The 238304-nt window shown below is 36.1% G+C and overlaps 41 protein-coding genes, 3 long non-coding RNA genes, 2 other non-coding genes and 3 pseudogenes across 74 annotated transcripts; 26 read left to right on the top strand and 23 right to left on the bottom strand.

Moving 5' to 3' along the window:
- Window positions 1-956: 956 nt before the first annotated feature.
- Window positions 957-8960, bottom strand: LOC111807261 (uncharacterized). Of its 2 annotated transcripts, XM_087129330.1 has the most exons (9): window positions 8666-8960; window positions 6375-6767; window positions 6062-6132; window positions 5545-5931; window positions 4503-4800; window positions 3480-4331; window positions 3001-3095; window positions 2467-2608; window positions 957-1966 (listed from the first exon to the last, which is right to left on the bottom strand). In XM_087129330.1, the coding sequence occupies exons 1-9, from the start codon at window positions 8901-8903 to the stop codon at window positions 1254-1256; spliced, it is 3189 nt and encodes a 1062-aa protein (XP_086985456.1). In that variant the 5' UTR covers window positions 8904-8960; the 3' UTR covers window positions 957-1253. The 2 variants fall into 2 exon arrangements, with proteins under 2 accessions (XP_086985456.1, XP_023548671.2); XM_023692903.2 differs by having other exon boundaries at window positions 3480-4800.
- Window positions 8961-9834: 874 nt separating this feature from the next.
- On the bottom strand, window positions 9835-13965 carry LOC111806864 (glutamine synthetase nodule isozyme). The gene is made up of 13 exons (XM_023692369.2): window positions 13808-13965; window positions 13682-13721; window positions 12880-12983; window positions 12625-12673; window positions 12413-12519; window positions 11346-11433; window positions 11094-11222; window positions 10917-10991; window positions 10782-10835; window positions 10631-10668; window positions 10347-10506; window positions 10204-10264; window positions 9835-10112 (listed from the first exon to the last, which is right to left on the bottom strand). The coding sequence occupies exons 1-13, from the start codon at window positions 13879-13881 to the stop codon at window positions 10021-10023; spliced, it is 1071 nt and encodes a 356-aa protein (XP_023548137.2). The 5' UTR covers window positions 13882-13965; the 3' UTR covers window positions 9835-10020.
- A 2214-nt stretch (window positions 13966-16179) lies between these two features.
- On the bottom strand, window positions 16180-19124 carry GH9C1 (glycosyl hydrolase 9C1). Its single transcript, XM_023692366.2, has 7 exons — window positions 18902-19124; window positions 18411-18824; window positions 17840-17926; window positions 17477-17765; window positions 16895-17401; window positions 16743-16814; window positions 16180-16656 (listed from the first exon to the last, which is right to left on the bottom strand). The coding sequence occupies exons 1-7, from the start codon at window positions 19103-19105 to the stop codon at window positions 16367-16369; spliced, it is 1863 nt and encodes a 620-aa protein (XP_023548134.2). The 5' UTR covers window positions 19106-19124; the 3' UTR covers window positions 16180-16366.
- Window positions 19125-20799: 1675 nt separating this feature from the next.
- On the bottom strand, window positions 20800-20872 carry TRNAA-AGC (transfer RNA alanine (anticodon AGC)). The gene has a single exon. It is a non-coding gene; the product is annotated as a tRNA-Ala (tRNA).
- Window positions 20873-20962: 90 nt separating this feature from the next.
- Window positions 20963-25848, top strand: LOC111806862 (photosystem II stability/assembly factor HCF136, chloroplastic). Its single transcript, XM_023692367.2, has 9 exons — window positions 20963-21344; window positions 21895-22130; window positions 22599-22729; window positions 22964-23096; window positions 23273-23395; window positions 23856-23930; window positions 24175-24290; window positions 25058-25142; window positions 25493-25848. Exons 1-8 carry the CDS (start codon window positions 21041-21043, stop codon window positions 25122-25124), a joined length of 1185 nt encoding a protein of 394 aa, XP_023548135.2. The 5' UTR covers window positions 20963-21040; the 3' UTR covers window positions 25125-25142; window positions 25493-25848.
- A 1388-nt stretch (window positions 25849-27236) lies between these two features.
- LOC111806863 (uncharacterized) lies at window positions 27237-30634 on the top strand. The gene is made up of 3 exons (XM_023692368.2): window positions 27237-27831; window positions 28121-28248; window positions 29473-30634. The coding sequence occupies exons 1-3, from the start codon at window positions 27616-27618 to the stop codon at window positions 30221-30223; spliced, it is 1095 nt and encodes a 364-aa protein (XP_023548136.2). The 5' UTR covers window positions 27237-27615; the 3' UTR covers window positions 30224-30634.
- A 255-nt stretch (window positions 30635-30889) lies between these two features.
- LOC111806865 (large ribosomal subunit protein eL42) lies at window positions 30890-32336 on the bottom strand. Its single transcript, XM_023692370.2, has 4 exons — window positions 32220-32336; window positions 31448-31627; window positions 31270-31344; window positions 30890-31127 (listed from the first exon to the last, which is right to left on the bottom strand). The coding sequence occupies exons 1-4, from the start codon at window positions 32220-32222 to the stop codon at window positions 31068-31070; spliced, it is 318 nt and encodes a 105-aa protein (XP_023548138.1). The 5' UTR covers window positions 32223-32336; the 3' UTR covers window positions 30890-31067.
- A 1364-nt stretch (window positions 32337-33700) lies between these two features.
- Window positions 33701-34713, top strand: LOC111807611 (uncharacterized). Its single transcript, XM_023693408.2, has 2 exons — window positions 33701-34036; window positions 34121-34713. The coding sequence occupies exons 1-2, from the start codon at window positions 33716-33718 to the stop codon at window positions 34670-34672; spliced, it is 873 nt and encodes a 290-aa protein (XP_023549176.2). The 5' UTR covers window positions 33701-33715; the 3' UTR covers window positions 34673-34713.
- Window positions 34714-36191: 1478 nt separating this feature from the next.
- LOC111807615 (cytochrome P450 86B1) lies at window positions 36192-38149 on the bottom strand. The gene is made up of 3 exons (XM_023693414.2): window positions 37344-38149; window positions 36753-37233; window positions 36192-36680 (listed from the first exon to the last, which is right to left on the bottom strand). The coding sequence occupies exons 1-3, from the start codon at window positions 38147-38149 to the stop codon at window positions 36279-36281; spliced, it is 1689 nt and encodes a 562-aa protein (XP_023549182.2). The 3' UTR covers window positions 36192-36278.
- A 3621-nt stretch (window positions 38150-41770) lies between these two features.
- On the top strand, window positions 41771-46796 carry LOC111807338 (serine carboxypeptidase-like 34). Its single transcript, XM_023693018.2, has 10 exons — window positions 41771-42216; window positions 43692-43802; window positions 43899-43994; window positions 44232-44324; window positions 44396-44484; window positions 44566-44868; window positions 44958-45094; window positions 45820-45912; window positions 45992-46097; window positions 46524-46796. Exons 1-10 carry the CDS (start codon window positions 41922-41924, stop codon window positions 46671-46673), a joined length of 1473 nt encoding a protein of 490 aa, XP_023548786.2. The 5' UTR covers window positions 41771-41921; the 3' UTR covers window positions 46674-46796.
- Window positions 46797-48022: 1226 nt separating this feature from the next.
- PPH (pheophytinase) lies at window positions 48023-52138 on the top strand. The gene is given in 7 exon segments (XM_023693016.2): window positions 48023-48169; window positions 48613-49293; window positions 49990-50216; window positions 50291-50482; window positions 50568-50724; window positions 51769-51975; window positions 51977-52138. Coding segments are annotated over 6 exon segments (1479 nt in total). The 5' UTR covers window positions 48023-48169; window positions 48613-48627; the 3' UTR covers window positions 52007-52138.
- A 980-nt stretch (window positions 52139-53118) lies between these two features.
- Window positions 53119-53905, bottom strand: GLYI8 (Lactoylglutathione lyase / glyoxalase I family protein). Its single transcript, XM_023693021.2, has 2 exons — window positions 53521-53905; window positions 53119-53439 (listed from the first exon to the last, which is right to left on the bottom strand). The coding sequence occupies exons 1-2, from the start codon at window positions 53884-53886 to the stop codon at window positions 53197-53199; spliced, it is 609 nt and encodes a 202-aa protein (XP_023548789.2). The 5' UTR covers window positions 53887-53905; the 3' UTR covers window positions 53119-53196.
- Window positions 53906-54324: 419 nt separating this feature from the next.
- On the top strand, window positions 54325-58127 carry LOC111807339 (uncharacterized). Its single transcript, XM_023693019.2, has 8 exons — window positions 54325-54541; window positions 55086-55199; window positions 55546-55614; window positions 55733-55752; window positions 55834-55886; window positions 55987-56017; window positions 56099-56180; window positions 57550-58127. The coding sequence occupies exons 1-8, from the start codon at window positions 54358-54360 to the stop codon at window positions 57753-57755; spliced, it is 759 nt and encodes a 252-aa protein (XP_023548787.2). The 5' UTR covers window positions 54325-54357; the 3' UTR covers window positions 57756-58127.
- A 345-nt stretch (window positions 58128-58472) lies between these two features.
- LOC111807752 (UPF0496 protein 4) lies at window positions 58473-59270 on the bottom strand. Its single transcript, XM_023693621.2, has one exon. The coding sequence runs from the start codon at window positions 59268-59270 to the stop codon at window positions 58473-58475; it is 798 nt and encodes a 265-aa protein (XP_023549389.2).
- Window positions 59271-60237: 967 nt separating this feature from the next.
- Window positions 60238-62332, top strand: LOC111807751 (serine carboxypeptidase-like 40). The gene is made up of 6 exons (XM_087129311.1): window positions 60238-60700; window positions 60793-60900; window positions 61000-61274; window positions 61346-61818; window positions 61899-62004; window positions 62114-62332. The coding sequence occupies exons 1-6, from the start codon at window positions 60307-60309 to the stop codon at window positions 62279-62281; spliced, it is 1524 nt and encodes a 507-aa protein (XP_086985437.1). The 5' UTR covers window positions 60238-60306; the 3' UTR covers window positions 62282-62332.
- A 442-nt stretch (window positions 62333-62774) lies between these two features.
- On the top strand, window positions 62775-65292 carry LOC147790026 (serine carboxypeptidase-like 40; annotated as a pseudogene). Its single transcript, XR_015423289.1, has 8 exons — window positions 62775-63180; window positions 63294-63401; window positions 63488-63623; window positions 63718-63865; window positions 64163-64196; window positions 64307-64763; window positions 64844-64949; window positions 65061-65292. The product of XR_015423289.1 is annotated as a serine carboxypeptidase-like 40 (transcript).
- A 1026-nt stretch (window positions 65293-66318) lies between these two features.
- Window positions 66319-68492, top strand: LOC111807750 (serine carboxypeptidase-like 40). The gene is made up of 6 exons (XM_087129304.1): window positions 66319-66842; window positions 66935-67042; window positions 67128-67402; window positions 67536-68008; window positions 68088-68193; window positions 68301-68492. Exons 1-6 carry the CDS (start codon window positions 66449-66451, stop codon window positions 68454-68456), a joined length of 1512 nt encoding a protein of 503 aa, XP_086985430.1. The 5' UTR covers window positions 66319-66448; the 3' UTR covers window positions 68457-68492.
- An 853-nt stretch (window positions 68493-69345) lies between these two features.
- Window positions 69346-70334, top strand: LOC111807340 (Acyl-CoA N-acyltransferases (NAT) superfamily protein). The gene has a single exon (XM_023693020.2). It carries the CDS (start codon window positions 69454-69456, stop codon window positions 70117-70119), a length of 666 nt encoding a protein of 221 aa, XP_023548788.1. The 5' UTR covers window positions 69346-69453; the 3' UTR covers window positions 70120-70334.
- A 1913-nt stretch (window positions 70335-72247) lies between these two features.
- On the bottom strand, window positions 72248-74404 carry LOC111806515 (2,3-bisphosphoglycerate-dependent phosphoglycerate mutase). The gene is made up of 3 exons (XM_023691862.2): window positions 74253-74404; window positions 74104-74156; window positions 72248-72593 (listed from the first exon to the last, which is right to left on the bottom strand). The coding sequence occupies exons 1-3, from the start codon at window positions 74341-74343 to the stop codon at window positions 72456-72458; spliced, it is 282 nt and encodes a 93-aa protein (XP_023547630.2). The 5' UTR covers window positions 74344-74404; the 3' UTR covers window positions 72248-72455.
- A 709-nt stretch (window positions 74405-75113) lies between these two features.
- LOC111807719 (large ribosomal subunit protein uL1c) lies at window positions 75114-78798 on the top strand. Its single transcript, XM_023693564.2, has 7 exons — window positions 75114-75564; window positions 76491-76670; window positions 76734-76788; window positions 77586-77713; window positions 78048-78131; window positions 78216-78341; window positions 78439-78798. Exons 1-7 carry the CDS (start codon window positions 75199-75201, stop codon window positions 78577-78579), a joined length of 1080 nt encoding a protein of 359 aa, XP_023549332.1. The 5' UTR covers window positions 75114-75198; the 3' UTR covers window positions 78580-78798.
- A 447-nt stretch (window positions 78799-79245) lies between these two features.
- Window positions 79246-94658, bottom strand: SMC5 (structural maintenance of chromosomes 5). 4 transcript variants are annotated; one of them, XM_087129041.1, is made up of 30 exons: window positions 94451-94658; window positions 91985-92162; window positions 91732-91885; window positions 91046-91119; window positions 90768-90917; window positions 90474-90578; window positions 90243-90388; window positions 89998-90109; window positions 89765-89920; window positions 89198-89319; window positions 88972-89116; window positions 88823-88888; window positions 86798-86926; window positions 86625-86723; window positions 86313-86478; window positions 86074-86219; window positions 85852-85915; window positions 85658-85782; window positions 85454-85531; window positions 85168-85240; window positions 84701-84804; window positions 83489-83605; window positions 83340-83417; window positions 81669-81768; window positions 81523-81577; window positions 80671-80719; window positions 80501-80588; window positions 80352-80424; window positions 79650-79773; window positions 79246-79565 (listed from the first exon to the last, which is right to left on the bottom strand). In XM_087129041.1, the coding sequence occupies exons 1-29, from the start codon at window positions 94492-94494 to the stop codon at window positions 79689-79691; spliced, it is 3081 nt and encodes a 1026-aa protein (XP_086985167.1). In that variant the 5' UTR covers window positions 94495-94658; the 3' UTR covers window positions 79246-79565; window positions 79650-79688. The 4 variants fall into 4 exon arrangements, with proteins under 4 accessions (XP_086985167.1, XP_023547888.2, XP_086985166.1 ...); XM_023692120.2 differs by having other exon boundaries at window positions 79650-79753; window positions 94451-94657; XM_087129040.1 differs by having other exon boundaries at window positions 79650-79753; window positions 91985-92076; window positions 94451-94657.
- Window positions 94659-96241: 1583 nt separating this feature from the next.
- On the bottom strand, window positions 96242-99940 carry LOC111806701 (putative glycosyltransferase STELLO2). Its single transcript, XM_023692116.2, has 3 exons — window positions 97979-99940; window positions 96883-97009; window positions 96242-96805 (listed from the first exon to the last, which is right to left on the bottom strand). Exons 1-3 carry the CDS (start codon window positions 99673-99675, stop codon window positions 96332-96334), a joined length of 2298 nt encoding a protein of 765 aa, XP_023547884.2. The 5' UTR covers window positions 99676-99940; the 3' UTR covers window positions 96242-96331.
- Window positions 99941-100816: 876 nt separating this feature from the next.
- Window positions 100817-106661, bottom strand: LOC111807749 (polyamine oxidase 1). The gene is made up of 10 exons (XM_087129398.1): window positions 106511-106661; window positions 106078-106330; window positions 105686-105811; window positions 105506-105567; window positions 105259-105413; window positions 103801-103944; window positions 102956-103105; window positions 101949-102203; window positions 101465-101546; window positions 100817-101359 (listed from the first exon to the last, which is right to left on the bottom strand). The coding sequence occupies exons 1-10, from the start codon at window positions 106560-106562 to the stop codon at window positions 101148-101150; spliced, it is 1491 nt and encodes a 496-aa protein (XP_086985524.1). The 5' UTR covers window positions 106563-106661; the 3' UTR covers window positions 100817-101147.
- An 8970-nt stretch (window positions 106662-115631) lies between these two features.
- TRNAR-UCU (transfer RNA arginine (anticodon UCU)) lies at window positions 115632-115704 on the bottom strand. Its single transcript has one exon. It is a non-coding gene; the product is annotated as a tRNA-Arg (tRNA).
- A 1271-nt stretch (window positions 115705-116975) lies between these two features.
- Window positions 116976-117851, top strand: LOC147790025 (uncharacterized). Its single transcript, XR_015423238.1, has 2 exons — window positions 116976-117386; window positions 117696-117851. It is a non-coding gene; the product is annotated as an uncharacterized LOC147790025 (long non-coding RNA).
- Window positions 117852-119543: 1692 nt separating this feature from the next.
- LOC111806700 (cytochrome b5 domain-containing protein RLF) lies at window positions 119544-123151 on the top strand. Of its 6 annotated transcripts, none has more exons than XM_087128810.1 (6): window positions 119544-119718; window positions 120616-120714; window positions 121016-121239; window positions 122049-122183; window positions 122643-122693; window positions 122848-123151. In XM_087128810.1, the coding sequence occupies exons 2-6, from the start codon at window positions 120695-120697 to the stop codon at window positions 122943-122945; spliced, it is 528 nt and encodes a 175-aa protein (XP_086984936.1). In that variant the 5' UTR covers window positions 119544-119718; window positions 120616-120694; the 3' UTR covers window positions 122946-123151. The 6 variants fall into 6 exon arrangements, with proteins under 6 accessions (XP_086984936.1, XP_086984935.1, XP_023547881.2 ...); XM_087128809.1 differs by having other exon boundaries at window positions 119545-119718; window positions 120613-120714; XM_023692113.2 differs by having other exon boundaries at window positions 119547-119718; window positions 120867-121239.
- A 530-nt stretch (window positions 123152-123681) lies between these two features.
- Window positions 123682-127052, bottom strand: LOC147790024 (uncharacterized). The gene is made up of 2 exons (XR_015423080.1): window positions 126910-127052; window positions 123682-124357 (listed from the first exon to the last, which is right to left on the bottom strand). It is a non-coding gene; the product is annotated as an uncharacterized LOC147790024 (long non-coding RNA).
- On the top strand, window positions 124020-128270 carry LOC111806699 (disease resistance protein RGA2). The gene is made up of 2 exons (XM_023692110.2): window positions 124020-127386; window positions 128041-128270. The coding sequence occupies exons 1-2, from the start codon at window positions 124020-124022 to the stop codon at window positions 128103-128105; spliced, it is 3432 nt and encodes a 1143-aa protein (XP_023547878.2). The 3' UTR covers window positions 128106-128270.
- Window positions 128271-129708: 1438 nt separating this feature from the next.
- On the bottom strand, window positions 129709-134639 carry LOC111806698 (protein OBERON 4). Its single transcript, XM_023692109.2, has 3 exons — window positions 134493-134639; window positions 130978-134381; window positions 129709-130487 (listed from the first exon to the last, which is right to left on the bottom strand). Exons 2-3 carry the CDS (start codon window positions 134066-134068, stop codon window positions 129928-129930), a joined length of 3651 nt encoding a protein of 1216 aa, XP_023547877.2. The 5' UTR covers window positions 134069-134381; window positions 134493-134639; the 3' UTR covers window positions 129709-129927.
- Window positions 134640-138255: 3616 nt separating this feature from the next.
- Window positions 138256-142252, top strand: LOC111806427 (cation/H(+) antiporter 28). The gene is made up of 4 exons (XM_023691738.2): window positions 138256-138769; window positions 139456-140433; window positions 140545-141135; window positions 141353-142252. Exons 1-4 carry the CDS (start codon window positions 138581-138583, stop codon window positions 141965-141967), a joined length of 2373 nt encoding a protein of 790 aa, XP_023547506.1. The 5' UTR covers window positions 138256-138580; the 3' UTR covers window positions 141968-142252.
- Window positions 142253-143025: 773 nt separating this feature from the next.
- LOC111807748 (uncharacterized) lies at window positions 143026-148599 on the top strand. Its single transcript, XM_087129382.1, has 12 exons — window positions 143026-143284; window positions 143494-143857; window positions 144345-144522; window positions 144593-144642; window positions 144902-144994; window positions 145077-145165; window positions 145582-145660; window positions 145749-145831; window positions 146327-146405; window positions 146536-147247; window positions 147313-147940; window positions 148045-148599. Exons 1-12 carry the CDS (start codon window positions 143253-143255, stop codon window positions 148184-148186), a joined length of 2529 nt encoding a protein of 842 aa, XP_086985508.1. The 5' UTR covers window positions 143026-143252; the 3' UTR covers window positions 148187-148599.
- Window positions 148600-149123: 524 nt separating this feature from the next.
- On the top strand, window positions 149124-153077 carry LOC111807674 (uncharacterized). Of its 2 annotated transcripts, none has more exons than XM_023693497.2 (3): window positions 149124-149424; window positions 149945-150303; window positions 151064-153077. In XM_023693497.2, the coding sequence occupies exons 1-3, from the start codon at window positions 149214-149216 to the stop codon at window positions 152966-152968; spliced, it is 2475 nt and encodes an 824-aa protein (XP_023549265.2). In that variant the 5' UTR covers window positions 149124-149213; the 3' UTR covers window positions 152969-153077. The 2 variants fall into 2 exon arrangements, with proteins under 2 accessions (XP_023549265.2, XP_023549266.2); XM_023693498.2 differs by having other exon boundaries at window positions 149284-149424; window positions 149896-150303.
- A 539-nt stretch (window positions 153078-153616) lies between these two features.
- On the top strand, window positions 153617-159252 carry LOC111807658 (actin-related protein 7). The gene is made up of 7 exons (XM_023693470.2): window positions 153617-153868; window positions 154272-154487; window positions 155121-155262; window positions 155988-156232; window positions 157778-157961; window positions 158440-158507; window positions 158787-159252. The coding sequence occupies exons 1-7, from the start codon at window positions 153791-153793 to the stop codon at window positions 158937-158939; spliced, it is 1086 nt and encodes a 361-aa protein (XP_023549238.1). The 5' UTR covers window positions 153617-153790; the 3' UTR covers window positions 158940-159252.
- A 1210-nt stretch (window positions 159253-160462) lies between these two features.
- Window positions 160463-164012, bottom strand: LOC111806557 (polygalacturonase QRT2). Of its 2 annotated transcripts, XM_087128771.1 has the most exons (9): window positions 163641-164012; window positions 163414-163542; window positions 162555-162722; window positions 162442-162462; window positions 162008-162215; window positions 161853-161934; window positions 161650-161758; window positions 160796-160912; window positions 160463-160705 (listed from the first exon to the last, which is right to left on the bottom strand). In XM_087128771.1, the coding sequence occupies exons 1-9, from the start codon at window positions 163929-163931 to the stop codon at window positions 160463-160465; spliced, it is 1368 nt and encodes a 455-aa protein (XP_086984897.1). In that variant the 5' UTR covers window positions 163932-164012. The 2 variants fall into 2 exon arrangements, 1 of the variants encoding a protein (XP_086984897.1); XR_015423067.1 differs by lacking the exon at window positions 160463-160705 and having other exon boundaries at window positions 161166-161758.
- LOC147790023 (uncharacterized) lies at window positions 160532-162684 on the top strand. Its single transcript, XR_015423068.1, has 2 exons — window positions 160532-160672; window positions 162461-162684. It is a non-coding gene; the product is annotated as an uncharacterized LOC147790023 (long non-coding RNA).
- Window positions 164013-167942: 3930 nt separating the features above from the next.
- On the top strand, window positions 167943-174969 carry CCD1 (carotenoid cleavage dioxygenase 1). 2 transcript variants are annotated; one of them, XM_023692055.2, is made up of 14 exons: window positions 167943-168338; window positions 169063-169133; window positions 169227-169241; window positions 169834-169945; window positions 170306-170405; window positions 170756-170818; window positions 170986-171096; window positions 171178-171362; window positions 172106-172244; window positions 172734-172851; window positions 172934-173035; window positions 173651-173902; window positions 174349-174460; window positions 174713-174969. In XM_023692055.2, the coding sequence occupies exons 1-14, from the start codon at window positions 168105-168107 to the stop codon at window positions 174740-174742; spliced, it is 1644 nt and encodes a 547-aa protein (XP_023547823.1). In that variant the 5' UTR covers window positions 167943-168104; the 3' UTR covers window positions 174743-174969. The 2 variants fall into 2 exon arrangements, with proteins under 2 accessions (XP_023547823.1, XP_086985162.1); XM_087129036.1 differs by lacking the exons at window positions 167943-168338; window positions 169063-169133; window positions 169227-169241 and adding an exon at window positions 169260-169385.
- Window positions 174970-175342: 373 nt separating this feature from the next.
- Window positions 175343-178467, bottom strand: LOC111806677 (nuclear transcription factor Y subunit A-1). 4 transcript variants are annotated; one of them, XM_087129037.1, is made up of 6 exons: window positions 178283-178444; window positions 177163-177376; window positions 176954-177069; window positions 176741-176812; window positions 176271-176432; window positions 175343-176203 (listed from the first exon to the last, which is right to left on the bottom strand). In XM_087129037.1, exons 2-6 carry the CDS (start codon window positions 177359-177361, stop codon window positions 175799-175801), a joined length of 954 nt encoding a protein of 317 aa, XP_086985163.1. In that variant the 5' UTR covers window positions 177362-177376; window positions 178283-178444; the 3' UTR covers window positions 175343-175798. The 4 variants fall into 4 exon arrangements, with proteins under 4 accessions (XP_086985163.1, XP_023547826.1, XP_023547825.1 ...); XM_023692058.2 differs by having other exon boundaries at window positions 176954-177376; window positions 178317-178467; XM_023692057.2 differs by having other exon boundaries at window positions 176954-177376.
- Window positions 178468-180861: 2394 nt separating this feature from the next.
- LOC111806593 (uncharacterized) lies at window positions 180862-184349 on the bottom strand. Of its 2 annotated transcripts, none has more exons than XM_087129093.1 (4): window positions 184013-184349; window positions 183841-183898; window positions 181569-181646; window positions 180862-181246 (listed from the first exon to the last, which is right to left on the bottom strand). In XM_087129093.1, exons 1-4 carry the CDS (start codon window positions 184041-184043, stop codon window positions 181174-181176), a joined length of 240 nt encoding a protein of 79 aa, XP_086985219.1. In that variant the 5' UTR covers window positions 184044-184349; the 3' UTR covers window positions 180862-181173. The 2 variants fall into 2 exon arrangements, with proteins under 2 accessions (XP_086985219.1, XP_086985218.1); XM_087129092.1 differs by having other exon boundaries at window positions 180862-181223; window positions 181549-181646; window positions 184013-184344.
- Window positions 184350-184454: 105 nt separating this feature from the next.
- Window positions 184455-190566, bottom strand: LOC111806768 (protein DETOXIFICATION 43). 5 transcript variants are annotated; one of them, XM_087129091.1, is made up of 13 exons: window positions 189946-190566; window positions 187927-188058; window positions 187168-187682; window positions 186879-187051; window positions 186661-186796; window positions 186472-186568; window positions 186248-186348; window positions 185974-186137; window positions 185767-185838; window positions 185574-185690; window positions 185391-185486; window positions 185186-185307; window positions 184455-184775 (listed from the first exon to the last, which is right to left on the bottom strand). In XM_087129091.1, exons 2-13 carry the CDS (start codon window positions 187956-187958, stop codon window positions 184721-184723), a joined length of 1680 nt encoding a protein of 559 aa, XP_086985217.1. In that variant the 5' UTR covers window positions 187959-188058; window positions 189946-190566; the 3' UTR covers window positions 184455-184720. The 5 variants fall into 5 exon arrangements, with proteins under 5 accessions (XP_086985217.1, XP_086985215.1, XP_023547982.1 ...); XM_087129089.1 differs by having other exon boundaries at window positions 187927-188068; window positions 189905-190565; XM_023692214.2 differs by having other exon boundaries at window positions 187927-188068; window positions 189946-190565.
- A 2706-nt stretch (window positions 190567-193272) lies between these two features.
- On the bottom strand, window positions 193273-195002 carry LOC111807747 (transcription factor MYB83). Its single transcript, XM_023693617.2, has 2 exons — window positions 194702-195002; window positions 193273-194324 (listed from the first exon to the last, which is right to left on the bottom strand). Exons 1-2 carry the CDS (start codon window positions 194962-194964, stop codon window positions 193658-193660), a joined length of 930 nt encoding a protein of 309 aa, XP_023549385.2. The 5' UTR covers window positions 194965-195002; the 3' UTR covers window positions 193273-193657.
- A 2795-nt stretch (window positions 195003-197797) lies between these two features.
- On the bottom strand, window positions 197798-202525 carry LOC111806767 (ATP synthase subunit O, mitochondrial). Its single transcript, XM_023692213.2, has 6 exons — window positions 202307-202525; window positions 199878-199928; window positions 199458-199701; window positions 199229-199341; window positions 198348-198434; window positions 197798-198261 (listed from the first exon to the last, which is right to left on the bottom strand). The coding sequence occupies exons 1-6, from the start codon at window positions 202430-202432 to the stop codon at window positions 198133-198135; spliced, it is 750 nt and encodes a 249-aa protein (XP_023547981.2). The 5' UTR covers window positions 202433-202525; the 3' UTR covers window positions 197798-198132.
- Window positions 202526-203342: 817 nt separating this feature from the next.
- Window positions 203343-206033, bottom strand: LOC111806766 (interferon-activable protein). The gene is made up of 6 exons (XM_023692212.2): window positions 205794-206033; window positions 205643-205695; window positions 205379-205434; window positions 204783-205268; window positions 203804-203984; window positions 203343-203709 (listed from the first exon to the last, which is right to left on the bottom strand). The coding sequence occupies exons 1-6, from the start codon at window positions 205936-205938 to the stop codon at window positions 203560-203562; spliced, it is 1071 nt and encodes a 356-aa protein (XP_023547980.1). The 5' UTR covers window positions 205939-206033; the 3' UTR covers window positions 203343-203559.
- Window positions 206034-214925: 8892 nt separating this feature from the next.
- LOC111806747 (zinc finger protein WIP2) lies at window positions 214926-217151 on the top strand. Its single transcript, XM_023692186.2, has 2 exons — window positions 214926-215432; window positions 216501-217151. Exons 1-2 carry the CDS (start codon window positions 215007-215009, stop codon window positions 216954-216956), a joined length of 882 nt encoding a protein of 293 aa, XP_023547954.2. The 5' UTR covers window positions 214926-215006; the 3' UTR covers window positions 216957-217151.
- Window positions 217152-217728: 577 nt separating this feature from the next.
- LOC111806748 (thylakoid lumenal 19 kDa protein, chloroplastic) lies at window positions 217729-218815 on the bottom strand. Its single transcript, XM_023692187.2, has 2 exons — window positions 218350-218815; window positions 217729-218257 (listed from the first exon to the last, which is right to left on the bottom strand). Exons 1-2 carry the CDS (start codon window positions 218783-218785, stop codon window positions 217881-217883), a joined length of 813 nt encoding a protein of 270 aa, XP_023547955.2. The 5' UTR covers window positions 218786-218815; the 3' UTR covers window positions 217729-217880.
- Window positions 218816-219139: 324 nt separating this feature from the next.
- LOC111806746 (E3 ubiquitin-protein ligase makorin) lies at window positions 219140-225492 on the top strand. Of its 6 annotated transcripts, none has more exons than XM_023692185.2 (7): window positions 219142-219399; window positions 219840-219927; window positions 220034-220818; window positions 221120-221189; window positions 224391-224479; window positions 224557-224609; window positions 225041-225492. In XM_023692185.2, the coding sequence occupies exons 1-6, from the start codon at window positions 219389-219391 to the stop codon at window positions 224591-224593; spliced, it is 1080 nt and encodes a 359-aa protein (XP_023547953.2). In that variant the 5' UTR covers window positions 219142-219388; the 3' UTR covers window positions 224594-224609; window positions 225041-225492. The 6 variants fall into 6 exon arrangements, with proteins under 6 accessions (XP_086985153.1, XP_086985154.1, XP_023547951.2 ...); XM_023692184.2 differs by having other exon boundaries at window positions 225035-225492; XM_087129027.1 differs by lacking the exons at window positions 224557-224609; window positions 225041-225492 and adding an exon at window positions 223254-223530 and having other exon boundaries at window positions 219140-219399; window positions 224391-224485.
- A 366-nt stretch (window positions 225493-225858) lies between these two features.
- Window positions 225859-226970, top strand: LOC111807746 (uncharacterized). Its single transcript, XM_023693616.2, has one exon. The coding sequence runs from the start codon at window positions 226050-226052 to the stop codon at window positions 226866-226868; it is 819 nt and encodes a 272-aa protein (XP_023549384.2). The 5' UTR covers window positions 225859-226049; the 3' UTR covers window positions 226869-226970.
- A 1011-nt stretch (window positions 226971-227981) lies between these two features.
- LOC111807505 (zinc finger A20 and AN1 domain-containing stress-associated protein 8) lies at window positions 227982-230795 on the top strand. Of its 2 annotated transcripts, none has more exons than XM_023693251.2 (3): window positions 227982-228127; window positions 228250-228364; window positions 229907-230795. In XM_023693251.2, the coding sequence occupies exon 3, from the start codon at window positions 229919-229921 to the stop codon at window positions 230438-230440; it is 522 nt and encodes a 173-aa protein (XP_023549019.2). In that variant the 5' UTR covers window positions 227982-228127; window positions 228250-228364; window positions 229907-229918; the 3' UTR covers window positions 230441-230795. The 2 variants fall into 2 exon arrangements, with proteins under 2 accessions (XP_023549019.2, XP_086985479.1); XM_087129353.1 differs by having other exon boundaries at window positions 229893-230795.
- Window positions 230796-232261: 1466 nt separating this feature from the next.
- Window positions 232262-233255, top strand: LOC111807628 (zinc finger A20 and AN1 domain-containing stress-associated protein 5 pseudogene; annotated as a pseudogene).
- A 1399-nt stretch (window positions 233256-234654) lies between these two features.
- LOC111807745 (uncharacterized) lies at window positions 234655-237667 on the top strand (annotated as a pseudogene). Its single transcript, XR_015423288.1, has 3 exons — window positions 234655-234762; window positions 236003-237164; window positions 237310-237667. The product of XR_015423288.1 is annotated as an uncharacterized LOC111807745 (transcript).
- Window positions 237668-238304: the final 637 nt, after the last annotated feature.

The raw sequence follows: 238304 nt of genomic DNA, 5'->3' as shown, positions 1-238304 counted from the left end.
GAAGACTACAAATTGATGTCTCTTAAATGAGTTTTAAATCATCATTATTGCAATTTAAGTTCACTTAAGTGTCATTATCTCTAAAACTTTGTTATTGTTTGTTTTAAGTCTTAGGGTTAATTATACGTATGAGTCCAACCATTTATAGTCCAATAAATGATTGATTGTACATATTTGTCCATTATATTGGTTGTAATTCATCTAAATTCAGGAAATAATGAAAAAACAAGAGAAAAAAAAAACCCTAAATATGTCGAAACGCTCCTATGCCAAATCCCTTCACTCTCACCATCAAAATTGGGGGATTTATGAACAGATCGCCTTCACTCTCACCATCATTCTCTTTTTTCACATCATTCCATCCCGCAAGAAAGTTCCCCTTGAACCGTCCTGGGTCCGCCCATCTCGCCGACTGGTTCGTGTAGAAGAAGTTAGACCCCCGAATTCTGAATCTCCCATTGTAGCTACTATGTCAGATGAACCCCAAAATTGTAGCTACTATGTCAGATGAACCCCAAAATTGAGGAAGTTTATGAACAGATCATTCGTTTATTCGTTTAGTGTATCATATCTATCTTGTAGCAATCGACAAGTCGTGTAAAGAAAAAGGTTTGTGATTGGTTGGGAAGTTAAAATTTTCAAATTTTAATTTTTAGATTTAGTTTATAAATATTATTCCCGCCTACAAATGTTTATTTATTTTATTTTATATATATATATATATGTGTTTTTTTTTTTTTTTTTTTTTAATAAAATGTTTTTTTAAAAATAGGCAAGGAACTTGCACTCCATTTATTGAAACATTTTTCTTCAAATAATTAAAATGTATAATATATCAAGCTATGTTTACTATCAATTTGAGTACACTTCTAAATGGTTATTAAAGACTATAGCAAAACGTTTTTTCAAAGTACGTTCAACGTATTCACGAACTCGAAAAACATAAATTACAGAAGTTAGGTTAACCTACATCTATAAACATTCATTGGTTAATAAACTTTAAGTTTCTAATAAAAATATACCTATTTAAAAATTTAAAAGCTTGATTAAGATTTTCATAATGTGTGTGTGTGTGTAAAGGGGAAAATAAAAAGGCCTTAACTTGAGGAATGTGAAGAAGGGAGAGATACCATACCTACAAACAAAAGCAATATTACAAAAATCCAGCCACACCAAATTTGGACACCATCAACATGGCTTATCCAATGGTCTCAGATGTGTGCACTGACCTGTTTAGTTAGCTCTAAAAGCTCTTATGATGCACCAAAATGTTGTTGAACTTCCGGCCAATTTAAGTAACTCGCGCCATCGTTGGATAATCTCCAAAGCCCTTCAGCAATTTCATCATACAACTGATCCCAACCCCAACTTGAATAACCCAAGAAAAACCAATATCCATTAACTGAGTGATTTCCTGACTTTATCTCTTCTATTTCATGTAATGTAGCTACCTGATCCAGGAAGTGTATGCCTGGTAGGATTTCAAGCTGCTGCTGCAGATCTTTAGGAACTTTTTGAGTTAAGGCCACGAGAGGCATTTTGCGTTTAATGAGCGGCCCCCCGAGCGACAATGGTGCTTCGTTTAACATCTCTAAACCTTCTGCCATGTCTTGAAGAGAATCCCATCTGATATACTTGTTGATTATCAGACCGTGGAAACCAACGGTTTGATCTGCCTTGACAATCAGAATCTGAGCATTATCAAAAAGTTGTGAACCAACAAGCTTGTCTGTGGCGGTTAACACGGATCCAATGCCTATATGAAGTGATGATTCCTCCTCATCATTTGTGATATGAAGATTTAAGTGACCGAATCTTGTAGCACTTTCCACTTTCCTGTCTCTCACTAGGACTTCGTGGTACTTTTCGCTTGGAATAGCATCCTTTTCTTGAAGATGAGTGGGTCTTACATCTTCAAATGACTTGCCGCGTTCAATTCTGTTGTCCGCCACTGTCCATAGAATTCCTATTTAACAAAGAACAACCAGCCATTAGATTATAGACAACATGTGGAAAATGTCTGGTTTCTTGAAAGCTCAATTCTGCATTTAAAATTACTCTTGAGGGCATCCCTAACATCATAAAGTCAAAATAATGTCATTTTCCGGTAAAGTTTTTGAGTAAAAAATTATTCCCTCGACTTCAATTGATAATCTTGAACAAGACAAATTTCTCAATCAACAGAACTGGCCACATTCAATGTGACACGGACGTGGTGCATTCAAAATGTCCTACGGCTCTTGTTCATCCAAGAGGAAATTAGTCTTCTATGTCTAAGACAAGTGTGGAAGATTTAACAAAGATCGTGGGCTAACAGGATACAAGCAAGTCATACACAGATAATCTCGGCAAACAAACAAACCCATGGATGCAGAAATCAACACCATTATGATGCAAACTGAAAGCAGAACTCGGGTGGTAAGAATAGCAATAAGGGATAATAAAAAGCCTTAGTTTGGACATTACCCTTTTGACTGATAAGATGTTGGGAATTACTTCCTTGTTCTGCCACAAATTCAATAATATCGCTTACTGCTAGATCACCTTCATACAATATAGCTTTCTTACTTGCTGCTGGAAATAACAAAAGCGCAGGATAGACTTCTCTCTGCATGCCCAAGTTTACGAAAGGTTAACTATTGAACAACGCTAAGCAAATACAAAATTAGTCACTGGCAGAGACCAATTTCCAAAATACAAAATTAAGCAATGACTTTAAATCAAAATACAAAATATCAAATCAATATAGAAGTTAAACTTCTATATTGACTTAAACTAGTTTATAAGGACATCAATGGAAGGAAGGTATCCATATGATGTTGTGAGAACATTCTTGGCAAATGGTACGTATTATTGTTGGGAATACCATGCCGTGTAATGGTTCACCAAAAATTTGGTAAAATAATCAATGAAAACACTGACTGCAGAAAAACATTAAAATTAAAGACAAAATTCTACAGGGAGGGGAAAGAAAACAGATGTCAGTCCTGAAAAGCGCACCTGATCAAATGACTTTAGAATTGAACTGCAATCGTTCAGTGTGCAGTCCATTAAGTAGATAAGCGGGAGCTTTGACAGTAGATCTGTCCGAGCTTCTGCAAAATGTAATGTGAACAAAACACTATTATTGTTGGACCATTCTAAAATTGATTCAAGCATTCAAACGGACAAATGTAAAACTCTTATTACCACTTTTTCAAAAGCATATTACCTCCAGTACCAAAAGTCAATCGATATACAACAAACTTCTTACATTAATATACTAAGATTGCAAAATAGAAAAACTTTGTAGCTAGTACGTCATGGAACCCACCGAAGAGCAATGAGCAAAATAATATTATCATGTTAAGACAAGTTGTAAGATTCCCACAAGGAAATGCAGAGGCATTTCAAACAGAATAGGAAGAAGATGAAGAAGATAAGAATGAACCACCATCAGAAGTCCTGATAATTTTGAGGACAAGCAATGAAGTACTCACCACTTAACATATTATCTTCCTTTCCACGTCCACTCGTCAGCGTGTTAGCATAACCCTGGATAGCTCGATAAACTTCAGAAACAACTACTTCACTTCTCAGGCAAAAACCACACCAACTATTGCTGAACAGAACTAACACATCCTTGCCATGTGGATCGAGAGTATTTAAAGATTCAGATTCGATGGAGCCAAGAACAAGTTCGGAGAAAGTAAGAGCTGTAACCCGAGGAGCAGAATTCACCTCATGAAAATCCAAATTAACAAATGGTGGGATAATGGCTGCCCTAGGGCTTCTGTTAACGGATTCAGACAGTTGAAATGGATGTAAGCTTCTATTGAGAAAACTGCTTAAGAAATCAGCCTGTGAAGAATAGCTTAGTAACTTCTCTGATGGAAAGACATGATGCTGCTGCAGAAGGGGATCAACGATTACCAAAGCAGGGAACTTTGATTGGCCTGTCAAAGCTTTAAGTAATCGGTGGTTACCATCAGAGAAGAAAAATGAACCTTCAAAACCTTGGATGCAGAGGTTCTCATCCCTCGATATTTCCATTGTTAAAGAAGATTTTTCTTCAACTTTAATGATTCGAGGAACATCCAATTTCTGATCGGAAGCTGATTCATCAGACTGTATAGAATCATGATGCTCATGTGTATGAATGCTAGCACTCTTCTCATTATCTTGCTGAGTAGAAGATTCCATGGTACAAGCATCTGAAGCTTCCCCACGCTCTTTGGCAGACATACACCTGCCATGAATTGACTGATCTTCATCCAGTTGAACACCAAGTGTAGTAGTGCCTTTCGGGGATGTCTCTGGTGACACTTCTAAAGGTTGAACTTCTGCCACATCTGCCAATGGATTTGCTAATTTAAGGTCAATGTCATCAGATAAGAGCTGGAAACCTAAATTCCTTGCAAGGGAGCTTAACGTAGCCTGTTTTTTCTGAAGGAGTGATAGGATCTCTTGCAATGAATTTTCTTGTAGTTCTGAAGCTAATTTATCCAAAGAGACAAGTTTACCCTCATTCACAATCATGACAGAAGACGTCTTATCCTCCAATTTAATTGACCGAGATGCTGGAGACAACTTTAGTCTAGGAGGTTCCAAGGCACTTCTCAGTGACGGGAGCTTGTTAGGAGCTTGTTCAGTGACGGGATAAGATGTGCAATACTGTTGTGCTAATTCTCTGAAATCCCCAAGAGCTGCCTTACTGTCTCTTCTAGACTCTGATGAGTTGGATGATCTATCCACGAATAGAATTATCGATGGCTTATTGACTGGCAAAAAAGGTTGCTGACCGATCCCATCTACTTCAAGCTACATGATAACAAAAACCCCCAACAAATTATGTAATTATAGAAAATAAAAATAAAAAAAGTCCTATTATTTGTTGTTTCAAGATTTAAATTCCATGTTCCTTTTAAATCTGGCAGATACCTTAGGCCTTTTTCCATTATCTAAACATAAGCTCGATTGTTGAATCCTCACGCAAATAAGAATCAGTCACCTCAAAATGCTGGCTATGTTTAAGGTCTTCTCTCTTTTCTCGCTCTTTCTCTCTTTCACCCCTTTCTTTGAATATTGTTTAAGGAGTAGGGTTTTTATTAATTTTCTAAGACAATCACAAAGAAAAAATATTGGTAGTGTACAACACTTGTAAAATAATTACTTTTAAAAAGCAGCTACAGTGTATTTTCAAGCACTTCCTGAGCCATTAGAAGGGCATTAAGAGCATCAAAAAGATCATAAAATTCATTGAGGCATGAAGAGCAACAAGAGACAAAAATAAAAATATAAAATATAAAATAACAAGGAGCTTAGTGGTGTAATTTCTACAGCATATACATGATCATCTAAAATGAAAGAAGTGTGACAGTGGTCTATTGACATATACATCATACAGAAACCAATCAACCATAAAGCAACCTTGGCCAGGTTGAGAGGCTATCTTCCACTTCCCTTTCAGCAGCAAGCAAATTAGCATGTTGTAGAGGAATGAACAACATATATGTTATGAATAAAAAATAAAAAAAAACTATGTTTGAAGACAAATTAAGTTACCTCTGAAACAATGAAATTATTCATCTGTAAATTTTCCTTAAGGTCATCATCTGCACTAAGAGTTTTTGAACATCTGGGACATCCAGCAAAATGAAGTGTTGCAAACCACGAATCCGAATTGTCAATGCCAAGAGAAGAAAGCATCGATCTATCGGAGATTAGACCAAAACCATGCTTCTCTCTCGGCAGGAAGAATTCTCTGACAACAGCCAATAAATTTGTGAAGAAAGAGCTGTACCGCATGAACTCTTCATGATTGCAAGATGATGGAAAAGATTCATTTGTACACTTCGCTTCAGAAGTATCGTTTCCTGAACTGAACTCCCCAAACCATGGAACTCCATATACTTTTTCAATACCACACATGTCTGTATTTTTGTTACGATGCTGTTTTTTTGGGAAGTAGAGGGTATAGGCAGGGGAGAAGAAAGAGGTGAGAAATTTATTGGAATAATTTTTTTTTTCTTGTGATCATCTAAAACCAATCGCATAATGGTAATTAAAAATAGCTAGCCACCTTGCCGTTATTCTTCCCTCTCAATGTTTGTATTCCATCAGTATGTTCATTAGTTGTTCCAACGAGATCATCTGCAACAAAATGTGGAGCAGATGTTCATTCTAGAAATTACAGAAAACATAATGATGAAACACCAGGAGTAGCTACCGAATGCAACCAAAGCAAATATAAAGGAACCTTTTTTCTTTTTACAAATTTTGCATACCAATTCACATTTGAAACAGAAAATAATAAAACAAATCATGCTTTGTACATTTGGAAATGAAATAGGGAATTTGAGGGTGACAAGAGGTACAGAAGTAAAATCACAGACCTGTAACATTGCCCTTTATCCCCTTGGACAGCAATTGTGTGGTCCATCCACAAAATTCCGTGAGAAGCAAGGCCTTATCAGTTGAATCAAGGAATGACTTCAATTCCTCAGGGGTATTCAAGTGCGTAAGGGGAAGTTCTTCAGGCAATAGTGACATGTATGGATAAATTGAGAATACTATATTTTGGGCTGTTAGTCTCCCTTGATACTTGTAAGATACAGAATGATGGTAGAAAATAACATTTGTCTCCTCTGACGTAGCACCAATTGCATTTACTAACATCTTCTCTGAGTTTCTGTACATGAACATCAGCTTTAATGAACTATACCTTTCTTTTCTATTTTCAATAAGATGGGCTATATCTTTCATTAGGGCTCGTGATTCACCAGACCCTGCCAACAGAATAATTGATCATGCATCAACAAATGAAACAAAAAATATATATTTGGAACACTGAAACTACATCCCTAAGATTTAGGAAATTTAAATTTTTCAATTTTCCTTCATAGGAGATAGAGAGAGGAATATTTTTTGCTTCAGGTGGCCTTAGACAGAGACCCTTTTCCTTACATTTTTGCTGTGGCAGAGGCATCTTTAGAGATTTTGAGAGAGGAGACTAAAGGGCAGAGATTTCTCATTCGCAATATGGGCATGTCACAATTATCTTTTATCCAAATGATGAGTTTTCTTTGAGATATTGGTGGCAAAGTTCTTCATATCCTCGTTGAATTCTCAGATTTATCTTTAAATCTCTCGAGAACAGCTATCATTCAGCAGAATATTTTGCAAGAAAGTTGGAGAGCTGAACAGTTTACCCTTCAACTATTTGGCTGTGCCCTGGGCTTTTCCCAAGAAAAAGCTTCTATTGGGTTCCTGTTATGGAAAAAAATCCAAGCTAAGTTGGCTAGACGGTAGAACATTCCTATTCCAAAAGGAGAGACTTCGGCCCAATCCGTTTTGGCCAGCATCTCCCTTTACCATTTCTCTGTAACACACTTGCCTACCCTGATACTAAACACCTAACTAACTCCCTCATTTACTTTCATACATCACCTACGTAAGGGGCACCAGAACTCCACATAACTTCACAATTGTATGATATTGTCAACTTTGGACATAAGCCTAAATAGCTTTATTTTTGGAACCACTCAAAAGACCTCATACTCACGGAGATAGTGTATCTTACTTATACAGTCATGATCTTGCCTTTATCTAGCAAATGCGGGTCTTTAGTTGTATTCTCAACATTACGAATATGGGATATTGTGTTGGAAGATGTGAAATAAAATACTTCACATCAACGTTAAACAGTTACACGTAACAACTGGAGTCGAAGCTCCAAATATCATCACTTCCAGAAAGCTAATTGTAAAATACTGTTTAGCTCAGTATATTCCCTCAAAGTTAGAGGTGGAAGCAGGATCATTTACAAGGGAGTTCTCAGAGAAACAATTTTATTTTTCTATAACCAATTTCCAAGCATATACACCCCAGGCCCTACAACCAGCATATCAAGAATAAGGACTGACGACTAGCTTTAATAGGAACTTTATGGATGAGGTTATGAAACGGGTATGGCGCATCTTTCTTCTTAAATAGTTCTCCTCACTTGAAAGACTGATAATAGAATCAAAATTGTTAATAGCTCATGATCCTTCTCGCATAAGAGAACGTTCAATTATCTGCTAAACAATACAAAATCCATCCCAAGAAACCTAGCCAGTGTTTGTCTGAACTTGCTCACTGAGAAACTCGCACCCTAGGTCAAGTCCAAAGAAAAGTCCACAACCTATGTTTTGTGTAATGCTCATGAAGATCAATAACATCTTTTTCCAACCTCTTGGAAAGTTTGGAGCAAGGTTTCTCAATGATTCAAAGAACAGTGGTGCTTCGCTTCCATAAATCAAAATTTACACTGTTGGTGTGTAAATCGAATACCAAACTACTCCAAGACTTCTCTTCTTGCCATTTAAATTCATTAACATCATACAATGAAGCCTCCGAACTTCAACCAATCGCTCTAGTTGAACGCGCAGATTTTAACCCGCCTCTCCGTCGCGGTAGTAAAAAACGCGGAAAAAAAAAAAAAATCGGTCCAAATGCGATAAAAATCACCATACTACCTAATCAGCTAAACATTGCATATTGTTTAAATTCAGACTACATCTGTAGAAATGGTTTCTAATGAAAACAAAAGAAAACTAAATAGTCGGTCCAAATTAGCTCAAAAGTACCCGGTGTTGATCACTTCTGCCATAAAAACAAAATCACAGAATGACAGAAAACTCACAGGGAAGTGTGACAAGAAGAAGAATATGCGGATGAAGTCTGATCTGAGAAGAAAAATTCTGCCTGGTAAGAATTTGCCATTCTCCAATTGTCTCCGATGCATTGGATTGAACAACCAACGTCGCCAAAAGTGCGGCAACGACCACCCCAAACAGCTTCCGTTTCTCATTGTTCTTAGAAAACCGGCCATCACCAAATCTATCGCACACTCGTCTTCTAGCTTCAGCAGCTGAATTCATTGTTTCATCTATGGTGCAGTGGCAGAGACTCCCAACTTTCAGTTTTGGAGACCCAAATGAAAAATAATACCCACACGAGAAATGGGTCGTGGGCCGAGTAATGCGCTGTCGATCGTATCCGTCTTGTAACGATACGACACGTCGTCTCATATATACAGGAAAAATAAATTGGTTGGGAAGTTTTTTTTTTTTTTTTTTTTTTTTTTTTTTTTTTTTTTTTTTAGATTTAAGTTTATAAATATTACTCCCACCTACAAAATTTTATTCATTTTATTATATATATTTTAATAAAATATTTTTTAAAAGTAAAAAACTGTGTATTGAAACATTTTTTTTGTTAATTAATTATTTAGAATATATATGTATAAACCCACATCTCAAAGTAAATATTGAATATAATCATTAATTAAATTTATTAAATTGTATTAGGTGTTTATTTATATCCAAATTACATGTTAATTATATTAGACATAATTATTAAAATTTGAGATTTAAATTGTTAGACATAATTATTTATTTCACTAATTAATGTTTTTCTTTTAACATATATTTCCACAATAATTAATTATTCATTGAAATTTCAAAACAAAAAAAATAACAAAAACGAAAACAAAAACAATTTTTTTAAAATAAGTTCTAATAATTATAAAATGGTTTAACACCTAGAAATCGATCATTGATCCAATTTGTGTACCTCCACAAGATAGACTTCGATTGACTATGGAGAAGACTAAATTGTTTCAAGCACCGACAGAACCAGAAGCGCTCTTTGTTTCAAAAGAAAGGAAGACGGATTATTCACATTTCATTTGATGGTCAAAGGCAAATTGAAAGGTAAGGAGTGGTAATTGATTTTATATTATTCCTAAGTTTTTATTTCTCAAACTTGTGATTATATATATATCTTAATAATGATTGAAAAAGTGAAGCCTTAAAAGAAAATAAATTATTTGATAATAGGGTATATTCGAGTTTGCTAGTTCAAAAGCAATACCCGGACACACAATCACAATGCACATAAAACAAATAGATATTTAGCCACCAATCAACTGCAATTAAAAGGCATCAAACGGAGAGACAAACTGCAGCCACAACGCCGTCGTCCGATTCAGTCTGTTTAGGGCTTCCACAGAATGGTTGTTTCGGCGATCATGGAAGTCACCACGTAAGGATCCATGTTTGAAGCTGGCCTTCGATCCTCGAAGTAGCCTGTACATAACATTTGTTGAAAAAGAAAGAAACTATAAGACCTTTTGATCGTTTGAGAAAGCAAATTGGTGTGTTTCAGAATAACACTTGCCTTTGCCGGCCTTTTCAGTGTCTCGCCCAACACGGACTGAGGCTCCTCTGTTTGCAACTCCCTGGGATTTTTCATTATTATGAGCTTATGAATACAACACAACAGTGTGCTATGACTAAAAAAGGGGCTGGACAACATAATACCCAAGAGAAGTTGTTGATATCAGCAGTCTCGTGGCGGCCTGTCAACCTCCTCTCGTTGCCTTCTCCATAGGCAGCAATGTGCTCTTTATGGCGCAAACTCAGCTTTTCGATGGCCTTCTTGATCACTTCAATACCACCGTCGTCTCTCATTGATTTGGTGCTGAGGCCGACCAAGACAACGAGGGTTTTTTTAGATGATATTGCCCACTTTGAGCATACTCAGACCATACTCAAACTCAAATTATTACAGACAGATCAAACGACAAGACAGAAGAAAACAAAACCTGTAGTTGGCGTGAGCACCAGCGCCATTCCAGTCACCCTGGTTGATAATAATCAAACAATGTATTAACCCAAATGATTCGATGTGTAAGCAGCACGCAGGGACAGGGCCAAAACAGAAGAAGTTGTCTACTAATTGAATTTAACACAAACCTGAACTGGCTTTGGGTCGAAGGTGAGAACGACTCCTGCCATTTCTGTGATCCTCTGTTTCACCATAAACCATTGTTATTAGAAAAGAGATGTCACAAAACAAGTTGGTATTTTAATATTCAAGTTAGATCATACCTCGAGGATGTATCGAGCGATCCATATCTGATCACCAGAAGCAATACCAACGGTAGGACCGACTTGGAATTCCCACTGTCCACACAATAAAGAACAAACAAAAAACATGGGAATCATTTTAAAGAAAAAAACTGGGGAATTATGTGTTGGGTTATATGATTTATGTTGGAAACGCACCTGTCCGGGCATGACTTCTCCATTGATTCCACTAATGTTGATTCCGGCATAAAGGCAGGCCTTATAGTGAGCATCCACGATGTCTCGGCCGAAGGCCTTGTCTGCTCCTGTCCCACAGTAGTAAGGACCCTGCATACCACCGATTAATTAGATAAATACTTATCTTAGAAAGTTGAGAATCAAATACTTCAATCATCATATAGACCCTGCCTATTTTCTATGATGACGATGAACAAACAGCATATAGGATACCTGTGGGCCTGGGAAGCCACCGACAGGCCAACCAAGGGGCCAGCGTGTATCCTTTTGGAGGAGAGTGTATTCCTGCTCAATTCCGAACCTGTGTTGTCACCATCAAAATACATCCAAGACGTGAATTTTACAGAATTGATGAAAATCATAAATTAGACCCATATCACATTCATTGAAAAATACTATTTAGAATAAGACATAGCAAAAAGAAAATATCATGAGAAAAGGAACGGACAAGAGACCTCAGATCAGTGGGAAAATATCATGTGCAAGAGTATTACTACACCCTACGTTCATGCTAATTGTTTTTTTCTTTTATAAAGTACCAAAGAAGTTTAATGAAGAAGTAAATTAATAGGACCTATCTATGATAGTATAGTAAATTTCTCAGTGCTGAAATGTGATAAATTAGGTTGATGGGTGCGAAAGCACGCATGGTGAAGCGCCTAAGATATAGCTTTTGCTGACATATGGACCATTGTTTTTTTGTACGCAAAATTGCGGATTGCTACCTACTACAATCATTAAACCATCGAATTCTATAGTGGCAGGGAGGAGTTCCATCCAAAAGCAGACGGTGGACATACTTTAATGAATAGTCCAATACAACATTTATCACATCCTCTTGACAAATGGCAATTCTACATATGAACAACCAACCCCACTCACGAGAAAAGACATTTTCCAAGTTCCAACTCCACGGGGGAACGGAGAGGTATCATGAATGTCTTTAAAGAAAAGAAAATTAAGAAAAGTAGTCACGGGACAATAAAGAATTATTTTAGCTTCTACTTCAAAGTCTTTGAAAATCGTGATGGGGATTTTGCTACCAGTGGACAATACGTTCACTTGGAAAATACCATTCACTAATTTGTGATAGTTTATATTAAATATGGGTCTCATTCCAAAATAGAACATATATATATATAAAGAACGTGCAACATGTATTTAAGAAAATGAGTGATCAGAATAATTTTAGTATTTTTAATCTCATTTTTATATAAGTAAACGTGGTACGGAAGATTTTACTTAGCACTAATAATACTAATACTAAGATGTCACATTACCAAGGTTCCTCGGCAACAACGTCCGGCTCGCTAAAAATCTTGGCGGCGTTGAATCTCGTGTTGGTGGGAATCGGCTCGCCAGCTGACGTATAGGCATCACACATCACCTAATAACGAAAAGACGAAATTACCCCTCAACCCGCTTTTAAAATACCAAAAAGTATTTAACAATTTACCAACAATGAGCGGGAAAAAGCGGTCGATCACTATACCAAGATGTTGTTCCCTCTTCTGAAAGGATCCTTGAAAACCGCCTGAGGTCTGTTAACAGTCAAAAAAAACTGACGCCGTTAAATGTGGAAATTTAAGATAAGAACAAAAAGAAAAAGATACTACGCTAATCGAGTGGAATATTCCAATATAATTTTGGATACTCTCGATCAGGATCGTTGATCACGATCCTGACGGAGTGAACAATTGCATGATGGTCACGTGTATATGATAATGAGGTGGGGCGTTGTACATACTGTAAGATGACTTCACTGTTGTCTCCGGTGGCTTGATTCGTACTGGAACCGTCGTAGTTCCACTTGGGGAGTTTCGCCGGATCGGTCACGGGTCCCGGAAGAGTCTGAAAGTAATTTTAAAATAAATTTTAAAAACCATTCAGAAACCGAAGAAACGATCTGTACGGACATTTTCGAACGAGTCGATTGTGCATCAAAATTTGTACGGAAAAGCTTTAAAAAAGAGCGACCTATTTCGAACTCAAATCAAACGTCGAAATGTGAAGAAAATATCCGTAATGAACTGGAAATCCTTCGCGAATAAATGCTAAAGAAAATGTCACCAGAAAACTATCCAAACGTACAGCTGATTTCAAATTCCAAGGAAAAAAATAGAGAAACGTTCGAAAACTGAAGAAATGATGTGTGCTGTAATTTCTCAAACGAATTGATACAGCAAGAACAATCTCTCGAAAAGAACTCTCAAAATATGATCGATTCAAGGAAAAATTCGAAGATAGATAATAATCGAGAGAAACATTTGAAATCTGCACCGATTATTTTCAAACGATTTGAAACAGACAGAAACCAAGCACGATCGGAGAGAGAAACATTCGAAATCTGAAGAAAATGATCTCCGCCAACAATTTTCCAAACGAGTTGAAACGTCAAAAAAAAAAAAAAACTCTCCAGATCGATTCCGAACTCTGAAACGCAAAATCGATTAAAGCAAGAAAACAGAAAACAGAGGCCAACACGATAATCATCATCAAAAACAGAATCTGATCCAAAGTCGGAAAATGCAACAAGAATCAGCGCGTACCCTAGCTTTGCTTCTCAAATCGAGTCCCGATCCTCCGATCCTGCAAGAAGAAAAACAAAAATAAAGAAAACCGGCAATAATCACAATAAAAAAAGAGATAAAGCGATTGAGAGATAGAATACTCACCATACGTATTCGGCAATGATCTTCTCGGTGGTGTCCGTGAGGTTAAGATTGATGAGATCGGAGAGGAGAGACATGGCGACGGTGGCAGAGGAAGAAAAAACTAAATAGAGAGAGTGGGAGATTGTGAGAAGAAGGATAGCAGAAATGAAGGATTAAATAGGCGAATGAACCTTCTCAAATCTTAAATTAACAAATTTAGTCCCCCAATTATTTATTTAAATTAACAAATCTTTAATTTATTTTAAATAAATCTATTAAATACAAAAATTCTAAAAAAAATGTATAAATAATTTTTAAAATTAGATAATTAAATAGATATAAAATTAAATGCAATTTTTTATTTTTTATTTGATATATCTTAATCGATATCAATATTTAAATTTTTTTATTGAATTTATCATGATTAATTTTGATATAATTATAAATTATATTTCCGAAATATCAACAATTTCTTTAAGGGTATTCATAATATCAATTCAATCGATCACTGGCCCACGCAAAATTATAGTAATGTTACCAAAATTAGAATGATTTTATTTAAATTTATTACACAATTTTATCGAAAATTTTTATTTTTACTAAATTAGAATTTAAAAAATGAAATAGTACAATATCTAAATAGTGAGAGTATTTTTATTCGAAACAGAACCTAAAAATTTAAAAAAAAAAATTATTTAATTATTATTATTATTATTATTATTATTATTATTTTAAATGTCTATAGATAGAGGCGTTGTTAGATTAGCTCTTTGGGAGAGCGAGATTTTGGGCGCTCTTTGGCCCAACGACGAGGGCGCTTTTTAGTTCGTGAATTGGAAATTGGGAGAGATTTATGGTGTGAAAAATTTTGGAGTTGTATTCGGTTATGAATCCAACTAACCCTTCGGTTCGTCCCAAAAAAATTACTTAACCCAACCCAACTCGACTCATGTACATCTCTATGTCCCACCCCATTTCTAAACTTGGGTTGGTACCAAAAAAATTACTTAACCCAACTCAATCCGACTCATGTACATCTCTACGTCCCACCCCATCTTTTGTGGATCTGTTTTTTAGGGTACCTTAAAAAAGAAGAAAAAAGAAGGAATATTTTCTCTCCCAACCCAATTCAACCCATATACGCTCCTACTATAGACCCCAGCCCACTCTGTCTCCACGGGATATGTTCTCGAGAGTACCCTAAAAAAAGAGCATCGAGGGTACCCTAAAAACAGGGAACATTTTCTCTCCCAACCCAATTCGACCCATATATGTTCTCGAGAGTACCTTAAAAAAAGAGCATCGAGGGTACCCTAAAAAACCAGGAACATTTTCTCTCCCAACCCAATTCGACCCATATACACTCCTACTACAGACTCCACCTTGTCTCCACTGGATATGTTCTTGAGAGTACCCTAAAAAATGGAACATTTCCTCTCCGAAACCCTTTGCCATTTTGGATTAAGAATATATGAATGTAAAAGCATCTCTCTGTAAGAACAACAACATAAAAGAATGTCTCTATAAGAACTTTCAAAGTGTAGACTTAAGAGTGCTCTCAGTTAGATTGTGCTATTTTTTTAAGTATTATATTATAAATTTTTATAAAATATTATTGAATTTAGTAGGATGTTTATTTGCTTTAAAATATAATTTATGTTAGAAAATAATTATAAAATATAATTGAAGGGAGAGGAAGGGCTATTATTGTAAAATGCTAAAAAAGTATGGATTAATGAATAATAATAAGGTTCCAAAATGTTTAGAAAAAAAAGAGTAATTTCAATGCGGACAGCTCACACGTAACAACTATCCATAATTAAATTTCGTGATGAAAATTATGTTAAAACCATTAATAAATATGACCATGTATAGAAAAAAAATGTCCATCAAAGGCAACTTTTACCATATATTTCCATTTAATCTTATATTATTTTTTAAATAAAAGGTTTAAATTCATGCGAGGTTTCTATACCCTTATCATAAATGTTTCGATGTCTGGCTTTGATATCATTTATAACAATTCAAGCCTATCGCTAGCTGGCTTAGCCCGTTAAGTATTGTCGTCCGCCTCAAAGTTTTAGAAAAATCAAAATCTTTAAAAATTCTCAAATTCCATTGGAAATTATGATAATATTAGTTTACTCTCTGCCATATTCACGTGATATTGCACACTTTGAGCATAAGTTTTCATAGTTTTCCTTTTCGTTTCTCAACTTCGTACCAGTAGAGACAATGTTCTTTACTTATAAACCAATAATCTTCCTCCTCGTTAACTAACGTGGGACTACTCCTTTCAATAATCCTCAACCAGTTTCGAGGTCATATGACATAGAATTGAAATCGAGAATATTACGAGACTAGCCGTTCATCCTAGCCAAAACACTTCTCCGTGAATCAAACCACACTATACCAAATCAAAAGCATCAAATCTTTACATTACAAGAAAATCTCTACATAGGAAATCTTCTCACTTTCTCACTAAAAAAACAAATTCATTTAAAAACACATCGTTACGATGAAGAACTTGTTTTAGTTGATTTTTTTTAAAGCCAATTTGGAAGGAAAATTCAGCGTTCGTTAATGGTAGCTAGAAACAGTGACCTTAGCCTGAGGACCTTCCTGGATGTAGATGAAGACACACTCAGAGCCAGGCTGAAGCAATCTCAGCCATGGCGGAAGCTCGTAAATCCCTTTTTGTTGTGTCGGAGACAGTCCCCAAATAGGGCCCGAGAGATTTTCGAGGTGCAGTTTTAGATCGGAGATTGGCTTTCCTGATGTGTTCTTGATCTTCACTTGGTGCCTGTAATAGCTCTCCTTGCTCACCATCCATGTGCTTGTTATTGTGTGGATGAACTCCACTGGAGCCCCTGCAATGAATCACAAGATCTTATTCAAGAACACGAAGAACACGAAGAACAATATTAAACTTGTTAATCCGTCTTTTTTTGCTCACCTACTGGAACAGGGGCATTTGCGTTGGGCGATTTCTCTTCAGGTTTCACTGGCGGCGGATTTCCCCGGGATCCTGTTTCGAAGGACGAAAATGAAATCAGCCAAGAAATTCACACAAACGAAACCCTAAAATCAAATCCTAATCTGAATTACCAGGAATACGGTAGCCATTAACAGAGCTCTGCAATTTGGAGAAGAGGCCAAGCAGAGGAGCACAAGCGGTGAGAGTAGGCTCTGTTTGTTCATACTCCGATCGATCGTCATCGAATCTATCGTTCTTGTCCGGACCACCAACGAGAGCGCCGTGAAGAACATTAGGGTTTCCTTGAGGGCGATGGTACCAGAAATCGAAGCCTTGAACGCAGCCGATTGGAGAGGGATCGGAGAAAATCGAAGCGATTGAAGAGCCTCTGTGGTGGAGTTTTTGGGGAAATTTCGATCCGTAGCCGATTAAATAGCTGATGGAGTTAGGGTTTTTGCCGAGGATGTAATCGGCCTGCGATTGCGCGAAGTTGAGGAGTTCTTTAGGCTCGAAGACGCCGTCGGGACAAGTGAGCTTAGCGTTGGCATCGGAGAGGTAGACGGAGTAGACCGCCATGAGGAATGCAGCGGCGGAGGCGTATTGCATATTGTTCCATTCCCGGACGTACATCAACCCACCTGCGTAATTTTCCGGCGAGAATTAGCTACTAAAACAGAACAAGTTTTTTTCCCGGCGATCGGACATTGGCTTACCGGGAGTTTTATTGATATTGAATCCATCGTTCTTTTGAAGACAAGCGCAAGCGAAATAGTCGGCTTTCGCCTGATATTGCTTCAACGTCGACTCATAAGCGGCGGCGCGTCCCTCCAACAACACCTTGGTTAGAAGAACCTGAACGCCGGCGTATTTGTTATCCCAAGAGAATTCCTTCATTGCCCATCCAGTTCCACCGAACGACACCGCTTTATCTACCGTGTATTTCAAGTAATATTCATCTCCGGTGGCTCTGAACAACCACGCCGCCGCCCACAGCAGTTCATCCTTCAATTTTGTAAATAAAACGTATGAGGAATTGAAAAACCAGAGGAAAGAGGAATTCAAATTTCATTTCTTACCCAATATCCAGATGAACTGTAGAAGTCTGCAGCACATGGGATCGAATCGTCGTATAATCCTCTAAACGTGTCTGCAAACGTGAAAAGCTGCAAGCAAACGGGAAGATCATGAGTTTACCAGAAATACTAACATGATATCAGAGTTATGCTTTTAACTTAGTCATGCCAATAGAATTTAAGTATTTAATAAAAAAAAAAAAAAAAAAGTTGTGAGCTTGGAAGATGTAGTCAAAGATGATTCAAATATCGAACAAATGATGTTCTTTGTTTGAGGGCTCTAGAGAAAGGGTCGAGTCTCGATTAAGGGCTGTTCGAGTGCTCCAAAGAAGGAGGCCTCGAGGGATGACATTGTGAGCCTCAAAGGTGTAATCAAAGGTGACTCAAATGTGGAACAAATGATGCACGTTGTTCAAGTGCTCTAGAAAAAAGTCGAGCCTCGATTAAGAGGAGGTTGTTCAAAAGCTTCAAAGAAAGAGGCTTCAAAGGAAGGCTATATTGAGAGTAGTAATCCCACGTTAGCTAATTAAAAAGAAAAATCATGATTCTCGAGCGGATGGGATAATGATCGAACCTCTTTAGCATGAACCAGCAAGAGATCGGAATAGGAAGAGTTGTAAGTTTTGAAAGCAATGGAAGCGGCGGCCAAGGCGGCGGCGGTTTCACCGGCGAGGTCGGAGCCAGGATGGGACTCATCGAGCTTGTAAGCTGTTCGGGGAGTGGACATATCCTCGGGGCGCTGCCAACAGAAGTGATCGGAGGCGCCATCGCCGACCTGTGCCCAAAGCACGTTGCGCTCAGGGTGCGCCTTGATCAAGTAATCAGTGCCCCATTTAATGGCCTTCAAAGCTTTGTCCATATGGTTCAGATCTGTAATTTCCTTCTTGAAATCAATGGCTCCCCATGAAAGAATTGTCGTCACGAACGCCATTGGCAGCCCGAACTTCACATTGTCTCCGGCGTCGTAGTACCCTCCCACTAAATTCACCTGTTAATATAAAATTAATTTAAAAAATGGCGCCATAGAAAATAAATAAAAACCAATTTTATGGCCGGAAAACTTACTCCTTGTGCAAGACCATCCTTAAGACCAGAATCCCCCCGCCACTTAACACGGCGGTCCGCCGGAAGTTTACCGGACCTTTGCGCTTCCAAATACAAGAAACTCAAATCCACAGCATCGCCGTAGTTGAACTCACCGGCGGCGGCGGCGGCTTCAAAACAGAGCACGGCGGCGACCAAAGCCAATAAGTAACCACGTGGCATCATTTTAAGACACTCGGCTTGATCGTCTGAGTTTCAATTTGTTATTTTTGCAGATTTCAAATTTTCATTTGCCTTTTATAACAAACAGAAATTGGAATTTATTTATTTATTTATTTATTTAGTGGTAGCCTTCACGTTGTTGAAGAAGAAGAAGAAGAAGAAGGGATGCTTTACGACACTGTCGGATCGAGGCCCTCACGTCGTTTCTTTGGAATTGGACTTAGTGGGGCGCAAATATGAAGTGTCGTTTCGGTCATTTTTTAATTGTGGTCTGCCATTTCATCTGGACCGTCCATTGCGCCAAGATTGTTTTGATGGAGTTTCCATCGTTGACTGTGATCTGACTTTTGGAAGCAATATTAATTTATTTATTGGGAATTTGGAATAAAATCCAAAGGCGTGTGTATATATTTATTTATTTATATTTTTTTTCCCTTTTGGTTCTTTGGATATGGAATGTTAGGCGGCTTATGTGTTATTTGATTGGGTGACAGGAGAAGACCGTGTGATTTATTAAAAAAAAAAAATTAATTAAAATAATATTTTAAGTTCTTATCTAACCAACCAAAATTAAGTACGTGTACTTCCTCAAATAATAATAATAATGAAAAGAAAAAATATCTGTTTTTTAAATTTGACAAAGATTTAATCATATTAATTCAATGTATATAATTTAACCCATGTTAAAAAATAAAAAATAAAACTCAAATATGTCATAAATGTAAAATTTTCAATTAATATATATATATATATATATATATATATATATATATATATATATATTGTAACGACCCAGATACACTGCTAGCAGATATTGTCTTCTTTGGGATGTCTACCCCCCTCAACTATCATTTGATACCAAAGAGGACAATATCTGCTAGCGGTGGATCTGGGTCGTCACAAATGGTATTAGAGCCAAACACCAAACAATGTGCTAGCCTTCTCGCTGTTTTCCGAAGGGGGTAGACACGAGGCGGTGTGCCAGTAAGGACGCTGAGCCCCAAAGGGGGTGGGTGGATTTGGAGGCGGTTCTACGTCGATTGGAGGAAGAAAAGAGTGTCAGCGAGGACGCTGGGCCCCGAAAGGAGATGGATTGTGATGTCCCACATTGGTTAGGGAGGAGAACAAACCACCATTTATAAGGGTGTGGAAACCTTCTACTAGTAGACGCGTTTTAAAACCAGCCTTGAGGGGAAGCCTCCAAGGGAGAGCTCAAATAGGACAATATCGGGTGGATTTGGGTCGTTACATGGATATATTAAGGTCAACCACCTTCTAGAAAGAAGGATTTGATTTTTAAAAAAATATATAAAATATTTTATATTGTTATGATCATTATTTTTTTAGCCAATATTAATTTCAACCTGTGGAGATTAAATAGTCTAATTTAAAATTTAAATTTTCATAATTAAGTGAATTATAAGTAATTTGTAACTATTTTTTATTTAATTTCATTTAAAATAAAGCTCAAAATCTCCTTGTTTTTGTTATATTAACCACTTTACTTTCTTATATATAAATAAGTCTTCGATAGCTATTTTTAATTAGGAGGAAAAAACTAATTTTTACCTTTAAATTTGACCATTTTTTTATGTAAATCTTATCAAAATTCACTCACTATTTTTTTAAATATAATTTCACATGTAAAACCAGCGAAACACTCTTTGACAAACAATTTGGAGAAAAATAAAATGAATTGGAGATGCAGGGTATCGATCCCCGTACCTCTCGCATGCTAAGCGAGCGCTCTACCATCTGAGCTACATCCCCATATGTTCTGTGCTTTCTTATTTTATAGATTTAGTCCTTTAAAAATGATCTATTTGCGTTTCACGACGCTTCAAAATCACCCGCGAAGCCGTTGAGAGAAATTGTTTTGGATAACGTGAGAGATAAGAGGTCGGCCAACTCTTCTCTGCTCCTTTCCTTTTCTCTACAATGGCGACTCTGCAACAACTCCTCAAACCTTCATGGTCCTCCTCTCTCTTTGCTTCCTCCTCTCCACGCCATTCCCTCTCTTCAACCACTCCCAAAGCCTCTCTTCAGAATACTTCCATCAATCGCCGCCAGTTTGTTGCTGAGACGGCGGCCACGGTCTCTCTGTCGCTTTCTCCGTTTACTGCCCCCGTACCACCGGCGAAGTCTGAAGAATCTCTATCGGAGTGGGAGAGACTTTACCTTCCTATAGATCCTGGTGTTGTCCTTCTCGACATTGCTTTTGTGCCCGATGATTTGGACCGTGGTTAGTTTCGATTGCTTTGGTTTTCTTTTTCCTGATTGTTCATTGATTAAGAAATGCACGAGAATTTTGTATTTGTTTTTCTTTTGCTCCGATTTTTTCGAGTCGCAATTTGGGAGCTCACTGCTCATTGTAATTAATTGTTGGAAACATCTGGAGTTTATGAGCATTTGTACATTGAACAGTTATTAGAACGTTTAATTGTCTGTTGTATTGTCGTCTCTTAGGACTTGAACTCTATTATAGTTAAGTTAAGCTGGTCTTGTGAAGCTTTCCAATTATTTTTATATCAGTTTCTTCATCAAGAATTTTTTTGGGGGTAGCGAGTTGGGGATTTGGTGACTACTTGAATTTGTGGAAAGAAATTTCTGATGTTCATTTTTTGTTCATATGTTCTTATCTACATTTCTGATGTTCATTTTTTGTTCATATGTTCTTATCTACATTGTTGGGGATTACGGATTTTGTAAAGGCTCCTGACTGTTGTAATTTGTAATTTCTCGTTCGCCAATAATATGCCATGAAATCATTTGACACTTACAGACCAATGCAGGCTTCCTTTTGGGGACTAGGCAAACCATTTTAGAGACGAAAGATGGTGGAAGAACATGGGCTCCACGTTCAATACCCTCGGCTGAAGAAGAAGACTTTAACTACCGGTTTAATGCTATTAGCTTCAAAGGAAAGGAAGGATGGATTGTTGGCAAGCCTGCAATTCTGTTGTACACTTCGGATGCTGGAGAAAGTTGGGAAAGGATACCTCTTAGCGCTCAGCTTCCTGGAGATATGGTAAATTACTATTTCATTATGACCATGCTTGAATTTTAGTTTGTTCTATTTTTAGACTTTCCTCAAATGCTTGGTCGGTTGAATGATACGCTTTAGCCTTTTCTTTAGCAATTGTAGTTATAATGCTCATTTCATGTCGCTAAGTAAGTTAAGACCATAGGGGCACGAACCTATTATTCACAACAATAAAAAATGCGTTGTTGGAGAGGGGAACGAAATATTAGGTTGTGGAAACCTCTCTATAACAGACGTGTTTTAAAATCTTGAGGGGAAGCCTAGAAGGAAAAACCCAAAGAGGACAATATTTGCTAGCTGTAGGCTTGAGCTGTGACATGTGCTCGTTACAAATTAAGATGGAAATTTTGGTTGTTTTAAGTATATCTACAGGTATAAATTAATCTGTTCGTTTCTGCCAGAAAGTGCTTATATTAAACTCTAAAGTGGGTAATTCTACTATAAAACCTTCAGGTCTACATTAAAGCAACTGGAGACAAAAGTGCAGAGATGGTTACTGATGAAGGTGCAATTTATGTTACATCAAACAAGGGTTATAACTGGAAGGCTGCAGTTCAGGAGACTGTTTCTGCCACTCTTAATAGGTGAGTTTCGGCAGGAGAGAATTTTCTATTCTATTAGTGTTTAAGACAAAAGCCTCGTTTAGAATTTAACCTTGAAATCATCATGGAATAATTCATAGGCTGATAACTGATAAGATTTTACTGGCTGCTTGTGACAGGGAATCATTTGGGCCACAGTTCACTAGTTTAGCTCATTAAAAGGAAAAATTCAATCCCTATTATGAAATGCTAATATGGTTTCTTTACCTTTTTCAGAACCGTTTCTAGTGGTATAAGTGGTGCAAGCTATTACACTGGAACCTTTAACACTGTCAATCGCTCTCCTGATGGGCGTTATGTAGCTGTTTCAAGTCGTGGTAACTTCTATCTCACCTGGGAGCCTGGGCAGGTTTAACTTCTGTATTTCTTTTACTCTTTGTCTCTCTACTTCTAAGTGTATTGCTTTCAACTGGTTGTGAAGGCAGTTTGCTCCTGCTAAATAAACTGTTGAGTGATGAGTTTCTTGTGGGGGCTTAATCGCCATATTTGTACGACTTAAAAACTTGGTTTTATTTGCAATGCCAGCCATTCTGGCAGCCACATAATAGAGCTATTGCAAGGAGGATTCAGAATATGGGGTGGAGAGCTGATGGTGGTCTTTGGCTTCTTGTTCGTGGAGGAGGACTTTTTCTTAGTAAAGGGACAGGGGTAAGTAAAGTTGAGGACCGTTCATTTGCGTTTCTAGTCCAGCCACCCTAATGGAAAATATGAAGAATGGTTTAGAGTTGCAATGTGGTTTGATTTTAACCTTTAGGAAGAATCTTTTCCTTTTTCTCCTACTAGTTACTCAAGCATTGAATATTTTATATGAGGTTGGAGCTTCAGGCTTTTGGCTGCATAATAACTCAATAGTGGAATCCTATAAACACGATGCTTTTTAGATATGCTTTTATTAGAAACTTTTCTTGGATGAAAACATAGTGATTGAACAGAACTAATTTTTCTTCATATTCATGATTTTCTTGAAAATAGAGTGACAAGTAAGTTTTAGACTGTCATTGTATAGGATATATCTACACTGTTACTTCCCAGAATTTCAGCTAGACCTCTCAGCCAACTCATGTTATATATTATCTGCTTGTTGAAGTCAATATGTTTAATATAACAGATCAGTGAGGAGTTTGAAGAAGTTCCAGTTCAAAGCCGAGGTTTTGGCATATTAGATGTTGGTTTTCGTTCACAGGTAATCTTTCAAGATCATTGACATGCCTATACTTTTCTGCGTCTGCATTCATACTCGAAGACTTCTGCTAATATTGTGATTAAGATAGAAATATGAAATTTCTTTGTTGTAAATTGCTAAAATTGACCTTCTTGGAGGCTGAACTTAATGAATTTCGTTGATTTGCATAAACAATTACATAAGGGAAGGGCCAGACAGAAGCCTCAATATGATTATCTAGTTTTTGATTACACGTGCTGTACAGGAAGAGGCTTGGGCAGCTGGAGGAAGTGGAGTACTTCTGAAAACTACAAATGGTGGCAGGACATGGACCCGTGATAAAGCAGCTGACAATATTGCAGCCAACCTTTACTCTGTAAAGTGAGTATGATCATACTATAAACTTGAGTTTGTTTTACAATTTTTGAAATTTGAAACTACCTCCTATTCATAGATCATCCCTTTATGAATTCTCTTTCTATGGCTGTCTCTCTCTGATTGATGAATAAAGTGTAAGAAGAAGAACCATTGTAATAGTCCAAGCTCACTGCGCGCCCACTGCTAGCAGATATTGTCCGCTTTAGCCCGTTACATATCGCCGTGAGCCTCAAGGATTTAAAACGCGTCTGTTAGGGAGATGTTTCCATACTCTTATAAGGAGTGTTTTATTCCCTTCTCCAACCGACGTGGGATCTCACAATCTACCCTTTTGGAGACCCAGCGTTCACAATATCTGATAGGGGTGAACTTGGTCTATCAGATCTATACCTTGCTTCTTCTTTAGGGTCTGAATAGATCTATACCTTGCTTCTTCTTTAGGGTCTTTCAGATCAATTTTGGGGGGTGAAAAATGTTCTTATCATGTTAAAAGCACTTTTCAGAAACTTCATAGTGCTTAGTTACATACTTGAAAACAATATTATTTTTTTAAAACACTTGAAGTGCTTTCTCACACTTGGCATTAGAATAATATCAAGTTGTGTTGCCAAGAAAAGCCCAACTCTTCCGATCAGGCTGCAAAAACAATGCAATTGTACTATAATTTTGCCAAAGAAATTTAGGGCGATGAGTTTAGTAGTGAGCATGAATTCTGTACTTTCGATTTACCTTCACAAATTTTCGATTTTAATCTATTTACATCTCCGCAGGTTTATAAACGATAAGAAAGGATTTGTGCTCGGAAATGACGGGGTGTTACTTCAATATCTTGGTTGAAGCTTGAGATTTTACTCGGTAATTAGTACATATCCCCCTTTTCCTGCTTCTCTTTGAATTTTCTTTATCATAGCCTCTTAGCCACTTGGTGTCACTGTTTAATTCTCCTACTTGGAAAAAGAAGAAAAATTATTGGCCATAATCAATTGAAATTTGGAGCACAGTGTTAAAATGTTCATTGTAATTGTGATGTGGATCTGTTTGATTATGTTTTCTATTTTCTAATATTTTTGCTTTCATTTTGAAAACACTCCTGAACTTTTGACAACAAAACAGAACTGAAAGTGGGAGTAATGTTTATAGGCTTAACTTCAAAACCAAATAATTATCAAACGGTGCCTTAACTTTTCGACACTGTTCTTACTCAGGTTACAGAATCAGATTCTATATGATGCTTGCGATCGAAATTTTGTATCATTAAATCATAGCTGCATTCTTGCTTTGGATGATGGGATGAGGTACTAATGCTACCGAGTTTCGTATCTTTCCTCGTTTTTTGCATTTCTGAAGACGCTTTCATTCGAAAGAGTCAATTTCGTATATAGTTTTCATTCTTGTTAATATTTGTAATTTAAATGTATACTTGTTCATATGCCCATTCAACAATGATGAATTTGGAAGTTGTAGATGTTTTTTTGTCTTTGATTTTTATAGAACATTACTGTACATTTCAATTCCCCAATTATAACAATGATATAAATTTAGATTTGGGGATTCCTTTGCATTTGCTCTTGATTTCAGCCATCTTTTGTCTTATGTCAATGGAACGGTTAGGATTAGATTTGATTTAGTTATTTAAATTAGATTTGATTCAGTTGTTCCGAGATTTCTCCCAATTCTTGATCTTTCCAGTTTTCTCTCTCTATTCCTGACCGGAAAGGAAAGAATATCAGGAAAAAATTAAATTTATATTCTTTCTTTTTAGTTCAAATTTGCAACTTCTCCCATATCAGGAAAAAATTAAATTTATATTCTTCCTTTTTAGTTCAAATTTGCGACTTCTCCCATCTCTCATGTTCTTACTTCAAGAAATATTGCACTATTACTTTCATCAAAGTTTACCATTTATCTTTAAAGTATATATTTTTTTAGAATTTTATATAGAAATCAAAACTTATCATTTATAGATTATCTCCAAACTTAATTTTAAAATAAAGCAGCGGAATCAATAGCCCGGACTGCAACAAGGGCTCGGTGTCATTAATAAAAAATGGTTCGGGGGATGTTACAAATTAGTCTACTATCGAAACAAGACTTCATAAGTTCAGGAACTTGAGAACATAACAAAAGATAGAGGGACTCATCCGTCTTCCGAAAAGGATGCCGCTATGTTGAAGAGACAATTATCTCATCTGCAAACATATCTGGGTGGAATTTATGACGGGGTTACCCGATATACCAACTATTTGTTTAATTGATACAAATTATGACCTAAATCATTTGTTTAATTGATACAAATTATGACCTGAATCTCGCATATATTTCACTTCCAGCGAATGATGATGTTATAGCTTCAATCCGATTAATTCTTAACAAATTAGTATTTGTAATTTCTGAGAGTCGTTCTAGCTCTATACATTCTTGATTAATAATAAGATATATAATTTTTGGGAAGTATTTTTGAAATGTGGTATCAACCATAAGAGTATTTTTTACTATTTTAAAAAGTTAAAAGTATTAATTATACTTTTAAAATTTTAAGAGTATTTTAAAAATATTTTAAAATGATTTCCATTTCCATAGAAAATAAGGGTATTTTTTTTTTTTAAGTTTATGGTATTTTTATCAATTCAATATTTATATTTTAATATAATTATAAAATATTTTTGAATAAAATAATGTTTTTACTTTTTTTAAGCATAGCCATTGCTATATATTATATAACCTTCACAAATGGCTAATTGACTATTTTAATGGTAAGTTCTCCTAAAATTTGTAATTTGCATTTTTAAAATATTTAAATAATTTAAATACTAAAAATAAATTAATTTTACAAAATTGCCAAATGTGAGGCTTGGATTGCGTTGTCCAATTTAAAACCAACATTGATTTCCAAACATATAAAAAGGGCGCGGGAAAATTTTACGCCATTGTTGAATCGCAATTCTGGTGAACACAACAAAATAATCGGATGAGTCGAAAATCTTTGTTGAATTTGATGGAAGAGTGCAATGTAAGTGCATGAAATTCGTTTGTGATTGGAGATGAACGGAGGAAAATGAGGTTAGTTTCTTTCTCTTTCCCGGAAAATTTGGGGACGACGTTGATCCAGATGAAATTTTCGAGGATTTTGCACCACATTTATCCTTGAGAAGATTATAGAATACGTTGAGCGATCTCTCGATTTCCGTTTTCTGCTAGTTTTGAAAATTCTTCCATGACGCACGCGATTATTGTTCCTCTTAAATCCTCGTTCTGTTTATTCTAGATCTCATTTTTCACCTCGTTCTGTTTATCGATGGATTTTGGATTGTGAATTTGAGAGGAGCGGATGGAAAAAGGAAGGGGAAGTTACGACGAAAATTGTGATTGCAATCTTCTTCATAGCAACGGTGGTATGAATCGGACGCAAAATAACATGGACATCGATGAACCGAGCTCTACAGATTTGTCGTCGATTTCATTGTTTTCAGGCGTCGGCTACATCGAGCACCCTGTTTCAAAGTACGATACTCTTGCCGGGATTGCCATCAAGTACGGCGTCGAGGTAATTATGCTCTGAGATTGTTTATTGTTGATTTGTTCGTTTCTTTCGTGTCTTGCTTTGTTGATTAAAGTTGATCTACATCTGACATTGGAGGACGTTGTTCACATATTCTGGATTTAAATGCAGAAAGTAATACCTAAAATAAGTAGAACTTCAAATTTTAAATTGTTTTACAAAAGATTTTTTGCTTCTCATGATTTATCATATCACGATTACCCTCAACTCCGATCACAATCTATCAGATATGTTCTATGCGTTTCGTAACAACATAATTATGTATATATATTAGGTCTCGGACATCAAGAGAATGAATGCATTGGTTACAGACCATCAAATGTTTGCTCTCAAATCTCTACAGATTCCAACTCCTGGAAAGTTCCCTTCTCCTCACTTATCCAAGGATCTTGACATTTCCAGGTTTGTTTTCTCTCTGGTTTCATACGTGAATAGTGTAAACTGCTTCATTCATTTTCGTTAGGCTGAGAGCTTTACAATTAGTGCCAATCTAATCTGATTTTCGGTAATCGTCCAAGTTTACCGCTATCAAATATTGTCCTTTTTAGACTTTTCATTTCAGGCTTCCCTTCAAGGATTTTAAAACCTGTGCTAGGGATAGGTCTCACACCCTTATAAAAAATGTTTCGTTCCCTTCTCCAAGATCTCACATTCTCCCTCTAGTACTTGTAAATCTAATATCTTGATCCCTCACTTAAAAGTTGATTCTCCTCCGGCCACTCGTTTGTCAATTTGGGCATAGTTCAACTTGATCCCCACCTAAACTGTTTCATTTTTGTTATATTGAGAGTTTCTCAATTAGTGCCAATCTAATCTGATTTCCAGTAATCGCCCAAGCCTACCGCTAGTAAATATTGTCCTCTGTAGACTTTTCACTTCAGTCTTCCTTTCAAGGTTTTGAAACGTGTGTTAGGGATAGGTCCACACCCTTCTAAAAAATGTTTCATTCCGTTCTCCAAGATCTCACATTCTCCCTCTAGTACTTGTAAATCTAATCTCTTGATCCCCACCTAAAATTTGATTCTCCTCCTGCCACTCACTCAGGTTAATCCTTGATTACGATTACATTTGTCACTCATTTGTCAATTTGAGCATAGTTCAACTTGATTCCCACCTAAACTGTTTCATTTTTGTTATATTGAGAGTTTCTCAATTAGTGCCAATCTAATCTGATTTCCAGTAATCACCCAAGTCTACCGCTATCGCTAGCAAATATTTTCCTCTTTAGACTTTTCATTTCAGGCTTCCCCTCAAAGTTTTAAAACGTGCTCTAGGAAGAGGTCCTACACTCTTATAAAGAATGTTTCGTTTCTTTCTCCAAATCTCATATTCTTCTTCTAGTACTTGTAAATCTAATCTCTTGACCCATCTAAAAATTAGTTCTCCTACCACTCACTCGAGTTGATCCTTGATTACATTTGTCACTCATTTGTCAAATCATTTGTCAATTTGGCAATTAGTAACTGGTTGATAGAGACATAACTTGGAGTACCCACCACCGAAAACAATTATATAATTAATTAGGTTGCATGATTTTGCTTTGAAGTTGGTTATTTGCTGTGTGGGGATATTCATATGCATATAATATTCCCCGTAATATCTCTGCTCATGTGTGAGCTTCTACAGGAACAGTAATTGTGAGGGAAATGCAACTCGGTTCATGTCCTTTAATCTGTTGGACTCATTCCAATCACTGAGAATCAAATCCACCAAACTCAAGGCTCCTTTGGAAGCTCATCATGCGAACATTCCAACAACCAGTGAAACCACTGCCTACAGAAAAGGGGAATTCGACCATGGGGGGACTACTACTACTACTCATCAAAACCGCCATAGAAAATCAAGAAGCTTTGCAAATGGTTTTCATTTTGAAAACGTTGAATTCACCGATATAATTTCCGCTCCGTACGGAGCAATCGACTCGACCAAAGGGAGTGAAAAACTGGTGAGGAGACGCCAGAAATCCATGGCGGACTTCTCCATTGCAGCAGATAGCGTTTTCAATAAGACTTACATCAGCAATGGTGAATGTTTTTCAATGACAACGAAGAACTTGGATGTGAGACTGGATGGGGCTTCAAGAATCAATGCTACATCAAATGGGGTTACTGAAGTGAGTAAATTGACACCCATTTCAACAGATAATGTGGGAGGAGGCTCGTTTATAGGTAGTAATGGGATGATGATTGGTGGAAGAAGATCATCAAGCACATGTAATTTGCAGGACACAGAAAAAGGTAACTCTTCCTCATCCATGTGGTCTACATCTTGGAGTTTGAAAACAGATCTTCAAGCACTCTCAACTGCAATGGTCACTAAGTCGATATTTGATGGGTTGCCAAGGTCAACAACTAGGTACAAAGCTTCAATGGATTGATAATCATCCATGTTTACTTACAGATCGATCCAGCGCTTGTGCAGCTCAATCATCTAAGCCTTGTTTATTTGTCATTTCAAGCAAGGATTTTGAACAAAAACCCAGAAATTTTGAGTAATCTATGTGAGGGAAATTCATCATGTACACCTTCATACCATTTGAAGCGTGATTGAACATCAATTTATTTAAAAACATTACTGCCACAATTAGCTCATTTAATAAGGAAGTACAAATTGCCACCTTATTAACCATAGTTCTGTCTTCTTGGTAAAAGTCATTTCTGAGGATGAGACGATTTATGTCCGACAGAAAAAGTACTTATCTACCATATCAATCTATCGAGAATTGAAAAGATTGGAAAAGAGATGTTCGGTAATTTCATTCTCCTTTTGCTCTCTCAAATTCGGAAGTAATCCCAATAATAATGAGTCGTCTTATCATCATACTCCTACATGGTGAATCCGCTAGCATGTCCCTCACCAAGAGTTCCCCGGTGACAACAGAGGAACCAACCATACAGCACTAATTTCCTCTTTTTTTTGGTGGTGCTTCCAAACACCCTCTCTATTTCAATATCATCCGTCACTCATGTCGTGTAGTATAGCAAGGCGAGAAAAACTCAAATGCGTTTGACAACTAAATGAGCATTCACTAGACAGCCAGAGATGGAATGAAAATTAGTTTGACAGCAAAACAAGTGACACATTAAACAAGATTCAACGTGTAAAAGTGTTCCCAAGTATCAGAGCAACCAAAAAAAAAAAAAAAAAAAAAAAAAAAAAAAAAAACCCACAATTTAGACTCCCTAGACAGCAAAACATGGTGAATGGCAACATTAATGCATCTAAAAAAGAGAAGTTCCCTTTCCCTTCTTGTCACCACCAATCTCAAAATGCTTGCATCTCTGCAATAGCAAACAAATATAAGGTATGCATTAATGAAAACCATATTCAAGGACAACTAAAATAAGAGATCTATCCAACCATATAGCTGATTGATATCAACAAGAGACACCAATGAATGAGAAATTTGCTTTGAATACAAACCTTAATGGCATGCTGTGACACATGCTTGCAACCCTGGCATTGCAACCTTAGAACAATCTTCTTCGTAGTTTTGGCCTGGAAGGAAAGTTAAAGCTCTGATGATTATTTATTCAAGGAAAATAAACAAATTCTGGTTTTGGGTTGAACAGATCAATGATCATGGAAAGAGATTTTTCACCTTCTTATGAAAGACGGGCTTGGTCTGTCCTCCATATCCTGATTGTTTACGATCGTAACGACGTTTCCCTTGAGCAGCAAGGCTGTCCTTACCCTTCTTATATTGGGTAACCTTGTGCAAGGTATGCTTTTTGCATTCCTTGCTCTTGCAGTAAGTCTTCTTTGTCTTGGGAACGTTCACCTGTTTAGCAGAAGAGTTGAATATCATTCAGAAAAGAAACAAAGAATTATAAGATCATACATTAGAACAACTCTACACGAAACATAAAATTACTATACAGAAATTATTGTAGAGAAGAACATATTTGGAAACAACGCGCAAAAAATGCTTGAATAGAGAAGACAATTACAAACATATTCTTGAGTGAATTTCATAGTCAATCTACAATGCCATACCTAGTCTATCGAGTCTCAACTTACTAAAACCAAATCTACAGCATTAACAATCCTAAAAACTCAACATAGCTACAAGTAAAACTCACACTGAAAGGAACAGCATAACCTTCTTACAGACAACAACGCCCTTCATAAATGCCAATAAACAACTCTAGAAGGTATTTTCAAACCAAAACAATTCCGATATTGATCAATCCATTATCCTAGAGTACAAAGAATTTTGCGAGGCTTTAGCTTCCATCGTTCGGAATCAAATAGAATATGATTATAAAACGAAGAACAACCTTCAGTCATTCCGATCACCAGACGAAGGATAGAATCATGAAATGAGTGAGAAAATCCAAACAAACAGCAAAATACGGTGGAAGGAAGATTACCATGATGGGCCCTGGACCTCACACTACCTCTATGAACAAACCCTAATCGGCAATCAAACAGAACCATAAAATTCCTCCTCTTTTATACTTGAATAACTATGGACCTTTCAGTCCGATTATGGGCCATATTTCTGATCACTTTAGCCCACGGTCTATTACAAGCCCAAATATTCGGCCCAATTAATGGGCCCAAACGTGTATGGTATGAATTTCTAGTAACTCTAGCCCATTGGTATTTTATTTAAAAAATAATAATAATAAATGTTTTTTTTTTATTATTTATTAATAAAGAGAAAAATTAGTTTATATCCCTCAAATTTAGGAGTGCAACTATTAATATGATAGAGTAATAATTACATATTTTTATGGGATCTGAGTACGAGTTTTTGCTCGATCACGATCCTTTATCCCGGCCATTGTAGCACGTCTGTAGCCCGAGACATAAGGGGCATGGCCAGAAGTTTAATTTCCCGTCGCGATTTTTTTTGTTAATTAGAGAACGAGAATTGAACCTCTAACGTCAAAAGACGGAGTAATCGTCAAATAAAAAATATTATTAAAAAAGAAAATATTTAATTAAAAAAAAAAAAGAATTGTATTAATTAAAATTAAGGGAGGATGGGTAAGGTTTAGAGTCATGGGATTCACGAAAACTTGTAGAGCTTTATTTGGAGTCACATCTCCCCTCACGTTCTCTCCACGCGCTTCAACGCTCATCCAAAATACATACTTAAATATCCTATTTCTTTCTATTAATTATTATATTATATTTTCAAACTAATTTTTTATAATATATACAAACATTATATATCATCGATCAAGAGATCGGATCTTTGAATTTTCGTCGCACACTTCAAACTATGGGATTCGAAGTATTTGATCAAATCTATATCAAATGTCGTAAATTTGAAATTCAGAAATTTAATAGTCAAAATTGAACCGTATTTCATATGTTTACTAACAACAAAACAGATATTATCCGTTTCGGCTCGTTACGTATCACCATCATGGGTAGCACACCGCCAAGTGTCTAGCTCTAATACCATTTGTAACAGAAGAAATTCATCGCTAACAAATATTATCCGCTTTGATCCGTAACGTATTTGTTATCAACCCCACCGTTTTAAAACTCGTCTCCAACTGATGTGAGATCTCACAATAACCCTTCTAAGAGGCTAGTGTCCTCGCTGACACACCACTTGGTAACTGGCTTTAATATCCTTTGTAATCGTCCTGTGTTAGAGATATTTTTTAATTTAATAAAAAAAATATGTTTATTATTACCAAAGTTTTATTTTATTTAAGAATGAAATTTTGATTAAAATTGGAATTCACGTTATTTGATAAAATAATTTAGTTAAAAAATTGAATAATTGACATGTCAGCATGTGTGGACCCCACCAAACGCCATGGCTTTTGTACAGCTACGCGCATATATGTTGAAGCGATGGTGGTCTTGAAGGGCACTCCCATGCCAAAAACCTTCTCACGCTTCCATGGCAAAATCCCCAAATTCCAAATCTAACCCTCACCCTTTCCTCTGCTGCTTTGGATTTTCCGGCAAGCACCGTCGCTTTAAGCCTCTCAAACCTGCCGCCGCTCACCGGAAAGGTCCCATTTCTTGGATGAGGTTTCACTCCAAGCAGCCGCCGCCGTCGCCGTCGGTTCAGTTCAACCTGTCTAATACGGATTCCGACCGCCTCTCCTCAAAATCTATTGCTCCGGCCGCCGCTTTTAACTCAAATGAAGATTTTACCGTCGCGATGCCGGTGGCGACAAATCGAGCCGGCGAGGAGATTGTCACGAGGCCAGAAAATGTATGTGAATTTGCTTGGAAATTTTTTTAATGTTGTCTAAAATTAAAATTTATTTAATTTTGTATTTTTTTAATTTTATTTTAGGTAAAAAATGACATCCTCCCCGAAAAAATTATTAGTAAAAGTTGCGAACAGTGGAACTCACCAAAAAAACCTAGCGCTCGAAGTGAATCACGATTCTCGTTAACTCGAAAACTCGAGTCGTTTCGATCAGGTCGGTTCCCTCAACCCGCCTCACCGACAGCGAAAAAGAATCTTAAATCCACGAACCTGCAATCACCCACCATATCACTCAACCCGCCTCGCATAAACCAGGTCAAGGAACCACTAGCGAGTATGCGGGTCGGGTTAAAGCCAAACAACGGTGAGACGAGGCAAAGGTACCAATCAATGGCGGGAATGTCAATTTTGATGATAACGTTGGTGATCATGGTAATGTGGGGAAGACTATGTGCCATTTTATGCACGGCAGCTTGGATTGTTATGGTCACGAGCTTAAGGTCAATCGTTGAAGATTATGATACACTTCAATTTTTTGAATCGAATTCATATTCCGAAGGGTTTAAGAAGAAATTAGTGGTTTTAAAAGGGTTTCTTTGCAGAAATCAGACTCAGAATGGGTCGAAGAAATTTTAGAGAAATTGACATTTTTTAATCGTTTTTAATTATGCTTGAGATGTATTATGATATAAACTTATAATGGTTATGATGTAATGTGAAATATATTCAAATTTAAAATAATTTTAGGCGAAATAAGATGCAATAATTAAATTTATTATTTATTTAAAAATATATATATATATAAATGAAACATTGGGTTAAAAATTAAAATATAATAAATTTTGGGAAATTTTTGGAATTTTTACATTTTTGTTGGGTGGAAGTTTGTTCTGACCTAATTTGACTAGCACGTGTCTTGTAATAATATTCAAGAGGTAAATTTAAAATAAATAAATAAGTAAATAAAAGAAAATAAATAAATAAAGTTTTCTAGAAGGCTTTTAATTAATTTACCACTTTTTTAATGCTTTTTGGTTGGGGAAGTTGAGCTTTCATTCCACATTTCCATTTTTTTTTTTATATATATTAAAAAAAAAGATGAGCGTATAAAAAAAAATGTAACTTATCAAATGATCAAACTGCAATGGGGAACAAGTACACTTGATATGATAAGGAATCACTATAAGGGAAATAAGATTCGGATTACGTTGTTGATCGAATATCTTAAAGACAAGAACATTGTTTGATATTCGAATCACTCCACAAGCAAGATCGATCATGTCTAGCTTGAATGATTCTTATTGATCAAATATCTCAAAGCAAGAACACTTGCTTGAGATTCGAATCACTCCACAAGCAAGATTGATCATGTCGAGCTTGAATAATTCTATATGAACCTAAATATATAGAATTGCAAAGAAACTTAGTCATTGGCTAAAGAAAGCACAAAGGCTCATTTTACTATATTTTTCAAATCCTAACATTCATACTTTATGGCCATAATTAGCCATTATGTAATTGTAATCTAAAGTAAATAAAAATTCTTAAAATACAATAACTCTGAATTACTCTAATCTAAATTGTAACCCACCCAAAATTTATAACAATCAAACTTCATTGTTTGTGGCATGAATTGAAACATCTTTCGATAATTTTGACAACGTTTTCTTCATATCTTCATTAAAATATATTGTATGATTGATGTCTTTTGGTTCATATCAACACTTGTATGCTGCGTTTGGGAAGGATGAATCACTCCCGAAAAGGAATCTATTGATTCTCTCCCAATTGGTTGGATCGTAAGTGCGATGATTTATTTCACAGGCGAGGTCTCTGGTTCAAGTCTAGGATGGCCCAACTACGCCAAGGAAAATAATAAAAGAACAGAAGAAGCATCAGTTGTCTCGGGAATTTATTATTTTCTTACGAACATTTATCTGTTATGTAATGGTGGAGCTTTGATGTAAATATGATATTTTATTTAATAAATGATATTTAAATTTAGGCTGAATTAATTTAATTAAGCTCTTAAAAATATACATTCATAATTAATCAAAGCATATAATTCCAACCCCGAATTTTCCTTTTCTTTTTTTTTTTTTTTTTTTTTTTTTTTTTTACTATTTCACCAAAATAAATATTTTTCAGCCAATCTAAAAACAAAATAATAAAAAGAAAAAAAAAAATAGAAATTATAATTATTTCAAATTATTAACACTCCCACTGAATTTCAGGGCTTCAGTCAATTTAGCTTCGTGTATTTCCGAATCTGCCCCTCGTCTCGTTTGATCAAATTGACCTTCAAGCCGTCCTTCATGTAGAAAGTTAGGGCAAGCTTCGGCTCCACCGGATGGCCCTTCAACACCGCCACCCGGTACCGGCTGATGATCGAGGCGGCGACGTATTTCATTTGATAGTACGCGAAATCCCTTCCGAGACACAGCCGAGGACCGCCGTTGAAGGCGGTGAATCGATACGCTGATTCGCTCATGAACCGACCGTCTTTCATCCATCTCTCAGGTTTGAATTCGCGACAATCTTTCCCCCAAATCGCTTCCATTCTTCCCATTGCGTATATAGCGTAGATGATTTTTGTTCCTTTCTTCAGAATCGTTCCGTCTGGGAATACATCGTCCTCCACGACCTGAATCGGACGGGTAATTGATTAGGTTTCTGAAATATTTCGAAATAGGAATGTGTATGAGTGATTAATTACCTCTTTGTGATCGACTGGAACTGATGGATATAATCTTAGGGCTTCGGAAATCGCCGCGTGCAAATACTCCATTTTCTTGATTTCCTCTGGTTTGAACACTAATGAATTGAATCGGAACTCTCTGGTTTTGGCTTCTTCTCGTTCACCGACGATTCTGTAAATTTCTGCTAGAATTTTGTCCTCCACGTCGGGATTTCGATCGAGCAACCAGAAGAACCAACTCAATGCGACGGAAGACGTGTCTCTTCCGGCGAGTATGAAATTGACGCAAATATCTCTGAGAAACTTGTCGGAGAATGGCCGCCCTTGCTCGTCTCTTAGCCTCATAAATACGGTTAATAGGTCGGATCTTTGGTTATCGGCTTGTGGTGGCGCCGTCGTGGAGAGTTCTCTCTTCCGTGTTTGAATCACGTCCTCTGCAAATTCGTCGACGGCTTGTATCGATTGCTTCAGCTTCTTCTCCACTCCCAAGTTCAGGTACCTGCTTAATGGTAAATTAATCAAGCAATTAGTTGTTTAATTACTTCTAATTATAGAGTTTTTTCTTAACAGATTGTCTGAAAAATGATTTGATTACACTATTGTAAATACCTCAAGATTTTCCATACGAACGTAGGTGTGATGAAGCGTAGAACAGTGACTTCAGTCGCATCCTCGAAGGCCTTAGCAAATGGAATCTCCGGCAAGCCGCCGCGCAAGCAGCCGGGATCCACCCCAAAGGCAATCATACACACATTGTCAAACGTCAATCTCAGAAGAACATCCTGCAAGTCCACCGCCGTCCTCCGTCCCACGAAATCCTCCAACACTGTTTCCAACCTCGAGTGCACGAGCTCCACCAGCGACTCCACCGTCATCTGTCGGAACCTCGCCGAGTGAAACTCAATGCTGGCCACCTTCCTCTGTCGTTGCCACGTCTCGTCGTCGGCCCCAAATATTCCATCACCGAGAAGGTCTCTCACCGTGTCGCGGAAGAATGGCCCTTTAGGGTAGGAAGGAAATTTGGTCTTGAGAAGGTGCTCCAAGTTTCGGGGATCAGCAGTGACTACACAATTGAGACTACTAAACCACGGTCCTCGAAATTGAAACGTACCCTTATGACGGCGGAGGAGATCAGTAATCCATTCGTAGAGATTCCCACGTGCTGCTGTGATCAGAGACGGTAACATTCCAACGATCGGCCAAACAGGCAAGCCATATCGTCGTCGTTGTCTAACGACATGGATGGCGAAGAACACGAAAAGAGCGAAAGAGATCTCCAAGATTTGGACGTCAAGGAGCGGCCAGAGCCCGAAGTTTCCATCGGAAACCAAAGCGGGCAGGGCGGAGGAGGAGGAGAGGTTGCCGGAATCCATCATAGGTTTGTGATGAAGGAATGGAATTGCATGGGAAAACATGGAGGAAGCTTTGTTGGTAAAATGGTGAGGTTAAGTTATAATAGTCATGCAATATAAGGCAACCAAAAGCATGCAAAGATGGCTTGCTTGTGTTCCACTTTGTTTTGGCTTAGTAAAATGGTTTCAATTTGGTGAGCTGAAAATGCTTAATTTTCTCTGTTGCTTTTGGGAGGAAGATGGCCTAAATAAGCTACTTTCCTTTTATAACTATGACCAACAATTAAGAAAATTATTTTTCAAAACTATTTATTATATTCTTTTTTTTTTTTTCTCGAACTTGTGACATTTCGATTAAAATTATAGTATTTTAGCGGGTTAAGCTATATTCAAATAGTCGAATCTAGTTTATTTTAAGTGGGTTTTATTTACTGTCAACTTTCCCCTGCCCGATAGTTATATGTGGTAAGCTGTTTGTTGTTGTCTTTTTGCTTTGCATATATAACACCAATTTTAATCTTTCAACATTTGCCTCTGTTTTCTAAAACTTTCTACTTGAACTGGCCAGAAGCTCGAGCATTCGCTTTGTCGTAGGCAACGCAGGAACGAATTGGCTTAACTTACTTCTTGCTGGAAGGCGAGGAACGAACTGGCTTAACTTACTTCTTGCTGGAAGGCGAGTGTCGTACAATCGTGCGATTGTGAGAAATGACCGAAAATTATTCTTTTTTTTAATAATTTGGGTGGGAGTTTGTCGATGGGAAGTCATTCTTTCTTTGGTTTTTGAGTGTCCACTTGGTTTGGAGGATGGAAGTGGGTGTGACTGATGACCTACTAATTAATTAATTAATTAATTAATTCCAAACTCTAATTTTTGTGGTTGATTTTTTATTTTTGGTTTATTTATTCACAAAATTTTGGTTCCTCGCTTTTAAATAATAAGAATATTAAATAGGTAAAAGTTTATAGTTTATTGTTTGACACGTGGCACAATAGTTTAAAAATACCATATAATTATAGAGTTATTAATGATTTCTTTTTGTTTATTACCTTTTAGAAAATAATTATTTTTTTCTTTAAGATACAAGTGTTCATCTGACTTGATAACCTAACGAACTCAGATTACCTAACTCAATCATAGTTGAGTTAGGTTAAAAAAAAAAAATCGATTTAGATTAGATTGAATTTTTACAAAACTAAAAATTAGATTCCGCTTATGTGTTAACATTTTACAGCTGAACATATGGTTACAACCCAACTCAACTTTATCTTACACTTGAAAAGGTTGAGAATATTTAACGTTTATAATCAATACGAGCCATCGATATATATTTGAATTTTATGAGATTTTAGTTATTAATTTAAAAGTACCGTGGATAAGTATGATTTTTTTAATAATAATAAAAATAAATTCAACTACCAAACTTAAAAATAGAAGGTTGAGTTGAGTTTGGTTGCAAACTCTATTCGAATTGTTCGGATCACCAATCCAACTAATCCAAAATTTCTGAAGGGTCTAAAAGATTTTTCCAACTCAACCCGAGTACATTCTAATTGTAGATACCATTCGACAAATGAAAGCTAGATGTAAAAATTAGATCATAAGTATCAAAACGATTACTTTTAAAAAATTTCAAAACTAAAAATAAAACAAATATAAAAGTCCAACAATCAAAATGGACATAAAAATTAAATTAAATGCATGTTTAAAATGATTTCAAAATAATTTTAATAATTTCAAAATTACTTAATACATAATTTAAAATTAATTTTTAAATATAATATTTGTTTTTTAAAACTTTCGCATAAGTCCAAAAGTAATAATTTTTTTTATTAAATTTAATAATATGATAGATAATATTCAATTTAAAATTTTGATGACTACCATGGATTTAACGGTTTCTATTACGTAAAAATAAAATAAATTATATGACATAAAAATATTATCCTTTCTATTAATTAAATATGTTTGTACAGTTGAGCAGTCAATATCTCCCAAACATATTTTAAATTAAAAAAAAATATTAAATTCCTCCCAATTATTTGGGTATACGACACATTAAAAAAAAACTTTTTAATTTTTTAAAATTATTAAAAAAAACTTTTAAATTTTTTAAAATTTAACGGTAGTAAAATAAATTAAAATTTTATGAATTAATTATTTATACACAATCAAAATATTTTAATCTTAATAAAAATTTGTTTCGATTGAAAAAAAATTTACCACCCTAATAATTAAATTAAGTCTAATATATATATATAATATTCTAAATTTTGTAGCCAATCAAAATATGCCACCTGTCACTATTTAGAGTCCACAAAAAACATATCCCTTATTGGGGAAGCTTCAACGGATTATAAAAAACAATAATATTATTGGTCAAAATTTTAACTTGACCATCTTTTCAAATAAATAATTATTTTTTTCGATTGGATAAATTAATAATCAAAATCTAAAATCTTTTATTTATTAATTTTTGGAAAAAATTAAATTTTTTGGAAAAAATTAAAATTTTGAGTAAGTCTCACTCGCAATTATGTATAAACATCGAAGTGTCAAATCTTTTATTTTATTCATCTTTTGGGAAAATGAAAATTTTGAGTAAGTCTGACTCCCGCTTATATATAAATCAACCGAGAAAAAAATTATCTAAAAATAAAATTATAATTTTATTTTATTTATATTTTACTCGAACAATTGTACTTCTTATAATAAGGTCATCGGTGATTTTAAATATTATATTTTTAATTGCTATATTGAAATATTATTTAAATAAAAAAGAATATAAATTCTTTAGCTAAAAATATAAAAATTAATTTATTTAAGATTAAAATTAAAGGAACGGAATTATATTTAAATTGAAATTAAAAAACAATTAAAAGCCAGCAGGGAGCACGTGTGCAATATTATTATTGCAATATAAATATATAATTTAGAGTCCTTAAAGATTTTCAACAGTTTCAGTTGCAAGCAAGCAAGAAAATAAATTGAATAATTGAAAAAGAAAAATAGCACTTAAATATTTATGTTTTTTTAAAGGAAAATAAATAATTTTGAAAAAAAATACAAAATTACGATTATGCCCTCAAATTTTTTATTATTTACTTTTAAAACAATTAAAAAATAAATCTCAATCATGACAAAAATGAAGAGAAAATGACGTGGCATGTAATATTTGGACATTTGCTGCACGAAGAGATTCTTTTTCTTTAATAAAAATATATAGAAGTTAGTATTTAATTATGGTTACTTACAAAAACTAAAATATGTAATAATAATAATAATAATAATAATAAAAGTAAAATTTTTTAACGATATATATATATATATATATATATATATATTTTACTTTTTAAGATTTAATTAAATAATTAATTTCTACATTTTTTTTTATTTTATAAAATTCCACTTTTATTATATTTCAACTAATTTGAATATTAATTAATTTTCATTTGGTTCCTGTAATTACTAGAATTTCTATAAAATAAAAAAATTAATCATTAGGATCCGTTCATCGTCGAAGGTAAAATGACTAAAATACCCTTAAAATATTTTTATAAAATAAAATAATAATAATAATAATCTGATTGGTGACATAGGAAGTCAACTGGATACATAAGAAAAAAATAAATAAATAAAAATAGAAATTAAAAAAATGGTACAAATTAGAAGGCCACTTTTACAGAATCTGCAGTCTCACGCATGGTTCTAAAAAGCCAATTCTCTTCTTTCTTCCTTTTCTCTCCCTATTTAAACCGCACCGTTCACAAAGAAAAGGAGTCGGGGTCGAGGTCGGAGTCGGTGTCGGAGACCTAGACCGACTTTTAATTTCTCATGGCGTCTACGGCGATTACTTCTTTCTTTTCGTATCTTCTTCTTCTTCTTGTTTTCTTTCTTCTTGGTTCGGTAGAAGAAAGTTTCGGTGCAAAATATAGAGTCGGACGAGAGGAACTAGCTCGACAAGAAGCGGACCGAGTCGTGGGGCTGCCGGGACAACCACAGGTGAAATTCAAGCAATATGCTGGGTATGTCACTGTCAATGAGAGTCATGGAAGAGCATTGTTTTATTGGTTCTTTGAAGCCATTGGTAATTCTCATCAAAAGCCTCTTCTTCTTTGGCTTAATGGAGGTACTACTAACCTAAAAAAACCTACATTTTTTAATTCCTTAATGTTAATTATTTGTTTTTAATTTGCATTTATTGTCGTGTTTTTTTGGTGTATTAATTCCAATTTCCTCTGATTTTTAGTTATTAAAAAAAAAATAAAAAAAAAGTCAAAGGTCGTATTTACATAATTATATTTATTTTTTAATGAAAAAAATAATTATAATTATTACTATATGCATTTAAAAAAAAAAAAATCAGTAAATACAAAGTTTTTATTTGGTCATGTAACAACCAATATTCGACAACGACCTTTCAACATTTTGAAGATTGGTTCTTTTTTCCCAATTTTATTTTATTTTTTTAAATTTTAGTTGTTATTTAGTTGTTGTTCTATAACAGGGGAATATTAGTACACGTGTCATTTAGTTTTAAATTTATATTATATCTAGTATATGTGACACCCGAGTAAAAGAGAAATATATGAATGTGTTAGATAACACGACTCCCCACAATAGTATGATATTATCCACTTTGAATATAAGCTCTCATGACTTTGCTTTGGGCTTCCAGAAGGTCTCGTACTATTGTAGAGAGTATTCATTGATTATAAACCCATGATCATTCCCTAAATTAGTCGGGACTTTCTTTCAACACCTCCCCTCGAACAAAGTACGCCTCCCCTTAATCGAGGCTCGACTCCTTCTCTTTTGGAGTCTTAGTCATTTTTGTACTATGCCTTAGAGAAGCCTTGACTCCTTTCTCTTTTGGAGTCCTTTGTTTGATATGGCTAACTTTAGGGCATGACTTTGATACCATGTTAGATGAACACGACTCCTCACAATGGTATGGTATTGTCCACTTTGAGCGTAAACTCTTGTGACTTTGCTTTAGAGAGAGTATTATTTGATTATAAACCTATGATCATTCCCTAAATTAGCCGAGACTTTCATCGAATAGAATGAACTGGGACCACATACGAATAAGAGGAATTCTAAGAATAGGATGGCTCAATCCTAGGAACCAATTATAGGTTGGGCTAAGGCTATTAGGTCATGGGTCGATAGTATAACTCGATAATAATATAATATTATATATTTCAAACATGAAGCTATATCTGCATCGAGACATTAATTGAAAGGACATGTTTAAAAATGTCAAATATCGGGATATTTTTCGTAATAAAATTATTTTTTCGCCGTAAAAGTGGGGACGGAATAGAGGGTAAAAATGGAAAATTGGTTTAGAATTGCAGAAAGGTCCCTAGGGGGTCACTATTTTCTTTTTTAGGTTTGTATTTTAGCCTCTGTTTGACAGAGGTGCAGTTGGCAATGGCTTTTCCTAACAGATGGATATGGGAAAGAAGCATATTTAGATGATGGGGAGAAAAATGTCTTTTTCAATGGGAATTTTACATTAATTTATTTTATTTTATTTTTGCAGCTAAAATAATTAAAATAAAAATAATTTGATTAATGGTTGTTTAAAATCTTAATCAGGACCCGGATGCTCGTCAGTCGGGTACGGGGCAGCCGAGGAATTGGGTCCTTTCTTTCCTCAGAAAGGAGACGAACCGAAGCTCAAGTTCAACCCGCACACGTGGAATAGAGGTTATTTTATTTTTATATATTTTTTATAACATTATTTTATTTAAAATAAATTAAAATCATACCGTTTAAAAATAATACATATTTTCATTGATTCAGTGGCGAACTTATTGTTCTTGGAATCGCCCGTTGGAGTTGGATTCTCCTATACCAACACTAGCAAAGACATCAGTGAGCTCGGCGACACGGTCACAGGTATAAATCCAGTCATTTATTTAATTTTATTAAAATATAATTTTACTTCATATATTTTTATATTCTTTATTTAATTTTGTATTTAATAGTCTAAAATTTTTAAATTTTAATTGCTATTAAAAATAAATTTTAAATGTTTAGGAATTTAAGAAATATTAATCTTATGAACCAAAATTGTAAATTAAAAATAAACAAATAAATAAATGATTGTATTCTTTTTTTTTTTTTTTTCATTAGCTAAGGATTCTTACGCATTTCTAATCAACTGGTTCCGGCGATTCCCCCAATTCAAATCCCGTGAGTTTTACATCGCCGGCGAGAGCTACGCAGGTACAGGAAATTGATTACGGATTCGAATTCCTCTTTTTAAATTACTGTTCATCATCGTTCTTCTTCATCAGGCCACTACGTTCCGCAACTTTCAGAGCTGATTTTCGAGGAGAACAAGAAAATCTCGAAGAAAAACCGCATAAACTTCAAAGGCTTCATGGTAGTTCATCTCGTTCTCAGTAAAATTGCTTGAAATTTCTCACTCGGTCTCCATTTTCTAATAGTGTACGTCGATTTGCAGATCGGAAACGCCTTGCTCGACGACGAAACTGATCAGCGCGGGATGATTGAGTACGCTTGGGATCACGCTGTAATCTCCGATCGATTGTACGGAGAAATTGTAAGAAACTGCAATTTCAGCAATACGGTTCCAACAAAGGCTTGCGGCATTTCTCTGAGCAAGTATTTCGATGTGTACAATATCATCGACATGTACAGTTTGTACTCTCCGACTTGCGTTGAAACGAATTCGAGCAGCGGCAGCGGAAGGAGGAAGCAGCGATTCGCAATCAACGGCGTTGCGCCTCAGTTATTCGCCAAATATGTGAGTTCTGAACATTATTTTACGCACTTTTTTGGTTCGGATCTGTTGAATTTGGAAATCGATCGCCGATTGGAGATGAATTTGTGCAGGAAGGATGGCATAAGAGGCCGATAGGATACGATCCTTGTTCGCCGGATTATACTGACAAATATCTGAACAGAGCGGACGTTCAGAAGGCTCTGCACGCCAATATCACCAAGATTCCATATCCTTGGACTCATTGCAAGTATGGAAACCGTTTTCACTTTTTTTATAGTATAGTTAGTGTTGCTAATGGTTGAAAAGAATCTAATGGTATGATATTGTTCACTTTGAGCATAAGTTCTGGCCTCATTTCCTAAATTAGTTGAGGTAGGACTTTCATCTAACACCTCCATTCGAACAAAATACGCCTCTCGTGGGACTTTCATCCAAAACCTTCCTTCGAACAAAGTACGCCTCCTCTTAGTCGAGGCTCGACTCCTTTTTCTCTTTGGAGTCTTAGTCATTTTTTGACTGAGCTTCGAAGTTTACAATACTTTTGTTCGACATTTGAGAATTCTATTGACATGACTAAGTTTAAAGTCAAGGCTAAGTTTAGAGCATGTACCATGTTAGATGAGCACGACTCTACACACAATGATATGATATTGTCCACTTTGACCCTAAGCTCTCATGACTTTGCTTTGCTTTGAGCTTCTCAAAAGGCCTCATACCAGATAGCATTCCTTCATTATAAACTCATGATCATTCTCTAAATTAGCCTACACACAATGATATAATATTGTCCACTTTGACCCTAAGCTCTCATGACTTTGCTTTGAGCTTCTCAAAAGGCCTCATACGAGATAACATTCCTTCATTATAAACTCATGATCATTCTCTAAATTAGCGATGTGGGACTTTCATCCAATACTTTCCACTCTGACATTTAAACGTCGCTTATTCAACAATTTCTTGGTTTATTTGTAGCGATAACATCACATTTTGGAAGGATGCACCATCTTCAATACTCCCCGTAATCAAAAAGCTCGTGGCTGGAGGCCTCCGCATATGGGTGTTTAGGTAAATCAAATCTTCAAAACCATTTGAAATTTCAATTAATTTTGATTTTAAATCATAATGATCAAGCGTTTAACGACAGTGGAGATACTGATGGAAGAATTCCGGTGACCTCAACTAGACTCACTTTGAATAAACTTGGTTTAAAGATTAAACAGGATTGGACTCCTTGGTACAGTCGTCAACAGGTACTTTCTTCTTTTAAAGTTATCATTATTAGACATGAAATTTACGACGAGCAAACTAAGCTAACTCCTATATATTTATTATCATTTAAAAATATAAATTTTAAGAAATAACCGTACTTACATGTTGAAATATAAATTATTATTCACCTTATGATAAATTTTGATGTAGTATAAAATTTGTATAACTCTACAATATATTATCTATTTTCTTATTTTCAAAAAAAAAAAAAAAAAAAAGGAAAGAATTGCATTTTATTCAACAAAGTTTTTAATTGGTGTCGGAATACACTTAAAATATTAAAAAAAATGTTTTTTTTTTTTTAAATTTAAAATCCTATAATTTGAAAACAAATAAAAAAAAACATAATTTAATAATTAAAAAGTAGTTTGAATAATTGAGACACGTGTGGTTTTTCTATTGGATAGGTTGGTGGGTGGACAATTGAGTACGAAGGGCTAACGTTTGTTACAGTGAGAGGGGCTGGCCACGAGGTTCCAGCGTTTGCACCAAAGCGAGCCCTTCAGATGATTACTCATTTCATGGCCAATCACAAGCTGCCAACTGTCCCTTTTTAGAAATTTATTTCCTTTTCCTTTTTACTTATTTCTTAAATTTTATGAGTCACAGTCTTTTGTTTTTAATTTAAACTTTAATCCACAAAATGCCGAGGGAGGGCAAATAAATTAAGTTTTTTTTTTTTTTTTTAAATCTTCCTTCATAGTTAATTATCTTGTAAATTTGAAAATAAAAAAATTATAATTTTATCTTCTATTATATCGTATAAAAATTTGTTAGAATATAAAAAAAAAATATTTGTTAATTTAAATAATATTATTATTAAATATATTTTAACGTTGACATTCTTTGAAACATCCATATTTTAATTTAAAAACTTTCGACTGAAAATAATGCTTATTGATTGTGAGATCACATCTGAGTTACTGAAAAATGAAACATTTTTTATAAGCGTGTGAAAACATCTATCTAACAAACGCGTTTTAAAATTGTTAAGTTGACGACGATACATAACAGTCAAAGCGGCGGACAATACCTGCTAGCAGTGAACTTGGCTTGTACAAATGGTATTAGAGTCAGACATCGGACGATGCACTAGTGAGGACGCTAACCCCTAAGGAAAGTGAACTATGAGATCCCACATCAGTTGGAGAGAGAACGAAACATTCCTTACAAGGACGTAGAAACCTCTCCCACAATCGTTGGATAGGAAAACAAAACATTATTTATAAAATTATGGAAATCTCCCATAACCGACGTGTTTAAAAAACAGTGAAACTGAAGACGATACCTAATAAGTCAAAATGGCAGAAAATATCTAGCACTATAGATATAAAAAAAAATTCATTAAATTATAAAAATTACTATCAACTTTCTTATTTATTTAAAAGTAAAATTAAAAAAAAAATTGAAATATTACTTTTTTTTCTTTTCATTTTTTAATTTTATTTTTATAAATATTTCAAAACTACTATTAAAATAGAAATTTACTAGATTATTAAACGCTAATCTTAATTTTGATTTAAATTTTTAAAATTGAATTATTTTTTCTATGGAAAATGAGAGATATTGTTAGAAACAAATGTGAAATGTATTTATTAGAAAGAATTAGTCAAATAATTCCACCCAATTTCCATCAAACACAAAACCATTACGCAACGGAACGTTCGGGATCCGTCGCTATTCTCACCGAAGTCAAATTATTGAAAATATGATAAATAATTAATAATTTTCTGTTCTTGTCTGATTCTTTGGCAATCCCAATTACTAATTTGATAATCGAAGTTCCAATTATTTTCCTGGTCTGCAGAGCAAGGCGAAGCGTCTAAGCATCAAATTCCCCGGAAACTCGGAGAAGACTGTGACCCATGCCACTTCCCTCTCCTAACTAGAGGTATGAGCACACAAGTAACATTGTCGATTCTTCAATTTAATCGATTTGTGTTCCTTTTCCGCTGATGGATCTGTTTTAGATGTGATTAATTCTTCATTATTCTCTATAATTTCTTGTAATTTTGCTCGGAATCTGTCGGCGAGTCGAATTTTCGCCAACACTGTAAGGAGTTCATCCTGTTGTTGAGTTTTGTTTCGTTTCGATCCTTCTGTTTCTGATAATCTTCTTGTTTTTTGGTTTCTATTTTGGAGATCTATGTATTTTGTTTATCGAGGTTGTCAGATTTTGGATTAGGTTAGTAATGTTGAAAATGACTCTAGATGTCGATAACATATGCTTTTCAAGTAGAGGGAACTTGAACACTTATGCTTTTCAATTCTCTTTGTTGCCGTGAAACTAGCTTACATCTCGTAAAGATTTATAGTGGAGAAAGCATAACCGATCTCTTATACTTCTCCTCAAGTTAAGCAACTACTAACAAATTATCCTAAATAATAACCTCTTTTGATAAGTCAATCACTTCATTCAAATTTGGGGAAGTTCATTCAACTGTTTGGGGAACTTGTTTCTGAATCGGTGTTCTTTTCTTTGGCTAATCATTGCAGGATAATTTTGTAGACATGGAGGTTCTGTCTTGCAGCTCAGTTCCAAACATTAATGTTCTGTTCTTGAGGACAAATTGTGCTGGAAAAACCTTGAATCCAAGTTTTGTAAACCTATCTGGTTTAAGCAAACGTGAAATCTTGTGTGGTAGAATCAAAGCTAGAACAAGATTTTCTCAACCAAAGGTCCTATGTAGAAGCTATGGTGGCTATGTGGTTGATGGAGAAGGAAATTCGGTAAGCATATCGGAGAGCGGTGGCGAGTCGGCGACGAAAGTTCAAATTCCTGGTTTGCCTGATGAATCCAATGGTGAATCCAGTGCTCAAATTAGTAGTTGTTTTTGGGAATGGAAACCAAAACTTAGTGTTCACTATGAAAAAGCTGGAACTGAAAATGTGAACTCTCCACCTGTGCTTTTTCTTCCTGGTTTTGGGGTTGGTTCCTTCCACTATGAGAAGCAACTTAAAGATTTGGGACGTGATTATAGGGTATGGGCCATAGATTTTCTTGGCCAGGGCATGTCATTACCAGTTGAAGATCCCACTTCATATACTAAGGAAGGAAATGAATCAAATGGGCAAGATTCTTCTTGGGGTTTTGGAGATGAGACTGAACCATGGGCATCTGAGCTTGTTTACTCTATTGATTTGTGGCAGGATCAAGTTCGCTATTTCATCGAACAGGTACCCAAAATAATCGTTAATTTGTGATAGAGGTATTCATTTGACTCGTAGGTCAGATTCATAGCTGAGCCTATACCTGGTATATTGCAAACTTCGTGTCAAAACCGTAACAACCAGACTCACCACTAATAGATATTGTTCTCTTTCGGCTCACCCTTTCCGACTTCCCCCAAGGTTTTTAAAATGCTTCTGCTAGGGACAGGTTTCCACACCTTTATAAAGAATGCTTCGTTCTTCTCTCTAACCGATGTGGGATCTCATAATTCACTCCATTTGGGGTCTAGCGTCCTTGCTGACACTCGTTCCCTTCCCCACCGATGTGGGAACTCACAAAAACAATCTAGTTGCACTAGTTTTTACATTAATCTACAAGTCAAACAAGGGCTACCGAACATATTTTCAGGCTTTTGTGAGATCTCACATTGGTCGGAGAGGAGAACAAAGCATTCCTTATAAGGGTGTGGAAACCTCTTCCAAGTAGACGCGTTTTAAAATCGTGAGGCTGATGACAATATGTAACGAACCAAAGCGGACAATATCTGCTAGCAATGAGCTTGGGCCGTTACATGCACTACACAAACAGATTTTCCAACTTTAGGCTATACAAACTAATCCGTAAAAGAAGCATCTCTTCTCATTGTGACTGCTGAAAGCTGACATTGAAAATCATATTGATATCCCAAATGATCATTGCAGGTCATTGGTGAGCCAGTCTACATTGTGGGCAATTCCCTTGGAGGGTTTGTGGCATTATACTTTGCAGCCTGCAATCCTGAACTAGTAAAGGGTGTTACGTTGCTAAATGCAACACCATTCTGGGGATTCTTTCCTAATCCTATAAGATCACCAAGATTAGCCAAAATGTTCCCTTGGAGTGGAAAGTTTCCATTACCAGACAGTGTGAGAAAGCTCACAAAATTCGTGTAAGTTCATTAATCATTCAATGAACTGTTGAATATCTTTATATCTGTTCTCTTCACACTCTGTTCGATATCAGTTGGCAGAAAATAAGTGACCCCGAGAGCATCGGAGACATCCTCAGGCAAGTCTATGCAGATCACACGACGAATGTCGACGATGTGTTTTGTCGTATCGTGGAAACAACACAGCATCCAGCTGCAGCTGCATCGTTTGCATCAATTATGTTTGCTCCTCAGGGGAAGCTATCATTTTGGGAAGCTTTATCAAGGTGGAACATAATTTTGATATTAAGATTCAAATTCTTTACCTGTCCTGTTTTGGCTTAGATTTGTTTGTTTGTTTGTTTTGCTTAGATGCCATACGAATTCAGTGCCAGTTTGTCTGATATATGGAAAAGAAGACCCATGGGTGAAACCTGTTTGGGGGCTTCAGGTGAAAAGGCGAGTGCCTGAGGCTCCATATTATGAGATTAGCCCTGCTGGCCATTGTCCCCATGATGAAGTCCCCGAGGTATACTTCTTTCTTAAATGCATGTGAGAAGTTTACAGAAGAGAAATACAAAAAAACCGCAACCGAATCCGACCCGAAAAAGAAAACGCTTTAGGGAAAGGGCATTTGGTAACTAAAGAATGAGGATCGCCTTTTCCTTGTATCTTCCTTTGTCGTTGTCGGTGGGTGTCCTTAACTCGAAGTTTATGTTCGGTCGAATTCATATTAAGACTCCGAAATTTAAAGTAGAGCTTTGTAACAATATTGTCCGCTTTGGCCCGTTACGTATCACCGTCAGCCTCACAGTTTTAAAACGCGTATGCTAGGGAGAGGTTTCCACACCCTTATAAAGAATGATTCGTTCCTCTCTATAATAGATGTGAGATCTCACAATCTACCCTATTTGGGGTCCAGCGTCCTCGCTGGCACACTGCCAAGTGTCTGACTCTGATGCCATTTGTAACAGCTCAAAACCCACCGCTAACGGATATTGTCCGCTTTAGCCCATTACGTATTGCCATTAGTCTCACGGTTTTAGAACACGTCTATTAGGGAGAGGTTTCACACCCTTATAAGAAATGTTTTATTCTCCTCTCCAATCGATGTGGGAGCTCATAATCCACCCTCTTGAGGTCCAGCGTCCTCGCTAGCACACTGCCAGTGTCTGGCTCTGATACCATTTGTAACAGTTCATGCCCACCACTAACAAATACTGGTCGCTTTGGTCCATTACATATCACTGTCAACCTCACAGTTTTAAAATGCGTATGTTAGAGAGCGTTTTTCACACCATTATAAAGAATATTTCGTTCTCCTCTCCAACCGATGTAGGATCTCACAAGCATAGCTTGCTTATTCCTCGAGCGAGCTCCAAACTAGTTAATATAAGATGCTTATGTTCGAGATATTCAGTCGTCTATTAAACAGAACCGATCTTTGAACAATGCCAAAGTTACTCGACATAAGACCTTGCTGATTTTTAATCAAAGATATCTTCTGATGAATTTTTGTGGGTTTGGGAGATTTTAGTTTGAAGAACACTGAAAGTATGGTTCGTTGTAACAGGTTGTGAACTTCTTACTACGTGGGTGGATAAAGAACTTAGAGACAGAAGGCTCAGCGGCGTTGCCTCTGGTGGGGGAACCAGACAGCAATGGAGACGGCAACGTTGTGAAGGATTTGGAGTTTGCACGAGAAGGATCAAAGAAGTCGGTGTCTGTCCGATTGTATGGAGCCACTTCTTCGGTTGTGGAACGGATAACCTCTTTATTCAAAACTGCAACAGTCAAAGCTTAACAATTAGAAAGAATGTTTGTTTTTAAGCTTTGCCTTGCGTTGTAAGAAACCCAAATCAAACTCCTTTTTTCCCATTTTGTACAGAACATGTAAGAAAGGGTTAGGAAAGAAAGGAAAAGATGATTTCTTGAACAGAAAACAGCTACACTAGTGGTTCACTCTTTTCTATTTAGCCCCACAAAAACCTCAAGAACATTAGTGTTGTCTTTGTTTCCAAATTTTCAAGGTTTTTGAATGGGAAAGGGACCAAGATGCTCGAATTGAGTTGAACGAACCAAATGATGACCTGGTGTGTAACACGAAAAACCTTTCGATTAAGATAGAGCTTCTTTTAAGAAGGATCGAGATGGACTTTGTCTTAAAAGAAGGACGAAAAATACTTACCATGAATGAACTCTTTCAAGTGAAAAAGAACCACACAATATTCTCTTTCTTCATCTCGTTGCAAGAATTACCAAAACATTTGATTCTGTGCGCACTGTTTTCTAGCCGAAAGACTTAAATCTCTCAACTCTTGATCTTCTACCAATTTTAATGTATTTGAATAAAAAAAACACTCTAGAATTGATTATGATATTAAGATCGGAGAGAAAATCGTAGTACATAGCACGAAAAATATTTTGATTCAAAAGAATGGCCGTGAATGTACGAAAAACCTTTCAATTGTTTTCGATTTAGGATAGAACAAGACAATGAATGTATTTAAATACGAAAAACAATTCATAAAAAATTGAACCGAATAGAATTCGGTAAGTTATTATAGCTATTATGATATTAAAATTCGAGATGAAATCGCAAACGATATATAACACAAAACTTTTCGATTCGAGATGACATATAATACAAAACTTTTGATTCGAGATGAGATTTAGAGTCGTCTAAATAAAACATTTTAAGAAAAATTTTCAAGTTAAATTTTATCTCTTCCACTAAAATATCTAATTTTATTTAGTAACCAGATAACTTATTAATTTTTTAAAATCTAAACAAAGAAATTTTTAAAAACTTAGTTTTAATTTACAAAATTCGATTAAAAATTCAAAAAAATTTTTTCTTTAAAAAAAGAACATTGGCAAGAAAGTAGGAAGCATTTTAGATTTTGCAGGATAAGATTATGGATGAGAAAAACAGTAAAAAACTAATTTATAATTATCCCAAAACTTCTCTCTCCATAATTCTAAATCCAAAATGTCCAAACTATTTTTGTCCATTCGATTCCAATGGAGGGTTGTGGCGACCGGCCGGAAGCCTGATCCTGCCGGATGAACCCGCCGGAACCACCTTCAGATTCTCGCAGTTGCAGATCTCGATCATGAATCCGTCAGGATCGTTGAAGAAAAGCTGTTCGATCGATTCGCCATTCTCCTCGTCCAACGTTCTCCTCATGTATTTCACTCCCAATTCCTTCAATCTCTCCTCCATGGTTTCCATATCTTCGCACTGCCACACTTCAATTTCAAGAAACAAAAACCTAAAATGTATTCAAACTTTTCTTTGCGATTTTTTAATTCAGAAACTGACCTGAAACGAGATGTGGTTGTCCAACGGATCCAGATGGTCCTTATCGCCTTGACGAACTCCATTATCTTCGTCCTCTGATTGCATCAAGTGAATCCCGACGCCGTAGTTGAACAACCAAGCGCCTTCGAAATCGAAGCTCTGCGGCCTCTCGATCAGGACAAACCCTAGGACCTTGGTGTAGAAATCGACGGAATCCTTGACGCTACTGCACACTCTGGAGACGTGATTGAGCGCCATCAATGGAAGTGGATGCTCTTCCTCCTTACTTGTACTCTCTCTCTCGGTAATTTCTTCGGATTCTCCGTCGTTGTTTTCTTGGACTTCATTGTGGACGGTGGCCTTCCGATCTGCGATCTCTTTTTCCATGTGTAGCGGCGTTGAACAGAAGCGAAGGAGTGGAGAAGAGCGTTGACGGTGGTTGGTTTAAAAGGGGAAAGAATGGCGGCGGCTAGGGCACACGTGGAGAAGGAAGGAGAGTGCCAACTGCCATGGAAGAAGAAGGAGCTGTACGTGGGAGTTCATGCGGAGAAGACGTACGGCTCATCGCTTTGCTTTGGTTTATGGAGAAATAATATTTTAAATAATTACTTTGGTTTGAGTTACCTCTCGACTTCTAAGCTCACGCGCATTTCTCTACGCGCACTCACCACGCGCTCTCGATCCCATCCGGACCAGAGTTCAGCCGACTTCCCCGTTCCTCTCTCTCTCTATAACCCAACCAAAGGTTTTTGTACCAGTTCACCGGAACCACCTAACAATCGCCGCCGGCGTATTGAAGCTCTCATCGTCTTCTTGCCGCTGTGAAATTTTCCGGCGGAGGCGGCCGTAGGTGAAGAGATGAACAGGGACGCGTCGAGCTGCAACACCTACGACTACGGCGATGCTGTCTACTGGGACTCTCGTTACCAGCAGGAGGCTGATTCTTTTGATTGGTACCAGCGTTATGCTGCTCTTCGTCCCTTCGTTCGTAAGTTCATCAGCACTTCCGCCTCTGTCCTTATGGTCGGCTGTGGTAATGCTGGTAACTCCCTTCTCCTTTCTGCCATTTTCCAGTTTCATTTTCTTTTGAGATTAGAATAGTTCTCGTGGAGGTATTGGAAGTTGAAATCGGAATGGATCTTCGATGCATTCAAATTTTGGTGGATTTTAAGTTCATCGCATTGAGAGATTTGTGCGGTTTAGTGTAAGAGAAAATTGAATCTCGGAGCTATCTTGGAATTTTGCTACTAAAAATTCATAGTCAGGAATGAACTTGAACACTTGGTTTTAGTATTCAATTGTTTTGGTGTTAATCCGGTCCGATTCTCACGGAAATTGGCTCTGAGAGAATCATTCTTGAACTGAAGTAGCTTAGTGTTTGGATAAATCAACTTATTTGAGAGATGAAAGCATGAACAGTGTCATATTTTGTTTGATGATTAATCTGCAGATTGGAAACGATACCCTGAAGAAATTGATAACTGATGCAGTGTAATAAAGAGCTTTGGCACATTAAATATGACCCAATTGTTGTCTGCTTCTTCATAAAACATTGATTTTAACCGTTGCATCTTTTGTACTTGTAGTCATGTCAGAGGATATGGTCAATGATGGATATGAAGACATAATGAATGTTGACATTTCTTCGGTGGCAGTCGACATAATGAGAAGAAAACATCAGTTCATCCCCCAGTTGAAATGTATCCTCTGAAGCTTGCAACTTAGTTAAATTATCATAAATGGTTTATTTTGATTTCAGAATAGCCCTCAAGTTGTTTATGTTGACAGCATTTTTCTTGCAGCTTAGTTAAATTACCATAAATGGTTTGTTTTGATTTCAGAGTAGCCCTCAAGTTGTTTGTGTTGACAGAATTCTTATTATGGCCATTATTATTGATAAGTTTGTTGAATTGAATCATAAATACTCAGGTATGGGTAAAGTGTAGGAGAGACGGTCCTCTCAAATGGTTGTCGTCGTCGTTGTATTCCCGTTTTTTAGCTAAATTATGTTTTTCTCCTACGAGTTCCCTTGACAAATCTGTATAGACATGGAAATGGATGTCCGAGACATGAGCTTTTTCCCAGACGAGAAATTCGATGCTGTCATTGATAAAGGTATGAGTTCTTCTTAATCTTCATTTTACACACCATCAAAGTTCCCAGTCTTTAATACTGAAGTTTGCTCTATGTGTTGATCTTTCAATGCCTCGTGGCCTCGTGGTTCTTGATATAGGGACACTTGATGCATTGATGGTATGTGAGCTTTCCATATTTCTAATGCATGTTATTCACTATTTTTTCCCGCGTTCTAATTCGTTAATTGCGTGTACATAGTGTGGCACTGATGCTTCGATTAGCGCTACTCAAATGCTGGGAGAAGTGAGTAGGTTGTGGACTTTATGAACTTCATAACATCGATCGACTAGCGTAGATTCTGGTCTTTTGGTTTTACATTTCTCCACTGATTTTTCGCTGTTAATTCTATAGGCTTCTTAAACCTGGAGGAGTCTATTTACTGGTAACCATCTTTTATCTCTCATGAGGCTTTGCTTTTTAATGTTCTGTTTGCTGTAAAATAATCAAAATTGGTTGTTTACAGATCACGTATGGGGACCCGAAAGCTAGGATGCCCTATTTGATGCGACCTTCGTACAATTGGAAGATAGCGTTGTTTATAATCCGTGAGTTCTTTATCATCCTCTCACCGAACTGATCCTTCTTGTTTTCGGGTCTCTAATTGATACAGGTCTTCTTTGGATGTTTACTTGCTTCCTGGTTTTGTTTCAGACCATATCTATGCTGAAAAACAATTTTTTTTTTTTTTTTTTTTTGAAACCTCAGTCAACTTCTGAAGATAGAAGTCCAATATTAGATTTACAAGAACTCACTCCCCGAGTGTCACACCTGTTGAAAGCTCTGAACATGAACTATGAAGGGCCTTTGTTTCAAGTTGGAAACTAATTGATTGATACGATCTCTTTGCTTACCTTTGAATCTGTAACAGTTTAAGTCCACTGCTAGTGGATATTATCTTTTTTGGACTTTCCCTTTCGGGCTTCCCCTCAAGGTTTTAAAACGGGTCTGCTAGAGAAAGGTTCCACACCCTTATAAAGAATGCTTCGTTCTCTTCTCCCCAACCGATGTGGAATCTCACAGAATCTCTTGTACCTATCCCGCTACTCTCTATGACCTTCCCTCCCCCAACACACACACAAGAAAAAATGAAACAAAACTCTTTAACGTAGGTAAATTCAAGCCATATTGCTATTACGTGTAACGGGTGTACCGTTGCTTTCTCGAGGCTGTGTTTTCACAGCCGAGAAAACTAGATCATTTATAGACCCGACTAGATAGAAGGGCATACTTCTTTGAAGTGGTTTTTATTGGAAGAAATGCTGCTACTGTTCCCTGGTTAGCTTTCCCAGCGGGTGAGCTTGAAAATTGGCTTCCTTGCTATGTGATTGGGGCTCTTGGGGGGCTCTTGGATGCGCTCCTTTCATGGATGGCATTATGTTTGCTTTTATTTTTGTTAAATATAGAAACAAGCTGATTCATAATGAAGTTGAATCTGTTGATGGCACCTCTACTTTTTCTAAAAGGTCTTAGTTTTGAATCCTCTCACCCCACAAGTGATATAGTTATGCCGATGGCTGTTTTTACATGGCCATCTGCATCAACTGAGCATCGTTCTTTTGGACTATTCCCAGTTATGTTGAAACCAAAACATCACATTCATTTTGCTTCTATTTCTTTCATTCTGGTATCATATTCTATGTTAAGGATTCTTGGGAGAGAATCCCACGTCGACTAATTAATGGGTTGATCATAGGTTTATAAGTAAGAAATACATCTTTATTGGTATGAGGCCTTTTGGAGAAACTAAAAGCAAATCCATAACATCTTATGCTCAAAGTAGACAATATCATACCATTGTGGAAGTTTGTGGTTTGTAACATTTTACGTCAAGTACTTTTATTTGTCCCTTGTTTTCAGTTCTATGGAATTTGGAAATATAGATCCTTCTCAGTTCTCATTCTTTACTTTGTACAGCAAGGCCAGGATTCCAAAGGCCGGAAGGTTGTAACACACCAGAGAAACCATATCTAGAGCCAGTGCCTCTGACCGACAACGGCTTGCTGTTGCCAAGTTTTGTCATAGAAGACCCAGATTCTCACTTCATATACGTGTGTCAAAAGATGGACGACTCGGATCTTAATAACATAGCTCCGTATCCATTGAGCGCAGATGTGTTATAGGAACAAAGAAGGTACCTTACATACCTTTTATCATTTGCATCCCATCCTATTTTACAAGCTTGAATATGATGCATTGTTGTTGTAAAATGATGTTCCTTGAAAAGAAGGATAATTAATAGACATAAAACAACAATAAAACTAATACATAATTGAGGGGATACCATGAGAGAGTCTAGATTGACAGGGGCTTCTTGCATGCAATTATGACAATGCATTGGCCATGTTCTTTGTGCCATGTTTCTTGGGTGGGAGTGCTTGTTTGAGCACCTCAAACAAGTAAACTTGGGTCACACGTAAACGCTATTGAGCATTTGAACAATAGGGATGATGCTGTTTTGATTGGATCTTTGATGCTATTCCCACTTTTTTGGATGTGTTTGTCTATTTTCCCTCTATTTTTTTTTTTTTTTTTCTCGTTTATTATACGGAAGTAAAAGATCATTTAAGATCATTCAAGTCGATGGATCATTACAACTAGATTTAAAATTAGCTTTATATATTGGATATGATAAACGACTAGATTTAGGATTAGTTTTATATAGCCAATAAGATAAACGACATTATGTTTTCGTAGCGTAGATATGTATTATTTATCATTTTTTCGCTCATAAATACAATACAGTAATTAGATAGATTTCCAATAAACACATAAGTTTAATTAAACTTGATTGAATTTTGAGGGGAAAAAAAAACTTCATAAAATCTTCACTTCAATGCTTAGGAATGTCTGAAAACATCAAGCAATCGGCTTCTTCCGTCGAGAACCTCCGAGAATCTCTCATCCACCTCCTTCCCCAATCTCTCCACCGCCTTCTCCAACCTCCCCAATCTCCTCCTCATCTCTTCCGCCGCCTCGCCGCTACCGATGATCTCCGCCGCCGCATTGTTCACCTCGCGCACCTCCTCCGGCACACTCCCCTTCCCTGAAACTACCGCCAAGATCATAGAATCCAATGCCTGAAACGCCGGAATCGCCACACCGGCTGCTAGTTTTCTCATCTCCAAATACGCCGTCGAATCTCCCTCACAACCAGAAAGCACAACCCCACAAATCCAATACCCAATTCCCTCCATTGTTGCCAAAGCTTTCTCGACCGCCCACTCCTTCCCGGAGCCACCGTTCTTCTGATCTCCCACAGTTCCTCCGATCACTAACCTTTCAAAACCCCTCATCGGAACAATCAGTTCCAGACGAGAAACCGCCATTGAAGGGGAGCTCTGAATTAAGCTCAACGCATAAGAAACAGAAACCCGAGACTCCCCCAATTGGGATAAAGAAAAACTGATGGAATTTAGAAGATCAAGCAAATTGAGACTATAATTCAAATACCCATCAACCAAGTGGGCGCCCCATTTTCCAACGGGGTGCTCCAAATTAAAAACCAATTTGGCAAACGCCTGATGCAGGATCGGCAGAGCCTGAAGAAGCTGAAGAAGCCAAGAAAACGACAACAGTTCCAAATCGGAACTCGACAATAAAAATTGATTCAAGCAAGACGACACATCGTCCTCCATAGCTTGAAGACAAGAAACGGAGGAAGAAGCTTTACATCCATGGCGGCCATGGCGATCGTGAAGCTTGGAACAGAGCTTATTGAAGGTTTGAAGCAAAAGGAGCATCTTAAGAGAGCTGAAATTTGCAGAACCCAGAAGGGCGCTTGCTGTTTTAAGCTTCAACAATGGCGGGGTGTTGAGTTTCAGAGCTTTTATAGAAGGCGACCGGAGGAAGAGGAAGACGAAGAGGAAGCTTCAATGGCGAAATCCGCGTTCTCTCTGGCTTAAAGCCCAAGACAGTGAGAAAATATTTGACCATTTTGTTTTTTTTTTTAAATTAAAATTTTAAATAATATTGCTTACGTGTCATTCTCTACTTTTTACAAATAATTTCAATATCCGAAATTCAAATAAATATTTTATAAAAATTGATTAATAATTTATTTATTTTAAAAAACATAAATAGTCATTATTTTTGTATTCACTAAAAAAAATCAATTACACATTAAAATTTTATAACAATTTAATAATAATCATATAAATATTAAATTGAGAGAGGTAATTACGATAACAATAATAAAATTTTGTGTTAATATTTTTTTAAAGTTGGAGATTCAATTTTTCTAATAAAATAACCGATTATAATTATAATCAATAGAAATATAATTAAATTAGTTTATGAGATAATTATGATTATAATAATAAAATTTTGTGTTATAATATGGTAAGATATTTATAAAATATATTTCTTAAAGTAGGAGATTTAATTCTCTGATAAAATTAATAATTATAATTTTAAATAGTGGAGATATAATTAAATTAGTTTAGGTGACATGGCGCAACGCGATTGGCAGTGACATAATAAATTAATTGGTTATTTTCAGTTTTGGGTATTTTTATCAAACCCTACGTTCAAGGTCTTCAAACCATTCTTCAAACTCCTCTATCCATTTTGGTCATTTGCTTAACTAAAAATTGTACGAATTTAGGGATTGTTCTCTTATTTAACTCCTCTCTTTTCCATTCCGATTTCATCAGAGAGTACCGGCGATCTTCAATGACAGCCGGACATTCGATTCTCCTCTGTTTCTTCGTCTTCTTCCTTGCGATTCAAATCGCCGCCAAGAATCAGAAGGAAGCTCTTGACGCTCTCTACAAGGCCAAGTTCTTCAGGAACTCAGACGCCGCCGATTCCTCCGAGTTTTTCTTCCGCAACGAAGCGGCGGATCAAAACACCGAGGTTTTGCCGACGGTTGAGATTGACGATCAGGCCGGACGGAAACAGCAGGACAAAATCGAACGGCTGCCAGGACAACCGCCTAGGGTTGAGGTATCGCAGTACGGCGGCTACGTGACGGTGAACAAAACCGCCGGCCGTGCTTTCTATTACTACTTCGTTGAATCTCCTCAAAACAAGACCTCGTTGCCGCTTCTTCTATGGCTCAACGGAGGTACGCCGGCGACCTGGATTTAAGTGATTTTTTTAAAAATATTTTTAAAGTAAAATCAGATTACACGTGTTGATAAATGATTGGCTGCGTAGGGCCTGGGTGTTCGTCTCTTGCTTTTGGAGCCATGGCTGAACTCGGTCCCTTCCGCGCTCGTAGCGACGGCAAAACCCTCTTCCACAACAGATTCTCATGGATTCACGGTACTAATTTTTTAAACATTTATAGATTTTCATGATTTTATTACTAATTATGCCTCCAAATTTTTATATTTGTTTAAAAATTTTATTTATACTTGCTAGTTGCGAATGTGTTGTTTTTGGAATCACCCGCTGGAGTGGGATTCTCGTACTCCAATACTACATCTGATTACCAAAGCAATGGAGACAAGAATACCGCAATCGACAACTATGCTTTTTTGATGAATTGGTTGGAGAGGTTCCCAGAGTATAAGGATCGAGATTTCTATATCTCTGGTGAGAGTTACGCCGGTCATTACGTCCCTCAGCTAGCTCACGTCCTTCTCTCACATAATAAGAAGGCCGGAAAGACGATCGTCAACCTCAAGGGTATTATTGTAAGTATACCTCTTTCTCTCTCGGATGGGAACATTAATTTGGACTTATCTTTTCTTATTTGTTATTTCAGATTGGAAATGCAGTGATCAACGACGAGACGGATGAAATTGGAAGGTATGATTTCTTCGCATCCCATGCACTAATTGCCGATCGAACCGCCAACGACATAAAGAAGTACTGTGACTTCTCACCGAACGTGATGGAACAGAACTCGCAGTGCATAGCGTTGTCGAATATAGCTTACTCCAACATGAGAATGATTGATGTTTACAACATCTACTATCCACTATGTTTGAACAGTAGCCTAACACATTTGCCAAAGAAAGCGTCAGTGATGAACTACGATCCTTGCAGTAATTCCTACACAAATGCGTACTTGAACCAGGCAGAGGTTCAATGGGCGATGCATGCCAACGTGACAAAGCTTACGCACGATTGGGAGCCTTGTAGTGATGTCATAAACGGGTGGTCCGATAGTCCTTCCACTATTATTCCTCAATTGCGAGAGTTCATGGACAATGGATTAAGAGTCTGGGTTTTTAGGTAATTTAATAATAATTCATACTTATTGAGAAAATGATAATAATTATCAGTATTATAATTAACTACAATATTGGTTTCAGTGGTGACACGGATGGGAGAGTACCCATTACTTCCACCAAAGACTCTATTGCCTCAATGAAGCTTCAGGTGAAGAAATCTTGGTACCCCTGGTCTGTTAATAATGAAGTACGTTCTTGTAACTCTATTTTCCTATTAAAATAAACGAGTATTTAATCTAACCTCACTTAGCTCGTTCTAATTAATCCCGATTTCGATTTTGACACTGAATTTGTAGGTTGGAGGGTACACGGAAGTGTATGAAGGCGAGTTGACATTGGCGACGGTGAGAGGAGCGGGTCATGAAGTGTCAAGCTTCCAACCAAGAAGAGCCCTTGCACTTATCACACACTTCCTTCAAGGGACTCGTCTCCCAACCGCTACTCCTCCTTCTCAATCTTTGTAACAGTTTTTCGATCTAATACTGATACTTATAATGGAGAACGTGTTCCTCGTACATTCCCGCTTGAATCTTTGCAAAAATAAATAGAAAATTTCATAGATACGGTAAATGAAAAAGAGAATATAGATGAGGACAAGAAGGCTTCCCGTACCCATACCGTGGGTATCTCTAGTTATAAACCGTCTCAACTCGACCCAGCCCAACAAAAACGCTTATACTTATACTGCAAATTTATAATTTTAAGTAGTATTATAATTATTTTTAAATAAACTTAATCAATACAAAAGTATATATATATATATATATATATATATATATATATATATATAGTATTACATGGAAACTAATTTTTCAATTTATAAGTTTCCATTTAAAGAACTTGGAAGGATAAAAAGAGTTTTGGAATTGTACGGCCGCCAGCCTGGCATCACATTTCAATTTTCAAGATATATAAAGTCCGCTCCTCCATTTTCGATTCAGAGAGTTCGAGCAATCGCCATAGCCATGGCGGCTGGACATTCAATTCTCCTCTATTTCTTCTTCGTCTCCTTCTTTGCGTTTCAAATCGCCGCCAAGAACCAACAGGAAGCCCTAGATGCTCTGTTCAAAGCGAAGTTCTTCACGAACTCAATCACCGCCGTATTCCTCCGAATTTCTCGTCCGCAACGAAGCGGCGGATCAAAACACCGACGATTTGCCGACGGTTGAGATTCACGATCACACCGGACTGAAGCAGCAGGACAAAATCGAACGGCTGCCAGGACAACCGCCTAGGGTTTCGTTATCGCAGTACGGCGGCTACGTGACGGTGAACAAAACCGCCGGCCGTGCTTTCTATTACTACTTCGTTGAATCTCCTCAAAACAAGACCTCGTCGCCGCTTCTTCTATGGCTCAATGGAGGTACGCCGGCGACCTGGATTTAACTCTTTTAATTCATCGGAAATTTTCTTAATATTATTTTATTTCTAAAATAAAATCAGATTACACGTGTTAATAAATGATTCGTTGCGTAGGGCCTGGGTGTTCGTCTCTTGCTTTTGGAGCCATGGCTGAACTCGGTCCCTTCCGCGCTCGCAGCGATGGCAAAACCCTCTTCCACAACAACTTTTCATGGATTCACAGTACGAATTTTTTAAATATTTATAGATTTTCAAGGTGAAATTATTAATTATGCCTCAAAATGTTTATATTTTAAAAAATTTGCTAGTTGCAAATGTGTTGTTTCTGGAATTGCTGGCCGAAGTGGGATTCTCGTACTCCAATACTACGTCGGATTACATAGGTAACGGAGACAAGAATACGGCAAACGACAACTAAGCGTTTTTGGTGAATTGGTTAGAGAGGTTCCCAGAGTATAAGGATCGAGATTTCTATATCTCTGGTGAGAGTTATACCGGTCACTGACAACTAAGCGTTTTTGGTGAATTGGTTAGAGAGGTTCCCAGAGTATAAGGATCGAGATTTCTATATCTCTGGTGAGAGTTATACCGGTCACTTTGTCCCTCAGCTAGCTCAGGTCATTCTCTTACACAATAAGAAAGTTGGGAAGACGATTGTCTGTCACAATTTAGTGCAACTTATTTTAGTTTGAATTAGTTATGGAATATATGATATTCGTAATCTTCCAGAATATATTAGTTAGGAAATATATCTTAGATATCGTAATCAGTTGAATTTGAATAGTAATTTTATTTTATTATCAGGATTTAGTTAGTTTATATTTTCTTACTAAATATTATTTAGTATCTTGTATCCTATTTAAAGGTCGTGAATATCAATGAAGATTGAACATTTTGATCCCAATTCTTTTTCTAATTCTTAAATCGGTATTCTTTAGTTGAGTAATAATATTTTCATATCTATGCACACTTTTGAGTGGTAGATATTGCGTCATTGTCAACCTCAAAGGTATTATTGTAAGTATACAGCTCTCAAGCTTCTTCAAAATCCTTTAAATTTGGATGCCAAGAACAAGGAAATGCATTTGAAATGGTCATTGAATTTCTGTTCTTATTGTTAATTTTAGATTGGAGATGTAGTGATCAAGCGAGAAATGGAATGTATGATTTCTTCGCATCCCATGGACTAATTGCCGATAAAACTGCAAACGACATAAAAAAGTACTGTCACTTCTGGCCAAACGTGACGGTACAGAGCCCGCAATGCTCAGCGGCATATAAAATAATGGCCACCAACACGAATGCGATCGACATTTACAATATCTATTATCCAACATGTGTGGACGGTAACCTGACACAACATCCAAGGAAAGCAACAGTGATGAACTATGATCCTTGCATTGATTACTACACATCAGTTTACTTGAATCAGGCAGATGTTCAGAGGGCGATGCATACCAACGTGACAAAGATTGCATACAAATGGGAGTCTTGTAGTAATGTCATCATGCGTTTGGTCTAGTACGTCCACTGTTATTCCTCTACTACAGGAGCTCATGGACAGCGGAGAGTATGGGTTTTTAGGTAATTTAATAATTATTATTAGTCGTTGGAAAAATGGTAATAATTATCAGTATTATAATTAACTACTATATTAGTTTGAGCGGTGATACTGACGGGAGAATACCCATTACTTCCACAAAAAATTCTATCGCCTTAATGAAGCTTCCGGTGAAAAAATCTTGGTACCCCTGGTTCGTTCATCAGGATGTACGTTCTCGTAACTCTATTTATTTTTATTAAAATAAATGAGTATTTGATTTAACTTCAATTAGATCGTCCTAATTAATCCCGATTTCGATTTTGACGTTGAATTTGTAGGTCGGAAGGTATGCCGAAGTGTACGAAGGGGAGCTGATGTTGGGGACGGTGAGAGGGGCAGGTCATCAAGTGCCAAGCTACCAACCAAAGGAGCCCTTGCGCTTATCACACACGGACTCCTCTACCAACTTTATCACCTCCACCTCCATCATAAATTTGGCGCTTCTTGTTTAGTTCTAATGCAAATATGTAATATATAATGAAATAAATAAAGGTATTACATTTCAACGTACGAGAATATGTTTTTTTTTACTCCATTGTCGGGGCATAAGCGCTCTTTTGCTACCCATATGTGAAACACGGTCTTAGTTTTCCGTGACTAAGATCGCTCCCACATCAGTAGCGTTTATGATCGGCCTACTTAACTATGTATTGATCGTAAAGGCATGACGACACAATGCCCAACCAAGAAAGTGGTTACATCTAGTATATTTGCCCTTATTCCCAACATGCTATGGTACCTTGAAATGGATAGAAGTGGGTCGGGTCTGTATTTTGAGCTCATGTAGGTGAGATTAGGTGAGAATCTCATTCTTAATAAAACTCTACTTTCAAACGAGCAAATTTAGTTTAAACATTAAAATTAAGTCTCAAAATAACTAATTTTTTTTAAATATATTTATATTAAGGGGAACTGGGATATAATCCCGTCTTTAGCCTCATTTATAGTAAAAAATGTTTTTCACTCCTCTTCCATTCTCGGATTAAATAGTAAAATGGATAGGACATTGAATCTCCTCATTTTCCGGGAAAAGTGGATAGGACATTTCTAAATGCATACTAAATCGAGTCTTAAATAACTCTGCATATATTTTCTCGATATATTCTTTAATGGAAACGTTTTTTTTTTAATTAAAATATCGGTGAATTATTTAAATTTTATTTTTAAGTAAAAATTAAAGATTATCAATAGAAATAGAAGGCAAACGAATATAATTCTGTCTTCTTTATAATTATATTAATGTAATATTTTTGAAAAAGGAAAATTAGAAATGCAATAAAATTTGAATTCGCCAGAAAAAGTTATATTTGTTGGCTTCCATTTAAAAATTGGAAGAATAAAATGGGTTTTTAAACGTAGGGCCGTCACCGTGGCACCTTATTTCCGTTTTAACATCATCCGAATTCAATCGGCGTGACATGGCGCAACATGATTGGCGGTGACACAACAAATTAATGGGTCATTTTCATTTTGAGTGTTCTTATCAAACCCAACGTTCATAACCTTCAAACCATTCTTCAAAACATCACTCTCCATTTTAGTTATCTTTTGGACTGTACAGATTCTCATCGGCCTGGATTTAGAAATTCGGAAAAATCCCCAAATTCTTCCATTATTTAACTCCGTTTTCCATTCCGATTTCATCAGAGACTACCGACGATCTTCAATGGCGGCCGGACATTCGATTCTCCTCTGTTTCTTCCTCTTCTTCTTTGCGATTCAAATCGCCGCCAAGAATCAGAAGGAAGCACTCGACGCTCTCTACAAGGCCAAGTTCTTCAGGAACTCAAACGCCGCCGATTCCTCCGGTTTTTTCGTCCGCAACGAAGTGGCGGATCAAATCACCGACGTTTTGCCGACGGTTGAGATTCACGATCAAACCGGACTGAAGCAGCAGGACAAAATCGAACGGCTGCCAGGACAACCGCCTAGGGTTTCGTTATCGCAGTACGGCGGCTATGTGACGGTGAACAAAACCGCCGGCCGTGCTTTCTATTACTACTTCGTTGAATCTCCTCGAAACAAGACCTCGTTGCCGCTTCTTCTATGGCTCAACGGAGGTACGCCGGCGACCTGGATTTAAGTGATTTTTTTAAAAATATTTTTAAAGTAAAATCAGATTACACGTGTTGATAAATGATTGGCTGCGTAGGGCCTGGGTGTTCGTCTCTTGCTTATGGAGCCATGGCTGAACTCGGTCCCTTCCGGGCTCGTAGCGACGGGAAAACCCTCTTCCAAAACGACCTCTCATGGGCTCGGGGTATTTATCGATATTCAAGATTTAATTATTAATTATGTCATTTCTTTGAAAAAAAAATCATTTATACTTTAAATTATTTTGCTAGTTGCAAACGTATTGTTTTTGGAATCACCGGCTGGAGTGGGATTCTCGTACTCCAATACTACATCTGATTACCAAATCAACGGAGACAAGAGTACGGCAATCGACAACTATGCATTTTTGGTGAATTGGTTGGAGAGGTTCCCAGAGTACAAGGACCGAGATTTTTATATCTCTGGTGAAAGCTATGCAGGTCATTACGTCCCTCAACTAGCTCACGTCATTCTCTCACACAATAAGAACGCTGGAAAGACGATCGTCAACCTCAAGGGTATTATTGTAAGTATACCTCTTTCTCTCTCCAGACTTCTTTGTGAAGAATAATTGAACTTTTTATTTTGTTTAATGATATCTCAAACAGGCTCGTTGACACAACCAACCTTGTTTTTTTTTTCTTATTTGTTGATTTTAGATTGGAAATGCAGCAATCAATGACGAGACAGATGAAATCGGAATGTACGATTTCTTTGCTACCCACGCACTAATTGCCGATAGAACTGCAAAAGACATAAAGAAGTATTGCAACTTCTCGCCGAACACGACAACACAGGATCTAAAATGCATTAAAACCATGAAAATAGTTGAGGGCAACACAAGAATGATCGACATCTACAACATCTACTATCCAATATGTGGAAACAAAAGCTTGACAGATCAACCGAAGAAGGCAACAGTAATGAAGTACGATCCATGTACCGATTACTACACGCACGCGTACTTGAATCGAGCAGAGGTTCAAAAGGCAATGCACGCCAACGTAACAAAGCTTGCATATAGGTGGACGCCTTGTAGCAATGTCATCAATAATTGGTCCGATAGTGCATCCACCGTTATTCCTCTACTGCGAGAGTTCATGGATAGTGGCTTACGAGTATGGATTTTCAGGTAATTTAATATTAATTATTAGTGGTTGAAAAAGTAGTAATAATTATTAATATTAAATTAAATAATGTATTTATTTCAGCGGTGACGTTGATGGGAGAGTACCCATCACGTCCAGCAAATACTCTATTGCCTCGATGAAGCTTCCCGTGAAGAAATCTTGGTACCCTTGGTTCGTTCAACATGAGGTACGTTCTTGTAACTATTTCTTTATTAAAATAAACGGGTATTTGATTTAACCTCGCTTAGATCGTTCTAATTAATCCCGATTTTGATTTGAACGTTGAATTTGTAGGTCGGAGGGTATGCGGAAGAGTATGAAGGGGGGTTGACATTGGCAACGATGAGAGGGGCAGGTCATGAAGTGCCAAGCTTTCAGCCAATAAGAGCCCTTGTGCTTATCACACACTTCCTTAAGGGCACTCCTCTCTCAACCTTTTCTTCTTCATAAACTTTTTTTCATATCTATTATGAAATATACACAGATGTTTTTGGTTCCGATTCATTAAGTTTATTTTAATTGATATTGAGGATTGGGTCGGGTTAGATATCATTTTGGGTTGGATTAATTTTCTTGAACCAAACCGATTCTAGTTTCGAGTTTTAGGTCATTGGCGAAAGATTTGGGCTAATCCAAACTAAAATGGGTCGAACATTATATAGAGAACAAAAGTTAAGTCTCATCTCTTTAGATGCTGACTTTGCCCCTCGCTCTTAGTCATCACCCTCACTTATGCCGCCAACCACGTTCCTTGCCCTTCCCTTGTCGTCGCCGCTAGGCGTAGATGAGATGCCCCTCGCAAACGCTAGCCATCGCCCTCACCCATGCCATTAGCCACGCTCCTTGCCCTTCCCTTGCCATTGTTGCTAGAAATAGACGAGATGCTCTTCACAGACATGGTGGCTCGCCCTGTCATCGCCATCAAACACAAGGGCCACTTATAGACACAACTCCTTGTCCTTGTCAACAACAACCGACAACCAAACCCAAAATTAGAGAGGTGGGTTGGATTGAGTTGCGAAACAATTTGGGTTCATTTAACCGACCCAATCCAATCTACAACCTTATTTAGATCAAATTTCCTATATTTTTAAAATTCTAGTATTATTTTAGTTTTTAAGCGTGTTTTTTAACATGTTAATTTTTATTAGGATAGAATAATAATAATAATAATAATAATAATAATAATAATAATAATAATAATAATAATAATAATAATAATAATAATGGGGACTAAAATGGTAATTTAACTCATTTTATGGACTAGAAGGTGTATTGGGCCCAAATGCCCACGGCCCAAAGAGCAAGTGCCCGAAGCACCCTTAGCAGCTTTCATTTGATTCTTCCCGTGTGTGCTGCTCTCTTCTTCGTCGATTTCAATCTCCGCTGCTCCGTCTTCAACCCTAACCCTAATTTTTCTCTCCGATCACCAGCCCCAGCCCCAGCCATGGTCTGCATACGCAAAGCAACCATAGACGACCTTCTGGCTATGCAAGCTTGCAACCTTTTTTGTCTTCCGGAGAACTACCAGATGAAATACTACTTCTACCACATTCTTTCCTGGCCTCAGCTTCTTTACGTCGCCGAAGATTACAACGGCCGGATCGTCGGCTACGTTTTGGCTAAAATGGAGGAAGAAAGCAACGAGTGTCATGGCCATATTACCTCCCTTGCCGTGCTTCGAACGCATCGGAAGCTCGGTTTGGCTACTAAGCTCATGAGCGCGGCTCAGAACGCCATGGAACAGGTTTATGGAGCGGAATATGTTTCCCTTCATGTGAGGAAGAGTAACAGGGCTGCTTTCAAGTTATATACCGAGACTTTGGGGTATAAGATCCATGATATTGAGGCGAAGTACTACGCGGATGGTGAGGATGCTTATGATATGAGGAAGCAGCTTAAAGGGAAGCAAATTCATGGCACTGGTCATCACCACCACCACCATCATCATCATCATCACCACCATCACCACGGGCACGGGCACGGGCACGGGCATCAACATGGTGGTGGGTGTTGTTCTGGTGGTGATTCTGGGAGTGTTGCTGAGATAAAAGCAGAGTCTAAGGCCAATGCATCGAAATCAGACTCTAAGGTTAATGAGAAATCTGGATGAGGTGGGTGGGGGCTATTTTTTGGTTTTGGTTTCTTGAGAAGTGGTATTTTTAATGGATAAATTGTTTGTGTTTTGAATTTATAAATTCTGCATTGTGGATAAACTATACTGTTTGCGAGTACTTATCCGATGCAGTTGTTGATTAATACCCTGCCTGAGAAACTACATTGGCTTTTAGTGCGCTATGAATCCTTTAGAATCTGTTTTGTGCTTTCCATCTTGATTATGTGATAGTTCTATCTGTGTTTGTGCATCTCTATAGTTAACTGGGTTCTTATAAGTTGCAGACCTCTTGTTTGTCTCTGGATTTTGGGTTGTCTTTTCCTCTCTAGTGGGCATGTTTCTGGTCGTGCCACCCAAAAGTTTTCCTAATTCTATTAGGAATTATGTGGATGGTGACAAACACTTCAATTACTGTTGGATAAGTTAAGTCTTCGGTAATTTGGATGCTTCTTGATTCTTTCTAGTATATTGTGAATCAAGATGTGTGTTATCTTTGAGAGAATTTATTTATTGGTTGGATGTATGTTTGATTCTTAATCTTATGATGAGCAGTGGAGGGTAGTGTGATGGCATAAGCAAGTAACATTCATTAACGTATTCCATTTCTATGGCAGCGGAGTGGCAAAGAGTGTTGTTTGGTAGTTCTTTAAACTTCTACATATTTGTTTGAGTGCAACAAGGGATTTGAACGTTCAAACTCAAGGGAAGAAAGTGATGCTTTTTTGTGTCATTCTGTGCCCTTACATACTCTGAAGGTTGAGAATTTTTGGGATTTGTTTTTACGAGAATCATAGTTGCTACTTTCTATTAGGTATTCAGTGAATAGTTTAGAATTTGAGAACTGGGAGATACAAATCTTGAACGTGAGATCCCACATCGGTTGGAGAGTGGAACGGAGCATTCCTAATGAGGGTGTGGAAACCTCTCCTTAGTAGACGTGTTTTAGAACCGTGAGCTTGAGATGGGCTTGGATTGTTACATGGTATAAGAGCCAGACATCGGGCAATGTGACAGCGAAGATGCTGGCCCCCAAAGGGGTGGATTGTGAGATTCCACATCAGTTGGAGAGGGGAACAAAACATTCCGTGGTGTGGAAATCTCTCATTACTAGATGCGTTTTAAAACCTTGAGGCCCATGGACTTAGAAGTGAACCCTTTTGATTCCCCCACGAAAGAAGTATATGGTTAGTTTAGTGAAATGCATGCTGTTTTGTACCATTCATCATAGTATTTGAATGATAAGATATCTCATTTGGAATCTTCCTAGTCCTTCAACTGAGTAGAGATCCCTTGACCTTCCATTATGACAAAGAAAATACTGAAATCTGTATGGCATCAGCAACCAAAACTGCCCAACACAAATACTATCTTCATTGTTCCATCACCATTAACACATTACTAATTTTCTTTTTCCCACCAAATTCATTTTTGCTTTAATTTGTTTTCCTTCCAATTGCGGTTGAATATCTTCTTATTGCCCTGTTAGCTTGATTTGCCGTTCTTTTTTGGTTTTCACCATTGTTTGCTGCTGTTCATGTTAAATCCAGTCTTTTTTTTTCCATGAGTGGTTAATTATATTATATATACTCATACACGACAGTGGTATATATAACCACACAACTCCAAATAACTCCACTGATTCTGCTCCAATATACTAATTTCAAGTTGTCCTATTGTTGCCGTTAAGAGTTACTTGTAAGTGGGAAGACACAGTTCTAAGGCCTCTACGGCGACCGAGGATTGCTCGAGTACGCACAACACGAGCTTGAACCCGCCATGTATATAATACGGGCTTGTAGTGGCAACAATCTAGCCTGCGACCAATTGAACCCACTACATTATTTGAGTACATGAATGTGCTTGATGATCCTTTGTGTTACTCAATTAATTGCATCTAATATATTTCTGTTGATGGGTTGTCTTAGATTTATCATTAGATGAACCGAGTAAAGACTGTTTACTATTTCTTGCAGTTCGATCTCTCCCATTCAATTCAATGATACCTCTTCAAATTAGATTAATCATTAGATGAATGAGCAAAGACTATTTACCATTTCTTGAAGTTCGATCACTCCCGATGACCTAAAAAGCCAATATCTTGATTTCAGAATAAGCTAATGTGGAATGAATAGAAAGCCCGGAGAAATCTTTTCATTTCTGCATATGCTAATTTTACAAAAGTAGAAACAGATTTTTATATATATTAGTAACCGATTACTGCCGACAAAATTGAGAAAAGCGTTAGAAGACATAGATGGAAAAATAAAAGGGAAAGAAAAATAACATCACAAATAATTTCACACTATTCTCACAAAATTCTAAATCCTCCTCCTTTACTTCTTTGCTGCATTATTACTATTACCAGCAGCAGCATCCGACGGCGTTTTCACAATACTCAGCTGCCCACCCTCCTTGTTGGCTAATGTAGCAGCCTTCGTCTCGTTGCAGTAATTGATGAACTTGCTCAATTCCTGTTTTTTCCCATAAAATTACATATAAATTCTCCACATGAAACGGGAAAAGTAATATAAAGCTTGTGATTCCAATACACGAACAATTATCAGCACATTCTATAGATTTCCAAGCATTTCAAGGAAGAAGAATACACCCAAACATTATAGCCATTCTATACTAATTTCGACTTTAAATCAGTAAATGTGATATCCCACATTGGTTGGGGAGGAGAATGAAACACACCCCTTTATAAGGGTGTGGAAACCTTTTCCTAGAGACGTGTTTTAACGCCTTGGGGGAAGCTCGAAAGAGAAAACCCAAAGAGGACAATATCTGCTAGCGGTGGGCCTGAACCGTTAGAGAAAAAGAACTTAGTATGATAAGAAATGAAACCTTCCATTAATATGACTAGTTTGAAAAGGGGGTGACAACCAAGGAGCTGCACAAGATTCTTCTTTTTTTTTTTCTTTATTAAGAATTAACTGCTCCCACATACTACGAAATTTAATATTCGTTCAAGGAAATTTATCCTTCCTCTTGAAAGGAATAGCCTTACACAAAGAAAGGTACAAGAGAAACAAAAGGCAAGCACAAACATGACCACAATTTTACGCTCGCTCATGGTCATCGATAGATAGGGAAAAGGGAAATATAGGTTTGACACTTTACCAAATGTCCCATTACCAGATAAAAGAAGAAAATCAAGACTACTTAGCTCCTCTCCTTTCAAAAACCCAAAAGCATTTCAAACCCAAAATTAGAAATCAATAATTTATTAAAACCCAAAATCACTCCTCTCTTTGGGCTTGCACAATGCTTTCTTTCTGTCAAACGAAAAATGGGTATCCTATCTTTGCACAAGAGATCATTCCTAAAAAAGGAGAAAAGTGCTTCTCAGCATTCATGCAATCCTTCCATAGGGATGCACAGTGTAGACAATAGTTGGTTGGATGATTTTCTAAATGTATTTATATGGTGAAAATTGCTACAGATACATATTCTTAGAGTGAAGTTGTAGAAGCTCCCTTTCCCCTTACTTAAACTTTTCAAATTTTCCTTCGCCATTAAAAGTTTCTCACAAACGGCTACCAACATAATCAAAGAGATGATACTCATCACGGCCAATGTTATGTGCATGAATACATATATGCAGCAGAAGTAGAAACAAAAATGTCTGCAGTCACATTACAATTTCAAACAAAGATCTCGCAGTAGAATCTGAAATAACTGAGAAACTAACAAGTTCAGCCAAGAGAAGAGGCCTTAAGAATCACGCACAAAATCCATTCTCGGAAATAAGAAGGCAAGAAAATTCAGAAATGTTCTCATCTAACCAAAACAATGGATGACTAATAGTTCACCCGAATTGCAAACTAACAAGGCGATGCAACATTAAGCTAGAAATTCGCATTCGAAACATTAAAAATACAAAGCATCAACAAAACAACTTATCAACATAAGTTTCTACCCTCACAGTTACTAGATTCCATATAAATTACCGGACAAGCACAAAAAGATAACACATACCCGATCTGTTTCCATCTCTTTGGTTGTCTTCGATGGCTTCACAACTCTTTTCCCTGGAAAGACAACGCCCAATGAATACGGAGGAGGAGAAATCGTAATTTTTACGCGTAAATTTAGCATAAGAAGGAGGGAAAAGAACAGAGAGATACCTTTACGAGTTTGGGGGATTTTTCCATGGCGATTGGGAGGAATTGTTTTCCTCTTCTGTTGACCTTTGAATAGGGTTGCTTTCTGCGTCATCTTCCTCCAAAATTTTTCTGCAAAGCAGGGTTAGGGTTTATGAGATAAACCTGCGCTTCTTTCTATTTATATGGTCTCCGCCAAAATTACAATCTTGACCCTTGGAACATTTCAAAATTTTCAGTAAAAATTTAATTTTTATCTAACTGTATTTTTTGCCCTTTTTTTAATTGATAATTTTTTTTCTAAATAATATAAAAAGTAATTCTATTTTTTTTTTTAAATTACAGTATAAAAAATTTCACATGGGAGAGGACGAGAAACCAATCCTTACCAGCAGCAAGCTTGGACGGTTACAAATGATACTGGAACTTGAAATTTAGTGCTTAAATTACTTTTACTCGAGTGATTCGATAAAACTATTTTTTTATTATTAATTTATCTAAAATATATTTTTTTTCTCAATTTACAAGTTTTAAATCACATAAATAATGACTTTTAAAAATTTTAAAAACTCAAATTATATCAATTTATAATAAAATTTTGATCAATTTTCCTTTTAGAAATTAATTTAGATTTTAATTTTCAACTTAAATCATATAAATGTTTAAATAATTATTTAATGATAAACTAGACATTGAATATCAACATAAAAATAATTAAAACAATGTATTTATTGTGTTAATTATATCTAAACTATAAAAATTTAATATTTATTTACTAAATATAATCATCTATTTTTGTAAGTTTAAAATTAAAATTTATCCGAAGGTAAAAAAATTTCACCGCTTTTTATTGATGACTGCACGAAACATCCAATACAGAGCCTCTCTTATCTCTTCCATTTCTATGTTGATAGACTCCCAGAAACCTCTTCTTCTTCTTTGATTGACGGACTGAGCTCTTTCTTCCTCCATGGCAATGGCCGGTTATAGCCCCACTGTGCCCTCACCCCTTGCCATGGCCCGCACTTCTTCAGTGCATCCTCTGGACCTTTCTTCCCTTTTCGCCGCCAGGCCCATTGCTGCCTCCTCCACCGCCCACATCTTCTCTTTATGCCACCCCTTAATTCTGCAGCGCAGGGGAGGGAGGTCTATCAATTGGGTCGACCTTAATTTTAGAAGAGAATCTAGGGTTCATTTGGTTGTGGCTGCTTTGGCTGCGGAAATTGAAGTGGCTGAGGTCGTGGATGAGAATGGAGAGGAGAATGATGGATTAGCTGCTTCAATTGTGCCCAAGATTAAGAGGGGAAAGGCTGCATTGCCTCTTAAGAGGGACAGGGTAAGCTTGAGCTTATGTTCATGTATTTGGCTGATTTTAATCTAGTCGACTGCCTTTTTGGATATGGTTTTGGTGTTTGTTTGGCTGTAAAAAGTTTTGTGCATGCGTTCTTAGTTTGTTATTCCTCTGTTCATTGATTCTTTACTTTATACTGTTACCATAAGGCTTATGTAAGTAGTGGAATGTTCTTCATTTTTGTTCAACCTCTGGTTACAATCTCTGTTGGATTGTTTGTTCTTCCTAGTTTCATGAACTTCTAGAAGTAATTGTTCCTATCATGTCTGTTTCCAATTATGGTTTCATTAGTTGACTGTGACCCATTTGAGGTGGAAAGAAAACTCTAGCAATTGGGCGGTCTAGTTCTGTTTCTTTATTTTGTTCTTTGTAGCATCGGCTCTTATTTTCTTCGAAGTTCTATTATGTGAGATCCCTCATCGATTGAAGAGAAGAACGAGTGCTAACAAGGACACTGGGCCCCGAAATGGAGTGTATGGTGAGACCCCACATCGATTGGAGAGAGGGACGAGTGCCAGCGAGGATGCTGGGCCTCAAAGAGGGGTGGATTGTGAGACCCCACATCAGTTGGGCCCCGAAAGGGGGTGGATTGTGAGATCCCACATCGGTTGGAGAGGGGAACGAAGCATTCTTTATAAGGGTGTGGAAACTTTTCACTAGCAGGTACGTTTTAAAAACCTTGAGGAAAAGCCCGGAAGGGAAAGCCTAAAGAGGACAATATTGCTAGCGGTGGGTTTGGGCCGTTACATATTTTGAACCCGACCGTAGATTTAAAAAGAGGTCCATAAATGATATGTGCATTACTTTTAGTACATATTGTAAGCTTTGTTCTTTCAAAATATGTATTTTCCACCTTCTCTTATTACTGTTGCATTAGCTCTAACATGAAATTGTGTTCTGAAAACATGCAGACCAGATCAAAGAGGTTCCTGGAAATTCAAAAATTGAGGGAAAGTAAAAAGGAGTATGACCTGAAAACAGCAATATCTTTGTTGAAACAAATGTCTAAGACGAAATTCGTGGAAACCGCCGAAGCCCACTTCCGATTAAACATCGATCCCAAATATAACGATCAACAGCTGAGAGCAACAGTAAGTTTCTTTTGGTTCTACTATATCTATGTCCTAAATCACCAATTTTCACTTTTTACATAGGTAAATCTTCCCAAGGGAACTGGACAGACAGTCAAGGTAGCTGTGCTTACTCAAGGTAATCACTAAATTTAACTTAAACAATATTTTCATTCAATGGTGGAAGTAACAAGAGTTTTCAACGAGTTCTCGTTTCGTTTTTTTACCTTGTGAAGAATCGTTGTTTCCTTGTTGAGAGAGCATTGTGGAAACGATATTAATAGTTTGAAGTAGCTATTGTACGAACACAGGTATTATCGTCTTCAGTGTTTGTGAATCTTATGGTTTGTGGTGGAGAATCCTCGAATTGAAAGGGAGGTTTGCTTGCTTGATTGAAAACGTGTGAGATCCCACATCGGTTGGGGAGGATAACGAAGCATTCTTTATAAGGGTGTAGAAACCTCTCTCTAGAAGACGCGTTTTAAAAACCTTGACGAGAACCCTGAAAGAGAAAGCCCAAAGAGGACAATATTTGCTAGCGGTGGGCTTGAACCGTTACAAAACGGCTTTGTTAGTGAGATTGCTTTAACTATCATGGGGTTGTTTATATGAATTCCTCTTCATAATTTATGAGCAAATCTCCTACTTTTGTTCTTGATTTAATCTTCATAGTCCTAGACTAATACTGATACGTCGGTTTTCTCCCTTGTAACTGGTTTCGAAATAATGTGAGTGAAGAGAATGAGACGAACGCTTCGAGCTATTCCTTTTTGAATTCTTTTTTCCTTCTAGATATGGATTCTCTCTATCTATTCCCATCGTTCTTGTCAGCTATGAATTTCGAGATTCAGCTTATTTTGGTCATACGCCGCGTTGCTTTTTCAACAAAATTTTTCACTCATTTCTTATTATCTTATCGCTTTGTGAATCATGTAGGTGAAAAATTCGACGAAGCGAAAAACGCAGGAGCTGATTTGGTTGGTGGTGAGGATTTGATAGAACAGATCAAAGGAGGTTTCATGGAATTCGATAAGCTAATTGCTTCACCAGATATGATGCCTAAGGTACAATTTCTTACATCTTTTTTCAATCATACTCTGTGGTGGCTTTCCAAAATGTATACGTTCCCATGTAGTATGAAATCGATCACCGAACACGTGATTCCAATTTTCTTGTATGCAACTAATAATTTTTCGTTTCATGCTTATACGAAAAGTATTCTTGGCTACTAGCTATGACCGAATTAAGCTAAGATACGGTGTTGTGTTCGTGTCATAGATATATGTGTGAATTGTTTCGGTATACACTTTCGGAGTCGGTGTGGACTTTGAGATATTTTAGTTAGTTTTGTGGCGACGACCAATTAATCTGTTAACCCCGTCCTCTCGTATGCATCAGGTTGCTAGTCTAGGTAAGCTTCTAGGACCTCGAGGACTGATGCCGAACCCAAAAGCTGGCACCGTTACGACAAATATACCTCAGGTATAGGTCAGATTCATCTATCTACACATGTATGCATCACAATTTGAGAATAAAATTGTTCATAATAGCTTTGTCCTGTTTCAGGCTATAGCAGAATTCAAGCAGGGAAAAGTCGAATTCCGAGCGGATAAAACCGGGATTGTTCACTTACCTTTCGGGAAGGCAGACTTTTCGGAAGATGACCTCCTCGTGAACTTGCTTGCTGCAATAGTATGTTCTTTCCTAATCTCGAATTCTCAAAAACTCCATTGGTTTCGAAGAAGTTATTAGTCTTCACCGTATTGATTCGTTCCCATTAATGTAACAGAAATCAGTAGAGGTAAACAAGCCAACAGGTGCTAAAGGAGTATACTGGAAGAGCGCGCATATATGCTCGTCGATGGGGCCTTCGATTCGATTAAACATAAGGGAAATGCTTGATTACAAGATCCCATCATCAAATGCTTGAAGAATTTTAGTCTACACCTGTAAATGTCTTCTTCAATTTGTTTAATATTAGCCCTCGTGGATACGCCTTTCGAATCGTCTTCAGCGGCCGAAGAATTCGTTAAGATCGTTAACAGAGTTGGTATGGTATCTCAAGAAAGAATTTGAAACTTGGAAACTGCATATTCATTTGTTTCTGAACTGGTTCAAAAGTAGCTCTGAATCAATCATTTTCACCTCATCTGATTATTGTTTATTTCTCAATTTTTTAGTTTATGTTAGCTTTTTGTTATGGAAAAATATGGTTATAGCTTTTTTTTTTTTTAATGTTAGTTCATGTTAGTTCAGGTCAATTGGATAAAAGTTCAAAATGCGTGCAAAATACAAGCGGAAACACAACCAAGGTCGGTGTGCTAGGTGTGCTTGCTAGCACACCATCACGTGTCCACCCCTTTCAGGATTTAGCTCTTTTTTGTTGGCACATCACCTGATGCTTGACTTTGATACTATTTGTAACCGTCAAAGTCCACCACTAGCAAATATCGTTCTCTTCTTTAGACTTTCCCTTTTGAGCTTTCCTTCCAGGTTTTTTTAAAACGCCTGTTAGGAGAGGTTTATACACTCTTATAAAAACGTTTTGTTCTCTTCTTCAACCGACGTAGAATCTCCCAGATATAGACTTTCTAAATACTTAAAAATATAAATATAATTATCTCAAGAACCCTGCCAATAGTTGTAGCATCCTTCGTTTGCTAAATATGATGGAAAGCTTTACAGATGAATTTAAGAAGGCATAATTCAGCTATACAAAATAAAAACATAAATAAGTCACAGTCGTTTAGGGACTAGCAGCCATTTGATAGGAGAAAGGACATAGCTAACTTCATAGAAAGGACTCTGTAATCGAACTTTGTCTTCCTCAGCGTCGCAATCCGCTAATCGTCGATCAACATCGGCTTGCTCCAACGTAGTTCATTAATGTTCCCCAGCTATCTCCATTGCTCCATGCTGCAGAACAAAAGTTTTACGAAGTGGGTTGTTGATCGTAATCGATGTTACTCGAGAAAAAAGGCAATGGGAAAAGAAGAAAACCTTTCGAGGGCTGCTCGATCCAAGGACCATTCATTATATTCAGTATACTACAGGCCCCACTATATTCCAGTTCTGGAAGTAACTTTGGAGTGAGTAGGAAGCACCTGAAATCATTATTACAAAGCTACAATTTTTGGTTCACTGAATTTATTTCAGGAGCTATATGCAGAGAGATTTCTAAGTGTTTTTTTTTTCTATAACAAAAATCTTTCTATATTCACACAACTTTTTTAATTAGTAGAAAGCGTTTAAGTTCATACAACAATGCACACACTCGATCAAGATTAACACAAAGAACAGAAGGAAGAGAATTCAAGGAGAAATATTGACTAAAGGTTTTATGGATGAGAATAAAGAAAATGAATAAATTACATTTTTCAGTTTAGTCCATATAGCTTCACTAAATCTTTACGAAATATTTATCATATATATCTCTACCAGATGTATACCATATATTTCTCTCTTTACGAAATATCTATCTTAGATATATCTACCATATATATTTCTACCAATCTTTACGAAATATCTACCATATATATCTCTACATATCTTTACTATAAATAGGCATGAAGCTCCATATCCCAACCGAAAGAACTAACTCACCATAAAAAACCATGAGGGTTGGGATAAGAACTAACTCACCATAGACTGCTCAACCAGAGTCTAAAAAACCATGAGGGTTGAAAAGTAATAGGTACTCACTGTGGTGTATTTGTTTGGCTGGCAGCTCTCACCAACTGCTGGAACATCTTCCGTTCATTTATGGGATCCATTCCTATCAAAAGACAATAGGCAAAATTATTTAACATAACTTGTTTGTGCCAGTAGAAGAAATTCGTATAGTTACTTACCTTGGTTTATCTCGTCAACTACTCTAAATGGGCAGTTGGTAAGGTCTTGAAGGGAAACAAGATACAAGATTGTCGACACCGAGCGTTCCTAGCAAATAAAAAATCAAAAGCATTATGAAACAGTTACCTCGTACTAATCAAGAAAAGAAGATTGCGACGAGCTGTAATACCCCTCCCGACTGATGATGTGCACTGAGAACCTGAAGCTGACCTGCTTGTCTGTTAATGGCATTTCAAGAAATAAGAAATGTAATAAGTAAACATAGCAACAGCATTATCATAATAGAGACTGAACAGAGGAATTGAGGTCAACAATAGACTGGAAAGTCAACTGAAAGGTAAATGCACAAAATACTCGATTTTAGCATACAACTCCTAGCAAGACAGCCACCATTCCTGAGATGCACTCAGTATACTGCCATTTAATCAAACCTAAACACAAAACCCAAGTCGAAACAAAATATCTTGTATTACGTATCATTTTCAGTTTCCCAGTGAGGTTCCTTGTTCAAAAAGGAAAACTTTATTTTTCTACTCTTCAGGAATCAGGATTGAATGCATTGCTTTTCTATTAGTTTCGTTCTCACAACTTTTGATAGGACATGTCAAACATTTGGAACAAGATGCTTCTTTTAGGTAAGATTGGTGGATAGTAACAATATCCAATAATTTGGAAGTTTATAACAATGTATTGGAATACTTGCAAAAGAACGAATTTTCAGGCAGTAAGATTGAGTCATGTTGAACCTAGAAATGAAGTGAAAAGTTGAAGACCGCCAATACTTAAATTCAGAATGATACAACAAGGTAAGACCATAATACTTGAAAATCATTCAAAAAGGATACAAAGTGATTGGTAACTATTCCGGAAGTAACAATGATTTGAAAATATATCTTAATCAACCAATGCCAGTGACATGACAGTCTCTATAATTCAGATACATTTGACCAAAAACAGTATTCAAGCACAAAAAATATACATATATTTAGATCTTAAAGTGGGTATCAAAAGCTAAGTTCACCTGAACTTCACTTTAATAAGAATCCCATATTGATCGAAGTCCATATCATGCTCATCTAAGAGGGAAAAAAACCATCGCAAGGAAATTAAGAATAAGGAAGAATAGACCCACAGGAAGTAAATTTTCAGATCAATAAAATTCAGTACCCAATAACACTTCTCCAGCAACAGCCATCTCTTGAAAATTGCGACTAAAAGTCTCATTTATCTGAGAAACAAGTTTTCTTAAAGTTGGGAGCCAATTTCCCTGCAAATAATATTTGTAATATTACCATGATAGTTCACAAATAATTAAAAAGCGTCGGGAAATATGCATATCACATGACTGCTTGCTAAACCACAAAGGAAGTAACAGAACCATAAAAACACGCTCGCTACCACCAGCACACATACAATGACAAAAAAAAGGTTCCAAAGCTATGTATGGGAGAAACGTTTTTTCTTTCATTGAATGGTGAGGAAACCCTCACATTTATACAACATATTTCTCAATCAACCTCAAGCTGGATGGTAGATACTAGTCATTACATGCTTGAAAATTAATCCACCAAGATTGGTTCAATGAAAAGCCTTAGTGAATATGTCAGAAACGAGTTGTTGGGAAGGCAAATATCTCAAATCCGTTTGTATTTGTCTCAATCTTCTTATGGATGAAGTGACGATTTATCTCAGCATGTTTCATTCGAAGATGATGTATCACATTTCTTATAATGGCTATGCAGATTGATTATCACAAGTACTTCAATAGTACCTTCAACCTTGAGTTCAGTGAGAAGGCATTTTAGCCAAATTCCTTCATAGATCCCATGGGTTAATGATCGAAACTCGGCTTCAGAACTACTTTGGGGTACAACTTATTGCTTCTTGACGAGCCAGGTTACTAAGTTTTCCCATACATAAGAACAATATCTTGACGTTGACTTGCGATCAACAGGAGATTCAACACAATCTGCATCAGTGTAAACTTCTAGAGATTGGTTTGTAGTCTTTTTGAAAGTGAGGCCCTTTCCGGGATCATGTTTGAGACATCTTAATATTCTATACACACCTTCCATATGTTCCTTAGAGGGTTTGTTCAAAAATTGACTCACCATGCTTTCGGCAAAGCTAATGTCCGGTCAATTGTGAGTCAAGTATATTAGCTTTCCGACTATTCATTGATACCTGCCTTGAATCAACTAGCTCATCTTCAGGATTAACTCCAAGTTTTGAGTTCACGTCCAAAGGTATATCACTTGTTTGCAACCATTCATCCCAGTTTCTCTTAAGAGATCTATAGTGTATTTTCATTGAGTGACATAAATCCTTTGCTAGATCTTGCTACTCCAATTGCTAGCAAGTATCCTGGATTTTCCAAGTCTTTGATCTCAAATCTCTTTGAGAGGAGATGTTAATCATTTTGTCAAGAACATGTCCTGTGAGAACAATATCATCCACATGTACTATTAACACAGTAAGTATATGTACAACAAATTTTTGGTAAGTGGTGGTTGGTTTTTCAGAGAGCAGCATTGCCCCTAGTTTCTCGTTCTGAATTGCCAGTATTTGGCTTCCAATATTCTGGTTTTCCATGTATTTTCCAAGTAGTGTCTTTAACATGTCCCAGTTTATGACTATGATCACACCATGGCCTTCTTTTGCACAGCCGACTATCACCAGATGATTGATAGTTTCTTCGAAAAGCAAGAATAATTGGATCATTTAGTTGGTCTAGATTAACCAGCTCATAACTTGATTGTCGTGCAATGGTATATAATCATATAATCCAAACAAGTATAAGATAAACTTAGCTATTACACAAAATGAAATGATCTATACCTTCAGCTCATCAACTTCAGCCATACACTTCCTTAGTTCATGTTTATCAGCTTCTAGTTTTCGTGCAATGGTATTTATCTGTAATGGAACAGCATAAACATACTAAGCATGCACAAGCAACCAAAAAATTGATAATAAGACAACCTTACCTGACGCTGACGATGTTCGTATTCCTCAAGCACATTATGGTTTAAGAATAGAATGGAATTAGCCTGAGAAATATTATCTTGAATAGCAGCTTCCAATTCCTCAATTGTAGTAGGCATCTACACAAAAAATGAGACAAATCATTCTCAAGATACTGTTTTTAGTACAAACTAATCAAGTAAGGGTAGCCCCATTCCAACAATCTTGCACCGAGGAGTTTTGAGTTCGCAATAGAGGAAATGGAAGGAAAGATAAGTTTGAGGGGCCTAGGCCAATCCAAAAATCTGATAGACAGCAATCATTAATGATTACAAAAGAAGACGTGCAAAGGGTAGGGATCAATATTTTGAAAGTCAGCTCAACTCTTCCAAGGTGAGGCCTTCAAACTTTTTGGAAAAAAGAGATGAATCATGTGGCATAGATTATATGTTCGGAAAGGAAGACTTATTCATTTCTTTGAGAAATCTAAATTTTCTTTAACAGAAGGCCAATTATTAAAAACACTCCTAGCTTAATTTCTTCAAAATATACATCAAGGTGGACTGGTGAAAGGAGCAATGAAAAACATATCACGGAATACAGGGGTTTGGGGGATTCTAGATAAAGAATGGCAGTATAGAAGTTTTTAATCCAAGCCTGCCCTACTCTCCAATCTCTTTTCAAACCAACATTCCTCACCAGGAATAAGATGTGTTCAAGAAGATTATCAAAATCTCAATGTGTAGCAAGAAATCCATCATTCTAGAACAAGCAGTGTGATGTACAATTATACACCTTGTCACTTTTTTGTTTCTTTTTCTTTTATTAGATGAATCACACTCAGAAAAAATGAAAGAATACAAGGGTATACAAAAATAAAGCCCATAAAAGTAAGCCAAACTACACAAAACGGTTCCAGTGAAATAAAATAAGACTACAAAAGTAATTGCATGAAGGTCTTGTCACCAAAGCCCAAAAATAAATATTCCTTGGCACTTTTTTGTAACTTCTACGGTTATGTTTCTTTATTCATTTCATATCATCACGGACAATGTAACTATAATTCAAAAGAACCAAATATAAATAAAATGGCATGTTTATAGAAACAGTAAAAGCTCAATGTAATCTACTACAGCATAAATTTGTCTGCAATACACCAGACCTTATCAGTCATCACTCAAACCACAACAAACCAAAGAAAAATTACGTTTCAACTAATTAGAACTCAGGCAAACCTCAAGAAATTCCTTCTCGAGGTCAGGTGTGATCACAGCAATAGATTCTGCATACTTCTTGGCAACTGAGAGTTGCTGTCGATAGTCCTCGACTTCCTTCTTGCCTGGAACAAGGATTGAGTAATTAATTAAAAGAAGGATCAGCAAAATGAAGAGAGAGAGAGACAAAAAAAAAGGAGGCAAAGTTATGAGCTAAATGTTTCATGCATTTGAAAAGAACCAAAAGAAAAGGCAAAGCAACTTAATGAAAGATTGAAGATAAAATCACTCTACATATAGTTTATAAGAAAACCATTTCTAATGTTGAAGCTGTTTCATGTATTGCCAACAAGTAACTTATAAAACACATAGTATAATAATCAGAATATATGCAGTTTATACATAGAAACATCCAAAAGTTATTTCTACATATCTTTCAGATATTATAACAGGCAGAAGAAATTTGCTGAAATTTAGGCATAACTTACAGTACTCAAACTGCACTGACGCTTGCAGAGCAAACTTTTCATGCTGCTTCAGATTTACCTCCAATTCTCTGATCTAAAAATATAATCATACGAAACTGGTAAATATTAGGGAAGCAATAATCTCCAGAAGAAGAACAAAATAAAACTGGAAATTAAAGACTTCGGAATGTCAATAGAATCCCATTTAAAATATAGAAAGAGAAATGAAGACAAAAGTTCACTTGAAATCCTTAGCACGCATTGTTGTAATCAAATATAATTTCAGCAACTTCTCCCAACAAATTACCTTTGCTTCAATTTCAATGGAGGACATATGGCTCTTAGTCAAGTTCTGTCTATAGGAAACGGCCTCAACAAGCAAATGCTGCCAATAAAAGATATCAAGTTTTAATATGTATATATATTTATAACTGCATTCATGAACAAATTTGACAAATGATGAGAAAGATATTAATACAAATATAAAAAGGTTCAAAATGTGAGACTTCACCTTAATTTCAATTGCACAATGGAACCTTTGAACGTTAAAATTTGTAGCTTGGTCGGCAAGCTTGGCCACAACAGTATCTAAGTCATCTTCCCGCTCCATAGATTCTAATTTCTTTTTTCTTTGATCTAGATTACCAAAAGAATATTAATTCACAAAATGAATAATCAAAATTACACAAAGCTATTAATACTTACCAATGCGATTTTCCATTTCACGGCGTTTTCTCTTCTCATGTTGCACAGTATTTAAAATATCATCCTGCAAATTTTTTAGAGTTAATTTTTGTATATTTACAAGATAATACATAAACCCCAATCTCAAATGATTAAGGACTTGAGGAGCACACACAAGGATGGTCATTATATAACCCAGGTTCAACAAGAAGACACTAATCTTTTTTATTATTTTGGATGTACCCGATGTTTGCGAAGTTTAGCTTCTTCGTCCTCTATCAATCTTAGTTCAGTCTGACATGATTTACAATTTTCTTCTAAAACAGAAATAGATTCTTCTAGCTCATTTTTCCTGGACCGAAGCCCATCAATTTCTCCCGCATCCAAGTCTGAAAAGTAAATAATAGGTTAATCAAAGTCATGTAATTCACAGCTTTCAAGGGTTCTATAAAGATTTCAAGGAAAGTTCTCGATATTCATACTGCACAAGAGAAGACGTGAGCGATCAACTGGATCCACAGTTCCTGACATATGACCACCGTATCTAGAGCGAGACCATCGATAATGATTATCTGGAGTCCAAAAATCTAAAATTCCCAATTTTGAGACCTCGTCTGCCTTCTGATCAGTTACCTTTGAGCCAATATACTGGAAAGAGGAAAGAAGTACATTTATAAAGTAAGTAAAAAGGAAAAAACGTTTCTGATACAAGCTTTACCCATATTTCATAAAGCTGGATTTCAAATTTAACAAAAAAATTAACGCCATATTAGACAGAGTTTTGAAAGCATTACTGAATGCTCCAAACCAAACTGCATGGTCAAAACCTCCTTTACAGCTGCAGGAGCATCAAAAATTTGGTCTAGCCGGGAATATATGCCAAATGCACGAACCTGTTCATTCAATATTGTCATCATTAGAAACTAGTGCAAATGTAAACTTCAATCATCACTTCTTTGACAAATACCTCCTCAGACACCTCAAAATGCTGATTTGTGCGCCTTTCACCTCCCACATAGTTTAAGATGGGAACACCAAATGAACCCAAGTTTTTTACCATTATGTCACGATCATCCGAATCTTGAGTTATGAAGGACTGTAAATCAAGCAATTGCCACCACAAGTAAGGAAAATCAGAACATTATGGAGGAATGAATCCTAAAGTTTGTATAAGTCCATGTGGAGGGGACTCAGGTTGGTTCCTTTAAGCAATGGAACAATACACTTCTCCTTGAATAATTTTGAAGGTTTGCTCAAGAAGAGAAGGCCTTTTGAAGAAGGACAATAGCTTGCATTTTTGGAGATGATTTGTTTGATTGGTCCTCTCTCCGGCAAGTGAAGTTCTGTGGGGGGGCCTCGGGGGTGGGTTCCTGTAAACAATAAAACAATGCCCCTCTCCTGAAATGGCTTTGCAGGTTTACTCAGGCCCTTTGGAAAAGGATCACATTTATGGAGTTGACTGATGCAACTGATCCTCTCTCCCTCCCTAAAAGGGTGAAAGAATAACTCTAGTTCAATATGGCAAAAAAAAAAAAAAAAAAAAAAAAAAAAGAAGTTCCTTCTTCCAAGATTTTTTGAACTTTAGAGACTCAAACAACCAAAGAACTTGTTTCCAAGGAGGAGTGAGGATGCTTGGACTGACATGATTCCTCTTGCTAAGTTGTTCTCTAACTTAATCTATCTTTCCTCGGAGAGGCATACTTTTATAGCAGATTGTAGGAACAAAAAACACCAGGATTGGGTGTTGGCTTTAGAAGAGGGCTTTTTGTTAAAAAGAAGAATACTAATAGAGAAATGGGCAGTTATGTGGGCCTTCTAGCCAGCATTGACATTGTGCAGCTGGGCAAGATAAAGTTGGCATCTTGTATGGTCATATATCTTCTTTTCCAAGTCTACATTTCTCAAACTTACTACTGTTCCCATGCTGAAAGGCCTTTTAGTTAAGCTATCTGGAGATAAAAAAATTCCGAAAAAGTTGAAGATTTTTCTCTAATGTCTTGCTCACAAAAGTATTAATTCCACGTGAAGATTTAGAGAAAGTTTGCTTCTTGGGAGATTCTCCTTGCGCTGTTTGTGTCTCAAAGAAGAATGGTCTTTCATTTTGAATTAGTTTGGTTTGGTGATCTATCTTCCCGAGTTGGTGGATGATTGGTTTTTGGAGGTCTTGACAGGCTGGAATTTCAAAGGGGTTGCTAAAATATTATGGAATTGCGTGCCTAGGACTCTTCTTCTGGGTCTTTCCAAGGAGAGAAACTTCAGAGATTTTGAAGAAAAGGGAGCCCCGTTTGGTTCCTTTTGTCGTAGTGTATAGTTCTTCTCTTCTTAGTGGTGTTATAATCCTAGGAAAATATTTTCACCAACAATTTGTCGATGATCCTTAATGATTGAAAGACTTTTTATAACATAGTTTCTTCGGGGAAAGGCTTTGTCAACCCTTTTCCCTTAAAGGTTGATCAGCTAGGCTATTTCTCTATAATATCTTTATTACTCATAAAAGAAATAATAACAAAAAAATATTGAAGTCCATTTGAAAGCAAAAATTATCTTAGAACAAGATCTTAGAAAAATTAACTATTCCCATGAATTGTCAATAAGGGTCGATGAAAATAGTAACTTGGAGGAAATAGATTGAAGCCACAATGACCACCTACCTAGGATTTAACATCCTAAGAGTTACCTTGGCAACTAAATGTAGAGGGTCAGACGATTGTCCCACAAGAATATTTAATATGTGCATAGAAGATCCATGAGTTAAATGAGTTTTAGAAGTTAACTTCTTAAAATCCAATTGCGGAACTCTTTCACAACCTTTTGGTAATTAAAACACTTGATTTAATGTCAATCGGAGTAATTTCTATGAGCCCCCTCAGCTTTTAAGTGAGTTGATTGATAGCTCATATCCCCTCTCGCATTTGTACTTCTAATAGTTCAAGAAAAAGTAAGATATCCATCAGTAACAACGATAATATTAATAAACGTAATAATTGAGTACCTTCCAGGCATATGATGGGATATGACCTTCTAAGAAGTCAGCATGAGTCCGATTTGACACATTAACCTAAGATAAAATTCAGAACAAAAATGAAGGGGGAATGGCATCAAGTAGTGAGTAACAAGAAAAAAAACTTTTAACATACGAACCTCTAGCAACACTGGACCATACACCTCCTTCTTGAATTCATGGCGATGTTCTTGAAGCCAGTGATAAGCTTCAAAAATCTTCTCTGTTCCAGAATTTCTCAATGCCTGTAGTAGTTTTGTATTAGTATTCTCCATATCCTTTAACCTGAAAGAGGAACATGACTCTAAGATGATAAATCACCAAAGATAGCTGAATTGACAACGGATCAAATATTCCGATATGTACCTATCCAAGCACTGCCTCAAAGTATTTCTTTTTTGGGATATATTTTTTTCAATCTCTGACTTCGTAAGTCTCTTCTGACTTGCTGAAACTTCCAGCTCCAAAATTTGAGCGCGCAACCGTTCCTGGTGAAGCATGATAAAAAGTAAAATAGAGAAACCCACCAACTTTATAACAACCATAAACAATTTATTTTGAAGTTTGTTGTTCTCGTTTTTTCTCGCTATGTGTTCTTCTCTGTTTTCTCTTGTTTCCTTTGCTTCTTTTTCATTCCCATTTGGAACCTGTATCCTTGAACAATTTTTCCTACTCATATCAATAAAAAGTTGTTTTTTGTTGAAAAGAAATAAGGCAGAAAAGTAATAAAAAAAATTATTTACTACATTATCCGGTACATATAGAGAAATAATGCATCCAAAACAAACTCTTTGATTGCCTTATGATAAGTACCAAAAAATCAAACCTTAAAATAGGCCCGAGTTCAATAATTTCATTTTTGTCGAGACAAACTTTTTATTAAAATTTGAAAAGTTACAATTAAAGGGAGACATATATACAAATATAACTTACAATCTCGTCCTTGGGATGTTTGTAAGGAGGCAAATTCTGAAGTTCCAATTCAGCAGCTTCAAGTTCCTCTTTAGCTTGTAAGATTCTCTGTTGACGAGATTCTTCTTGTTTCCTCAAGTCTTCCATTTCTTTCAATTTTCCTTGCACTTGCACCCCCTACTAACAAAGCAAACATGTTGGAACAACCCAAGACATAGGAGAGAAATTAAAAAAACCCACAAACTTTAACATACCAAATGATTTCCAGTTTCCTGAAGTTCCATCCTTTTCTTGTGATTATTATTAATGAGAGTGCTATACTTTTTAGTTTTCGCATCCAACTTTGCCTTCTCCTTTCTTTGTTTCCTGAAATAGCCAATTGAAAAGTAAACCAAACCGCTAGCATAGAATACTGATTGGATTTTTCAAAAAGCTTAACCCAAACTCTTGATCTAGTAAGAAAAATGATTATCAAAATAGTTAAACCAAGTGATCATACTCAATTGGCTCCTTTAAATCATTCAGAGTATTTGCAGCTTCATCTAACTTCTTTTTTGCCTCTTTTTCCTTTTCCTTAACTTCCATGTATTCAGCCTTTTTCATGTCATACTTCAGCCATGGCAGCTTCTTTTTCATGGACTCAACCTACAAATGACAGAACACAGATAGCTATGGTCATCAGTCATGGAAGCACACATAAAAAGAAAAAGTTAATGGAAAATATTTAAACCTTTTTTAAAAGTTCCTCTCTTTGACGAACACGCTCAACATCTTTCTCCTGCTCGACATTTAATGCCTTTAGCTGATCTAGGGTGTCTCCATTTTTCTCAACAGCCTAAAACCAAAAGAACAGCAAGTTGCAAAAAGATACATGAAAAAGAGATACATGAAGGTTCTTGTTCAAAAAAAAAAAAAAAAAGTACATGAAGGTTCTTCTGTTGACTCTCCTTTTTAATTGAAAAACATAATAAAAATTCTACATGGGGGGAATGAAATTACAAGAAATAAGTTATTCTAAACTTACTCGTTCTATATTTTTTATGTCATGGCTTTTCTCAACAAGTACACGATGTAGGATTGGAAGTTGAGGATCACCAACTGCCTTTTCAGTCTCTTCTAAAAGTTGGACGGGAGTTAATTTGGCAAACTCACAAACCCTGTCCTGAGGTAAAAACTAAACTCCTCTCCAACAAGAGAAATGGGAAAATAAATCAGAACAGAGCAATTGCATTCACAGGAATGTACATACATGCATGCATGCAAGCATATACCTCAGATAAAAGTTGGCTAAATTTTACTCACTTGAGTCAAGTTATTAACTTGAATGTTAAAACTTTGAATGATTCCAGCTACATCCTTTTTTGGCACAACTTTTCCTGGAGATGGACAACCAAAATGAATAACTTTTTTTAAGAAAAATAAGAATAACTTTTTTATATGACAAGTAAGAACAACTTTTTTACAAGACAAGTATGAACAACTTGACTATTCGCCCCTCCAAGAAAAGAATATAAATTAAACTTTTCAAAGGTATACAGCTACCTTATACAAATGTTTCATGGAAGAGTGGGTGTGTGTAAGAGAAAGGCTTCCACATAAGAGAAATCTATATTTCTAGAATAGCCCACAAAGAAATATCCTTGAGAAAGAGAACCATTAGGCATTCAGTAATGAGTGGTGGGTGGCCATATCATGTGAAACACTGAGCAGAAAGTGCAAGGGATTTCCAAAGCAAGGAAAAGACATTTAACTCATGTTCTTTGTTTAAAGGTATCGTTATACAAGGAAATGAATAGAAAAACCATAAGCATGACATGTTCACAGATAAAACAACATGGTATTTCCTGCTGTAGTTGCAGTCCAATTAAGATAACCAAGTAATGATATTTCTAGACTCGCAAGGCTCAAAACCTCAAATTAGTAACGAACTAATATCAGTTAGAAAGGTTGAAGAAACAAAGACATGGACCATATACAAGATACCTTACCATTGAACAACCACTCAGATTTGTTGTGTGTGTCCATTTTACGTGTAATTGTAATATTCTCCTCTTTAGTATTCCCTCTCAAGGTTATTCTGACATAACCAGACTCCTCCCCGCGCTTCACATATGCTCCAACACTGGTCGCCCTTCCAAGGAGCTGCGAAAGAAAGATTCCAACCAATCTATACTAAAGAACAAACTAGAAAAAGATTGCCTTGGGTTAAGTATCAAGTACATTAATTGAAATTTAACCAACCTGAGGCTCACCACCAAGGCCAAGGGCAATAGCACATACAATAGAGCTTTTACCAGATCCATTGGGCCCAATTACAAGGTTTAGACGTGATCCTGGTTTACATTTCAAGTGGTTAAAGGTCATAAAGTTATGAAGCTCAATCTCAATTATACTTCCAGGCATATAATCATCGTCCCCCCTGAAGAACAAGTTTAAAGGGTAAAATATTTAGTATGATGTAAGACAAAAGAAACATAAGAATTACACATGCATTTAATTCAACCCTAAATCTACATAATAAAAATGAACACAAATAATATTGAAACATTAACTCAGTGAAATTTCTAATTTCACAATATTAATTATCACTTATAAGTATGTCTATACACTTAAGAAGGTATAAAATAAAGTATTTTATATGTGTTTTCCTTCTCAGCCTAATCTATTTTCAACACTTTTAAGTTGCTCTTGAATCTAGAAGCACCTCAGTGTTGAGTTGAGAACGTCAATAAGAGGAACTTGGTCCTTCTAATGAGATTGGAAGCTCAAGTTAGAAGCAAATGCTTGGAGGAAAGCCACTATTGGCAAGTACCATCTTGTCCTAGGGGTTGGTTGGCAAGCCCTAGGGTCCTTCAAACTCTAGAATCCTTTTCCCTTCTATTGTTAAGAATTCTTGCAGGTGGATAATTGGTACAAAACTTGGTAAAGATGACAGAATTTTGTTGTAGGCGGATCCATGACGGCTTGAAAACCCTTTGACATAATCTCTTAAAGAAGGCATAGAGTTGTAAATTCAAGTAACTTTTTTGTTGATCAATGTTGGTCTGAGGAGCTTGGAAGGTAGAAAGCTGATTTTAGAAGAAACCTTAAAGACCTAGAGGCTAGTGAGTGGGCCAGCTTATCAAATCTACTCCAAGATGTTGCCCTCGACCAAGATCCTTACTCAAAAGGATGGAAGGTAGCAGCGTTGCTGAGGGTCTTTTTCTTGAACGCCCTTCGGATCATGATGTATTGAATTCTAGGACTCTCTTCGCAATTATCATAACTCTTGTTCTTTGGTCTTTTTTAAGGTCAGTTTAGCTAAATTAGGTCTTCGACCTTAAGTCAATTAGATCACCCTTTGTAATCTTACCGCTTCCCACAAGTTCCTTAAGTCAATTAGATTACCCTTTGTAATCTTACCCCTCCCCACAAGCCTAGCCTAAATAAAGAAGGCAGCTCAGCTCAGACGAGAGATAACAATTTTTCACAAAAATGATGGAAGATTGCTTCGAAGAAATCTTGAACCTCTCCCAAGAATGATTTGGAAAATCCATGACAAAATAACAATGGGTAGAGAAAGTACCTCAAACTAATGTGTTTGAATGGCTCAAGATGGAAGCTAGTGGCACACCTGAACGCATGTCGAACGAGAAATGGTGTTTCTAGTCTTCAAACTAGGAGAGAAAGCATTGCAAGCTTCCCTTCTTGCTCGCAATGAGAGAATAATTAAATCAATCATATTTAGAAATACTTCAATTAGTGCTTCTTTAAAAATTAACTTTGGATGGAATATTTCAAGGATCAGAAAGCTTTAGTTCAAATCCCTAGCTCGTGGGTAAAAGATGAAAGTATCTCTTGTTTTTATTACCCCTTTCCTCTAGAATGCTTTCATAACCAAGGTTCAAAGGGAAGAAATTGTTGAGGTTCTTACCTTCCCAAACCCACCTACTCGTATGTTGGTTTAGGATGCCCATTTGGTTATGGAGACTTTATTGCGACACTAAATGCCCTGAATTTCTAAGATTCCATCCAAAAGAATCTTCTAATTGTTTAAGTCTCATCTAACATAATCTTCATTTAAAGATTTTTGTCATATGAGATCCCGCAAAACTTATAATGACATCAAATACAGGGGATTTCTTTACAACAGAGAGGTCATAAAGGTTAAGAATTTCATGTGAAGGCCAAGTTCCAAGTCCTGGTCCTCCCAAAACTGAAAGTGATGCCTATATCCCTCCAGTCATTTAAACCTTCAAAAAATAGGAAGGTCAATGAACCAACTAAGACAAACAAAACATTTGGTGACACTAACAATAAACATAAGAGAATCAACTAAGACAAGATGTTTAACATTTGTTTCAGCCAACAGCTCCACACATTAGTTTCTGTTAAGAGGGTGTAGCTAATTTAGCCACTTTTCTAAATTGTATAATAATTTTAGCCACTTTTCCTAAGTTCATTTTCCAAGACCACGAGAATAAATGTAACTTGATATTGTCGAAGCTCAAAAAGATAAAACCGTGGAATCCTTAAATTCCCGTTTTCCATACACTTTCTCAACATCCACACATATGTCAAAGAACTGCGTAAGCAAAACCCAAGTTCTAACACCATTATCACACTAAAGTAAAAAAAATTTAAAAAAAATACCAAAACAATGCATAATGGTAGAAAAATACATATATTTCAACAGAGGACCAAAATTTGAGTGATGGAGTTACGGACCTCGTAATTCTAGGGCGCTTTGCGCGACGCTTGGCTTCCGCCATAGCATAAAGCTTGGTCGAGCTTTGCAGATATGAAATTTCAACGATCCCAGGTGATCAGATGAGAGTTAGGGTTTCAGTGAGCGACTGTGAAGGGGACACTGGGGGAAATGGCGCGAAGCAAAAATCGAACGTTGAACGCATGTACTTCGGATTTTTTTTTATTTTTTTCTTTTTTCCGATTTTATGCCTTTATTTTTTTTTTTTTCATTTAAAATTTATTATTTACAATTCTTAAGTGATATTAGATTACTAAAAGTGTTCTTTTTATTATTTATGCTTAATTAATAAATAAATAATTTTAAAACTCGATTATTTTAAAATTTATTCTTAAGGGAAAAAAAAGTACTAACAAATTTCTAAATTAATATTGGTCTAAAATACAATTGAAAGGTTGAGGGTAATTTGGTAATTTAACATACTTTAATTCTGGATTGCGACTCGACGATTTCTCCGGTGAATTATTTTCCGTTTTTTTTTTTCTTTTCAATAGTAAGCAATGATCAGAGCTGAGCCTTCCATGGTTGAACTTCAATCACACCACGGAAGCATGCTGAATTTCAATTCATCGCTGGTTTTATTTCTCGTCGTACTTGAAATCGCTCTTTCGAAACGAGAAATGATTCAAGCAATGATCCATTGTTTGGCTTCGAAAACTTGATCTCCTTCGATTCATGGAGCTGCGACAAAGGCGTTCTCTAGCGGTTGCTTCCCACTCATGTAGATAGCTTCAAGTTTCGGATTGTTTCTAGAGTACTATTGGATGAAATTTTGATTTTGTTACCGTTTAAATATGTTCTATCAGTTCTTTATATCTCGATTGCATTTTTAGACGAAGTTGATTGACTTAGGTTTGAGGATACGAAATGTGCCAATTAACATGCCCTGATTCTGTAATGCGTCTTCGTGCTTTTCATTATAATTTTCAAGAAATCTCCAATGTTTTTGAATCTGACTTCATCAACCTAATCATGTCTTCTGATTCTCTATTTATCACCGGGACGTTTCTCGATATGTAATTTCAAGTCCTCAAGATATTGGTGTGGTGCTCTTCTTTAGGCTATACTTTGTTCAATTCCTTAGCTATTTCTAGGGGTCTTAGTTTCCATTCTCAAGATATTGGTATAAAAAGAGGGCCTAATGTGCCCATAACTATGACAACGAAACGGGTCTGCGGACTAGCAACCCGACCAGCTAAGAGCAACTCCAAGCTTTAGGAAGAATACGATCACACTAAAGCAACCAATTGAAAGCAAGGTCTAATAGCTAGTTGCACTTCGTGCGCAGGAACGGATCTTAGACAATTACCGGCTTAGGCTTTCGCGAGAGCACCAGTAGGCACGCGTAAGTGGCTTCTCCCCTGAGCCATGCTACGTAGCTTTGAAAGACGCGTAATGGAGAGCCCAAAAGAGAAAGCCTTAAAACCTTGAGAAGAAGTCTGAAAAGGAAAGCTCAAAAAAAACAATATTCGTTAGCGGTGGGCTTGGACTATTACAAATGATATCAGAGCTAGACACTAGGCGGGGTGTGCCAGTGAGGACGTTAGGCACCGAAAGGGAGTGGATAGTGAGATCCCACATAGTTTGTGGAAACCTCTCCCTAGCATACGCGTTTCAAAAACCTCAAAGAAGAGTAAAAAAACGACAATATCTGCTAGCGGTTACTCTTGCTCTATGCTCAACCAAAGCAACCATGGTATGACCCTTCTAATTCTTATATTTTTCCCTTTTCAACCAAATTAAAAAAAATATAAGCCAAAAAAAGAAAAAAACTTGAGGAAAAGACATGGCTCCAAATTACACATACATTTGTACACTCATATTTTGAGTATATCCAACTCTTACACCAGCTCCTTCAGTAGCGGGTCACCTGCAGCCATGAGTCTCATAAGCTCAGCAAATTCCACTTCATTGGAAACCCTCCATGGATGAACAGCAGGAACTTCAGCAGCATACAAGTTTGTATCATTACTTATCAGTTGCTCACCTGGTGTCTTCTTATATACCATTCGCCCGAACACGTCGTCGAAATTTAGGGGCAGATCCATTGCCATGAAGAACATTGGCACAGCTACTCTGTAATCAATCTTGTAGTTGCCAACAAGAGCCACAAGATCCTTGAAGTCTCCCACAAACTGCCGAGGTACGTAAAACACTTCACAGTTACAAATCACGAGATCTCGCCCAGTCGGGTTACTTTCCTTATAGTTGACTTGAAAATCAACAGGCATTGTGCTCACAACCTTCTTCACCCAGCTTGCTTGTTTAGCAAACCAGACAGAGTCATCACTGACTCTGGACCAAGATTGAGGGACCTGTGAGAAACAGAAATATTCATACATTTTTCAACTGATCTATGGAGCAAGAGAGATACAACTGAGACCTGCATTACCTTGTAAGTGATCCAAAGCTTATCTTTATCTGCTTGCAGTAAATTCCAATAGTTGAGAATGGTATTATCTTGCAGGAACAGGAAACCTTCTGCATTAGCAAATCTTTCAAAGACTGTGGGCAGGTACCTATAAAAGGAAATTATTTTGTTGAATCTACCATTTATGACCTTTTCTACATAAATATTTAGTCATTTTTCGTTTTAATTAAGAACCGAACATGTAACGACCCATATCCACCGCTAGCAGATATTGTCCTCTTTGGACTTTCCCTTTCGAGCTTCCTCTCAAGGTTTTAAAACGCGTTTGCTAGGAGAAGGTTTCCACACCCTTACAAATGGTGGTTTGTTTTCCTCCCCAATCAATGTGGGACATCACAATTCACCCCCCTTCAGGGCCCAGCGTCCTCGCTGGCACTCTTTCCTTCCTCCAATCAATGTGGGACCACCCCTAAATCCACTTCCCTTTGGGGCCCAGCATCCTTACTGGCACACCACCTCGTGTCTACCCCCCTTCGGAGAACAGCGAGAAGGCTAGCACACTGTCTACCGCTAGCAGATATTGTCATCTTTGGGCTTTCCCTTTCGGGCTTCCCCTCAAGGTTTTAAAACGCGTCTGCTAGGAGAAGGTTTCCACACCATTACACATGGTGGTTTGTTTTCCTCCCCAACCAATGTGAGACATCACAATCCACCCCCCTTCAGGGCCCAGCGTCCTCGCTAGCACTCTTTCCTTCCTCTCATCGATGTGGGACTACCCCCAAATCCACTTTCCTTTGGGGCCCAGCATCCTTACTGGCACACCACCTTGTGTCTACCCCCTTCGGGGAACAGCGAGAAGGCTGGCACATTGAGTGTCCGGCTCTGGTACCATTTGTAACGACCCAGATCTACCGCTAGCAGATATTGTCCTTTTTGGGCTTTCCCTTTCGAGCTTCCCCTCAAGATTTTAAAACGCGTCTGCTAGGAGAAGGTTTCCACACCCTTACAAATGGTGGTTTGTTCTCCTCCCCAACCAACGTGGGACATCACAAAACATTAATTCATACCGTAAAAATACTGAAAATGTAATTATATTGAAGGATAGGAAGTTATTTACTTGTATATAAACTCCAAAGAAGCTTCCTCCACTCCCAAATCTGCCCTGCCATGCTCTGCCACAACCACCACAGTTTTGAAAATCCTTCCATAAAGCAATCTCCATTTCATGGCAGTTCTATCCACAACACCTCCATTTTCAACGAACAAGATCATCACCACATTGCCAAACTTCTTCCTCCACCTAACCAACTTCCCTATCTCAAAGTTCACAGTCTCAGATTCCTCCACCCCAAGATGAAAACCAGGCAGTTTTTGAGGAACAAAACTCCTCCGATTATCGACACCGACACCGACATTGCTTCTTCTTCCTCTTCTCTGTTTGTTCATTTCAAATCCCTTCAGTCTTGGTTGGATGTACCCAACAGAAAACAAATCTTGAAGCCAAGCCACACTCAGTTTCACATCATTGTCCTTCCAAAACCCTTCCTCTGCCATTGAATGGCTCAATTCCAAAGCCTTCTCAAAGAATGTGGCCTTGTTTGATCTCCATGAGGTCAAGAACTTCACCAATCTACCCACATTCACATGGAGATCTTTCTCTTCTGAAAATGGATATCCTTCAATGTCATCATGTCTAAACATTGTTGGTGGATAAACCACTACAAAACCTCCTACTTCCCATAAAAGCCTCTGTGCCCAATAACCCCTCAGGATATCAGAAGCCATTGTACTAACTGAAGCAGGAAGCATTAGAGCCCATAATGCTGAGGTATGAAACAAAGTATTGAAAGAATTCAATGGTACCATCATGCCATGAGGCAGAGCAACTTTCGGGGCGTGCTCATCGAATCTTATGTTCAATGCCTCCGAACGTGTCTTTCGAGTGAAGTAAAACACTGAATCCACATCTGGTAGACCATTGGATATGCCCTGTTGAATGAACTGTAATCCTCCAAATACTTGGCTGTAGTGTTCTTCATACACAACATCTCCTACATTCTCCAATGGCAACCCTCTAGGCCAAACTGACCGCTGTCCGAAATGAATATACGGATTCACAACGGTTTTATTCGGGTTCTCAAAATCAAACTGCAAGATTCTCTCCTGCAATGTATCCACATTGGACAATTTCAAATCAAAATGCTTCCCAAGATCCCCATCAATCACTTCGCCCCGATCATCTGCATCGAATATCATTTTCGCTCCATGTTGGATAGCGAAAAGGTACCCCACAGTCTTTCTAGCATAAGAATCATAAGGAAGAAAATCCACAACTCTAAATCCTAAGCTAGATTGCTGCTCTAGAGACAGAAATATAACTCCCTTGAGACTCCAATCCGATGGAGTTCTAGAATTTCCAACAGCTAGTACCTGCCATCCTCTAGTTTTGGCAAGCTTTCGAAGTGAATCCGAAGGATAACTCGAAACAGAGACAACAATCCATCGATCAGAGCTAAACGAGGCGTAACTCGAAGACTTGTCTACAATGGGATGAACAGAATCAAAGTTGATTTTGGGCAAATGAAAGGGATCAGGGGGTTTGGGGCGAGAGTTGAAGCAGAGAAATGCAGCAGAATCACGAGCTCCTTGGAGAAAGAAGAAGGAGGCGATTGTGAGGGTTAGAAAGAAAATGGTAGCGATTTTGAAGAGATTGAGAGATACCCAGTTGGAGAAATCGAAGGGATTGGATTCAGGGAAGGTATTGGCGAGTGGGATTTGGTGGGGTTTTGGGTTTTGCCGATCCTGGACCAACATAGTGTACCAAAATAGTTCTCTCAAGCTACTCAAATTTTGAGCTGTGTTGAACTCCGAGAGAGGTTTGGATAATCATAGGAAACTAAAATGGAGAAGAAACAGAGACACTAAGAGTGATCTCTCTTCCTTCTCTCTAGTCTCAGTGCTCCAGCCGACAATACCCTACTGAGGAAGCTGACAAATTTGGATCATCCGTCTTTCTTTAATTAGTTTCTTTGAAAAGAACAGAGATGGGAGGGGCCTTCTGAAATGCAACTACCATTACAAATAAAGTGAAGTGATGAAGGATCTGAGGGCCATATGGAAATAATTGAACAGCCCCCACCGACAGAGAGAGAAACTCTCATACCCTTTTTGACTCATCATATTTCCTCTCCTTTCCTCCACACACACACACTTCACAATCTTCTTCAACTTGGTAGCACCATCGTTACGGAAGCTATCTAATCTTAACGACGTAAAATACCAAAGGGCGTTGTTCATGTTCAAACAAGTTTCAACAATACAATTGTGTCTGTTACAGATGTACGGGATCGGGTAATTTCTTGGTCCTCCGGTACTTGTGGATTCAAAGGTCCAAGAACGACGTAAAATACCAAAGGGCGTTGTTAATGTTCAAACAAGTTTCAACAATACAATTGTGTCTGTTACAAATGTACGGGGTCGGGTAATTTCTTGGTTCTCCGGTACTTGTGGATTCAAAGGTCCAAGAAGAGGAAATGCTATTCGGGCAGTAGCAGATCAAGGTATGCAACGAGCAGAAGTCATGATAAAGGGCCTTGGTCTCGAAAGAGATGCAGCGTTAAGAGCTATTCGTAGAAGCGGTATACTCTTAAGTTTCATATGGGATGTAACCCCTATGCCACATAATGGCTTAATGATAAGTTAAATTAGAAATTCATCTTGGAAACTTGAATAACAAGTACATGTGATAATAGATATTAATCTAGCATAGTCCATAGAATATCTTGACGGACCCAACCTGGCATCTATATTTTATTCGGTTGGTCCACTGACTCTGTTCATCTAAGCAACTATGCTATGTCCTAACATTATAGAACATCAAATAGTATTAAACTTTCAAGAATAAGTAAGACTATTGTGAAGTTCAAGAACAAAATTTGTAAATTAGAGTCAAAAGTGAGAGATCAACTTCTTTCTTGCACTAAAAGATCAGTAACAATACAACTAGAAAATCCAATATTTTCCCCCCACAATTCTTCAATTTCCTCTAGAACTTTTTCATCAACAAAATAATTTCTAGAACTAAAAGTAAACCCTTCAACAATTAGACAAGTGGGCACACCTTGATTTCTATGAAGATCATCATCTCATAACTTTTATTTTCTGGATGGTATCGGATCTCGAATCAAGTCTGGATTCAAATTCATCTTCTTGTCATATTTGTTACCCACCGTGTTTTCTTCGTGATACGAATAAGATCTATGTTCCTCAATATGTCGTCCATGTAGTCATAAAATTGCTTCCTGGATACCGAGCTTGCCGTTAAGGTACAATTGTGTTGGAAGATCACATTTGTGAAGGCCTGAGACAGTCTCTGCTTGTGTCAAAGTCAATGATCCTGTTAGAGCTAGTAAGGGCTCTAACAAGAATGATTGGCCCTCGCTTTTTCTCTCCTTATCTTTCCTCATTTCTTCTAACAAGGCATTGCTGGTGTCTATGCCTGACCCATTGGTTAATAGAGAAGTGAATATCGTCAGAAAAACATGTATTAGAAGTATGTAAAGTATCCAATAAAACCAAATTAATTAGAAGGCGTTTCACAAACCTGCAAGATATCCACCATGTACATAGCCATTAAATCTTTCGCTCGTGTGTTCTCCAGTGAAGAAGATACGTCCAATGGGTTCCTGAAAACGACACGCCAGAAGTAAATTGGTTCAAATGAAATATCTGGCATCAAAATAGTCTTAAAACTCTTAAGGATTATCATTAAGTGTTTCCATAATTACTTAAATCTTGCTGATGCAAGAGATTAACACTAAGTGCATTTTGACCCTCTAACAAAGTGAAACTACCAAAATGGAAAACAAAACCATCTTCTGAACACACTACATTAGCTTGTGTCCGTGCTTTGTCGTGTCACATTCCAACATCTAACGGTCTCTTAACGAAATATGTTAGTTCCGTGCTTAAGACAGTTCAATGGTGTAATTGGCCGCGTTGACAGGCTTCTACAAAATGTTTCTACTTCGATCAATCATGCAATCACTTACGAATCAAAAATTGCCGAGAGAGAGAAAGCAGTGAACCTTAATGTTCTGAACAATTTGACAATCGGAGATGATGGGGTAGTTACTGTAGCTACCCCGTTGGAATCTGTTACTCCACCAGCGGGGAACAAGTATGTCAATAGCATCAGGGATGTCGGGTCCGAACATATCCCTAAGCACTTCCATGGATTCTCTCAACGTCTCTTCATCGGATTGAGCTTCGACTCGTTTTGATTCTCCATTCGTAATTGTCACCACCAGGATATTGGACCCAGGATAGGCATTCTCCATGTTCTGATGTCATCATAATAGTCAGTTAGTAGTATGATCATTAATCCATAGCAGTCATAAAAGGAAGATCAAGTATCAAATGCCATGACTCTGTCAGATTAAGTCACGGAGATAATCACAATACGTCCTCCGCCAATCAAGCAAAACACTCTTCAAGATTTAAATTATTATGGCTCCATCATTCAAGATTTAATGTTCGTGGAGCAGATATTGACAGATGTGATAGCTGACAAAAGTATCAACAAAACCATAAAAGAGAGTGCCAAAGGTTTATCTACGAAAAACTTAAAGAACTGTATTGTATTTGAGGAGTAAATTTGTGATGTGATAAGTGTATTTTAAAATTTTTAATTCACATACAAAATGTAACTAGAGGGTCGAAGGCGATGACATCCGTGTCTGGAAACCAATACAAGGATTAAGAATTAATTAAACATGAGAGTTGATAGGTTGCATGTGACCCATGTGCCCCTAATTATGAAAGTATTTCCTACCGTATAATAAGTTAATAATGATAAGACTAAACTAATATAAAAAAAATTGATGCATAGCACATAGGTCATACGGCTACTACTTTGTTCAACCTAAGACCTGGCTGGCTATCCCTGTGGATTTATATTGGCAAGCATGCAATTCTTCTAGCTAAGAAGGCTTTGTTTATTCACTTAATATTTTCTGGATGAGTAGTGATGATGAGATGAGTGTTAGCTGGCAACAACAACGAAAAAATTAACCAAAAAGAAAATGTTACGAACCTGCCAAAACGTGTAATAGCCCCTTCTTTCATGGGCGTAAATAAAGAATTCTTTTCCGGGTCCGCACGGCCAGAACTTGTATGGAAACTTGAGGAAAATCTTTGTATACACCATCACGTCACATTTCTCTATGGCCTCTGTTTTCCACCTCTGTTTCATTATATTTAAAACCATACTGTTTAGTTAATAATACTAACCCCTGGCAGCGATATAGAAATAAAAGATTACAACAAGGAGTATCAGTACACAGAAACAGAGGGCAGTGTGGAAACACCATATCATATCATACCATACCAACCAGCAATCAATGGTTCGGTAAATAGAAACACAAGTGGGTAAGTAAAATAGACTCGTGGGTTTGAATCTTAGAGACACACACAGAGGATATGAACCACAAAATGCAAAACTGGGAGATGTTGTTGCATGGGAGTTGCACATAGACACATTGGGAATTCGATTCTTACGTCATGAGTCAGGAGGAGACCTTGCCATCCATAAATTCTGACTCTGCCCACTAAATGGAAAATTAAATAATGGAGCAGGCCCTTTAGAGATGTATATCAAGAGAAGTCAAGTCAGAGCGAAAATCCCACCACCACCTCACAGGACGTCAGAGGCCGAGAGATATTTATTGTGTTATGAATAATACTGAAAGGTCAAGATTCTGCCCACCCATCTTAGGTCTCTCAATAGAGGCTCACAGATCAAGAGGCAACAGATACGACACGTCGTCATAAATTGTAGGGGGCATTCTTGGTGTTGGTGGGGGCAAAAGTAAAAAATAGAGAGAGAGAACAGTAGAATAGTAACAAACAATATGGAATAAATAAAAGAAGAAAACGTACGGGTAACGATGGAGTGAAAGAAATGAGGTCGCTTTGGAGTACACCAATGCTAACAGATAAAACCACATAATTTGCTTCATAGATGCATCCATCCTCCGTTGTTACAGTAACCCCGGTTCTCGAGTGTTGTATTTCCCGAACGACCTGCAAAAAATGATGCAAGATGAGAAATTGACACAGCAGACAACTCCACCTAGAAGAACCCGAACCATTTATTTTTTATTAGGGAAAGATTATGGGGTATCTTTGCCGAGTTAATGATTCTATCACAACTAATTGATGGCTGCTATCTAAAAACCACAGTGATTACTAGCAGTTAAGCGGGACGATGAAAACAGGGGAAGCATCCCTTATTTACTGCAATTCGCATCAGATTCGTTGGGCAATAAAGGAGCCAAAACAACAGCCCCATTAAATGGAGATATTGACAAGACTCCCCACTATCATGTTTTTATTTGAGTTGATTTGACATCTCACCCCATGGGCTATTGTTTATGGTCATAAAAACCACTGTGCGCCCAAATGCAAATTGGTATTCAGTGACCCTACTAATTTAATAATGGTAAAAAGGGCCTTCAAAACGTTTGCATATTGTAATCACAATTCTGTCAAGTATGATACAAGCAAGGACATTGCTGGCAAGTCAAACTTTCGCTATTCAAGTAGGGGGAAAGCTATCAAAGCTTACTGCTCATGGTTTGGCGTAGGGGTCAATCAAAAATTCAAAAGCCCCAACCAACAGAAGTAGACAGCGTATTGGTTTCACAGTTGAAGAACAATTTAGCGTCAATTTCGTTGTAAAAAAACCCCCATAAAATAGAACAACTACTACTGAAATTATCTGTCTAACAGGTCTATTCAGCGATGGCCTTTCAAAAGATATCCACAAGAAATCATCTGGCAATAGGCTATGAAAGTGATATCGCGATCATATGACACAGACGGATGCCACTAATTTCAACCAATATCTTAAAAAATATATTTTGGCAGCCAAGATTAATATATTGTGGAAGCTCGCAAATCCCAAGACCGATTTTTCTCAATAGCCAGGACCCAGGTATCCAATGCAGATCATAAAGTTCATTCAGCCGCTAAAAGAATTAAAGATTATCAAGTTGACCACCACCTAGGCTAATACACAGCAGCTTCTAATATAAACTGGCAAATGGCAACAGTAATAATATAATATGAATGGAAATTGCTTTCAGAAACGTCATTATCTGCAAACTCCCAAAAGTGGGTCAATCATCAATCTCAACGACAAATAAGAACAGCACATGCAAACAAAAGAGATACCCGGGATTTTTATCCTATACTTTTTCTGTTTCTTTTACTGTATTTTTATCAAAGCCCATATCCGTCCTTTTGTTTCATCATATGATTGGGTAATCAAAACCAGAACAGACAAATTTTTCATTTAAAAACATATAATTAGCTAAAAGTCAATTTTTTGCTCACCTTGTTGAGTTTGAGACGACTGTCCGAGACCTTTCCCTCTGAGGTAAAAAGAAAATCCTCGGCCATTTTGTAGAGCAAATATTCATACCCTCTTTCATCTGCAACCAAAAATTCCCTTTCTCCAAAATCCAAGTACGTCGATATAGGCTCAACCTCTGCACAAAACCACCCAGCAGTTCCCAGTTCAATATTCTCATACAGAATATTAGAATAAGAAAAGAGAACAAGGATCGGATAGCAAAATGACCTGCCATCTCGAAATCGTGGAGTATAAAGTCGATGGCGAGTTCCATAGGCGTCTTTGGAGTACTGAAAACAAAAGAAAGAAGAGATAACATAAACAAATATGTTTGTTGAGTGTTGATGCCATACTTTTTCTTCTTTTTGAGATGCTCATCAAACCAGCGAGACTTTTTAAAAAAGTTACCAAGGCGGCTCCGATACAATGGAGACATCGTCAGCATCTGTCCCCTGGTTCCTCAGATTCTGAATCGCTGTGTCCACCGCCTTCTTGTACGAGTCGGCCGCAACACCACTCGGAAAGATTTTACCACTGTAAACTCATTGATTCAAAAACCTAGTCTCACTTCAAATTGAACGAGAAAAGGAGAGCGAAACACAGAATGGAAGAAAAAATTGACAGATGCACGTTCAAAATCCATCTCTCAATCATCATTACATTGTTCAATACCACTCAATAATGCCTCAAATAGAAGAAAAAAAAAATCAGAGCAAAAATGGCGGCGGATTAGAAGAAATCCGAAACACAGAGACTGGGGGAAACACAAAATAGCAACAATCAGGATCGGAAATTCAAACCTTCGATGATCGTAGATATTGTAGCGAGCATTGCTGTAATCAGAGAAGCAAGTACGTAGACTGGATTTGAGAGCAAGTTCCCAAACCGGATTCGGCTCTTTTCCACCTACTCCAACAATCCAACCCGCTCCAAGTTCCACCGATACGCCTCCAAAATTTTCCTTACAGACTCTTCCTCCAATACGGTCGGAAGCCTCCAAAATCACCACGTCGTCTATTCCATTGTCCACCAGCACCTTCGCCGCCGACAAACCTTCCGATCAAAAATCAACCGAATCAGAGAAAGAAAAAAAAAAAAAAAAAAAAAAGAACAAGAAACAGAAACTCAGAAACAGAATGAATCAATAGACGAAGCCAAAGCACTTAAAAAAAAAAAAAAAAAAAAAAAAAAAAAAAAAAAAAAAAAAAAAAAGACAAAAGGAGAGTGACTCACCGGAAACACCGGCGCCGATGACGATGACGGAGGAACGAGAAGGGGAATCCATAAACGAAAAGAAAGGGAGAAATCGAAAGAAAACAGAGAGAGAGAGAGAGAGAGAGAGACAATAACTTTGTTGGATTATGGTAACGATAATTGAAGAAATAGCGGGAGTCGGTTTATATAGTTTTTTTTTTTTTTTCTGGACTCACCTCTTTGGGTGGAGATTCCCAATCTTGTACTCCATTCCTAAAATTAAGAGAGAGAAGTTAACAGATGAGAGAGAATTTCACATTCAAATTTCCAACTTCATCCTTCTACCTGCTCACTCAAAAAAAAATTAAAAATTAAAATAACAAAATAACAAAATTACACTAAAAAATAAATAAAAATAAAAATAAAAATAAATTAGAGATCGTTGATCTAAACCCATGATCATTTTTTTTACTATGGCTTCGAGGAGGCGAAGCCTCGACTCCTTTTCTTTTGAAGTCTTTTGTTCGACATAATTTATCAATATAACTCTGATATCATGTTAGATGAACACGACAGTCTTACATAATTCGACATAATTTATCAATATGGTTATGATACCATGTTAGATGAACATGACTCTCCACAATGGTATGATATTGTCCACTTTGAGCATAAACTCTCATCACTTTGCTTTGGGCTTTCGGGCTATTCTTTGATTATAAACTCATGATCATTTTTTAAATTAGTCAAGGTGGGATTTTTATCTCAGTAAAAGATGGTCTAATTCACAAAAAAAAAAAAAAAAAAAATCAAATAAGAATATAAAATTTTATTTCAATTAATTGTTTGACGAGAATAAAATTCCTAATAAAAATTACATACAAAGTTCAAACGTGTTTTTTATTTTTAAATTCGGACATCAACCATATTTAAATTATTTAAATTGATTTATTTAGCACTATATATATATATATTAAAAATTCACAATTATTTTAAATAAATAGAGAAAATAAAGGATAAAACACATTATTATCTATTTAATTATCACATTTTCTCTCATTTATATTAATTCTTGCATTTAAGAAAATCTAATATTTGTGAAAAATTACGCATTAAATTCTAATAAGGGATTAAATTAAAAAAAAATTAGAATTTTAATCAATATAATCAAACATTTAGGGATAAATTTAATACTTCTCCAACTACAATTTTTTTTTAATTACAATATAATTAAAAAAAACAATTGTTTTCTTCTCATTTTACGATGAAAAAAAAACAATAAATTAATAAAATGGAATATTCAATTACAGAAATCAAATTTAACAAAAATAGAAAGAAATGTTAAAGAGTACAATACCAAAAACAGAATATTAAAATTAAAATTAAAATAAAAACAGTAAGCGACATTATTCCAATTATTTATGTTTGAGGGGCAATATCGGAATTCGACCGAGTCAAACAACCTATAATTTATAAACATATTTTAATTATGTATAGGGTATAAGACAAGTTTTTTATTTTCAATAAATTAAAAAAAAATTATGGCTGTACTTGTACTATTGTACCCTTCAGTCTTCCCTTCCCATACCTATTATTTCCAATATATATATATATATATTATTTTAATTATTAAACAAATATTTCTTGAATAATTATTAGTCATACGAATTTTCACATTTTAATTTGCGATATATATTTTTTTCAAATTTATAATTTAAAAATTAGTCGAGAAGGGAGGAGGGTATTTTGGTAAAATGGGAAGGGGGAGAGGTGTACGTAAGGGTGTGGTCAACGTCAGAACGTGAAAGACATTGAATGGGAGTGGGACCCAGAGTATCAAAGAGGGGAAGAAGGAAAAAAAAAAAAAAAGGGACCGCACCTGCACCGCACGTGTCGAGGTTGATACGACACGTGTAAGCGGAAATCCAAAAGGGTGTTGTTGTAATTGAAGCTGTCTGTCACGGTGGTAATTTTGACAGCTGGGTAACCGGCGGCCGGAAACAAACAAGCAAGGTCCACGCTACCCCTGCTGTTCCTGCTTCCAAACAGTCTGTCTCGCTAACCTTCCCTTCTGTTTTCCCATCTCACCTTTTGTTTTTTTCCCATAAATATATTATTAATCTATTTAACTTTTATTATTATTATTTATTATTATTATTATATTCTAATATTAAAATTAACATTTTTTTTTATAAATATAGGAAAAAATAAAAAATAAATAAAACTTGGAGGGATATGAAAAGGTTAAATTCATGTATCTTATCTAATAAAGTTATTATGTGACATATGACAAATTTGGCATCAAATTTGATAATTAAACATATTTATTAGTCGAGTTAATTTAATCAATTCAAAAATAGGATTATAATTCAACCGTACTCTACTTTTGATGTTTATAACTGACGTTAACGATGCATTGTGACTTATGAATGTTTAGTTGTAACCGTCCAATGCCACTAGATATTGTCATTTTTAGACTTTTCAATATTTTAAAATGTGTCTACTAGAGAGAAGTTTTCATACTCTTATAAGAAATGTTTGGTTTGTTTCTCAACCGGTGTGAGATCTCACAATCCACTCTCTTGGAGCCCACAGAACAGTCTAAGCTCACCGCTAACGAGTACTGTCTTATTTGAAAACTATCATAATTTTTCAAAATTGATTAATAATTTTATATTTATTGATTACTGTACTGCAATTTTATAATTTAAATATTTTATTTTTTTTTTTTTGGGTAATTTTCTTAACATATAAAGTATATTATAAAATATAGATTGATGAATAAAACCGTACACAATGGCAGCAGTGGATGAATCAAAGATAATATATAATAAATAATTAAATTAAAGAAGAATGGAAATTGGAAGTCAACGCTTGTAGTGGATGAATCGTGGGTCATTGTACTCGTTTTCTGATTTATTATTATTTTTATACTATATTGTTTATATTGATTCTTTAGATTCTTTTATTCAAGATACATGTTTATGATGTTTATTATCTTCATTCTTATTATAATTTTAAATCATATGTTATATTGTCATATATAAATGACTCAATTAATATGGCCTACCTAATCTTAATTGTTTATTTTATTTTAATTTCAGTTTAATTATATTTTTTTAAATTAATATTTAATTTTTATAATTGATGTTAAGCAAGGTGTTTGTCACCCGTGAATGTTTGATTTAGATTTTAATTTTAGTTATTAGTGTGAAAAGATTTCTACGGATCTCGAGATCTCACCTAATTTCGTAATATAAATATTTTTTTAAAATAAAAACTTATAAATTAAACTCACACGAGAAATTTCTAAATTAAGTTACAATAAATTTATTTCACGTTTAATGTTTTGCTTTCATTTATTTGATTGTCACCTAACCATTTTTTTTTTAATATTTGAATTGACTTTTTTTTTTTTATACTAATTGAATTAATTTATTTTACGTTGTTTTCGCTTCATTTATTATTATTATTATTAATTCAATTTATGTTATTAAATTTGGTTCTGGTGCGATTGACATAGATTAATTTTATATTTTGTTTATTACCGAGGGTTAAAAAAGATTTGATTAATAAACAATAATTTAACTTCAATTTCTAATTATATTAATACCAATTAATGGTCTATATATATTTAAAAAAATTAAAAAGAAAAAAGAATCAAAGGAAAATAGAAACACACGTGAAACATACTGAAACCGTGTCAATGTACTGTTATAAAAAGGGTGACGTGGCAAATTTGCTGTTGCGTGGTGTCCACGTTGACAAATTTGTCATCATTTATAAAAAATAAATTCATTCTAATTTTAGGTTTGCTTTAATTAATTAATTTTTTTTTTTATAAAAAGAGAACAAATTACTTGTTACATATAAAATAAAAATTTGAAACAAATATATAATAAAAAAAAAGATTTTTTTAATTAAATTATGAGATTTAAATTAAACTATTAAAATTTACCAAAAGAAATTTAAACCTTTACTTATTTATTTTTAATTTTAATTAAAATCACAAGATAATAACAATATATCCAAACTTGCACGCCTTCAATCAACTACATTAACGATATAAAAAATTAAAATTTTAAATTTAGAGATTTAATTTTATTATTGCAATTAAATTTTAATTAACATGGTTCTAAATAGTCATAAATCTTAGGAAAAAAATTAGAATTCGAGTAATATATGATATATCAATTTCATTTGGCATAATTATTTATTTTAATAATTATAGGGATGAAAGTAATATTTTTAAGCCTATGATTATGAATAGAAAATTGGTGTGGGGATTGATGGTCAATTTGAGGGGGAGGTTAATAATTGTAAAAGTGGGGCTGAAATGACCAAGGATAAAGCAAAGCTTATAATTAAAGAAAGTGAAGGGCCTAAAGAAAATTATGTTTCCTTGGCATAGTAGGGAGCAAATCTTATGGATAGTGATGTAGCTTTCAAAACATTTTATCCAAATTCTCTTTCATTAATATTTATTAATAATAAGAGTACCTAACAAATATTTCATAAATATCATAAATTTAAACTTATACTCTTAAATAAATTAAGCTTCATATAGTTTCGACTAAGAAATTAGAGATTCGAATCATAAAAAACAACGTTAAAATAAAAAACGCCCGCAAATAATTTAATAAGCACATAAATTGGACACAAAATGGGGAAAAAATTCAACCTTATCAAGAAGAGAGCAACTTTTCTATATATATGTGTGTATGTATATATTGCTTCACTTAGCAATGAAGTTTGGGAAAATGTGCATGACAAAGAGGGCATAGAGTAAGAATAGGAGCATTAATGGAATTGGTGACCTCCCCCACTCAACTTGGGGTTTTGAGCAATATGCATGAAACCAAAACAAGTCATAAATGGAGGACAAAAAAAAAAAAACAACTTAAAACAACTTAAACTATAAGCAAACTCAAGTTTGATTTTCGTGCAATATTTGAGTTATTAGGTTCTAGAATTGAATTACATTAAATTCTAATCTAGTGATGTTAAACTATCTTGATTAACGAAAGTTTGATTTGACAAATGGGTATACATTATTTTTTAGGTATAGGTTTTAAGATCTTATATTCAATGATGCACGAGATGACAATTGGACGTATTGTCCTTAAATTCAGGGGTCCAAGTCCAAATTTTCTCGTTGTCACACCATTGGTTGATGTTCAAACCATCCAATAAGGAAAAAAAAGCATCGAAATAGTTGAGTTGTGACTTGTGAAAGATGAGACTACATGAATATTTGCTTTTTTATTACCAAATGGCACTACACATATAGGGCTCCTTTTGGACCCAATTTCTCCATTCAACCTTCAAAGCTTGTAAAGATCCCAATATTTTCTCTCCAAAAGAAGGAACTTATAATTATCCCATGGAAGGTAAGCATGGCTAGTGGAGCACTTTGATTTATGTGTCCTTTCTTTGACTTTCTTCCTCCAATATTAGCCCATAGCTAGAGCTAATGTTTTCCCTCCCATGTGTACAACTTTAAAGATCAACTTATAAATGTAAGTCACAATAGGAGTAGTCGTAAGTTTATAAAAATAAAAAAGGGTAATTTATCTGTATTAGTATTACAAATTCTTCAAATAGAGATCTTGAACCTTCGGAAATGAACGGGAGGAGAGAATTCCCCTTTAGGCTCCTAAAGTACTAGCAAGAGCTAATAACAAAAGCAAAGCCAGTAGTCACTTGTTGCCCGAAAAGACCCAGATTATTCTTTCTTTTATGAATCCAACAACCTAAAATTCTTTCCTCGAGAGTGAATAGCTAATAGAATAAAAATGAATCTCGAAATTCAACTGATATCCATTTCAATTTAAAGTAAGCTCTCATTTAATTTACTTTTAAAATATAGTTCACACCAATAGAACGAGATTTACTCGATTACAAAATATATATATATATATATATATATATATATATATATATATATATATATATATATATATATATATAGATAGGTAAAAGAACGACGAAAACCTTGAAATAAATGACATACTCAAACATATGATAAATAAATAATTAAACAAAAAAGTTTCCTTCTGCAAACCAAAGATGATGTTAAATTTGAAAGAATTTGACGATGTACAAATTAAAGGAACCGAAGAAAAAGGAAATGGGAAAAGAAGAATCTAAATTGATAAATGGGAAATTGGGTCCCATGAAATAGCTAGCTAGGATTGCTTGGAATTATTCTATTTCTGATACACTTGTCTCATTCCCATTGGTCAGGCTGCTGCATACTCATGAAATCTACTTTTTGAAAAATCTGTGTGAATGTTAGAAGACGAAAGGAATCCAATTCTATTATCCAATCATTCATTACTAAGAAATCCAAAATTTCATCATTCTTGAAAGTATTTGTGTTTGTTCTCATGAATTTGTTCAAAGCTGCTCTACATTCATAAATGACTCGCCACTGACCAAATTAAACGTGGCATATGTCCAAGTGATTACACTCCTCAAAGGATTTAGAGACCTTTTAAACACAAACTTAAATGAGAAAGATAAGAATTTAAGCCTATTTATCGTTTAATTATACTCAATTTGACCTCTTCCTAATAAATAATTACCGACTTTGGGAGATTTTTGTATTAAAAAAATAGTTTGATTAGAGGGCTTTATTAGCATAATAGCAAGTTGTTTAAGTGGTTGGTAGTGGATGAACGATGTGCCGCGAAAAAGGAATGAGAGAATATATGGATTTGTGGGTTTTGTCAAATCCATCTTTGGAATATAAATAAATCCCATAAACTGTCACTCATAGAAAAAGGAATATTATTATGTCCATCCAAACAAGTCCTTAGCATTGACCCATAATCCAAAATAATTGGGGGTTGAAAAACATTGGTCTTATAAACCCATATATTCCTTAAAAAAATGATGTCTTTTTCCAATGCATTGTTCTTTGTTTTGAAAACAGATTGATGGGTTAGTTTTTCTTTATCCAACTTCTTAAGCCATTGTTTTCTTTGTGATTGCTCCACTACCACCTTATTGGTTTTCTCACTGCTTTCAATTTCACTTTTCAAGGGTTTCAAATTTAATGACTATTGAAAACACCCTATTGTTCCTTTCATATTCCATCATTCCCCCACTTTTGTACTCTTCTAATGCCATTCATACACATGTTAGGGTTGTTTTCTTCCCATTTGTCTATTCTTAAAATGTTCTGGTACCAACTTCTATACACTACTTTTCAACAGTTTCTAAGAAGATAGGTCCTAATTCTGCCAAATTTATTCAAATATTCCAGCTTCTGAAAGCACTATTTTGAAAGTGAGTCTCTTTTATAAACTATTTGAGGGCAAAAGTTTATGATATCACTTTGAATATTGACAAGGGCCAAGGAGCCCACCCCACGTTCCTAAAATTATGGCCGAGTATGAATGTAGGTGTAAGGATGTGTATGAACAAGTTTTAGATGAGCTCAACTTGGATCATAATCATAGTGAAGGATACGAGAAGATTAGGCATAGCATAACGGGCCATGGTATAACAGTATGAAAAGCATCTTGGGTCGAGCTGTAGTCCAATTCCAGCCATTGGAAGCCATAATGCTAGAGAGCAAGATCTACTCTAGCACCAAACCATTTGTGATATTCAGATAGCTCTGAAAAGACAATAGAGGAATGTTTTGTTGCTAACGGTTCATTGCCTTGAGATGGAATAGTAGTCGCATTAAGCTTTGAGGGGATTGTGCTAATTATACTCTGTATTTTGAGAAACTTTTAGCAACTAACTAGATAGTGAATGAAGAAAGGTGCGCTTACATGTTAACATATGGATCCTTCAGAATCAAGATCATCAAGAAACTCTACTTGTAGGAAGGATATTCATTGCCCCATCACACAGTTTTTGAAAGAAATGTTTTCTACAATGAGCTTGAATAAACACAAACCTTTGGTGTAATAATCCATGCTCAGAACCGAATAAGAATTTGAAATCTGGATGCGGCACCTGATGGCCCGACATTCCCTTGCGACATGGTTACTATACCTACTTCTCACTTCTTAAGAGTGAAAACTATGACATACCAATGCGGTTCTTCCAGTATATTTTGTCTTCATTCACATGCATCCCAAAAAAGATTTTAAGAGGCAACCCAGCATATAATTACTCCAAGTAAAACACGCTTAACCAACCACGTAGTTCCTATGATTAAGTCACCGAAAAGAAAGGTGCACTTTATTGGTATAGATAAGGTTCACCGAAAAAGACCAAACGACGCATTAAACCTAGCAACCTCTCAAACTTCATTCCAAGATATCAAAACAACTGTAGAGGTTCTTTCTTGGGGACAACACCCTATGGTGACACATCATCTCACATATAAAAGGGGTCGACAGCCTTAATTTGTTCATGAGAAAAATTTTAGGTACAAGAAGCTTTAGCCGTCTGGTATTGAAATTGCTACAGCCACAGCTTAAAGTTTCCTCCAAGTTAAGAAATGGCAGAAGTCTTAGGATTCTAGAGGATGCTTCAATTCAAACTTCTCATTTAAGTCTTCCATTTCCGAATACTTACACAAACTTCCAATGCTAAAGGCTTCTGGAAGGAAACTGACCACACTTAGAAGGCATGTTACTGCTCATTCCTCAATGGCAGAGTGGACATTGTTCATTTTAGCCACAATCAATGTGGAATTTATAGCAAATTCATGCTCGATTCATCAAAGTATTGATAAAAACTTAAGTTTACACTAACACATTAAACTTAAACTTTTTAGCATAATCTATCAACTTAACTTTAGCTTTCCGCTTGTAAATTCAACAGCAGACAGAAAGAGTATTCGCAATCAGCTCCAATCATTTCACAACCTCTTAATATTCTAAAATGCTCTAATCTTGGAGAGAAAACATTGAAAAAAGTACGAAAACCAAAAACAAAAACAGAAGATTCCATAAGATCAACCAACCTTAAGAGCAGTTTCCAGAGATTCTCCAGAACAGCCTCATCGAGAGCCTCCAACACAGCTTTGGGCCAAAAATTGAAACAAAGAACGCAAATGTCTTTTACGAACAGAACTTCTTCCCCTCCTTATCCCCCAAGGGTTACGTTTTAAATTTGTTGGGCTTTTAGATGGGCCAGGTGTATTAGGAGGCCCATAGATGGCCCAAAACAAAATAAAAAAAAAACATATACTCACGCCTGGTGGGATTCGAACCCACAATCGTTTGATTAGAAGTCAAACGCCTTATCCATTAGGCCACAGGCGCTGTTGACATTCAATCTATCTTCAACATAAATTACTATTTTATTAATCTTGAAAATGAGAAAATCATCAAATACTACAAATTTATAAAATGGATATTAATGGTGTTTTTTGTAATTAATTAAGTTGATACACTGACTCACAACGAGAACGTAAGAATCCCACATCCCTAAATTCAGGTACGTGCGTCGATGCAAAGAAGCACACTAAGAAGTCGTATAAAAGCTAAGCTAATGGACGGAGCGCATTGTAGCTACAACAAAATGAAATTAATTTTCCTAGAAAAGTTGAACTACCAGTAGGCTTACATTTTAGATTGACACGCAAAGATTCTGTTGGATGATGGAAGTCCCACATCGGCTAATTTAGGTAATGATCATGAGTTTATAAGTGATGAATGCTAACTTCATTGGTATGAGACCTTTTGGGAAAACCCAAAGCAAAGCCATGAGAGCTGATGCTCAAAGTAATCATACAATTTGGAGAGTCGTGTTCGTCTAACTGATTCATTTTGTATAGGGATTCATGCTCGGCCCTTGAACACTCGGTAGCACAACAGATATGGGTCAGACACTAGCAGTAGAAAGTCAATATTAGTCAAACGTTTATTGACACGTATGCACACTTATAAACACAATTTCAATTTTCATATGGTATAAAAATTATATATATAATATATTAAATGCATATTTTAATAAATGTATCCTTGTCATGTCTCGGTAATAAATGGAAATTTTCATGTAATTATTTTGGACAGTGAGATATATTTATAAATATTTGTCGTAAATGGTAATTATTTTGTAATTATTTCGGACAGTAAAATATATTTATAAATTTTTTTTTTTTTGTAAATTGGAATTTGGTAATTATTTTGGATAATGAGATATATTTATAAATATTTGTTGTAAATGGTATAGCTGCGTAAATATCCATTTAAGTAATTTTAGATTTTTTTTTTCCCTTTTTGAGTAAAAAGTAATTTTAGACTCGTTTACCATAAACCGTGGCTTAATTTTTTTTGGTTTGGTTTATAAAAATTAAATTTTTAAATATTATTTACACCAATAAATTTATTTTATTTGTTATATATTCTATATATTATTTTTTAAAAAACTCAAAATTTTTAAAATATATATATTATTTAAAAAAAAAATCTTAATAAAACAAAACTTTAATGTAAGTGTTTCTTTTTTAAAAAATAATGTAATTATTCCAACGGAGCACATCGCGAAGCCAGCTGTGCCTATAAATATCAAACCCTCGATTTTAATCTTCCATTTGTAACTATAAATTCTCTCTCTACCTCTTTTTTTCTCTCTCCATTTTTATGGACTTCCTTTGGGACGTATTCTAATTCTTCAATCGCCTCCTCCATCTCTCTCTCGAAGAGAGATCTGCTGCTCTGTTCAGGTTCCGATCGTTGCAGAGGTTTTTATTCGGTCGGTCGGTCGGCCAGCGTCTCCATGGGGAAGTTTGTCGAGATTCTCGACGCTGGCGTCAGGATTGTCGCCAGATTTCATTCGCATTGTCCTCAGACTGCTCGGATGTACTACCATCCGCCGGCTAACTCCAACGAAGGCCACCACTCCGACCGCCAGGAGTTTCGCCTTAGCGGCGGCGATGTTTCGTCTCATCAGATTGTTCCTTGCAGTGCCGCGGCCGCCGTTGTAGCCGTCAGCGCTGAGAGTACGGATTTCTTTCTTTACTCTGTTTGATTGTGATTGAAATGTTGAAGTTCTGAAATGCTCTTTAGGTTTCTCTTCGATCGAGAAAATAAAATTTGAAAAATAGTTTTCGATTTGTTTTTTTGCTCTGTTTTTGATTTTGATGATTTCATTCGCTGTGAGATGAGGACCGATCGTATCCTCTTTTCTTTTTAAGACGATGATTATCCAAATTGATGCACTAAAATATACCGATTTCCTGTCAAGTGTTCTTGTAATTGATATATATATACATAAATATATATTTTGTTATTTTTTTTTTCTCTCCCAGGAAAGTAGGCAAGAAATTGAGGGGAAAATGTTGATCTCGTTTGGTAATGTGAAAAAGAAAAGAAAAGAATCCGCAGCGAATCAGACTTTCCGTTGAAAGTTCGTAATTTAGTAATTTAATCTTACATTCTTCCCGTGACCTCCAAGAAAAGTTAAATTACCATTTTTCGCGTTTATTTCATTTTTAGCCTTATAAAGGTGTTTTAACCAAAGTATAAGGATTGGATTGTAAATTTTAAAATGACAGGGACTTAAGTGAAAACTACAAATATTAAAATAATATTCTACCGAAAAAACACGTAATATTTTATTTATTAGTTTGATTTTTATCCCTTGAAAATTTGAAAAAGTTTAATTGGGTATTGTTCAACTCTATGTCTAGAAACGGTTTCATGGAGTTGAGGGTAGTTTTGAAATTGTCAAAGTTACCTTAAAATATATTTTTAATCATATAACATCAACCTTACATTTGATTTGATTTTACACTTTTAAATATGATATTCATTCTATCAAATTTCCGATTAAAAATATTTTTTGAAATGATTTTTAATTATTTCAAAATCATTTTCAAGAAATTTTAGAAGTTTTTCTTGTTTATTTTGAAATAAACTTTAACCTAAATCAATTATTATTTTCATCCAAAGATATTCTTCTAGATTTATAAGTTTTTTTTTTTTTTTTTTCGTTTTTTAATTAGCCCTTACTATTTAAAATTATTTATAATTAATTAGTCCTATCTTATAATATACTATATAAACTTAGGTTAATTAAGTCAAAATTTGTATTATTAAAATTTTCCAAATGACTGAAATTTACTTGTATTATTAAATTTTTTTACTTTATGCCCATTTCCAAGGCTTACTCAATATGAATATATGCCCATTTCCACCTAAAGTTTCTAGATGTTAGTTGACATTTTTCGTTGATGTTTTTCTAGATGTTTGAATGGAATCAAAAGGAAATTAATTTAAAACTATATTTAAATAATTTTAAATTTTAGTAAATAAGTATTTAATAGAACAAATTTTGACAAATTTAAAAATGCACATGGCTATGTTGAATCTTAGGTTATATACGCAGATAATAAGATTTCATTAGGTTATATACGCAGATACTAGGATTTATTAGGTTATATATACAGATAATAAGATTTATTAGGTTATATACGCAGATACCATTAGGTTATACACGCAGATACTAAGATTTATTAGGTTATATATACAGATAATAAGATTCATTAGGTTATATACGCAGATACCATTAGGTTATATATGTAGATACTAAGATTCATTAGGTTATATATACAGATAATAAGATTCATTAGGTTATATACGCAGATACCATTAGGTTATATACGCATATACTAAGATTCATTAGGTTGTGCACGCAGATACTAAGATTCACTAGGTTATACACGCAGATACTAAGATTCACTAAGTTATACACGCAGATACTAAGATAAGATTCATCAGGTTATACATGCACATACTAAGATTCATTAGGTTATACACACACATACTAAGATTCATTAGATACCAAGATTCATTACACTGGATTCTAGTTTCGGCCAAGTACTTTCGACCAAGTTTTGAGGCTCAACCTGCCTCTACTCTCGGCTAAAGTTGAAGTTCAAATACAAAGCTGTTATCTCGTTTTATCTTCTTGATTTTCAATAAGATCGCAAGGCTCTATTAAATATATTTGGATTTTTTTTTTTTATAGTATTTGAAATTAAATTTGAAATTGAAATTGAAATTCGAATTCGAATTAATCCAGGAATATTGCAATTTCAGTTAAATTTCTAATTTAGTTTCTATTTTATTTATAAGTTTCAAAATATTAAATGTTATTAATGTCACAAAAAAAATTTAAGGATTGTTTTAAGTCACAAGAATATTATGATCGTACTTAAAAGAAGATCAAATAAATAAAAGAAAACCCAACTATGATCCAGCACTCTCTCTTGACGAGATTGGGGACCTCACATTCCGTCCAGAAGCTTCGTCGTCACAGGATCGCCGGCTGTAAGTTGATGATTCTTTGCTTTCTTTAGGTTGTTTACGATTATGCATATACACGAAGACATTAATCTCCTTCTCAAGTTTCTTGAGATTTCTTCTGCCGCATTTCCATTGATTTCATCTTCCTAATTTCAAGTTTGAATGGTAAAGATAATGTGGCATTGCCTTTTCCTCTGCTTTCATTACCGATTCTTTTTTTTCAAGCGATTCAGGTAGTTTTAACTTTGATGCCTTTTGTCTCTCTGTTTTGTTTTTCCTTCGTTCTGAATTCCTTCTTCATTCCTCTTCTGTGTTTTGGTTCTGAATCTCAACTAGTGTCATGCCTATTATTTCTCTTCTGATGTCGTGATTCCATCTTTTTGTTTTTTTTTGAATCGCGGATTATCATTTTCTTCTGTTTTATACAGTTAGACTATAGGACCGGACAATGCGGCAAAATTAGATTCAGAAATACGCTTTGAATCAATCACTGGACGATCTGTTTCAACTCGCACGGTGCAATTGTATAGTGCGAGTTTAACATCACTGTGTTAGTTCATGTTAGTTGTGTTTAGGTGATAAATTGGTGCTGTTCTCCACTAAAAAAGTTTTACCTCTTCATTCCTATGATAAATGTAAACTATCGATCTTGTTTCTTGATGGATGATCTTCGGAATATTCGTAGATTACTGCATTTCTTCGGTCTCCTTACCTTTACTTTCACAAGATAATGATAATATTTATATCCTTATTAGGGTAATATTAATTTATACAATGAGTCTAAATTTGCTGATTTCGAAATAAGTTCACTGACACTAGTTAAATAAATTGCATTCACTTTATTTGAAATATAGATCAAATGTAAATGGAAAATCATGTTCTATCTACTATCTATTGACTACGGGTATTGTAATGCAGCAGAACAATTTCTTGAAGTTTTGCTGTTGGATGAGAGAGGTTGCTTGAAATTTGGGACTAAATATTCAGATGGATTTTAATAATGACTTCACATTTTATCAGGCAAGTATACTTTTTATTCTATAAAATTAGGTCTTAAGTTTTTAACTCAATGACATGTTTTCTTCTTTCTATTGTTTCGCCATCTTCAGTTGGAAAAATGTTTGGTATCCAACGTAAGTTATATTACTGTTACTGTTATATGAATATAGTAGGTGGGTTTAGCTGAAAAGGATGATAAAGAGGCGAGGGATCTTGCATCAGAAATAGGCGATATTACCTTGAGGGATGAATTGGCGAATAACACCGTTAGTAGGACTCATGTCATTTTGAATGATAAACTATCGAATGATATCAATTCCAGAAAGCAGGCAACAGTTGGTTCTTTGGATTTCAATTCGTCTTCAAAACAATCAAGTACGTTGCCAACAGAAGAGGTGAGGAAAGATACTGGAAAGGTTGTGAAGAAATCAAAAAAACAAGGGATTGCTGTGCGTAAGCATGCAGTTCGAACAAAAGTTCCTTTTGAGAAGGGATATAGTCAAATGGATTGGCTTAAGCTTACTCGAACCCATCCTGATCTTGCAGGTATTTGTGAAACTGCCTTGCATTTTGATATTATGATTTGCTTGAGCCTATCTGGCAACTCTTTTATTCTTCTTGTTAAGACAATTGCCTATCTTTTAATTTGGTAAGCTCTTTTAACTTTGATGAAAACAACAATTTAATCCCTGAATTTAATTTGTAATATAGCTCTTGAAATTTAAAATTTATAACAATTTGGTCATTGAACTTTAGTATGTAACCTTCCAATCCCTATAATGAAAGAATTCATCATAATTGAGTGTTGGTTTTTATTCTTTGATGACTTGACCTTTATTGATCTACTTATGTTAGAAATATTAAAATTTTACAATATTTTTCATGATAGAGATTAAATTATTACCAAATTATTACCAACTTCTAAGATACATGGACTAAATCGTTACATACTAAAATTTATGGATCAAATTGTTACAAAATTGAATAGATAGGGATTAAAGCGTTAGAAACTTAAGTTTAGAGATTAAATTGTTATTTCTAAGTCTACGTGTAATCTTGCCCTCTGTTGATGTTTGTTTAGGCTGTTTTAGAGAGAAATTGTTTGCAGCTAGCTGGTGCTTGCCATGTTTAAGATTCAGAAAAGCTACTAAATATCTATTTTATCTAAATTATGAACTTCACAGAGGACTCACTTGCCATTTTCTTTGTGCCTACATCAGAATCAATATGATTGTTATTATCTGTGTTGCAAAATCGGATCATTTTTGTTGTTTTCAGGGTTGTTAATGGTACTAATTTACCCCCTGAGAAATAATGCTAGTGATTTTGAACATTTGTTCATGACTGTGGATTAGAATTGAAAGGCCAGTCAAATAAAAGGCTTATCCCTATGAGCGAAGTTAAACAACATCAGAGTGAGGGCTCCATGTGGACTGTTCTGAGAGGTCGCGTGTACAATTTATCTCCTTATATGAAGTTTCACCCTGGAGGTATGGGCATCATGCAAATTTATTTTTTCCAAGTTAAAATATCTTTTTTTAGTGAATTTCCAATCCATCTGGTGAAGTAGCAAATGATTAGTTTGTAATGCATGTTATGGTGTCTCCTGTTCAAGAATTACCACTCTTGCATATATAGATTCTGCTAATATTTTATGTTCAATAAGATGGAAATTGGCAACATCATCATGTTATTCAATTCTTTGAAGGGTGATTAGTCTCCTTTATTCATGACCTAGGTAGATAGCTCATAAGAGACTAGCTTCTAGTTCTCTACTAATATATTCCTAATCCTGGCTCTGATTCTTTCATGTACTTTCTAGTTATTATTTGGGATGATTCTTGAAATGCATTTTTAAAATCATGATTGAGAGTTATTAGAGTACATCAAAGGCATGTTCTTGGGGGTAGACTTGAAGTAGTTGACCTTTTGACAAACTTCTTTATCAGGTACTGAAATACTCATGAAGGCAGTGGGAAAAGATTGTACATCTTTATTCGGTATCCTTGGAATTTTGTTTAGTTTTTTGTTAATAACGTCTATCTCGATGGAACAAACGTTGTTGCCATCTTTAATTTTTCGTGCAGCTTCCATCGGTTTATTTAACGAATTCTGAATTGGTAACAAAAAGTTGTGTCCTTAAACAACCTTCAGATAAATACCATGCTTGGGTGAATGCTGAATTTTTGCTGGAGGAGTGTCTGATCGGCACCTTGGATGATAGACATCGACGGTTCTATGGTATGCCTTGACCATGTCAAGATGCTATATTTTTTTTTTTGTTTTTTTTTTTTCTTTCTATTTCGAGAAATGGAATCAAATTGCTGTTAGAGTTCCTCAGCACGACACAAACTCGGATGAAATTTTAACACTTATCGACCTTTAACGTTCAAGAGAACTATTTGTTCTTCATGTGGTTCTTGAGTTTTGGAATAAAACAAGTTTCTTTTCTTCAAAATTGTGAGATCTAGAGTGTAAGTACTACATGGGTTCATTTACGTTTCCACTGTCTAATGGACAATGATAATCAACGAAAATAGATAAAAATTAGGAAGCAAAGTCATATTTGGAAACGCTCTTAAAAAAGACAAACCAAAATGGACAAGTAATGCCATGAATTTTAAATTGAAAAATTTTAAATTCAAATTTTTAATAAAAATTTTCATAGATAATTCTATAGGATTAAAATTCAATCTCCAATACTGGTAAGAAAAAATAATAATTTTGAATTCAAATTTTCAATTTGATCTTCAAATGATTATAACACATAACACATATTTTTTACCGGACAGGTCAAATATCATATTTTTTAGGGTTTAGGGTTTAGGTCGAATATCATATTTAGGGTTTAGGTCGAATATCATATTTTTTAGGGTTTAGGTCGAATATCATAATTCATTGAAGACAATCTCGTATACTCCTGAGGACCTGAAAAATGAAAAAAAAAAAAAAAAAAAAAAAAAAAAAAAAAAAAGAAGAAGAAGTAAATAACTGGGAAAGCTCAAATTGAGTTTAAGCATTGGTTCCAAAGTTAAAATTTGGGTATCCTTAGTCGCATTCTTGTCAGTTGCAAGTGGTGTTCACATTGTAATAAATCTTTGACCAAGTCCCCATCGTTTCTGTTTGTATGTCACATCATTATCCCTTGAGCTGTCCACAACAGATGGAAAATTTTTCAATCGTAGATGTTCATCCATTTTCATCCTAAACTTTACAAAATCTCAAACGTCGAACCCCTGAGCCCTGGTTTCGTTTTAGTTTTCAACTGGAAGTCAAATGGGTAGTCTTTAGTGTTCTTCAGATCTTACAAAGCAATTCTGTTTCCCATGACACCAATGGCTGAAGGAGTTCTGTTCAATCTAGCTGCGGATATCATTAAAAAACTAAGCTCTCTAGCTTCCCAACAACTTGGAATGCTATGGGGAGTGAAGGATGAGCTAACCGAACTCAGAAGCTCTGTTTCAGCCATCAAAGCTGTAGTTCTTGATGCAGAGGAGCGCCAAACTAAAAGTCACTTTTTGAAGGATTGGCTCGAGAAGTTGAAAGAAGCTCTTTATGATGCAGAAGATGTACTTGATGAAATCTCTTGTGAGGCTGTTCGTCGAGGAAGAAAAGCGAAGCAGGTAAGGATCTTCTTCTCTAGATATAACCTGATCGCATTTGACTATAAGATAACACGTCAAATAAAGAATGTTAGAGAGAGGTTGGAAGTGATTGCTGCTGAAAGAAAGAACTTTCATTTGACTGAAATCATTGGACAAAAGACTCAGCATGGTTCGTTTGATCAAATTCATATGGGGGCAGAGACTCACTCTTTTTCAAATAATGAAGAGGTGATCGGAAGGGATGATCATAAGAGAGTAATAAAAGATCTTTTACAAGATATGAATGTCAAAGACAATATTTCATTCATCGCAATAGTTGGAATGAGTGGAATAGGCAAGACAACACTGGCTAGATCCCTCTTCAATGATTCACAAGTATCACAATGTTTTGATCTAAAAATTTGGGTTTGGGTTTCTCAAAATTTTGAAGTGAAAATAGTAGTGGAGAAGATTATAGAATCCGCAACAAATAGCCGTCCTAATGTACATGGGATGGAATCTCTGCAAACCCAGCTTCAAAAAATGCTCCAAGGAAAGAAATATCTGTTGGTTATGGATGATATATGGAATGAAAGCGAACAAAAATGGTTCGAATTGAAAAACTTGTTGATGGGTGGTGCGAGAGGGAGTAAGATTATGATCACAAAGCGTGATAGTACACTAGCGGTAGAGATCTCAAACATGACGTCTTTAATCACTTTGAAGGGCCTATCAGAGAGTGATTCTTGGTCGTTGTTTAAAAAGGTGGCATTCATGGATGGTATAGAGCCAGAAAATCCGAAGTTGATACAATTAGGAAAAGAGATTTTGGTGAAGTGTGGAGGTGTTCCTCTTGTAATAAGGCATATAGGACGTCTGCTATACATAGAAAAATCTGAAGAAGAATGGATATCCTTCAAGAATAACCAACTTTTGGAAGTCATTCAACGGGATCACGACATGGCATCGATACTAAAATTGAGCTATAACCACCTTCCATCAAATTTAAAGCAATGTTTTGCTTATTCATCCTTGTTACTTAAATATAGGCTCATCCATAAAGATGAATTGATTCGACAATGGGTGGCTCAAGGTTTTGTCCAATCACTAAATGGGTGTAAATCCATGGAAGATACAGGAAATGACTATTTCATGGAATTGTGTTGGAGGTTCTTCTATGAAAATTTTAATGACGAGCATAACTTTGAGGATGATGTTTATATCCATGATGTGATGCATGATCTTGCTAGGATGGTAGCAGGAAACGAATATGTAGGTGGGAATCAGAATCATGATCATGTTGTTGGCGAAAGTACTCGCCATATCTTATTCGACCGTGAAATAGGAATATGGGAACATGTTCCATCCAAATTACGCAAGGCAAAAGGATTGAGAACCTTTATTTTATCCAATGATATCTTGGACAGGAAGAATCAGATGAATGAAGTTGTTTTGGATGAGCTCTTTTGCAGATTTTCACGTTTGCGAGTACTAGATTTAAAGTACTCAAATATTAAAAGGGTGCCAGATTCTATCAAAAGGCTTACACATCTTCGATATCTTGATCTATCTGGAAATTATATGAAATCACTCCCAAATTCTGTCACTGCATTGGTAAATCTGCAAACACTAAATCTAAAGCAATGTTATGCACTGAAGAAACTGCCAAGAGGGACTAGAAATCTGGTAAATCTTAGGCATCTTAATATATCTGATTCAACCCATCTAACCCATATGCCAGAAGGAATGGGAAAATTGACTTGTCTACAGACATTAAGTTCATTTGTGTTGGACAGTCATAGTCATAGGCTTGGGAGTAAGCTAATCGAACTGAATGGGCTGAACGATCTAAGAGGATCCTTAGAGATTATAGGTTTAGAGAATTTGAAGTTTACACCATCGGAAGCCAGTTTAGCAAACCTGAAAGAGAAAAAAGGTCTGCGACATTTGACACTGATATGGAAGAATCTGAGTGGGGATGAGCATAGATTCCAAGCTGATGAAGAAATATTAGCAGGGCTAGAACCAAATCCAGCCATTGAATCCTTTAGAATCTCAGGGTATTTTGGAGTCAAATTACCCAACTGGTTGTCCTTGTCCAGCCCACTTATGAAGCTAACTCGCATTATGATCGTGAATTGCAAGAGACTGCAAAATCTACCTCAGATCCAGCACCTTCCTGCTCTCAAGTCTCTATACTTAGTGAACTTAACATCTCTGAAATTCATAGACAACACTGATCCATACTCATCAGCACTGTTTTTTCCATCTCTAGAAAGTCTATGTTTAATGGATATGCCTAATTTGGAAGCATGGTGGGAAAGGGAATCAATGGTGGAAGAGGAATTCCTTCCAACGTTTCCATGTCTAACTATACTATCAATCTCCAACTGTCCGAAGCTAGCTACCATGCCAGGACACCCACCTTTAACAGATATTACATTAGACGGTGTTGGTCTACAGATGATGAGTAGCATACGAAGCAGTTCAAATTCCTCTCCATCTTCGAGTTTGAAAAGTCTAGAACTCAAAGGAATCGAGGATCTACAAAATTTATCACACAAACTACGACAAAATCTCAATTCATTGAAATTTCTGTATATAACAGAATGCGAAAATTTGGTGAACTCACTCTTTGACGATACGCGTAGTAGTAGTAGTACCTCGACCAGGAATTATACAGAGCTTGGAGATGCTATGCAATGGAAATTCCTTCATAATCTGAAATTCTTGCGTCTTGAGAATCTCCCGAAGCTAGTGTCGCTGCCAATCGAGGTCCAGCATTGGACTGCCCTGAAATTTCTGATAATATCAAAATGCCCTAATTTCAGCAGCTTACCAGAATGGATTGGCGAGCTGGTTTCACTTCAGGAGCTGGAGATTCTTGAGTGTCCAAAATTAAAATCATTGCCGGAGGGAATTCGGGAACTCAAAGCTTTGAATCACCTCCGCATTGCGGGTTGCCGGGAATTGGAAGAAAGATGCAGAGAGGGAGGCGAGGATTGGCCTAAGATTGCACATGTCCCCCATTTTTGGCGGTTCCTTTCGTACTATAAAAGATACGAAAATGCCACCGACTTTAACACTCACCAACCATCTCTTTCTTCAGGTACATATTTATATATTATTTACTCTCCCTCTCCCGTTGTATCTAGTTTAGGGTTTAGGGTTTAGAATTACTGACGACAAAAGTATGGTAAGTTTAAAGAATCTACGGTTTGAGCATGTATAAGATCAAATCGGGATTCATTTCGTGATCACCGTAGATGACAAAAGTACATTAGGGTTAGAGAATCTCGAGTACGATCGGCAAACTAAGTATAGGGTCAAAGTGTAACTCATTTTGAGACCGCTGTAGATGTCAAAAGTACATGTTAGGTAAAAAAATCTGATCTTATCGGGTATGGGATCAAACCATGAATTCGTTTTAAAATCTCCAACTAATCGTAAGTTTCAAAAGTTCCGAATCATGGAAAGTCAATATACATTCTTCACTTTTCTCTTTACTTGCTCCTCTGTGTCTCCGACCTAACTTATGTTTAAAAGCTTAGGTTCTATCAGTCACAAAGTTTAGATTTATGTCTCATAACGTCATTAATTTCAAAATTTCAAAAGTCTCTTACATGTTAGGGACCTATTAAACATACAATTCTTATAAAATCGATGAACTTTTGAAAGTTAAAAATCAGAAAGTTTAAAAAGTAAATTTATAAATTACCCGATTTAACATGCGTATCGATATCTTTTGTTGTGTCGTGTTTAGGATCGGAAGCAAAGCGCGGGATATGGAGGAAAATGAAAGTGTACTTAATCACCAAGAGAGGGTAAAGATGTTACCTTCGCATCAGCATCTAATGGTGGCTTCACTTCTTTGCCAATCTTATTGATGGCGTAAGTTCTTAGGGTAATTTGATACTAAAGTGTGAAAACCTTTCTCTAAAAACTTCGAGGGAAACCTCAGAAAGGAAAGTCCAACGAGGACATTATTTACTAGCAGTGGGCTTGAACTATTACAAATGGTAAAAGGATCAGGTGGTGTGCGGTGTGCGAGCGAGGACGTTGGGCCCGAAAAGCCCAAAAAGTAATGTAGAAGGGAAAGTTACTTCTAAGTTAACCTTTCACTAGTGGTTGAAGGTTCAATTCTTGTCCAAAAATGCCTTGCCAATCTTTAGATCACAAGCAAAGTTACCTTTATTTCCCATCACCCAATTGACTCAAGTGACTAGAAAGCTTCAATATCCACAATAATCTTCACCATCCATCACTTCAACTAATGTTCAGCATAAAAACAATAGCAGCTTGATGCCAGAATGAGCTGAAAGATGAACATGAATCACAACAAAACTGAAGTGAATCCCTTCACTCATAGTTTATTGATGCTGCAAACGAAGTGGTTCCCCACACTTTCGCTGCACGACGAACACGATGAACTTTCGAAGTATGGAAGATGGCCTCCTGCTATAACTGTTTATCAGTGGCCATAATAATAATCTTCTGCAATAATATCATACCAATTTCCAGCATGTTCATAGGCTTAAAAGTATTGCACGATGAACACAATGAACACGACGAACTTTCGAAGCACGCAAGATGGCCTCCTGCTACAACTGTTCCTCAGTGGGCACAATAATAATCTTCTACAATAATATCATACCAATTTCCAGCATGTTCATAGGGTTAAAATTATTGACTGTAACAATCCACACCCATACAGGTATCAATCCAATAATAATTATATATTCAAAAGATCTAAGAGGGAAAAATAATTGAAGTTGGTTTAGTTTGACCAAAGCAGGTTTCTCTTGTTCCTATAAAGATAAAAGGACTCGACCTTGAAGTTGGATTTGTTGCAATAATTGAAGCTGCATGGTGGGGGAAGTCTACGGAATTAATATCTATATGTATATCTGTTCTTTCCCAGTGCCTATCGACATCAGCATAGACAAATTGTCGCCAAATTTCTAGAAGTCAATAATGATGGCTTAAAATTGAAAGAGCAACTTGCAGTCTATAACCCACAACTTTCCTAACGAAAACCACTTCAGAATTGTAACATTAAGCTTTATAATGTGTAAATAAAGATGACAACAATATAAGACAAATTCAGACCTCTTGATCGTCGTCGTAAGACAGCTTTGCAGCATGATATGGAAGCTTCGAGCTCGAGCGCTGGGGTGTATCGTCTGCTTCAAATAAGAAAAGAGAAGTACATGAGAACAGCAAATAAACATGAATTCTAAGAAGTTTCAGGCTCCCACATTACTAAAATAACAAGTTTTCAACCTTACACAGGTGGTAGTCCATCTCATTTGTTTCTTTCGAGCGACATCCAAAATGACAACTTCGACGTTAATAAAAGTCCCGAAAGTTAATCTTCATCTGTGAACACACAGCTCCAGAACAATGCTTTGAGATATAGTTGGGTTACAAGTGACGAAAACCCGATTAAAATTCTTTCGGATTGCTTTCATAGATGGCATTGTTTATACATGAACAAATGCTGTTGAAGTCGCTGTACAGACTTTAGTTAGCAGTACAAAAATAGAGGGTAGAACCTAGAAGAACTAATACGATGGATTGAAAATATATAAGCCTATAAATTTGAAATACTTCCAACGAGATGAGGCAGAAAGAATCCCAGTTATACCAATCACACTGGGAGGTTCCGTTTTGTAGCATCCATTTTCAAAAGGAGATCTCTAATATCTGCCTCCATCCGTACCTTCAAGCTAGAGTATTCTCGATGAGCTCTTTCTAGAGCGTGGAGTTCCTCGATTTTCTGTTTGCGAATATCATCAGCTTCTGTCAAACGCAACTTGGCAATTCTACTTGTGTACTCTTCATCTATTTTCTTGTTTTTTGCAATAGCAATGCGCTTTAAACCTTCTGCTTCTCTTCTAGCATCGTCCGCTCGTGCTTGAAACATTTTGGCCTCGGCAAGTTTTATTCTAACTATACTGTCCAGTTCATCAAAAAGGGGCTCCCTGTGAGAACTTAGCTGCAATTCTGGCTCCATTACTCGTTTGTCGCTCCGTTCATAGTTTAGACTAGGAAGAGCATTCGCGGATCTTTCCATTTGGGGGACTTTTTCAGAATATATGGATTTCAACCATGGAGCTTCCTGACATGATCCTGAAACTACGTTGCTGCTTTTTGATGGATCCTTTCCAGCTTGAAGTGGTGTCTTGCCTAACTTAGGGAAATCAGCGCCTGAAATCACACATGAAACAGAAAAAAAAGTGAAAATTAGCAACATTCCGTTTCACAGATTGCTTCTAGTCACTACTACAAGTACATATAGTTCCAAATTTCCAATACTAAGCAACCGACACTCGGTCAACTATCACGGAACATTCCTGCAAAAGAACAGACAGTCTCACAATGAAACCCATAAGCCAATCTGCTACAAAAGGCTTCAATGCTAGAGCAATCAAATCAAGAGGGCGTGCTGCAGAGAAAATAAAAGTACTTCCATGATGGCATATCCCAATATCTCTCGATTCATATCGATGGCTCGGAGGCATATTGTCTCAGAAAATAAAGGAAGGATTCACAGGATATGGAACAATGGCAAGATAAATTCTCACACTTCCAACATACTAACCAAGCATTATACAGAATAAGACTATTTCAATGTGTCCGTGGATATCATTGTCAATTTCAAGGCATAACATGAACAACAAAAATGGATTTAGCTTACCAGAAATGAAAGCCATAATATGAGTGTACACCTCAGGAAGCTTCGACTTATTGGCTAATCTTGCCAGCATATGGTCAACAAGTTCATGAAGTTGTTTCCCTCTCACGTCTTTGCTAGCAGAAAAAATTCTTTTAACATATTCAAGTTCCCTGGAGAAAGTTTCAGCCGTCCAATCTTTAGCAAAATTTTGGAAAACCTCCTTCACAAACCCGAACATCTCTGAAGGATGATCACAGGCAACACAATGAAACTGCATTTCAGTTGCTCCATGGTCCCCCATCGCACTAGGACCGTTTCTAATGTAAGATTCACGTAAGGCGCAATCCGCATGGCACCAGTGAAGACAAACATCACAGCCAACCCAACTACATGTATTAGATGCCATATCGAATTTTGAACAAACGAGACACATACAAGCACTGCAAAATCCATTTTTCGGTGCACAAACTTTACAATCACACTCATCCACAGGCAAAAGATTCCTGCATGTCATATTTTTGCATCTTAAGTTTAGAAAGATCTCGGCTAAGTCGGACGATCCAACAGCACTTGTGTCCTTAAGGAAATCTGGTAGACCAGTTTTTAGGCCAACCAAGATTTCCAACTGTACTCGATGGCATTTAAGAAGCATATCCATTGTGATGTTCGACTTATTTTGCAGTGCTTTCTGGATAGCATATAATTGACCACGTTTGTCTGCATCGGACAAGATATTACAAATAATTGCTCTCAGATGTTCTATGAACTGACCTGTCATCTCATTAAATCTCTTAGACATTTCATCCACTGGTTCAGTAATTAGTCTGGCAACTACGGCTTCAATAAGAAGCTTTTCCTGTTCCTTCAAACTACCAGTTCTATATAAACTACCACTGCTCTCTTTCACTGTTCTCTTCTTTTCCAAATTAATAGCTAATCCACCATCATGAGATCCTACCCTTAGAGAAGACGATCTATTGTCATCGTTGGACTTTGAATTACCGACCAAATGTTTATGAAAGCTTAATTGTCTATCCAGTCCACTAACAACTTTTGAGCTTTCTTCCTCACATGCAGGGCGACCCAGAATGGTTTGAACGTTTGAAATACCATGTGATGATTGAGATGGTTGAATGCAGCCATTGCTGTTCATCAAAAAATTTTGGTATAAGGGAAGTTCCTTCGACTTAGACTCATTTTGTGACTGTCCCACCCAAGCTCCTTGAGAAGCCTGATCAATTCCCTGAAATATTGGACGACTTCCAACAGATTGTTCAAAGTTGTCCATTGAATTCTGATTCATAGAACAGCTTGGGTTGTGAAAGAAAGAGTGAGACCCTGAGAAAGACATTGACGGGGCAAATCCATCCGAATTAGTGCAAAAAGTGTTACTAAGAGACTGGACACTTCTTCCTCGACTTGGGGAACTGGGTGCTGCAACTGGATCACCAGTAGCACCAATAGGTAACAAAACATTTGGTAAGCTTAGAGAAAGATCAAAGGGCTCGAGCATGAGCTTTTGGTCCCTCTGCCTACTATCACCAGATTCATCCAGTTTCTCGACTTTTCTAACGGGAGATCTTGTGAACAACTCAAACCCCCTGGTACTTGGCCCTTCCATATCACTGTCCCTACAGATTTCAGTAGCACCATGTTCTCTGTCTATCCATGCTCCATCTTCTGCAGAATATGCAGCATGGGAGCTTGAAGAACAAACAGCCACACTTTTTCCTTTATCTCTAAAATTTTGAGTCAGTGCCTCGGTAATTTTTGTTCTCACGCCGTCCGATGATTCATTTTCTACCTCTTTATCTGCATCATCAAAATCGCTAGTCTTAATTTCAAGATCAATGTCCTTGCTTTCCTTGCATTTCTCATCCAAGTGAACCGAAGTCCCTAAAGAGTCCTTTTCATCTGCTCCATTACGTCGTTCTCTTTCATCAACTAAACTGTCTTCCAACTTGTCACCTTCATCAGCCATGACATCGAGTTCATCCTTAGTACAACTCCTCAAATTATTCGATACATTCCGACTCTCTGATAAACCAGCTTCATCGCTGCAAGCTTCGTTTTCTTTAGTCACATCCATGCCATTATCCAACAATTCAGCCTCTCCTACAACACTATCTTTCTGATCTTGAACTTGATTCTCACTTTTAAGCTCCCCCTGATCATTATCAGATTCCAAATGCTTTATTGCTGCCAATTTATCTTCACTCTCAGGAAATGATTCAGCTTCACATCCAATTTCGGATTGGGGCTCAGGTTCGAGTTCAACATTCAGTTCAGGTTCAGGTGCAAGTGCAGGTTCTGCATCGGGATCAGGCTCTAATTCTCCTTCCTCCATTTCACTGTTATTCCCACTTTCAACCTGCAGATCCTCCTCCTTCTTCACCTCCACGCTCTTCGATTGCTCGCTCTCCGAGTCCTTCGACCATGTTGGTGACTTGGACTTCGATTCTTGGGCTCTCACACCCCTTGAAACCAAACTAGGTGAGGCTCTTAACTTAGATTGCTCACTACTTGAATCTTTAGACAGAGACGGTGATTTCACATCCCTCAATCCCTTGGGAGAATTCCTCGCACTCCCTCTCTCTTCCAATCCTCCAACACCCCCACCTCTGCTTCTTGCTCCCTCATCAACTTCTTTATTCCAACTCCCAAATCTCCGCCAAGAAGATACACTACCTTCTCTCCCAGACCTGTCCCGCTCTGATCGAAACCCTTTAGGGTACTCTCTGCGAGACCCAGAGTAGCTTTCCGACCTGCGAGGCGCAATACGATCTCCTCCACCTCCACCTCCACCGCCACTACTACCAGCATAGCCCCTACTCTCTCCACTTTCCCGAAACCGATCAAATCCTTTTCGCCGATCAAACCCCTCAAAGTCATAATCTGATCGCTTACGCACCAGCCTCAAACCTTCCCGATCCTCATCCCCTGATCGATCCCGATAATATCTACCAGACGAAGACGACAGATTCTTCCGTATAGCCTCGGATTTATGATAAAATACTCGATGTGAAGACGACGACCGACTCAACACAAGATCCTTACCCGGATTTTTCTCCGCGTACGAGTCGAGATCGTCGCAAGATTTCAACCTCTTCATTTCAAAATCAAATAAATAGCAACAACAACAACAACAACAACCAGGATAAAGAAATCCCACGTAAAGAAGATTACACTACAAACTTCATAAACCTCCGCCGGTAATCCATATGAAGATAATGTCCCAAGAGCTAGGGCTTCAGAGAACCCTAGCCTCAAAACCCAAGAGGTACAAGGAGCAAACAGAATGAGTACAGAACCATAGAATCAGTTACCACAAAAAGGTTGGATAAATGGAAGATAGCAGTGGGTGGGGGAGATGACCAGCGACGGCGACGGCGACGGCGAAAAAGACGGATTTGAGAAGCGACAAGCTGGAAAAATAGGAAAAGGGAGAATTCATCATCAGGTTTAAAGCGGAGTCCAAAGTAGTCAACGAAGTATAATAGCTTTTAAGCAGAGAAAAGAGAGAGAGAGTTTGATACGCAAAGTGGTCCGAAGAATTTGCAATATTTTAGTGTGTGAAAATGGGACTGTTCTTGTTTCTCTCTGCTTCGACAATAGCGGAAGACGGCAACAAAATCCAGACAGCGGAAACGAAGATAGCGGTGCACCCGAATGCTTCATTTTCTTCTTTAAGCCTCTTTTATACAAAGCCATTTTTTAAAAAAAAAAAAAATTAATTAATAATTCATTTATCTCAACACTAAAATTGGTTCAAATTTCTCCATAAATATTATATCCTCATTTTTTTTTTATGTTAAAAAATATATAAATTTACAAATTTAGTCCATAAACTTTCTATTATTCGGTAGACCTTTAAACTTCGATTTTTTTAAACTTTATATTACATATAACATGATGCTAATTCCTATAAACATTTAATAGATTTTTAAAAAAAATGTAATAAAATATAATTCTATTAAAAAAAATCATGAAAAATTGATAGTTTGTTCCAGTGCAACTTATTTGTATGTGTTTGAATTTAGTGCAACTTATTTCTACTTTGAATTATGGAATATATGATATTCGTAATCATTTAATATTTGAAAAATATATTAGTTATGGAATATATCTTATATATTTTTTTTATTAAATTAAATATAAATTTCCTCTTTATTCTATAAACAAAAAAAAAAAACTTTACTAACAGTTGGGTGATGAAAGTCCCACTTCGGCTAATTTAGAGAATGATCATGGATTTATAATCAAATAATATTTTAGTATAAGGCATTTTGAGGAAGCTCAAAGCAAACCCACGAGAGCTTATGTTCAAAATGTACAATATAATACTATTGTAGAGAGTCATGTTAATCTAACATAGTATTAGAGTCATGCCCTAAAACTTAGTCGTGTCAATAAGATTGACAAATCCTCAAATGTAACAAATCATATCATTGTGGAGAGTTGTGTTCATCTAATATGGTATTAGAATTATACCTTAAAACTTAGTCATACCAATAAGATTGGTAAATTGTCGAACAAAGGAATCCAAAAGAAAAGGAGAAGGCCAAGAATTAATAAAACGAATCGTAATAGTTAATATAACTATAAATAATATCACATAAAAGATTTGATACACATAAGTTAACGTTAATCGATAACTATAAATAATTTTCGTGATTTATCTTTAATAAGATAATATATTTTCTAAAATTATAATTATTTCAAAGTTGAATGTTTTTTTTTTTTTTTTTTTTAACAACTAATATTTTCAAAATTCAAATTTTCAGAAAGATAAATCCTAAATTAGCTAAATTAAATATTTAACGTTCCGTTTAATTCATAAATTCACTGCATGTGAGATCAACTTTTGAAGACGCGATCGTAGCCGTTCACGTGGCAAATCAAACATCAGATGTAAGATTGTCAGTGTTGGCTTTGACGGATGCACGCTTTCTCTTTGAATGTCGTCTCTGACTCTGACATTTAAAAAATAATGTAATTTGACTTTTCAATTTGGAAAATTTGTCAGCCGTCGGATGGACGAGGGCCCAACTTTTGTACCTAATCGGTCAAGATCACATGCCACGTGTACGGCAAGGGACAGCCCCTCGTTCAAATATCAGATAAAAAGTTTTATCTTTTATTTTGAATGGCTTGGCATATTACCAAAAGGTCAATCTAATTTCTAAACCACATAAATATATAAATATATAAATATTTTTTTTTAGTCTATGGTGGTTCCAGCGTTTATGGGTTGAGCTTGATAATGAAATTTATTTAATTAAAATAATTTTTAGTTCGTACTTTTTTTAAGTTGAAAATATAATGTATTAATTATATTTTATTTGAATAATTAAATTATTCGAATGTTTCAACAATATACTTCAATTTAATATATATATATATATATATATATATATATATATATATATTTAATTTTAAATGAAAATCATTAATATTTTATTTTAAGAATACGTTTAAGAGTATTTCAAAAATACAATTGAACTTTTACAAGTCTCGTTAAAAAAAAAAAAAAACTTAAAAATTGCCATAAAATCTTAAAAAACATATTTAAACTTTTTTTAAAAGTTCATAAATACTTTTACCGTTAATACCACGTTTCAAAAAATACTCACGAACTTCCCATGATAACATTAAACGTTTATAGATAATCTATGAGCTGTCGATAGACGATTTTCGTTTTTATATTGATGGTAAAAAAATTGAACTTTTTTTATAAAGTTAAATAGTATTAATGTAAATATTAATATATATATATATATATATATATATATATATATATATATATATATATATATATATATATATTAAACATATTAATTACTCACCATAAATGTATTTTAATTTTTTTTTATATAAAATGGTGGAAGAATATTAATGAAACTTTTTAAATCTTAAATGTATTTTTTAAACACAGTACTACATATCAAACAATAGTTATCCAGGGTGGAACGAGACTACGAGTTTAACTAAGTTACCTTTAATAAATGAACAATATTTAAGAGAATACATTCGATTCGTCGTGCTTTACGTCCAATCAACGTCGGGTACGACCTTCAACCTAAAGTTGGACGTGCTCTGTAAACAATTTGCCTTTATATCGATAATTCCCTTCAAATATTTCAATGTTTTATACTATGAATCGATTCTAGCCAGTGCATGAATTGACTTACCATACTTCAAAAATACAATATTTGGCGAATCTTTCATATTGTTCTTTATCTTTTACTCCATAGTTTGCAATTTTGGTCTTACACCCTTAAAACGTTGAGAAACACGTACAGAGCTCCTATAACTCCCTCCGACTCGTGGTTGGGAAGTAAGGGTCGGAGAAGGACAATAACTCGTTTTTAAAACCAACAGACGAAAGAGGCGGAAGGAAAAGAGGAGAAAGCTCTCTATTCCTAGTTTTCTTGTAGCTGGATTATCTAGAACCACAAGAATCCTTAGTTAGAATGAGATTCCAACCCAATACGATGAAATGTGAAACTGTGTTCGGGGAGAATTATTGTCTATAGTTGACCTTTATGGTAGAATCAATCAGGAGCCTAAAAGGCAGTGGTTCACCCTGTGACGAATGACAACCGTTCGAGTTTGCTTATCTCCAACTTGTGAACTTAGCCAATAAAATAAAATAAAATATGAAAAATTTGTATATATTATTTCTTGACTAAGTTCACTAGCAGTAGATAAGCAGACTTGGAACTACTGTCATCCGTCACACGGTGAACCACTGCCTCTTGGCCCTGGATTGATTCTACCATAAATGTCAACTATAGACAATAACACCCCCGAACTCAGCTTACAACATATGGACCCTGTCGATGGGAATCGAGATGGCAAGATGAGATGAGACGTTGCATTGAGAGACATTGGCCTGAGCAGAGCCAAGGTCGAGCCGAATGACTTGGCCTAGCATAGAGGCAAGTCGGATGTGTCGCAGATGACTGAACATGCACGCGCAGGCGGCGTGTGTGGTTGAACAAGCTTGGATTCCGCACAAGTGATGTTCGATTGACGAAGACAAACCTCGCCTAAGGTCCGACGAAGCCACAAAGTCGAGGCGATGGGGCTTAATTCCCCTCAAGGCTAGTCGTGAGCGTGTCAAGATCACGACGCCGCACGGTAAAAAATGTAGGACCGTGACTATATATACATATATATATATATATATATATATATATATATATATATATATAATGAAATTAGAAAAAGGATTAATATATCGTAATAGGTTCTTGGCGTTAAGGTATATAATAGCCACGCAAACCATAGATTCATAGCTGACGTTCTTAAAATAAGATTAAGAAAAGACGAGGGAAGAACAAAAGGCGATAACGGATACCAAAATTTTCTCCTTAATTTTCTGCTTAATTTAAGCCGAAAATCCCAGCCACTCGAACAAGGAACATCTCTGTTGGTTCAACAATGGTGAAATCCTTCATCATTTCCAAGGGAAAAAATAGGATCGACAATAACAAAAATTTAATCGCAGAGAAGAGGCAAAACGAGGGTACAATTTTGTTTCTCTGCATCTTCTCGCAGAGCAGAAAAGGGATTTTTATGGTGATTGGGAGTTCCGCGAGGAGGAAGAAGAAGAAACGCAATGGCGATGACTAGGGTTCATGAGCCATCGCGATCCTTAGCAGGTAATACATGCACCATTCGGCTGACTGAAATTTTCGGGCGGGCGACCAAGTCTATTTTGGGCTTCTTTCTCATGATGGGTCTCTGCAATGGTGTGCATTACCTTTTGAGACCTTTTTCTCAACCTCGCACTACTTCTGATACGATCGTAAGCCTCTTCTTCTTCTTCTTTTCTCTTCAAATTTCACATCGATTCTTGAGATTTAGGGCTCGTTTTTGGTAGAATAATCTGATTCCTCACATTTTAGGTCTGCTTTTGGTAGTGTAATCTGATTCTTCTGATAACGGTTCTGGTTTTTGGATGTTTCAAAAATTCACATTCCCAGCATAGAACAACAGTAGGATGGAAATGAGGAAATGGTAGAAAATCTGCCATTATTATTACTATTATTATGATTTTCAGTCAGGTCACTCTGAATTTAAACTTATGTCTCATTGAATCGTCCCTTTGAAAAAACGGATTTGTTGTCAGGTTAGTCAAATTTTGAAGGGAAATTAGTTGAATCTCACATAAATTGAGAAAAACTCAAAAGAGGAGGGACTGTTTATATATATATATATATATATATATTTTACCTTATGATTGTTATTATTTGTTTATGGTCAAAATTGATCCACTGTATTGGGTTCTTGAGAGACTGATAGTGTATTCATGAGTGGCTTCTGCTTTTCAAGTCGCTCTAATAACACCAAGAACAGGGTTCTGTGTTAAGTCATGGAAGTTTTATATACACCAATGGTCTTTTCCCCAATGAAAAGCTTTGCAGACCAAACTGCCTTGTTGGTCTTAGTTTAAATGCTTTTGATTTATAATGTTCGTCTATGAACGCACAGGTTGGTTTGGTTGTTGGAAACTTCATGAGGAAAGAACTCGATCTGTCAATACATAAGACGCTGCGTTATATTGTCGACTTTGGTATGACATGCTATATGTTTGTGCTGGGATTGGAGATGGATCCATGTGTACTCTTCAAAGCACCTACACGTGATGCTAAAGTAGCTTATGCCGGAATGATTTCAACACTCATCTTAGCCTGTTCCACAATCCCATTTATTAGCTTTTCGAAGTCGAAAGAGATCAGTTTCATCCTCTCGCTCTCAACTGTTCTCTCTAGCACAGCTTCTCCTGTGCTAACCCGTTTGATCACCAATCTTAAAATAGGCAGGTCGGATATAGGCCGACTTGTTATTGCTGCTGGAATGCATTCTGATTTTATATCCACTCTCGCAATCTGTATAGGTTATCTATTTTGCCAATGCCAAGAGACGCGTCTCTCCATTATAAATGGTTTTCAATTAGGTTTTGTTCTATTGATCCAGATGATAATGGCGGCGAAGGTTTCACCAATATTCATGAACTGGGTGAATAACGAAAACCCCGAGGGTAAACCTATGAAGGGTCCTCACCTGGTTCTTGCAGTTGCTTTCATGGCCTTCCTTTGCTGCTGCCCTACTATATTTGGTTACAACCCGACGCTCAGTGCATTCTTGGCTGGAACATTTTTACCTCGAGAAGGTAGAGTATCAAGATGGGCAATTGGAAAAATTAACTACCTGCTTACTACTGTTTTCTATCCCATCTTCTTCTTTTGGATGGGGGTTGAATCCAAGTTGAGTGACTTTGAGCCTGGACAAATAATAACATGGGTCAGATTACTTCTGCTTTTTGCTATTGTAACCGTAGGAAAAGTTGTTGGTACTGTCATTGCTGGGGCAATTTTGGGGTTTCATTGGCCTGAATCTGTAGCACTTGGGCTGCTGTTAACCATGAAGGGCCATTTTCATATATACTTGGCCATATCTGCAAAAATAGTAAGTACACTTGCTCAAGGCTTCACCACTTTCTGCTAATGCACTTTCATCTTGATAAATACTATACTAAAAGCGAAACTATTTCACCTTAGAAATGATGAACAAATGCAGGCTGGAAAGATATCTACATCTACGAGCATTGCGATGGTATTTGTAATCTTCTTCACAGTCGTGCATGCTCCAAAAGTTGTAGCTCATATAATTAGAAGGGCGAGGAAACGCACACCTACACATCGAATGGCTCTCGAATTGCTTGATCCATCAAGTGAGCTTAAGATCTTGTTATGTATACATGGACCTCATAACACTGGAGCAGCCATTAACATCATGGAGATTTCTCGGGGGACGGCTAACCCTGGAGTTGTTGTATATGTCACAGACATGATTGAACTTACAGATGAAATAGCAGCCACGTTAGTGCAGGGTGAAGGAGTGGACACTGTAACTGTAACCCACACAGGAGTGACTCAAATGAGAGACCAAGTTACTACTGCATTTCAGAGATATGTAGATGAAAATGGAGATGGAATTACCCTTAGAAGAATGTTGGCTCTCTCAGCATTCAATTGTATGGCACAAGACATTTGCATTTTAGCGGAGGACTTGTTGGGTGCTCTTATCATACTGCCATTCCACAAGAACCAGCGCGGAGATGGGTCGTTGAGCGAGGGCCAAGCAGGTTTCCGCTATGTGAACCGCAAGGTAATGACTTTGAAGGACTGGTAATTCTTCAATCAGTTAGAACTGGTTCATTTCAAGTATATTAGTATGACATGACAATTGTATGATATATACACAACTACTAGGAAATTGGTTGATTATATAGGATGTGTCGTGCGAAGAAATCGGATTTTGAGAATTTGTTTTTTCGTACGAACTTTGTCATCGGTGCTTGTTCTAACAAAATTCATTCAAACAGGTTATCAGACACGCCCCTTGTTCCGTGGGAATCCTAGTGGATCGAGGTCTTGGATCAGTAGAGAAAATTTCAAGGTCGTACGTAACCCTGAACGTGGCAGTGATCTTCATTGGCGGTAAAGACGACCGAGAAGCATTAGCCTACGCAGGTCGAGTAGCTAGGCATCCCGGAGTTAAACTCTCTGTGATTAGATTCTTGGTGGATGCTGATGCAGAAAATGCTGCAAGAAGAGCTGGGACTTACAGGATCAGTGTTGCTGAGCAGGAAGAGGAAATGAGACAAGACGACGAATGCTTTGCTTATTTTTACGAACGACACGTGGCTGGTGGGCACGTCGCTTACGTTGAAAAACACATGGCCAGTTCCGCAGAGACGTATTCTACTTTGAAATCACTGGAAGGTCAATACACTCTCGTAATCGTAGGTCGAGGTGGGGGAGTGAACTCGGTGTTAACTTACGGGATGAATGATTGGCAACAATGTCCAGAACTGGGTCCTATAGGGGACGTTCTCTCCGGGTCTGAATTCTCCGCTAAGACCTCGGTTTTGATCATCCATCAACACAATCTAAAAGGTGAACTAGATGGACTTGATGATGATTTTTCAATAATGTAGAAGTCAAGAAACCGATGAGATTAGTAGTGATAGAGAATTAGAAGGTAGTTGTAGGGTTGGAATACTGTGATTTGTAGAACTTTAGTTGCTGGAAATGATAGAATAAGTGTAGAATTTGACGCGTATATATACACTTCTGACCATTTGACTTGTTCTGTAAAACAGTGATTTCTTATCAGTTCAAACCCAATCCAAGTTCTCATTGTAATTTACTACCAACATCATGTGCCAGAGATTTGATTCTCTCTAATTTTCTATCATTTAGATCTGATCCCATTCTGCAAATCCCAATTTCTTACCAATTTTCTTTTCAAACCAAGATCTAAGTTAGGATAGGAAACAAGTTTACGCCGTAATCTATTCGAGTCGTTTTAATTATCTCTTCGAATGATTATCTTCTACGATGTTTTAATAGGTGTTGAAGCCTATGACTTCAATAAGCTAACGACATATCATTTGAATGTCACGATATGCTACCGAGTGCCTGCATATGGTCGTGTTTAGTAGGCACAAACCACGACTAATCTAATTGAATTGTGACATATTTTCCCGGTTGAATGAGCACCAATATCACGTAATTGGTATCAAAATTACTATAGTCTACTGTAAAATTTAATTTTACATATAAAGATTACATTACATGAAGTAAGAACTTCCGAATTTGGGTTTTCGAGTATAAAAGTATTCGATTAAATACTCAAATTTACAAAAATACCCTTAATTTCGAACAACACACAAATTTTAATACAAAATTATTGAAGTTACCTTTTATAAGATCAACAGTGATAGCGGAAATTTTTTACCCGTGAAATATATTTTGAAAAAAATAATTTGATTTAAATCAGTACGAAACTCATTAAATCACATTGGACAAAAGCTCAAGCTTGATGTTACCATCTATGAGAAGGTTGAGAGGGAAGGGAAGATCCAGGGTGACTTTTGAAAATTTGAGTTGAACTGAGGGGCATTTTCGTCAAACCGAGAATAAATTGACCTAATTTGACAAGAAAAAATTAGGGCATTTAGACAAAATAAAAATACGGTCTTTCTTTGAAACAGAGCGAAAAATTTTACTTCCCCTCAAGACCTCTGCCCCGCCCTTCCTCCTCTTCGATTCTCAACGCTCTCCCCTCAATCAGTCCTAATATTTATAAAATTTTCATTTTTTTTTAAATCGATTTTATATATATTTTTGGATGATTAAAATTTTAGAGGGAGAGAGAGAGGGAGGGAGAGATCCCTAACGCACAATCAAAAATTCAAAATCTCTAAATCTCTCGCAAATATGGCATTTCACGTAGCTTGTCCAATTACATGGTATACACACTTCCCCTCTTTTTTTTTTTTTTTTTTTTTTTTTTTTTTTTTTTTCATTTTTTTTCTTTCTTCTAATCCCATTTTTCTTCTCTCTTTCTTTTGGGTGTTCTCTCTTTCGTTGCCGTTTGGCCTTTCTTTCTCTCAACTACCCATCTCGTTTGTTTTTAGCTTCGAAACCTCACATGGGTTTGTTTTTCTGTGTTGTGTAGTCGAAGGATTTGCTTCTGTGCGCTAGGATTTGAGCCGGGTTTGCAGAATGGGAGAGTTAAGAATGAGTTTCTTGATGGGGTGCGTAAGGTGGAGGAGTTTCTCAACGATCCTTGGGGAATTAGGGTTAGAGATGGAAAGGGAGCGACGGTTCAGGTCTGGGTTCCGAAGGTTGCGCCGCCTCCCCCACCAGTGCAGCCTGTTGGGGTTGTTGGTGAGGCGTTTATTAGTGGAGCTGATGCGGTCGATGAAATGGCGGCGGCGATGTCGGCTCAGACTAAGCGTATTGCGCTTCAGCGTAAGGCTGCTGCTGCTATGATTGCTGCTGAGGACTATGCCAGGCGGTTTGAATCTGGGAGTTTAGTGGTGAGGGTTTTAGTTTGGATTGTTTTCTTTACCATGTTGAAGATTTGACTCTGTGTTCTTGGTTAATTGATTATGTTCTTGTTGTAAAAATTGTTGTGGAGTAGAAGCTTAGTGTAGGGATTTGTTTTTCCTGTTGTTTTGATGCTGAATTTAGCTAGCTTGATCTTTGCTGATTAGCCAGCACTTATGGTAAGTCATTAGCCCTTTGGTCCTTTTGAATACTTGAACATGCTCCGGATAGATGTTGGGATTTAGTGAGAAATCTATTGAAAATACAAAAAATTTACTTAGGATTAATGCAGCTGCTGATGGCAAGTATATTAGTTATTAGGTATTTACTAGATCAGTGAATGACCTGTGCTGTGAGGGCTGCTTCTCATGCCCGAACTCCCTCAGGTTCTCCTTCAGTTCGGAATGTCATTTACGAGACATTTTTAAAGCGCCCTGTCTGCTGTAGTTATAATCGTGTTTTTTTCTCCTTGAACAGGATGCCTCCGGTAGTCTCGTGGGGGAAGAGCAGGGGCAGTCGAATGTGAATGTAATGTGTAGAATATGTTTTGTTGGTGAAAATGAATCTAGTGAGAGAACACGGAGGATGCTTTCGTGCAAAACTTGTGGCAAAAAGTACCATCGCAGCTGCTTGAAATCCTGGGCTCAACATAGGGGTAAGGCGTGGTCACAAGTTTATTTTTAGACGAGAATTATCTTTAATGTTTGCTATGTGCGTGTTGGCAGATCTATTTCACTGGAGTTCGTGGACTTGCCCTTCCTGCCGAGCGTGCGAGGTAATAAGGAATATGCAGCATTACTATATTTTCGCTCTTTATCAGCAGCCTCACTAATTTATTAGTTACCTCGATCTCGAAGACAATGCATTTTTATTTAATCGCCCTGATGGTCTCATTATATACCCTTGATACCGAGGTTAATGCTGACGTGAATGATTTTCATCGTTTAAAGACTTAGTGTTTTCCTTGGTTCTTCTAGAGATAAGAGCACCTTGTCGTGATTTTGATAAATTTTTCAATACGTCCGTGTACTCAGGTATGCAGAAGAACTGGCGATCCAAATAAATTTATGTTCTGCAAAAGATGTGATGGTGCTTACCATTGTTACTGCCAGCATCCTCCTCACAAGGTAGGGAGTGTTTTTTCGCTCGAGTTTTGTATTCCAGTCAAGTAACGTCCTTAATACTGATGCGTGTGATTGAATCTGGTAGAACGTTAGTTCTGGACCTTATTTGTGTCCAAAGCATACGAGATGCCACAGCTGTGAGTCTAATGTTCCAGGAAACGGCCAAAGTGTGAGGTATGCGGTTTATTCTCTTGGATCGTCTGCACTCTTGTTTTAGTTTCTCAATTTGTATCATTGAAAAAGACCCTACTTCGTCATGTTCACCTCATCGTCTGTTGTTCTTACTTTTTGTTCGGGTGGTAGATTTGATGTTTTATTTTGTAAGACACCGTCTCGAATGTGCGAAGACTTGCATTAGCTGAAGATATGCTAGTGATAACGTAAAATGCTGTCTTCCATTGCTTTCAATTACTACTTTCCCCCTTACTACTTATTAGTAATATTCTTCAAATTTATGTGCATCATGCAATGCCATGTGTTTATTTCCACGGGTTGAACCGTTGAAGACAAGAAAAAATCCGTTTCTTTCGAATTTTCATGAGTTGAACTGTTGAAGACGAAAAAATCTTATGCTTGCCGTTGTAATGCAGGTGGTTTCTGGGATATACATTTTGTGATGCATGTGGTAGATTATTTGTAAAGGGGAACTACTGCCCTGTGTGTTTGAAGGTAATAAATTTTACATCAACACAATATTTTCGGATTTTAAGTTGCTTGTGGGTATCGAAATAGTGGGTGAACTCGTGTGTTCTTTTAGGTTTATAGAGATTCCGAATCTACTCCGATGGTTTGCTGTGACGTTTGCCAGCGCTGGGTGCACTGCCATTGTGATAGTATCAGGTTTTTCACTACCTGGTTCTTACTCATGAATGATCTATATATTTGCTGCTATCCATGTCATGGCGTTTTATTTTCGAAATTCTTGCTCGACTGACTCATGAATGCGTGGACAAACGTATGGAGCTAATCTTTTGTTACGTTTTAGTTCCACGTTTGACACCGAAATGATGGATAAGCCTAATTATTTATATTGGTAGTTGCTGTTGTAAACTTATGGATTGCACATCAGTTTTATACCATTGCTGCTTCCATTGGCTCCACTGTGATAGCCTACCTTACAGATGGTGTCATTGTGAAGGTTGTCTAGAATTGTTCTCTTTTGATGTTATGCTTTGATTTCTTCATATATAATACCGATTCGATTTCCTGTTTCAATATATGATACCGATTCAATTTCCTGTTTCAATATATGATACCGATTTTTTTAGCTTTGACGTACGAGAACTACACTTGTCTTTGCACTTGCTAAGATCAGTTCTTTTAAATCTTTTACAGTGATGAAAAATATTTACAGTTTCAAATAGATGGGAATCTCCAGTACAAATGCACGGCGTGTCGTGGAGAATGTTATCAGGTTTTCTTAACGCCAACCTTCTTCCCCGCCCCCCACCCGGTGTAGACACTTACGGTTTTGATTTAAATTGTTCTTGAGGCCCTTCAATTTTTTTTTTTTTTTTTTTTTTTTTTTTTTTTTTTTTTTTCAGGTAAAGAATCTTGATGACGCCGTTCAAGAGATTTGGAGAAGAAAGGATGAAGCGGATCGTGATCTAATTGTTAGCTTGAGGGCTGCTGCTGGATTACCCACTCAAGAAGAAATATTTTCCATTTCACCTTATTCAGACGACGAAGAAAACGGTCCTGCGGTTAGTAAGAACGAGTTTGGACGTTCATTCAAACTATCTCTGAAGGGGTTAGTTGACAAAACGCCCAAAAAGAGCAAGGATTATGGGAAAAAATCATCGAATAAAAAATATGCGAAAGAAAAAGCTTCTCGGATTCCTTTGGCTAATGCATCTGAACTAGATCAGAGTCTGGAAGGGCGCAATGAGAAGACTGGTGGTTTGCAACCTGAAAATAATGAAGGACCTGACTCGTATTCGTCTCCGGTTGCTGGGAGTGTTAGCCACAATGAAGGGATGTGCTCGATTAATCAACCAGGGGTGTTAAAACACAAGTTTGTGGAGGAGGTGATGGTAAGTGATGAAGAAAGGACCTCAAAAGTCGTTCAAATCAAGGCGAGGAAGGGTGACGGTGTCGATACTGGAGAAGATTCAGGAAAATATGCGAGTAAGTCGAAGACGGCTAAAGGAAAGAAGCTAGTAATAAACTTAGGCGCACGGAAAATTAACGTTGCGAGTTCCCCGAAGTTTGATGCTTCAAGTTGCCAAAGAGAACAAGATTTGGTGTCCTCAAATGGTATGGTTTTCTTGTTTTAGATTCTAGTATTCAAGATCTAATTTGTATTTCTCTTCTATGTATAGGAGACAAAGTCGATAACTCGAGCCAATCAACACGGCCGAAAGCTGGGGAAACAGAGAAGAGCCTTCCTAGCTTCGGAAAAGTTAGATTTGGATGTTCGGACACGAATTCTGCGTTTGGCAGAGGAAACACTAGTGGCTCTGAACTTGGTCCTCCGAATGGCACTCGCGTATTTTCTCGTAAGAGAAACGTGGAAGGAAACACACCTGCAGTTCGTTCTGACGTTTCCACGGTAAAAGAAGAGAAGGTACCTCCAGGGAAACAACTCGAGAGTGGATCCCATATATGCAACGATGGACACGACGATAATGGTCAGACAGCTTTACCACAGTCGTCTTTGCCCAGGGACTCGAAACCTTTGTTGAAGTTCAAATTTAAGAAACCTCCCCTCGAAAATCAAATTTCTTGTCACGAGGAAGAAAAAAGTTCTGTCAAAGGGCAACGGTCGAAACGAAAAAGACCATCGCCCTTAATGGAGAAAATATCGTTCAACGAAGTCGAAGACTTGGCTCGGTCTCATCAAGATAATTTATTGGATGAGATCATGGACGCTAATTGGATTCTCAAAAAATTGGGTAAAGATGCAATAGGAAAGAGGGTTGAAGTTCAACACCCAACAGACAAGTCATGGTGAGTTTTATTTTTCTGATATGCTCGAAAACCCGAACCAAATCCCGAGCGATCTGTTGGCCTTGATCACTAATTTGTTATATTACATTTGATATGATGTTCAGGCAGAAAGGAGTGGTTTGTGACATGATCGATGGTACGTCGACGTTATCGGTCACCCTCGATGATGATAGAGTAAAAACATTGGAACTCGGGAAGCAAGGAATTCGCCTCGTTCCTCTTAAGCAAAAGAGGTCGAAATCATGAAGGTGAAACCTGTCTGTCCCCCTTAATTATACCTACCATGTTGGGGTTTTCTTTCCCAGTGTATATGCAGCGTGTATGGGTATGGAGACGATTCTTTCGAGGACTCGAAGGAGAGAGCGAACTCGAGCATTTCATGGAGGCCGATCCTGGCTGGGTAGGCAGTCTCTTCGAATCGGTTCTCCCTTGTAGTTGTTGTTTTTAAGCTCTCTGTCATTTTGCTAAGATTATAAAGCTTAAGTTTAAGTTTTAGGATACCATTGTGATAGAATAGGGAATGAATGGACGGACTCTTGTTCAGTGAAACGACCTAGTAGTAGTTGTTGATCGATCGATCGTGAAAATGGGGACGATCTAGAGAGACACATTTTATCTAAAATTTTAAAATGTCAACATGAGCATAGCTCAATTAATTACGATATTAGTAAACTATTAAAAGATCATAGATTCAAATCTCTGTCTTTTATGAATTAGAGATTCGAACCTCTGACCTCTTCTATAACTTACTAACATCTTTAACCAATTGAACTATACTCAAGTTGATATTATTTTTTGTTATTTATATTATATTAAAGAGATAGTTCATAAATATATTATTTTTTTAAAAAGTCACAAATATTTTATAGTTACCATTTTTATATTATATTTTAATTTTAAAATTTAAAATTTAATTTGGATAATTCCAGTTAATTTATTATTATTATTATTTTTTATAGTTAATATTGGTTATTTCACCTCTCTAAATTTTGGAAATATACTGGAAATTTATTTTTTTTAATTTTGTAATGGTAATTTTCTAATTTTAATTCATATTTTTTTTAACAAAATTTAAATAATAATAACTTTTATGAAATAAAAGAAACAGAGACATTTTTAGAAAATCAACGATAAACTAACTAAAATATAAAACGTATAATTTAAGATAAAAATAAATAAATCAGTTTGCTTGAGAAATACGAACCCAAATCTGAACTCCTCTCTTGTTGCTCTCTGAGATTCTCTCTTCATACCATCGGAAAAATTTGCCGCCATGGGTTCACAGAACGACGGCGATGTTAGTTGCAGTCCTTCATGGAGCCCCGACGCAAACTGGACGGTCGCCGGTGGCTGTTTGGAGAATACAGTCGTCTATGAATCGTTCTACTCTCCGATCGACGAGGAGGAGACGGTCGAATTTGGCCCCAAGTCGCCTCTTGTTCTGTGCCGTCCCTCACTGGAGTCTGGTCCATGCGAGATCACTCGTGAGTTCTGAAGTCCCCTCTCTCATCTGATTGTTTGGTTTGATATTGTGTTTTGAGTGGTTTCAAGTGTTTGAGTTCCGCGGAGGTTTCTCGAAAAAATTAGGATCATAGAATGATACTACGAAAATTGCATTAAGAAACGATAGGTTTTTCATTCATTTATGTAGGTTGTTTCACCTTCTGTTTTATTTTTGCAAGAAAGTGACTATCAACGACAATCTTAGGGCTGTAAGACTAAGTATAGAATTGGTGATTATAAGTCAAGATTAGTGGTGGCTTAAAGCTATCTGATTTGATTTAGTTATCAAAGACCGGAATAGTGATCCTTTTCATGGTATAACAGTTTCCGGTTACTGGCAGTTGGATGAACTTGGCAATTTATTGTTTATCGAGTCACTTGTCAGTTTTTTTCCAGCTTGTTTGCTCCCATATTTTAATTAAAAATTGAGTTGGCCACATTGAGCATTTCAGATTTTCAGTGATGCCTCTTGAAGGGGTAACTAAAGATCATGGTTTGCAGTTCGTTTTGCGGAAAAGCACGAGATCCGGCAGGTTTATGTTAGAAGCACCGCTCGAGTCTATGAGATGTACTGCGTTACCTCTTCTCAAAATGAAAATGAATATTTGTGTACTGTCCGTTGTGGTGCTGCTTTGAGAGACGAAGAAGTGCTTCACACAAATGGTTTTGATGATGAGTCTGCATGTAGAAATGGGTCTAATGGAGTTGTGACTGAAGCCAATTCACAACGTGGCTGTAACTCGAACACGAATGAAGATGACTGGGTTGAAGTTAAAGCTCCCGATGGCCCAGCCCTCGATTGTAAAAACAATTCTTCTATAACCACGTCTGGTGGAGACTCATTGAGGATGATTAAGCAGGTGTGTTACATTGATCTCACTTATATTTCATTGACAAAAAGCTCATTCTATCCTTTCCATATGTTATTTGGATTCTCATTATGCAATGGCGTTCTCTCCTTAAGGTTCCCAGATCTTAGTTTTCCAACCATTTTAATAAGCGATCGATCTGAAATGTAAGGTTAACTGGTGCGTACTTGGATTAATCTCAATTGACAATAGTTGACCTTGCAACATTTTCCCACTGATTACTGACTAATTCATGGTTGTTGAATTGGAATATTTTATTTGAAGATAGTAACGTAGATGACCAAAGTGTTTATTTAAGAATGTGCCATTAGCTCCTAGATGTGTTGAGTCCCCTAAATCTTGTAAGGGATGTGTAACGCTCAAGCCCACCGCTAGCAGATATTGTCCTCTTTGAGATTTCCCTTTTAGGCTTACCCTCAAGGTTTTTAAAATGTGTCTGTTAAGGTGAGGTTTTCACACTCTTATAAAGGGTGGTTCGTTCTCCTCCCCAACCGATGTGGGATCTTGCATGATGTTACCATTGGACATAAAATGTCAATGCTTGGTGATATTTGATACGTGTTTCTTTTTAGTTGCATTCCATTTATTAATGTTCACATTGCTGGAAACTAATTGTGTACATGGATGAATTCTACCAAGGAAAGGAAGGAAGGTTTAAATTTAAATTGCAAAGTAGTAGGAAAAGGTCAAGATATATAAACTTCTAAATTTGTTTGTATGAATTCTTTATTGATGAAGCATTTTTTCCCAGGACTTTTATGAGGCTACAGCAGAAATAACGGATGCAAATCCTTGCACGTCTCTTACAATCCGTCTTCTTTCACTTCAGAATAAAAGTATTGTATTTGTAGATGAAATCTATGTGTTTGCCAATCCCGTTGATTTAGAGGAAGAGAGCCCACTGAAGAACTCAGCTCAAAGTTCTCAAAGTTCTTTGATGTCCATGCTTGTCCCAACCCTTCTGCAGTTATCTAAAACTACTGAAAGTAGTAAGAGCAATGGTAGCCGTAATTCTAATGAGGAGGGAATTCATATATTAGCCAAGATTGGGTCAAATGCTCTCGATTCAACTGATAGTGTAACTGGACTTGAGCAGGAAGGAAAATGTTGTGTAACCGTTGATGAAGAAGTGAAATTTCATGAAGAAAAAGAGTGTGACAGATCTGTACGTCAGCCAGAGGTGCATCTACAAGTTCCTGTTACAGAGAGAATGCACGATGAACCACTTCGTCGTATTGAAAACGTTTTGGGTCAGCTTGTTTCTCGAATGGACAGAATAGAGAATTGTTTTTTAAGGTTTGAAGAAAATATGCTAAAACCCATTAACAGCATTGAAGGGAGGCTTAAGCAGGTTGAGCAGCAACTTGATGTTGTAACTAAGACGTCACATGGTTCAGAATGGCCATCTTGCTACAGAATGTCTGCTCCGAGCTTTTCTGCTATCGAGTCAGCTTCTAACTCGTTCTATAACAGTGGAAACGATCATCCCAGTTGTGGACCGGATCAAAAGGAACTACGTTCAGGTACATCACCCATTGCACTTGATGTATCCAGCTCAGGGGGTTCGTCACTGTTGCGTCCAAGTCTTGTGGTAACTGCTCCTGAGTTTTCAAACGTTGATGATTATGATCAGGGGAATGTTGTGATTGCTGCTGCTGAGTTTTCAAATGAAAATGATGACAGCCAAGAGAATCGAACCCTGGAGGTTGCGGTGGATTCGTCAAAGAGTAAACCAAAGCCATCAATCGATGATGTATTAGCATCTGCTCTCGCTCAGTTCACGTTATCATCGTCTTCAATCAGCATTCCAGAACATTCAAAAACTGCAACTGTTAGATCTCCAGACCTTTCAAATGAAGATGGAAACAATCACAAGAAATCTTTGTCATGGGACCTGTCTGAAACTAGAATAGATCATATAAGCTGTTCCGAAGAAATGGATAACACACAATGCACAGCAAATTCTGCTTCACCCTCTCTGTCTTCTACCAATTGCAGGAATTCGAGCCCTTCCCGGCATGATTATTATTCCAAAATTGCTGATGGAGACGACAAACCAGTTCTCATGAGCCGGGAACGCAAGTATGAGAGCGCCGATGGTGGTCTCGGAGTTGCTTTAGATGAACAAATGGAGGAACTTGGAAATGTGGAAGTTATTGATGAAACAAGTGAAGATTGTCTTTCAGAGAAGAGGATTCCCATCCACACTCTTCATCATCAACCCGAAAACGACGCAGATAGAACCAATGCCAACACCGATACAAAAGGAAGCTGCGACATAGACATAGTACACGACGTTCTCGGATTTTCTCGTGACACGTCCATTGTGAACTTCGAGATTCCAATCCTGGATGTAAGCTTCACCTCCATTGCAGATTCATGTTCTGACAATACCCTCAAAGACCTTCTGGGGGACATGGCCGAATCGAGTTATAGAGCTCGTAATCCAAAGGAACGTGACGATGTTACTCCCAATGGCGAGCAACGTGATCTCATTTTGGTTGAGGAAGAAGGTCAGGAGAATGCTAGCTCAACAAATGGCCCTATATCGGTTGATATGAACTACTATACCATCATGAGCGACCCTGTAATTGGTGATGGTGAAAATCTGCGGGATTACTGCAACAATAATACAGTCATCTGGAGTCTTATATGATTAATTTCTGGTATATTTCTTATATGGTGGATGTGGGATTGTGTGTATTTGTAAATAAATCTTTTTTAGCCCCCAAGTATTTTAACTCGATTTGCTTATTTTTTCCTAATTTCTTTGTTAATTTTTAATAAGAAATAGTTTTTTTTTGGGTGGTATTTTTTAAGTTTTTAAAAAAATTTAGTGATATTTTTTAAGTCTTTAATTTCTTTTAAAAAATATTATTGAAATTTTAGAAAGTTTAAGCATATTTTTAAAAGTTTTAAGAGTATTTTCAAAATTGAACTTTTTTCATCCAGGGATTGCAGACCGACTATAAAACCCTATTCAATAAGTGGAACGCAGCGCAACCGAACGTGAGCCGCTATACCGAATCCTCCATTTCCTCGGTAAAGGGCTTTTTTTTTTATTCATTGATTTTTTTTTGGGTGTTTTTGAGATTTTTTTTTATAAAAAAGTTATTTTTGAGATAAAAGTTGAAAGTTGATGTATTTTTATTAATTTAATAATGTTGGAAAAATTAAAATATACTTTGGGTTATATGGAAATTTGTTGTTGTTGTTGTTGTTTTTTTTTTTTCTTTTAAATGAAAATGAGAAAATATTGGAAATTTATTAAACGATAATTCCAATATAATTTGAAAATAGGGAGAGAAAATGAATTAAACCGCGCAACGCAAAACATAAGAAACTTTCGACCGCGAGATGAGTGTGGAGAATTGAAATTCGGCTTTCCGGCGGAGGCTGTGCCGCATCTCGAAGCTTTTCTTGTAGCGAGTTGAAGGAAAAGATCTGATTTCATCTGAAGAAGAGAAGGAAGAAGCAAATGGAAGCCGCCGTGGTCGACCCTGGCTCCAAGCTTCTCAAAGCCGGACCTGCCATACCGGATCAGGCTCCCTCTATGGTATTTTGCTTCAACTGCTTTTCTTTTTTTTCTTTTTTTCTTTTCTATCTGCCTGGATTTGTATTCCACCGCTGCGAACAGTTGAATGCAAATTCTGCATTTCAATTGTCGACGATTATTGAAAAGTGTTTAAATTAATAGCTATTTCCCTGAGAAACCATTTGCAAAGGGCTTTTTCTTTTTCTTCAAGAGACTAGCGGAATGGTGTGAGAAGGTTGTTCTGAATTGAAGCTGAGTACTCCTTGGTTCTTGGTTAGGTTAGGGAAGTCGTAAGCTGAGGGTTGTAAACATAGAGTTTCATACTACTTTACATTGGAAATGATTTTTTCTTTTTAATTGGAAAACGGTTTTTAGTTGGGGATTTTTCTCTTAATTCTTCTTAATTTCTCTCCACATGTCTCAGATAATTCCTACCCACATGAAACGAATGCCTGAGGATGGATCAGTAACTGAGAATTCACAATTTGAGGACGTGACTGTTGATCCGGTTGTCCGGGGGTTCATTAAGGATTGGGATGCTATGGAGGATTTGTTGCACCATGTTTTATATACTGGACTTGGATGGGAAATTGGCAATGAAGGACAGATATTGTTTACAGATCCACTTTCTACCCCCAAGGTCGGTCTCAGTTAATTTCACTATTTATTACTCAAAAGCAAATAATGGTATTCTTTTCATTAAGAATCAGTGGCTTCAGCTTTCTACCAATTCTTTGCATCATTACTATATATTTTCCGCTGATTTGAATAAGTGATTTTTCTAAAGGTAGTGTTAGATGCGAGATGATACCATTCGTAGTTATAACCTAATTTTGTTATGTATTTATTGTCTATTCAAATCCTCCAAAGGCTTCTATTTTCGTGTGAGGTAAACGATCATCTCTCTAGGCCTGTGATTGATCCATATAGGCCAACAATAGACAATACCTCCCCCTTGAACATGGCTAACAAATTTCATTGGACTCTTCTCTACTCTTGAAAGCGCAAGTTTTCTCAGAATTTTAAATTTTAATGGTAGTTCACTTAGAATTCTTTTGGTTATGGAGGACCCAACTGCCACAATTAGTATGCGTCATATAGCAAGAGTAATTTTGAACATGTGGACCATCTATGCAAAGGTGGTGAAGAAAGAGCGTCAATTGATAGAAAAATACTTGCTTCCCCTTGGGGTTATACTGTACTCGAAAGAAATACATACACGTGTGCATGTTTTCTTCTCTTCAAGGAAAATGAGAGACATTCTGTTTTCCAGGCTATCAGAGAACAGTTGGTGCAATTGATGTTTGAGACATTCAACATCTCAGGATTTTATGCATCTGAACAAGCTGTATTGTCACTTTATGCTGTAGGGCGTATATCGGGATGCACTGTTGATATTGGACATGGGAAAATAGGTACATGACCCACATCTGAACAGATCCTTACTAGAGCTTATGGCCTGTATTTTTTGTCAAATATTTATCAACTTCTGTGGAATTCATATCCTTGCTTTTTTAAATGAATAGTTTTGCCAATGGATGTTCGAATTTATTTATATAATATTCAAAGCAAGGTATTAACTTGTTCCTTAGATAGAAGGATATAAAGATGGAGATCATGCATTAATATCTTTTAAAATTATAACTTACGAACATTACCTAGTTTGGGTTAGTTGGTTGGTTATAATGTTTTGTAGTCATGCAAATAGGAAATGCAATGTTGTACCTGTTACTCATAGCTACATTAAATAAACAAGGTAGGTCCTGTGAGCATGTTCAAATAAAAAAATTTAGAGGCAGTGGTCATTTTGACACATGAGTATAATGATGAACAGGGTATGAGGTGGCTTTATGATTAAATTCTCAGCCTAGCAACAGATTCTCAGGTTAATTTGGCTCCTGTACTGGCTCATCATGTTGGACTTGTCTTGTTCCTTATTATTTCCTCAGAAAGACACATAATTTCTTACAAGGCACCCTTCCAAATTTTTATATCACTAAACAGCTTTCGTTTACCTTTACTTGAAAGTTCCAAGATGTGGTTTAAAAATATCATCTCTAATATTTTTCTTTAACCATTTCAAGCTTTCAATACAAGAAGCATAATTATTGTCTATATTGCCTTTTGGCTTCATGACCAGATATTGCACCAGTAATCGAAGGAGCTGTTCATCACATTGCGTCACGAAGACTTGAAATTGGAGGCATTGATTTGACAAGGTTGCTTGCACAAGAACTTGGAAAATCTCACCCAATGGTGAATATCAGCACAGCTGATGTTGAGAAAATAAAAGAATTGTATACTTGTTGTGCTGAAGACGAGTTGGCTTATTCAAAAATTGGAGATTCATGTCAGCTCGAAACACACACCCTTCCCGATGGGCAGGTTTGTATTTGGATTTACATCTCAATAATTGTTGTTTTACTAGACCCAAGTATGTCTTTATGCATGTGCTAACAGTAACTGATTGTTGAGCTGATTTAGTTGGGGGTAGAAAGCAAAAGAGGGGGCTGTGTATATGCTGAGTTGAGTTGCAAGTGGCAACAGCTTATTAAGAAAAATTAAGTAAAATTTCTATGCAGGCTTAGGCTTATTAGGCTTGTGTATGTGGTGGTTCTACTCGCAGCATCTTGTGAAGACGTATGAAGTAAAATATCTAACCAGGCCTTGGCTTATCAGGCCGTGAGGGTGTATGCTTAGAGAGTTGCTTGGACTAACCGTTCTTTCCTAAATGTTTCAGATTTACTCTGCAAAGTTCCAATTTCTCAAGTCATCACATTCAGTCTCACAAGTACCATGTTAATTCTAATAATGGGAATCCTAATAATTAAATGACTTACTGCTTGGATATGAATGAGGAACATGAAGATGGACGACTCTAGCAAATATTATAGAAGAATAGGGGAACGGTACATGTATTTCAAATCATTGTGTCTCCTTTCTCCTTTGATGATTAAAATGCAACCTAAGAAGCACATGTGCAATAACAAGTCGAGGATACGACACAACATGGACACAATGACATGTCATTTTGAAAAAAGCTTGGACACAAACATGACAATTACACCTTTATTAAATATACTTTTTTTTAGAATTTATTTCATTTTTATACTGAAAGGAAATTCAAAGTCTATTAGTAAAAGCTTGGACACAAACATGACAATTACACCTTTATTAAATATACTTTTTTTAGAATTTATTTCATTTTTATACTGAAAGGAAATTCAAAGTCTATTAGTTTATGTGTTTATAGTATTTCATTCTATTTATGTGTTTATTTGTTTAACAAAGTAGGTTCAAGTGTTTTATACGCTGACTAATGTTGGACTCATATTCACTTTATACAACTAGTATCAAACACATGTTTATTGGGCTAACAAATGTTTCATATGTGTCCAAGTGACAGATATGGACACATTAACCAAACTAAAGTGTCTATGCTTCTTAGGTTGCAACTAATTGTTTTCTATTTAATATTTTGCCTCATTGCCTTCTACTGTCGTGAATCGTGTCTGGATTGAGTGTCTGTGAATAATCATTTCGCGGAAGATTTTAAAGTGTTTGTCCTTTTTTTTTTTCTTTTGAGTAAAAAAGTCTAGGGTTGGGGAACCCCTAAACCCAAGAGAAGGAAGTAAAGTCTATTTTGCTTTTTAAAAGAAGCTTATAGATGAAGAATACTTGGATCGTATGATAACCAGACATTTGAAATGAGTACATACATGATTTTGAAACACTCAATCAACCACTTAAACTTATTGCTTTAATTATCTTGCCTATCTGTTGTCTGGTTTCAACTCCACGTAATTGCCTTATAGACTTATAGTTTCCTCTATCCTCTGTATTGCATTTTCCCCTCAACTACGTGAAGTCTTCAAATTATGATCTCTATTAATTAGTCCTCTCTATATAACGTTTGGCCATTGATTTTAGGTAATAACAATTGGAAAAGAGAGGTATACTGTCGGTGAGGCACTATTCCGGCCACAAATTTTGGGTTTGGACATGCAAGGAATTGTCGAGCAGCTTGTTCAGACTATTTCAACCGTGTCCTCCGATAACCACCGGCAGCTACTGGAAAACACTGTTCTATGCGGAGGCACATCTTCAATGACTGGTAATAATTGACATTAGCCTTTTCTCCCTTTTCTAGAGTTACATTGTTTTACCTTTTCAGTTCTCTTAAATATTAAATGTAAAAACTAGTAACCCAGGACTTCTGTTTAGTATTCGAAGCTAGGGCCTTTGTTTTCAAGAATTTTTTTTCAAGTGTAGAGCTTTCTATGTTAACATTTAAAGGGAACAGATCCATTTACCACGTAGCGATGGGTCGTGTCAAAACTACTCCTTATGATTATTTATGTGAACGGCACGGTATACCTGCTAACTTTCTGAATGAAGCTAATGAAATTGATGATGTGAACTCTTCTTTAGTCATTATTCCGAGTTGCTGATATTTCTACTGTGTTTACAATTTACCATTACTTTGGGAGGGCATTGAGCTCTGTCCATGCTATGTGTTTGTTTTGTTTTATTCTTGAAGAAAGCTATTCCTGTATATTACCTTACAGTCGGTAGTTTGTTACCTTGTGCAGGATTTGAAGAAAGATTTCAGAAAGAAGCAAGTCTCTGTTCATCTGCTGTTCGTCCTGCTCTTGTGAAGGTAATATAATCCCTGACGAAATAGAAGGAAACAAATTTGAGATTGTTTGCCTGGATTAATGACAAGCAAACTACACGAAAGGCATACCGCAGCTCCTGAACCTTTACAGTCGAGCATATTCAATCCTGAACCTCTTCTTTTCCACCAGACCGCTCGTGCCCGCCCCCATAACCACACGGGCTCGCACTTGCTGCTCTTGCTTTTTCGAATTATATGCTCGAGTTATATGAAGCTTTCACTCCTACAATTACTTATTCGAAACGTTCATTCCTTTTGCAGGCTCCAGAATATATGCCAGAGAATTTGTCCTTGTATTCAGCATGGATTGGAGGTGCTATACTTGCCAAGGTTGTCTTCCCCCAAAATCAGCATATAACCAAGGCAGACTATGATGAAAATGGGCCTTCGATTGTTCATCGGAAGTGCTTCTAATGACCTTCTCTAATATAAATCTTGCAGTATTTATCTATCGTCCCACTTTTAGAACATTATACTTTTAGAACATTATATCGATGTATAATGGTAGGAAACTAGTTAAGTACTATGGGGGCTTGATAGTTGTAAGAGTATGGATGTGTATTTACCCTAAGTTTTAGTCATCACATCTATTAATTATGCGACTTTATAGGATTGTATTCTGTTATTGTAAGTCATCTTTAACAATATCATGCTAGGGATGAGATTTTGGATCCTTTCATCTAGAACTTGAATGAATGCTCTCTGTCTCTCTCTGTTTCTGTGTGTTTGTCTGTATCTTCTTTGATATCTGTTACAAAAGAGTTCAAGTCAATGCTAAAAGCATGGAGTAGTTCTTTTGTAATGAAAAAGACTCGTAACAGCTAAAACTGATTGTTCTTAGATATTGTCTTCTTTGGCCTGTTACGTATTACTGTCGGTCTGATGGTTTTAGGTCTCATGGTTTTAAAATGCACTATGGAGAGGTTTTCATATCTTTATAAAAAATGTTTTGTTCTCCTCTCCAATTGTGGGATTTCAATCCACCCATCCTTTGGGGCTAGTGTCCTCGGCTGACATGTTGTCCGGTGTCTGGCTTTTGTACAATTTGTAAGAGTCAAAATCCACCGTTAGCAGATATTGTCCGCGTTGTCCTATTACATATCGTCGTCAACCTTGTAGTTTTAAAACTCGTATGCTAATGAGAGGTTTCCACACCGCCACACCGTCAGGTGTCTGGCTCTAATATCATTTGTAACTGCTCAAACTCACCGTTAGCAGATATTGTCTGCTTTGACTTGTTACATATCACTATTAGCCTTACGATTTTAAGACGTGCGACTCGTTACATATCGTCATCAGCCTTATAGTTTTAAAACGCGTTTGTTAATGAAAAGTTTTCACACCAGCACATTGCCTGATATCTGACTTTGTAATAGCTCAAACTCACCATTAATCGATATTGTCCACTTTGACCTGTTACATATCGCTGTTAGCTTTACGATTTTAAAACATACTACCCGTTACATATCATCGTCAGCCTTATAGTTTTACGACGCGTTTGCTAATGAAAAATTTTCAAACTCTTATAGAGAATAATTCGTCTCCCTCTCCCATAGAAATTTTTTTTACAAAAAAAAAAAAAAAAAACCATTTGAAAGGCAAACTATGGCTTCTTTATTCAATTTATTGTTCATTAATACAACCAATCTTGACCTATAACAAAAAATAAAACGAAAAACTAATCAATCTATGGCTTCAGCTTTATTCATTTATTGCTGATTAATTCAACCAGTCTGTGGCTAAAGATCTTTCAACCATTGCTATAAGTAACCCCACTGTATGACTATCCCAATAAAAAAAGTAAGGAACGAACCACTAATCCAAATCCCTAGATTCAACGTGGAATCGCTCCATCAAATGCTTATGAAAAGTATAAATTATTTGAATTTACAGTGACCCAATCAAGCATTTGCAAAACTGGATCCGTCGTCTCTTCTTCATCGTCGTCCAGGGCACTGTGGTGAAACCCTTCCTCTATTCTTCAATCTGGCATTTTTACAGGAAGCTTCGGCTTGGGTGGGTTTATCGTCTGCTTTATCTCTGTGGACAAGATCGATGTCTTGTAGAAGAATCTCCTGACATGGGAAGCTTTTGCTGCAATCGAATTTCACAGCCACTTCCGAACCGCTTGTGCCTCTGATGTTCTGGTACATTACATTACTCACTTGTACTGCTTCTGCCTGTTACGTGTTTGATAAAATGCTTAGCAGAAAATTTTCGTGAATATTGAAGCTGTAGGCTGTGCTGATTTGGGTTTTTGAAGTGTTTACCTGTTGTGTACATGGTTCTTTCTGATCACAATAGTTTTGATCTATGATTATTGGGTTGGTCACATTGTCCATCACAATGTTCTGGAATATTATGTTTTCTGCATACCCTTTGCCTCCCTGTACACCAAACTGTTGGATTAGAACTAAAGAGATCTTTGATAGATAGTTCAAGTCAAATCAAAACATTAAATCTAACTCTTAAGTTGTGTTTTCTAAGTTGAAATTGTCTTCAAGTTATCAATTTTGTTATTTATTTGACTTCTTATGAAAGAAGAAAACAATTATTTTGCACAAAGTTTGTAGACCAAACTTGAACCTAAAGAACCAACGCAAACAAGATGCAGAAGTTAAAAAACCAATAAAACAAGACCTGAAATAAATAAAGAAGATCAAAGAAAGAGTAGCAAGGCATGGCCCATTGATTTCTTTTGCTGTTTATCTTTCTCTTGTGCAGAAACTTCCATAATATGTTCATCTTACTGGTTCACTATGTTTGAAATCTGTTCAAAGCCCAATTCTTAGCTGACTAGCAGGGGAGAAAGCAAACCAAACTTCCCCCCTCCCTCCTGAATGCCATTGACTTGTGAAAAAAAACTGAGAATTGTTTGGTAGGTTTGAAAAGCACATGATACCTATACTCATACAGGTTTTGAGTTGGTCAAAAAGTAGAGGATTAAGTAATGTGCAGGTCAAGTTCTGGTGTCAAAATCAGCAGGCACAAACACTGTTGCTTTTGCATCCAGTAAACTTCCATCATTTTCTGATTTTTGAGTCTTAACAAAGTGAAATATAGCTTCAATTTTCAACTCAAAACAAGCCATATTTACTGTTCTAAACAAGTTTTCTTTGTATACCTGCCAAGTTTTGATTCTCACTCCATTTGATGTTCCTGTAAACTTTGCTGTATCAACCACCACATTAGAAACCTCAGCTTCTGATTTTCCAGCTCCCAAGCTTCCAATACTGCAAAACAAACCAGAAACAGAAAAGAAAACAGTCAATAAAACAGACCCCAATGAATCAAATTATCCAAGTTGTAGAGCTGTATTATTGAAACCTGATCCCATGGCCCGGTCCACAAGTTATGCCCTTTGCTCGAACATTTTTCGACCCACTTACTATCGAAATACAGTCATCACCTTGAAAAAAAGAATACAAAGATAAAGTTATGAACTAAAAGTTATGAAGCTTTTAGGTATAGGAGTACCCTACCAGTCATTATAAGACAGTTTTGGATGAGAATGATTTGTGTGGCCGTGACATGAATGCCATCAGTGTTGGGGCTGTTTCCTGGTGCATAAATCCATAGATTTAGAGCTTTGACATTGCTGCATTTCTGAAAGGAAAGATGCATCTTTTGTGCATTTCTGAACCTCAGCCCTTCCACTCTCAGATTGGTACATTGATAGAAAGTAACAGCCTAGAGAGAGAGAGAGAAATTAGCTTCAAAGTTAATGGGGATGTTCTTATTGTTAGAACACGACTCTCCACAATGGTATGATATTGTCCACTTTGAGCATAAGCTCTCATAACTTTGCTTTGGGCTTCCCCAAAAGGTTTCATACCAATGGAGAGAGTATTATTCTTTTGTTTATAAACCATCTAACACTTATTTCTTCGAAGTTTCAAAACCACATAAGCCTTACTGTTGGAGCTTCCTTGCAGGGCTGAAAGAACAAGAGAAAAGGAAGAAGAAATCCATTAACACACAAAATGAGTTGTGATTGAAAATTTACTGAGGTAAAATTGAGAAACTCACAAGGGTTTTGTTGACTTTGCATGAATTTAACCACCATTTTCTTCCATTTCCATTAATGGTGCCTTTACCTTCCACTGTAAATTCTGCTAGATTTTCAAATACAATCCAATGCCTTCTGTCTTTCTCGTAATCTGATATATGTGGGGAGGCTTTTATTGTCCCTTCAATCTTCCAATTTAAAAAAAAAAAGGAAAAAGTAATTATTAAGAGAAAATAATAATATTATTATTATTAATTAAAAAAAACTTAATTTTCATTTTTCCAAAAATACCAGAATATTTCAGTTTCCTAAATAATTGTGATATTATATGAAAGAAGATAAAGTCAAAATTTAAATAATAAATATTTGTTAAACCGAAATATAAATTGCTAATAATAATAATAGTAATAAAATGGAGCGTTGAAATGCAATTGAAGAAATTTAAAAAAAGCCGTTAACTATATTAAATAAATATATTAATAAATACAAAAGGAATTTATGATGAATTATTACAAAGAATTTAATGTTTTCTTTTTGGACAATAGGAAATATTATTAATTTAATTCAATATAATTACGTAAATTCAAATAAATCATATAAGAAAGGAAAATAGAAATTTCTTCCTAAAAAAAATAAAAAAATAAATAAAATAACCAGCTCCATTAATAATTCAATTAATAATTCAATATTAATTGACCTGTACTCAATTCTTTTTCGGTATTAACTGTTATTTTGTCTCATTCATTATTAATAAAAAAATTATTTATAAATAATGAAATCTTTAATCAATTTATAAGAAATATAATTCATCTTAATAATATTTTAAAATTATTGTAAGATTAACAAAATTTAGATATTAAATTAATACTCAAAATGTACCTTAAATACAAAAGGAGAGTTACAAGGGCCCGAAAATGTGATTGGCTTAAGATGATAAGTTCGATCATTAGGAACCAAAAAGATGGCATTTGTGGACGAACAAGCTTCCTTCCAAGCTTCTTTAAACGCCTGGAATAATTAAATACGTAACATTTCGACTTCTACTACTTTTAACTCAAACTCATTAATCCCATTCACAAAAAAAAAAAAAAAAAAAAAAAACCCACCTCGCTATCGTCTTCTCCATCGCCCATTGCCCCATAATCATCCACGTTAAATATCTCCGACGACGCCACGGGCGACGAAGCCATTTTCTCCAACCTCGTTGTCAACATGCTCGAGAATTTGGAAGAGTACCCATAATGCTGGTGATCACGATCCTTCCCATCACCACGGTTAATCAAAGGGGGAGGATCAACGTCAGCGTACGAGCTAGAGCAGGCCGAGAAAAACTCAAAAACGACAATGGCGATGAGAAAGGGAAGACGACAACGACGACCGAGCAATCCCCGACACATGTTAATGGGAATTAAAAGGTTTGAGGGGGAAAAAAAAAGGAAGGAAGTAGGAAAAGTTTTGATGGAGTTGTGGGTGGCCAACTGAATTGAAATCAAAAACATGAAATGTACTTTAAGATTTGTGGGGTTTTTTATAGGAACAACAGAGTTTTGGATTCAAAAGCAAGAGATTCATATGCAAGGATGAGTTGGCCGGTAGCCGACTTTTGGTCTTTTTTTATTTATTTATTTATTAAATTTTAATTTTAATCTCTATTTATTAATTAATTAAATATATTAATGCATGGATTTGCATGGATAAAACCCTATTTCTTAATTAAATTAATTCTGCCAATATGGAATAATTTGTTTCAATTTGTTCCATTATAATTAAAACTATATCTAATACGCAGAAATATGGTTGTGTTTATTTAAGGTATTTTTTTAAAATAAAAATTTTCATAATTTAAGAATAAAATTTAAGAGTAATTGACCTATATTTAAAAAAAAAAAAAACATTAGTTTTTTTTTTAATTAAAAAATTAATTTCTTGTTAATTCTCTGTGTCATTAAGCGATAGAAATTTAGAGGAAGATTAATTTTATATTATTTCTAACAATTTAATGAAATAAATCACTTACCGATTAAACGAGAAATTTAATTTTGTTTCTTCTTTAAAATTCAACAAATTTGTAAGGTGAGGATTCGTACGTTTCTCGCTTTTTTCATCAAAATGTTAAAATTGTTTTGTTGTTCGTAATAATTAATTTACGTGACACAAAATGTATTTAAATTATTTTTATGTTTTTACAAAATTATACATTATTTTTTTAAAGAAAATTTCTCAAGTTCTACTATAACGGGACTCGTTTTAATTCATTTTCTCGTAAACAAAATACTTCTCTGAGACATTTCGGTCGTGTTCTTACTTCATGATTTATTGAGATAATGTCTAAATTTGACCAAAATAATTAATAAAAAAAAACATTTAGATAGGGTTTATGTTAGGTAAAATTCAGTTTTCAGTTATATTTTCATTAGCGGAAAAATATATTTGTATATCTATATATATATATATATATATATATTTATTTATTTATGTAAAAGGCCAACTATATACGACCAGAAAAAGTCTTTTATTATTCTTATAATTAAACAAATAAAAAAATAAAAAATATATATTTGTTGTGATAATGGACCAAAATGCCCCTATTTTGTTCTATAAAGTTGAATCATAATTAACGGGTTCGTCTAAAATTTATAAGTTACCATTTTAGTCACGTATGGTATCTCGAAATTTTAATAGCGTATCATGTCCTATTTGTTAGGATCACACAACAACGCACACTCGATCTAGATGAACACAAAGAACAGGATAAAAAAAATGCACGAAAAGTTTTGTATTCATGACTGCACAAGTACGTTACAGAGAATATAGAAAATACATTGCAGGCTAAAAGTTTTGTATGGATGACTCCAAATACGTAAGAGAATACAAAAAGAGGAGATATATATATATATAGTTCAGCTTTTTACCAGATATAACTATCTACCATATATAACTTTACTGTGTATACCGTTCACTAAGCTATAAATAACAACTCCATAACCTAACCCTATTCCCAAGATTTGAACGAGGATTTAAAATCTAGAGTCGACTTGATGATCTCGACATCCCCTCATACTTAATACGAGTATTTTTTTTTTAGCATATTTTGTCATTACTCACATATTTTTTTAGAAAAATTCTCGAGAGGTCACCAACATAGAATTGCTTTAAGCTAAACACAACTTTGGATAACTATAATTAAGCACTGCGCACGTAATTGGTATAGATAGTAATTATAAATTATTTTAAACATCTTAACCATCGTATCCTCATGTTACTCTCGTGCAAATACACGTAAATTGTGTCTATTTATATCAAATCTACTTGAGCTAAAATATAAGTGTGTATATTCCATATCGCAATCTCAATTTTATAGAAATTTTACCAGCTCAAGCAATTATCAATACGCGCATACACGAACTTTTTACCCGATCATTGAACCCACATAAGCCAAATTTACACATGATCTCGGTGCTGAAATTCATAGTACGGTGATAATATATATACTTCTTCCATTCAGCATTTGACACGTTATTAGCTGATATATTATTTTATAGATTTTATACTATTCGTAAATGTTTGTTGACGGAAAAATAATGAATCGAGACAGAATGAAAAAGAAATCAAGAACCGAAATGACGATCGCTATCCCTATCGAAAGACGTCGATGAATGAAAAATTGCGAAATGGGTGAGAGTTTGAAAGAGAGGTTGGAGGGTATGTTGGGTAAGTTAGGGGAAATTGACAAAGTATGGGTGAAAAATGGGAACTTGCGTGGTGGGTCAAAGAAGAAGAGGAGACCCATAACTTACAAACTTGGCGTGGGTGTGTTATTATAGAGCTAAAGGGCATGGGGCTTATGACAACTACTTTTCGGTCTTGTGTTGTCACATTTCGACTTCTCGGGAATTCGTCGATTTTCTTTCGTGACGATTGAAACTATCTCGAGACTTTTGAAGAGAGCACGTTACGTTCATTAATATTAACTTGAATATTAGGGGTCGAATATGTCTTCAGTTTAGTTTGATTTAGAAATTTTAAGAATCGATCGAGTTGACTCGGTTTAGGGTTTGGGACACTTTTGTCCTTTTCGGCCACTAGCCTCCAACTTTTCCCTCTCTTCTGCTTGAACCTAGTACATGTTGAACTCTCCCCTCTCTCTTGTTTCAACCTGAAGGATCTCGTCTTATTCTAATGGTAAACGTGGAAAAGCCTCTCACTAGTGAATTGACCCAAACTTGGTTCGTGATTCTGAGAATTGAGTTGGGTTAGGTTGCCTGCTAAATTCGAGTTAGACAATAGGGGTGTACCAACAACTCGACAACCCGAACCAACCCAACAGGGTTGGGTTGGTTTGAATTAGCATTTCGGGTAGGATTTGGTTCATTTTTCTGAACCCGAACTAAATCGGTTCAGTTTCGGGTTCGTAGATAAAACCTTCGAGTTGACCCGAACCAAATAAAAATATATAAATTATGTTACAATTTTCACTTGTTGTTTTTTATTAATTTTTTTAATGTGAATAATTATAGATCTGTTTGTTTGTGAACTTTTAATATATTTTATCTAAAATTGAATCCGAATAATTATAAATGGTCGATAAATAAAACTTAAATTTTTTTGTTGACAACTCAACAACCTAATCCGAACCCAACCCGAAAATAGGGTTGGATTGGATAAAAAAAAATCTCTCAACCCAACCTAACCCGGATCATGTACACTCTTATTAGACGAGTTAGACATTCCATAAATCCAAATCTAAAAAAATCTCCAAATTCAATGCGCATTTCAACTCATACTCAACTCTACTATATATATATATAGTTTAATTTGTTAAAACATAAACCTTTAAATAATAAATCTCAAAAAAGATTTTTTTTTTCTAGTCGTGTTTATATGAATTGAGTTATACGTAGGTTAATATATACAATAATTTAACAATTATTAATTTAAAATTTCAATCATTACCCGAGAAAAAAAATCAACGTCAATTTGTAGCATTTTTAAATTTTAAATGTGAAAATTTAAATATAGATATTAACGAAAGTATAGTTTATACATATACACATGTAACAAAATACAAAACTCGGTTTCCTATGTACTGAACTATATACCATAAATAAAATATTATATTATATATATTTTTAATTGCTATTTAATTATTATACTGTAATGAAAATTATAGGCTGCAGTTTGTTAGTCGAATCGATAATTTATTTATTTATTTGTTGAATTATGTTGAAAATTCAAACTTCATTGATTAAAAAAATATAAATATTAATTATTTGAAAGGTTGGCTTAAATTATCACTAATAACTCAATATAATGTGAATTAAATAGGTTAAATAGTGATTACCTGAAATAATAAGGCACATAATAGAAATGGAGATGATATAAATTTGTTTTGTGTGTGAATCGAGGAAGATTGTATGGTAGTGGAAAGAATTTCAACGAAATGATGATCAGCATCGTTACGTGGCTGTACTTTCACCCACAGGCCTCAATTTCATCGATTATTTGAAGACGGAACCGATTTTCTCTGTTCTCAATACAGTCCACTCGCCATCCTGTGACGGAGACTGAGAATGGCGGAGGAGAAGCAGAGGCTTAATGGCGGAGTTGTTGGAGGGTCGTTGGTGGAGGTGAATCCGAAGCCAAGTAAAGGGCTGGCATCGAAGGTGACCGATTTGTTGGAGAAGCTGTTTGTGAAGCTTATGTATGATTCTTCAAAGCCTCAGCATTATCTTTCCGGTAATTTTGCTCCGGTTGGTGATGAGACTCCGCCGATTACCGATCTCCCTGTTAAAGGATATCTTCCGGTGAGTTCGGTGTCTCCTAGGGCAATTGTAATCTGCTTATTGATGTGATGTTTGTCAGTGACTTTATTAAAGGATATCTTCCAGGAAGAATCTTTCTATGGTAATAGGAGTGAGGAACCCTGTACCGATTGGTTTTTGTTTATGCATATTGCTGTTGATTCTTTAGACTGATTTGTTGTGAACACTGCTAATGCTTCATATTTTGCAAGTGTTTAAATTCAATCTTAGAATCAAATCAAATATGGCAAGTCCGCTGGTTATGGCAGGCCCTAATACAGTTGAAATCCATATACCGATGGTTAATCAGTTGAGAAAAGAGAGGCCTCATATGAAATTTGAGTCCAAGTCTTGAAGTTCTTGTTTCCTGTTTTAACTCAATCCAATTATACTATCCGAATTGGTGCGACCGTATATCCAGGAGGTTACGACGTAAATTTGGTTAGATTGAGAAAACATAAAAGTTGATTAGATAATCTGAAAACAATGAACTGATACCCTTGAGAGAAATTACAAATTCGCTTGATATGGAGTTAGAAGAATTGATGTTCTATGCTGCAGGATAGTGTAAGAGGAGGATTTTGAACTAGCCTTTTGTTCATTTGTATATGTTTGTGCTAGATTAGTTCTTTGTTTTTGAGCTGTATGTTATTTTTTTTTCTATACATGGGATGTCATTATTCCTTATTTTGCTTCCTCTAATGTGGAATGTATTATAAACTTACAGGAGTGCTTAAATGGAGAGTTTGTTAGGGTGGGGCCGAATCCGAAGTTTAGCCCCGTTGCTGGTTACCATTGGTATGGCTTGTTAAATCTTAAGCAATTTTGTGCAAATCTTTAGTGCTTGGTTAGATGAAATGTTCCTTATTTGTGTTTTTTTCCCACGTGCAGGTTCGATGGAGATGGGTATGTCACCTTCTACTTCCTGAATCGTCCCATTATTCACTTGCAGCTTACTTAAAGATTACATTCGTTTATGTTTCTGGAACTTGATTAATTTCCACAAGTGAACACTGTTACAATCCTAAATGTGATGGATTCAGCACTAATGTGAGTTTTGAATTGAATGCCTCAATTTTTGTCCCACGGTATAAAATTTGTTCTTTCCCTGTGGAATGTCGTTCGGGGTAACGTTATTCACAAAATTTTGAAGGGTTTTTGGAGTACCATTTTATAACTCTGTAAACTGTAACTAACGATGTTCTCTTCTCATGATTCTTGAACAAGTAGGCCTTCTTGTAGTATGACTCCTAATCATAAATCCTTTTTTGCATTCCCAAAGTCTTATCCCGAAACATTTTCATTATTTTGTTATAATCTGGGAACTATAAAATCAGGGTAGTCCTGTCAGAACTTTAAATCTCATTCAAGATATATCCAAGTCGTAGAGAACATAGTTCTGTTTGAAACATGATATCCATTTAGCTATTATATTTGATTTTTCCTTCTGTTTTACATATTGCCTGGCTTTAAAATATTATTGATATTTCTTTTGCAGCATGATTCATGGATTGCGCATTAAAGATGGAAAAGCAACATATGTTTCCCGTTATGTGAGGACATCACGACTTAAACAAGAAGAATATTTTGGAGGTGCTAAATTCATGAAGGTATACAGCTATTTTGTTCTCCTAGTATGTCGAAGTGAGTTTGGTTGTGGAATTTATTGAGTTGGGATCACAGAAAAACGGAGACACGGATGCTGGTTGTAGAGTGCACCAATAAAAAATGGTGGCAGCCATGGCGGCAAAGGATTTTAGGGTTTTAGAGATGGCTAGAGTTTACCTGTTGGGATACCATCTTAAATATAGGAGACACTAATGAGCGTATATTGACGTATTAATTCTTTACTGTTATTGGGTTCTTTGTTTTACCTCATGCCATAATGTAGGATATTGTATAATTAGTTTCAGGAGTGATGAACTTGAAAATTTTAATTGACTGCTGTTAACTTTTGTTGTCATTTCCAGATTGGTGATCTGAAAGGGTTCTTTGGGTTAGTAATGGTTAACATGCAAATTCTGAGAGCAAAGTTAAAAGTGTTGGATGTATCATATGGAACTGGAACAGGTAGGATTTCTTTTTTTTTTTTTTTTTTTTTTTTTTAAATTTTTTGTTTGTTTGTTGTTATCCTCGTCGCGACTACATGATTAGGTTTTTGAGTGCCACCAGTGTTAAATTTTGTGCATGATATTTATCATTTTTGACGTTGTGAAATCCTCCATATGATGGAGATATACTCGAGCGGGGTATCCCGAAAAGCTCAAGCTTAATCCTTTTCATTTGTTAACCACTGATAATAATGTAGGCGTCTCTATTTTATAATATGATGCAAATATGCATTAGCTGATTTTACTGCTTTCCTTTGTATGGAACTTAAGTTTTAATTGTCTGAAACTGATTATCAATAACTTTTCTAGGTAACACGGCTCTCATATATCACCATGGGAAGCTGCTAGCACTTTCGGAGGGAGATAAACCTTGTAAGTTTACATTCTCTCTATCAACTTCAGATATCGTCTCCTCAAACGTCAGTTTAAAGATCTTGATGGCGAAGGAAAGGTCGCCTCAAGTGTCCTCCCCCCATCCCCACTGAATAACGAAAATAGAAGGAAAAAAATCGTTGAGTAGCCGGTTTTGTGTAATGTAGATGTTATAAAAGTGTTGGAGGATGGAGATTTACAGACACTTGGTCTGCTGGATTATGACAAGAGATTAACGCACTCCTTCACTGCTCATCCAAAGGTTGATCCAGTCACCGGTATAAGCATCCTAAAAGACTACCACTAAATTTGTTGAAATATGATGAAGTAATCTGTGCTGATCAGTTTCCTGCATGCAGGCGAAATGTTTACATTTGGTTATTCCCATACACCACCATATGTTACTTACAGAGTTATTTCCAAGGATGGCCTCATGCATGACCCAGTACCAATCACAATTCCAAACCCGGTCATGATGCACGACTTTGCGATTACTGAAAATTATGCAATTTTCATGGATCTTCCTTTATATTTTAAACCAAAGGTATGGCACTTATTTAAAATATTTTGTTATTAACTTTATATTATCAATCCTGATAACTCATGCTACTGAATTACGAAGTAATCCATTGCATGTAAACAAGCCAAGACATAACTAGTGGCATAAATTATTGAAGCCAGCCTCATCTCCCAAACTCAAGTTCAGGAAATTGGTGTCTTTCCCCTTATTTTTTTCCATTTGTAATTTCTATGTATGTTGTTATCTTATGATAGGCTGGCCTGCAGCATCTGATGCTACCAACATTCCCATAGTTTGCTTTTACAAATTCACCCCCGTGTTCCATTTCCTGCCAATGGTATTATAAGAAAGCAAAAGGAATGTACACAACATAGAAAAGTAAATTTCCCATTAATAATCTCGTATGAGAATCAATTCATTCTTGGAAAGGTATTTCCACTCAAATTTAGAAATAGTTAAAGGACGACATAAAGAAAAGGAACAAGTTATCCTGAAAAATCTCTCTAAAGAACCAAATGTGACTAAACGAAAATGACTCCTTTAATCGTGCCTGGGGGAATTTTGAGGATTTTTTTATTCATCTTTATTCATATGAAGGACTTTCAACTTTTATTTCCGTCATATACTTCTCTTCAGTTAGATAGACTGTTCATACATATGTTGTTTTATTGGATTCCAATTCATTTATTTGCATCATGGTGGTTAAATCCTGAACGTCTTAATCTTATGGTTGGTCATATTATAATTAACAACTTGTTAACTTTCAGGAAATGGTGAAAGAAAATAAGTTAATTTTCACATTTGATGCTACAAAAAAAGCTAGGTTTGGTGTGCTTCCGCGATATGCAAAAGATGACTTGCTTATGCGATGGTTTGAGCTTCCAAATTGTTTTATATTTCATAATGGTGAGTACTTGTGCTACCCATGTCTTTGAAAGCAAGAAATATTTCTGGCATGCTGATCCATTTGTGTTATGAATTGCTAAATTACAATCTTAAATATCGATTTCATTACGAGTACTTCAACGAGTGGTAATGGAAAAAATTCATGTGATTGGGAAATTAGAGATTTTATCTGTGGTTCTATCTTTGTAGCATTTCCTCGGATGGATCATTCTTCGACTCATTTTCTGTTGGAAATTACTAGGTTTTCTGTTACTCATGTTGTGTATGGGTGCTTTTATATGATTACAATTGGACTTGATGCAAGATTTAGTTCTTTGATTTGTCTTTTTCATTTATGGCCTGAGCTTTGAAGGGTTCTACCTTATTTTTTCCCTGAAAATTTGTACCTTCTAGTTATTATTGTAATCTGCTTATTTGACTTATTAAATAGACTGTATATTTGTCTTACTCTTTCTCTTTTCATTATTTATGTTGTATGCTTCTTCTTAGCTAATGCTTGGGAGGAAGGAGATGAAGTAGTTTTGATTACATGCCGGCTCGAGAATCCAGACTTGGACATGGTCAGTGGGTCTGTTAAGGATAAGCTTGAGAACTTCTCAAATGAGCTGTAGGACTCTAATCCATTTCTACAAATGAAGAAAAGTTCTTGATGTGGCTGTGATATTTCTAATTATTTTTCCATCTATCAGGTATGAGATGAGATTCAATCTTAAATCTGGTTTATCTTCACAGAGGAAACTCTCGGAATCTGCTGTAGATTTTCCTAGAGTGAATGAATGCTACACTGGCAGGTATTTTAATTCCCTTTTCTTCTAGTATTTGTAAAAAGAATATCGGCTCAAATCCATGGGGATATATGAAGAGATCATCCAATTTTGGAGTAAGAAAAGCTTGAACTAAAGGACATCTCTTTCGTTTGCAATTTTCCAATTATAGCACTAGAACCCCATTAGATGACATCTTCTATGAGATCTCACATCGATTGGGGAGGAGAACGAAACATTCTTTACAAGGGTGCGGAAACCTCTTCCTATCAGACGCGTTTTAGAAATCTTTTAGAAACCTTGAGGGGAAGCCCGAAAGGGAAACTCCAAAGAGGACAATATCTCCTAGCGTTGGGTTTGGGCTATTACATCTTCAGAAACAACATTAGCCGTAGGGGAATTTTTGTTCTATTCCTTTGAATATCCGAGTAATTAACAGTTTGAAATGGGATACCATGCATTCAAAATTTGCATTTACAGTTTTTAGCGACAGCATTGCATGTCATCTACTGCAGTTAGCAATTCGGATGATTCTCGTTATCATTTTCTTATTCGCACGTTCCTTTTTGTTTTTCTGGCCTTGATGAACTGGATTCCTATCACATGGAATTGATGATGATGATGTACTCTGTATGCAATCAGGAAGCAACGATATGTATATGGAACTACACTGGACAGCATTGCAAAAGTCACGGGGATTGCTAAATTTGATCTGCATGCTAAACGTGAAACTGGAAGAACGAAGATTGAAGTTGGAGGAAATGTTCAAGGCCTGTATGACCTTGGACCTGGTAGATTTGGTTCTGAAGCTATCTTTGTTCCTCGTATACCTGGCACCACTTCAGAAGAAGATGATGGCTACTTAATATTATTCGTACATGATGAGAATACTGGGTAAATGTTTTCCTCTTCTATTATATCGTTAGTTTTGTGTCATATGTATTTATATGTATCATACGAGTAGTAGCTGGAATGCGGTTTGCTTTCTTAGATATCCTATTATTGAATAGCTGTTATCGAACGCCTTACTGTTTAGAAAGTTTAGTTCTATAGTGAGATCCCATATTGGTTGGAGAAGGGAACGAAACATTCCTTATAAGGGTGTGGAAACCTCTCCCTAGTAGACCCGTTTAAAACCTTGAGGGGAAGCCCTTGAAAGGAATGCCTAAAGAAGACAATATCTGCTAGCGGTAGGCTTAGGCTGTTACAGAGTTTTATAATTCACAGCCTTTGAATTTGCATTACAATGCAAGTTGGCAGTTTTACCGAATACCTGTGATGAATCAAATTAAGTTTATTTGGTTAAAGAGGAGGACAATAATTTTCATTGTTACCTACAGAAAATCTGCGGTGAATGTCGTGGATGCCAAAACTATGTCATCCGAGCCCGTTGCAGTTGTTGAATTGCCACACAGAGTTCCATATGGGTTTCATGCCTTCTTTGTATCAGAGGTTAGTGTCAAAATCATTGCATTCAAAGCCATGTGTGTCATTTTGGATTATTTAGTCACAGATTCACGATCACTAGCTAAAATGTCGCCCAACGACGAGTCATTTCTAACTAGGATTCCGTATCCTCAAGATGGTGGCTCTTCGGGTTCACCGTTCTTGGGTTGGGTTAGATTACCTTAGAACTAGAAGTACTCTATTAGTTTTTGGCATTCCCTTATTTCGGTTTCGTGCTTTTACGTTCAATCTGAGCAGGAGCAACTTCAAGAACAAGAAAGGCTTTGACTGACCATACCGTTATTTTCGGGACGAAAGAGGACCTGAAGAAGACAAACGAACAACTGTTAGCATTTAATATTGTATTCTTTTATCTTGAAATAGTTTTACCTCTGCTTGTTTTCTTGTGACGAACTTCTTACATACTGTGCCTCCTCCTCCCTCCAAGACCTTGAAGTAAAAACTTGCACTTATGAATAATATGATGATAAAAAGCTTTGTCTTGCAGTGAAAAATGAATCTCTTTAATGCCCATCACCTTTTGTTCTTATGTATTAGCTTCGTTTGAGCTTCATATGCAAGATTTAATGAACTCTTTTGCTTACGAAAATTTTCAAATATACAGATGAGATGAATGGACGAACTACTCTCCACAGAATATGAAATATTGGCTTTCTGCTTCCTTCTTTTATTATATCAGTGGGTGAAACAGAAAAAAGATGGTTTTATTTGACCGTCTTGAATCCAGCAAACTACTGTTTTTAATGATCTTTTGCACATATTAGACATGCCATGCATGTAATAACGATTTTACTATTTACTCTTAATTGTGTGCGAGAGACAGAATAAGGGAAGATGGAAGGGGTTCCATATTTAATGTCTTGTAAGTCCAGAAACATGAAAATTTATAGCCTCAAACATGCACACAAAGTTGAATAGATACAACGCCCAGATGCATCTAAATTAAGTTACAACAGTCTTCACACTAAATTTTTTTGTTTATCTGAGACACGTTCAGGATTAGAACTGCATACGTAATAGAAGAGGTAAATTGAAGAGGAGAGAAATAGAAGCGGGTGTACCACATTTTTTTTGTGTGCTTCATTTCTTCATCCTCTTCCATCTCACCTCAGAGTACACCTACTAAAGCCAAGAATGAATTGCCTGAGAAACACCACCAAAAGCGGTTTTCTTCCAAGCAGAACGGGGGCTAATCCATCAACTTCCAACCAGCAACAGAGCCTCACATGAATCAACAGTCATACACTGAATCTTCAAGTTTTCTGCACTGAAATGGTTAAAACAGTGTCGGAAAAGAAGCCCCATTTGCCCATCAAGAAACCTTCAATTGATGGGGATGGCCCTCTGTGGAGCCCCATTCACCTGCATGCTTTCATGTGGCTGATCGAGATGACCTCCCTCGACGTCAGCAAGTTGTGAAGTGTAAGTGGATATGCCATGGCCATTCAATTTTCCGTTGAAGAAAGCACGTGTTATCTGCAGATTTTGAGTCATGAACTCTTTGTCCTCCTCATTAAGCGTATCCTTGATTCCATTTTCATCAGCCCCCATGTATTTTGATCCAGCCTCGTTGACAGGTTTTGTTGAATGGTTTGTACCAGAATTGATACCTTCCTCCCTATCTGTATTGGAAATAACATTGTTGGGTTTTTTGGTATTGAGGAAACGTCCTCCACTGCCTCTTGCTCGTCTCATAGCATGGAGGTGTCTGGATTCATGAAGATATGGCTGCACAAAATGGATTAGAGTATGCAGAAAAGTAACAATGTGATACAACTACGATGAAATGTAATACCTTTCTACTTTTTATCACTTTCTTCTCAAGCTCAGCTTTGGCACGCGACTGTCTTCTCCTCAGGATACCATGATATTGCTTTGCATTTACATAAACGGGTTCTTCTTCCATTTCAAGGGGTAAAGGCATCCTAGCATGGTGAAGTCCATAAATATGAGGAAACTGCAGGAAAATCAAGCATAATCATAATTCTTGAACAGTTGATCGGCAAGTACAAAAAAATGATGCCCCTCGTAGGAATTGCAAGGTGGCAAATTTCTTTGCAAAGAAAACTGTACATAAGAAACAAACATGATAATGCCCGACAGCGAGGGGCGTATTTAACCTCTATTCATATATAAACTTGTTTAAATCATATATCATCAACACAAATAACTCAGTGGATAAGACATCAATTAACATCTCAAAAATTGATGATTTGATCCTCAACCTTGCAACTAAACGACATATTCAAGTAAATCAGAGCATACCGTTGACTGTGGTCCATTAGAAGTCAGCATTTGGCAATATTGTGCATCTGAAAAAGGATATGATGTCAAAACCTGCAAATGGAGATACTTGAAGTCCTTTTTGTATCCAGCTAACAGGGAAGCAAAGTCTAAAAAGTCAAACATCTAGGTACACTACTCATGTTTGTTTCTTTTCATAGACATTGGTTTCAGAGATAGACAGATAAATCTTACAATTGAGTGGCCAACAAGTTCCATCTGGGAATTTAGATCAAGGCGTTCGCCCACAGGTGGGGATGTAGAAAACGGAATGTACTTGAGATGCTGAACTTCTTTCCCAATATTTTCATCTAAATCAAGAACAGGTTCAATATATCGCTTAAATTGTGTATTCTTAGTCAAATATATAGAATTAATAACAATTATAGCAATGAATCTTATACCATTTGCTTGTGACTGCGTTCCTCCACTGCTAACAGTATCGTTCAGGTAATCTGCAGAAGCTGTTTTGGTAGCATCTTCACCTGCGATGGTATTGTTCCCAACTCCATGCCACCAAGCCTCAGAGTATTTGGTCGATTGTACCAAATACTTCGACCCATCAACTATTTGTTGGTCTACATTTTCTGGTTTTGATGGCATCGTTCAAAACTTATCCTGTCACCGTAAAAGGGCGAAAATTAGAAAGAACACAAAAGCAAAATAATTCACTCCTACTTATACCACACCGCAGCATCAGGGGATTCTCAACATAATCGAGTCTGCTTTAAAGAAAGACTTCGGAGACATCGAGTGTTTTACTTATTAAGCTCATCGGAAGATTGAAGCACCTAAACTTTGATTAGGATACAATATTTCCCAGTTCTGAGCAACCTGGAATTCCTAGCATCCCTAAATCATTGAAAGAACTCCAGCATGCTAGATGGAGGATTATTTAATACCGACAAAAACTTATCAGAGATTCATATAGCTCATCTACAATACATTACAGGGGCTTCAAGATAATATAATAAGAGATACTAAATTATGGCGAGAAAATAACATGTTAAATACAGTAGATATTCGTTACAAACTACAGCTATCGCTTCCATTTACTCTATACAAACTTCAACCTACTTCAATCGCTGCAATTTCCATAGATCCAAAACAGAGGCACTACAAAGATCTTTCTCCGGTTGCCGAAAAGCATGCAGCAAATAAGCTAGAGATCGAGAAATAAAAAAGGAAAAAAAGAAGACGAAATCCAGTAGGTTTATAATCACTACGGAGAAATTAGTAACTCAACAAGACGATAGCTAGTTCAATTTCTCAGCCTATTCGAGTCGACGATAACAAGTTCAGAATCACTTCTGCAATCGAACTCCCGTATGTTCTCCTCATTCATAAACTCAAAATTCGAACAGTTTTTCTTATACTTCATCATTCCGACGCTACTAGATGAAAAACAAGCACAAATTCCTCAAGAGAAATGGAGCCTTAATGACAATCATGCTCCGATCAAAATACCGATTGTAAGCAGCAAAATCAAAGACAAGCAGCAGCAATTGCAGGAAGACAACTTACAACTGCGATGTGATTACGAAAGAGACGATCGTACCCTAGGGAGCTTTAGGTTGAAGGTCGCTCTGGTCTTCTAGCTCAGTTCCATGACTCTCTCTCTCTCTCTCTCTCTCTACCTCGCTCGCTCGCTGCAGTGGCTATGGAATACGACAGAGAGAAGGAAATTAAAAATGAAAACGAGGAAAAACTTTAAAATTAAAAATTATTGAATTAAGAAAGAACCGAGAGTCAATAAATTTATGGTAGTTTATACAGTTAATTTATTCCTTTCCCTCCATAAATTCCAACAACCATCTCTAATTTCATTAAAATAATTTTTTACATAAAAATAAATTTGACTAATGACCAAATTAACCCTTAAATATATTTTTTTTTTCTAAAATTTCAATTAAAAAAAAATAGCTCTATCAACGTTTTTCTCTAGAATTTTATTATATGTTTTATAATTCATTGACCCACGAGATAAATATTTTTTTTATAATATTTGAAGTAAAATTTTATTATAAGATTGAATTGGAGTACTTTAAAATTTTAAGGTTAATACTGAAAAATTTACGAGTAATATTTGTTTTCTTTAAATACTATATTTTTTGTACTGATGGTTCAAATAAATTGATAGATAGAATAATAAAAAAAATATTTATTTCAAATATTTAGATTATGTTTCTTTAGCTTTACATTAAAAATTCATTTTAATTTTGAATTAAATTAAAAGGCAAAAGTTAAAACTAAAAGAGTTAATTATGAAAATTATGGTACAGAAAATAAAATAAAAAAATAAGAATATATTTTTAAAAAATAAAAATAAAAAAAATTGATGATTGCTTCTCACAAAGGACACAATTGGTAATCCAATTGTGTCACCTTTAAGGAAGAACCGGATAAAGATATTTATTTTAGAAATACAAAAAGAAGTGGGACTTTCCAACCAATTGACGAAACTAACCTTTCCATTATTTTAGGGATTTATTCTATTAATTCTTTTTAATTATATATACTTCGTTCAATTAAATTTTTATTTGCAAAATATTTTCATTTCATTATTTTCTTACATTTTCCAAACAATAATTGAACTATTTTATACCCAAATTTGTGATTTAGTAAATTATTTTAAAAAGAAATTTATATTTTCATCAGTTTGGACTATTAAAAATATAATATTATATTATTATAAAATAAAATTTATATTTTATATGGTTTTCAAATATCAACCAATATTGGTCTATTAAGTATTTTTTTAAATGTGGAAAAAAATAGTTATTGGTCGTTGGACAATTACAATTCCAAAAATGGCCAATTTGTAGATATTTTAATTTGGAGAATGATATCAGCAAGGGTAGTTTGGTCATTTGTCCTCCAAAAAGTGACCAATGGGAGTAGAACCTTTTACACATTCCCAACTTCCATATTTTAAAACCAAAAAAATATATATATTATAATAATTAAAGGAAATCTTTGGAAGACGTGAGAAGTTAACAGCCGTACGATTCTACTGAATGCCATTACGTGTCACAATCAAAAAGGTTGGAGGTCCACCTCTGACGATAACACGTCAACTCCATTTCAAAAGGCCCTAAACGACGTACTGACGGAGCCGTATTGAGCCGTTAGGGGAACGTCAGTGGGACGTTTGTGGCTTTATGATAAGGTAGCACGAAAACTTCGTGCTATCAAATGCATGAGAGCCACGTAAGGAAGGTGAGTGCCTAAGGTGACGCCACGTTTCATGAAATTAGTGGATGAAGTCAACGTGGCATTATGTGGAGGCATGGAATTCTGAACTCCGATTTGTATTAAAAAATTATAATTTTTCTAATTGGTCCATCATATGTTTTTTTGAAAGGAATTTCACTATTTTTAAGATATAATAATATAATATATATATACATATATATATATATATATATATATATATATATATATTTTTTTTTTTTTTTTTTTTTTTTAATTTAGAAAATCTCAAACTTCCATATGCCTCACCAATATGGCTCTTTTATTTAATTAAAGTTGTATAATACTTTTATTACCCCACCCAATGCACTAACCATCAAAATGACATCAAGATGCCCAATTGTCAAAAATATATTAATAAAACTATATATTAGAAAGATCCCTCCCGAGCGACTTTATTAATAAAATTTTGTTATTCATATAACTAGAGGACGGAGAGAAATTATCCCATTGTCCACGTCCACCAACCCACAACTTTATTAAGAATCACAACACTAAAAGGCCTCACACCAATGAACCTTATAAACCCATGATTTTAAGAATATTTCTTTCAATAATCTTCAACCAAACTTCTTTTTTTGTATATCACAATTACAATAGTCCAAGTCCATGGGAGGAAGGCAACAAAGGTCGAAACTCGAAAGAGAGGTCGAAAAGGGTGGGTGGTGACCACAATTACAATAGTCCAAGTCCATGGGAGGAAGGCAACAAAGGTCGAAACTTGAAAGAGAGGTCGAAAAGGGTGGGTGGTGACCACAATTAAGTCCAAGTCCATGGGAGGAAGGAAACAAAGGTCGAAAAGGGTGGGTGGTGACAGCGAGTATGACGATGAACAAAAGGGGATCTGAGCATGAACATTGAATATATGGGAGGGTTTAGAGCTTTTGATTAGTTTCAATTGGGTGGATGGATTTTCTGAACTAAAAAACCCTGCTGCACATAACAGCTCATACAACAGAACAAGGTAGATAGATTACGACAAGGCTACAATACAACTCAATTAAACAATTAGGGAATCAACCACATGCACATGATGCTTTATGTTTAAGATATAAATTGCCATTTGTCGTCTTCGAAAAGGTTTCAAGGAAGCAGATACCTGAAAATACTGCCTTGTGGAGGCCGGAAGTGTAGCCTTGAGGCCCATATTCATCAAAGTCGTTTTAGTCATCAGCTTTATGATCCCCCCGTGATGATGTTGAAGCCTTCTTTCCTGCAAAGAAACGGCAAAAGGGTCTTTGCCAATAGACTGACTAAGTAGAGGTTTTCTAATTTTTGGATAGGAAACAATTTCATTGATGGTATCAAATGTTATAAAAGACGACCTGACCCAACCCGTTGGATATGAGAATAATATTTAAACTTGCAATCTAGCTAATGTTATAAAAGACGACCTGACCCAACCCGTTGGATATGAGAATAATGTTTAAACTTGCAATCTAGCTAATGTTATAAAAGACGACCTGACCCAACCCGTTGGATATGTTATAAAAGACGACCTGATCCTTCTTGCCAATCTAGCTAGTAGAAAATTGTACCTTAAAGTTTGGAGTGGTACCTCTTCCTTTTGGACATTTCTTGCTCCATCCTTTCCTGTTTCTCATTTTCTCTCTTGTAATGAAGCTTCTTTGAGCATCTACAACAAAATATACAAGATGGGAGAAAACAGTGATAAATAAATCTTGCAAAAAAACTAAGTACGAGACTATAAAAATAGAAAATTTTAAACGAAGACAACAGGGGAGGTGAGAAAATTGTTAGATTTCAATTTGACAAATCATAAAAAGAATGATTCAGATTCCAAACGAACAGCTTTATCACAGTGAAAATTGTGGCTTGCTTTTTACATTACATTACAACAGATGATGCAAATATAAGTTATGTAAGCATGGAATGATGGAGGGAAACTAACAGCAAATGATTCAACCATATCCAAGCACGAACAAAGTTTATGAATACGTACATGGTTATATGTGTTGTACCCTAATGCTACAATCAAAGTGCTTTGATACTCAATTGTTGTCGCGGAAGCTGAAGCAAAAGCAATTGCACTCACACCCACAAACAGAAATTAAACAAAGAGACACAAAGATTTACGTGGTTTGGAGAGAAGAAATTCTCCTACATTCACAGGTGGTAGCCAATCACTATAACCAAAGTGTTTATAAGTGTATCTCCCACACTCTCGCACTACAAAGTCTATCTTACAAAGTTCCTCCCAATTGCCTCTAGACAAATACAAAATGACAATGACTCGATCTCTCAAAACAATGCTAGACAAGCCTTTATGCAGGCATAGCAATACTAATTCTCGTACATGAATCAAAGCAACATTAATGCTCATACATGTATCAAAAACGAAAGATGAACCAGTAAGGATTATGAACCAAATAAATGAGACTTATGAACTAAAATAAATGACCCTACATGCGTAGAAGATGCATGAACTTATTCTTCATCACAACTTATAACAATCTCCACCTTATTAGAAGATCCAAAAGCAGATAATCAATTTGGCTGCCACCAAGTCAACAAGCTATTTCTTTCGTCCAACATTGATCAAATCTAAACAATGCCAAAACTTTTTACAAGCAATCACCTTTGTCAACATATCCATAGGATTATCAACGGTTCCAATTTTCAATAAACGAATATCCCCTTCATTGATATTTTCTTGAATAGAATGAAATCAGACATCAATATACTTGGTGGTACGAGCATGATAGACTTGGTTCTTCGACAAACAAATAGCACTCTAGTTATCACAAAACACATCTACGTGTTACTGAGAAATACCCAAGTCATTAACCAAATCATGGAACCAAATACCTTCTTTAAAAACTACCGTGACTGTTATATACTCTGTTTCGGTGTTAGACAATGTAATAGTAGACTGCAATAGTGGATTGAAGCTTATCAATCTCCACTGGTCCCTTGGAAGCAATCAACATGTCACCAACACACAAGCCCAAGTAGATAAACAAGTCATCATCAAGGAACCAAAAATACACACAATGATCAAGTTGACTAGGAGTGCACTTATGCTCTACCCTGTGTACATTCTAAATCATGCAAAATAGGGATTTATTAGAACTGCATTTAACGATTATATATTCATATTCTAATTAATTATTTAATTTGGCATTCCATCATTTGCATCTCTATGAATGATAAAATGGCATTCAATCATGATTGGAAAGAATAGTGGGATTATACTGGTAGCCCTCCCTCAAGGCGTCTTGATCAGTCTTAATAGGAAATTTCTCTTCAATAGATTGATTTTTCCCGTAGAAATGAACTGCAACAAATCCACAATTCAAATATTTAAAAGTAACTAATCTTGAGGCTAACAGAAAAATCTCTTGCACCAAAATGTTAGGATGATTGTAGCCTCCTGTCATCTTAGTGAGGGAAACTGTTCATCATTCTTTTGCTTTAGGACTCCAGGATATGCAAATAAGGGGCTCAATATTTGCAAGCATCCTTCACGTCCGTCCGTCAGCTAATAACCTTATAAGCCAACTAAATGTACTGTGTTTAACAATTCCTATCACTCTATCCCATTTGCAACCGCGATAGACAAAATCCAAATGAGCTCAAAGCTAAACAACAACATTCAATCACTTCCATAATTGAGCAGTAGTCTCGCCCCCAATGCTAGTAACTGATCTTCATGTTAAAATAAAAGATCATACGCCAAAAACATTCAAATAAAGCAACGTATAATTAAGCCACAATCACAAATCCAATGGTTTCCCCCACAAATGCTCATTAATTCCACAAAAAAAGTTACGCACTGAATAACACAGTAGCAATCACACCATACTCACGCATAAACTTCTTGCGGCGATCGTGAACATTGAGCCTCGCACATGCGCCTGATACTGCCTGCAAAATTTTCAAGAATAAAGAAGAAAATAGGTTAAGAGTAAATGACAGAAAGGCTTCCATGGAAATGAGCTACGGACATGTTAAGAGAGATTAAAGGACAAGAGAGCGCACTGTTTTCTCTCTTCTCTTTCGAAGATGGCATTCTTCAGAGAGCCAAACGACGCCATGGCCGCGCCAAGAGATGGAATTCGCTTTGATTTGGCGACTCAGAAAGGTCATCTCCCGTTGGAATCGAACCGAGATCCAAACTACCAATGAGTTTGGGCCACTAATTGGGCCGGGCTTTATTGCTCCCTTCTTACGGCCCAAACTTGACGAACGAATTGGTTCAACGTGTTCGTATTTATGTTTAAATTGATTTTCAAAAGTAAAAATTAGAAAATTCATGTTTATTATTTTTTAGTTATTTAATTTAAGCTCGAAATGCATATATATATATATATATATATATATATATATATATATATATATATATAAAAGTTCATTAAATTAATTAATTAAATATAAACTTATTTAAAATTATTATAATTTATAATTTAAAGGCTCCACATAATTAATTTAAAATTAGAAAATTCATGTTTTATTTACGTAACTCAATTGTTTTAGACTAGAGATTAGAGGTTTGAGTCCCTCGATCCGACACTGTACATGACAAGCAAATTTATTAATAACTCCTTATTAATACAAAAAAAAAAAAAAAAAAAAACGAAGCAACATTTATAGGGTCCAAGTCCAACCGCCATAACGATACAAGGTATAAACTATTAAAAAGATGATATTATTTTTAAGTAATTTTTATAAAGTGGAGGTCGGTTTGATTTAGGGTAGCCTTTGGGTTCTGAGGTAACGCCAAGGTCCTGTTCCCGTGCCCATCCTGCAATTTTAAAAGTGTTTAATAAATTTATGATTTTTTTAGTTTTTTGTTCAATAAATTATAATTATAATATAAAAAAAAACTAAATTACATTTTTAATCATTATTAGTATTATAGGGCAAAAAAATTAGTAAATATTAAAATTGAGTAATAATTTAATAATAAATTTGTCAATGAATTAAATTATTTCTGTTAATTTCCTTATTTATTATTATTATTATTATTTGTTAATTCACCAAATAGTATAAAGTTTATTTTCAACTGATTTTAGTAAATTGAAAAATGTTGAAATATAAGGAAATAAATTGGAAATTTTAAATAAGGACTAATTTTTTATTATTTATTATTTTTTTTTTTGTTAAGAACAGAAAACGCGGGATTATACAAATTTATTTATCAATAGAAATTACCTCCAGATGCCAACAAAAGTACGCAGAAGCATGTAGATCGTCAAAGCAGTCCAAATCCCGATGAAGCCATTGCTTTTGGAGAGAAGAAACAGTGATACAACGCTCACAATCGCCACCAGAACCTGAAGAAAATAGCCAGAAAATTTAACGTAATTTCGTTGAGAAATTTTCTCAAACAGGTGGAGGATGATGCTGTAGAACTTGCCAATGAGTATGCGGAATACGCGAAATCAGAAGCTCCGAAATTCACTCCGTCGAAAACAAACGCCAGTGAGTTTATCGGCTGTGTAGCTGCGATGAACTGATGAGTTTCCGGAGAAAGAGGAGAATCAGATGAGTTCATCCATGGCATTGGAAGGAAGAAAACAAGGTACGTTTTAATATTTACCGGAATTCCTAAATGTATGAGGTACTGCACTTGAATGTCTCTTGAAAATATTCCTGCTCCAAAGAACATCCCGATTCCGACGAAAACAGCGAGTCCAACCCCTAGGATAAAGCTCATCTGACCAGGAAAATGTTTTACGTTGTTTAGAGGAACTATGTTTTTGTTTTTCTGTGGTTTTGAATTCGTTTCTTACCTGCAATACTCTAGTAGCTGTTGCTGTTGTCTTTTCGTAGTCTTTTTCTGCAAATGCACTGGCTAGGAGTGCCTAAAAGAGAAAGAAAATGAATCATATACCATGAAAGAGATACCTATTAGACTTCCACCCCACCCGAATATCTATGAATTGTCATTTAGAAGAGATGTTTTGCAGAGAGGTGGAATTAGGTTTTTGTTTCTTCACCTGTCCAGCAACTGCTAAACCATCAGATAACAAAGAAGATGTCATCCAGACTTGCAAGCAAGTTTGAAATGCAGCCATAGGTTTTGGGCCCAGCCTTGCAGCTAGTGATGCTGCTAGAGTCACGCAGAAGGTCACTGCTACAACTCTTGCCAGCAACAGACCTCCTGCTCCAAGCCATTCAAAGTTCAATAAGAGCTAAAGATTGATTGATCTCATAGTTTACTAGGTATTGGAATATCGAGTTAAGAGTTGTTTGGGGACAAATTCTTTTTACCATTTTTAAGAAATCGACCGAATTGCAAATCTTTAAGACTTGGAGGCATGAGATTGACTTTTTGCACAAGTCTCCAGAAGAGAACAAGCACAATAAAGTACCTGAAAGGATTGAAGTAAGTCTTAGAGAAGCATTTTTGGAACGTGAAGACACAAAGTTTATGTCATTTTGAAGGAAATTATAAAGTTCTAGCAAAAAGATGGTGCATAGAAATTAAAGCTTACTGAGAAAGAACATGAGCCGCAGCTGCACCTTTGACCCCCCAACGGCAGACAAAGATGAATATGGGGTCAAGTATGATGTTTACAGTATATCCCGAAACTACATGGAGGCATATAAACAAATAGTTGCTAGTCAAAGGAAGTTGATATATTAGGTTCAACCATATGCAGAGGAAAAGGGACAAGGCCTACCAATAACGTAAAGAGGAGTTTTCGTATCCTTGAACCCTCTAAAGATCCCTTGCATGGCCAATGACAGAAGAACAGCAGGAGCACCAATTGATCTTAGTGTTAAATACTTGTGAGCAGGGACTAACATGGGCGAATTCTGTTTGTTGAAGTCCCAAAATATTAGAGGAAAACATTCGATCTAAAACTGAACTACATTTTAAGTTACAGGGAGCACTCACATCTTTTACACCCATTAGGTTCAGTAAAGATTTGGCTCCGAAAACAAGGAATATGGCTTGCATGAGACCCAGAATTGAGCCAAATATCAGAGCTGTTGACGCTGATGCAATTTGCTTCTTCTCTTTCTTTTTGGACTTGGCAGAGGTAGCCTTGATTACATTTGTACTTGAATCTGGAAAAAGAAAGAAAAAAAGAGGAAGAAGAAGAGGAAATCAGAAATTACATGTGGCAGTAGTTTTCATCAAAATTATTAAAATATTCTAAATATAACCATCAAGTTTCGGTTACCTTTTTCCAGATCTTCTTGAAGAGCACCATTATCTGGAACCAATTCCTTTTTTCCCTCTTTCGTTGAAGAGCTCTCCTTGTTTTCTTTTTCTCCAACTTGTTCTGTTGTGGCAGTACTCCTTGGTTCATGATTCAAGTTGACAGAGTCTTGTTTGGCTGTAAGTCTTTCATCGTTCTCTAGATCAGGATCTTCGGGCACATAAACCTTCACTGAATTATCATCAGCTGAGCACTTTCCCTTTTCAACTCTTGCTGCTTTGTTGTCAGCCTTGCCAATGGTCTCTTCCTCGGCCACGAAAGAAGTTGTAATGCTTACAAGTGGGAATATGGTAATCCTTGAAGCTTGATTGAATATAGCAATGGATACTCCAACTGCAGCAAGTTCCACGGGTCCAAGATGGCCAACAAAAGCAGTGTCGATAAGAGAAGCTACAGGATCAGCTGCAACAGCTAGCGCAGCAGGGAATGCAATTCCCAGTATCTCCCGACCGATTGTGTCAAGCTTGAAAACACGTCTACATTTATAAACATTTAAAATATACGAGTCATTAGTTTAAAAGGAAGAGGATTATCTCCCGTCATTAGAAAAGAGTCTCTAGTTATGGATATATATTTGATGCACAATCTCTTTGGGCCGGTTTAGAAATGGGAAAAAGAACTGAATTATTAGTTATGATTGGAAGAATCACATCAGTGTTCGCAAGTTAAATTGAACATCAAACATTTAAAGAAGAGAATTGATTGGAACATGAAAATCACCTTGCGTCTTTGAAGAAAACATTAACAGGCATCTTCGACTGAATTCCCCCCTGTGTGGTCAAACTAAGATTCTGGTTCTGGTTCTGGTTCTGGTTCTATTCTGCCAGTGCTGTAGTACTGAAATGGTCTAGGCTGTTGAATTCTGGACCAAGAATTCAAGATCAGAAAGCTTTAGATAACTCATTTTATGCAAGTGCGCAAACATTCTAAAAAGCTAAAAAGCTAAAAAGTTTTGGATGTTGAAGGAAACAGCAGCAAGGTCTGAAAATAGCAGTGAAATTGAATGATTTGGAAGTTGACGCACCATGCATAAAACTATTCTTTTCAACTTAAAGAATGAAAAGACTCGTAGTTATTGTACTTCACGTAAACCAGTTTTATAGAAACACACACATTTAGAGAGAAAGAGACTCAAAAGTAGGTTTTGGCCCCTAGAACCACTAATGTTGAGAGATCTGTTCGTTTGACAAGAAAGGAACATACATGCTACAAGGGAGAGCTTGTAGAAATGAACTGTCAGATGTTCAGGATAAACTGTGATGTAAAAATTCTCAGCCAACAGTACCTCTCTCAGTTCTGTGTCTGTAGAGCATTAAGTAAATGATGCACACATACGCACACCGGTTTTTTTGGAATTCGAACATGGATAATAGGTGATGAAGAACTCATGTCTAGACGATACATTGATTCTTTTATTTGAGAAGTACATTGGAAGGAACGTGATTCTGAATCTAGAATTCTACATGGAAATATTAAAAATTTGTTCATTCCATGCATATCAAACCCTCCCCAGGTCTACCTTTTCTTACTGATGATAGTTTAACAATGGCTCACAACAAAGCAATGAAGAAACCGTAGGAAAATAGGTGCTTCCATGATGGACTACTGTGGTGGAACCTTCCTAGCTAGCTAGTAATTAAATTATAATAATTGCTAGAAATCTTCCCCAGATAACCTCAAAATATATGATTTGATCCTTGATTAAAGCGACTTCATAGGAAAGAAATGGGACCCTTGAAAACCGTAGATTTTTTATATTAATTAAACTCTATAAAGATTTGCATGGGCATGGCTTTTAGTGATCATATTTATTACTTCATAAGCATCCTCTGTCAGCTTGTTCGTTTAGGAGGATCGAAGAAGAATGAAAGAAAACAGCCATTATATAACAAAGATTATTATATGAGGATGAGCCTGAAAGCTACATATATTTCCTACACCAAATAACTCTCATCTCCTAGATTTTCTATGTAAGGTTAATGTGGACAAAACCCTTCTTGAATATTGAAGAAACACAATGCAAATTCTTATTTTATTGTTAGGAGTTGTTTTTAATAACTTATTTTAGATAATTTATAAGATTAGTCGAGCAGGTGGATTTGGTGAGGAAGATGGGAAGTTTTGGAAAATTCATGTGTCAAAAGAATCATAAAAATTAGTTAAAATTTAACGTGTTTGATTAGACATAAATGTGATTGTCTTTAAAAGACCCCACTACTTTCCAATTACTATTTTTGTGTGGCTGTGGTTAATCACATTGTATGTGATGAGCAAATTAACAGCAAATTCTTTTAGAAAAAGATTGAGCAAATTCTTTTAGAAAAAGATTGCAAACAATCTCATATGCCACATACAAAACTCTATCCACACGTACAATACACTCCAAAAGATCACAAATGACCCAAATTTATTTTTACTAGGCAAGGGGAAGGGGATTAAAGAAGGTCGTAAAACACAACTAATCTCACGAAACAACACAACAATACAAACATCATATATCACACGAAACATAAAGGCACGCTATAGACTCACGTGCCATTTCTTTCGTACTAAATATATGTTAAAAGGAAGGTATTATTTAATGGAAGAGGAGAGTTTAAGCATTAAAGATGGATGAAACAGTGATATAAGAGAGGCTAATTATCATTAGTATGCATGGAGAATAAACGAACTAACTTATATGTATATAAATAATGACCTTTGTTTAGAGTCCTCTGACTTAGCAAGGATATCTCTTACCTGATCCCAGAACTCTTCTTCCTTACCAACTCGCTTCTTTTCGTACACCCAACAAACTCTCAGCCTCCCCTTCCTTTTATACCACTTTTAAAGACAGAATGACTTTTGATAATGGGAGTTATTCAAATGTCATTGTGAATTCATTGGTTTTCTCTGACTATGGTGGGTATGTCGCCATTACAATTGAACAAAAGCTTAAACTAAAGTAATGCATATTACATTCCTACAATCTTTTTGTGTCTGATTGATTTTCTATGGGTCTATTTGTATTATATCTGATATATATGATACCAACCATATCTTTAATCTAATAAAGACGAGGCTGGGGAAATTTTTGAGCATATCTCTCTCTCTCTCTCGCTCTCTCTAGTGACAATTGTGCATAAAAGATTGAAGTGACTTTAATTAGTGGGTAGCTTCCTAGTTTTTATTTAATATTATTTTGTATGCTTTTGATAAATGTGCGTTCTACATAGGATTTCCATTACCCCACGTCTGTTTTATACATTTTATGACTCATTTTATATGGGTTAAGTGGGTATATTACACTGGTTTAATGAGAGAGAAAATAAACTGAGACGACATATGTGGTAACTTAGCTATATGTTTACAGTAAGATTTTTTTTTTTTTTTTTTTTTTTTTTTTTTTTTCATAATTCATTCCAATTTTCATTACCTTCTTCCTTAATAATCCAAGAATGAAATCTGGTTCGCAAATTTTCCGAGCAAAGGAAAATGATGAATTTGATGATTAGGAGTATTTGAATTGTCCAGAGGAATTTGATTCGTTCATAAGCTTGTATCTATGTAAGCCTGGACATAGGTAGCTGGTGAGATATTGAACTTTTGAAGGGTTTTTTTATTTTACTGTTTCAAGGGAGGGAGCTATATTGAAAAATTACATCCAGTTTAATTTCATCTATAAAGTTTCACCCACGTGATAAAATTTTGGGTATGTGTCCTAGATATACATTCTCCATTTTTTACTTCGACGGATAGTAGATATAAGAAATATTTTTGTTCCCTTCTCCAACTGATATAGGATCTCACAATCCACTCTCTTGGGAGGCTAGCGTCCTCGCTAGCACATTGCTCAGTGTCTTCTATTTGTAACAGCCTAAACCCCCCACTAGTAGATATTGTATATTTTGGCCCATTACGTATTGTTGTCAGTCTCACGATCATAGAATGCATCTACTAGGTAGAAGTTCCACACCCTTATAAAGAATGTTTTGTTCCCCTCTCCAACCTATCACTCATAGAACACGTCTATTAGGGAGGTTCCACACTCTTACAAGGAATGCTTTATTCTCCTTTCTAACTTATGTTCTTATTTTTAGGATATTTGAACAAATGTATGATATATCATTGTTTACACAATCACACACATGGCCGTAATTGAAAATTTTATTTGTAATCAAAATTTTTTGTTAGGTCGATATTAGATTTCTTATTATTGAGCTATATATGCGTAGTTGTTTATGGATCTATTCCAATTATTTAAGTTGATAAGCTAATAAAAACTAAACTTTTCTCCTCGGGAAAGTTCAACAATGGTTGGTTCAAATTTTTTTAATTAGGATTCAAATATATTAAGCTTTTAAAAAAAAAAAATCTATAATTTTCAATTAAGAAACCAAAGAACGAAATTTGGACGTGATAATCCCACTACCAATCTTCCAGACTTTTCCCAAGTGCTCTTTTTAATTTAATTAATCAATTTTTGTTATTTCCATGGGAAAATACTTAATTCTCTTTTTTTTTTTTTTTTTTTCCATGCTGGGGGAGAAGTCCTATTTTAAGAAAAAAAAAAAAAGAGAAAAGATCGAAGCTTTGTGTGTGCACCACAACCAGTATGCCCTTAATGGTGTGCATTTTGTTTGGCACATAGAATTCATTTTTTTACAATAAAAAAAGTATTCTTACGGTTCGTTTTAGATGAAACCCGTTACTATTTTGTTTCAAAAATACCTTTAAATTTTTTTATTAAAACCCTTCTTAACTTTTTTAAAAATGTTTTTAAAATGTCAATAATACTATTTGTATTGTGTGCTCATGAACCTTCCTATGTCATTTTCTCTCCTTTTGTTTCTTTACTTTACAAAAGCTTATCAAATTTGGACTTAGTGTTATTGGGTTTGCATCATTATCTTGAAAAATAAATTAATTTCTTGTTACAATTATAAAAATAATATTCAATTCTTAAATAGAAAAAAAAAATTAAGATAACGATTTTCAGGATACGAGTATATCTCAATGGTTAAGACATTTTTACTTATTTTAAGAAAACGTGAGTTTAAACACATTTCTCCAAATTAATAACAATATCCAAGACGCTCAGCTCTTGCAGGTAAGAAAGGAGGGAGCTTTTCCTATATTTAGGAATTCGTATATACGGGGCCTCGACTACTCTGCTGGAGTGCTTATGGAAGCTTCCCATAAAGGAGACCTTTGCTTCATTAGAAATTTTTCTTGAACCTCTTGGTTCAGGGGAAACTAGAGATGTAGGCTAAGAAAGTTAAGTGACAAACACTACAGAGCGAGTGACTCTTTTAGACAGGTTTTTGGGATGGTACGACTCGGTTCCTTGGCCCATAGCAACCAGTACTTCCCACCGAATTTTCTTATTTTCAAACCACATGCAAGATAAGATATTACGGATCGTACTCCGCTTTAATACCAACTCACACTCGATTGGCACACAAAAAATTCGATTATTATTATTATTATTAATTTATTATTCTTATAACAAAATTATTATATATAAAGTGAATTCCACTTTCGCGTGGAGGCCACGATGCTTTGGGGTCCAAATTGGGTTTGAAAATAAAAAAACGATAGCCTTCCACTCATCAAATTTATTTTGTTCTTATTAATTAATTGATGTTTTCCCGAATCTTTTCATTTTCTATTGTCAACTGTTTTTATGGTAATAAAAAAATATACCAAATTATAATTTAAGAATTAAAAAAATTATTTTTTATTAAATGTTAAAAGTTTTTCTCCCACTTCATTTAAATTTATTTTAAGAAAAATGTTAAATGAGATACTTTTAAATGTTATTTGCAGAATTACTTTTCAAAAATAATAATAATAATAATATATTTTAATATTTATTATGTCATATAAACTTATTATCAATAAATTTCAATTTTATGCAACGAAATTGAAAAAAAAAAAATCGAAGTATAAATGATACATTTAAAAAAAAAATTACTAAAATTATAGTGACTAAAAATATCAACCATTCACATTTAATTTCAAGAAAATAATAATAACTAAAATTATTTGTTCTCATTTATTAAAAAAATAATAATAACAGCTAACAGTAATTCGTCTCTTTTGAATTTTTCCATTACAATGGATTTATAGTACAAAGTAAACCTTCCCTATTCACATTTCTCTTCAAACGGCGCCGTTTTAGAGGAGCAAACGGACAAAAGTGATCAAATTATTTTTTTTTTAAAGTAAGTTTGATTATTAAAAACTACTTTTTGTAAATTTATTTCTTAAAAATATTTCTAAACTTTAAAATTTTAAAATTAATTTCCAAAAATCTATTTTTAATTTTTGAAAATTGACTTAAATTTCTAAAAATTCGTTAAAAAATAGAAAAAAAAAAAAGGAAATATTGGTAACAATTCTATTTTTTATTTTTAATAAAAAAAAAATATAAACATTTTGGAATTTTTTTTTAAAAAAAAAATTGAAATTAATCCATTTGGAAATCAAGGATAAAACCGTCCAAATCCCAGCCTCCTATTTTCAAGTTATCTTGCAGCTCGGCTTGATAATTATTTCCAAATATACCCTCCGCCTTAAAATTCATCTCGTTATTATAATCGAAGTAATCATTATTGAATTCTTGGATATTATTTTCGTTGTTTTCTTTTATATTTATCGATGGTACCTTAATCTCCTCGATAATGTCTCCATTTCCAAGCGGAGGGAGGTGGGAAAAGTCATAATTGTCCCTGACTAACCCTCTCGGCTCGAATATTGTTCGGCTGTAATCCCCATAATACCCCTCTTCCATTGCACCACCAACCATGTTGTATTGGTGGTTGTCCAATAATGTAGGAAATGGGTCACAAGGGATGTAGTTTTGTAGGACCAAGGATGGAGTACTCTTGGACGTTGAGGATGAGAACGATGAGCTTTCCATGAACATGTTCATGATGTTGTTGTGTTCGTGGGTCGGAATGATGTTTTCGGTTAGCTCCCCGAAGCTGTTGCTACTTCGAAGTTCGGAAGACTCACTTGGGTTTGGAGAAGAGATGTTACTGTGATTCTTCAATCTCTTCTTCAACGAGGAGTTCCATAGATTCTTTATTTCGTTGTCCGTTCGCCCGGGAAGACGTGCAGCTATTTGTGACCACCTAATTAATATCAAAAATTGATTTAATTAAATATTTGACGATATGTGTTTATTAGGTCAAATCGAAAATTTTAACCAATAAAAACGGTACCCAATAAATAATAATTGATCGACGAATGAATCAAGTGAAGAATTCATTGTATTAATTATTTTGGACTCGATGATACTAAACCTATTAACCACAACTATGGCCTACATTTTGACTTTGTTCATAATCAACGTCTTGTCTATAGACCCTACTCGAGGTTTCGTAATATCTGGCGACCAAAATTCATTTACCCTCGAGAATTCAGTATCTAAAAGTAAGTAAACTAAGATCTTGAGAAACAAAATATAAAAACCTAGAATAATACACGATATAACGGGAGTTTTAAGTACCTATTGCCGAGAAGAGAATGCAAATGGAGAATGAGACGCTCCTCTTGGGGAGAGAAAGCCCCGCGTTTAAGGTCGGGGCGAAGGTAGTTAATCCAACGGAGACGACAGCTCTTGCCACAACGGAGAAGACCAGCGTTTCGAGCAATGTCGGTCCAGCAGCCTTGGCCATTGGATAGCATGTATCTCATCAGCTTCTCGTCCTCCTCCGGCGACCAAAGACCCTTCTTAAGACGGATGTTGGCGGCGGAATCAGGCTTTCTCATCTTAGTGTAAACGGTTTATATTGTCTCTAATTTCTTGTCGGAAGAGAAATGATAATGTTCGATAATAATGTGTCGCTCGTAGCTTAGCTTATATATATATATTATATGGTTCCTTTATATATATATATATAAATAAATAAAGGGGAAGGCTTGATGTTGTGGTAACGGTTATGATGATGGCGATGTGGTTGTGGGGTTGCTTAGAATGTGAATCTATGACTAAAATGTCTCATATATTGTGTTAGTTGGTTTTTTGATATAGGAGGAGAGAGAAAAGCCGTCCCGATCCCGACCTTCAAACTATCAGTTACATCGTATCCAACCTTGAATAATCGAGAGGAGAGGTCGTGAGGAGCTCGATTAACTCTTTTTCATGCAATGTTAATTTTGATGGCTTTTTCAGTATACTACGATGTTATTTTGTTAGATGATAGAAGTCTCACGTCGGCTAATTTAGTGAATGATCATGGGTTTATAAACAAATAATACTCTCTCTATTGCTACGAGGCCTTTTGGGAAGCCCAAAACAAAGCCATGAGAGCTTAGCCTCAAAGTGGATAATATGATACCATTGTGGAGACTCGTGTTCGTCTAACAATTTTGAACGGCTCAAAACATAAAGAATGTTTGTTTTTTAGTGGGATTTTTTTACGATCCATAGAATGATATTTTACCGAATTAAAAATTATTCAATGGAATCGTCATATTTTGGCAATCGCTTCATAATCGTTAAATATAAATTCAAATATTTGTGTATGAACTCCTAGCAGATATTGTTTGTTTTGGCCCGTTACATATTGTCGTCAGTCTCACAATTTCAAAACAGCTCCAAGTTCACCACTAACCGATATTGTCTGATTTAGCCAGTTACGTATTGTCGTCAGTCCCACAATTTTAAAATGTTCCCCACCCAACCAACGTGAAATCTCACAATTCACTCCCTTGGAGGTCCAACGTCTTTGCTAGCACACCACTCATATATGACTTTGATACCATTTGTAACAGTTCAAGCCCACCACTAATCAATATTATCCACTTTAGCCCGTTACGGATCACCGTCAGCCTCACGATTTTAAAACGCGTCTGCTAGGAAGAGATTTACATACTCTTATAACGAATACTTTGTTGACGGTGTCGTTAAATAATTTTTTTAAAAGAAAAAAAGAAGAGGAGAGAGAAAGGAGGAGAGATAGAGATGGCTTGTGTTGTTGTCTTTGACTGAAATTGTTGTGTTTTTTAATGCAATATTTTTCTTCACTCACAAGGTAATCATCAAAACATTTTTGCTTCCACTTCACATAATCAATCAATCATCTCTCTCTCTCTCTCTCTCTCTCTATACTTACACTTACACGTGAGTTTTAAGTATAAACTCTAGAGAGAGAAAGAGATATTTTTTATAAAAAAAAAAAATTAAAAAATGTATTTTTGAGTTTGGTATGATGGTGGGGAATGGTATAGAGCCATTGTTTTTTTTTTTAATTTGCATATATTTCTAAATTCAATCCCTTTGGTTTTGAAATATGTGTTTCATTACTCGTAACTTTAATTATTTAAACCAACAACCCTATTTTTCATACTCAAAACCAAATTATCTTCCCAACTTCTCAAGCAAAATTGCACCCTCTTTATAATTATTCATTCTAAATATTAATTAATAAACACGTTGTTTTTTCTTTCAATATAATAATTTAAAGGAAAAAAATCGTTCTGAAATTATTACTGAGGAACTTAACCACAAATCTTTAAAATGACTTTAAAAATTAAAATATGTTTTTTTACATATAATTTTTTGAATGAACCAATCGTTTATCTCGAATATATTGAGTCAATGAATAAGATATCAATTATAAAGATACGAGGTTAGAACTTTAACAAAAATAATTATAAAATCCATTAAAAGAATTATGTGTACGGAAACTTTCCAATAATTGATGAAATTATTTTGAGGAAATTTGTTTGTGAAAATTGTGGAGAGGCTTTAAAATCAATGACAGACCAATCATAAGGTGAAAAGTTCAAAGTACCCAAAAAAAAAAAAAAAAAAAAAAAAAAAATCAATAAATGGCTCATATAAAAGTGGATGCATTTATGTGATGGAAACCAAGTTGATTCAATTTTCACAAAAAATAAATAAATAAATAAAAAGTGCCAAAAATATTTTAATTCGTGGATTGCACCAATCAGAGTATGTTTTTTTTTTCTTTAAATTAAAATTATTTATTTAATGTTTTTTGTATTGAATTCTTTTAAATGCATAAAGATTTAGAATTTAAAAGTTATAGAAAAATAGTTTCGAATTACTATTTTTAGTTTTAATATTCAGCTAAAATTTCAATAGTATTTTGATTCTTAAACTTTACCATCTTTCGTGTTTTCTTACCCATTCCTCCTCCGTTCAATTCTAAAAAGAAAAATGCACGAAATCCAACCTCGAAAAGGAGGAGAAAAAAATGTAGAAGAAATTTTTTTTGGAAATTAGGTTTTCCCCTCAACTTTCTCTTAATCATTAACGAAAAAACCAACATAGTTCAAAATGATACTAAAATCAAATTTCATAGACTAAAATGTAAGCTTGAAAACTCATTGTGAGATCCCACGTCGATTGGTGTGGAATATGAAACACCTTTTATAACGGCGTGGAAACCTCTCCGTAGCATACGCGTTTTAAAAGCTTGAAAGGAAAGGAAAAACCCAAAAAGGACAATATCAGACGTGAACTATTACACTCATGCACCAACATGCTACCAAACTCAAATTCTATGAATTCAGCTTCACTGCCAGAACTCATCAATGATAATGTGAGGGGGGAGCAAACAAGATTAAAAGGTAATTGGAAAAAATAAAGAGTCGACGCTTATCCAGAATTCAAATCTTCAAAGATGACTGCACGACTTACATCAAATGTAAAAATATATATTATATCCCTCTCTTGAAAGTAATCCAAACTTCCCATAACTGTCCCACATGGATATAGTTATGAAGAAAAATCAACTTCTTATTTGCTTAATTAGGGGGCAGGGCATTGCTGCCCCTCATGTAAGATGAAAATCAGGCAATAAAACGGAAAGAAAATACCAAAGTTCTCTTTCATGGATGAAAAATGGCAGCAGCAGCTGTAGGCAGGCAGGAAGAGATGGTGTCCCCAGAAGATAAAAATCACTCTTTTCAGAGGTTGTCGAGGTTCACAGGTTCTCGCAAGAACCTCTCCATCTGTCGTGCTCTGGTCTTAATGGACATGTCGAACAGTTTTTCGCTAAATTCTACGACTAGCCCGCCGAGAATACTTGGATCAATCTGGAATGTACAAAGATTAGATGTGCCTGATAAAAGGGTTGGCAGTTAACACAGACAAAAGAGGGAGGCCCTGTGATTTAAAGTACCTTCTGTTCAAGCTTGACCTTTTTCCCCTCTCCGATAATATCCTGCAGGGTCTCTTTCAGTTCTTTCTCTTCTTCAGCAGGGAGGGGCTGTGGCAGAATGAAAAACTCAAACCAGATTATTATCATATAATACAAAACAGAAGGATTATTTTATATATATATATAAAAAAAGGAGGGTTTCAAGTAGTAATTCCAGACTTCCAGTGGTTGATAGGGGGAAAAAATCCAAATGTGTAGTTATAACGCTTTTTGTTTATCATCATCCTAATATGTCTTCAAATTCCAAGTTGGGTTTCATGAGCTAAATCACTTGGACAAACTAAACTACATTTTGCATCTTTTAACATTAACTAGCTTTTTTAGCTTTCTATTACAAGATCTAAAAAAGTATAACCTAATATATTCTATCTCCCAAGTAATACCCGCCAAGTCCCACATTTATGCATATTAACTTATTCTAAAATGTTGAATCGAGTTGATATGAAACCATGCAATAGCAACAAATAGCTGGATGGCAAAAGAATTGAACGCTAAAGGTATATGTTCCCCAGTAAAGAAGCAAAAAATAACTGAATTAATTGCAAACCGAAAAATGATATATTATGGTTAGTAAATGTAACAGCCCAAGCCCAAGCCCACCGCCAGCAGATATTGTCCTCTTTGGGCTTCCCCTTAAGGTTTTTAAAACACGTCTGATAGAGAGAGGTTTCCACACCCTTATAAAGAATACTTCATTCTCCTCTCCAACTGATGTGGGATCTCACAATAAATGATTGCCCTATGCAGCCGGGAGGGGCGAGAGGAGAAAGAGCAAAGAAAGCATATGCCATATCATAATTTATAACTATGGTAGATTATGAATTTCATTATCGGGAACTTACAATAACTGTAGTCACAATGGCCTTCACCTCTCCTCTATGAGCCATTGTCAACTCCTGAAACTTATTTGCAATGCTGTCTATGTATTTCAGCCTTCCATATTCAGCCAGTACAACTGGATACAAGTGTGATTACAAAAAGGTGTAATAAATTGCTTGCTTAGCCATAGGCTTTTTCTTCAATTATAGAAAGAAAGCATCAAGATTCAAAGGAAATAAGTAGTAGTAGTACCCAAAAAGTTTTTTGTAACTTCTGAAAATTTAGCAGCTGTGCAAATATCAGTCATAGCCTTGACCCTAGTATCTGCAGGGACAGAGGGATCTCTTGTGAACTGAGAAAAGGTGGCACTTCTCTGTGAAGCCTCAACAAGGTCAAAAAGCTCTGTCTCAACCTTATCCAAGGAATTAGCTTTTACTGCTGCAATGTACAAAGCAGAGGCATAGTTTCCAGACCCCCCAAACAAAGCCAGAGGAACCTACAATACCGGAAATAGAAGAAATGAAATTAACCAATTTACATGTCAATATATCAGAAAAACATATAATAGTCACATGCATAATTTGCATTTCAGTAAACCAGAACTGAAGAGGATTAATACATAAAACCAGTGAAACTTTTTAAGTCTTATTAAAGGCCAGTCAGTTCCATTACCTTAACTTTGACCTCACTTTTATCGGAAGCAGTTGCATAGTTCCTCGAGACCTGCATTTGTGGAAAACAAACATTCACCATCAATTCAATGAGGGGTTAAAGTTGATTTAATAATTTAAAGCTGAGAGATAAGTGGTCACAATATGATGATCGATTATAAACAACTATAAACACACAAACAAACAGAAACTTGACATCCATGAGGATTGAAGCAGACTATAATTTTTGTCAACCAAACTGAAACTTTCAAGACAAAGACGCTGGAGGCCAAACAGAATATGACTCATGATGGGGATGCATATGAGAACTTGGAATTTCTTCCCGTGGCAAGCAGGAGTTTAACAATCAACTTCCAAAAACAATTAGTTTACTGGGATAATATGGGAGACATGGAAAAAAAGAGATAGGTAGATTCTTCAGAAGGTAACAGGAGCTTTTACCGCTCTTATTTGGGATTGGCTCTCAGATGAATCCAAGAACCAACTCACTTAGGATTGTTGATAGAAAGAGTTTGTGCTAAACTGAGTGGAGGAGTTTCCATTTATCCACATATGGAGGATTGACTTTCGCTCTTCTAGTTCAATCAAACCTCCCACCTTATTCCTTTTCCCTCTTTGAAATTCCAGCAAAGCATGGTAAAAGGTTAGCCATGAATAAGGAAGTCACTTGATTAGCTGAAAATGGTGTCAATCTCATCAAGTTTCGCCAACCTTGGTCTTGAAATTGAAAGTGTAAATATCATAAATCAAAGTGGTCATAATGCTCATGAAAAGATACACTATTGAAGGAATTGTTAGTAGAAGAAAGGAAATTGACAACCAATCAAGGATAGTCTACTAAATCTTATTCCACTAAAACTACTACTGTCCCAAGGCCACCATTTTGGTAGGTCAAATGACTCAGCAGCTACCATTTGAGTGAGACTATTCCTAATGTCGAAGGAAAGTGGAGAGAGAATATTTGGAACAAGAACCATTAAGATCAAGTGTAATGAAGTCTCAGAGAACTTGATCAGAGAGAGAAATGATCAATATCAAATTGTTCCTGCCTACCAATCATTGTTTTGAAAAACTATTGAAGTTTACGCCTTGAGGCAAGCCTCTAAATTTTAACCTCGAGACTTATGCCTTCATTGAACCATAAGAGGCTCATGCCTGGGTGAAAACACACTAAAGCCTAAAATCTATGCACATTGTCTAATGATTAAAACAATCATGTTGATATGTCTCTCATTCTTTAAAAAAAAAAAAGGTTCAAGTTGTGGAAATTTGAACTCTTAGTACTTTTACTACTGTTACTTCATAAACATTGAAGACAAATTTATAGTAAAAGTCAATCCTATAAATAACAATAGTAGTGATGTTACAGATATCCCTTTAAAAAATTTGTTCAAGTGGCAATTGACTGGGAGATGAAATTATATATACTTCTGTAAAACTATTATATTTAGCAATGCTTGGTTGTACCAATTTTAGGATTTGTAACTAAATTTGAGGGTTATGCCTCATATCACCTCACCTCTTCAAGAGTAAAAGCCTCAAGGCCACCTTCAGCCTTTCAAAATATTACTATCAATAGTGCTTTCCCACGATGGTTCTGACGTCTAAGGTGAACAACTTTCTTATAGGTTAAATTTGGAGAGAAGATCCAAAAAGCACCAACTTTCCCTTTGGACACTGACTTGTAGAAGTCTAAGTATGCAAAGGAGAAAACTCTTCCTTCTCTAGTTATTTTGCCCCATATTTGTGTGAACTTCTAAACAAAAATGAAGAAACAATTGACCACTTGCTTTGTCCTCTTTCAAAAGTTTGGTTTAACATGGTTCACCCAGTAAGATACCAGAGTTTGGATTCGATGAATCCTTTGTTCGTAGCAGAGTATTTAGGACAAATGTTATAAGGTTCCTCTTCTGCGCTACTTGAATCCAAACTCCAAAGGAATGATGAGATTCTCCATAACAAATATAAGGACTTGCATAATTTTTGGAAATCGTTCTTTACCAGGAGGTGGTTATGCCATATCTCCATGGTCTTTCCAAACGATGCCTTCCTTTTCGATGAAAATCTCAAAAAAAAAAAAAAAAAAAAAGGAAATCCAATCGTCTTTTATCTTTTCAATCTTGTATTCAAATGTCAAATCATATCCTTAACGCCGATCGGGGATTCACAAAATCATAATCGATGAGAAAAAAAAAAAGAAACAGAATCAAAACTAATAGCATCATTCAGACCCGCTAATCATTCCTCATTCTACATCATTGACGATTCGACGCCACTACAGCCCATCACCAACTCTCGTCCCGGCATTTTCCCGCAAAATCAAACTGACATTAGAGAAATCAAAGCACATATGCAGGAAAGCGCAGTAGGAAAACAAGGAATCGAGATGCTAAAAACAGAAAACAAAAACGAGAAATCATTGATTATAACCTCGAAGTTGGCAGTCGTGGGGCAAAGTAGGGCTCTTTGAAGAGCAGGTCTCTGAGTCCGTGATTCCGATTTCAGAATCTGATTGAATACAGGGATGATCGATCTGATACGCCCAGCCATAGCCATTTCACGAAAAGGAAAAGTAAACCCTAATTTCCCAATTGACGAAGGACTGAAGCGAAAAGCCAAGGTGACGATACAATACTGAAGGGAACAAATTTTCGCAAATTGAATACTCGAGGATGAGCTGGTGGGAGAAAAGGCACGTGCCTTGCACATGATTTTGGTGGGTCCAGAAAAACAATGCTTGTTTGACACGTAGGACATTGCATCCATTAAACAATCGCCATGTGGCAAAGTCAACTTCCACATATTTTATTTGCCAAAACGTAACTATTACTTGGACCAAAATTTTGAAAATAATAAAATATAACACTTTTGCGATCATTTAGAAATTGTGTTTGGCCAAGGGTAGTATGGTCATTTTTATTTTTTTCCTGATATTTAAACTTATATTATTAAAAATATATATATAAACACATAATTTTTTAATGGACTGAACCAGGTGTGGATGAGAAATATAATACTCGTATTTAGCTTCATTTAGCTAAGGGGGAGAAATCTATCTCTGTTTCTCTCTCATTTCTAGTTTAAACTGAGATTTTGTGTTCGCTTTAAGAACTTAAGAGAAAAAAACAACAATTAACGGTCGAGCTCCTCTCTAGACCATACATATCCACCCCTGCTCGTAGTACATAAAACATCTTTAACATTCGTACTTTGCTTTTAGTTCTACAACACATGAGGTTGAAGAGATCGAAACTCCTACCTTCTGATAAAAAATATATGTCTAAATGAATTTAGTTATGTTTAGACTGACTTCTTGACCAATAATACATGTCTCAACTCGCTCAGTTATCCAATATAACACAAACGGAGAACAAAATTACGCCAAATCCAAAACCAAAATCCAGCAAAGAAACATTTCCCAGCTACAAATCAAGAGAAGTCCATACAAACAACAGCAAGAAAGAGCTTCCTCTAAACGGTGTTATTGTATTGTAAGAAATGCTTTTCTATTCAGAAAAATTGTCTGGTGGCTAAGCTCTCTAGATACAACAGCAATCTTATAAACAAGGACCAACATCAGTGTGTAGCTTATAAGACAGGGTGGTGGTGTGGTTGTAATGACACTGAGAACAACACATGAAGAATGAAAGAATAAATGCTTTTAGCTCTTCATACACCTGTTTTTAGTTGGAAAGAGTGCAAGGCTTCAGAAACCAAAGAACATCCAATGCTCTTGCTTCTTTTTCACCAACAGCAGATGAAATGTTCTTAACTCTATCAGCTGGTACTCCCCCTTTTGTTACCTCCTCCACTCCTACAATGCTTTCCTTCTCCTAATAGAAAACAAACACACAGGATGATCAATCAAAGAAGTTCATCAACTTCATCTAACTTCAAAAAGTCATTCATGATGGTTCCATTGCATACCTTTAGTCTTGATCTTGAAGTTTTTGAAGAAGCGGGGATTTTGTATGGTGCACGTACGTTGGAAAAGCATTGGGGAGAAGGTGGATTGGTTCGGATTTGCAGCTCGCCGTCGTCTCTTTTGTGCCATACTTTCTCCATGTCCAGAGAGATCGGGACGTTCTCGCTGTCCGCCACGGTTTTGCTGCATCGAATTTTATGTAAACTAATTATTCTAACACAACATAACATGACCCGACATTGGAAGTTCATTGAGTTCTGTATCATAGGCTTAAAATCATGAAAATGTATATTCTTCAAAATGAACCTAATCCTTACAAGCTGCTGTTGAAAATGTTGAGGATTGTTGGGACACATTGGCTAATTAAGGGGTTGATCGAAATACATCTCTATTGGTATGAAGTCTTTTAGGAAAACCAAAAACAAAGTCACGAGAGCTTATGCTAAAAAACAGACAATATCATACCATTGTGGAGTTTTGTGATTCCTAACATGGTATCAGAGTCATGTCAATAAAATCCTCAAATATCAAACAAAAAAGTTTTGAGTCTCGAAGATGTAGTCAAATAAAAGGTGTACTTTGTTGGAGGGCTCCAAAGAGAGTCAAGGCTCGATTAAGGGGAGGTTGTTCGAGGGCTCCATAGGCCTTAGGAGAGGCTCTATGGTGTACTTTGATCAAGGGGAGGATTGTTGGGAGAGGAGTCCCACGTCGGCTAATTAAAGGGTTGATCATGGGTTTATAAGTAAGGAATACATCTCCATTGTACGAGGCTTTTTGGGGAAACAAAAAACAAAGCCTTATGCTCAAAGTGGACAATATCATACCATTGTGAAGATCCGTGATTCCTAATAGAAAACAAGGGTGGTGAATTTAAAGAATGATATCGGGCTTTTAGGCATATGATTCACAGACACAAATATACAAGAATTCAGCAAGTCAAGCACACTGCATAAACAAGAACATTGATAACAAAGTACTCACATATTGATCCTTTTCTTCTGCTTCACACTGTTACTGATTGATCCATCAGATTTCTCTATAACCAGTTCACCAAATGGCTTCCTCTCTTTCACCTTTCTTTCCAGATTATTCGAATCCTTCAATGGATCCTCCTTCTGTACACATTTCTTCTCACCAGCAACACCATTCTCCACAGCCGATTGCTTAACATTCTCTTTCTCCCTTACCCTGACCGCCATTCTTTTTATCTCATTACAAAACTCTGTAATTTGGTTCAGAATATCTCGCCCTGCAAACAAGTTCCTTGCTGAAAGTGTGCTTTTCAGCGATGGTGCCCCATTGTTCTTCTGTTTCCCATCATCCATCAATGGCTTCTTCTCAGCGCTTGACTTGATCCCTGCTTTAGTGGCGGCTTTGGCTGTGTGGCTTTGAGGCGTTGAAGAATTCGGATTCTGATTCTCATTGTTTGAAGCTTGAGGAAGCCCTCTTCTCTTCAAGTTTCCATCTCTGAATTATCCCCAAAAAGGAAATAAGAAAAAGCTTCAGATCTATTCGGAATCAAGAATATCCAACTGTGAAAGTTGCTAAAACTGAAACTATAATGCTAATTACAGTACCTTCCTATCCGATCACTGGATTGAAGAGTTTCAGTGCTATAACCCGGGCTTGTAAGCTTCCAAACAAAAATCAGTAAATTTAGCGGAAAAGAAGAACAAAAAAAAAAAAAAATTATGTGCCCTAATTTGATCGGATTAGCTCAACTCTGCTCAAATCAGAAATTTCAACCAAAACAGCAAAATCTTGACATTCTTTCCCCTCGTTCGAATCAAACAGTACCAAATCAAAGAACAAGAAAAAGAAAGCGGGAAATAAATCGATACCTTCGTAGGAGTTACTCGAAGTAACTCTTCAGCCGTCTTCGGATGCTTACAATCTATACAGAATCAAAAGAAAACAAAACCGATCACGATCTAAAACGGAAAATATTTCCAGATTCAAGAACGGGATGGATCGAGCGAAAGATGATCTTACCAGGTCGACAAAACCAGGCCTCATCATCAACAGCGTCGGAGTTCGCGGTGAAATCAACCCATTTGGGAGCATTGATGTGCTCGTACAATTCATCCTCTACGAATCTCCACTGAACATTTTTCCAGTCGATCTTTGCTGGTTCCATTATCGGGCTCGAGAATATTGGTTGGGGAGAGGCCGAAGCAGCAGCAGAAGAAAAAGTGACCGTTAAGTGTCCTGGAGAATTCTCTACGTTTATGTGAGCGTTTTTGTGGGCAGCTCGCCGATTCTGACCGTTGGGAGTTTTTTTTTTTTTTTTTTTTAATTATTTAATTATAAGTAAATTGTCAAGTTGTTGGGCTTGTAAATATTTTGGGCCGGTTGGGTTCGGCCCATAAACTCGTTTTTGCCGATTTTCCTGGAAATTAAAGTTAAAAAATAAAATTTATAATTGACGGAGAATTTATTTTTTTGGGGAGTTAATAGTTTGGGGATATAATGAAATTTAATGCATAATAAATTTAACTCCCAAAAAATAGTGTAAATAAGTAATGAGTGAAAAAAAAATATATCATTTTCACTATTTCTTTAACAAATTTTGAAATAAATAACCTCTACTATTAACAAAACAAAAGTCGTTTAGATCGAACAAATTTGTAACCCGAACAACTGTGTTAGATCCAAAATGTCTTTTAACCTAATCGAGGTCACCTCGACCTACAAGCATCCTAAATCAATGTAGTTTTACGGACCCGAAATCTGAAAAGAGGACAATATTTAGGCCCCGAAAAGAGGACATCGATTGGAGAGGGGAACGAGTACCAGCAAGAACGCTGGGCCTTGAAGGGGGTGGATTGTAAGATCCCACGTCAGTTGGAGAGGTGAACGAAATATTCTTTTAAACTTCAAGGGGAAGCTCAAAGAGGACAATATGTACTAGCGATGGGCTTGGGCGGTTACAGTTATACATCTCGGTTCATAGAACATGTCGCTTAAATTGATGACACCGAAACTACACGAATTTTCCTATATCCATCAAGTAACATAACTCAAATGCAACATATGTCAAATACAGTACCTTTCCTCCGACTTCTTTCTCGAGAAAAAGCTCGATAACTTGCACCGTGCAGTCGGAAGCAAATTAATTTGTTCTTCGAAAAGACCCCGACTTTTCCAACTGATTCACCCAAGTCCAACAGTTCCTATAAAACCACACAAGATGATCCACACAAACATCTTAAAACGACATGTTCTAAAACCGTTCGGTCTCTAACCGATACACCGAAAAGCATACCTTATAGCTCATATGGTCAGGATCAATCACATCTTGCCATATTACCTGAAGCCACAAACAAAAGAACACAAATTCAATGAGTTCAAATCAAATAACATAAACACAATCCCGAATAACAACTAAGCCACAGTTCATAAGAGGCATTAGGTTGATGATCGTCGTAACAAACAAAAAACATATCGCAAAATCATACAATGAGTATCAACAACATCCTTCTCAACGAATGGAGCATATGTCGGTTTGGGAAAATCGATATCAACCGTCGAAGAACGATACTCGGATTCCCTTTCACAGATATCCATTGAAGGAGGTAAATGGTGAGTTTCTTGACTGCAAAATACCAAAAACATATTATTAAGAATGATGCTCTCATAGATATTATTAAGAATGAGGAACAAATGGGCCATCGGCCCACATTAGATTGTGGGCCGCCATCATATATGGACCCAAATAAAAATAATTAAATTAATAAAAATATCTTTTAAAATATATTTAAATTTTAAAAATATAAATAAAAAAAAAGAGAATATCGTTAAAACAAAATAAAAAATTTAGAGGTATTTTTATTAATTTAACGATGAAATTTAAAATAATTTAGGAATATAATATATAAAAAATAATGGGTGTGGAAAAAAAAAAAAAAAAAATAGAAAATGGAGCTTTCTAAACAGCTGAAGTGGGTGTTGGGTAACTATGCAATTTCAATGCTTTGTTTTGTACATTACAAAGATGTATGGCCCATACACCATCCCCATCCTTCACTTTTTTCTCTATTTAAAAATATTTATTTTAATTATAATTATAATTTTTTCACGGACATCGACTTAGAGGTCAAATGTTTAAATTTTTTTTAATTTAAAATTTTTCTCGAGTTAAAAGTAAAAAAAATAAATTATGGATGCGAAAGCTCGAGAGAAGAAGATTCATAAATCCGACAAATTGAATTAATGTTATTACTTTAGAAATTTTTTGAAATCAATCATTACCTTTAATCAATCTCACCTGACATGTCATTTTACTGTTTCACCGTACTATTATTTATACGTCGTTTTTATATTAGATTAGTTTTTATTTTTTAATTTATAACCTACGAAGAAACTTTTCATAACTGGGTTCACTATTAAACTGGCACCGGAGATATTGAAATCTATGAGTGTAGAGAAAAGATAGTTTATTTGTGACGTTTAGGTCTACTTTAAACCTATATCGAACAAAGAAAAAAAGAACCCTGAAACTTAAACCGTGAATTGCATTTACAACTCTTTAACCTGTATACATTTTCAGCTCGAATATTTGAGTTTAAACGTTTATAGATTTACTTTTGGTTTTGTCTAAAAAGAATATTAACGATTTTCTCCTCTTTTGATCGGGTGGGGTCGGGAGACTATATTTACATTCCGAACAAACAAATAGTGTTGTTAGCAAGAAGGTTATGGACGGTGTGGGACTATTATGTAAGGATTTTAGATCCATTTGTGCCACAAAACTATAGGGTATCCTTTATCCATTGGGTAGGGGGTCGGTGAAAATGAAACTGAATTTGGTGGGATGTTTGGAGATAAGAATGTCACTGTCCTGATAAATTATGTTTGTTTTGGATTTATTGTATTTCCATACCACCAAAATAAATAAATAAATTTGTTATAAATTTGTGTAACGCTCCCTACCTAAGATTTGAAATTCAGATTCGGCACCTGTGCGACATGGTCATGTTACTTACGTTCTTCGCTTATTAAGAGTGAAAATTAAAATTATCTCTATAAACCAACCCGACTCATCCTTCTCACGCACATGCATTTTAGGAAAATCATAGGAAAACATAGTTAACCATAAAGTTATAATGATCGAACCACCGAAAGGTAAGGTGCACCATGTTGGTGCATAAAGTAACTTTCATTTTTTTTAAGTCTTTCTTAGTGATCATATTCTCAAAATGTTCTCATTCGTATGTGGTTTCGATACATTCATGTATACCCCTTTACTCGAGTGTCACCCAACGAGCTTTTAAATTTATTATTATTATTATTGTTATTGTTAGAATATCATCTTTCAAAAATTCAATTTTAGTTATTTACTTCTAGAAAAATTAATTTATTCTCTAAGAATTTCTTAAAAAACCCATTAGAAAATACAACATTTAGTCGTTTATTAATTTTAAAAATAAACGAGCAAAGAACTCTCATAATGATACGAACATAATTAAATAATAATTTACACATATTTTTTTCTTATAAAGTCAGAAGTTCAAATATGTCACTCTACATTCTAATTACGAGAAGAGTTATCAGAGCATATTTAAATAGATACTATGTTTACATATGAGTCCCTACGTCCTTACCTTCCATGTTAGGAATAGACGTACATACCTATTTTTTACATATCTCTCGTTATTTGGGACCCTATTCATCTCTATATAGGCGTACGGACGTGTTTTTTATTATTGCTTGTTATTTGGGACCCTATTCATCTCTATATAGGCGTACAGACGTGTTTTTTATATACCGCTCGTTATTTGGGACCCTATTCATCTCTATATAGGCGTACGGACGTGTTTTTTATATATCGCTCGTTATTTTGGACCCTATTCGTCTCTTTGGGCTTCTATTGAATCGAGATATACATTTGATTGGCCATCAGAAACAATAATATGGTCTAATTTAAAATTATGGAAAGTAGAAGGACTAAATGAAAAAGTAATTTAAAAGACCCAACAAGCAATGGGATGTGAAGGTTGAAAGGGAACAAAAAGGAAGAAGGGAAAGGGCATTGATATGGGAGACAAAGCAATAGATGGACAGTAGAGGGGCTTTTAAGTAAATAATAAAATAATATAATAAACCCTATTGAAAAATAAGGACATCATTACCCTTCATTCTCTCTCTTCCTGCCCTCCAAATTTATTAGCCTAGAGAGAGAAAGAATTATGACGTCATATATATGAAGGAACAGTGAGTTCCAATGATGGACAAAAAAGTGCACTGTTTGAGCATCCCATGCAACTGCCTGCTGCTGTTCATTCATTCCAGTCTCTCTCTCTCTCTCTCTTTTTCAAAATTTATTACAAAAATAAATAAATTAAATAAATTAATAATTCATGTCCCTAAGGTCCTACCCTATCATTTAGGCTCCCATCACTTTCACTTCCCCATTTGCTTCACAACTAGGGTTTCATGCTCTTAAATATTAAACTTTAGGTTACCCGATACGAACTTTACGTTCGTGTTCCTAATTTCATTCATTTAACGTAACATGTGATGGTAGCGAGTGTGTATATATATGTTATTTAAGGATTAGGCGACGGGTTGATTGATGCATGTCCTAAAGTGGGAGGGTAAGTGACCGAATAATACCAAAACTGAAATTGGAAACAAACAATGACCAATTCCATTTTTCTGTTCAACCCATAATTTTTTTATTTTATTTTATATTATTTTCTTAAAAATGTCTCTGAAGAAATTCTGAAAAAGTTTTTTTTTTTTTTTAATTAAATTTAAGATTAGATCATTCACAGAGAGAGACAGGGTTTCAGAATTCAGAGAGAAAAAAAAATTAAAAAAAATAAATAAAAATAAAAGAAAGAGGCTCGTTTTTCCAACCATGCACATTCGTGTAGTCTTCAATGTATTTAATTATTTCCCTCCATATTTATGAACTTTTATTTCTCTGTCTTTTTTATTATTATTATTATTGTTTTTATTATTATTATTATTTTTTTTTTAAATGTGTGTTTTTTAATACATTTAATATTTTGTCGAAAAATTTTAAATTTTTTTAATATATAAATGATAATAGCCTAAGTCCACGACTAGTCGATATTATCTATTATCTATTGTGAGATCCTACATTGTCAGTGTCTGACAAGGGAAGGTTTCCACGTCCTTGTAAATAGTGGTTTGTTCTCCTCCCAACCAATGTGGGAGGGTACAATCCACCCCCCACTGACAAGGGAAGGTTTCCACGTCCTTGTAAATAGTGGTTTGTTCTCCTCCCAACCAATGTGGGAGGGTACAATCCACCCCCCATTGGAGCCCAGTGTCCTCGCTCACACTCTTTCCTTCCTCCAATCGATATGGGACCGCCCCCGAATCCACCCCCCTTTGGGGCCAGCGTCCTTATTGGCACACCGCCTCATGTCTACCCCCCTTCGGCGAACAACGAGAAGGCTGACACATCGTCCGATGTTTTAGGAGATATTGTCCTTTTTGGGTTTTTCCTTTTGGTTTCCCCCTAAAGGCTTTAAAACGCGTCTGCTAGGGCTCCTCCCCAACCAATGTGGGACATCACAATCCACCCCCTTTTGGGGCTCAACGTCCTCACTAGCACTCTTTCCTTCCTCCAATCGATGTGGGACCACCCCCAAATCCACTCCCCTTTGGGGCCAGCATCCTTACTGACACACCGCCTCGTGTCTACCTCCCTTCGGGGAACAGCAAGAAGGCTGGCACATCGTCCGATGTCTAACTCTAATACCATTTGTAACGACCTAAATCCACCGCTAGCAGATATTGTCCTCTTTGGACTTCCCCTCAAGACTTTAAAACGCGTCTGCTATGGGAAGGTTTCCACACCCTTATAAATGGTGGTTTATTCTCCACCCCAACCAATGTGGGACATCACAGCCAGCAAGGATACTAAGCCTTAAAACAGGTGGATTGTGAGAATGACATCGATTGATGAAGAGAACGAGTGCCAACGAAGATATTAGATCCCAATAGATCGTGAGATCCCACATCAGTTAGAGAAGATAACGAAACATTTTTTATAAGAGTATGAAAACCTCTCACCAGCAGACACAATCGAGGAAAAACCTAAACTATATTAAAATTAAAAACTATTTTGGGGTTTGGGTTAGTTTAGTTTAAAACCAACCATATGATTGGATTTATTATTATTATTATTATTATTATTTGGGTTTTGTCGTATTGAATTAAATTAGAGACTAAATTATATCGTAATAATTAGGCTAATTATTTTGTTCCTCGCCCTCACTCTCATAATAGCTGTCATTAGGAGAATTCATTTTTGGCATTGCTCCAACCAACCTACCTTTCTTTTTGACTTCCCATTACTTCACCCAACATAATAACTTTACTCCCATTCCTCATCTAAATTCTTCGACCCGAATCTCCGACCCGAACATACTTTCATGCTCGAAAAAAATTAATATTTATTATAAAATTTTAATCAGTCGAGTTATATTAAAATTTATTCCGAAAACTATTAAAAATTAAAATAAAATTTAAATGTTTGAATGTGGTACTGCCAAAAATAAAATAATAACGAGGAGTCATTTAGAATAAAATTAAATGTGAAATTAATATGGGAGACTGGAGGAGGTGGTTATTAGATTTGGTTTTTAAATTGTTATTTATTTATTTATTTATTTATTTTTAGGTCATCTCTCTATCTCTGTACAGTATAATCTGATTTTTATTTATTTATTTATTTATTTATTTATTTATTTATTAAAAGTTTAAATATATACCTTACGAGAGATTCCCAAACCTAAAGGGTCTGAGAGCTTTTTGGATTTTTATTTGTTTTTTCATAAAAAGCCACGACCGTTTCGATAATTTTTTTAGACCGAAATAATTGAACTGACACGACTTATCTCATATCTAATTATTTTATTTTTTATTTTTACAAATTAAATTAATTAAGGTAAATTTTAAAATATTAATATCAAGTTTATTATAAGCGGTCTCTCGGTAGGATTCCAGAAAAATCAAACCTTTTAGAATTTTCTTTCAAAGTTGTCGTATTTGCTTATAAGTGGATTAAAGTAGTGATGTTGAGGTGTGAACCAATCTTTATCTCTGTCCCTCAATCAATCAATGGCAATACAAAACAAAACAGTGAACGTTACAGCAAGCTAACGATAACCTTAAGTATAGTAAGATAAAAAAAAAAACTTGGAATTAGGGTTTGTACGTAATTGCTTGGTGACTCGAGAACCTCGAATAGAATTCACAGTCCAACCTCATCCAACACATCAACCACATTAGTTTAGTATTCTTAATTTTTTTAAAAAGTAGGGTTGGGATGGGTGCAACCCTATTTTTGGGTCAGTTGGGTTGACTCGGAAAAAAAAAAAAAAACATAATCGAGACTATATGTGAGATCTCACGTCGGTTTGAGAGAGAGGAACATAGTATTTCTTATAAGGGTGTGTTATTTTGACGGGAAACTTAGAAGAGAAAGGTTAAAGAGGACAATATTTGGACTGTTTCGTTATGAACCGAAGAACGAGACAAGCCGCATAGAAATGTTGTATAGACAAGACATAACATAAAAATAGTCAATGTCACTTCGTTAACACAAAAGAAAAGAAGTGGATCCCCATAAGAAGTGAAAAATGAGAGAGAAATTTGATTGATTGACAATTCAATATAAAATTTTCTTTGCATGCTTCAAGCTAAAACTAGGAGCTTACTAAATCATTATTTTATTTTATTTTATTTTCAAAATTATTTATTTTTATTTTATTTATTTATTTCTCTCTCTCTTTCCTAATCTCCCAGGGGACAACCGGCATGTACTCTCTGACGCTGTCGTTTTCCCTTATTTATTTATTTATTTATTATCTTTTTCCTTCCAGTTTGCAGGGGGTAAAATTTTCCACTTTCTTTCCTTAAATCTTTATTTAAATAAAAAATAAAAAATTTCTTTGTTTAGTTTCATTTATTCGAATTCTGTCATTAAACCAAATTACAAAAATAAAAATCAATTTTGTTATTATTATTGTTATAAAAAAAAAAGTAGATATTTAAAATAAGGAAATAATGTTTATAATTAATTTATTAAATTAATGATTTAAGCCTAACATAATTCAAATTTAATCCACCAATTCAATGTTAGGAATAGGCCTCGTCCCATAGTATTCCTCACTTATAAACCCATGATGAACAAAGTGCGCGCGCCTCCCCTTAATCGAGGCTCGACTCATTCCTTTTCTTTTGGAGTTATTTGTTCGATATTTGAAGATTTACCATGTTAGACGAACACGACTCTCCACAATGGTATGATATTGTCCACTTTGAGTGTAAGCTTTCATGACTTTGCTTTGGGCTTCCCCAAAAGATTTCATCCCAATGGAGTCAGTATTTCTCACTTATAAACCCATGATCATTCCCTAAATTAGCCGATGTGGGACTTCCATCATCTAACATCCAAAACTACGGCAACCAAAGAGAAACAAAAAAATTTATATTTGATAAAAAAAAAATTATGTCGTAGATGGTTGTTTTAGTATAAACACGAGTGAGTCCGACGCTCGAGAGAATCTGAATAGATGGATGTTCATGATGTCCTAATGAGACAATCGATATATAGGGTTAGTTTGCAATGGATATGTTCGAGCAAGCCTAGATTCTCAATGTGTCTCGAAACATGAAACAACATCACGATGCATGAATCGAGTTGTTGGGAATCAAAATGACAATGAGATGCGGTGTTATTGTATTGTAACACAATGCAAACATGGATAACGTGTGTGATCGAACAATCTTAGATTTTGCACAAATGATGTTCAATTGGCGAGAGAAACCCTTGTCAACGGTCTAATGAAGCTACAAAGAGCGAAAAATGAATATGAGACTTGAGTTTCCCTTCAAGTTGGTTATGAACACGACAATATCATGACCATGAAGATCATAAGTATAGGTCAGACCCTAAACATACCTACATTTCTTAATTTTTTTTTTTATGATTGTCGTTAAATGTAAGAACGGATATTAGACACGACTCGAGGATTAAACAACGACCAAACCTAATCCACATCGCTTTCTCTCTCCTCTTTCTCTCACTTCTTATTGATATGTTACACTGTACTGCCCAAAGTACACAAAAAGCTACGAAAAAAAAAAAAAAAAAAAAAAAAAAGAGAAGAAAAGAAACCCTTCAAACCCTTTTTTCCGTTTTGCAAATCCCATCATCCAAACATGACAGACCCTAATCACTCCAATTCCTTCAACTTCATCCCTCTCCCATCCTCTCCGCCTTCAAATTCCGGTTTCTCCCAATGCCGCCACCGTCCTGCTCCTCCTCCGCCACCGCAAGCCCTCCCTCTCCTCAACACCTTCTCGGCGGAAACCACCGATCATCCCTCCTCTTCCACCAGCTACGAACACGACTCTCCGCCACTAGCTCTTGACTTCAGCCTCTCTTGCCCTAGCTCCAACTACTCTCGTTCCATCTCGCCGGACCCCACTGGGAAAACCCTCGACGGCGATATTTCCGACCACCCTTTGCCGATCTCCGGCAAAGGTCAGTTCTGGATTCCGACCCCATCTCAGATCCTCATCGGTCCTACTCAGTTCTCTTGCCCTCTTTGTTCTAAAGCATTCAATAGATACAATAATCTTCAGGTAAAATTCTTTTCAAAAACCCTTTTTTTTCCCCTTTTGATCCATTTTGATTCCTTTTTGTATTGTAATTTTGTTTTGGGGTTTTGATTTAACGGGTCGTGAAATGTTCTTCCTGTCCCTTGGTACTTATATTGGAAGGAAGATCGAGTTCTTGCATTCAAACCATGACTTCTTCATTTTTTTTATTTATTTTGGTTAATTTCATAATAATTATTTATAATTTTTTAACAACATGTTTCAGTTATATTATATCTTTTTTTAAAATTATTATTTTTAATTTCCATTTTTTTGCAGAAAAATTAACAACATTTGAAGGTGTTTTCTTCAGAAAATAATAATTAAGAACAAAAACATGTTTTCCTTCTTCTATTTTTAACCAGAAATAAATTAGATTAACCTTTAAAATTTACTTAACTCTTTTAATCTAAAACTTACATTTAATTACATACCATTTAAGTAATTGTTCTAAGCAATATCAAATATTTTTAATCTAATTTTTATTGAATTTGGTTAATGAACGGTTAGAAATTACGATCATTTACAATGATATGATATTGTCCACTTTGAGTATTAGTTCTTATTGTTTTACTTTGGTTTCTCCAAAATACTTTATTCCGATAGACATTTTACTTATAAATTCATGATATTCCCCTTAATCGAGTCTCGACTCTTTCTTTCTCTGGAGCCCTTGTATAAAGTACACCCATTTTTCGATACTTCAGCCATTTTGACTACACTTTCGAGACTCACAACTTTATTGTTCGACACTTGAGGATTCTGTAGACACGACTAAGTTAAATGCATGATTCTGATACCTTGTTAGGTACCACGAACATTCACAGTGATATGATATTGTCCACTTTGAGCATAAAATCTGCCCAAAATGCTTCATTCTAACCCTCTCGTGCTAAAACTTTAATCGAAAAATAATTCCTTTAATGGGTTTGTGATATAATTAAATTTCCATCGGTTTAAGCTTTTGGGTTGATGGTGTCGTGCTATAATTTGTCGGGTAATGTCATTTCGTGTTTCGTGTTTTCGATTGATTGATAGTATTTGAATGTGTAGATGCACATGTGGGGGCATGGTTCGCAATACAGAAAAGGACCAGAGTCACTAAAAGGAACACAGCCAACGGCAATGCTTAAGCTGCCATGCTATTGCTGCACGCCAGGGTGCAAACACAACATCGACAACCCTCGGTCCCGACCGCTCAAGGACTTCCGCACCCTCCAAACGCATTACAAGCGAAAGCATGGAATCAAGCCGTTCACTTGTAGAAAATGCACCAAAGCCTTCGCGGTCAAAGGCGATTGGCGAACCCACGAGAAGAATTGTGGCAAGATTTGGTATTGCTTTTGTGGCTCGGACTTCAAACATAAGCGCTCTCTCAAGGACCACATTAAGGCCTTCGGTCGTGGACATGGTGCACTTGGCCTTGACTACTTTGACGACGACAATGAACCTGGGTCTAAACTTGAACACGAACAACACGAACCTCAACTCCTCTTCCATCTCCATTAATGACATCCTTTTTTTTGTTGTTGTCGTTTTTGTGTCGTGTGTGTGTTAAATAAGGCGTTGAACGATCGATGTTCATCGTCGTTATGTTCTGTGTATACGAAGCTGCAAATCATTTAGTTGTAAAGTTCTTGGATGGACATTGTGTTTTAGCATTCCTTTTGATTTTTTTAATATGACAATATCTTTCTTTTTTTTTTTTTTTTCGTCACTTGGGAAAAAGAAATAAATATAAAAAGGGCATTATTTCAGATGGGGTACTATTGGAATATTCTCAAAATAAGAGGGCTATTATCGTAAATGTCTTCCGCCCTCCAAAATGGGCCGCGAGAAATGTTCATGGGCTTTATATCCTCTCGTTAAAATATTTCATCATAGTTTTTTCTTTTTCTAAATTTTTAAAATATATTATTTATTCTCACGTGAAAATTATTATTTAACCAAAATTTAAAAATAATGACTAGGTTTAGTATTTAAGATTTATATAAATAAAATTGGATGATTAAATTTAAAATCCACTAAAATAAATTAATATTTTAGATATTTAAAATGGTTGGGAATTCAAATAGTATATAAAATTTGTTTATTTAACCTAAGAGAGAGACATGTTTTTACTAACCCTGTTGCACTAGGGGGTCAATGACGAGTTGAGTGATGACTCGAGTGTGATCGGTGGAGCTGTATGATGAACATGTCCATCCTTATCGCCAGTAATGATATTGTTTAGTTTGAGTATAATCTTTTAGGACTTTAATTTTTATTTTTTCAAAATGACTTGCCGTAACTAAGAACGTGTTCAAATGTTCGAACTAATTCGTACACAGCTACAGATTTCCATCATTCGAGAATAAGCATGTAACAACCAATTCGTACACAGCGACAACACAAACCTCTCTCCGATCAAATCTCCGACGATGCGACCAAAGCTTAATACGATCCGATCGTCTTGAAGGATTCATGAACATGCCGAAGCATATCCTGATCTCGATTCCACTCCGGCGTTGGTGCATTAACAAAATGCGCATACAGCTTGTTCTTCGCACAGGTCACCGATATCAAACTGTGAGTTCCGGCGCCATCGATCTCATACTCGTAATAAATCTGTCCATTCTCATCCTTCTTCTCCTCCGCTGAGAAGCTCTCCGCGCTCGCGATCTGATCCTGCAAATTAACGTCCGATAGCGCTAGGTTATTCAGAATCACATCCTTTGGCCCTAATTGCCGGATTCCGGCCAGGAAAGTTAGGTATTCTTTCTCCGATCGTTTCTTCGGATTGTAAAATTCGCTATCGGTTCCGTTCGTACCTGCGGAATCAAGAAGCTAAAATTGATTTTCGAAATGAATTGAACTATTCGAGCACTTTAATTTAGGAATTTCCATGGCGATTTCGAAATACCTTTTTCGACTTTTGATACTAATCGCTCCTTCCAGCCGTCCGGCACGTCGTAGACGTATTCCGCCGAGTCTTTCTTGTTGGCGTTGCCGCCAAGGCCGCCGTAGTTGGCGGCGCTGGCAGCGGTACCGTAGTAGACGTTGAATGCGGGGCCGGCGTCGGCCAGTGACGGTGGACTAGTGCTCACAATCGCGGCTATGGCGATGGCGCTACCCGCGGCGGTCAATGAGGAGAGTGAGGGTTTGGATTGAAGGATGGGGATAATTTGGGGCTTTTGCGGCGGCGAAATTTGCGGCAGTTTAGGGGCGGTTGTTCCGGTGGATGCAGCGGCGGCGGAGAAGAACGCCAATGGCGAGATTGCTGCGGCCATAGTGAGCGATTTTCGTGGATTTTGGATTTCTGGTTCATCTCGTCTGCGTAGGATTTTCTCCTTATCCATTATTTTTCCATTTTCCTTATTTTTCTAAATTGTTTTTTAATTTATGGAATTTATATATTAAATGTTTTTATTTATTATTTTAACTTTTTTATATTTATTATCCAATATGCTTCTAACAAAAATCTAACGGTCACTATTCTTACCTAAACAGACAGCTATGCCGAAAGAGAGAACCAATTAAATAATTTAAAGCTATTTAAAAAAATAAAATTTACATTAATTCCTTGTAGTTGTAGCCCCAAACTTCGTTTTTATTACAACAATGCCCCGATTTTCACACGCGATATCCCATTTCCGTGCAGGGGTATTTCTGGAATTTTACCGAAAATGAATGGCCAATGCTTATATTGGATACTGACCGCCAAAAAGCCCTAGGCACGGCCGTACAGGCGCGCGCGAGAGCTTCTTTGTTTCATCGATTGAATCATGAACTGCGTTGATTTCGTTATTTTTTCCTCTTTTCATTTCCCTCCATTGCTTTTATCTTATTCAAATCATCTCTTAGCCGTTTAATCAACCAAGCAATCGAAGAGGTTTTCTTGCTCGATTTTTTGTCCGTTTGAATTGGATTATCTCCTCTCATCGCTTTTAGTTTCGATCGCCATGTCTAAACGGTGAGTTCTTCGTTTCTATAGTTTCTGTTATTTTGTTGTGATTATACTTCTTTATGTGTTATTTGTTGATATTGTCATGTAGTTGATTGTTTGTTTGTTCGTTTTCTCGCATATTTGATGAGTATTGATGATCATCGCATCTTGATATTATTTTTCTTCAATAACATCTTAATGAATTATGAGTTCAATACATCCTGTTTAGCAGAAAAGTGGAACGTAATCGAGTGACCGAGTTATCTTGATCACGCTTCTTTTGGTATCTGGTTTAATTATTAGGTATATGCTATTTCTAGTGGCTGGTTTACCAAATGTTAACTACTTCTGGCTGTGATTATAAATATTTGGAATTTGAGTTTCATGAAAGCTGTTTTGTTGAGTTGTTGTTATAGATGCTGGATTTTATGTCTATGAAGTTTTGTTTACTTCGGTGGTTTATTTAGGGTCCTATGCAAGTATTTTTCGCATGGAGCATGCTTGAAAGGGGAATATTGTGAGTTTTCGCATGACTGGTCGGCTCCACCAAGCAATGTAAATATTACTTCCACTCCTCTGTGTTGCCATATGTTACGATATAAACCAACAGTCGGTTTGGCTCTCCGATCATTCTCTCTTTCTGATGTATCATTCATAACAGGTTTGTACTTACTATCAAAAGGGAAGGTGTGCTTTTGGCAGTCGATGCAGATATGACCATGTTAAAGTTTCTCAAGCGGAGTCATCAGCTTCTTCAAATTCTCAGCAACCTCATGTGTCTGAATCTGTTTCTATAGCTCATCCCCTATTATCAAGGCCACTTTCTCCCTTACCTGGATCTACAAGCGAGTTTGCTGGTTCAAAGATATCCTGTCCTCCCTCGCACGTTCAAATTGTGTGGAGTGGAGAGTCTGAGCATCCAGATGGTCTTGATGATTGGAGGAATGGGGAGACAAGGATTGTTGGTCCAGCTGATATACCTATTTGTTCTTTTGCTGCTGCTGGAAGTGATTGTCCACGTGGTCAAAATTGTCCTCATATTCATGGGGACTTGTGTCCTACTTGTGGAAAACAATGTTTACATCCTTTTAGGACTGATGAAAGGGAGGAGCACATTAAAGCGTGCGAGAAAAAGCAAAAACATCTAGAGTCTTTGAAACGTAGCCAAGACATAGAATGTAGTGTCTGCCTGGAGCGTGTTCTTTCTAAAACTGAAATAGCTGAGAGGAAATTTGGGCTTCTCTCAGAATGTGATCATCCATTCTGCATTTCTTGTATTAGAAACTGGCGCAATACTTCATCTACCTCAGGAATGGATGTTAATAGTGCTCTAAGAGCCTGCCCAATTTGTAGGAAGTTATCATACTTTGTAATTCCAAGTGTCATTTGGTATTCTTCCAAAGAAGAAAAGCAAGAGATTGTTGATAGCTACAAGTCAAGGCTGCGGTAAATTTATGTTCTTCATTCCTATTATGTGATTGCATTCTGGAAACTGTTCAATTTTTTTACATTCTGTTCATGTTTTCTACTTCCCTTTTGTTTTTTGTTTTTTTTTTTGCCAAACTCGTTGTTGTCTTTGTAAGTTATCATGCATTAAATGTATTCTGAAAAGCTCCATAGCCCATAGGAACGATCATCCAAAATTATTCAGAAAATGGAAGCTGCATAACTGCTGAAGTAATTGTATGATCTGTTGAGATAATTTCACTGCTCTGGATTTGTGAGTTTTTATTATTTTCTTGCACAGATCAATAGATTGCAAGCACTTTAACTTTGGAAACGGGAACTGCCCATTTGGATCCAGTTGTTTTTACAAGGTAAGTTTATCTCTGAAAGCATTTACTCGGTTTCTTTTTCCTAATTGTTCTCTTCTAAGCATGCTGGATGTTGTTGTTGTGGCCTTTTATGTTGTCAGGAACTTGCAATTTTCCTGAACTTTATTCTTCATCCTTTTATTTTCTTTATGCGTGTCCAAATTCATTCTTTTTTTCTTTTATCGATCATTGATATTCTCTGAATGGAATCTCAACTTGTTTGGTTTTGCTAATTTATTAATGCCCCAGGAAATGTATTAAATAGTTACATGTTTGGCTTCCTGGCCATGAGTTTATGGAAGGAATTCTTTTTGAGATCTGGATATGGAAATATAGGGCAACAGAAGACTCTTGTCATTATTATCCTCTGATGGTTTCATAAGCCACCCCATTTTCCATGGCCATCCAATCATGGCGGGTTAGATATGCTGAATCATACTCACCTGTGCCTCCTAGTGTTACATTTTATTCTTTTGGCACACTATACCAAGGGTGACTCTTTGTTGTCCAATTTACTTTTTATTTTACTTTTTTAAAAAAACCTCAAGGATGCCCTCCATTTCTCATAGGAATCTTCTCTTTGGAATCCCTGCTTCAATTAGAATAGTTTGAGGACCAGGATAAGGGATGAAGTTCCTTTCTTTGCTCCCACCAGTTTTCCTACTCTAACCAAATTTTATAAACAAAAATTATTTTTGATGTATACTATAGGTAGTCTGTATCCTGAACTTTTAGTTTTCTATTTTTAAAAATTTATGCTTGGTTATTAACAGGTTTCTTTGTTCTTTAATCTATTTTTAAAAATCCTAAACAAATTATTTTAAAAAAAGTAGATTTTAAAAATATGTTCATAATGTTTGAGGGGTGGGTGGCTATGTATTTCATGTTCTTTTAAAATGTGAAAAGCCAAAAAAGAACTTAAAAAAAATCAAATCTTTGGGTAACAATTTCTTCATTTTTTCAATTAACTTTGAAGAATGTTTTAAAAATCTTATCCAAATTTTCGAAAGAAAAAACAAAAAGAAGAAAATTAATCCCTAAATTTTTATTTTTGTTTTTAAATTTTGACGAATCATCTTAAAATGTTCTTTGAAAAACGAAAAAAGTAAGGCTGGCTTTTTGGTTTTTTGTTCTTCTCTTTTAGAAAATTTTATAAACAATGAGTTCCTTGTTATGTAAGTTTTTTTTAAAACCAAGCTAAGTTTTGAAAACCTTAAAAAGTAGTTTTTGTTTTTTGAATTTGGCTTGATGTCACATGAATCTTTAGCAAATATGAATGTTTGAGTGTTTTTTAAAAGTAAGCTAAGATTTGAAAACCTTAAAAAGTTGTTTTTAAAATGTATTTTTGTTTTCAGGATTTGGCATGAAGTCACATAAATCTTTCGAAAATATATGTTCAAAAATCTTCTGCAATACTTTTGTTTCCTCTCTTAGAAAAATTTCCCGGGCTCAATTCTGGTTAAAAGTGATGTGCTGACTACCTTGACTGTTTGGCTTTGCCAACTCTGTTAGTAATGCCTAATTGGTTTTAGTCAAATTACTAGTACGATGAACATGAAATTATATAGTTTGGATGCCGAGATCGTATTACTAGACCTTTTACAATTGATGGATGGATTCCCTGTTTCAAATTAATAAAAGTAATATACTTACAGGTGTTGGATTTGAATGTGTGATTATGGGGAGAGAATTGTAGGTTAGCACTAGCAAGTCAGGCAGGACGTCTTCTAAACAGCATTTTGTTGATCTTTGCATGCTTGCCAATCATCTGCACTTGCCTATTTTAGAAAATACATATGCAACTGCTCTGTCACATTCATCTTCGTCTCCATACCTATATGAGCTGAGCTGCAAACTCAACGACCCTTGTATTTTTTGTGATGTGTCATAGGCATCACATAAGCAGTGCTGTTCATTTTCAATCAGCTTTTATGGTAGATATTGAAAGATGTGGTCCATAAATGGATGTTATCTGCAGATCTATGTGCATTCTGTTTGTCATTTAATTTCATTAGAGCAGATTGGCTTTCCAGTCTTTTGATTGATACACTGTTTGTTGTGTTCCAGCATTTGGTCAAGCCTGGTTCATACTCATGGAAATATCACAGGCCACCTCCACGCCGACCACGATCACAGAGAACTCCAAACAGATCTAATATTGTGGATATGGATGCCTTTTTTGATATGTTCGAAGACTTAGAGGATTTGGATTTTAGTGCTGAAGATTTAGATTTTGAAGATTTAACTCCTTTGGAGATGGCATTTGTTCTAATGCAGTTGGGTCGTGAAGCTAACTCGTCAAGTGATGAGGAGAATATTAGATTTTGAGATTCCTTTTTCTTAGGTAGTTGTAACCTGATGTATATTGGGTCTTCGACAAGTTTCTTTCTTGTCTTGTCCAAAAACTTTGAAGATTTGCTATTCTAGCATTTTTGGCCACCTAGCAGTGCCCCATGTGCAGGAAAACAATTTGTGGACTTTCTTAATTGTCGTAAATGCCATGTTATTGGGGAATTATATTTTGCAGAAGGCATTAGTCATTTGTCCAGGGGAAAATTAGTCTCGAGTTACCAAGATGACGATGGTCAGTTTATATAAGAATGCGTAGATTATATTATGACTTCTTAAGTGTTGTATTTTACTACTGGGAATTAGGAATATCTGTTGCTGGCTATCAGGCTATCTTCTTCATTCATAGATTTTTCTTAGAGTTCTGTTTCACCCTCCTGCATACCCAAGCCAAGTATGCACTCCTAATATTTGATTTGTGCATTTAGCGAAGTTCTATGCAGACTGATACCAGTTTGGTTGTTTGTTGTCCAAGTATGCCTGTAACTTGAAGTGAATGTTCGATTCATATGTAATATTATCCAAAATAGTTTTCCCGTACGTGGACTCTCTCGCATGACGATGCTTGTTTCTCGAATGAAGCCTTTCTTTTTGCAAGTGGCTCCTAATGTTTGATTTGTGCATTTAGTAAAGTCCTGTGCAGACTGATTCTTACCAGTTTGGTTGTTTGTTATCCAAGTATGCCTGTAATTTAAGTATATTATCCATGAAGTCGTTTGTGGACTTCCTCACATGATGATGCTTGTTTCTCGAATTTTTTAGCATTTCTACTTCCGTTGTTACATGCATCTGCAATGTACTCAGCTATATTAACTTAAAAATGAGATTCAAAATTTGATGTGATTCTCATTGCAGCACGCACATTGGGATGGCCGGTTGGAAGAGATAACTCTGCGTCATATTGGGAATCAAGATGGTCTCACTGTTATCGCCAAAAATATTAGGTTTTGTTTTGTGGATTTGCTTCGTGTTGTCTATTTTTGTTCAACGTTACCTTTTATAAATTTGAAGCTATTTTCAGGTTGTCGGAATTTCTCAGTGACTTGCATATCAGGTGAAGAATCATTCCATCAGGTATGAGAACACACTAAAGACTCCTCACCCCTAGAGTTCACCATCATGCCAATATGATGTTTACTACGTAATCTTGCACATTTTAGTATGATCATTATTAATTTTATATTGCTAGTCGTTTCCTACTATCATAAGGTTTTGTTTGGACTTCGTAATTCAGTATCTTCATCAATTGAAACCCAGCATATTTTATTCGAAACGGAGTCGATTAATGTTGGCACAATCTGTTATCACTATATTTCAATGCCAAATTTTATGTATTGTATTAGTCTTCAATTATACTTGCAATATCATCTATGAGTTTGAAAATCAGTTTCAGATGCGCTATTGCCTGAAATTAACAATGTAGCCCATGAAATGCCAACCTTTGTGTATTATTAGTCTTCATTTACACTTGCAATGTAATTGAAGAGTTTGAAAACCAGTTTCAGATGTTGAATTGCTTGCTGGAGTCTGATTTTGAGAAACGAAAGGTGGGTTACCGAGCACGGTTCTTCAAACTTCATCTTCTATGAATCAAAATGAAGCTGGAAGACATTATGTCATACTAGGAATGAAGGCAGCAACTCCAAGCTCTTATTCTTCGGATGATGGTGAAGTAAATGTTATCACATCACATGTGGAATAAATTGTAAGGGTTCTACGCTGTTGTTGTTGTTGTACTAAACATTGGAAAATGACCGAATGTATTGATTTGTATTTTAAGAGGAAGATATATGTGAATGTCAATGTCAATGTCAATGTCAATGTCGTGTGTGGTTTGGTAGAGAAACAAGAGAAAAGGAAACTTCAAGGCTAGCATACATTTTATTCACCTCCTACCTCCTCCCATCTGAATGATATCAATTTGAGCTTAGTTCAATGAATACTACTCCGTTTTTTATGTTGTAGTTTATTTTATGTTGTAGTTTATTTTATGTTGTAGTTTATGACTTCATTTGAGTGGCGACGACTTCATGCCACTGTGGATCTTAGTTGTGTATTAATGAACATGAAGCAAGTTTGTTCTCTCTTTATCTTTAGGTGATTACAAGTTTTTACTTTTCTTATCTCATGGGTTGGTTTGGTTAGAGTTCGAGTTAGTTTGAGTTGGAGAAATACACAGTTTTTGGATTCATAGGGTTTCGGGTTTCGGGTTGTTCATGTTAAAATATATATATATTTTTTTGCACTTATAACTGAATAATCTGGATATTTTTATAAGATGAAAATACAATCTTTTGAAGGGTATGCATATATATAAAGCCCTAGTTCGCACCCTTTCTTTCTTCCCCTTCCATTTATATCTTCTCTCTGCTCTTTCTGCAACTATGCCACCACGCCGCCATTTTATTCGTTAGGATTTCTTAAAAACCTCGATTCTTTGTCTGTGTCGGAAAGTAACTACCTCTCCATCTCTTTCGCCGAAGAGCTCGGAATTGATAATCAGGAACCCAAAGTATGGCCGCCATTGTTACGCGTAGGTTAAGCTCCAAGTTTCTCAGACCATTTCCTTCTTCCACTTTTCTCATCTCCCAAAACCCTCACGAACACTTCACCCGAATCCCTTCTACGCATTCCGATCCCTCGTTTCCGCAATCGCCCCGACGAACTTTTGCAATTCCTACAGTTGACCTCATCAATTCCCACACGCCTTACAGGAGATCCGCGAATTTCAATCTCAGTAACCCTAATTCCGATCATCGGATTCGGGGACCAATCACATCCAATCCTGGTTTGATTCCGAGATTGAGAAACCCTAGCTTCTTCATCTCAGATTTGGATCAGAAATATGGATTTTCTTCAACTCCTGAGAACGAGAACTTGGAGAAACCCGCTGATTTCAAGCATCAAGACATCGAAGGACCGACCGTCGAGAGAGACCTCTCGGCGTTGGCCGGCGAAACCAGAGAGGTGGTTGAAGTGATGATGAAGAACGTGTACAGCTTAAGCAAAGCTATGGCGATTCTCGGTCTTGTTCAGTTGGGAATTGGGGCTTGGATTTCGTACGCAACTCGCGCTTCACCATTCACAGAAGTTTCCATCCAGAGCTTCGTGTCCTTCGGGTTTCCTTTCTCGCTGGCCTTCATTCTCCGCCAATCTCTGAAGCCGATGATGTTCTTCAAGAAAATGGAAGAACAAGGTAGGTTGCAGATTCTGACTCTGACACTTCAAATTGCTAAAAATTTGAATGCTCTGTTCGTTAGAGTGCGAATTGTTTCCTTCTTGTGTGTAACTGGATTGTCTGTTGGTGTTCTGTTTGCTTTGCTTTCGAGATGAATCCATTTTCTTCCTCATTTTGCAAAACTTTGAGCCACAACAAATTGGGCTTCCAGAAACCTTCTCATAAGAGTGTTCATCAATGAATTCGTTTCAGAACTATGATTCTTAGTTGTTTTGGGTTCTTTTTTACACTTTTAACATTGATTTATTTCTGGAAGAACACCAAATTATCGCAAGATTCAGTTTGTTCGTCTCCTGCTCTCTATCGTAGCAAATCAAATCGAGATTAGCCTATGTTCTAATTAGATGTGCCAAATGTCTTCTTGAACGAGAACTACCGGAAGAAGTTTACAAGAGTTCTCCCCTAATTGTGTAAGGCGAGGAGAGCAATATAGGTCAACTGTAGTGGAAGCCAAACGACGGGGCGAAAATCGGTGAATGTATTCTTCAGAATCAAAGGATACTCTTTAGACTATTTTAGGGCTAGGGGGAAGGGTTTCACGAGGAAGCATGGAAAAAATAAAAGACGGTTCTACCTCTTAGATGAAGACGACTCTCTACAATGGTATGATATTGTCCACTTTGAGCATAAACTCCCATGGCTTTGCTTTGGGTTTTCCCAAAAAGCCTCACCCGGGAAGGCTTCACCCCAATAGATAAAGTATTCTTTGTTTATAAATCCATGATCATTCCCTAAATTAGCCGATGTGGGACATTCATCACCCAACACTGTCCTTCAAATTCTAATACAATTTATTAAATCAACCTTCCACCGTGCTCTGTACCATAGTATGATATTGATAAACGTGAATATGTGAATCTTCGTAACGATATGATATTATCTTATGAATAAATGAAAAAAAAAAATCAAATTTAGGTATTAAAAGAATAAATAAATACAAAAATCATCAGTTTCCACGTGTTCATCAAAGAAGGAGAGATCACATTACAAAGGGTAGAATCGGAACACGTAAGAAGCCCCCACTCTGTACACACCCGAAAACGGGATTCACCAGCTTTTCCAACTCGATCCCCTACAACCAGTTCCTCGTAAGCTCGCCACTATCTTCATTCTCATTGGTCCAACTCCCTCTTCTCTGAGTTTTACCCCTTTTCTCCAATCACAACGTTCCACGTATACCCCAAAACCAACCATTTAGAATTCGTAACGTTTTTGTTTTTTTTTTTTTTCTTTAATTTTATTTTTGGCCCACTTCGGACCCCCCACGATGGCCCTTTAAATTGGGAATTCCATTGTAAAAACTTGGCTTTTCTCTCCACCTCCCAAACCCCATCGCCTTTCTGATATCTGTAGGGTTAGTTTTCCCGATTTCCTCCTCTTTTTCTTTTCTTCTCTTCAATTTAATTCGTTCTTCGCCGCATACGGCTATTTTGTTTCTTTGATTTATATATGATTTTTGTTCCTGTTGATTTTCAGTGAAAGGAGGGGAGCGGAGAATCGTCATCCAGCTGGGAATTTTATGGTGTTTTCTATTGTCACGGATACGCAGCGGTCGAATACAGCTTTCCCTCCTACACTCAACAACGATCAGGTCAGTATTAAGAATTTAAGGGTTTCTTCCATTTCTCGATATTGATTTTTTCGATATCTGTTGGTTGTTTCTGAGGAAGCGATTATGCTTTTTTCTGTTTTGCTAAAATTTATTGTAATACTTGACGGAAATTTTTAATCGAACTTGTGGATGGAAGTAATTTTATGATGTGTTTTTGGTATATGCTTGCGTTTTCTTAGGTTTTTGGACATTACTAGCAGCAGGTATTTGCATGTCTTTTCTTCTTTTTGTGTGTGTGTTGTTGAGTGGCCTCCTATTACTTGTAATGTTTTCTATTCTGTTCCAAATCGATCTCTCTTTGCTTGGAGTTTTGTTTTAGAACATAATTGAGGTATTTGCATATTACCATTCTTTGAAGAAGAATTTGAGTGGCAATATGATGGACTAGCTAGGGTTTTAATTTTGTAGAATGGTTTGGGACTTGGAGCTTGCGAATGAAGGATGAAACTATGAACTGAGCACTGAAAACTGATAGCCACTTCAAACCTTTCAAAGGAAACCATGAACTGACCACTGACCGATAAAAAGACATTCCAAAACCAATCACAAGGCAACCTGTTGCAACATTATTAGAAAGTTTCTCATGAACAGATGGATAGATTTCATTAAAATCCCAATCTTCAAGCCATTACTGCACATGTCTCCTTGAAAAACACTTTAGCTTTGCATGAACTTCTAACCATCACCTGCGAAGATACACAAATTCTTTCATGTATGCTCATTCCAATTACCTATTTTGACTGGAAAATAATGCTTCCCATGCACAACCACCCTAATAAGAAGATCCTTCTGCTGACCGACCAAAATATGATTGGAAATGAATGTTTCCCGTGCCAAGCACCGGAATTAATTCAATTTGCACACCAACCATAGTAATAAATTGTAATAGCCCAAGCCCACCATTAACCGATATTGTCCTCTTTGGACCTTCCCTTATGGGCTTCCTCTCAAGGTTTTAAAAACGCATCTACTAGGGGAAGGTTTCCACATCCTTATAAAGTATGCTTCATTCTCCTCCTCAATCGACGTGGGATCTCACAATCCACCCCTCTTCAGGGTTCAGCATTCTCGCTGACACTCATTCCTTTCTTTAATTGATGTGGTACTCCCAATCCACCCCCCTTCAGAGCCCAGCGTCTTTTCTGGACACCGCCTTGTGTCCACCCCCTCTTCGGGGCTCATCCTCCTTGCTGGCACATCCTGATGTCTGGCTCTCATGCCATTTGTAACAGCCCAACCCCACCACTATTAGATACTGTCCGCTTTGGACTTTTCCTTTCGGACTGCCCTTCAAGATTTTTAAAATGCTTTGCTATGGGAAGGTTTCCACACCCTTATAAAAAATGCTTCGTTCTTCTCCCCAACCAATGTGGGATCTCACATAAATTTATCTCCATAAACTGATTTACTTGAAAACTTCATCCTGTGTACTGTATCTAGAAACTAATTGATAGCCATGATTTCCTTGAAAATTTCAACTTGTGTTTTTGTATTTATAAGTTGGAAGATTATTATTTACAGGAAAGGTGAAAAATGGAACATAAAGAGGCAGGATGCCAAGCTCCTCCAGAAGCCCCCAAACTTTGTGCAAACAACTGTGGGTTTTTTGGAAGTGCTGCAACTATGAACCTGTGTTCAAAATGCCACAAAGACTTCATCATGAAACAAGAACAGGCCAAGCTTGCAGCATCCTCGTTCGGTAACATCGTGAATTGTGGACCAAATGACCATGGCAAGAAGACAATTGTCACTTCTCCAACCAAGCTAGAAATCAAACCAGCTGAGTCGTTCATCATTCCGACTCAAGCATGTTGTACTTCCTCAAGTGCAAGCAGCACCACCGCAGAGAAGGTGAAAGAAAGCCCAAACAGGTGCAACAGCTGCAGGAAACGCGTCGGTCTAACAGGGTTCAATTGCCGATGTGGAAGCCTCTTCTGTGCAGTCCATCGCTACTCTGACAAACACGACTGCCCTTTTGACTACCAGGCCATTGGTAGGGAGGCAATTTCAAAAGCCAACCCGGTGGTAAAGGCGGAAAAGCTGGACAAGATATGAAGAAGAGGAGTGCAGACCCAAAAGCTGAGTTGTTATAAGGTGCAGCACCCACCCACGTATTTGTTTTTGTGTGTTGAATGAAATGAATGTATGATGATGTTTTGTTGGTTGTTGTTGTGTTTTTGGTGAAAGAAGAGGGGTTTGTGTGGTAAGGTAAGGTTTGTGAGAGACATGTTTTTGTTACTGTTGGATAATCCGACGAAGAAATGGCTTGTGAGTGTGTGTGATTGTAGCCTTTGTTTGTAACCAGTCAGTCTGTATGGATGGATTGTGCTATGCTTAAAGTTTCTGCTGGTTGATTTTGCCTTTTGCTGGATTGAGAGCTAAATTATGCTCAAATGTGATGATCATAATATTTGCTGCCTTTATTAAGTAGTTGGACCTGTTCTTCAAGGACCCCCTGCCCTGGCACTTCATCTTTGCCCGACTAAAAGAAAGGGTTTGTGGAGGTTTCGACGGGAAGAGTTGCGACTCCATGTCGGGCTCTCATCTTGCTTTTAAGGTTGGAGAATTTAGTTTAAGCTAGTCTCCCGTGCTCCTCCAAGGAGAGAGTTTGCTTTTAGGTAACAATGGTTCTGCCTGCAAACTCTGAGCGGGTTGTGCAGATAAAAAAGACTTGGTGTGGCAGTTAATTCCCAGTATTCCTCACATTTTGCACGAACCCTCATTCCTCGAGGACAATATTGAAAGGATATATGAATTGTTTATTGAGCTTAAATCTATGGTTTTAATTTGATTTTTTAAACATTTTCAAATCTAAATAATAGAAGTAGGAAAATTATAAATTATCAATAAAATAAAATAAATGAGTGGGGAAGGGATAAACAGTACTTGATATTTAGAGCAGAAACGACATGTCGTAATGCTATGTCGGAGACTGGGTAACGACAAGCTGGGGACGGAATTAAGTATTAAGCGGGCAATTGGGTCAGTTTGTAAAGCGAAAGGGATGGGGGGGAAGAATGTGTTCTGGGCAGTGGCGGTCAGATTTGGCGGCTTAATATTAAAAAAAATAAAAAAGAAAAAGTAAAACAATGCTGCGTTTGTTCATGTTCTCTGCTCCGTTTCTCTTCCCCCAAAGCGCACCGTTTCAATGTGAAAGTCCCATTATGCCCCCCCCTCCCTCTCACATTTTCCAATTGTACTGTCTCTTCTTTATTTTATTACATAATATCTAAAATCATTATCTTTTTCCTTTATTTATGCTCCTCCACTTGAGATTAGGGGAGGGTGTTAATCGTAATTACGAGATATACATTAATTTAATTCTTTATTTACCTTTATTCTATTATTGTAATAAAAAAGAAAAAAAAAAAATCAATTACTTCCATTTGTTCAATAAAGTATATAATGGGTGAGTGGACTAATTCAATGCTACTTTTTTTTTTTTTTTTTATGTATTTCTTAAGCAATTAAAAATATTAAAAATGATTAATTCACTATAATTTCTCACCAAAAAAAGAAAAAGGCAAAAACAAAAATTTCAAATTTGTCCCCCACACCTACTTTTGACCTTTTCAACCTCTTGACTTTTTCTTTTATATATATATATATATATATATTTATAAATAAATTTATGACTCAATATAATAATTAATTTATTAAAAAATTAATTAATTTAAGAAACTGACAAACGTAATTTGGCCACTTACCAGAATGACGGAGGACACGTCACAGCCGATTAAGATGAAAGGAAAGTGGGGAGGGTAAAAGAGTAAATAAAGAAACAAATGGAGGGTATTTTGGTAAAGTAGGTAAAAAAATGTTCGATACGCGTCTCTATGAGGCCCATATTCCATCGCCATTACCGACCTTTCAATCCCTTCATATTCCCCATTTCCCTGTTTCTCTCTCATCCTCTCAAAAGAAAGAACCCAACCCTCGAACCATATCTTCTCGTTCTTATCATCTTTCTCTCTCCCTCTCTCTCTCTCTCTCGCTGAATCTCTCTGGGGATATCTTTTTTTTGAGGATCCGATCGGAAGATATGGCACAGAGGACCGAGAAGGAGGAGACGGAGTTCAAAGTGCCAGAGACGATCACGCTTTGCGTTAACAACTGTGGCCTCACCGGGAATCCGACGACGAATAATATGTGTCAGAAGTGCTTTAATGCTACCACGGCAGCAGCGGCGGCGACTGCGTCTATGGCGATGAAGTTTTCCGGTGAGAAAAGTCCGAGATCTAGTACGTCTTGTTCGCCAGAGAAATTTCGGTTCGTTTCAGAGTCTAGGAGGATTACAACGGCGGCGGATCGTCCGAAGCCTGATGAATCGGTGAAGCGAGAGGTGAATCGATGTTCCGGATGTAGAAAACGCGTTGGATTGACTGGATTTAGGTGCCGATGTGGCGATTTGTTCTGTGCGGAGCATCGATATTCAGATCGTCACGATTGTAGCTTCGATTACAAGGCCGCTGGTCGCGAGGCGATCACGAGAGAGAATCCGGTGGTGAAAGCGGCGAAGATCGTTAGGGTTTAATCCATAGATTGATCGATTACCAAAAAAATGAAAAAGAATCTGAAGATGATGAAATTTGATAAAACTCTGGGCTGATTGTTGAAATTTTCCTTTGGAGTGTTGAGGATTAATTCCTCGAAATATCCTCTCGATCTTTAGGAGAGAAAAACATGAGGGAACTAGAAAAAAAAAAGTCCTCGATGAAGATGGAGATGAAGATGATGATGATCGTTGTGTTTTCTCAGATAATTATGTTCCTATTTTATTTTATTTTTTCCTCTTTTTTTTTTTTGGCTTGTTCGAAAACTAAAAGAGAAGATTATCGTGGCCTGTCAAGATGATGATGGTGTTTTTTTCTTTCTTTTTGTTAATTCTTCTCTTTTATCTCAAGATCATTTCTCGATTAATTTTTTTTTTTAATTCAAAATATTATTAACCCATTAAATATAAAATTAAAGGAAATAAGAAATTAAAGGAAATCAATTCTTTTTTTTTGTTTAAAATTTTTAATTTAAAAATTGTATATTGTTTGACATTATTATTTTTCTTTATTTCTTGGATCGCCATTAATTAACATTAGTGATAATTATAATTCATAAATTAAAATTTAAGAACGAATTAAGTTTCGGAATAAAAAAGTGGAAGATGAAAATGATATATTAAAAATAAATTAATATTAGTATGGCCCCACTTGCCAAGCTGTACTAGGAGGTTCGACCCCACTTAGAGAAGCCAATGACCGACTGCCACGTCATCTTTTCAACCCAACACTTTAGGGTTATCATTATTTTAAATTATTTAAAAAATTATATTTATTTATAAATCAAAATTTAAATAATAAACATTTAACAGTCCAATTTTTTATGATTTTAATTCAATAAATGTGAGGGGTATATATGAAATAGTTAATATGAGGAGTTAAAAATGGATTAGGATTATTTTTATTTTCATTTAAAAAATTAAAAAAAAAAACTAAAATAATTATTGCACTGGGACCGGAAAAATAATGTAGCGGCAAAGTACGAGGCGTCAGTAAGGTAATGATTCCGGTTATCTACTTACTCCAAAAATAAATAATATACACAAAAAAAACCATATAATTAAATTAATTAAAGCTGTACAGTCCAATAATTTCCATTATTTTTAGGGTTGGATATTATTTTTTATTATCAATCATGATCAATTTTTTTTTATTTTTTTCTTTCCAATAAATAATTCAATTTAATAGGAAATAAAAATTAATTACTCTAATTTTCGTAGAAAATATTGAGCTATCTCGTTCACGGGAGAAATGTCAAGTCAATCGAATAGTTACATGACGTCTTTTCAAAAGGAAAAAAAATTTAGTTGAATCTCACACGCATATCTGATTCTTTTTAACTTCCAGCTTCATCTTCGTCTTCCTCAACCTCTCATGCTGTCGAATGCTTCAAATTGGGTCAATGATCATTGTTTTATCATCTTTCTTATCATATTTGTAAAAATATTTGTATGTGAGATCTCACCAAGGAGAAGGAAACATTCCTTTTAATAGTATGGAGATTTCTTCCCAACCTATTTTAAAATTGCGAGGATATGTAAAGAGTCAAAGGGGATAATATCTAGGCTTCAACAGTTACAAATTGTATCAGAGCCAGACATTGAGTGGTGTTAGTGAGGAGGTTGGTCCTAAGGAAGGTCCACTGTAAGTGCAATACATCATCCGCATCGGATAAAACCCCAGCTTCCCCGCCAAGCTTCTTGAACGAAATTAACGATGTCCGCCATGAAAGTCGGCCATAGAACTGCGAGGTTTTTCGTTGGCCACTATACGTATTCTCCTATTGACTTCAGTTTTCTTCGATCAAAGAGCATTCTACATGAGGCATGTCTCTAATTCCTCTGCCCTCTGTTTATCAGCTGAAGTTTGTCGCATTTTCGGATTATTTTCCGTACCTTTTTATCTGCCTGATTACTGTTCAATCGAGCGAATGCAGAAAGAACACTTCCGCAATCTGTTACTAGTCGGTCACGAACTTTAAATCGTATTCCTACATTTCAACATGCGAGCCGTTCTATATGAATTTCTCCTTATCCACTTTTATGATTCCGAACTCTAGCATGGGATTCTCACCTTGTTCTTTCAAATCGTCCAGCAGTGGAATCGCTAACTTGTACTTCACCTTTTTCTGTTTGGATTGTACAATTTTGTTAGTGTTTATCTCCATTAGAATGTTGAACTTGCTGCGATTTGTATGCTTGCTAGTATGTAGTTTATGTTGCAATCTCTGTGGTAAACGTGTTTTGACAAACAGACCAATTTGATTTTCCGCTACGAATAGCTAAAAGCAGGATTTGATCTATAATTGCGAAACCTAGGTCAATCCCGCCATTAGAATAAGCAAAATCTCGGAGGCATAATGTATGGCATTTGTAGAGATTCATTGATTTTTTGAGGAACTTTTACCTTTGTTGACATAGTTATGTATGGTATTTGGAGAGATTCATCGATTTTTTGTGGAACTTTTACCTTTGTTGACATAGTTATGTATGGTATTTGTAGAGATTCATCGATTTTTTGTGGAACTTTTACCTTTGTTGACATAGTTATGTATGGTATTTGTAGAGATTCATCGATTTTTTGTGGAACTTTTACCTTTGTTGACATAGTTATGTATGGTATTTGTAGAGATTCATCGATTTTTTGTGGAACTTTTACCTTTGTTGACATAGTTATGTATGGTATTTGTAGAGATTCATCGATTTTTTGTGGAACTTTTACCTTTGTTGACATAGTTCTGTATGGTATTTGTAGAGATTCATCGATTTTTTGTGGAACTTTTACCTTTGTTGACATAGTTCTGTATGGTATTTGTAGAGATTCATCAATTTTTTGTGGAACTTTTACCTTTGTTGACATAGTTCTACCTTTGTTGACATAGTTCTGTATGATATTTGTAGAGATTCATCAATTTTTTTTTGTGGAACTTGTACCTTTGTTGACATAGTTATGTATTTCCTCTTGCAATGCGGTTTTAGTCCAAGTTTCTTTGTTCCTATTATTGTTTTCTTCAATAGTTGAAACTTAACTGGATGTTCTTTCTCCTTCTTTTATCTGGTTTTAGATTTGGAGGCTGACCAAGATCACTCTCTCAATCTTGGAGGGTCCTTTGTTGAAGGATTTATTGCGATCCGAACTACTGGATGAACAATTCAAAGTAAAGGAGATATCACAGCATCTTAATCTGAAATGGAGAGAAATTGATGAGGGAATTGAATTGCAGCAGAAATTACTTGAAATGGTTCGTTCAAAAACCTCTCTGATAATGAGTAATCAAATTCATTGCGCACCCAATTGACTAGCCTTGAGGTAAAGTTTGATGAGCTCCAAAAGAAGCTTAATGAGAAGACAGATGAAAAGTTGCAAGAGAACTAGTTCAAAAAATTGAATTACAAGCTTCAGAAATTATGAACATTGAACAGATATGAATAGTGATCAGCAAAAAGAGTATCAAAGGCTTGTAGTCAAGTTAGAAAAATTTCAGGAGATTTTGAAGAAGGCTGAGGTTATTGAAGAATGAAGGAAACTGCAAACAAAGTTGCTTCAGCAAATTAATTCAGCTGGCTCAGAAATATACAAGAACAAAGTGCAGCTCGAGGAATTTCTGAAAGAGAAAAAAAACAACTTTTAGCCGAGTTGAATGTCTCTCTGGAGAATATTAATGAGCTTAAGTCGAATCCTTGGATAAAGAACGAGGAAATGGAAGGCAATGAATATGCCAATAGATTGAATCAAAGCCCTGCTTGTGAGATCCCACATCAGTTGGAAAGTGGAATGAAACATTCCTTATAAGGGTGTGAAAACCTCTCCCTAGTTGATACGTTTTAAAACCGTGAAGTTGACGACGATACGGAACAGGCCAAAGCCGACAATATCTGCTAACGATGGTATTAGAGCTAGACATCGGCCAGTGTGCCAGTGAGGACACCGGTCTCCAAGGGGGTGGATTGTGAGAGCTCATATCGGTTGGAAAGTGGAATGGAGCATTCCTTATAATGGTGTGGAAACCTCTCCCTAGTAGACATGTTTTAAAACAGTAAGGCTGACAATGATATGTAATAGGTCAAAGCGGACAATATCTACGAAGAAGGCAAGAAGAGGCGTTATAGATGTGTACAAAAGGCAGAAATCACAATATGACTTCCTTTGCAGAAAATTTGGCCTAAACAGAAGAGAAAATGGAAGTGATTCAAGGGCTTATAATCAAGATCTTGCATCCTCACCAGGTAACCACCCTCTTCATATTATAAATACAATTCCCCCTTCTTAATGTTCATTTTGTTTTTGCTGTAGCCACTGATGAGCCAAATTTCCTCAAACGTTATTATCCATACTCTATGTCTTAATAATTATCTACAAAATGTGCATCAGTGGTCTCCATCTTATTGGAGATATACAAGGACTTGTCGTCAAGCGCAGGCGGGGCGTAACGCACGTGACGATTTTCTTCGAGAACATCATAGAGAATATAAACGAGGCTATGAAGGAAAGAGTTCATAATCTTGCTCTTCTTGAAGTGGTTGTAAAAGACATCAACATGGATGTCTCAGACAACGAGATCCAGGGATTTGAATGCTTTTTAATCCACCACACAATCAGCAGCTGCCAGTTTCAGTGGCTAGCAATAGAGGCGTGGAGCCAGTGAGAACGAATGCAAGCAATGCATTAAGTTTTATGACGCTGTTCTTCAAAATGATGGTATCTAACAAACCCATCTTTATAATTGGTATTTACTCGTTTCGTTGAGGTCGAATGGTCGAAGGCACAAACCCGAGTACTCTAATAATAAAAAGGTTAAATTATCACGGGTGATTGATGAATTCCAGCCCAACCATCCAATCTTTTGTTGAAGCAAGAACCCTGGAATAAAAGTAATTAACACCTTCATAGTAAATTTGGATAAATGCTAGAATTAGATTATCTCTTACGAAAATCATAAAGATTTAAAAACATGGTTCTAAATTGAGTCACTTCACAATTGAATTTGATCAAGACTTGATGTCAGGTGCAATTCTGCCATAAGAATTACTTGAAACTTGGAAATTGCAAATATGATATTAGTATTTCTAATCTAAATATTACATCCATCCACGAATCCAAATTTTACCTAACATATTATGGGTATTTATAGTCTCCCGACAAAAGATGTTTGTGGACGACATTTATTCCTGATCCCTCTCATCTACACAAAACAAGCAATATTTGAAAACCTTGTTCTAAATTGAGTCACCCTACAATCCAACTTGATCAAGACTTATTCTATCATAAGAATTGATTGAAACTTAAAAATTGCAAATATAATACTCGAATTTCGGTAAACGTTCAATTTGAGATATGAATTACATCCATCCAAGAATTTTACATAA

The sequence above is a fragment of the Cucurbita pepo genome, chromosome 12 (assembly GCF_057944985.1).
Source record: "Cucurbita pepo subsp. pepo isolate OVF chromosome 12, ASM5794498v1, whole genome shotgun sequence".
In the NCBI taxonomy this organism is placed as follows: domain Eukaryota; kingdom Viridiplantae; phylum Streptophyta; class Magnoliopsida; order Cucurbitales; family Cucurbitaceae; genus Cucurbita; species Cucurbita pepo.
The sequence above is the reverse complement of the archived record's forward strand: the minus strand, read 5'-3'. Positions and strand labels throughout refer to the sequence as shown.

Coding starts and splice junctions, on each gene's coding strand:
- LOC111806593 (XM_087129092.1), bottom strand. CDS start 184,288: ATGAATTTTCTAATTTTTACTTTTGAAAATCAATTTAAACATAAATAC. Junction 181,647..183,840: donor TCGCCGCAAGAAGTTTATGC/GTGAGTATGGTG, acceptor ATTTTGTTGTAG/ATGCTCAAAGAAGCTTCATT. Junction 181,224..181,548: donor GTACCACTCCAAACTTTAAG/GTACAATTTTCT, acceptor GTTTCTTTGCAG/GAAAGAAGGCTTCAACATCA.
- GH9C1 (XM_023692366.2), bottom strand. CDS start 19,105: ATGATGCCACGTGGTTACTTATTGGCTTTGGTCGCCGCCGTGCTCTGT. Junction 17,402..17,476: donor CAATATCAATAAAACTCCCG/GTAAGCCAATGT, acceptor AAAATTACGCAG/GTGGGTTGATGTACGTCCGG. Junction 16,657..16,742: donor AAATGCCCCTGTTCCAGTAG/GTGAGCAAAAAA, acceptor GATTCATTGCAG/GGGCTCCAGTGGAGTTCATC.
- LOC111807748 (XM_087129382.1), top strand. CDS start 143,253: ATGGCATTTCACGTAGCTTGTCCAATTACATG. Junction 143,858..144,344: donor TTGAATCTGGGAGTTTAGTG/GTGAGGGTTTTA, acceptor CTCCTTGAACAG/GATGCCTCCGGTAGTCTCGT. Junction 145,166..145,581: donor GGAAACGGCCAAAGTGTGAG/GTATGCGGTTTA, acceptor GTTGTAATGCAG/GTGGTTTCTGGGATATACAT.
- LOC111806767 (XM_023692213.2), bottom strand. CDS start 202,432: ATGGCTATGGCTGGGCGTATCAGATCGATCATCCCTGTATTCAATCAG. Junction 199,929..202,306: donor CCACGACTGCCAACTTCGAG/GTTATAATCAAT, acceptor CCACAAATGCAG/GTCTCGAGGAACTATGCAAC. Junction 199,702..199,877: donor AAAGTGAGGTCAAAGTTAAG/GTAATGGAACTG, acceptor CCGGTATTGTAG/GTTCCTCTGGCTTTGTTTGG.
- LOC111806515 (XM_023691862.2), bottom strand. CDS start 74,343: ATGACGCAGAAAGCAACCCTATTCAAAGGTCAACAGAAGAGGAAAACA. Junction 74,157..74,252: donor AATCCCCCAAACTCGTAAAG/GTATCTCTCTGT, acceptor TTGTCTTTCCAG/GGAAAAGAGTTGTGAAGCCA. Junction 72,594..74,103: donor AAGAGATGGAAACAGATCGG/GTATGTGTTATC, acceptor GGGAAAAAACAG/GAATTGAGCAAGTTCATCAA.
- LOC111807747 (XM_023693617.2), bottom strand. CDS start 194,964: ATGAGAAAGCCTGATTCCGCCGCCAACATCCGTCTTAAGAAGGGTCTT. Junction 194,325..194,701: donor CATTCTCTTCTCGGCAATAG/GTACTTAAAACT, acceptor GATATTAATTAG/GTGGTCACAAATAGCTGCAC.
- LOC111807658 (XM_023693470.2), top strand. CDS start 153,791: ATGGAAGCCGCCGTGGTCGACCCTGGCTCCAAGCTTCTCAAAGCCGGA. Junction 153,869..154,271: donor CGGATCAGGCTCCCTCTATG/GTATTTTGCTTC, acceptor CACATGTCTCAG/ATAATTCCTACCCACATGAA. Junction 154,488..155,120: donor ATCCACTTTCTACCCCCAAG/GTCGGTCTCAGT, acceptor TCTGTTTTCCAG/GCTATCAGAGAACAGTTGGT.
- LOC111807674 (XM_023693497.2), top strand. CDS start 149,214: ATGGGTTCACAGAACGACGGCGATGTTAGTTGCAGTCCTTCATGGAGC. Junction 149,425..149,944: donor TGGTCCATGCGAGATCACTC/GTGAGTTCTGAA, acceptor CATGGTTTGCAG/TTCGTTTTGCGGAAAAGCAC. Junction 150,304..151,063: donor CATTGAGGATGATTAAGCAG/GTGTGTTACATT, acceptor ATTTTTTCCCAG/GACTTTTATGAGGCTACAGC.
- LOC111806748 (XM_023692187.2), bottom strand. CDS start 218,785: ATGGATAAGGAGAAAATCCTACGCAGACGAGATGAACCAGAAATCCAA. Junction 218,258..218,349: donor AGTATCAAAAGTCGAAAAAG/GTATTTCGAAAT, acceptor TTGATTCCGCAG/GTACGAACGGAACCGATAGC.
- LOC111807611 (XM_023693408.2), top strand. CDS start 33,716: ATGGCAAAATCCCCAAATTCCAAATCTAACCCTCACCCTTTCCTCTGC. Junction 34,037..34,120: donor TTGTCACGAGGCCAGAAAAT/GTATGTGAATTT, acceptor ATTTTATTTTAG/GTAAAAAATGACATCCTCCC.
- LOC111807338 (XM_023693018.2), top strand. CDS start 41,922: ATGGCGTCTACGGCGATTACTTCTTTCTTTTCGTATCTTCTTCTTCTT. Junction 45,095..45,819: donor TATCCTTGGACTCATTGCAA/GTATGGAAACCG, acceptor GTTTATTTGTAG/CGATAACATCACATTTTGGA. Junction 46,098..46,523: donor CTTGGTACAGTCGTCAACAG/GTACTTTCTTCT, acceptor TCTATTGGATAG/GTTGGTGGGTGGACAATTGA.
- LOC111807750 (XM_087129304.1), top strand. CDS start 66,449: ATGGCGGCCGGACATTCGATTCTCCTCTGTTTCTTCCTCTTCTTCTTT. Junction 67,403..67,535: donor TCAACCTCAAGGGTATTATT/GTAAGTATACCT, acceptor TGTTGATTTTAG/ATTGGAAATGCAGCAATCAA. Junction 68,009..68,087: donor TTACGAGTATGGATTTTCAG/GTAATTTAATAT, acceptor TATTTATTTCAG/CGGTGACGTTGATGGGAGAG.
- LOC111806863 (XM_023692368.2), top strand. CDS start 27,616: ATGGAAAAAGGAAGGGGAAGTTACGACGAAAATTGTGATTGCAATCTT. Junction 27,832..28,120: donor CCATCAAGTACGGCGTCGAG/GTAATTATGCTC, acceptor TATATATATTAG/GTCTCGGACATCAAGAGAAT. Junction 28,249..29,472: donor AAGGATCTTGACATTTCCAG/GTTTGTTTTCTC, acceptor GAGCTTCTACAG/GAACAGTAATTGTGAGGGAA.
- LOC111807505 (XM_023693251.2), top strand. CDS start 229,919: ATGGAACATAAAGAGGCAGGATGCCAAGCTCCTCCAGAAGCCCCCAAA.
- LOC111806864 (XM_023692369.2), bottom strand. CDS start 13,881: ATGTCTCTCCTCTCCGATCTCATCAATCTTAACCTCACGGACACCACC. Junction 12,674..12,879: donor AACAGTGAAGTCATCTTACA/GTATGTACAACG, acceptor GACTGTTAACAG/ACCTCAGGCGGTTTTCAAGG. Junction 10,507..10,630: donor GGTGCTCACGCCAACTACAG/GTTTTGTTTTCT, acceptor GGTCGGCCTCAG/CACCAAATCAATGAGAGACG.
- GLYI8 (XM_023693021.2), bottom strand. CDS start 53,886: ATGGAAAAAGAGATCGCAGATCGGAAGGCCACCGTCCACAATGAAGTC. Junction 53,440..53,520: donor ACAACCACATCTCGTTTCAG/GTCAGTTTCTGA, acceptor GAAGTGTGGCAG/TGCGAAGATATGGAAACCAT.
- LOC111806698 (XM_023692109.2), bottom strand. CDS start 134,068: ATGAAGAGGTTGAAATCTTGCGACGATCTCGACTCGTACGCGGAGAAA. Junction 130,488..130,977: donor TATTATGGCTTTCATTTCTG/GTAAGCTAAATC, acceptor GTGTGATTTCAG/GCGCTGATTTCCCTAAGTTA.
- LOC111806700 (XM_023692113.2), top strand. CDS start 120,682: ATGGATTTTAATAATGACTTCACATTTTATCAG. Junction 121,240..122,048: donor AACCCATCCTGATCTTGCAG/GTATTTGTGAAA, acceptor ACTGTGGATTAG/AATTGAAAGGCCAGTCAAAT. Junction 122,694..122,847: donor AGATTGTACATCTTTATTCG/GTATCCTTGGAA, acceptor AACAACCTTCAG/ATAAATACCATGCTTGGGTG.
- LOC111806766 (XM_023692212.2), bottom strand. CDS start 205,938: ATGGAACCAGCAAAGATCGACTGGAAAAATGTTCAGTGGAGATTCGTA. Junction 205,696..205,793: donor GGCCTGGTTTTGTCGACCTG/GTAAGATCATCT, acceptor GATTCTGTATAG/ATTGTAAGCATCCGAAGACG. Junction 203,710..203,803: donor CTTCAAGATCAAGACTAAAG/GTATGCAATGGA, acceptor GTTTTCTATTAG/GAGAAGGAAAGCATTGTAGG.
- LOC111807746 (XM_023693616.2), top strand. CDS start 226,050: ATGGCCGCCATTGTTACGCGTAGGTTAAGCTCCAAGTTTCTCAGACCA.
- LOC111807752 (XM_023693621.2), bottom strand. CDS start 59,270: ATGGAGGACGATGTGTCGTCTTGCTTGAATCAATTTTTATTGTCGAGT.
- LOC111807615 (XM_023693414.2), bottom strand. CDS start 38,149: ATGTTTTCCCATGCAATTCCATTCCTTCATCACAAACCTATGATGGAT. Junction 37,234..37,343: donor TTCGTATGGAAAATCTTGAG/GTATTTACAATA, acceptor ACCATTAAGCAG/GTACCTGAACTTGGGAGTGG. Junction 36,681..36,752: donor TTCCAGTCGATCACAAAGAG/GTAATTAATCAC, acceptor CGTCCGATTCAG/GTCGTGGAGGACGATGTATT.
- LOC111806557 (XM_087128771.1), bottom strand. CDS start 163,931: ATGTGTCGGGGATTGCTCGGTCGTCGTTGTCGTCTTCCCTTTCTCATC. Junction 160,913..161,649: donor TGAGAATCAAAACTTGGCAG/GTATACAAAGAA, acceptor TTTGGTGTACAG/GGAGGCAAAGGGTATGCAGA. Junction 160,706..160,795: donor AAGAACCATGTACACAACAG/GTAAACACTTCA, acceptor AACACGTAACAG/GCAGAAGCAGTACAAGTGAG.
- LOC111807339 (XM_023693019.2), top strand. CDS start 54,358: ATGAACAGGGACGCGTCGAGCTGCAACACCTACGACTACGGCGATGCT. Junction 55,200..55,545: donor GTTCATCCCCCAGTTGAAAT/GTATCCTCTGAA, acceptor AAATCTGTATAG/ACATGGAAATGGATGTCCGA. Junction 56,181..57,549: donor GATAGCGTTGTTTATAATCC/GTGAGTTCTTTA, acceptor TACTTTGTACAG/CAAGGCCAGGATTCCAAAGG.
- SMC5 (XM_023692120.2), bottom strand. CDS start 94,494: ATGGCGGAAGCCAAGCGTCGCGCAAAGCGCCCTAGAATTACGAG. Junction 80,720..81,522: donor CTTATTAAAGTGAAGTTCAG/GTGAACTTAGCT, acceptor TGCCATTAACAG/ACAAGCAGGTCAGCTTCAGG. Junction 79,566..79,649: donor GATCGAGCAGCCCTCGAAAG/GTTTTCTTCTTT, acceptor TTTGTTCTGCAG/CATGGAGCAATGGAGATAGC.
- LOC111806747 (XM_023692186.2), top strand. CDS start 215,007: ATGACAGACCCTAATCACTCCAATTCCTTCAACTTCATCCCTCTCCCA. Junction 215,433..216,500: donor ATAGATACAATAATCTTCAG/GTAAAATTCTTT, acceptor TTGAATGTGTAG/ATGCACATGTGGGGGCATGG.
- LOC111807719 (XM_023693564.2), top strand. CDS start 75,199: ATGGCAATGGCCGGTTATAGCCCCACTGTGCCCTCACCCCTTGCCATG. Junction 75,565..76,490: donor TGCCTCTTAAGAGGGACAGG/GTAAGCTTGAGC, acceptor GAAAACATGCAG/ACCAGATCAAAGAGGTTCCT. Junction 76,789..77,585: donor GGTAGCTGTGCTTACTCAAG/GTAATCACTAAA, acceptor TGAATCATGTAG/GTGAAAAATTCGACGAAGCG.
- LOC111807261 (XM_023692903.2), bottom strand. CDS start 8,903: ATGAATTCAGCTGCTGAAGCTAGAAGACGAGTGTGCGATAGATTTGGT. Junction 3,096..3,479: donor GGAAGATAATATGTTAAGTG/GTGAGTACTTCA, acceptor TACATTTTGCAG/AAGCTCGGACAGATCTACTG. Junction 1,967..2,466: donor ACATCTTATCAGTCAAAAGG/GTAATGTCCAAA, acceptor TTTGTTAAATAG/GAATTCTATGGACAGTGGCG.
- LOC111806746 (XM_087129027.1), top strand. Junction 219,928..220,033: donor GGTCGGCTCCACCAAGCAAT/GTAAATATTACT, acceptor CATTCATAACAG/GTTTGTACTTACTATCAAAA. Junction 221,190..223,253: donor GATCCAGTTGTTTTTACAAG/GTAAGTTTATCT, acceptor GTTGTGTTCCAG/CATTTGGTCAAGCCTGGTTC.
- LOC111807749 (XM_087129398.1), bottom strand. CDS start 106,562: ATGGATTCCCCTTCTCGTTCCTCCGTCATCGTCATCGGCGCCGGTGTT. Junction 106,331..106,510: donor CATCGGCGCCGGTGTTTCCG/GTGAGTCACTCT, acceptor TTTGATCGGAAG/GTTTGTCGGCGGCGAAGGTG. Junction 105,568..105,685: donor ATTGTATCGGAGCCGCCTTG/GTAACTTTTTTA, acceptor TTTTGTTTTCAG/TACTCCAAAGACGCCTATGG.
- LOC111807340 (XM_023693020.2), top strand. CDS start 69,454: ATGGTCTGCATACGCAAAGCAACCATAGACGACCTTCTGGCTATGCAA.
- LOC111806865 (XM_023692370.2), bottom strand. Junction 31,345..31,447: donor AGCCCGTCTTTCATAAGAAG/GTGAAAAATCTC, acceptor CTTTCCTTCCAG/GCCAAAACTACGAAGAAGAT. Junction 31,128..31,269: donor TGTCACAGCATGCCATTAAG/GTTTGTATTCAA, acceptor TTGCTATTGCAG/AGATGCAAGCATTTTGAGAT.
- LOC111806701 (XM_023692116.2), bottom strand. CDS start 99,675: ATGTTGGTCCAGGATCGGCAAAACCCAAAACCCCACCAAATCCCACTC. Junction 97,010..97,978: donor TCTTTGGAGTTTATATACAA/GTAAATAACTTC, acceptor TTCCTTTTATAG/GTACCTGCCCACAGTCTTTG. Junction 96,806..96,882: donor AGCTTTGGATCACTTACAAG/GTAATGCAGGTC, acceptor TGTTTCTCACAG/GTCCCTCAATCTTGGTCCAG.
- LOC111806699 (XM_023692110.2), top strand. CDS start 124,020: ATGACACCAATGGCTGAAGGAGTTCTGTTCAATCTAGCTGCGGATATC. Junction 127,387..128,040: donor CCAACCATCTCTTTCTTCAG/GTACATATTTAT, acceptor TGTCGTGTTTAG/GATCGGAAGCAAAGCGCGGG.
- LOC111806768 (XM_087129091.1), bottom strand. CDS start 187,958: ATGCCTGTTAATGTTTTCTTCAAAGACGCAAG. Junction 186,138..186,247: donor CGGTCGATTTCTTAAAAATG/GTAAAAAGAATT, acceptor GGCTTGGAGCAG/GAGGTCTGTTGCTGGCAAGA. Junction 185,487..185,573: donor TCATACATTTAGGAATTCCG/GTAAATATTAAA, acceptor GAAACTCATCAG/TTCATCGCAGCTACACAGCC.
- LOC111806862 (XM_023692367.2), top strand. CDS start 21,041: ATGGCGACTCTGCAACAACTCCTCAAACCTTCATGGTCCTCCTCTCTC. Junction 23,396..23,855: donor TTCTTAGTAAAGGGACAGGG/GTAAGTAAAGTT, acceptor TTAATATAACAG/ATCAGTGAGGAGTTTGAAGA. Junction 23,931..24,174: donor ATGTTGGTTTTCGTTCACAG/GTAATCTTTCAA, acceptor CGTGCTGTACAG/GAAGAGGCTTGGGCAGCTGG.
- CCD1 (XM_023692055.2), top strand. CDS start 168,105: ATGGCGGAGGAGAAGCAGAGGCTTAATGGCGGAGTTGTTGGAGGGTCG. Junction 169,946..170,305: donor GAGGTGCTAAATTCATGAAG/GTATACAGCTAT, acceptor TGTCATTTCCAG/ATTGGTGATCTGAAAGGGTT. Junction 173,036..173,650: donor AATGAATGCTACACTGGCAG/GTATTTTAATTC, acceptor GTATGCAATCAG/GAAGCAACGATATGTATATG.
- LOC111807751 (XM_087129311.1), top strand. CDS start 60,307: ATGACAGCCGGACATTCGATTCTCCTCTGTTTCTTCGTCTTCTTCCTT. Junction 60,701..60,792: donor TCTTCTATGGCTCAACGGAG/GTACGCCGGCGA, acceptor TTGGCTGCGTAG/GGCCTGGGTGTTCGTCTCTT. Junction 62,005..62,113: donor CCTGGTCTGTTAATAATGAA/GTACGTTCTTGT, acceptor CTGAATTTGTAG/GTTGGAGGGTACACGGAAGT.
- LOC111806677 (XM_023692058.2), bottom strand. CDS start 177,361: ATGCCATCAAAACCAGAAAATGTAGACCAACAAATAGTTGATGGGTCG. Junction 176,813..176,953: donor AACTTGTTGGCCACTCAATT/GTAAGATTTATC, acceptor CTCCATTTGCAG/GTTTTGACATCATATCCTTT. Junction 176,204..176,270: donor AAGTGATAAAAAGTAGAAAG/GTATTACATTTC, acceptor CATTTTGTGCAG/CCATATCTTCATGAATCCAG.
- LOC111806427 (XM_023691738.2), top strand. CDS start 138,581: ATGGCGATGACTAGGGTTCATGAGCCATCGCGATCCTTAGCAGGTAAT. Junction 138,770..139,455: donor GCACTACTTCTGATACGATC/GTAAGCCTCTTC, acceptor ATGAACGCACAG/GTTGGTTTGGTTGTTGGAAA. Junction 141,136..141,352: donor TCCGCTATGTGAACCGCAAG/GTAATGACTTTG, acceptor TCATTCAAACAG/GTTATCAGACACGCCCCTTG.